The sequence below is a fragment of the Perissodus microlepis genome, chromosome 12, assembly GCF_051167445.1.
Source record: "Perissodus microlepis isolate ML-2025 ecotype Zambia chromosome 12, ASM5116744v1, whole genome shotgun sequence".
NCBI lineage: Eukaryota > Metazoa > Chordata > Actinopteri > Cichliformes > Cichlidae > Perissodus > Perissodus microlepis.
Window position 1 is genome coordinate 30,452,304 of NC_140472.1, and position 252,889 is coordinate 30,705,192.

A 252,889-nucleotide genomic window follows, 5' to 3' on the forward strand; every position below is an offset into this window, starting at 1 on the left:
TAATGGTTTTCTTGTACTGCTGATCTTTGGAGAAGTGCAGCTATGCTATTTGCTTGCATGTTTGGCTTGATAGGTCTCATGTGTAGCTGGGACATTAGTAAAATTTGTTGTAAATCCTGTACAATGTCTGTTTAATTGATGGAATAAATAATACATTTATTTATTTAGTTACAATACTAATAATAATACAATTGCAAAAACTGCCAAAGTTTCAAATAATTAAGTCAGTCTTGGTAATCCCTATGATTAAAACGCTTTACTCCTCTTTTCCTGCTCTTTGAATGGTGTTACAAAAAGAAAATATTCTTAATATATCACACAGCTCTGACTGTTCTTCCTGCCAATCAACACAGAAGTCCTAACACCAGGTTGTAGAGACCTTGTGTTTGCAATGGCCCACCGATCAGATAAAATGGTTGTCTTAAAGGGAGGGGGAAGAGAGCGCAAAAAGATATGTTTTGAGCAGCTAAACCAAAGTCAAGCCCAAGAAGACAGGGATTATGTAAAGGTACTTTAGTGGAGTTTTTTGTGAAAAAAACTAATCATAATCTTAGCTTCTTCTCTACTCGTGTTTTTTTTTCTTTTAAATTTTCCTTTGTTTTGTTTCAGTTCTCGGACTCATTCACGTCGGAGACGGCGGTATCGGAGGTCAGAGTCAGAGACTTCTTCCTGCCAATCTTCAACAGAGGACAGGTAGGCCCGGCGCCCCCACTTCCACCCCACCCCCAGCCCGCTCCCTTGGTTAATCTTATCAGTCTGAGGTGTCTGCCGAGTTCTTGGTCACATCGCAGAGATGACTGATAAGGTGGAGGTGACTTCCTCAGACTCAGGCACAACCGGGCCTTATCACAGCTGCACAGAAAATGGCTGCAAATGCACTCTAGAGATCAATACACTCAATTATAATGACATATAGCAAATTTTTGGTTGTGTGATACTATGAAAGATGTCTTTTATGGGTTATACTGGGCTGACTGCATAAAGATTCCTAACAGCTAGAAGCATATCTGAATACTTTCTGATATAAATTAATCATTTCAGTCATTTATCACTGAGAATATACATATGTATATGTATATGTATATATATATATATATATATATATATATATATACATATCTATCTATATACATATCTATCTATCTATCTATAGATATATAGATATATATATATATATAGATATATATATATAGATATATATATAGATAGATAGATAGATAGATAGATAGATAGATAGATGAAGGCGTGTACAGTTCGATGAGTGAACCTTTATCCCTGAGAAGTTTTAACTCCAATCAAAGTCCAGAATTCAAACTGACTGATCTGTCCAAACCGTTTAGGTTACTCAAACAAAGAGAATTATGTCGCTTTATTATACATTCTTCCAACATTTTCATCCAATGAATAATTTAATCTTTCACGTGGAAAAACATTCAAGAAATAATTTTGTAATAGATGCTCTATGATTACTAAATGGCACAAAACGGAGCTGAAATAAAGTCTGATATTTTTCCGACTTCCGGCTACCTTTTATCCCATTCTCTGAAGTGCAAACTTGTCTCTAATATAACACAACCATCTCTGTCATGATGAAAACTAAATGCAGCATTTTCTCACAGACACCATCTGCAAAAATCTGTGGTTCATCAAGCATTTGGAGACCTGGCAGCTGTAGGACAGGAAACCAATGCAGTGCTCAACTACACAGACATGAAGTGGAGACCTACAACCAAATCAGTGTGTAAAATGGCTCCAAAATATCGCTCCATCCTCTCTGCTGGCACCGTAAGTACTCTTTAGGACTCTCATAGTGCTGCCACTGGTTCAGTTTCATTTCTCAGTTATTGCCATGTCAAATGGCTTATTTTCAGGCAACCTGAAATGCCTACAGTGAGGCGGCTGCGTTTGGCAATTTACTTTCAATTCTGAAAGTATTTTTACATAGGCCATTAAAAAACAGCACGTCTGTATTTTTAGAACAAAATCTTACATCTATATCCAGTTGAAACACAGCATATTTTATTCAGCTAAACCCTCTTCACAATCCTCAAAGGGATCAACATTTACAAAATTGAACAAAACATTACATGGCCTAAATCTTAGTTAGTGGTTAGTGGTTTCTTCTTTTTCAGCGATTTTGTCAGCTCTTGTTTCTCTGCTTTAAAAACTGATATGATTACTGGGCGGTAGAGTCCCCGCTACATTACAGTTGGCAAAACACGTTGGATAAACAGTGTGATTTGGGTATTTTAAGGCTTATTTCTCCTTCTGTTGAGAAATCATGCTACAGTCAATATACTACCGTAAATATCGGAATAAACTGACACTGTAACTGCAAATTCTTATTCCCCTCTGGCCTGCAGCATCAGTAAGCAGACACTTGAAAAGCTTTCTCATCCCGGTGTGTCAAATACTGCCGCTGTATTAAATGCTATTGGTGTCTTTCGATGCGTGAATTGTGGTAATTAGATGCCCAGAGATAAGTCTTCTTTAAAAGTAAAGTCGAATAGTAAGTCACAGGATGGTCAGCCAGGGGACTGCAGTTTGTGTCCTGTTCAGGAAGTTTAGGTATAGAGTTTGTTTTCCTCGTTTTCACTTGCTCATTAGGTTTATTTCTCTCACTGGCTAGTTGTAAACACTGATTATTTAAAGCTGACTGGGAAAAACACTATGGTTTGGCTTTAAATCTTACTGGCACATTTAAAAATACCAATTACTGCATTTAAATGTAGTGTTAAGAGGTCTGTAAGCATTCATATATAAGGTGGGAGTGAGAGATCTCTCACTATTAGCATAGTGCCAGAGGACACCTTTTGTGTATCTGTGAGGGGCTTTGATAAAAGTGTTGTTTTTTAGCGGCTTGGGATTGAGAATGGGCTGAACTTTGATAACAGGCTAAATTCAGTGATGTAAAAAAAAAATAACCAGTCTCCTACCTTAAAGCTGTGTGTTTTTACTTTTTCACTGACAAAGAGGAGTAACACTGACGTGCTGCACAGGATAATAATGATGTGTTTTTTGTTCCAAATGAACAGAAGTTACCGACATTGCCTTAAACCATTATCTGAAAGCAGCGTGCGCTTGTTTCTGGTCTAATGGCATCAAAAATGCATGAGAGTGCAGCTTTTTCGAGTTAGCACATAGCACTTAAGGGTTAGGGACAGTGTAAGAGGGGATATTACTCATTAGCTAGGGGTAACCTGCTTCCTGCATTGACATCCGACAAAGGGATTGTGTGCAAACCATAAATGTTTTAAGGGTTGAATAAGATTCAGTTGCAGGTGTGTGTTTACAATTTGGTCTATGACCTCTCACTAGTTACATTTATTCGGGAGTTTAGATTAAGATGACAGCTTTTGTTCCCATCAACCCTCTGCAGAGAACTACATTTTTTTTTATTTAGAGCAAATCATTTCAGTGAGTGTCAAACCAACAAAAAACACATCCTTAAAGCATTTTTTAGAAGGCAGATTTTCAATTTTAAAATTTGAGATTCCTCTTTTGTTTTTTTGTTGTTCTTTTGTTTCTTCCAGCAGCCTCATACATGCAGCTATGTCCTAAAACCCCATTGTCTCTGGTTTATTGGAGCATAAAATATATTTAATTTCTCTCCAGCAATCATTAAATTATGCTAATTGCACAGACGGATGTTTTTAATTAAACATCACAGGGTTTTAATTGAAATTCAATAAATTAATCCATATATCGAATTATGCCTGGCATTCAATTTCCCACAGTCTCTCAGAAGGACTTTACAGTTGGTCGCTGAGGGGGTAGCCTTGCTTTACAGTGTTTGCATAAGGTTTATTTATAGAGTTTGATCTTGTGAATAAAGGCACATAATCCAAAAGGTAATGCAGAATGATCTTTGCTTATTATTTCTTCCCCCCAAAAAAGCAATCCATAAAGGGACAGGTAGGTATGAGTGGATAAAAAAAGAGTGTGGTTGATTTTAAAATATGTCACCATATGTTCATGTGGTGAATTGGTTTTATATTTTGCAAGCGTGTAGTGTGTTTGAGGCACCAACCTGAAAGAAAAGCACAAAAGAACTTTATGCCAGAATGTGAGATTAAATGTTTACTTGACGTCAGCCTTGTCAGAATATCTTGAGGTGCCATGAAGAATGTGTTTGTTTAAATATGTACTTCTGTAAGTGAAATCTTTTACCCCTGAGTATGCACAGATTATGTGCCACTGCAAATGTTAAAGAGGATGGTTGATGGACAAAGATTTGCTTAAATTTCCCTCAGGGTCGGTCTGCTGTGTTGACTGTAGACTTGATAATGGGAAACCTTTGGGAGAAGAGGCTGGCTTAACCTCTTACACGTGTTTTGGAGTCAGAATCAAAGCTTAGTTAACTGTCACTGTTAAGAGGTCACTACTTTTATCCATCTGTGGACTTTTTGCAATTAAGGAAAAACTAAAATTTGAAATTGAGAGGTCAGTTAATCAAAAAGGTAACTAGTTTTGCTCTCCAAAACTTTAAAACAACACTGAAGAAACAAAAAAAAGTGCCGATATAAGACTAACTAGGTCTGGGTTTTGAAGAGAGGGTTATTGTCTTTTTCTTGCAATTTACGACTCTAATGATGCACTTATGTTGCCCGCTCTTCCCTTTTTTTTTACACCTTACCTACTTAAGGAGGAAATCTTGATTGGTAAGTCGATGTTATCAGCAGATTTAGGGATTTACTTGTAGGTCGGTGCAGGCTAATTATTTACTTCTTACAGGAGAAAGAGCACAGTCATCTGTCCTTTTCTGAGGGCTTTCTTAGTTAGACTGATGGGATCCCTCTTTGTCTGCAATCCTTTTCATTTCTACATAATACCCATTTTTGTGATGTTTGTTCAGTGTTCTTTAAATGAGGCTTTTCAATGGGGTCTATTATTTACTCTTCTTCTCTTTACTCGAGTTAGAGCCAGTAGATCTTTTCACACATAGTTTTTCTCTTTCTTTTCTGCTTTTTGTTGTTCCTTTCATATAATTGTTTTAGTTTAGACTTTCCTTAAAAACTGTTTTCTTGTTGATTTCTTTGACTTTAGTTGAGTTCAGACTTTCTTTCGAGGTTAATCGCATGCTTCAAATTTGCATGTCTTTATCTTTCAAAGCTTTCTGTCCCAAGAAAAAAGAAAGAAATCTCTTCACTGTGTTTTCAAGGGAATATGTGCCTTTGTACTAGAGTATTCACAGTGCATCAAAGCAGGTAGCAGGTTTCATGTATCAGTTCACACCTGGCTTTAAGCTGCAGCCTGTTTGTCTCTTTGCAGACTTTGTCGTCAAAACCTGCAAGTGAGATTTTACATGGAAATGGGTCTCAGCATTTAACGAGCCAGACTGTAGGTCCACATGATTACGATTCTGGGAATGACACATCTTCGCCGCCATCGAGCAAAACTGGTGTTTCTCAGGGGAGTGTCACTCTTGACAACAAGAGCAACAGCTGTCAACGTGTGGCCTCGCCAGGGAAGCTAAAGTTCACTGAGAGAGACAATGTCTCTGATTCAGGAAACTCTGTGACCAGCTATGCTTCCTTGTGCAAACCTTACGGGGAAGACGGTTTGTCTGCAACCCTTTTCAGTGGAAATGGCAAGAGGTAATTTTCTTTGTTCACAATAAATCATCCATCTGAATGAATTCAAGCTTGTTTAGCTGCTGTTTATATGCTCTGTTTCCTCCTTTGAATCTTTAATCTGATGAGTGGAGAATAAAGGGAAGCATTTATTTAAAACCAACCTTGGATACACAGTTGGTTTCTTCACTCAAAGTTGCGAAACATCTTAATGTATTTCTTTTAAAGAGAGCAGATAACCTTGGGGTGTCGGCTAGAGGTTGTGAGATCCCCAAAGACATCAAGCTGCTCAGAGAGGAGGAGCGACTTGTCTCAAGGGCGACCAAAAACCCGGTCATCTAGCAGCAGGAGCAGGAGCAGATCCTCAGGGAGTTCCAGATACTCTGGACGCTACTCTCGAAGCCCCTCGCTTTCATCTTGCAGGTATTATGTTTCCATAGTACGTCACTTGTTATTTTATTTTGCAGAAATGTCAGTAATCTTCAATAGAATTTTTCCTCATTTTGTCACTGTAGCTCATATTCACGCTCAATGACTAATTCAGCTGATCTGAGGCGAAGAGGAAGCTACTCGAGATACAGTCCCGACAGGTGAACTTCACTACATGTTTCAAATACTAATGAGTCCTCGTTTGCAATGCATGGGAATAAACATATATTGACATTGTTGTTAATTAAATTTTCACTATGTTATGTCTGCTTCCCAGACTGCGAGACAGAAAAAGAACAGCTAGCTCCAGAGAGACAGATGTGAAGCATACACATAAAGTTAGTGGGAAGAGGCGAAGACGCAAATCCTACTCTCCTATGAAGAAAAGGAGGAGAGACTCACCAAGCCATCTGGAAGCACGGCGAATCACAAGGTACAGCTCTACTGGCCTGGTTATTTATAGTACAATGTACAGTTTTATGCCTAAAGGCAGCAAAAATGTACTGCTGGTCCCACCCTCCACCCCCTCGGTTGGACAAGTTCCCAACCTGAAATCTTTCACCCGTGTTGATGAGCTATGTACCTTGAAATGGCATTTAGCCTGAGGATGAGACAAGTGTTGGCTCAGAAGCCACCACAGGGGCTAAAGAAACAGATGGTGACAGAAGGAAATCTGAAATTTAAAAGAAAGAAGAAAGTTGACCATGACTTTAACATGACACTACTTTTACTTGGAGAAAAAAGACACTCAGAAACAGCCACAGAAATAGCACAAATTGCCAGGATGTAATTATTATAACTAAATGTTAATAGTGTTTAGTTATCGTTTCATTGTTTTAAGGCTATGAATGTTTTGGACGCTCCTATCCCTGCAGTGAATGAGTTGGTGATGATCATATAAGATTTCCATACTTTTGAAGAGTTTAATTAAAAATTTTAAGTGTGCCCATGTAGAAATCAATGAGAGACTGTTATTATGGTCTGAATACATAACAAATGCTATAACCAAAGGATTATAAGGGTTTGGTCAGCACTGGAAAATGATGTGGATACAGTGCCTACAGGGTGACTGAGTCTAGGTGGAGGCACATGGTGGGCTGCCACTACAAATAAATGTTTGTTTGTTTTTTAAATTATGAATAAAGTTATGGTTCGGTCATGTCTTGTCTCTACATCACTTCATCAAGTCTAGGTTAGCCCATGCTTGAGTACCATGTGAACATAGTGGGACAATAAATAATGAAGACCCTGTTATCTTGGTTTTCAGTCATTCTGCTGACCTTAAGTATGTTAGCTTATGGCCACTAGGGGCAACACATCAAACTGTATACACAACTATTACAAATTATCTTCTGGGTTATTAAGATGACATAAGATAATTTAGATCATCATTGTCACTGTTACCAGAACAATGGAACACAGTTTGGCATCTCTCCATTTGCAGCTGTAGGTTTTTACATCCCACATTATTTGGATAGGAGAATGAGATAAATAAAGATAAAAATAGGTTTAAGAGGTAATGCACACATTATATACAGAAACAAAACATATGAATATATCTACAGTGTAAGGAGTAGGATCAGTGCAGTATAAGGTGTGTTGTGATTGGTGGTATTGCACAGGGGTAGGAATGCTGGCTGCTACTGTACAGTTATATAAATAGAGGTAGGAATGTTGGTTGTATTATACTGTAATGAGTACTGTTAATAAATAAATGCTGTAATGAATACTGTATATAGATAAGTAGAGTGCAAGTGTCCATGAGTGTTGACAGCACAGTTAACTTTCAATCAGGGTGGAGGTAGGGCATGTTGGGTAGAAGCATGGGTAGACGCTCCTATTGAGTCTGTTTGTCTTTGAACTGATGGAGCTGTAGCATTTACCAGAGGGAATGGGGGGGAAAGCGAGTGTCCAGGGTGCGATGGGTCCTTGATGATGATACTGGCTTTCTGCTGAAGTCTGCCAGTATGAATGTCTCAGAGGGGGGTTAGTGAAGTTGGGAGATTAAAGAGACACGATGTTTTGTTTACCTTGTTACATCACTTATATTTTTGGCTCTCATTAGTGCCAGGAAGCGACCCATTCCTTACTTCCGACCAAGCCCATCCTCTAGCAGTCGGTGCACCAGCGTGTCATCCTGGAGCAGCCTCTTCACTCGCAGCCGCAGCCGCAGCCCTCTGTACAGCATCAGCCGCAGCAGGAGCAGGAGCCAGAGCCACAGCTACTCCTCCTACCGGAGCTACAGCCGCAGTTCATCGTGGAACTCAGTCTTTGGGAGCCGCAGTCGCAGCCGGAGCCGCGGTTCGTTGAACAAACGGAACAAAACCAGGCACTAGGTTTCTCAAGATTAGGAGACCAAATCTGCAGTTGTGGTTCCCGTTGAGAACGAGGACAGAGGCTGTCAGTGCAATCAACTGTGTGTGTCTCAGTGCTCAGCTTTGATGCTTGAGTGGAAATGTCCTAGCAGTGGGCCAACCACCATTGAAGCAGTTTTGTTCACTCTGCCCACAGACAGTTAGGAGACTGAATGTCTTTTTGTCTCTTTTGTTTTTGTATTGCATCCTTTGCATCTGCACTCACAATGGCCTGAGACTGTTCATCTCCTAGATATTTACAATGCAAGCTGCATATAAGAAACATTATTAATGAATTTAGTCACCTAACATCCCTGTTCTATATATTTCTTTCCAGATGTCTGTACATTTCACTTTAATTTATTTTTGCAAATGCTTTAACAGGCTGTTATTTATTTCATAATTTATGGCACATAATGCAGCTTAGTAATGGGTTCAACAAGCACTGAAATTACCTCATTCCCATTTTGATTTTGAATTGCAATATATGTTTTAGCCATATGCAAGTGCACAGTGCATATGGTTAACATGTAACTAATGTTTAACATGACATCAAGCATTTAGCATACCTGTGTCCTAGTTTTTGCACTAATAGATGAAGCATAGAGGTAACATTTGAGCCGTTTGATCCACTTACAAATGATTTCACAGTGATCGTTATCAGGAATAAAGAGAGGGTTTGTCGCTCTGATCTCAACACTTCACAAGGTGGAGGACAAACATGTTTCCCCCTCCTGACAGCAAGCAAACTGGCTGTCAGCTCAAATGTCAAATTAATTCATCCTCTGATCAAGTGGAAAACAATTGAAATGTCAGTCCATGTAGTATAACAGAGAGCGATCGAAACAAGGGGAGATTCTTTTGACAAAAACATCTGATGAATTTGTTTTGAGAAAAGGATGTTTTAAATATAAGATGATGAACTTTTTTTGTGCTCCAAAGCAGATCACATTTGTAGCTATGTTCATGTAGGGAATAGTCTCTGACTTTATTTGCTAGGTTGTTTTTTTTAATTAGGCACAGAGAAAAGCTGTACTTTGCTGAAAATTAGTCTAAATTTGCAAACAGCACACATTCCCAGTTTATTTGGAAAATTGTGTTCTTGCTGCACCACTGGAATAAACCCATAAACCATTATATTTTTGAGTTGTTACTCAACAGAAGGTCTAGTTTTGAGTTGTGCAGCACTATACATATTTATTACTTGTCTAATATTTATTGTTTCATTGTAACTCTCAGTAGTAGTCAGTCTTTCTATGCAACACTGTCACTTTGCAGTTTTTATGACACTGCTGTAACTGATTTTGTTGTAAATTATAATCCGGCTCATACATATTGTTCAACACAGACTGGATGAAATGGTGGAATATTATCCTCACTGTTTAAGCTTTTTATCTTTTGTGTATTTTTAAAGCACAAATATGACATTCTTGTAAAATATGCTCATCTGCTTTCTTGTCAAGAGTTTAAAGATCAATACCACGCTCAAGTCTGTTTCCTAAATATAACACCACAGCTAGAAGATAGAGCCTAACTTATTAAAAACACTGGAAAGCCAAGCTAACCAAAGGTAACAAATTTTTCACCATAGTTGAAGCCTGCTAATTACCAACTTACATTTTATACAGTAATTCACATTTTTAAAAACTAGCAAATGATCAAAAGAAAATTTCCAGTAATTTATATTTCTAGGCACGACTCTGTTCTGGGAACTCGCTGTCTTTTTGTGTCAAAACAGAAAAAGATGGGACCAGAAGCACACAACAGGGTTGACACTGATTAATCAGAAACAGCGTGAGAGGAGGAGCTAGGGTGGGTTGCAAAGTAGCTTGCAGGTGTGCAGCAAATGTGCACAGACTAAAACAAGTTAAACATACTGTAAGCTAATTGGGTGTGTTGAAAGGTATCAGATAAGGCTGATGTGGGCTGGCAAAGAGATCAGTGCATTTGCTGGGATTGTGTCTGAGCTTGAGTCTGTGGCCTGACTGAAGTAAAGCTATGCACTCCAAGGTTACTGCAAAACAAAGAAAACTGTTAATTAGTGGGTATTAAAGCTTGTAGTAGGTTGAATGCGTTGCCTTTGGATAGAATCACATACCTATTTCCTGCTAACCAGCAGCTGATCACTATGTCACAGACATGAGCGTGGTAATGTTCTCATTTCGCGTTTGCATCTCCTAAGGTATCAAAAGATTTCTTCAAAGTTAATTTTGAGGGTGATCCAACTCCATAGTTTCAGTCTGCAAAAAAAAAGTTTGAAGCTGCCTTGGCTTATGATTAAGAGTTATATTTCTCAATCATTTCAAATCCATCATCCTGTCTGCATAACTGCTCCAGGCCTGACAGACTGCTCTCTATGCACTCAATACTCTCAGCTTATTTCCCTGAATGTCATCTAAATTGGAGGAATGAGGGAAATATGAGGCAGGAAGAGGAAGGAACTTGGCACAGAACTCATTCATAAACTATAAACTGATGATGACTCGTGACAAGCAGTGTTGACTAGGAGCCATGGGAAGATTTGTGCAGTCAAGTTGACAGATTTTTCTAGATGGGCACCCAGGGCAATGCCACCCCCCCCCCATTTCTCAATGTAAAGTTTACATCAGTTCTTGTGCAAAATTATTTTGTATATGTGGTGTAAATATGCATCTGCATTGTATAAATTATACAAAGGGTGTGACTATTTTGTTCAGAGAATGTGATTGGAGCCTCCTTGGATGTTATAGATAAAATGTATCAACCAGTTTAAGAGGAAAAAGAAGACGATATGCATCAGTCAACAGACTCTAGCTGTCTTTGTGCTTAAGGTCCCTTTGATCATGTCTTTTGCTATTTTAAGAATTTCAATAACAAGCTCATATAGCAATAGTGATTCTATGTTATTGTAAAATTATGCATATTCTCCCCGTTTTTCACATGAACGAGCATACCGAAAAAGCATATTTTTCATACTGTCACGTTTTATCTTGCATCAGTGTGAACTCTACATTGTAATGTCACCTTGAAATTGAATCGCCCCCTCTATGACCCCATGAAATTTCCTTTTGACTGTGTTCAGAAAAAGCTATATAAAATCGTGTTCTGAATGATGATGATTGCAGTCTTGTTTTACGTTCAAAAAGAAAAAAAAAAACCCAATACGCTCGGATCAGTAAACAGATTTCATAATCACAAGTCGAGCTCTTAGCTGTTTTGTTTTATCTGTACCGTGACATCAGTGCGTTTGACGCGAAGCTCTGCATTACTTTCTATTAAAAAGTCTGTGAGTCACCAGGGAGCTCAAACTGCATGAGTGACATGTGGCCTCTGCAACTTAGTTTGGTAAAGAGTAGGCTTGGCCTTGATCAGCTGTTGCGCGTCCACTGTAAAAAAAAATCGTCACATCAACATGCCATATTTTCTTAACTTACGCCTGAACGCGTATGTGAATGCTAAAACAAATTCTAAAAAGCATAAATATTGCGAATAGAAAATCATTGTGTTTTGTTACAGTGTTTTTGTCTTGTGATTTTAAGATCTGGTATTACTACTTTAATGGATATTTTTTACAGCGCGCTTTCTCCAGATCCTCCCAGCACTTTCCGGACACTTGTTCAGTGCAGACTCATCTGCTACGAGGTATAAAATCAAGCGCCAGAAGAAATGAGATCAGTTCAAGAAACTCGGAGACCACTTCGAAGTTTGTCTTTGGATCAACAAATGACTTATTGAGTAATGGTGATGTGCCTAACCCAAACAATATAAAGTTTTCCTCATAGAGAGAGAGTCACTTTTTATTTTTATTTTTTCATTTTGCACCAATACCAGAACTTCATTACTGGATTTGAACTCAAGTGGATATGGCAGAGGGAGACTTTTACACGACGGGAAACCGACAGAGGTTTCCCAGAGATCCATTTGGAGAATCGCCGTTCATTGATCAGTCTCCATTCAGAGACCAGTCTCCTTTCAGGGATCAGTTAGCGTCTCGGTTTATGGAAGATGAATTTGGGATGCCACCTTTTCCCGATGATCTGTCGATGGACTGGCCGGGGTGGGCTCGTCCGGGCCGGCTAAGCACGCGTCTCAGCTCCTCGCCCTTTAGCAGCAGTTTACGCACAGGTTTTCCCCCGCGTCAGTCCACGGGAGGCCCCCAGCTGTATACCAGCAGATACGGCGAGCCCTCCTCCCGGAGTTCACCCACCACCACTTGTGGGGAACCCTGGAAAGTCTGCGTGAACGTCCACAGCTTCAAACCAGAAGAGTTGCACGTAAAAACGAGAGACGGATTTGTAGAAGTGTCAGGTGAGTTGGAATATGATTGGAGAAATGAAAATTAGACGCTTTTCCTGGAAGAAGAAGTTCAATGAGGATAACAGCTTTAAATGAATCATTTAAAAAAAAAAAAAAAAAAAAAAAACCTTCTGGGGAAATTTGATGTCTCATCAATGACACGCTGATATCAAAATGCAGTATATCACTGTGGTAGTCAGTTCTATTTATATGACACATTTAATAACATGCTTCTAAATTCCTTTATACTTGAATTAGCAGGTCAAAACGTTATGTTTAAGGCCTATTATTAAATATAAATATCACAAATAGAGTGCCATGTACTTGTGAAAGCACATATCTTCATAAGTACACCTGCCACTAGCAGCCTTCTTTAAGAGAAGATTTTGTTTTTTCCATTATAACTTTCATTTCTTGTGTTGTATAGATGCTTACAGTTGAAGTACAGCAAATCATTCTTGCATGTTTAAAATGAAGTAAAAGCATGCGTGTTCATCTACTAATTTAACATTCCAGGGTTTCATGAGACTATGCAAAGTGTTTTTATTTGTAAAGACAAAGCATCATGTAAAGTCATAGCAATGCAACCAAATCAAAGAGAAAATCAGTATTCAGTTTAAAGAAAACTTAAAGACAGTATATCTGAAATTCCTTTTTGTAATCTGGTCATGAAATATCTGATCTTTCACTTCAGCACCATGACTGACACAGTACAGTGAAAAAGCCTCAGTGGTATAATATGGCCTCAGAATTAATGAGTCTCGATATGGAAGAGTGGGACAGATTTGGGGCACTGGGACTTCAAGGCAGGAAGATCCTCAAGCTCAGACACCTGTTTTGGATTCTTGGAGAATCACTCCCACAGCCACCCATGAGCTCAATTTAGATTTAAGGCAAGGCCATGACAACAGTCTCTGTTTACAATAAGAAGAGTTGCTCACTGTCACTAAACACCAGAGAGAGAATGTTCTGGAAATAGGGCCTCACTTTTACCCACAGTTCTCGGGTAGGTTGTGTCTCTGTTGTTGTCACGTTCCTCCTCAGTCACTGATTACTGGAGTGAGTTCTACAACTTGCTTCCTAAACTCAATTTTTCAAGAGACAGCTGAATTCCAGGGATACCCAGGACTGAGGAGGCCACAGAGGACAGCGGCCCCACAGCTCCGAGGCTTTTTTTTTAAACACATTGTTGGTATGCCAGTTGGGTCATTCACTCAGCGCCATGTTGGGGCTGTCTGTCATGGTGACTCATCGTGATCAAGAAGTGTGACTGTGAATGTAATACAAGCAAGTTAGAGGTGTTCAGTACACGAATGAACTAGTCTTTTTAACATGTAAGCATGTTCAAAGTTTACTGAAAAAGGAGGCAAAGATTTAAAGAAGGCCAAGCTGAACACAAATATTGTCTGGAAAAAGTACAGTGTAGCTGCATTTTAACGCAGATCTTTGGGGGGGGGGGGGTTTATATGTGAGTTAAATTAGAATATCTGGTCTTAGAGACCCACACTGGTGGTCTGTACAGTATCTCCAAGCAACTTTGCAGTCCATCAGATTCACTGAAACCTGAAATGCAACACAGGGAGAGATCGCGTGTCCCCAGCAAGAAAATGTCAGCACATGTGTTTTGTTCAAATGCCTAAAATTAGTTTCTATTTATATCTCCTTGTTGTTGGTTGCTCAAGAGAAGTTCAAGAGAAAAGAGATGAACATTGGCTTGTGAAGTCCCATAATTTAATCCAGATTTTTAGCATTTTACGATTATTGTTGGTGGCCGTATAAGTAAGTGACGGTACTTATATGATAGATTGGACGACTAAGTTGGTAAAAGATTCTTAATATTAATAATTATTAATTAATCCATAATATGTAGAACTTATTAAAAGGCTTTGCCCAATTTGAGATAAGAAAAAAAAAATTATGTTAGCCTTATTTTATCTGCTAATTTGCCTGTTTTTGTTAGCAGGATGCTTTGCTGTATTTGTGCAAGTAGTAACACACAAAAAATGTCACACACTAAAATGGGAAAACAGACTTTTTAGAGCATCTGTAGCCACATAGTAAGGCTTGTCATTTTTCAGATACTTATATAAAAAATGCTACAAAAGGCTTGAATTGGCTTGGCTGAACCCTTGTAGACAGCGCCTAACTACAGTTCCCTTTGTTAGGATCCACCTATCAGTCAAAGTGGCCGTGCTTCTTATATTGCAAACTAAAAGACTTCTTACAATTTAAATGAGTGAGTTACTGTATAATAAAATTAATGTTGCAAAGAGCTATGAAATCATAGCTCTAACTTTTACAGATTATACAGCAGTAAATTAAATCACCCATGCAAAGGACATTTGCTTATATTTCATGATTTGGAAGGCACAGAAAAAGTCTTTTTGATCAAATCTGCTCTAATGGAATATTAATATATGAGTATATACTCAATAATACTTAATAAAGTAAACAAGAAATACACTAAACATACTGAAGAACCGAGACTAAAATGAATAATGTGAGAAACATTGTTAAATAGAGCTCTAAATTAGGACTGTGACCTGTGGTCTGATCTGCATTTGATTAGATTGGTCAACCTTAAACTACACACAATATGCATTGACCTTGACACAATAAAATTACCTCAGCACAGTCGATTCCTGCAACCAGCTCATAGAAAAGTCTAAATTACTGCGTTTTGTGTGTCTGTCAAGTTTACCTAATTTCTCCCCGTGTTACTAAATTATGGCACTGAGTAATGGCTCGAAAAGTATAATGTCATTATCTTATCCTATTAGATGTTTCATAAAATTTCTTCATAAGTAGCACAAAAAGCTGTATCCTCTATCTGCAAATAAGAAAACTACACCCAAGCTCTTGATATTTGTATTGACAGAAAATTGTATCTGTTACATAAAAACACCACTCTCCTCCAAGAACATGATGTATTACACATCTGGAATCTATAATCTCTGTCGTAAGAAGCACATAAATGAGGGCCTTGTTGGACTACTCCCCTGACTAAATCTTTAATCAGGGGACCGATTGTACTTCTTAAGTCAGGATGAAGTTTTCATAATTATCCCATGACATCACTGCTGATCGTAGCTCACTTCTCTCCAGAGTATCACATGTTCTAGCCTCGATCTCTGGAGTCCAGCACTTTGAGCAGCTAGAAACGTCACTGCAGGGGTATAGGATAGGACATAGTCGAGCCTGTCGGGTATACAAAGGGGTCGAGGGGTGGGGCAGGCCATGCTGCTGGCAGCGGCATTGACATTTAGCAGTCCAGGAGCAGCTGCTTGCTAAGGGTGACAAACAGACTGGCCATAAACAGTGAAGGAGAAGATGGAAGAGGTGCTTTTTAGGGTTATATGTTCTCTCTAACATTAGTCTCTCTGCTGGGGAATCATTTTAGGAAACAGCTAAAGAGGAAGAAATAGAAATCATGTCAACAAGTTCATTGCAATCACAAAGCAAACATTCTGGAAGGAATGAGCAATGGAAAACTGCACGATGTATGCCAAGCTTTGAGCTCAGTTATATCAACACCTTTTTTATTTACACCATACTAAAGATCTAAGAAGTCAAAGGTGATGGGTGGACTCTTTATGAGCTGTGTCCATTTGAACTGGTGACAGAGACATTTATAATGCATGACCTTGCCTAATCATTGCGCAATGTCAAACTACATCATTTCTGAAGTTGTGTTCACTCCTTTTTCCAAACAGGAAAGCACGAAGAGAAACAGGAAGAAGGTGGAATAGTGACAAAGAATTTCACAAAGAAGATACAGTAAGTATAATTCTTGAGTTGCACCATTATCATTTTGTTTTCCTGTGCTGGTGCTCATAATGGATGAAAAAGGCTCCAGTTTTCATTATATATGGCCACATGCTAGTGCATGTCATAAAATGTAAATATTGTTATGATACAGAGAACTCTCCTGACCTGAACCCAAGATTTTTATCTTAGAAAAAATAATAATTTGAGATATGGATTTCTGCTTTTCAGGAGCTATAAACTGGAATCATCTAAATGAAAATAAAAAGCATTTTGAAATATTTCACAACAAATAATGACTATAGAATATGTGAAAGTGAAATGCATTGCATTTTAGACATTATACTTACTAATACAGCCCAGTGCAATGTTAACAGCAGAGCTGTTTGTTGTCAGCTGTTATGATTATGGGACAATTTTCTTTAATGACTTTGGACAAATAGAATTATTAGCATAGTGATGTTTTTGCAATGGCAAAAACTTACTCGTACCTTTCTGCAATTTACTGTGTAAATTAAGCTCTCTGTTTTATAATGTAAGAAATAGCTGTTGTTGTGGATTGGCATTGTGTAAATAAGCTTGAAATGAAACTTACACAACAAATCAATTGCAAAGATAGGGTGGTCAGTAACCAGTGGACAAAATAATAGGACAAAACTCCTGTACACAAAATATTTTTTTCTGGCTTTCACTTATTTACATATTACAGTCACTCCTTGAATGAACCACTGACAGCTCAAGCACAAAAATCTTATAGTTTTAAACAAAACGTTACGCTCACTTCCAATTCCACACGAGGGAGAACCAAGCCCAGGATATAATGCAAAGTACAAAATCAAATCTTCAATCCAAAAACAGGCATCATGCAAAATGGAGCAGGCAGCAAGACAAACGGTATTGTAGATCAGTCAAAAGTAAAAGTCCAAAAACAGAAGGCTGGGCACAAAGAAACAAGAAAAATCTCAGGAAGACTAAGACACTAAAAATTAAGACCTATTATCTGGAACAATCTGACAACTTCATCTGCATTTATGCACAGTGATGAGACTATTTACTGGCTGAACACATGCGTGGCACAAAAAGGGTGTGAAACAGAAGAAAGCATGACAGTGGAACTAACTGGCAACCAGAAATTTCAAAATATAAAGGAAATAACAAATATAGCACATGTGACACTAACACAAGGAGGGATACTACGTAGAGAAAGCAAAAGTGACAGCAAGAGACAAGTATCAATGATTACAAAATAAAACAGGAAATAATTAAACAGAAACGCCACATTTTATATTTACCATGGGGGTAAGTGCCGCTCCCCCAGTTTACTGTTTAAAACAAGTTCATTTCCCTTTAAAGTAACCTGCCTTTAAGCCATTTTTCTTCTGATTGGCTGCACCTCATTTACCGCAGGATTGAACAGGAGGTGAGTGGGGCTTCTGTGCTCACAGTCAGAGCTGCATTCCTCAGATAAATATTTATTACAGATATCTTTTGTGTTGCATAAAATAGAGCCAGGACTTTACAGCAGGAGCTGGAGCTTTTTCTTCTTAGGGATTACCTGTGATCTCATCTTTGGATATATTTAATAAGAACAGATTGTAACAGTGTGAAGAACATAAAAATAAAGAAAAGCAGAACTGGTGCTCTTTAAAGCCACAAGCTACTTATCCATCAGATTTCTGACCCTGAAGCTCCCTAATGCTGATTTCTGAAAAAAAGATAAAGCCTCCTTTCCTTCAGAAATCTGTGGAAAGCGCCTCAGTATTACTTGACTGTGCCAGGTTTAACTGGGATTGAAACATTGTTCTATAAACACCACAAAACTACAGCCAGAAAGATAACGCATAGTTGGCTCATAGAAAAAAAAAAAGATAGAAGGTAATTTTTATTATTAAATATTAGCTTGTACTAAAGTTTTCTCCCAACTTTCTGTCTTCTTTGGTACTTTTGTCCCTCTTCTGCACTTTTATTTCTACCTTTTCTCTAATTACAGATTTGAAAATGAACCACTGTATGTATATAAAGTTATGGGCGACCTGTCTTAAGTGTACCCCGCCTCTGCCTATAACAGCTAAATTGGACAAATGGTTGAGAACATGACAGTTAGCTTGCTTGCTTGCATGGTTTTCATATTAAGTAGTCCATTACAGCAGAGATCTTCATGTAGTTTGAGAATCATGGAGAAAAATGCCTTTAATCAATGAGAACTAATTGGAGGGAGATAAGCTGAAGAAATGCTCGACCAATGTTATACGAAGTTCATAAGTGGAGGAGTGTGTAGATACATGCAGAAGTATTCGCTTGTTGAACAACATGAAAACATCCTGCATGTATAATTGAATGTTTTACCTGTCAAGGTGAATTCTGCATTCCTTGTTTTAAATGTTATGTTGAACTCTCCAGTCAAAACACCAAGCATGACTAGAATTCTAAAGTAGGTTTTACATAGACAAAGCAGCATCAGTGCAAAGCAGGAGTCTCTTACAGAGAGTATTCATATGGTAACTAATCCAACCCAAATGAGCAACACAACAGTTTCCACATGCTGCCTGCCACTAAGCCTTTGCCCATTTAATTGGGCAGTGGAAAGACTTCAAACGGAAGCGATAATCGTCAGTGCGAATCACCATCTCACTGGCACGTCAGTCTAGTTCTACTAATTTCATACTGGCTAATTAATAAGCAGGTGCTCAAGCCCCTCACTGTTCATATCACAATATTTTTAATTGGAATGCCTTCAGATCACACCTGGGCTCCTCAGCTGAATATACGGGACAGGCTGACTATACAGAGAACAGGAGTGACTGGTGGTGTCAGTGGGTCAAATATAAATAACTGTCCTCGATACACAAATACACGGGCTATATGAGAATGAAAAGGAGGGAGAGAGAGTTAGCATGGTAGACACATTCTTCTGTCTCGAGATTTGATTGGTTGTTGATGTCACTTGAAGTGCTACAACCTTCTTATTTTGGCTCTTCTCGTACATATGCTGTGTTTAGTGGCACTAAAGTTATATGTGGATTATTATGATTTGCAGCAGCCTGTATGCTGCAATTTACAGCGGGTAAGCCAATTGTAACTATTCTTTATATTTAACATCCTTGTCTGCAAAGTAGGTAGTAACTAAACCTTTCTTTCTGTATAATGTAAGATAAAGGTGCAAAATGCAGACATTTATCTGCCTGCTGCTTCTGTTTGCACTCCAATTTGAAAAATTCAGAGCAAAAAAACGTTTTTTTTTTTTTTTTTTAATCTTGCTTTGTTACGAGAAAAGGTATCTCACACCTAAAGTCTTTTGTAATAATAATAATAATAACTTCAAAGAAGTTGCACCAAGAAGCAGTTTAGCTCTTCCCAAAATAATAATAATACAGCTGACATAAAGATTTTGGTGCTACCTTAAAACTTTGCCATGAATTTATGCAGTTTGGACTACATGGATGGGATACATGGAAGGCTAGACATTCCAGATGTCAATGGGCTCACTTTCTGTTTGGCAGAAACTTGGCATTGATTTCTATTGTCCCAAATTTCTATACCCCCAAAAAATCTAACTCCATCTGAGACTTATTCTGAAGACCACATGTGCCCGTTTGACAAAGATTGAGAAAAGAATTTGACCTGTAAAAAAGAATTTCCATTAAATTAAAATGGCAGAAAGTCAAGTATGGTAGAAATTTACATCATAGTGTGCTTTGAACTCTTTTGCTTAAAAAAAATTCCATCTTCTTTTGAAATTGTAAAAATGCACTTTTAACTTTGATGGCGTTGGAGTGTTTGAGATGCAGACAAAAAACAGAGGATTGGTCTCAATCACATTACACAAGTTTTGATTCAAGGGGCTATAGAGTCCAATGGCAAGAGAAAAAGAAGGGTATGCGTATTGTTTCAACCCTCAGGATGTAGCGACATGTACACAAATGAATTAAGCCAAGTTTTACAATTATTAAGACAAGGATTTAGAAGGAACAGACACCCCCACAGAGTCTGCTGGCTGAGGGAAATTGAGATAGTCGGAGGGTTTGCTTTTTTAATGCTTATCAGGTGACACTGAGGAACAGTTGCTTGTTGCTTGGGCTTGTGAAACAAAAACGAGAAGGAAGGAGCACAGAATGGCATTCAGATGTAACAATAAGAAAAGATACAAAGATTACAGGAGTTTTGCTTCTTGGTCCTCAATTGTGACACAAAACACTGGAAACAAAAAAAAAAACTAGTAAATGTTACATGAGACAGCTGCGGTGAATAAATGCAAGAAGTTAATACAGTATAGGGCATAGCACATGTTCTCGATAAATAAGTGACTAGACAGCTTAGCTTAAGCTTACTGAGAACTCAAGGGTGACTTCTTCTGCTCTCCAAACTGAGAAATTTGTAAGTTATTAACTAAAAATGTTGTTAAATCAGCCCTGGGGACAAAGATAACTTTGAGGTCATGTAGCTCAGCTGCAAAACAACAACCTTGCTCTGTTTGTCTGTGAAAGAGTGAATGTTTTGTTATTCAGTAATCTCTTTTTTTCTGTTTGCTTCTATTCTCAAAAGACAAATAATACTGCTAGGCTGACTTAGCTGAAATGTGTAGTGTGTGGGATGGAGGAAAGGGTTATATGTGCTACACACACACCTCATGAACACCCACGCTCACTGTGCCAGGTCTCACTCGTCTCTCTGTGTCTCCGAATCTCTGCAGGGGGGGAAGCATATTGCCTAGTTTTTTTGGCAGCTTTACAGAATCAATGCTTGAGATAAACTGTACTCTTGCCAAAGTTAAATAAACTCCCCGAGCTGGAAAGATAAGGTTTCTGCTGGAGTCCCACGTAATGGACCAACTGAGTTATTTGACTTTGTCAGAAGGGGCAAAGATACATTTAAAATTATTAAAATTATTCAAGGTTGCACACTTAATACTGGCTTACACAAACCTTTCTGAAATCCTTTTTGAATTATTACCTGAATTAGAGGGAGTTGACAGGCCCAAGATCCACTTTTTTAAGAATATGCTGAATGAAAATGTTTGACATGAGTGTTGATATCATCCAGTAAACACACAGCATGCAACATAAGTTCTGTTTGTCTTTAAACCTCTGAGTCTCTGTTTGCTGTCCCCACTGACTCCACATTCCCTTTCCCCTTGCACTTTTATCTCTTTATACCAATTGTTTGTCTTCTAAATCTAAATTGGATTTAGTATAATTCCACCACGGGATACTGTATTATGATATTCATGTTATTGTCTGCGTATATTCATCTGTTCCATTTTTCTATTGGCAACCCTGGATTTTTGTGTTTTTGTGCCTGGTCTCATTTTTGGTTTTCTGGTGTTGCTACTTATGGGTTAGCGAGCTCAAGCTTGAGAGTTGTTATTAAAAGGTAACTTTAAAGCTCAGTGACACACTGAGCTGCGTATATTAATAGATGTGACTTGACCTCTCAGCCTGTGTGCGTCTGTGAGGTTCCTGAGTGTATTCTGACTTGTATTTCACAGTGGAGTGGTAAGTCAGTGGAGGGTCCTCTCTAATTAAATGGAGGGGAGGACCACAAGTCTCATCCTCTGAACATACCAGTCTTGTGTTTATATTAACTCCCTGAAACACTTGGCTGCCTGCACAGAAACCCTCCAATAACCATATTTGGCCACACTGACAAAGAACAGAGATCACCCCCAACCCCCAGTTTTCAGAGTACCTTCAGTCAAAAATGAGCTGCCTATTTTCTTTTTTCTTTACAATAGAATTTAAATAACTTACTTACCAAGCATGAATGTTGTTTTAAGCTGATGAGAATACTATCATTCTACATGAATATGAAGTTTTAAACAATGACATCCTTGCACATAGTAACTCTGGCTTATTTTCCCCTCAACACTTTCTATCCTCCTGCAGGTTTTGGAAACCAATTATCCCACTCTACTTTGGAAAATCTAACATTTTCTGTATGAGAGGTGTCAAAAAATAAAGCAAACAGCCAGGAGAAAAAAAATGCTTGACACAAAATCAGCTGTTACCTGGATGTGAGCTGCAGATTAGGAAAGTATACACAGTCAGAAATTTACAGGTGTTAAAATTCTGCAGACAGACTCGAGTAAGGCAGTCTCATTAACTGATATCGAAGCTTAGTTTTCTGGGAACGCTACACCTGGATCGAGTGTGTGTGTGTTTGTTTTCCTCTCTGTGACAGAGATGGGGGATTTTTGAAGAATATCTTATTTTTGAAGGGAGATTTCTCCTGTTTCTTTTTGTGAGTTAGAATAAAAGCTACCCAAGGTGCACAGGGTGACTCATTTCAAGTCCTTTTTTGTCTCACCTAGATATAAAGTGCCAAAATAATTCAACTGAGGGTTGTTTAGGAGTTTTGATTAATTATCAATAAAAACCTCCAGCATTCAACACTACTCGTTCTTACACAAGGAAATCTCACTGTTTCTCATCATTGCTCTTTTCAGTTTTCTCCAACGCACACTTAAAAACACACTGAACACACACAACAGCGTAAAAATGATCCTGACCAAGTAAACTTCTTCTAATGAATTACATTAAAACAATCGAACTATACTTTCTCTTCTCTTCTCTTCTGTCTCATCAGGATCCCCACAGACGTGGACCCCCTGACAGTCTTCGCCTCTTTGTCTCCTGAGGGCGTCCTCATCATCGAAGCTCGGCAGACACCTCCATATTACCTTTTCAGCGACGAGGGCTCCCAAGGTGGTGAAAAGCAGGAGGTGGAAGCCTCCAAGCCCCAGGTGGCTCCTATGGTCTAAACACATCATTCTGGACAATCAGTTACCAGTTTGATGTGAAATGTGTTGCCTCTAGCTTCATGTTGTTTGACACCTGGAGGTATTTGATGTCCAGATTAAAGTTAAACCAGGCATTTGTTTTTTCTGTTGGAAAATCTATTTTTACAAGCTCAGACAATGATGAAAAGCTTCATTTTCCCATTAACAAATAGTTGCTTATGAATTTTCCAGAATAGTCCAATAGTCCCTTTTTTTAAGTAATTAACAGGTGTAATTATGAAATAATTTGGCTGTTTCTTTTCAGGTAGAGAATTTGCCCATGGCAGAGTTTTTAATAAAAATTGTAGAAGGCCAAATGTGACTGCTTTTTGATTTCCTTTCTGTCTGGCTCAGTTCAATTTGTAAAACTTTAGAATCAAAGAAAATCATATAAAAGTGAAGTTTAAAGTGTAGCAGCCTTTACAGCATATATTTTTGTTCTTTCGTTTGCCTTTCCTTCCTTCAGTTTCTATAGGTTTTTTTATTTAACATGATGTCATTGAAATTGACAAGAAATAAAGGTAATATTATATTTCTGTGTATCCAGAGGGTGAATTTTCTGCATTAATGCACACAATATATAATATTATTTCACAGTGTATTGTAAATATAATAGTGCCAATTCATTATAAATCTTAATCTGAAATGTTCTGCATTTTGCAATATGGTTTGAAATTTTCTTTTCTATTTGAGCATTAAGGATGATGGCTGCATGATTGTTGGAGAGGACAGACTGCCTTCTTTTCTGTTGATGTCTTTGTATTGACTGATGCAATAAACATGTCCAGCCAATCACCCAGTGTGTCTTAACATCTGTGTCTTACATTGAGAACTGTGCCACTCGAGGGACTCGTTCCAGGGCTCCAGAGAGCCTGTGGTGTTATTGTTGGATAAAAGAAGGAATTGGGCAGCAGATTAGCGGAGGGCTTAGTGCTGGGTGAGACTGGCATCGCTGTGTGCTGCAGAATGGGCTGAACTCATTGAGGCAGCCCTGCCAGAGCCTTTGAATGCGAGTGTAAAAAAAAAAAAAGACTGGGGCCGTTCCATTGCCCGTTGTGTGATGCAAAATAATGTAATCTTCCCTGTGCATTGGAATCAAGAGGGATGATCGGTTTGAATTGAAAAAGTTTCCAATCTGGAGTCACGCAGTGGAAACAACAAAAGGCTTGGACTGTTTCGGCTTTCCAAAGTCACCGCTGTGTGCGATGTGTAAGCTCACATGAAGTGTTGCATTTATTGGTATTATAATCATGGACTTCAATTATGCTGTTGCCATGGCAGCAGCAATACTGGAGTCACACCAGTTTTTCTTTTTTTCCCTTAGGCAAGTAATTCACGTTGAACAGACTAATGCACAGCTGTGCAAACATATAGCACCTGATTAGTGTCAAAACCACTTTGCTGAAACAGCTTGATAACATCGTTTCAGAGGTAATTGTGAATATGATTCTTACAAATGTGATTCCTTGTTGCTGATAAACAGTTTCAAAATCACACATAACAACACATTTTATAATTGTGAGAACATAAAACCATTAAGACATTAATAACATGACACACAGCATATTATTTGTTTTCACATGCTAGTGCTTTATTGGAGCTCCACCGATAGCGAGGCTGTTATATCTAATGACTACAATGCATCTGTGAGACTAAGCAAGGCAAGCAGTGCTGGCTGTTTCATTACTTTATCACCATTACATTGTTTTTATTCAGTGATCTCTTGCTGTATATTTGATGCTTCCAATTCCTGGCTCTGGACCTGTTCCCCAGGCTGAGTTATGTTCTCAGCAGCCTCCCGTGAGCTCGCCATCACCTGGAGCTCTTCATCCACGACTGGCCTTTGGAGTTCTGGCTGTCTAGATGTGTCTGTGTCTGGGCCTTCTTGGCTTTCCACTGTTTCTGGCTTTGTAGAAGAATCTTGAAGGCTGTCTGTGCTTTCGTCACCTGCAGGCACTGAGGAGGGGGAATCTCCAGCTGGCTTTTCATGGGTCTCCTCCTCTGTTTCCGTCCTCTCATCATGCTGCTGAAGCCCGACTGTGGCACCTTCAGGTTGGGCCTGATCTCTATGGACTTCTAATGAACAGCCTTCCCCGTGATCCTCTGAGGAAGCAAACTCTGGGTGGTCTGGTGCTCTCCCGCTCTCTTCTTCTTTCTCATCTTTTACCTCCGGTTCTCCATTATCCTCTACTATCACCTGCATTTATGCATAAATATGTTAAAAAAATAAAATAATAAATAATAAAAAAAAAAAAATACCAGCAAAATCAAGACAGTTATTAAACTGGACACAATATGAAAAGATTGTTAGGAAACTGTCTATAAAAATCTGTATTTTAAAGGAACTGTTTCTTAGGAGCAAATCGAAAAGATCAATACCTCTCTGATGTCTGCGTGGTAAATATTGTACTGTTGTCATGTTTTGTGGCTCATCTACAAAAAAATAGTACATCAGATAATTCCTGAAATGTTGAATTTCTCCACATCTGTCTGCATCCTAATCTGAGTAAGCCACCCACTCGCTCTAGCATTGTGAATTACATGTGCCAGACAAATATGTCAGTGGTACTGATCTTTTCCTTCACCCCTTGGCAAGTTATCAAAATGTATAGTATTTCTTTAACCAACTTTAAAGTTATTAGCACCTTTATGGGAATGGGGATTGTAGCAGGGACAGACGTTTCGGGAACTGGAGCTTCCACGTTCAGAAAACCATCCACAGAAAATGTGGATGAGATTTTGGTAGCATCCATCTCCACTGGGAGCCTGATAATGACACAACCAGGTTTACAGTGGCATGACATACAAAGCGTAAATACTGAAACAGATGTACCTAATATCTAAATGTTCAGTTCAGCAAACATTTGAGAGATTGAGTACTGTTGAAAAAATACCATCAGTGCTGCATGCTTGGCTGCTGACTAATGTTTAAAATGGCTTAAACTGCATATTTCATCATCTGCAGGTTATTGTCAGTGTTTACTTTGCATACCTGTACTTCCTTGTAAAACATCTGGCAATGAATCCATGCTCGTCTGGCCTCTCCTCGTGCTTCCCTGGGGACGGATTACCATTTATGGGGAAGAATGCGAGGACACACAGAGGAATCAAGCAACATAGAGAAACCACTCAACACAGAAATTAATTTCTGCCACAGAGCAGTGATTTTAATTTCCCCAAGCACATTATTTAAGCAGCTTTCTAATTTTGTTACATTCAGCTTTTTTCCATCAGTGTTTCATTTTAAGGATTTTTTTTCCCTGTGAACTGTAAAAAAAGTCTTTTTAAATAACTCTTTGAGATAATATTTGATAGCTAGATAAGATCTTTAATACTTCATTAAGACCCGAGACTATCCTGTGTGTAAAAGTAATTAGCAATGTTAATAAAGTGAACTCTTCAAGCTGTTTAATTAACAGAGATGTAAGCCAATGTTCTATACCTCTGACTTCCAGGAATCCATCTCTGATGCTGAGAGAAATCTCTGAGGGGGTGAAGTGAGCCACATCCATGATGACCCTCCACTTACTAATCGTCTGGCTTGGATGATGCATCGACCCAGAGATGTAGGGCACAAACAGCGGAGCGGGAATGTACCCTGGCCAGGAGCAGGCTGCCAAACTCCTCTGCAACCAGTCCACATCCATCCAGCGAGCATCCCCTGACTCCAGGAAAGATGGCAGGCCAGCATCCTGACTGAAAAGCTGGCTCAAATGCCACCACTTTCTCAAGGGGTACCAAGGGGCACCCCTGCTGTACTCCCCACACGATGTGTCTGCTTTGGCCTGTTCGCTCATATTTTGAGAAATGAAAGAAGATTTTAAAAAGGACACAGCAGACTTCTTCTGATGATAGTTAGCCAGTAAATTATGAACTCCTGAGGCTAAATCAATGAAATTCCAGCAATTAAAATCTACTTAAAGGACAAGGAAAGGATAAAAGCAAAGTGTGGTGAGACAGAGAAAACTCAGAGGGGGTTTATATAGTGCTCCTGTCCATTTTAGCACTTATTAAGCACTCATGTGATCCCATGAGAAGGCTGCATCGGCATGGGGTGATGCGTGTGAAGACGAGGCTGCTACCTTTTGCTGGCCTGAACAAGGCTGCAGACTAATTAGTTATATTTATAACTTTTATAGGCAGGATGGGAAATAGGCAGGAGCAGGCTATGGCTGGTTTGTGTTTGAAATGTTACATGTGTCGCCTGAAGACTGTTCCTCTCACATCCCTGTGAACTCTATTTTGTCAGCAGTGACTGGACTCCTCAGTCTTGTCATGAGCCAGTCATAATTCCCCTGTATTTTTACCCTCGAAGGACATGCAGTGGTAACAGTTTGTCTCGGTGAGAAGACAGAAGAAGACAAAATTGCTCCTTTTTGCTGTTATTTTAAATGTTTCAGTGGCATATGTGTGTGTATCCAGTTTACAAAGCTCCTTTTCATTCCATTTTTCTTTTCCCCACCACTTTCAGAATGATTATCATTGTTCCCGCTTTTATCAAGTGTGACAGACACATCACTGCTTCATTTTTAGAGCTGTGTGCCCTGAGATCTTGGCATAATGTCCACTGGACCACAAAGCAAATTGAACAGATGTTTCTGACACTTCGTGTGATGCCTCACCCACAGATTCTGTCTGCGGGATACGCTGTGAGAGGTTAAATTGGGATTCTTGCCTGCTGCTGCTGGAGTTGCCTGAAAAATTGGTTCCTTTGTTTCAAACATCATTAAAGATTTCCATCTCTGCTGAAAGAAGGACACACAGACTGATGGTGCAATAGGGTGTTCGTACTCTTCGTTAAACTAGCTGGGGTGGGAGTGATAAGAAATTTAACAGTTATGTGGAAAGAACAAAGCAGGATGACTCCAATTTTTAGGACTTGTTAGAATTATTTTTATATATTTCCTTTTTTTTGTGGGTATTATTTAATGGAGGTTCCGTTGTGTTAGTTTAAAGAAAACATTTAACAGCAAAATACCAAATTATATTCTCAGTTGTGAGTTTTTTTTGTTTGTGACAGTGTGTCTGCCTTTTTTGTGCATGTGTAGGGTATTTTTTTCTTTCCTGGACAAATATATTATCAGCCAATATGTGGGCTTGCAGCTGTACATAAACACTTGCTAGCCAAGCAGGTTTCAGCAAAACACCAGCAGCTAATTTTCCTGATTACTTCCTCCTCTGCGCTTCCTCTGGTTGTTAATTAGTGGCAGAGGTTCAAGTGGCTCCTGTTCATGTCTTCTCTGTTTTGCAACTTTTTTTTTGTTTGTATATGTCTGAAATAAATAATTGGACTCAGGGGAAGAGTGTAATCTTTTATATTCAGCATGTTAAGATTCAAGGTTAAACTCAAGAGCTGTCAATATGGAAGCTATAAGGTATAAAAAGGTAGGTTAGTGACCTGATTGTTCTTAAATGAAAAATTACTTTTGATTTCCCAACCACATTCTGGTTAATTAATGTTGAGTGATCTCATTCAGAGGGCTGATTTAATAAAATATTCTCAAACGTCTTGATCACTACAGCCAGTATAATCACAAAACTGAGTGGTGATTCCCTAAAGCGGTCTTTAACCAAAAAATGAACTCTGATAAAAACAAAGAAACTTGAAGTATTTACAGTCGGTAAATTGACAGCAATCTGTGAGTAATATGTCTTTTTCATGGCAGGTACTGTATACTGGTGGTGAAAAGGCACATTCAGAAACTGGAAGGTAATTTATTTTAAAAGGTAAAAATTATATTAGTTTACACTACTTTTCCACAAAATAAAAAAGGTAAGAAGCAAAAATCAGAGGAACGGAAGAAAGATTTGTCACAATCATGGGTCATTTGACCCAGCGTTTTGAGTTTAATACATTTTGATGTTTATGGTTTATGTTTAAGTTCATTAGCTCAGCGGTTCCCAACCCCCGGGCCACGTACTGGTACCGGTCCGTGAGTCGTTTGATACTAGGCCATGAGAGTGGAGGCTAAGGAGTGAAATTTATGGTTTTCAGGGTTTTTATCGTGAACTCGGTTTCCCTGGGTCTTTTCCCGTGTTGTAGTTGTGTGTCTTATTTTGAAAGAAATATTTATGCTTCACCATAGCGACCAGAGAACATCAAGGGGCAGAGAGGAGGATGTTACTCTCAATGCTGTTGCTGCATTTCAGGAGGACGCTGCTAATAAAGTTACACAATAACACACTGAATTTTTGTTAATTATTTTATTTACAAAATACCACAGTTTTTGTCTTGGTCGTATCATTTTATTTTGTTGTAATTGTCCCCGACACCTTAAAGGCCGGTCCGTAAAAATATTGTCTGACATTAAACTAGTCCATGGCACAAAAAAGGTTGGGGACCGCTGCATTAGCTTATCTAAGTTCATTTCTATTTTGCCTGTGTTGCCCTGTTATATGCCCTGCTTTTGAGATCCCTTCCCAGACGCCTTAACGCCCACTCACATCCTGGGCCATCTGACCTCAGGAATTCGCATGATAAGGTGGGGCCAGGTTTCACAATGAACACACCCGAAACTCTGGCTGATTGGGACCCACACCCAGTTTCACACCTTGGCTCAGGCGATTAGAGGATCATCAAGGGGTCCTTTTGTCCCTCGGTGGGGGGATACTCCCACTAGGTTATATCTGGGACTCTCCACCATTTGACCTTAGAACTGAAGAAGCTTCTCGGATGAGAGGTGAAACGTCTTCAAGTAACTTAAAGAAGTCCAGACGCTTTTCTTTGCAAGCTCCTTTGACTTGCCCTGTTATAGTTCATTGTTTCTTAGGTTCCCCTTGTGTCTTCACCCCTGTGTTTAAGTCTCCCTCGCCCTTCATGTGTTTCATGTCTGCGTGTCTTATCTTGTCAAGCTCGTGTTGTCATGTCCAGGTCTCCTAATGTTTCCTGTTTTATTTTGCAGAGGTCTGGTGTCCCATGTTCATTGTGTTTGGTTTCACTTCCCCTGTGGCATCATTATGTTCATTCTAATCAGCTGTTTCCTCGTGTGTTTCCACTCCCTCTGATCACCTTCTGTGTGCATTTAGTCTGCGTGTTTTCATTCATTGCTTCTCAGGCTGCCTGTCGAGTTCTCGTCATGTTTCCAGGTTTTTATCATCGTCAAGGTTTTGTTCTTTGTCTGTTGTGTTTAGCATTTAGTTTTTCTCATTTTAGTTCTAGTTAGTTTCGCCTCAGTGTGCATCTGCCTTTTGTTTTGTACCTTTTCCCAGCCACAAATAAACGGCTTGCTTTTTGTTAAATTATAGTTTAGTTCCAAGTGTCTGCATTTGGTTCCTCTTCCTTCCTCTGTGACACAAGTGACAAGTGAAACTGTGACAGGATCTTTAATGAGTCTTAGTAGGAGTAAGTCTCTTCTCTCCAACAAGAACATAGTGGGGATAGCTTAGGTTTGCAAAGTTGCATTGGAACAAACCACAGGACTTGTGGAACAATGTCCAGACAAGAGCAAAGTGGAGACCAAAGTGCTTCAGTGGAGCAGTCAAAGTCCAAACCTCAACCCAATAAACTGCTGTCCCAGGATCTGTGCACGAATAAATGCCTGTAAACCTCAATGAAATGAAGCAACAGTGTAAAGAATAGTAAACCACAATTGTTCCACAATGATCTGATAAAGCCATGTAGAAAATGATTGCTTCAAGTTACTGCTGCTAAAAGTGGTTCTAACAAGCAACTAAATCGTGGGGCAGGTTATTCACAGCACTGCTTGGAGTCCCTGAAATCTTTCTTTTTCACATTACTCTTCATAAGAAGATTGGTGGATGGAGTTAGATACTTATGCATGTAAAGAGAAATTCTACATTTGATGTGAGAAACAGTAAAAAAAACAAATTTTCAAAAAATCAAATCACACTGCTGAGAACTGCTGCTGAGATAGCAGCGCTGATAAAGAATCTCCCCGGGTATCAAGTGAAAATCCTAAATGGCCTTCACATCCGGGAAACCGAGTGAACCTGAATATAGGAGCAACACATGGAAAGATGTGTTGTTGTTAGCCTCCATAGACAGCATGACTCCAGCCCAGTTCAGTACAGTTTTGTTTGTGTGTGTGCTAATGTGAGAATAAGGGGGAATGAGAGACTTCAGAATATATTCTCTCAGATGATGAGTTTCCCCACCCCACTGTAAACACATCATTGCCAAATCGTTTTGATGCTTTGAATCAGGATTAACTTCAAAGATCACTGGAACTTTATTCATCTCGCCCAAAATAATAAATGTCTTTTGAAGGAACTAGACTCCCTTTCTCCATCTTTTCTATCTTTTTTTTCCTGATTTCTGATTCATGCCATCCCATCTGGCAGCTGCTAAAAATCAGAACATCTTCATGGTCCCTCCTGTTTTCCTCCCTTGAACTGCTAATACCCTTCGCAAGTGGTATCTTCATATCTCTCTGTGTATGTGATCCCTTTCATTTCACGGCAGAGCTTCTATCGCTCATTCATCAGCCCCTCCCCCTCCCCACAGGCCAAACAGAGTAGACTCATCCAGACCTGTCACTTCGCCTACTTTTAATGGACGCCGAGTTTTCTCTCTACGCAACTGTGTCGCAAAATAAACTATTCTAGACCCAGACGACAACACATCTTGGACTTGCAGTCAAACAATGGGGAACGCAACTGTGACCCAGTTTACTTTAAGGCGACCTCCGTGTGACTCCAGTGAGAGAGGATCTGTGAGAGAGAGTTTTGAAGGCAGTTTTCCTAATCAGGAACACAGATGCTGTCCTATCCCCCAAAGACTGCCCCCAATAACAAAACACATTTGAGGTAAGACATTGCCCATTTTAAGATGATTAGAGTCACCTATGCACAGGAGAGGGCTCAGCAGAGGCCAGTCACACCAAATCAAAAGGCTTCAAACAGCCTGCCATGGATCCGCAGGATATTAGGAGATAATGCATCAAGGGGGATGAAGTGTCAAATGGCTGGTTTGTTCCTGTGGACACTGCATTCATCATAGTTATTGTGAGGTTGGCTCAGTCGGCCGTCTGGCCGGCGAATAGAGAGACGTGTCTGTATCAGAACTGACACATTACAATGGGGTAACTTATCTATCGAAATATATTTTGGGAAAGCTGTTTTACAAGTTATTGCGGCTAGTAGGGAGTCAGAAATAATATCGAGCAATGCTTGATCATGGAAAAAATGTTATTGCTCAAAGAAATTTGTTCTTTGAATTGGTTCAACCATGCCTGCTGCCAATCCATTGTCTCTATTACTACAGCAAACAAGAAGGCGGCCATATACAGTGTAAATCACCAAGGAAGAAAAACAGGCAATCTCATCTTCTGCACTTTCCGACTCTAAGGTATTGCATTTACAATGCTTTTGATTCAGCTCTCAGTGGTGCTGTTAAGACAAATGCAATACTGACAGCATTGTTCTGTGTGTGTGTGTGTGTGTGTGTGTGTGTGTGTGTGTGTGTGTGTGTGTGTGTGTGTGTGTGTGTGTGTGTGTGTGTGTGTTTCTCTTGGCTCTTGCCAGAAATACACAGACTAAGAACCACTTCACAGACCTTCAGACACATATTTACTGTCTGGAACATGCGTTTTCTGTGTGCATTCCTATGCGCACATACAGTATTTATATGCTGAGATCTCAATCCTCCGTGCCCACTGATGTAGCAGAGAGGCAACAACAGTGTCCCGGTTTGACTCGATAGAGATTTGCAGCAAATGAGCTCATCCATCAGCAGAAGCGCGTGGGGACAGGGGGATGATGAGGAGAAGGAGGGTGAGGAGGAAGATGAAGAGAGACGGTGGTGCTGGGCAGGGGCCAAACAGAGACAGGACCGCTCGTAGTGAAGGCTCAAAGTGAAATATGATGGACTTGCCATTTCCACACCCTCCAGCACCTTCTCTTGTCCTGTTTGAAGTCTTGAGCTCAGCATGGTTCTTGTCCAGTTCATCTCAATATTTCACATACATTTAAGCAGGAATGCATTGTAAAGGACTGGCATTTCTTTCTTTATTAATCACAAAAAAAATCTATATTCACTCTCTGGGTACTATAGTCTTCTATAATCAGCATTTCATGTTTATTTGCACTGACTTAAATACTCAAACCTAAAATATCTGAGAGGTTGTTTTAAAAGGTTGTTTCATTCTTTACTTCTGAAACATTTTAAAAACATTTTTAAAAGATGTGGGTTTGCTTTGCTCTGCAACATAAGTGGTTAAACAGAAGGTTTGTGCAAAGGATGCACTCCATATAGCAACAAATAATTTGAAGCAGCAATCTTAGCTGTAAAAGTGACTCCTTGAAGGAGCAAATGAAGTAGACTGATGACTGATCTGGAACAAAAGATGTTCTTTGGCTTGCTTTTTAGTCATTGATCTGTGGTGAAAGCTTGAATCATGCGTCCATTAAAACATTGTGCCATTTCTCATTGTGAGGGGAGGAAAGCCATCCCATGGGTAAATAATGCAATTTTAAAGTAGAATTAGCATTGTGTGGGACAATAAACTGACTGAAGGCTTCCATTTAACCTAACAATATTTTAGAAACTCTCACAGACATGCAGAACTTTTTATTGAAATTAAGCGGCGCTTTGTGTTTGTGGTTATTTAAAGTTCATTTCTAGACATCTATCCCCAGTTCCCTAGTAATTATTTCTATTGTGTGTCATTCTTGCCACAAAAAAGCTTCGAAAATCAGATTTAACTCTTCAAATTCTTGGTTATTTTTGAAACAGTGTGTCCCCGACAATAGAAGGGTTCACAATTAACAATTGGTGCCCAGCTCTTGATAGCTAACCCTATAATTAAGCAAACATTAGCTCATTGAGTTGTTGGAAAAAAGTGGACTCCAGCTGACATTAATGTTTCCAGGAAGAATTCTGCTAAAAGGGTGCTGAACATAACCTTGATGCCCATATAATGATACTGCACTAAAAGACTGCCACACAAGTGAGGCTAAATGTCCAATGTCCAGCATTGTCCATGCATTGCAGTGCGGCCCAGCTATTACATAAATACATATTTATATATTGTATGTATCTATATATATGTGTAGTTACTATTTTTTTTTTCTTTATTTTCACTACTTTCTACAATGTAGATACATATTGAAGACATCAGTTATATGAAGCAAGATATATGGAATTATGTAGCAAAGAAAAAAATGATAAATAACTGAAATGACAGTTTATCATTATTTTAAGAACTGAAGGTCAGTCAGTCCGGAAAATTGCTAAAACTTTAAACGTGTTCCCAAGTGCAGTCCCAAAAACCATCAAGTGGTACGACAAAACTGCCTCACATGCGGACCGCCCCAGGAAAGGAAGACCAAGAGTCACCTGTGCTGCTGAGGATAAATTCATCCGAGTCACTAGGTGCAAAAATCACAAGTTACCATCACCTCAGATTAGAGCCACACAGACTTCCAGTAGCAGACACATCTTTACATCAACTGTTCAGAGGAGACTGCGCGAATCAGGCCTTTACAGTCAAATAGCTGCTAAGAACGGCACCACAGTGGCACGGACATGCAGTTTGTGGGGATAGGTAAATTGGTAACAATAAATTGCCCATAGGTGTGAATGTGAGTGTGAATGGTTGTCTGTGTCTATGTGTTAGCCCTGTGACAGACTGGCGACCTGTCTAGGGTGTACCATGCCTCTCACTCTAAGACAGTGGAAGAGGATGGATGGATAGCTGCTAAGAAACCACTACTAAGGAAAAGCAACAAGCAGAAGAGATCTGTTTGGTTAAAAAACACAAAGAATGGGCATTAGACCAGTGGAAATCTGTACTTTGGTCTAAACTTGATGTCTTTGGTTCCACTCACCGTGTCTTTGTATGATGCAGAAAAGGTGAATGGATGATCTCTACATGCATGGTTATCATCAATGAAGCATGGAGGAGGTGGTGTGATGGTGGGGGTCCTTTGATGGTGACACTGTTGTGGATTTATTTAAAAACTGAAAACATACTGAACCAGCATTGCTCCAGTCACATGATCTGAACCAAATTTTATTACATACAAGTTATAAGTTAAAAATAAACATATTAAAAGCATATTCCAAGATACAGTAGTGGTCAGAAGTTTACATACACTCATGGGAATGCATGTCATGGTAGTTTTGGGTGATTATTAATTTCTTCGAGCTGTTCTTTTTCCAGGGTGGTGTGATTAATCAACATACATCTTTAACAACAAATTTTGAATTTATTTTAGATTTTATGTGATCTGTAATGGGCCAAAAATATACATATATACACTCATTTAAATATTTGAGTAATAATGGCAATTCAATAATGCCAAGAACCATTAACTTCTTATTTGTGATCATGACTGACTACTTTTGGATTTTAAAAAAGGATTTTTTGACAGCACTCAGTGGACTGACCAATACTTAGAACGATGAGAAAGATCAAAGGATGAGAATTGTAGATTTGATTTCCAAGTGCTTGTGACTCCAGGATCATCAGTTCAAAGAATTATACATACATGTATGTTATTTGGATGTGTCACCTCTTTGTCTGGACGTTGACTGAATCCGTCACCCTCAGATGAAGGGAAACTGGTTAGTGTGTTCAGGAGCTAAATATTGGGTCCGTGCCAGGAAACCAAGTAATTTAAATTCACTTTACCAATTCTGCTGAGAAGAGTGGTCAAATATCAGGGTCAAGGTGTAAAACTTGCCAAAGGATGTTTAACCACATATTAATAGGGGTATATGTACATATATGCCCATGACGTATGATGTATTCACAAGAGACTACAGATGACCCACCAAGGACCGGCGGTCATTCCATTAACAGAAGCCCTCCAGATTCCACAAGAGGAAGTAAGGTATGACTGTTGAATGAATACGCCACATTTATACTCCTCTCACAGCCTGTTATTTAATTTATACTGTAGAAAACATTGGTTTATCTTGCAGAATCATTATAGTTTTATTCACTGAAGTTAATTATGTAAAGACAAATTGCCATTGTCATTTTAATGAGCAATGTCATCTCAATATTTGCTCCTAGCTTGCTGCCCAGTTTGCCTCCACAGAGGTCACATGAGGATGCTGCAGAGTTTTTCATGACTGAGGAAGTGCTCTCGACTCAGAAGGCAAACTGATAATAGTTACTTCTTTTGTTTTTGTGTCTTTTTATACACCCTCTTTTTCAGAGTTTGTCATTTGGTTGTACTCAGCCTGGAACAAAGTCGATATCGCTACCCTGAGGAGGCATCTGGGCCAAGTCAGGTGAGATTAGCATCTTTAAGTATTTAGCAAAGACAGAAAAAAATCCAGTTTGTTTATTTCTCAAAGACAGCAGTGCAGATAACAATTGCTAGCTCCTATTTTCAGCAAAGCAATTGAGGAATGCAGTATCACCTATGGAAAAATGGTCACATCTACCAGCATCATATCTCAAAAAAACCTTAAAACTACAACAGTTTGCTCACTGCAGGTATCTTGAGCTTTCAGCACTTCTGTGTCCTGCAGGCAGTGGAATCCTGGCACTGAAAAAGCTATGGCATTTGGTCATCTGTATGTGTGGTTAGTGAGTGTGCAACCCCCTAACCCCACCACAGGGTGTAGAGACAACATCCTCTCGGGGCAGCTAAGGGTACTTCCAACCGGCTGACATTTCTGACAGCCTCTGATAGAGCTCAGAGTGCTGAATTATTCATACAGGTGTTATGGGGAAAGGTTGCCATTTTCACAGGAGAAACTAACCCCCCAGATGAATTGTGGCTGTTTATCCCTGTAAGTGAATACAGTAGTAATGATTTGGGACTGTGATGGCTTTTAGGCCAAATGGCAGCTCATTCTCTGTCAGTTCACAGGTTGAAAACTCATACATCTCACTGCTTTTCAAGTCTGCGTGAAGCTCCTAAACTCAATCAGCCTGGATTTGTTTTTCTGCTCGGACAGCTGCATGGAAACCTTTGACACCTTGCTGCCTGTCTTTCAAGTATTTTGCATATCATAATGGAAAAATATAACCATCTATATACATCATCACCTTTCACTAGATCGCACACACACTAAAAGGTTTAGTTCACTCATCTCACAAAACATTTTCTCACTTGCATCCAGTGGTGTCTAACCATGCTGGTGTTTCTGACAATAACATTTCTGCTCACAGTCCAGTGCAAAAGAATGGATTATATATCCTTTAAGGTTGTATCCTCTATCAGAGGCCTGGGAGCTTAAAGGTGCTGTGCAGTATCCTAGCTGTTCCTAGGACTGCACTCTTCTGGACAGAGATCCCAGATGTTGTTCCCTTTATTACAATAAGATGCATCGCATTGAGGGTGTTGCATGCTCAACCCCTGCGAATAAGTCAGTGCAATCATGAACCACCAATTTTTCATAATCACAAGGAGGTTGCCATCCTATTTTTGATCTAGTGACCAAGCTAGTCAAGCTGTATACTCGCCCTGTGCGTGGGGCTGCAAGGCGTCAACGCGTTAGCGCGTTTAGCTCGTTAACGCGTTAGCGCTGTCCAGTCCCATGCACGGAGCGATCCGCGCTAACTCGCTAACGAAGATTTGCCGCGCTAAAGCGCTTATGGCGTTAACGTCATTTTAACAAGATTAACGCTGACAGTACTAAAAGAATATATAGCTAAAATTTAGTTATTGTAGGTTTCCTTTATGCTAAAGCTATACTAACCACCTTATGGGTCCAGCTCCACATTTAACCACATAAAAGATGGATTTGGCTGGAAGATGAACAATGAAACCTATACTGGAGTGCCTTAAACCTTCATTCTTTCTAAAGGCCAGAGGGGTGCCGTTTCTCTGGTTGCATTAAAGAAGTGAAACTGTATTGAAATCTATTGAAAAAATTACTCTACCATTCACTTGAGATATAAACTCAATAAACATTTTTCTTATGAGTTTATGGCATCACTTGCTAGTTTTAAATCCACGGAATCCATTAGTGTCAAAAAGGATGATAAAGCATTTCACGCCTTAGGGCAGGCCTTCGTCGGGATTGACAAGTCACTACTTTATAAGCATGCAGTGTGCTTGCTTTGTCAGTCAGACATAAAAAAAAATGCACAAGACAGAAAAAAGGAAGCAAATGTGAGGAAAAGGCAATAATAATATTACATAATGTCAGTGTATTTTAAGTAGCAGTAATCCTCATTTGTAGGATGTGAATTTGTCACATTATTTATATAATCTCAAAAGAACAGGCACAGCTGTAATAATATCGCTTGTTCGTATTTCAAAAGACAAGGTGGAAATTATGACATAAATGTGACAATTGATTGGCTCCTTGACCACAGATTTACTTTGTGTGCACTTAAAATAGTTTTCCTTTAACTTTTTTTGCATGTTAAGACAGATTTACTGACATTTCACAAACCCATCCATGCCCTGAATGTGCAGTTACTCACTTCTGTCAGATTCACAGTAATGTGCCATGAAATTATCTGTTGCGAAGCCTCAGTGAATGTCCAGTTTTGTTTCATCTTTCCCTCCTGTTTTGTCTCAGTAGTCACTACAAAGCCTAATGAGATTGTTTTGGCTCTTACCCTTGGCAGTGCTACTCTGTCATTTATGACTGCACCAGCTTGTGTTGTCGCGGTCTGCCATTTTTCTCTGGTGATGTTGACGCGAAACATCCCACGCTGTCTTGTCAACACAACTGCGAGTTCTGTTTCTCATCACGCTGTCGTTGATGGAGAATACTGCCAAAGTTGCACTCTTCTGCTGCATTTATTATTAGGATTTAAGATTTAGGAAATGTGTTTGCGCTTGTTTATGTCATACAGATAAAGTGGAATTACTATCACACCCTGCAAAAATTAACCATGTTGATGCCTTTAATTTTATTAAGGATTCACTTGGGGAATTCTTTGTGGTTTGAGAGTAGAAGTGATGTGTAAATTCAAAATACAGCCATAACATCTTAGTTGTTTTAATCACTGTAAAGATTCCTCACCTACCGGAAAACCTCTCTTTTGTTGCCTGGCAACAAGCTGCAACCCATGGGCTTTCATGATCTGATTGGCTAAAAACTGTCGCCCTCCACCATTACCAAAACCACTACCACCACCACTACCCTACCATTAAACACAAATGTCTATGTTTTTACATTGCAGTCAGTTTTTAACCACCTATCAAGTACTTCTTGCAAAAATTCTCATCTTTAGTAAGCTTTTCAAGCCAGCTTCCGATTAGTGGTTATGATTCACTTTCACAAAGAAGACTGGCTTGTTATTGACTGGTAGGACAGACAGACGGTGCTGATGAGAAAAGGCATAATGGGGTTTCACTTCAGAGCCTCTTAGCTTTCAAACGCAAGTTTCATTGTGTGTTTGCGTATTGATGATACATTGCTTGGCCTCAATGCCTTTTATTTTCTTGTCACTCCAAATGCTGTAGGCCATCATTGACTCTGCAGCTTTATTCTGTCCCACAGCCACCCCCCTCGCTAACCACCCATTCCTTTCAGCACATTGTTGTTCAGCTTTTGTGGTAGATTCAAGCACACCCAGCATCGTTGCATTTGTGCATGTTTTGCATCAAACAGAGGCATAAAGGCATCCAATTGCCTCCAAGTTATAAAGTATTAACCAATAGTAATATAAATAATAATAAACATTAGTTCAACAAAAGTAAGAGTCACTTAAGCACAAAGAGCTAACAAAATTAGTCATGTCTGAGGCAAGGTCATTGAGTCGCCTCCCACACTCTTAGCAGCCTGCAGCTACTCTAGGGAAAAACTTTTTGCACATTTGAAGATACGAGTCATTAGCGATGCTGATAGAAACACACTTTAATTAAGACTGGTGCATTTTGGACTTAGATGTCACATCTGAAGATTAATAAGTAATATCAGGGGTGTGGTGGTATGCAAATAGAGCAGACATGCCTCGAAGCTAAACTGATGCACTTGGTGTACCAAACGGAGCCAAATTAGCATGCTGGAACATAAGTGTTCCGTGGCCCCCTCCCAGGCTGAAGTGCTTGGCTCCACTTGTGGGTGAAATATTACCAGCCAGCTGCTCAGTAGATAACAAATAAGAAGTGGAACAGCAGAGGGCTGGAAAATATGTAGGTGTTTATGCCGGTCCTCACCTGTTTCACAAGAAAAAACGATAGTTCACCTGGAAAGAAAAGTTCACCAGAATAATGAAAAGTCAAAAGGTCATAGCTCTGAAGCTCTGGTTTTCACGCCTTGTTAATTTGAGTTATTGGCAACTGGTTCTATCGACAAGTTTGGTTGCTAAATATTAAAACAAAATCTTTATTCCTGAACATTTTGCAGAAGTAGGATGGGGACTTCTTTGAATGTTATAAAGATTGTTATGCTTTGCTTTTATAAACAACATAAGATTTTTTTCCCGTTCACTGGGCATATACTGACCATGCTCTGGCAGTTTTTAGACCGGCCTGAGCAGTAGACTCATAGACTCGATAGCAACAGACAAACTAACATAAAGTGTCTTTGTAATGCATCACTTGATTTTAAAAACAGCTTAAGTGCACATGGGAAATTGTTTCTCCAAGTGTCTGGAACTCTGCCGGAGGGATGGAACGGCATTCTACATAAAGATATTCCCTAGTTTGGTGCCTTCATGGTCCAAAGTCTAGTTATTGTATATGTATGCATATTAATGAAAAATACAAATAGTGTGGGGTTAACACATGAATGTTTTGCAGCTTGTGAAGTTATGCTTCAAAAAGTTTGAGACCCAATGCTTTAATTGAGCAATTTTGCTTATTAGCCAAATTCCCCAACAACACCACGTCCAACTGGTCCTGGCAGATTGCTTGAGGCTGGTTCTGCACGAGTGTTCTTCCTGTTAAAAGGGGGGTTTTCTTCTCGCTGTTGCCAAGTGCTTGTTGATAGAGGGTAATCTGACTCTTGGCCTTCTCTCTGTATTATTGTGGGATCTTTACCTAACAACAAGTGCCATGAGGCAACTGTTGCTGTGATTAAGTGCCATATGAATCAAACTGAACTGAACTAAGTTGAAGTGAATGTAAGGATAACCTTCATATGTTGAAGAGCCTTGTCACTTTATATGATGCAATGAAAGAATAACATTCAGAAGTTTTTCTAATGTTACATAGTTTTAATTTATTTATTTAATTGCTTTGCTAAATGTAATACAGTTTGCTAATTAGTGCAAAATGCAAAGCATCAATGGTATTGTATTTTTTAGACTTGCTTATATGTTCCTGGATATTATCATTTTGTTTTGATGTCTGCCTATCTAAGAGTCAGTCTTATTTCAACTTCTGTTGACTGCTGTGGTTCAACAACATCCATATGAAGTAAACCAGAGCTTTCATTTCATTTTAAAGCACATGCAGCCCTGTAATAGTCCTTTTGAAATCCAGTTGATTCCAGCAACAGAGGCGAACACAGCCAACACAGTACATATTACTTTGACTCCACTCTTGCTCAGTATAACAAGCTTCATCACATCCTGCACTCTGACCTGTTTTTCTAAGGCTCTTTCACTCACAAGACAGCCATACTCTTGTGAAATTATTAAGAAACATGGCGCTATGCTACCTCGGTTGGTCTTCTGGCAAAGTCACCTCGACAGTTGCTTCAATGCTACGTCTTTTAATTTTCCACCGTAGAATTAATACAAAGGTAATTAGGCGTGCAGTATGAGGAAAAACAAGCAAACAATATTTGAGGAAAGGTTATGGTTGGAAGCTAAACCACCATAATTAAGTCATTAATCTGGCCTGACATTACACATTTCCCTCATAATGCTCTAGTTAGCTGTCATTTGTGCCTGCCTGCTGTTTTGGAGCGCTCTGATTTGGATGATTTACAGTGTGATTTTGTGTGTGTGTGTGTGTGTAGGTGTGCATGTATAGTTGTGAAGAATTATTCTAATGGCATACAGGGACTTTTGACCATAACTCATTTGGTTTGATGGTATTTTTACGTCTTTGAAAAAGACAGGAGATTAATGTGTATTCTTGATGTTTGTGGTTTGTCCACATATATCATTATTAAAGCACCCTGACTGAGCCCCGCTGTATTTATGACTCTTGGCTGAGTTCCTCTACTTTGCAGGCACTGGCATCTGTAATTAAGTAGGACCAGAGATTCCACATCCTGCAGAAAGAGAAAAGGTAGAGACATCAAGAAGAGCTGAAGCAGCCAACAAAAAGAACACAGAGATGTGACCTCTATGCTTCTTAGTAGAGAGACAATAATTCAGGAAGGTGAGGTAACAACCTTTGTTTTGTCTTGTAGTGTCTTTTCTTGGTTAAGCATAAAACTGTAAATTGTTATTTTACTCTAAAGGAAAACTAGCTTTTACACCTTCCCACACCTACACCGGTGTAAAGCTGCTCTAATTCATGTTGTCCATTAACACTGATGCAAATGCCTGTGTGCCTCTGTGTAATGATATAGACCACCCACATTAAGTTACAACCACCAGATCTTCCATATTTTATAAGCCCACAGTTTAACTGATTTTAGCACACTCTTGCAGATCTCATTTATAGACTGTGTATAAAAGATGCACATAGCCATTGTGACTTCACATATTTACTACATCATCACCTTGTTTTTTGCAGCAGTGACCACATTTGGCCAAAGAGGTGGTGCTAAGTTTCTGGCGAACATTAACCGGCTTTGATAGCAAAGTGAGAGAGAGGACATTGCTGCAAACAGCTCTCTTTCCAGCATCACTGAGTATCGTTTTCAGTGAAAAGCTAAACTTAGAGAGATTACACTATCTGCTCAGCATCAACTATAAGACAGAAAATGTTAGTGACTTGTTAGCTACCAAATAGCGTTTAGCAGGTTGTCCTTCTGGAGTGATACCTAATGATGCACTCATATTCCGAGTCTAATTAATGTATATTTTAGTACAAATATACATTTCAGTGAAGACTGGTACATTGAAAAATATGTCTGTTTATTGGTTTGTTTTTGGAAAACAGAAATAATGTGTTATAACATGATTAATAACAATAATATAAAAAAAATAGCAATAAAAATCCCAGTGCCATCATCCTTAAATGTTATTAAAAGCTAAGATGGAGTTTATCTCTGCCGGCAGTTGTTCAGGAATAACAGCCAAGCACCGAGGTGGTTACAGTTCAGCATATAGTCTATGCATTTCATTTAAGATTATTAAACTTGTTACCTTTGAAGAAGCCTGTGTGGTCAAGGTACTCAGGGTTGCTATTCAAAAGTGTATGGTACATTTACATACCACAACATAACATAGTTATCTCCAAGCTGAATGATCTTTGGCTTTGGACTGAAGCAATAAAAAATCCACTATAGTCTCAGCACTAGCAGCTGGAAAGCAGCAGCTCAGATTGCTTTGCCCTTCAGCTTGTCACTTTCAGTATATGAGGTGTGGCTATTAAATAATGGGACTTTCATAAGGCCAGCCCAGTTATTAAATAGCCATTGTGAAAGGTGTTGTTCCATCCTCTTGAGAATAGTAGTTACTAATTACTGATTACTTCTATAAGAAAGTAATCAGGTTACTTTACTGATTACTTATTTTCAAAAGTAATTAGTTAATCTATTACTTAGTTACTTTTTAAAAACATGATACACACCCTGAATATGTAATAAAGCAATAGACCTTGCAGCCCAATTCTATTTTTGCTGCATAATCCATCATATAAAATTGAATCTAATGAAAAAGTCTCTTTTTAAAACTTGTTTTATTAATTTTAAACTTTTAACTTTATGCATCAAGAAAACAATAAATTATATGTAAAAGTCTTTGACTTGAAAAAAATCGTTTAACATTTTATCCTTTAAGTCCCATTGCTCTTAAGTCTGTTTTCACCTGTTTAGCAGGAGTGGGGGCAGTGGAGGTTTGCCCGGTGCTGCAGCGGTCATGTCAGTGGGAAGATCCGGGGATTTCTCTGAATTTCACATTCCCGTGGCAGCGTGCTCAGTGCTTGCTCAGATTTGAAGTTGAATTTTTTGCTGTAGAAATAAGTTTTCTTTCCACGCAGAGTGCACAGAGGACGTTAATGTTTTTGTCCCTTTTTACAGAATCAAACTCAAAGTAATGTCATTACTTCCACGCTATAAGCACTTCACGTTGTACTCTCTCCCCCACTCCATATTATCCATTGTTGATCTACACACGTCTGTTGCTGCCACGGACATCGCACGGTTGTACGTCACTGTCATGAGACACTCTCACAAACAAAATCACGGTTTAGTAACGCAGTAACGTATCATGCTTACGGGAAAGTAATCTAATTACTTGTTTTCTACAGTAATCCCTTTACTCATTACTTGAAAAAAGTAATTGGATTACAATAACACGTTACTGCGCATTGCTGATTGTCAGTGACGTGTTTGAATAATTAAAACGTTGTCATATTTTGGAGTTGTCCAGTTTTTAGGGTTTGACATTTTGGTGGTTATTTTACATGTTGTTCCTTTCTGCTCATACCTGAGCTGCCAGGAAATTAGCTGCTAATCAAAGATACTGAAGACAGGGTCACATGATTATGTTCTTTGTAGTGATAAAATACAGGCATGATAGTTGAAACCATATGAGAAGGGTTCTCTGTCACGGACATGCAGTGTCTAGGGTGAACTATAAAAGCTAAATATGTCAGTATTTAAGATTTAGTATGCTACTACCTGCTGTTGTTTATTTACAGTTTGTGCCACTGTGTTTCTTACCTGAGCATGTAGTAAAAATGAAGGCAAACAACAAAGGCTGTCCCTTTAACTCCACTGAATGGAGGTTGAAATAAAAAAAAATGTTGTGAAGAAAACAGCAATGGGAACTTTTTACTAAATTCTGACTTTTACAAATGAATAATTTGTTACAATTGTCTAAAATACATATTTCGCTGGAGCTAAGAAGATCAGTTTAAGACCTAATGGCTTTCTGTACTTAAGTGTAACTTCAATATTTTCTGCTGTCTGTTTGTTTTATAAGAATCACCACATAATGTCTGTCAGTAAAGGAAAGGTTGAGACTGTTTGAAAAGCATTGGGCTTTAAGGAATCACTGCATTTATTCTACCCTCTGTCAGTCAGTGTTCATTCATTCAATTCCTGTCGAACAGATGTGTTACTACACTTCAGCAAACATCAAACAGAGAAAAACAAACAGGCAGATTGTTGAATATTTAATGCAAAACATCTGACAATGACAGGTAGTCCTGATGCTTTCATTTTGTATTTCTTTCATAAGGCGGACTCTTTTGATGCCGCATGAACCAAAGCTAACCTTTGTGGAAAAACGTGTCAGAAAAAGTTTTCTCTGACAAATCTGCCTTGTTAAAAATTCTGGTGCCAGTTGACAGGAGACACATACAAAAGTTGGGTGCACAAAAGTAACACTTAGCGGCTTCTGCTCTGCGAGCGTTCTGCACTGCTTTTGATCTTAGAGAGGATTTCATGGCAGTGCCACCTGGTTCTAAATTTTGAACAAAAAAGTACAGTATGCATCGCATTTATGTCAAGACAAATGCAATGCGGCCGACAATCACTAAATGGCAAAACACAAAAAAGTGCTCTCAAGATTTGGGCCAAATAATGGGATAACAGGCTGGAAGTTTCCATACTTGTGGATCAATTTTCATCATACTGTATAGAATCACTGAAAGAATTATGGGATGTGCACTTTTAATATACCATCATACTGACATATAAACAGTTCATGAATGTTGGACGGCACAGAATATTGGAAATATTAATATAAAATAGTTTCAAACAGTTTTATAGACAGTTTTAAAGGTCACCTTTTGTGCCATAATTTACAGTTCAAAATAATGCTTTTGAACTTGTACTCGGCCTTCTTGCAGCTGGTGAGTTCATTTTCTGTTTGAAACGAGCCCTTTTAAGCTTCCTTCTCCCTTCCTTTACTGGTAGCTGCTTGCATTTCAAAGATCGGATCAGCAGTTGGCTGGACTCCTGTGTTCTCAACCAGAGCTGTGTGCCTAAGATGACATCATTAAGGATACCGCTTCTCATTGACATAATAAAGATACAAGAGTAAAACTATAAATATTGTCCGCGTTTATAGTGAGCATCCACTGTTGAAATATGTACTATAAGAAAAAGCAGAGGTCCCCTTTAAATATAATCCACTTAGAAAATGTGTTTTTTAGATCACCAGTCTCATGAAGCATCCTCTGGCATAAAGCTCCACAGACGTCTGTTTAAATTACACAAATTGAGAGATATTTCTTTAAAAGCTTTTTAAAGATATTTATAATGACTGATCAGGCTTCTCGCATAAATGTAAGCTTCCTGTTTCTACTTAACCCCACCAGCAAATCCATGTATAAAAACATTACTAGGTTCATGGAAATGAGTCCAAATTTCTGCTTACTGAGGACATTTTGTCCAGCCAGTGCCCTGGCAACTTTTCAAGAACTGCTGAGTAGCGCTCAGATATTTCTGAGGGCAAAGACACTGAAGGTGAGGTTGGAATTAGGATGAATTGAGTGGATGGTCTTGCAGAACTCACATTATACCTCCCTGTTAATGACTTGTACATGTGTTGGCTTAAGGTTCACTCACAATGGGGAAACAGTAGTGGAGACCTACAGACCTATAGAACTACAGACCTTGGAGGACTGAGTGTAGTTTACAAGTGAATTAGAAGAACGTGTTCTTGTAATTCTTGCAGGAAGACAGTATGGAAAAAGAATAACACTTAAGATAATTTCCAAAGCACAATACAGCAGAGCTGTTTGTGGCATATCAAAGTCAGAAGTCTACATATACGAAGAATAATTAATAGACAACTGACTGTTCACAAAGAGGTTGGAAAGACATATAAACAATCTCTTTCAAAGGCATTTCTTTTTATATTTATTATTTTAAAATTTCATGTAGTTCTCTGCTTGACACAAACTCTAAGTCACAAGTATTTACACCAGTAATCAATCCCACTTCACATTAAGGCCTTAGGCTATGTCCACACTAATGCGTTTTCGTTTGAAAGAATTTTCTTCAAATTCTTTAATTCTCACTCGCTTTTGGCGTGTCACAAATTTAGAAGATCATCATTTAGCCTGGAGAAATAGTTTGTTGCTTTATAAGAAAGCCCTCCGCAAAGCCAGAACATCTTAATACTCATCACTGATTGAAGAAAATAAGAACAACCCCAGGTTTCTCTTCAGCACTGTAGCCAGGCTGACAAAAAGTCAGAGCTCTATTGAGCCAACCATCCCTTTAACGTTAACTAGTAATGACTTCATGAACTTCTTCACAAATAAAATTTTAATCATTAAAGAAAAAATTACCAATAATCCTCCGACATATGTAATATTATCTACAGCTACTCTTAGTACCATTGATATTCATTTAGACTCTTTTTCTCCAATTGATCTTTCTGAGTTAACTTCAATAATTACTTCCTCCAAACCATCAACATGTCTTTTAGACCCCATTCCTACAAAACTGCTCAAAGAAGACCTGCCATTAATTAATGCTTCGATCTTAAATATGATCAACTTATCTCTAATAATCGGCTATGTACCACAGGCCTTCAAGCTGGCTGTAGTTAAACCTTTATTCAAAAAGCCATCTCTAGACCCAGCAGTCTTAGCTAATTATAGGCCAATCTCCAACCTTCCTTTCATATCAAAAATCCTTGAAAGAGTAGTTGTCAAACAGCTAACAGATCATCTGCAGAGGAATGGCTTATTTGAAGAGTTTCAGTCAGGTTTCAGAGCTCATCACAGCACAGAAACGGCTTTAGTGAAGGTTACAAATGATCTTCTTATGGCCTCTGACAGTGGACTCATCTCTGTGCTTGTCCTGCTAGACCTCAGTGCAGCGTTCGATACTGTTGACCATAATATCCTATTAGCGGGATTAGAGCACGCTGTAGGTATTTCAGGTATTGCGCTGCACTGGTTTATGGGCCACTCCCTGAAAAGCCTTCAGTTAATCCAAAATGCTGCAGCAAGAGTCCTGACAGGGACTAGAAGGAGAGAGCATATTTCTCCTGTATTGGCTTCCCTTCATTGGCTCCCTGTTAAATCCAGAATTGAATTCAAAATCCTGCCCCTCACATACAAGGTCTTAAATAATCAGGCCCCATCTTATCTTAATGACCTTGTAGTACCATATCACCCTATTAAAGCACTTCGCTCTCACTCTGCAGGCTTACTTGTTGTTCCTAGAGTATTTAAGTAGAATGGGAGGGAGAGCCTTCAGTTTTCAGGCCCCTCTTCTGTGGAACCAGATTCCAGTTTGGATTTGGGAGACAGACACTATCTCTACTTTTAAGATTAGGCTTGAAACTTTCCTTTTTGCTAAAGCATATAATTAGGGCTGGACCAGGTGACCCTGAATCCTCCCTTAGTTATGCTGCAATAGACGTAGGCTGCCGGGGGATTCCCATGATGCATTGAGTTTTTCCTTTCTCACTCACTATGTGTTAATAGACCTCTCTGCATTGAATCATATCTGTTATTAATCTCTGTCTCTCTTCCACAGCATGTTTTTCATCCTGTCTTCCTTCTCTCACCCCAACCGGTCGCAGCAGATGGCCCCACCCCTCCCTGAGCCTGGTTCTGCCGGAGGTTTCTTCCTGTTAAAAGGGAGTTTTTCCTTCCCACTGTCGCCATAGTGCTTGCTCATATGATTGTTGGGTTTTTCTCTGTATCTATTATTGTACGATCTACTGTACAATATAAAGCGCCTTGAGGCGACTGCTGTTGTGATTTGGCGCCATATAAATAAAATTGAATTGAATTGAATTTTGCAACTTTGTACTTTTGTGTTACTCGCAGCAATAACTCCACCTCATTGTTAGTCCATTTAAAAAACTCTGTGCTTTTCCTCGACATTCTGCCGCAACGTTTCAAAGAGCTGGAAAGTAAATAAGTGGCAGACAGAAATGAGGCAGGTCGAATCTTCCTGCGTTTAACGCATGCGCAGTACTGGAACGTAAGCGTTTTCAGCCGTTTCAATGTGGATGCACAACTCTGTGAAAACGACTGAAAACGATAGTGTGGACACGGATCGTTTTCAGACGAAAACGCCATTTTCAAATGTATCCAGGCTAGTGTGGACGTAGCCTTAGGTGAGTCAAAATTCAAGTCCACACATCTGCTTATAAAGACATGAAACAAGGACTCCACTTAATGAATCTGCTGAATTCCTTTTCAGAAACTGCAGTAAATAAGCCAATATTCATAATTTATTTCCTGATTATAAATTTTAAATCATTTCTTTTCTAGCTCTGTTTTTTGTGTTTGTGTGTGTTCACTCACCCACCGAGAAAGAGCCTTACTCTACAGCTTCAACAAGCATTTCTTCTGACACTGCCTTATTGCTACTGCCAAAACACAGCTTTGCTTTCTGGTGAGAGACCTGTGGAAAAAAAAAACAGCAATCCTGTTCGAAGGCTGTTACCTGACATCTGACAGATCCAAATCTAGCAGACTATCTGCCTGGCAGACAAATGGCCTTGTCGATAATGAAATGAGCTTGGAGTGACCGGGGGCAGCAACATTTGGCGCATGGAGGGAGCGAGGCAGAAAAGGAGACAGAATTCATATTGTGTTTGATGTGTTAGGAGAGATCATGGGAATGGATGTGGTCATAAAGGCTCGGAGCGTGAAAATGCCAGGGTGACGGACGGCGCCACTTGAATGCAGACGACAATGTAAGCGTTTGAGAAATGGCATGTTTTGAATTTGTTCCCACTACAGCTGCTCTTGTGCTAAAGAGCTGTGCCTCTTGTGCTGATGTTTTCAGACACTTATTTTGCCCTCAGTAGAAGACTTGACTGGAGCATGCTGCAAGGGTGCAATTGGTTTTGCACTGGCTATTTTTGACCATTGGAGGAGGCACTATACATGATTGATCGACGAGGTATTTACAGTGGCTTGCAAAAGTATTTGGCCCCCTTGAACTTTCCCACATGTTGTCACATTACAGCCACAAACATGAATCAATTTTATTGGAATTCCACGTGAAAGACCAATACAAAGTGGTGTACACGTGAGAAGTGGAACAAAAATCATACATGATTCCAAACATTTTTTACAAATAAATAACTGCAAAGTGGCGTGTGCACTTACTTTTCTTTTTCCCATAAAATGTGCCTGCAGCGATGTTCCTTAATGAAAAAACTAAAGTTCCCAAAGCGCCACCCCTTCACATTTGGTATCATTGGAAAGCCCTAAATGTCCTCTGTAGATACCAAAAGGAGGTAATTCTGTAGTATGCAGTGCATGGGAGATATTCAGGTTTAGAAAGGTGCTCTACAGAGGACAAATTTGCATTGCTGGTAGTCAGGAGGCTATCTAAAAACACACTGACTCTCTCACCCCCCTGTCTGAAAACCACCAATTGCCCAAATAAAAAATTTCACTATTGTGTTTTCTTGTCTTTGTCTCCATTATAACCACCTCCTGTTTTATGTTAGTAATTGCTTTTTCCTGTGCATTTCCAGTCCTTTAACTCTGTGTCTTTGTTCTCATATACTCTGCCCTGATGATGTTCACCTGGTCCTCATTACCCTGCTCCCCCTGCTGTGTGTAAATTCTTTCTTCGTCACATTATCCATGTCAGTTGCATCATCTCCTCCCCAGCACCTTGCATCATCATCTGCTGCTCTGGTTATGATTTACTTTTACATTTTGATATATTTCCCTTTGGTTTATTTCTTTCTTTTTATTGCCAAATGAATTTTTTCTTACCTGACTTTTTCCATACATGTTCTCTTTTGCTAGGTATAACAATTAATAGTTGTCAAGTGTTTTCATGCTGAAGCTAAAAAGCCAAAACAGCACACCAAAAAAATCTTGTTTCCTTAATATGTTTCATATGCATTGGATATTTATATCACAAGTTATGGAACTACCATATTCATGAATTAATCATTCATAATTTATTTTAGATGGTGTTTACATTTGACAGCATAATGGCTCATTCACAGTGAGCAATGGGCAACAAAAGCACAGAGAACATTAGAATTATGACAGCCGTTGTCTTCACTCTTAAAAAAAATGTGCATTAAACATGAACTCTCATTTTGTTACTGAAGAGTGAGCTTCAGTCCAAAGCCTAAATCATAGAACTCAGTGACATGGCCATCAGCTCCTGGCTTGTTACAGTGCTGACCTCCACTTGCTGACCAATGAGTAACACCTGTCAAATCAATGCTGGTCTTAAGCGACCCACCTGAAGAGACATTGCTTCTGTACTACAGTGAGCCTGCAATGAAGGGTGGTGGTGATCAGGAGCTACAGGCGCAAGCTAACAGTACTGGATGAAATATAAAGTCCAAAGCTCCAGAGGGGGTCGAGGCTTAGTGAGGAGATTGCATTCTTCCATCTTTGTCTTCCCCTCAGGTTCCAGCATCTGTGATATTGACCCACCACAGGCAGTGGAAGTAAGGAAATGGAGGGGAAGCACAAAAGCAGCGGCTTTGTTCTTCTTAAAGCGAAGATTCACGATTGCTATTGGTTTGCATCTGTATTCCAGTGTAATTCCTCAAAGGCACTTCCATTCAAGGACTCCTCTTTAAATCTCCATCATGTTTTTCTCTGTCTTGATGTTGATCTATGATGAGCTTTATGATCTCTGTCTTACACATATTCTGCTGTGTTCCTTTTTCTATTGCCTCTGATAGCAATAGGAGAGACAGGCAATCTAATGACTTTAATGCTGCAGATTCTGTAAATGCCAGAGGAGACCTGAACGGGGAGAATAGATGAATTCATAAAGTTTAAAGGCGACTGCACCTCACTCTGCGACAATGGCTCCCTGTAGAACATAGTATAGGAATAATATTGCACATCACGGTGAGCCTTGAATAATTGATAGTAACGTGGGGGGGGGAAACAGAGGGGGGAAATGCATCAAAGGGGAGCAAAAATGCTACAAAAGGATTTTTTGGCACCCAAACATCATCATGTTACATCCCTGAGGGCCTTCATTCAGCTTCAAATCCAATTTCCCAGAAAGTCTTAAGCTTTATGGGGCAAATGATCCAGCTGAGGTATTACTGTACAGCAAGACAAGGAGAGGATGAAATGAAACATTATCACAAGGTTACAACACTGCTGGGCCCTCTAACAGGCGAGCAGCCGTGATGTTGGGCATCAATCTAAAATACTGTGCAGTTTTTACGATAAAGTGAATTATGATTTTGATAATGGCCGGAGCAACTCTCGAGCTGTCTTTGCCTTGAAGGCCGGTTTCGACTAGTGTTGAACCACAGAAGGCCGGCAGAGTTATGAATGTATCACAGCAGCGCTATTATTTTCTATTCACAGAGACCCTGGCCGAGGCAAGACTACGATAAAGATGCAGAAAAAAAGCAGCGACACTGAAGACAAAGAAGACAAGTTTTTCAATGAAGGTATCCCTAACTCTTAGCACTGCATTTATTTCATCAATACATCCTTTTTCTATGCATTTTTCTATACTTTGTGTTTGGTGATTACAGAATTACAGCAAAACTCAATTTTTTTTAGCAACTTCTATGTCAATACCAAACACACAATGAAAAGTCTGATGTACCTTATTTAACTGCAGTCTGTTGAACTTGGTAACATGTTTCTATGTTACCACAAACACAGGTGCTGCAGTCTATTTTTAGTCAGACCATCCTTTGGCTCTAAATACTCACTTACCACATGAGCATTAACCCACAACTAAAAATATTCCAGAACAAATACACTTTTGACTCTTGTTTAAATAGCATTTTATTGTCAGACAAAACCAAACAAGTCCTCAATGTTTAAAAGGAACCCTATTTCATTGTTATTCTCCCTCTCTCCCTCTCAGTTCTTTCTCTAAAATAAGCCATTTTAGCTCTTTTCCTCCTTCCTTTAAGCCAGCTTTTTTCTAATTGGTTGTCAAGCATAAACCGAAGGCTGGAGACACAGGTGGGCGGAGCTTTTGTTAGCTCAGCCAGACCTGTGTGCCTGGGATGACCATATAGGGATAACTGTTGTGATTGACATTATGCATAATTAAACAGAAAAAACTGTGAGAAACTTTCAGGCTGACCTTTTAAAGTGTGATTGTCTGATAATGTGATTGTTTGCTGATCCATGGATGGATGGATGGATACTAATGCTGAATAAAACAAATCCCTGCTACCCTAAACCTTTCTCTTTAAAGTGTAAGCTGTCACAGGTACATATTCATACTGACCTAAGACATCCTGCAATCCCATATGGGTGTAATCTTCAGGTGTCCACATACTCTCGTCCACAGAGATTTTAATTTCCTCTGTCTGCCACCCCAAAGTCTTCTGAGATCTGGAGAAACTCTGATCTCAGCAGGAGGTCAGAGTTGGCCCACAACTTATCTGTGAAAGTCCTCTACCTGCCAAGCTCTGCAAAGAGAGAGAAATCCTCTGCTGTGACAAGTGTGCGCACACAAACACACACGAGCACACGCACACACATGCATGTGCATGCACACACACACAGAAAAAGAAAACTTTCATGCATTAACTCGTGCTTTCACTTTAACCCACAGTAAATAGTAAATACATAAACACTGAATCATGGTGTACTTATAAAACTAAAATGAATTCTTCCATTTACTGAATAAAAGCAAAACAACACCTCTCTATCTCTCTCTCACACACACACACACACATTCCCATTTACTCCTTAGGGGATGGCAGTGTATGGCAGTAAAGGACATTTGAAGAGCTGTTGCTGCTGTTGCTAAAGTGTTGTTCCTCCTTCCACTCTGATAATTAGGCTGATGGGAGTGTCACACACACTTAAGGCCCGGGTCTTCTTTGACAGGCAGGCAGGAGGGAGGGAAGGGCATGGGGTTGGAGGGGAGGGGAGGGAGAAATATGTCTGGCTCCTTTTTGTTGCTCATATGTCATCTTTAATTGTGAGATTGGTCGAGCTGAAGCTTTTCTTTGTATTCATATTGTGTGTCTGCATATTTCTACATACATGAGAATTAGGTCTCTCCAGGAGCTAGGTACACATTTAAGATTTAAGCTTCAGACTTTAAGGTAAACAGGTTATTGTTTGAAGAGACAGCTTTTATTTTATGTCTTACCATCTCTAGACTTTTTTGTTTGTTTTGTCTGCTTTACTTTTTCTTATAACTGTCCAAACACAGATGGCTGGATATCACACTGGGATCTTTCTAGCATGACAATAGTGAAGTCTGATTCAAAAACAGAACTCTGAAGCAGTTAGTCATCGCTGCTTAATGCCAGGTTTTGGTCAGTCCCTCAGAACAAAAACCAAGAGCCTCCGTTGTGTGCTGACATTCAACAATAACAAGGGAAGAAAACAGACAGTTATGGCCTGATTTCTATTCTGAGAGTTGCTTCAATTTATAGAAATTTAATGCAGGCACTGAGATGAGTTGTTTTGAGTAATGGCTGTAGTTGCCATTGAGCCTAGCTACACTTTTTTGACACAGTTAACTGCCATTGATTGAAACCTTTTTCATGACCACTCTCATATGGAAAAATGGGATAAAAGACTAATCTAAAATAAAAAAGGATTCTGAATTTTGAGGCATAGTCAGGCACTTCACAATTTCACATCACAAATTGATCATAAAACAGACGAATAATGTGAATAATACATGGAAATATATTTGAATGTAAAGGTGTTGAATAAAAAGGTTTTAACCCCACTTTGATATTGAAATCATGTTCAGGTTAGGATTAAGTAACATAAACGAATTGTTAAATCTTTCATTGAGGAGAAGCTTTGTTGTCTTCTGTTGGTTGCTGCAAGTTTGTGTGTGTGAATTTCTGAGTGAGGTTGGATTATGAATGATAAGACATAAGAAGATATAGACTAGATTACATGATCACATTGTAGGGTCTGCCCTGTGTGCTCGGGAAGGTGGCATTTAAAGGCTAGACTGTGTGTGCATTACATTTCTGAGTGTATGTGTTTATGTGGGTCTCTATAGCCTCACTTAAATAAATATAATGAGTATACAGCACTGTGCAAAAATCTTGAGCCACCCCTCATTTCTTTATATTTTGCTTACAAGGAGTCAGGCTGTTTTGTAATTTTTCAGAGTGGTATTGCACACTAGTGCTTGAGGCTTTTTGAAGGTTTGAAGTTCTTCTTTGAACATTGGCTGCTTTTCCCTCTTTTATATACCATCCTTTGAGCCTGACCCTTTTAAGAGGAATTTGCTGTTTTTATGTGTTTATTAAGCTGCTTAGCACTGAATTTTTAATCATTCAAGGAGAAAAGAAGGCACCTAACTCAAGTGTTGAACCAGCATTGTCTGCACATAATAGACAAATTCATAAAGAACCCATTTAAAATGTTATCTTTGGGCATTTAGTTGCTAGCAGCCTGTCACAATTTGTCACAATTTCTTTAGCTTCTACTGTTTACCAAAGCCTCACCAGAAATGGTCTCAGTGGAAGGGTGGCTTTCAAAAAGCTATTCTTAATTAAGGAAGGGAAACACGGAGAAAATGCTGAGGTGTGTCAATTTACAGAAGAACTGGACTGAAACTCATTAGCAACAGGTCTTAAGCAGTTAAAGTCACATTTGAAATTTTAGCTAGTGGTGTTTGGCATTTTGTCAAAACTGATGGAATTCGGAATGCAGAAAATTACTGTGTGATCCACCATCTGGAATGCAGCTGGTTTGCACCAGCTTTATTTGCATGACCAAAATATACTTTCAATGCAGTAATGGAATGAAAAATGGTAAACGGGCTGTATTTGTATAGCGCTTTACTAGTCCCTAAGGACCCCAAAGCGCTTTACACATCCAGTCATCCACCCATTCACACACTGGTGATGGCAAGCTACATTGTAGCCACAGCCACCCTGGGGCGCACTGACAGAGGCAAGGCTGCCGGACACTGGCGCCACCGGGCCCTCTGACCACCACCAGTAGGCAACGGGTGAAGTGTCTTGGACACAACGACCAAGACTGTCCAAGCCGGGGCTCGAACCGCCAACCTTCCGATTACAAGGTGAACTCCCAACTCTTGAGCCACGATCGCCCAAAACACACAACACAACACCATCAGTCATGGATTGGCCTCCCCTGAGCCCAAGACATCAACATAGACTAGAATTGAGAAGAATAAATTAGAATAGAATTGAATAAAATAGTCATCACATTTGCTTGTTTCACTAAATCAAGAGTTTTGTACATTAAAACTACATGTGTTACATGTGAGAAGGGGACCTTGCTCAAATGCTGAAAGGCTAAGGCAGAGGTTGTGGTTCAAATCCGTGTCTTCCCCCTGGTCTTTCTCCCAACTTACACTATTAACCCCAGAGTGTAGCAGGTTATACACTTGCTTGACAAGTGAAAAGTCACTGGTTTATTTCCAACGGGAGACAGAAATTTCCCTTTGCGATTGTGTCAGGAAGGACATCTGGAGTAAAACTGCCAAATCAAACATTCAGAGATACCGTGGCAACCCTTGTGACAAGTAAGCAACTAAAAGTAGACACAGACTTGTAAACCCCACCTCTACAGGCCATCTGTAACTTTCCTCAGGCTAAACTAGCCTTAATTTGGAACCTAACCTTTATGTAATTTCTTTCTGTTGAACTGCACCAACACAGTTTCATGTATCTACCTTTGATGAGGTCATAGCATTTCTTACATAAAGGAAGGTTTGTGGCTTTTGTCAACAACCAGGTCGCAATTTCTTTTTGAGGCCTTGGGAAATACAAAGCATGGAAATCTGGTTCCATACAAGAAAAGTGTTTGTTATAGTTAATATCTCCTGAATTTGGACACCTCACACCAAAAACTCTAGATAGGGAAATACACCAAATCCCTCATCATTAGTGTTTTTTGCTTAATTTTATGGTTTAATTTCGTTTTAGTTCACTATAACCACCTATTGTAGCAGAGGACCAGAGGTGTGCTATCACTGTAAGGCGATGAATGCAAAAATGCATCATTAATTTTTGTAACCAATTTTTAACCAATTAATTTTTAAAAATGTCGCAATTATGCAACAATCACGATAACTTAGATGAGCAAAATCGGAAAATAAAGACCTGCCCTGGGTGTAGCCTGTCTCTTGCCCTATGTCAGCTGGGATAGGATCCAACCCTTAATCCTTTGCTCAACCGGATAAGAGGAACAAAATTCAAGGATGGATAAAGACAGTAAATTAAATAAAAAGTTAAAAAAAATTACATTTATATTCCCCATCCAGCACATGTAGACACACACACCCACACACACACACACACACACACACACACACACACGCTTGTGCACCTCCTGCTGAGTCAGAAATGGAAGTTTAAATAAGAGTTGGGTCTGTTTGCTAAACTCTTTATCTGGGTGATCACAGGCTTTCTGTCAGGATGCAGCTCTGCTTTGCCCTGCACTGCTTTCCAAAGTGCACTTTTCAGGCTCCAGAGAAGAATATAATTAGTCATCTGATCTCCTCATCACCACCATCCCCGCCCACTGCAGATTACAGGTTTCATATCATTACCCCCTGATGAAAGACTGTTCAGCTAGCCTTCGCTCCCTGAGTCATCCTCAGGTTGTTGTTTCTTCTGTTTTCCTCTCCATTACTCTCACATATTTTTCCTCTTTCCTCCCTTTCCCTCTCTCTCTGCTCTCACTCTAATCATAAAAGGAGTCCAAAAATCAAAAGGATTAATTCAGCGTCATTGGTTTAAAGCAATTAACTGCTGTTCCAGCTAATCCCCAGAGTTATGTCTCAAATCCAGAAATTGGCCACTGGAGATGTGCAGCTCTGCCCACACTACATTGTTTTGCCTGGTGAATGAAGTTGAAAGACAAGTTGTTTCCTTTTTCTTTTTCTTTTTTTACATATACTTTGTGACAAAATAAGTAGTTTTTCAAGCTCTTTGATGAAAAAGAAGGATTTGTAAAACTTTGAATAATTAGGAAGTTTATCTTTGCATTTCAATGCCTCCCCCAGTAACTTTTTTTCATTTATTTATTTAATTTTTTTAGCTGTGCAGACTTAATCCATCACATTCATTTGGGGTAATTAAAATAAGAACTCTATTTGTTCAATCTAAAGCCAACCAGTTTGCAAAAATTACTGGCTATTACAATTTTAGCTGCAGGTTTTTATAGCTATTCCTCATGAGGAATTGTGTTGTACATTTTAATAAGAGCCAAATATCCCACATTTTCCACGCTGTGATTAATTTTGTCACAGCTCATACAGAAGTTGAATCATCCAGGCCGGTATTTAACATTTTAATGAGTGCTTTATACTCTGGGAGATTTATTGTAGCATCACTGCATATGGCATCTATGAATAGACTAGTGCTGGATGCTGATTCAAAGGGATTACATATTAGAGAAAAAGTTTTATTTTGACGGTGTAGTAACCAAATGTGAACACCAGGGGGCGCTATGAGCTTGTGAATGAAAGCCACCTACAGCCACAGTAAAGCCATTGCGATGACATGAATTGCACAGTCTGATTTAGCATAATCAGACATAAGTGCATTTATGTTACTTAAATGTCTGCAACCAATTATATTTCAGATCTTGTTTTTCAGAATAGGCTATAAATCAGGTCTGAAATGACTTGATGCAACCCTGTTTGTTTTTGTGCAAACCCTTGTAAACACAAACAAGTACAACGTTAGAGCCAGGGAGAGTTACAGATCTAAAACAAAACACACTGATGTAATAGCTGACAAGAGATTGACACAAATAGGCACCTGGTGAAATAACTTTTATTTATATCTTCGTACAGTGTCCCATGAAAATGAGAAATAAAAACAGAAACATTTCCCTTGCACAGAGCCCTCTGTCTCTGTCTATCTATTCCACTGTGTTTTAGTAGCTTGAGTAGCAACACTGTCAAAACTGATAAACGTGGCATAAAAATAATGACCCTCTATTATCAGCCTATTGCCATAAATCCTTAAATTACGCCCTTGACTGCTGTTGATTCTTGTTACTAACAGTAGCAAAGGCTTTATTTTGTACATCAACACCAGCGAGTTGTAAAGAGGACAAAAGTCCAAGGCACGGTGGCCTGGGCAAGACACCCATGACTTTGTAATGAATGTGTGAAGTAAAGAAGTGCTGAGAAAACAAAGCTACAGTGGCAGTTCAGTATGTACTCTTCTCATGTGCTCCTAGGAGATATCCCTTCAGCTTGTGATTTTCTTTGTAATTCCCTTTATCTCCACTCCTTCAAGCCTTTTTACAGTTTTAAAGGCACTAATCTGAAAGGCTATGCTCTGACTCCCCAGAGGAGTGAATGCTCTTTTATAAAAGACTGTTTGATATGATGATAAATGGTTCCCAGGGATGTGGAGGGGACCTGAAAATAAGGCTATCAAAGATGGACTCCAATATAGACACAGAGCACTGCCTATAATAAGCCTATAATTTCAAACAGAAAAAAAACAAACAAAACCACCATAATGGTGAATATCATGGCAGTGTTGGGTTGAGACTGTGTTCCCTGCACCACCATCCATCTACTCTAGAGCTGATTACTTTCTTGCCTTTAAGAGAGAGAGGCTTAAAATCCAGATATGTGATATGGGATCAATTGATCATTCAGATCCGTTATCTATCCCCCGGGCAAGCAGGTCTGGCTCGGATCTGGTATCAAGCCGGCACTGCTGGCTCACTTCTGGCATGATAAGATGTATGTCATCCAGATATGGGCCAGGCCTGACATAGATGGCACCGTCTATGTGATGGCATGCCACATCTGGCTCGATTGTGGTTTGGTTCATGTGGCCCAGGCTCATAGAAAACAGGCCTGGCCCGGATTTGGCATCAAGCTGGCACTTCTGAATGACTGGTGTCATGGTAGAGTGTATGTCAACCAGATGTGGGCCAGGTCTGGCAATGAAGACCCAAATGCCATGTTGCAATGCTATACTGCTATGGTAGCCAACGTTTGAAATGCAGGTTTGACAGGTTTGTGAGTGTACACCTTATCCAAAACTTAGTGAGGGTCTACTCATCTTTGCCAGTGGGTGGCTGTAGCTCAGGCAGTAGAGCAAAAAAAGAAAGAAAAAAAAGAAAAACGCTATATAAGAAGTCCATTCACTGCCTCAACAGAGTTTTGTCATGTTACTTTTGCACTATTATGCACATGCACATTGTTATTACATGGCTTAATTAAGGTACACATTAGGCTGTCATCTGGGGCCAGAGCTGAAACTGTTCTGGGCCAGCAAAGGACCACCAGTGTGTCTGCAACTGGCCTTGTGCTGGCCCATGTGTGGGCCATCGTTGGCAAACCAGATTTGGGCAACCAAAGGGCCGTCATTCTTTGCTGTATGTGGGCCATGTGTAAGCACATTGTGTGGGCCAGATCTGGGCCATACCAATTTTGCTATGTGGGATATAGTTGACAATTTGCATTACCAGAATTCCAGATTTTACTTCATGGAAACTGAACTTGAATATCCTGAATAACCCCTGGTGAAAAGGTGAATGGCAACTGAAATAGGAACCTATTTCAAAGAACAAAATTGGAGAAGTACCACCTCCCGTGGTTTAAAATTATTGTCCAATCGGCTGAATTAATGATAGGGAAGAAAAAAAAGAAAAAAAGAAGAAGAAAAAACAAAAAAGGACTGATTAACACAAAACAACAGCAGTTAAAAACTATAAAATGAGATCAACAAGATATACACAGAAGAAATAATTTCTGAAACAGGAAAAATGCAAGGTGATAAATAAAGCTGTGAAATTACTAGCATATAAATTGAGTCGACAACAAGCATACAATGTTACAATGTGATTGTCTTGAACCAGGATACGCCAATATTTAAAGTAGATGACATCCAATAAAGTTCTGACATGCACTACAAAGATCTTTACTCACAGCTGCGATTAGATAAAGCCAAAATGAGTGGTACCTAAGCTATCTGAACCTACCAAGTATCAATAAGCCCAAAATAAAACTTTGAGTGTCCTTTGAGTGCCCGATTGCATAACCCTCTTCCCCCCATAGAGAGAGGCCTTAATCTCTATTATACCAAAAGAACATAAAGATAAACTGAAGTGTAAACAATATCAATCAGTAACCTACAGGATTTACCAAGGACAGACCTAAGTATGCATAGGAAGAGCACTACACATTATCTGGCACATACACCAAAATAAGACAAAACCTATACTAATGGGACCAAAGAGAGGGTCTTTGACTCAGTTAAGTGATCCTTCTGTTACAGAGTACCACTTAAAATGGATTTCATAAGATGTTTATTAAAGTTACCCAAGTGAAACCAGCAGCAAGAATTAAAATTGATGGTAGCCTCTCAAAATCTTTTTAGTACAAGCAAGGCTGCCCTTGTTTCCCATATCTGTTTATTCTGTTTACAGGTCTCTTTCGCCAATTCATAATAGAGAATGGTGAGATTAAGGGTATAAGAATATTGACAGGGTAGCATAAATTATCATTATTTGCAGATGATGCATTAATCTTTATGACTCATTGATTAACAGCTGAAGAGTAAATGAAATCCTAAAGACGAGGCTGGGCAAAGGGGGGAAATTACGTATTTATAGAATGCATTCCACACACACAATGGTTGCGCTCACAGATGTCAGGTTTATTTTGGTGTTTATACAACAACCCACAGTCTGGTCAGCACTGGTCTCAGCTTTTCCTCCTCTCTCCTCTCTCGCCTCACTAAAAGGTGAAAAAGACCATCATCGGTCCAAACCACCAGCTGTGTTCTCACCTGCCTCCCCGACACCGCCCCCTTGAGCCAGGGACCACATCTCCGCCAAAGTATTGAATGTATTTCTATCAACATACAAACAAGAGAGCAGATATAAAATAATATCCACGCTTTAAAGGGCTTCCAAGAGTCCCAAGAAATAAACACCCAACATATTAAAGACAAATGGGAAAGTGAAGCCAAAATAATACTATAATCATCAACCTATAGTACTATCCTCAGGAGGATGGACAAACCTTTGATTATCACAAAGGAAAAGTACCCTTTCACATGCCTGGAGGAAAACCTTGGGTGCAAAAATGTCAAGGTTTTTTGTATTACTCCTGAAATGAAAAACCATCGAGGTGTAAGAACAAACTCTTGGGGGGTATGTGGATCATCAGTAGCTAAACATTGAGAGAGTTTAAAATCGTAACTTAAGTTAACTAAATGTTAACATAAAAACGTAAAAGTATGTGAATGTTATTATATAAATGTGATTTTAAGTCTATATAAATTAAAAAGCATAGAAAACATGCGCATAAATGGACATGGAATTACACAGCAAATATAGCTTCAAATTCACATAAAAATATATTAAGAAAACATAATAATCAGAACACGTACTTATCTGATGGTTTTGTCTGTTCATATTTATATTTAAAAATACAAATGCTATAAAAAAAATGCTATTAGGACCAATCTTTCAATGGAACTAAGCCCTACTTAGCCAACTTACCAAGTTTTAGTATTTTCTAAGAAATGAATGTGATATCATGTAGTTATTAGTTTCAGTTTTACACACCATTAAACCTTTACCCCAATTGACCAATCCCTATTTTAGCAGGTCTTACTTGTTGTAACCGTCACTTTTTCCAGTTTTTCAACACCTTAGTCCAAACGTCATTCTTCACTTTAGATGTGGCAGGTCAAACCGGCTCGCCCATAATGAACTGCTTTTGTGAAAACAATAGCAACAATAATTACCAGTAGCAAAAATTATGCAATCTTTTGTTACCTTTGTCAAGGAAATTATCTGATTAGGTTTGTCTGCATGTTAGTAGGATTAGTCAGAATGCTTATATGGATTTGCATGAAAATGTAATCCTATGTTACAAATATATATGTCATTAAATTCAGAAATCAATCTGGATTAGGCAATATTTGGAATCATTCTTTACCGCTGAGAGATATTGGATATGTATCAGCCATAGTGGAGATATTGTTGCTGTTGTTTTTTTATGTTTCTGTTAATGTAACATGCATGTATTATACCATGTTTATCGGTGATGGAACGTGTACAGTAAACAAGGCAAATTAATAACATATATGTATGCAGTTTATACATATGCCATCAAATATGCAGAGATAATAGCTGGTCTGATGAGCATACTATGGCATTAATATTAAACTGAACTACTTTAGTATCCGTTCTTTTCTTTGTTGAGGATAGAAATTAAAGAAATGTCAGATATAAGGTCAGGACCTAAGGAACGAGTAATGCGTTAATAGTAATAACTATTAAGTTTTAAATATTATTTATATTAAATACTCTGAACATACAGATAAAGCATTAAACAAGTGACCAAGTGTGCAACGTTACCTCTATTCAAAAAATCATACAGTATGTTTGCTTAAGAGCAGGCTAAAAGTACAATTCCACAAAATTACAAAAACGTAAAGATAGTCATGGTGCAGGTCCATTCTTGCAGGGATTGTAGAAAATAAGTGCTTATATACTGCAGACTGCAGTTGACTGCAGAGGGGTTTAAACTAAATATAGTTCACTGTTTGGTGTGGATGTCAATGCCAATCTTATTGTCACTGCAGAACAAAACACAATATATGTATATATATTTATATATATAATTTGCCTTTTTGTGGGAGTGCCTTATTATGTGTTTGGAAGTTAGAACCACATTGTGTAGTGAAATAGCAAACAAAAAGTCGCCATTATCATTGCCCTGTAATCAACACAGAGGCCTCCATGCTGCATGAGATAAAAGTCTACCTATCTGTGTGAGCTCAGAAGATTACTCCGAACTATGGAGACTTTCTAAAGCTTAAAGCCATTTTTGGTAATCATCTAATCCCAGTATTTTTGCTGACATACCTAAAATAGCATCATTTGTTACAAATTATTTAGCATAACTAGCTGAAAGAGATTTGTATAGTGCTTATGTTTGCTTTTGTCAGTTCATGATTGCTTCAGGGAACCAGCATTTTTGTGCTCACACAAGTAGTTCTTCTCACTATCATCGCTTCTTGAGCCTTATCACGGCTCATGGTGCCTAAATTTCTCTAGTTCCTAATCTCCTATTTTATCATGTATAAACTTTGACCCACTCACTCTTTGGTTAACTTTAACTATTAAAGTAAACCAGAGAGTGGAACTTATGTAAAAGTTGTTTTCCGAGTTAGCTGTGTGGGTGTGCTTATTTCACATTAGGAAATAACTTGCAGGAAGTGTGCCATTACGGTAAAAGCTGTGTGCTGAATGTTAATGAATGTTAGCGCTTATCAGTTCTCACAGGACCTTTTTTTCTTCTCCTCCCACAGAGTGAGGTTAAACATGGTTGTTGAACATTTTGCCACATGACGGACTACTACCCCCTCCCTCATCATGTGACCAGTCAGCTCCAAAGGCTTTGACAAGGAGCAATAAACCCACAGCAACAATGTGTGTGGTATGCAGCCTGTCGCATGCATTATCTAGTGTGGAATGTGGTTCGTTAGCTTGGACTCATGCCAGAGTTATGAATGCACATCCACAAGTCTGTACATGTGGTATAGACTTATATGTGTGCATAATAAACACCATGTAGCTCCTATGACACGTTTATCATATGTATCATTCTCTGCTGTGCAGCCCACCTGGGAAAGTTTCCAGGATGCTAGGAGTTCTGAAGAGGTTTTACAGATTGGTGGAATCCAAACAGTTCAACCAAAGCTTTTTGTGAAGGTGCTAGAACCCTGCCTGATGTGCATGAGACATCATATTTTGCATTTGTAATGTAAACTTATTTTAAAAGTTTATTCAAAAGATAATAAAGACTTTGTTTGACGTATTGGTCTGCACCTCACACTAGTCAAATGAAAGTTTAATCATCCCAAAGATGATGGAAGAACATTATTATTTGGCTAATAGAAATAATAGTAAGGGCACAGTTAAGAAATTTAAGCTCTGAATGCACCGAAATTGACCAAATGCATGATGCACTAATTTTAAATACTAATAAACATTATCATCTGTAGTTGTTGGGGTAGAAAAAAAGGTGAAAATTGTCTATCAAAAATATGACACTCATTGACTGAACATATTTAGTTTTTTTATTTAATTTGATTTAATTTAATTAGAATATCATATAGAAGCTAGCTCACTAATTTCCCTTCTTAACGGTCCATACGGATCTGCAAATGACTTGTATTTTCAGAACAGGTGAAGGTAATACATTAACAAAGCAAATGGCATGGCTACCAATGTTCAAGACATCAATATATGTACAGTATTAAAACAGTGCAAAGAAGAAGTTATTTCTTCTCATTATGAATTCTGAAAAAGTCTCATCATTTCAAAAGTCCTCCCTGACCTTGCTCCAATCTTTAGCTGACTAATAAAATTCTAACTCCTGTCAATTCAACTCATTGCAAGACTAACAGAACAGACTAACACAAGTGCATTCATCATTTTAACTGGACCAACACTAACAGTGTCCTGAACACGTCTCTGCTAGCTAGGAATGAGGGGCAATACATTCTTCGCTGACTTGTAGTAGTTGATGGTTTAATGACAGGAAGCTACCTGATAAATGACACTCCAGAACAGTTGTGCAGAGATTTAGGGGGTTGGCACTGGCATTTTCACCACAGTCTGTAACATTGTCCACTCCAAAGCTCAGAACTGAATCATTCTGCAATCAAACAGATCATCAAAGTCTAGTTTCAGGTCTCGTTTCTGACTCAGAAGGAGGACAACATGGGGGACTGGGAAATGTAGAACTTCTTATGTGTAAATGTGTTTTGGAGAAAGTTTTATTAGTCTGTTTTTGATTCTTACAAAGCCAACATATATACTCACTGGTCACTTTCTTACATATCTGGTTAGACCTCCTTTTGGTTTCGGATCTGCCTTAATTTTTCTTGGCATAGATTTCACGAGGTGCAGGAAACATTCCTCAGAGACTTTGGTCCATATTAACATGATAGCAACACACAGTTGGTGCAGATTTTGTCAGTTGTGCATAGATGATGCAAATCTGCCATTCCACCAAATCCCGAAGGTCCTGTATTGGACTGAGGTCTAGTGACTGTGGACACTACACTAAACTGTTTTTCATGTTCAAGTAACATGGTGTGTTAGAAGATTGGTGAACTGTGTTAATAAAGAAATGGACACGGTCAGCAACAATCTTTAGACTGGTCTCTTTTCTCACTTTTTTGGACCTTTCTCTCTAAACAGTGTGTAAAGATGGTGGTGTGGGAAAATCCCAGTAGAAGTAGCAGTTTCTGAAATAAACCAGTGTGTCTGGTATAAATAACCAAGCCACATTCAAAGTCACGTAAATCACCTTTCTTCTCTATTCTGATGCTCGGCTTGAACTTCAGCAGGTCATCTTGACCACGTCTACATAGCTGGATGCATTGGGTTACTGCCACATGATTGGCTGATTAGCTATTTGAACTGGTGTACCTAGTAAAGTGCCTAATGAGTGTTTATTTAAGTTTAGACTTTAGTTGTATATTAGTGTTCTAGCTTGCTTTGGAATATAGATGACGGAATTGCTTTATGTATCTATTTCTGTTTGTTGTCTGTTTGATTCCCTTTGATCTATCAAATTACACTTAAGCGTCAGGTCCAAATGCCCAGGGAAGGACATCATGCCCGGCTGTGTTTAAGGGTCACTCTGCCCCATTATACTATCATGCTCCCTCAAACATCAGGTGACCCAAACTCAGGCTTGGATACTGTAACTAAGACAAGACCATACTCATCTTTCTGTACGTCACTGGCAATGCCTCCCAGAATTACACCTTCAAACATTGTAAAAACGTTCAGATCTTTAGAGCTGTGTGCTGAAGTTTTGTGTGGGTACATCTGGCCCAAACTTCCCAGAAACTTTCTTTCTGTTTTCTTTTACTCTTTTTTTTTTGTATTTTGTGGTTAGTTTCGCTATTCTTGCTAACTTACTCCTTCTTCTTTTATTTATTCTAGGGAAACCGCTGTAGCTGTTGCCAAATGTGAAACTCATTGTAAAACCACTTCCTATTTGCAAGAACAACTTGTCCTCTAAAGGCTTACTTGCGCCTGTGCTTTGACTATCAAAACCTGTCAGAACAGGCAAGGATGAATCAATATCACAAAAAGTGCTGTAAAGAGATTCAAAATATATATTTAATAAATGAAAGTGTTACAAGTTATTATTCAAAAGGGCACGTTGATGTAAACACAGAGTTAATGGATAACTCACTGAATATACTAAAAGTTACACCACAGAACCCAGTTAAACTCATATTGACCTTTGACCCCCACGCCGCCTTTCAGTGTGTTTGTGACTTTCTTTCTGTTAGATAACAATAATAAACTCTGGTCCATCTTTTTATAGTCTCAGGTAGGAGTTTGGAGGAACTGAAAGAGACTCATTTTACCTAGAGATGTTTTAGTTATCTTTGACATTCCTTTTTAAGTAAGGAAAATCATGTTTGTCTAATTAATAAAAATTACTATGTGTTATTTAAATTCTGTTTTCAATAAAAAAAAAAAACTTCTGGCACCTACTAATCCTTCTTATCATTTATGATAAGATAGTCTGTGTATGTATGTTGTTAAAAGTTGAGTGGAAGGGGAGTGGTGGGACTGGGAATAGAGACAGCAGCAAGCCTGCACACATTTCAAGAATGCTACAGTCCCACAGCCTTCACTGGGCCCTGGAGAGGGGGAAGGTGGTGTGTAGAGTGGCAAACCAAAACATGAGGGAGGAGGGACAAGAATTCTTCCATTTGAAGGTCTCACTTGGCTTTTAGAATTCACGTCTCGGGGCGTTTAGTCTAGACTAAGTGGAGATGAAGGCACAAAATAATTGTGCACATGAGTATGAACTGATTTTAATTGATTGCAAATAGATTATTGGTTACAATAATGTCCCCAGTTTAGCCAGCTGAAATGTTTGTATTTCTACAATTTACATTTCATACTTATTCCAATATAACAGATTGTTTCAAAGATCAATCAGTCATCAGCCTGTCCTCTGTGGCTCCTGAAGAAGCATTTTTGTCTGAGAACCCTGAAGATATTATAGTGGCTTCAAGGTTTTCTCAGTTTTGACTTGAAATTTCAAAATATAACAAAGTTACCATTGTGCAGCTATAATGCAGGTCCAGTAAAAGATGCCAAAAGATGCCTGGATCTTGCATTTTGGCAAATGCAAGATCCAGGGTTTTACGACATAACTCACAAAAGGACTAAAGATCAGGATACATGTTTTCTTCATCCTGAGTATATGTAGATTGTGTGATTCAAACTGTTTTAACAGCTGCAACAGCTGCAAGACTGACTTGCTGGTGGCTTAAAATGTGGACATAAGTGAGAATTCGTGTACACAGTCTGATGTTTGTTTTCTGTGGAGTCAAGCAACCTGAAAGTCATGGTCTTGGATTTAGTGTTATAAACATGAACAGTGTTCTTAAAGTAGAGAGCAAAGAACCAAGGACGAAAGCTGTCCTCAATAAAGTTCATCTAATCATAAAATTGCTCAAGTCCAAGCAACAAAAAACATATTTAAAAAAGAGTGAAGTTTAATGTAGTGAGAGAGGAGGAAAACAGGAGAAAACACAACAGAATTAGACATTTACATTTGCATTTTATGAGGATTTTAAGCCTTTTGATGAAAACATTTCTTAGGAATACAAGTCTAATCACCACTACAAGCGGTCAGAAATGAGAACAGTAACAATAATCATGTCTTTGAAAATGTACCAGAAATTTTGAACTAAATATGATAGAACATGCAGAATGTGAATGATGAAGTCATGTAGGCATCCTGATCTTAAAACCCTGTGTTCTTCCCGCTCAATGATATCAAAGGCAAAGTGACCAAAGCCACCTACAGGAAAATTCAATATTTGCTCTACTCCAGTGACAGGCCCTCCGTGCTCCTGTAGTTGTGAAAGTGAATTTGTCTGCATGCAATGTTTGATTAGTGGTGAAAAATTGTGCAACCTGAAGTTGGGTCTTGAAATAGCTGCTTAAAGACTGAGTTGTAGTGAAATCAACTTTAAATAACGACATTTTGCATTGTGAAATAAAGTGGCTTAAGCTTGTTTTGCAATTTCAGATTCAATCTATTAATTTTTGTATTATATCCTCTTTGTAATTCTTGTTACTTGAAAACAGAGTAATCTTGTGTTTAAGTTATATTCAGATCATTTATAAAATCTATTAATGGGCACATAACACACTTTCATCATTTCCCCTTTTCTATTTTCCTGCTACTGCATGTATCCTTGGTTAGCACTTTATCATATACTGATAAACTTCCCCGTAGTCAGCTCTTTGCACATGTAGTCACTCTTATCTCAGCTCAGATAGTTAAGGGTAACTGCACAGTTCTCGAAGCCACAAACACACTGGAATTTTCTACACCATAGTTTTTCCAGAGGTCTATCAGGGCTAGTGATTAACTGGACTTCTATGTCATTGTGACAAATGACACTTTTCCCAAGATCAAAGTCATGTCTGGTATAGCTGGTTAAAGGCTGTCTTTACTAAACTAGCTGTGTCACGTTAGACTAAAGTACAGAGGGAAACGACCTGTTGTAGTGGTAAGAATTCAGCCCTGCTGTCATGGCTGATTATTTTAAATATACTGTGCTCTATGTCTAGATTCTGATTTTGATCCTTTAGTTGTTCCCAGACAGTAAATTTGTTTGGTGACCCTTTATTCTTTTGTGCACTATGATTTGTGGTTAAATATTTGCAGGACCTTACCATTCAATTCACAGTGTGAGGGCCATTGCGTGTGGGCCAACGTGGGGGCCCTTCATGTTTGTCACACGGTGCCAGTGGTGGACCTGCCAATTCTGGTATTCTACACCAAATGCCAATCTACACAATCATTGACCGAAGTGCTCACTACAGGATGTCGGGCCGCCCTCACGAAGTCTGTTTCTAATTGTTTGGTCGTAGAAACAGGCAGAGAGGAGCAGATACCAGTCCTTCTGATGGGTTAAGGACCTTCTGTGGCCCTGTCCAGCTATCATAGACTAGCTGCTTATCTCCTGGAATTTTCTCCATGCTCTTGAGACTGTGCTGGGAGACACAGCAAACCTTATAGCAAAGGCACATATTGAAGTGCCATCTTCATGCTACTGATTGTGGCACTTGCCTTAGCCAAATGCAAAAAGAGTGAAAACATGAAAAGATAAAGACGGAAAAATGTCCGAGGCCTCCACGTGTAAAATCATTCCTGTTTTGGGGCTTATCTCATTCTTTCTCCTCTAGGACACCTGTTGGTAATTTCGTTAACACCAAAGCAACTGAAACTGATTAACCACCCCATCTGCTACTTAAGTGGATCAATATCCCGGAAGGTTAACCGACTTGATGCTATACTCTGATTAAAAATGGTAAATGGTAAATGGCCTGCATCTGTATAGCGCCTTACTTAGTCCCTAAGGACCCCAAAGCGCTTTACACAACATTCAGTCATTCATTCACACACACACACACACACATTCACACACAGGTGATGGCAAGCTGCATTGTAGCCACAGCTGCCCTTGGGTGCACTGACAGAGAAAGAATTCCTTCAATTTTGGGGGGAAGTTTATTAAGGATTGCTTTTAATTTAATTCACTGTCCACCAAGCTGTCTGTGCTCTAGATAGCATACTAGTATACTAAGGTTAATATGGAGCAGTATGATGGTGCAGTGGCTGCTGCCTCACAGCAACAAGGTCCTGAGTCAGAATCCATCCACCAGCTGGGGCCTTTGTATGTGGGGTTTGCATGTTACATGGCTTCCTCCCACAGTCCAAAGGCATGCGTGGGGTTAGGTTAACTGGTGACTCTATATTAACCACAAATGTGAATGGTTATCTATAACTCTTTGTTAGGCCAGGGAAAGACTTATAAACTGTACCCTGTCTTTCGTCCTGTGGCAGGTGGGATAGGCTCCAGCCTTAGAGTAAGGTTTTTAGTCTAGTGCTAGCCTTAATCCATGACTGGGTCCATAGCCTTGTATAATAAGCTGAGTCATTAAATAAAGCTGAAGTTGTTTCCTTGTTAAGCTGACATACAGTACAAAGTTTACACCTGACATCACTTCTATTGAGCTCATAGACCTCATCTCTGTGGGAGTATTTAATATTACAACAGACACAGTACAGCCTGTGACAGCTGAACTCTGTTTATTGTCTCAGTTGGTCCTGGTGAAAACACATGAAAGCTGAAATTCCAAACAGGAATTACCATACTTAGCTTGCATACGAGTATGCATGCCAGTCTGTCTGAGCTCTGTGATCATGTTTAAGTAGACTGTTATTGCCAAATAAGAGCTGACAGATGAGCCTTTAGGCCCAGAGCCCTGGTTTGAAAAGACTGTGAAAGGCCATCTAAAAGATCTGGTTAACTTAAAGTTGTAAACAGTCTCAGACAGTTAAGGGTGCAGAATTCAAATTACATTTGAAGATCAAATAAAAGGCAAAACTGTGTCAAGGTAATGAGAGCTGAAGTCATTTAAATGAATTCGTGATTTGCAGTTTAAATTCCCTTGATCTGCTCTGAATCTCCATTACGTGGGTTTGCTGCCTGTGAGAGAGCTTCAAAGGGAGAACCTGACACGCAGTGTAGGAGGAATCCAGCAGATTGATGTTGTCTTTTTGTTAACAGGCTGCCTCTTGCACACTTGCCACATGTACAGGAAGTGAAACCATGGCAATGACAGCTTGTGTAATGTGTGACGCCAGTTCTCCCATAGCATGTATTAGCTTGTGCCTATTAAGTATCACTCCAGGAAGCTTTCTGCTTACGTGATGTCATTTATGGCACAGATTGACTCATCATCTTTTTTTCATTACATTTTGTTCCAAACAGCATGTTTTTCTCTGAGTAAATGTTTATGTGATGTTTTTGTTACTATTGTTAAATATTTTATTAATGTTTATTTGATCTTGAGTGTGCAGAATGATGTACAAATTTTATTTGATGGGTACATACGGTTAGGTATGGAAATTGTGAAGAGTGATGTAATCTCACTTATTATTAGAGAAATCCCTGCCTGTCCATCTGTTGTTTGCCTGTCTATACAGTTAAACATCTGATTATCTTCAGTCTAGCTGGGTATTTTTCACCAGAATAAGTGCAGTCCTGAAGTTTTTTGATTTAGCAGTTTTCATTTTTTGGATAGAACTCATTCTCTTTGTAGTCACTCGTATCTCAGTGTTTCCACTCGAGTGACTGCTGCCTCGCTGTGAGGGAAGGGCTATAAACACAGGCACGCTCGTTTGGCTATATTTGTAAGGACATTCATTAACATGAATACATTTCCATTTGTGATGCTTTGCCAATCTTTTGCTTTAATTCTGTCTATTGTTGGTGGGTTTTCTGCCATTAATTTTGTCTTCAGCAGTTGAGATGGAAGCTCATTCAGGTAAAAATTAGATGTCTGACTTGGTCATTGCATAATATTCAGCATTTAAAAACACTTTAAACCTTTTTGCCTGCTTAATAAATGAAGAAATAACAGCTAACAGCTGTCTATTGAAACTTTTTGATTGATGTTCATCTACATTTTGGTCCATAAAAGTAAATAGCTGTGTATTAAAAATGGTCCAATATTTCTGGATTTAACTGAACAAGCAGGATTTTGTTCCACACAACCAGTCTGGAGTTCTTGGTCTCAAAATAAGAAGAAAATATACGACTGTTTAAGGTGTTTTTCAGTGAGAAAGATGAAGCAGATATTAACTAAATTGCTGTAAAACTCTACTGTATAACATTAACTGTAGAACTGCATATTCTTGACTTTCTGGAGCACGGCCATAAGTAGCGTTACTGCTCCCTCAGTGGGTTCTGGCTCAGTGCTGTTGATCAGACGTTCATTAACACACTCGACTGACCATCTTTTGTTGCCAGTGGTAACTGAGGATAAAGATCTCTGCCACAGCTTGAGAGTCGACTGAGCACAAGGTTTGAGTGTGTCTGTGTGTGTGAGCTTATGATGGTATGTGTACGTCATTGTCTCTTGTTTGCAGATACCTTGAAGCTGTGAAGCAACTAAAAACGGCTGACATGAGGTTTGGGATAGTCGTGTTATCATTTCCTTTGGTGTTTTTTTCTTCCAAGCAAAAAGAGCAGCTCGAGCAGTGTGATTCAGAAGAAAAGATTGATTGATGGCTTTTAAACTGTGTAATCATTTACTGAATGCTTAATAATCGTATGGTATGTTCGACCTCACTAAGATCCAGTAAAACAAGCCCGGCTTAAATACCGTGGTTGGTTTCTATTACGGGAATAGAACCACACCTTTAGAAACTGGAAGACTGTTACCGTACTGTGACAGCACTGTCATTTTTAAACATGGGGGTACATTGTGTTTCTCCCTGTTCACAAACAGAGATGGAAACATGACGTTTGTTGGTAGTTACCTACACAATGACTCACTTATCTCCAGCTCATTCATAAAGTCATTCGTAAAATTCTCTCAGTACCAATCCTGTATCCCATTCACCACTTCAGGTTGTAATCCGCTTATTAGTCTTTTAACATTGAGACCAGAGTGAGTGTTTGAGCCATTGTTATTCTTCATTTGGGTCTGGTGGAGCTTTCACCCCCAGCCAGCAACTCTACTTATCCTCACATGAGAAAACTGTCACATGAGGCATGTTATGGCCTTCTAGCTGCCTTGACTTCTTGTTTGCTTTGCACACGATTCACTTTGTGTCTAAATTCTGTTTGATCAGCTGGTAGATTTTCTTAAAGATAACAATGGGAAAAAAAGAGAAAAGTACTGGAACAAGTTTCTGTCCTTGTGTCAAATTGCAGGCTATAAAGATATAATCTAAAAGAGATATTTTTAATGTTCATTATAAAGACCTTTAAAGTTCTATCTGTGGATCCGCACTGACATTGAAGAGGGCAGCTGGCAGTGTAGGTTTAGCAATCCTCTTTATAATCCTGCTGAGTGAAGTAACTCGAGACATGCTCTAAGGTTTATCCAAATCCATGCACAGGTGACAACAGTGTCATATTAGCATGACAAATCTGGCTTTAATTTAAGTATGAACTTTGACACTATGAAGCAAGTTGGGTTCCTGATGGTGTAGAAGTGCACATTTAGGACCCTTTCAGAAAATGAAAACAAGCCTAAATGAAGAAAGTAATCAGAATTTGCAGTCACCAAAGTATTGTATTTTGAGGGAAAACATTATGCATATATGTTCAGTATCAATATTAACATAATACACCTGCTGATACAGCAAGGTGACTCCAGTGGATTTTTCTAACAGGGCATGCAGGCTTCACAGAGTTCATAAAAGCATGTAAACAAACAGGTTAGACTTACTTTTTCTGTAGAAAAATATTTTAAAAGGGTTTAAAAGTAAGGGCAGAGCGAGAATCCAACCTATGTAATAATTTAATGCCATGTAATGAACATCAAGTGGCTTACAAAGATAACCTCCCAGTCATAAATATCAATAGTGACGCCTTTTAAATTGCTGACTGACTCATGTTCTTCTAAAGCAAATGTTTATATTTACAAACAGTAATCCGCCGATTAAGCATAATTTGACTTACATTATTCACACAAGAAAACGTGATTCTGTTAACCTGTGTAGAGACTTCTGTAACTACCAGGATTGACGTGACAAAAAAGGGAAGGGTGTGCAGCTATTTGATCTTATTTCAGGAAGGAATTGTTCCCGTTTCTTCATATTGCTCTCTGAGTTGTGGTGCCTTTTTTTTTCACTTTACATGATTTTTACAGAAAGATGTTATTAATATTGTAAAAAGACATAGATTTCATTGTACACCTGAAAAATCTACATCACTGTATATTGTTATTATATTATTTATATTGTTATTTATATGAATTTGTAAGATAGACAAATCTAAATAAGTAGTCTGGAGTTTATTGACCTTCTTTTATAATCCTTTATGCACTGTTGCTGTTTGTAAAGATGTATTTCTCCTAAATATGCACCAGTATATCTGCCCAACATCACTATTGACCAGCATCAGCCCTGTATGTGTATTAAAAATATAACAGAATTTATTTTTACAGTGCTCGGTGAGGTTTTTAAATGGTTTTTAATTGTTTATTTGAACATCATTTTTAAGTGTTACTTTTGAAGCAAATTTTGTACTTTGAGGTGAGTTGTTGATGCCAGAGGTTAAAGGAGAAGCTCAAGATAACCTGCCGAAGTTTACAATGACTATCAGAATGGAAAAGAAAGATGATTTTAGTGATTTTAAACATGGCATGATTGTTGGTACTAGACGGAGAGGTCTGAGTATTTCAGAAACTTGTGTTTTACTGTAATTTCCTGCACAAAATCTTTGGTTTACAGGGAATAAGCTGATCTGGAGCTATTTTTTCTCCAAAAAAGAGAAAATATTCAGTGACCACCTTTTTTTCTGTGTTATAATTTCCTTGTTGATGCTTAAGATTGGATGAGAATGTTTGGCCTTCTTCAAGATGACAGAAATGCAACAGTAAATCAAATAACCACTCATTGCCACCAAGCTATGCAGAAGAGCATCTCTGAAAAGACATCAAGTCAAACCCTGAAGCAGATGGGCTACAGAAGCAGAAGACCACACTGGGTGCTATTGCTGTCGGCTAACAACAGGAAACTGAAACTGGACAACGGAAGACTGGAAGTATGTTGCCTGGTGTGATGGGTCTTGTTTTCTGCTGTGACAGTCCAGAGATAGGGTCAGAATTTTGAATAAACACAAAAGCATGGATCCATTCTGCCTTTTATCAACAGTGTGGTGGTGTAATGGTTTGGGAATATTTTGTTGTACTTACTGAGCATTGTTTAAACTTTGATTTCCACAGCTTACTTGAGTATTGTTGCTGATTTCCTGTTCCCACAGTGTACACATCTTCACCTTTAGCATGTGCTGGAATGGGAGAATCACATCATGGATGTGCAGCTGACAACACTGCAGCAAATCTCTGAGGAATGTGTCCAGCTCTTTGTTGAATCTGTTGGCGTATTGGCATATTGGCTTCCCTTCATTGGCTCCCTGTTAAATCCAGAATTGAATTCAAAATCCTGCTCCTCACATACAAGGTCTTAAATAATCAGGCCCCATCATATCTTAGTGACCTTGTAGTACCATATCACCCTATTAAAGCACTTCGCGCTCGCTCTGCAGGCCTACTTGTTGTTCCTAGAGTATTTAAAAGTACAATGGGAGGGAGAGCCTTCAGTTTTCAGGCCCCTCTTCTGTGGAACCAGCTTCCAGTTTGGATTCAGGAGACAGACACTATCTCTACTTTTAAGACTAGGCTTCAAACTTTCCTTTTTGCTAAAGCATATAGTTAGGGCTGGACCAGTTGACCCTGAATCCTCCCTTAGTTATGCTGCAATAGACGTAGGCTGCCGGGGGATTCCCATGATGCATTGAGTTTCTCCTTTCCAGTCACCTTTCTCACTCACTATGTGTTAATAGACCTCTCTGCATCGAATCATATCTGTTATTAATCTCTGTCTCTCTTCCACAGCATGTCTTATCCTGTCTTCCTTCTCTCACCCCAACTGCTCCCAGCAGATTGCTGCCCCTCCCTTAGCCTGGTTCTGTCGGAGGTTTCTTTCTGTTAAAAGGGAGTTTTTCCTTCCCACTGTCGCCAAAGTGCTTTTTCATAGGGGGTCATTTGATTGTTGGGGTTTTCTCTGTATGTATTATTGTAGGGTCTACCTTACAATACAAAGCGCCTTGAGGTGACTGTTGTTGTGATTTGGCACTATATAAATAAAATTGAATTGAATTGAATTGAATTGAATTGAATTGAATTGAATTGAATCTATGCTACAAAGGTATCAAGTACCAGGTTGTTTTTCTAAACATGAAGTATATTTTCAAAAAAAGAATCAGGAGAATCAAGATTTTTTAAAGTGTTGTTTCCCGCATGTTAAACGTTAGTAGAGTGCCCACTTTAACATTTTCTCATAATGGAAAGTCTTTAGTTTGGTTTACATGAGGATGCTGCCTGTGTAGAATAAACAGGAGTCAGGAAGCATGATGTACATTGACTCATTGTTAATTATTGCACAATTCCCTACTCTGTTTTTACAAGGGTGCAAATGGACATCATACTGATTTTGCAATGAGGATCTGGCAGGGTAAAGACTCCACACACGGATACACACCATGTCGAAACAGAAATTAGCCTGTTTTCTCTAAATAAATCAGAATCTACAACCTGAAATCGAAAGACCTGCTGGAGCAGAAGATAGGTTTTAGTTTCAGCTCAACAGCTGTAAGGCTGATTTAGTCTTTGCTGTGGCTTTCAAAACAGGAAATTCAGTTTTTCACCTCACTATTTCAGAGTAGCTGACACATAGCTACGTCAAAGGATGTTGTGGTTTTTTTAATCCTGCCGCAAGAACATAAAATGTCAGTAGAGATCAATGAAATAGCTGAATTTATGATTTTATTGTTTGTCTTTGCTATTGCTGACACCTACTCCATACAGCACAGATGCTATAAAACAAAGAAGGACATGCAAATACTTTCACTGCGCTTTGTAATCATATAAAGGAGCTAAAGCTGATGGAGATGGGCAGTTTGATCCTGTAGTTTTAAGATCAATTACATCAGTTCTGCATCTAAAAACCTGATCTAATCAGCTCACAAGGACAGACTCCTAAGGTTGTTACTTAATGGGTGGGTCATACCAATCATAGCTTCAGGGACCAAAAAAGAGGGAAACTGTCTCCTCTAGCATACAAGGAGGCCTCATTGTAATTTAAATAAATGACCGAGGGCCAGGGTGTTTTCCCCCTCTTCTGCTTATCCTCTTCACACTAAGCCAAAACACTGCTGACCTCTTTTTCATGGAAAGGTTTGACAAAAATTCTCTCAGGTTAGAGGCCCAGGAAACTCCCAGTAACATTAGAAGTGTTATGTAATGCGGGCCTTCCTCCTGGGTCAGCAACGTTGTGCTGCACAGGAGAAAGAGGGCCTATAAACACTGTGTTTGCACGTGTAAGGGTATTTAACAAACAAGGACAGGAAAGTTGACCAGATATCTTTAAAAAGTACCCCAACCTTTGCTCCTTCATACTACACCAAGATAACCGTAAGCATTCTACAACTGAATAAACCATCATTCGACTAAAAAAAAACCAGAAGAGAAAAACAGGCTGATGAGTTGAAGTAAGATGATAAAGTGATTCAAAAGATGACACGTCTTCTAAAAATGATCAGTGTCTTAGTAATCGTCTATAAAATTCTGAACTTTGTGTGTCTATAACAGTTATTTTCAGTGCTGATTACAGGTCTGATAGTCTGATCCATCTCAGCTTTTCTTTTTCATCTTCAGGTAGAGTAACATCAACAACCAAATTATACTATGAGAAAGTAATTTCCAAAGCGAGAAAATACACCGGTCACAAAAACTACACTGTGAAAGGTAAACATTTTTCATTGATTTTGTTCAGATTTATAGTCTGAGTTTAAGTTTTAAACAATCCAAGGTATTACAGACATGATATAAAGCCAAGAAGTTGCCATAAATTGGCTCAACTATTTGTTAAATTTCAGCAGGCGACCATATGCCGCATGACTGAGAGCGGCTGGCCCGGGTTCAAGTCCGACATGCAGCCCTCTGCTGCATGTCTCCCCCTCTCTCTTTCCCGTCAGTCTTTACTGCATCCATCTAAAAAAGCTGAAAAAAGGCCAAAAAAAATTTATTTTTTTTAAAAAGCACAAGTTTATGCTTTACCAGCAATCTTACATCTTGCCTTTTTTTCTTCTTGATTATGTATAAACCTAATGGAGGAAGACCTGTGTGAAGTTTCATGTAGAAACCATAAAAGCTAGGTATGGATGAGTTCGATTTCTCATGTTGACTGCCATCAGCTCTTCAAATGTGACTCATGCCTAATCTGCAAAAAGTCTATTAAACTAGTATATAGATAACGTGATGAAAGACTGAAAGTTTAATTTGGTCCCCAGCACAGCGGGTGGAGAAAAAATATATAAATTTCATAAAATGGCACAATACAGAGACAAGATGCGATGCAAAAAGTTTTTTAATGCGGCAATTACACTACAAGGAGAGCAGTCAAAAATAAGAAGAAGACGTTTTTTTTAAACAAGCATACATACGACTCCAAAGCAGAACAGATAAATAATTTATATTTAAATGATCGGTTCCATTTCCCCCTTAAAATTTTACTTTTTTTACAGAAATAATGGATTCACCTACCAGTGAACGATTTTATGAACTATTAAATCATCTGCAAAATTAGGTCATGCTAATATAAACTATTTAGAACTCCATCTATCACAGATGGATACAGGCCGGCTGTAATAAAAGGAGACTGAATATTATCCTGTTCAGATGTTCTGTTAATGAGAAATAGGGTGCTTCTGTAATTTATTAGGCTACACATTAACTCTTACATGTGTATATACATTATGGAAATACATCTGTATTATTGGGTAGAGGGGTTGATTCAGACACTGATAAGCTGGGGGAATAGTTCATTAGCAAACATGTCATCCCAGGCGCTCTCTGCACACAGGGGGGACGACATGTCGCTGAAAGGGGAAGGGGAACCTTCATATCCGGAGTCGCTGTAGGTGTCCGCCAGGCAGGCTTCTTTCTCCAGGCTGTTGAGGGCAGGAGAGGAGGGTCCAGAGAAAAGCTCAACTGCCTGACTCTGACTATTACATGCAGGGATGACCACTTCCTGTGGTTCATCTTTGACGCAGATGGTCTCCTCCTCCACCATGACCTCAGTAACGGGGAAGGCTACCTCGTCATTCTTCTCATTTGTGCCGCTCTCCAAGTCGGTGTGCTGCCCACTGCTCACTTCCTCCACTGGCTTTGTATAGATGTGGTCAAAGTGAATCAGTTCATTAAGGGTCTCCAGCTTAACTGATGTGGGCCCCATAGTTGGAGATGGGGTGGTAGGTACTGGCTCACCCCCTCCGAGCAACAGGACCTGCGGCTCCTGGCAGTCTGGTTCACAAGACTTGAGAAATAACTCTGGGTCAAGGATGTCCAGAATGCCCAGCAGCAAATCAGACTAGGGAGAGAAAGAAAGGGGGTATAAGTTTTCGTTCTGAATTGTTGTGGAGCTTAGGTGGAAATCTTAAGACCCACACTTTAGCAGGGACTCACCTCATTGTCTGAAGAGTCAGGACTATCTGTATCCATTGGGAAGTCTTCAGATTTAGGGACTGCTGGGCCTGCACCTGCTGCGGAGGCACACGTAGCCTGAGTGCTGCGGACTCAGAAGACCCGATCCCCAAATCTGCATCGTTCCCGGTGGACAACATAACCTGAACCTTCAAGAAAAAAGATTTTAAAAGAATTAATACAATTTTCCAATCCCTGCAATCCAGCCCACACCACTTCCCCTCTCAGCTCTCCATTCTTTTCTACCTTCTCTTTTGAGTCAAGAGTGTCCAATCCAAGTCTTTGTCTCAGTTCCTCATTTTCTGTGAGCAGGCCATTTGTTTTTTCCCGAAGTAGCCTGTTTTCAATGTGAAGTTTCTGATTCTGCAGGAGGAAACAGATGTCTGTCAATGAAACCTGCAACAGTTTCAGGAACTAAAGCGTGAAGTATCACATGAAATGGCACAAACGGTAAAAAAAAAAAAAAAAAAAATTGCTTTGCATTTCTTCATACTAAGACATACATTTGATGCAATTACAAATTAATGCTATGGCTATAATGCATAACAGTGTATACCTCCAGCTCCAACTCTAGGACTTGTTGCTCCAGCTCCCCCATTTTTGCCTTTTTTCTGTCTCTGGCTGTCTGAGCTGCCACTCTGTTCTTGAGTTTCCTGGAAAAAAAAAGGAAGGAGTGGGGGAAAAATTAGTTTCCACGATGCTGACTAAGCCCTCTGACATGACTTTGAGTTCACAGTACTGCGCAATCACCGGCCATGTTCCTGCCACGCAGGCAAAGCATGATATCAATGTCCTGCTCTGTAACAGCAGAGCCGGGCGGGTCCACCAACATTTAAATCCCTCACATACTTTTGACCAGCTAGCTGAAAGTGCAGCGCAGATACGATAACGTTTATGATATTTAACAGCTTCACATGACAGTTGTTATAGTGCTTAGATAACCTATTTACACCGCTAGTCACACAGCATTTGAGCTTGCATTTATATTTTCTTGGCATTTGAACTAAACCGTAAACATAGCACCTATTGTCTTGCTAGGGGATCGATATCTTTGGGTGTGTCTCTGTCTTAATTTCTTGAACAATGGCCCCATTTACGCTTTAGAAATAAGTAATTACACACAGATATAATTATAGATAAGGGTTTATTTTTGAACAAACCTGCGAAGCGCTTTCTCTTCAGGACTCAAATGTGTGAGTCTCTGTCTTTTTCGCACCGGCGGCCCTGCAGAAGTGTTGGAGTCTGAATCCGACGACACTTGGCTGGCCGTTGACGGTAAAACGACAGAGATGGGGCGGCTGAGGGCCGTCTGTGAGCCGGATTGCTTCCCTGATATGAGAAGGACTTTGTGGGCTCCTCCAGCCCCAGCTGCTACAACCACCATGTTGATGTATCCTGTTGTGTTGCTGTCTGAACTCAGAAATTACCGGGTGTCCGTATTAAAGTCAGTAGAAACCTTTAGGTTTCCCTGTTGACCCAATCCCCGACAATTCTCAAATGCCTAAAGAAAATGGGCTGTGTCTGCGATCTTTTCTAACATCGTGGTGAAACCCGATAGGCTTTCAGCTGCTCTGACGCAATCAGCTTGAAGCTTGTGATTGGTCGCAATGCTGATGTAAGTTTGCACATAAAGTGTTTCACTCTGTTTGCAAAGTAAAATTGAGTTCCCTGTAATTTCCAGTCAAGCCTTATTGTCACATAATGTCTGAGTTTTCAGTCCGTTATTTTTGCCTGCTTGCATGGGACTTTTTATCAAGTCCACATTAATATATTTTAAACATATAGTAGTCTCACTCGTGGATCTCCAAGGCTTATTTTGGCATAGATGGACCCAGCCTTATTTCCATTGTGTGTGCAGCATTTACAAGCTTTCTGTTCAGCAAAGTCTAAAAGTTACCAGCTACTATATTAGTCTGAAAGGCATGAATGTTTTTTTAATTAAACATTTATTTTTACCTTCCAGCTATCTGGGTAAGTTGTGCTGGATAGAAAAGTTTCCTCATTCTTTTCTTTTCTAAAGGATTCTAATGAAGCAACAAGCTTTACAAGGCCTTCCCTGAAATACATTTCCTTTTTCCTGGACTGGTGGACTGATTAGCTTATTATTTTGTCTGTGAAATAGTTCCTGTCAACAGACATTTGTATATCTTTTAGAAATTAATTTAAACAGTATTTTTTTTAGCTATATTTTATTACCTGCATGTGATGTCTTGCAGAATTTAAAACTGAATTAGTCAGGCAACATAAATCTTGATCCAGTGCCAAAAAGCCAACGCTTTTTGAAAACAAAACAAAACGAGAGGTGTTAACGGGTGAGGCAGCAGTGAAAGATAATAATTTATAGGACTAGGCGTAGCTTATAACCTGGTAGACTTTGTCTACCTGCGTTCAACCACAGTAAAATTTCTGAGATGGCTTAGTGCCAACAAATACTCATGCACGGTTTCAAATGAAGCTGCCACCCAAAAGTAAACAGGCCACAGTCAGAAAGAGAAAAGACATCAATCGACTTCACAAGTACACACTCTTCCTCAAACTTCTATTTGTCCTCAAACAGGAATTCACATTTTTGCAGTAACTGGCCACCATTATTGTTTACAGCTTGTAGCCCTTTGCGCCTACAGTTTGTCACCTCAGCAGGAGTAACTGCAACAGCTAGAGCAAACAGTGGCCTGTTTGCGAAGCTTTACAGGCGCTACAGAATCAGCATGTGAGAAAGTGAGAGCCTCGGTTTATGATCAATTGAAGAAAGGAAACAGGATTTAAAAACAGGATGTGCTGTATTTCCAGATATAAACATAATAGGTCAAAGCAAACAGGAAAAAATGTGTGAGCGTTCCTCTAAATTCCCCAAATGTAAGTTTCTTTATGTCAAGAAAGTAGGCAGCAATACAGCAGTTCATATCATACACTAGCCTTTAGCTCTAGAAGGAAACTGTTATTTCTGACTTGGGGATGTCCCATCACACTTATATACAAGTGTCGCATTGGCCATCAGTGAAACGACCTTCTATATTTGCAGCATGTAGCTGTCAAGTTAATGCTGGAGGGGAAGGGAGGTTTAATAACTGCTAAGGGAGTTTCCTTACTGTGTGTCGTACTTTACTCTCACTACATTCTGTTCTCGGTGGATATCTGTCATCAGTAAGTGTAAGAAAATGTCCAGCGTGTCAGTTAACATTCAAATGCCACTTGGAATTGTTCTGCTGAGCATTTTAAATGCAAATGATGCCTTCAGTCTGCAGTATTTCCCTGCATTTCATAATAGAATATCCCAGTGAATCCCACCACAGATTTAGACTATACAACAGAGTATGGTAAGTACCTCATGAAAATCCTCTTAATACATGATTTGCTTACATGGGTGTAACAACACAATGCAAGCACAAACAATTAAGACTCAACAAACACAATTTGAGACGAGGAGATTAAAGAGTCTTAAAATGTGAAGGTCACTGCTGACCAAGTGGATAAAAAGAATGTAAAGTGTACTTCGAGAATGCAGGAAAAGGGGTCTTGCAGAGCATCCTGAATTCTTATGTCATTAAAAAACAACTGCTTCGGTGAAATCTCCCTGTTTTCTTTTTTTATTAAGCCACTGGAATAGCTCTGTACATTGTTTAAAATGGGAAAACTAGGCAGGGTTTGTCTAGTGATTTAATATATGGTTCAGAATTTTGAAGTCTGGACATATTTCTAAAGTATTATAATTTCCTAAATCCTCATTTTTCCAAGATGTTAGTATTTTGGGGTTCAAGTTACATCACAGAGCCTGAGGAGAGCATCCTGACGGGAAACATCTTAACCTGGTTCAGGAACAGCACCATGCAGGACAGACGAGCTCTACAGAGGGTTGTGCGGTCAGCTGAGCGCACCATCCGCTCCGAGCTCCCTGACCTGCACTCAATCTACAGCAGACGGTGCTGGACCAAGGCCAGGAAGATCGTGAAGGACCTCAGCCATCCCAACAACAGACTGTTCTCTCTGTTGAGGTCAGGAAAGCGATTCCGCTCCCTGAAGACCAACACAGAGAGACTGAGGAGGAGCTTCTTCCCGCAGGCAATACGGTCTCTCAATCACACCACCACATAGTACTGACCCACACATATGGTTCTTACACACACACTGAACATTCTGGACATTGTTTTCACTTCATCACTTAAATCACTTTAAGCATATTTGCACTGCACAAGACACTTACAAATGTGGATTGCACAACATGGACATTATATTTCTTCATTTCCATTTAATACTTGTACAGCTGCTGTTATTGTGTATATATATATATATATTTATATTTCTTCATACATTCTTATATATTTCTATACTGTGTATTGTGTATTTTGTTGTACAGTTATTTTATTTTCAACTTTAATTTATATATTTTATCTTATTCTTTCCCAGTTAAATTTACCCTTCATTCTAATTTGTGTTGTACAGTTATTTCATTTTTAACTTTAATTTTTATATTGAATTTTATTTTATTCCTTCCTAGTTAAATTTACCCTTTTTAATTTTCATATTTATTTCCTATCTTATTCATAGCCTTTTCATTTTTCTTTAGGTCACGAGCAGTTGTGTAAGCATTTCACTGCATATCGTACTGTGTATGACTGTGTATGTGACAAATAAAATTTGAATTTGAGATCTGTAAAGTTTCAAGAAGGAGTTATGAGCCAAACAAAAGCCCTCTCTGATATGAATAAAAGCGTGATTGTTTGCACCTGGCTTTAATGCGTCGCCACCTGAGATTCACTGTTAGAGTAACAATAGTAGGCTCTATACATCAGTCAGCACACCATCACATGGAGTCTGCATTTACATTGTATTAGCATAAGAAGGCAGCACCGCTATCAGCAAGGCTATAACATCTGACAAACACATTCTTCCTCTTACAAATAAGAAGTAAATATCCTAAGCAATAAAAGACACCCTCCCTCAGTGCAGTTCATTCACGAGTTTTGGTTCCGCAACTGTCTTATGACTGTTGTATTGCTCACTAAACAAGCCTTGCATAAATAATGCTCTATTAGACACAAATGACCCCACTATACGTGTGCTGCACTTGCTTTGGGTGTGATTTACTATTAACCCTTCAAGTGCTGATGCCAAACTTGTCAATGCTTAGAAATGGTAGTATTTTCTGATTTTTTTTTTTATTCTTGTTCACCGATGGTGGAAATATGTCATCTGGTTTTTTAAAACAGTGTTAACAACATATTTAATGTTAGTTTATATACTGTGTTTATTTGCTCATAAAAAACGTTTTATTGTAGGACTGAGTATTAAAGTTGTATTATAGTCCTGACCTACTTTAGTTTTCTGAGAGAAATTAATCTTCATTGGAAAGAAGAAGAATTGTTTGAATCTGCTGCAGAGCACGCAAGCTTGTGAAGAAATGTCAGGTTTGTTAAGTGAAACGTTCCATTGTTTTAGGTTCTAATAATGTGTTAAAGTGTTGAGAAACTATATTCTAAGTGTTAGCACAACTCTAACTGACTGACATTATTGGCTGCTTTAAATCATTGGTTACACAACCAGGATTCAGATAATCTTCCTTGGAGGCCCGGAGAGGGACCGTGTGCAGAGTTAAACCTATGTATAGTCCGCCTGGTCGCTAGATTCGGCTCAGCCAGTACTTAAACACAAACACAAATGCAAACAGTGATAGACTCACAAACTCAGAAGTGGGGATCCTCCCTGGAGTTCAGTGTTGGAGTCTGTGATTAAGGTGGGCGGATCCACAAAACCACAGTTTAAAATGAAAGAATCCCAAAATCATCAAAAAGCCTTTCAGGGTGTATGAATCACATCTATTTCTTCCAGATGGAGACATACTGTAACTGTGATGCAAGATATAATCAGGCCTTTTAAATTAAAGCTGCAGCCTGCTGTATCCACACTGTTGTGCCAAAGGAGGACATACTTACTATTCTGTTTGAGTACACTGTGGTATGTCAACCACCCACAACTTGCATGTTTGCCTCTGTGCTCTTCACTTGGCCAAATCTCTTCCAAGAAAGAAGAAAGAAAATGACAGTGAATAAGCTTGATTTGAATTACTACTGAAATAATAAGTTTAAAGTGAAGCAAATATGTTCTTCCTTTTATAACCTACCCATGGATTTGATACTGGTTATGTAACTCTTATGCTAGTAAAGAGGTAATTAAAGTAATTACATTTTATGCCGCCTACATTTCATCTACGTGTGAAGTTAAATATTTTGTGTGTTTCCATGAATGTGAATTTAGCAGGTGGGCCATTATGCTCTCCAAAATGACTGGAATTGATCACTATTGAAATAACTTTATAACTTCGATTTGATGGCTAGTCTGGCGATCTGTATTGTTGACTCTGAAGACAGGCAAAATGAAGAAATGTGCATGCCAGCTTTAAATAACTACTGCTCGTGGCTTCGTTTGCTGTCAGCTGCACCACTTCTATCCTACCCTGCACTCCACATCGTTTTTTCTTCATTACAATCTTAATTAAAAACAATATTACTAGATTAAAGCATGTGTCAGCACTCATGATTCAATTAAGAACAAAATACTAATACGTGTTTAATTAGAGGCTGTTATCAACTTAGCATCAGTTGTTTTTCTTTTCCAGGAAAGGTCTGGTCTGTACAGTGAAGGCTAAGCATGCAGAGTAAACAGCAACACCCGTGTGTGCTCATCAGAGCGGCTGCTCTTGTAAATGGTGGTGGTATGGGGCAAAGCCGAGGTGAACAATAGAGGTGAGTGGGGTTACACCCTGGGATCACAGCCAGCTGCAGAGGGAGGTGGGTCAATGTGTCTGCAAATACCTCCTTCCCACTGCACATCTCGCTCCCTGTCCACACCCACCAGGGTGTTTGTCTGGCCTGGAGGTTTCCCACACCCTCCATCTCTTGCTCTCATCTCCTCTTTCTCTGTGTTTTTTCTCCTGTCTGTTTCTCTTCTTAAATAAACAGGATGCTAAAGGGCCATTAGACTAATAAATCAGGAGGGGTATAGGGCTCACACAAATGCACTCTTTATTAGGACGCAAGCTATAAAATTCCAGGATCTGGTGAAGTTTAAAACAGTGCAAATAATATATAAGGTAAGGAAAGGGATGCTCCCAATCGAAATAAGTAAATGGTTCTTAGAAAGAGAAGGGAGGTATAATTTTAGAGGGAAGTGGAATTTAAAATTACAAAGAGTAAGAACAATATTGAAAAGGATGTCTATTTCAATAGCGGGGGTTAAATTCTGGAATGAGTTAAAAGAAGAAATAAAGGTCAGTAGTGATATAAACCAGTTTAAAATAAAACTCAAAAAAGAAATATTAAATAAGTATAAGAATGAAGAAAATGCAATTAACCCAAGACAGCAGTCAAACTCATGTTTATTTTCTTCTGCAAATTAGCAAATCTAAATATCGTTTTAGTTGAACATGTGAAAATATTTTTTTGAGATGTTATGTTCTAAGTTGAAGGCATTGTATACGTTTTTGTTGTTCAAATTTAGATGATGAGGATGTAAACCTGAGGGGGTAGGGCTAAATAAGTATATACTTCTGCCTACTCCTTTTCAAACAACTGCATGGAATGATTTTATGAAACGTTGGTGAATGTATATGTTTGAAATAAAAAAGAACTGAACTGAACTGAACTAAATATTTATTTAGCATGCATTTTTTTCATATCTTTTTACATCGAGGTGTTATTTTAACTTCATCTTTTCGCAACACTTAGGTCTGTGTTGGCGAGAAAGCTTTTGCAACTCTGCTAATGCAGAACTGTTGACTCACTGCAGGGTTATTCTGCTTCTACACTAATGCTGCACTAACACATCATCCAGCAGCTCATTCAGTCCTTTGAGACAGTAAAGTTACTAGCAGGTGGTTGTGCATCTGAGTTCACGTACCTATTTGCTGGCCTGTCTACAGATAAGGCTTATAAAACTTTGCATATGTGACAGTTAAGACTAGAGGGAAACTACAAGTTTTGAGCAGTACACACATGGCCTCACCTTTGGTTCAAAGAAACCATGTTTCCCTTTGATGCATCACAAGTTGGGGTTTTTTGCATTGAAGAATTAGGAGATATCACAGGAAACAGTGAAACTGAATGCATCTTCTATCATTTTTTCCTAAATCCAGCATGTAACCTTGTTGCTATATAATTGTCTTAGAGTCTCTGGGAACACTTTGTTCACCCAGATAAGCCATGCTTTGTTAGTACAGAGGCTGACATAGCGATCTTTTTGTTTGATGGGCCACATTTACTCTGGTCTCATTGTACTGCCAAACAGACGACAACAACAACACTTTTGCCAGTAACAACACAGTAATGTTCAGATACAGAAGAAGAAGATCTTGCAGGAACCTCATGATAACCTGAAAACACCCCTTTTGGAGGCGTTAATATATGGAGTTATAGTGCTCTGTTGCTGTGCAGCCACCTCAGCTGTTATTATGTTTAAGAACAAGATTAAATGGTTTTGCACTTGTGGTTGAAATCAATTTCCTGACCATTTATGTGTCAGCTGAAGTATCTTAAGTCCCCTGAAGACTGTTGTACAATTAAACTGACAACAATGTGCTAACTTACTTCACCAAAGAGACATAAAGTAGAGCGAATGAAATTAGAGTGCCACATAAAGTAGATTAGAAGGAAAAACTATTACAAATTCCTTATATGTATACATTCAGCACTAACATGCATGAGTCAGTCTGTACTTGGACAGATCTGATGGATTGGCTCCACTATGATGCAACCCAGAAGCAAGAACGAAAACGTCTGTCCTCAACATGATGAAATCTGTCTTAATCTTGCATTAATCATAACCTACACCATTGGTCATGACTGTCACTTCCTCTCTGCCTAGTCAGATATGTGTGTTGCACACATCCTATAGTGGCACTGTTTTTAAGGAGTAATATTCATTTTTATATAACATGTCACACTAATACCCCGGCTGAAGTTTGCTCATGGAGAAGTCATGTGTGCTACTGCCCCCTGGTGTTTGTAACAGTACATTGCAACCATCTTTGAGTTGAGCTATTTTCAATGGAAGGCGGAAAAAAACGTTTGAAAGTAGCTACATCTTTATTTTATAATCCCATCTCTTTTTTGTCTCTGGTGTTTCATTCAGCCAGAGGGAAGAGACAAACCAGTTCAATTCAATTCCTCATAAGAGATTTTTTAAAAATACCTGTGTCTAATCTCCATGTGAAACAGTTAAGCTGTTCTTACCCCAGTTCTGCGTGTATTACTACAATTTTCTGGTGCATTTGTTACTTCTAGGATGGGCTATGGTAATTCCTTATTTTTATTTTCTGAAAGCTCCCTCAAAATCTCCAGTTGATCCAAAATGTTGCAGATAGAGTACTAGCAAACTTGAGACTCTGCCTGAATACCTTGTCCTTATTATCCCCATCCCCATCACATTAGAGATCACATGGTATATTATACCGACTGAGCAATTTGCTAGAGTTTCCAAAAATACAATGGGAACTAGAATCTTCAGCCACAAGGCTCCTTTCCTGTGAAATCAGCTCCAAGCATGGATTCGGGGGAGAGACAGCCTCTTTACATTTAAGGGTACATTTAGGTTTCAGACTTTTCTTTTTGAAAACGATTATTATTTGATTTGGATCAGGTGATCTTGAGCCATCCCTGCTACAGGTCCAGGCTACTGGGGAAGCTCCCATGATGCAATGACCTCTTCTCTTTTTCACTCCCCGTGTGTTCATATGCCACTACTGTAAGTAATCTAAACAACTCTCTCTCTCTCTCTCTTTTTATTGGTCATTGGTCTCTTTCTCCTCACATTCAAAACCTGTCACTACAGATGGCTGCCCCTACCCAAACCTGGTTCTGTTGGAGCACTGTACCGTCACCAAGAACTTTCTAACAGGGAATTCTTGCATTTGTCTCTAACACAGTATTACCTTACCTACGTAAGGGAAACTAACCTAAATGCCACTTAGTGTTTCTTTAGTGACACAATCCACATAGGAGATTATTATACTCCCAAGGCAACACAATTAATCCCCTTTTATGAGCTGGAGAGATGATTCAGTTGTTAATTTACGAGGAAAAAATTAAAATTCACCACATCTCAAGCTGTAAATCCACCAAAACATGTGGTGGCTTGAAACAAATGGCACAGCTGACAAGGCTATGCCAAAATGCATGCTTAAACAATGCAAAACAATAGATATACATATATATTGCATACATATAGAATGCAAAATGCAACATGTTTGTTTATGTGTGCAAATCAAACAATTCTGGAGTTAGGACATGAGGTGAAAGCTGAGAAATGCTGAGAAATTATCTTTGTATTAAAAAATCCTCATTCTTCTTCTTCTTAGTGGTTCCCCCTTTAGGGGTCGCCACAGCTGCTAAATCCTCACTGGTGCAGAGTAATGGAAATGGGCTGACATTTATAGCCACACTGATCACTCAAAGCATTTTAGACTGAAAGACAAATTTAACTGTACATTCTTACAGGGTTTTATTCAGTACACCATATCTACCTCACATCCATGCCCAATTTATAATCACAAAATCCACACAGGCACAGGGAGAACATACAAATGCACCACAGAAAGGAAACCAGGAACATTCTTGGTTTGAGGTGACAGTGCTAACCACGGTACTACTGTGCAGGGTTGCCTTACATTTACCATTAAGATATGCCTCTCAAATGCCTCTAAAGCAAAAAAAAAAAAAAGATTCCTGTGGTCATGTGGTAGAGTTTCAATGATTTTGATGGTTATAATATTTTTAGGTCATTTGTTTATAAAACAAACTTCTGTTTGCACTTAATGACTCAGCATCATAATTATTCCTGGTAGCTAGATCATGTCAGCACTCTGCACTCCCTGCTATCCAAACGGGATTGGAAGACCATGTAATGCGATTGAAAGCTACACAGCTGTTGCATGTGTTGCCATTATTTTTTCAAGTGCTGATTCTGAGGTCAAAGGTCAACCTTTAAATATAACCTTTGCAGTTGAAACGCATTTAAAGATAAAATAGACTTCAGAGGTTTGACCTACATGCGAGCTGAAAATCCATTTAAGTCTCAATGATTTCAACAGCGTGAGATAATAACTAAATTTCCTTCTGCTTCACACAAAGCTCTGATTTCCAAGCAAAATTGAATTTGTGTTTTACCAGCTACTAGTCTGAGCTGAAGTCCCTTTGATGTCTCCTTTAACTGGATCCTGTATGTGTGTGCGTCTATGAGCATATGTGCGTGAGTACCCATTACCACAAAATCAGCAGAAAACAAAATAAGTCTCACAGACATCAAAGAGACCCAGGAGGGAAGATGATCTGTTTTGAGTCATGGTAAACCACATTTCTCTCCCCGACCAGTTCTCCAGTCATCCCTCACTCCAACCACGATCCTTACATCTCTACTGCCACCCAACCACTGGGTGGCACATGCGGCAAAGTGTTGTAATATGTCAGCATGTCCTCTCACGCAAGATCCCTCCTTTCAAACCAGAATGAGTGATGTGCAGAACAGCTTTTCATTTGGGGATTTAGATGTTTGGGATTTGGCGATGCCTGTAGTCAGAAGCAACAAGAGAGCAATGAAATGGGAGTTTTGGGGGATTTGTTGAACCATCTGAGGGAGTGAAAGGGCCTTAATAAGGAAGAAGAGTGAGGAGATGGGGATAGGGGAGATGAATGAAGATGAGACAGAGATACTCAAAGATGGTAATTTTGTATCTGCAGTTTGGCAGCTTCAAACAGAATCTTTTCGGGTTTAGTGCTCAGTGGGATGTCAGTTAATGACGCTGCACTGCCAATAAATACATTTAAAATATCTAAGAACAAATAAAGCAGTTAATTATAGAAAAGGATATTACAAAAAGATTTGTGTAGGCCCACAAATGTTTCTCAGTTTGGATGCATTAGTTGATTTTTTAAAATTTATTATCACTTTAACACATTGGGAATGTTGTCATTGCAAACAGTTCATTTGATGCTTTGTGATCCAAGTCACTGTGGGAGGTTTCTGTATTAAACAACAACAAAAAAACCCTTCCTACCAGCGGGCTCCCAACTACTTATACAAACACAGAAACCCAGCAGTCACTGCAAGCAGATGCGGTATTGGACAGTCTTCTGAAAAAAACAAAACAAAAAAACCCTAAAACTGTTCTTTATCAACGTTTTTACAAATTGCCTCATTGTGTTAACTATTGGCATTAACTGTAAAATAAGTTTACAATTATTTCAATTATCTTAGCTTAACATAAAGTCAGTAAACTAAAGGGAATAGAGAGAATGACTTGTCTAAATCAGCCAAAACCCACATTTATAGGTTCATAATACCATCATACAACATATATACACATATATATATACAAATATAATACTTTATATTGCCTTTGTTTAAAATCTATTCAAGAAAACTTGTTTTTATCGTGCTGGACTACATTTTTTTAGTGGGCATTTAAAGAACCAATATGAGTTTGTTGCAAATGCAACACTTCAGTAACTCCTAAAATTAAACTTCTGGCACATCAATATTTTCTGATAGAGACAATAAAAACAGCCCTTTTTAATTTATAATCATAGTAATAAAAAAAACAAACCCTGATGTTTACATCAAAGAAAACTCTTGCCCAATGTAGTTTTCTAAAGTGGAAGAAGTTACCTAAAAATGATTTTTGTGTCCATGCACATGCACGCCACTCTCCTGAGGGCTTCTCATCTGTCCCCTGTTTCTAAGTCTTGCTTCCTCTTCCACTTTCCTGCCACGTCGCCATCGGCCAAACCCCTCGCTCTTTTAATTTGTGCTCATTGATGAGATCAGTCACTTTTTTCATTTTCTCAAAGCCACACTTTCTGATATATTGTGCTTCAATTTTTCTTCAGATAAAGGCATGCCAATACGTTATTGTTTTTTCCTACATTGCTCACACTCCAATCAGTAGAATAGACATTTCCATGGCTGAATAAGCACTCTGCTTGCTGCTGTGTGTGGGCATTTGCATGTGTGTGTATACATATGAGAGAGATTCCTTCCATCCCTCCAGTAGTCCTTTAAGAACATGTTCCCGCCTGTGTGAGTGTATCACCATTATATCCTCTTTATCCCCCATGTCTCAGAACAGATTATGAGCATTGAAGCTGACTGAAATTACTTTGAATTCTCCAAAGCCCCTAACCCCTGGGAACATACCTGTTCTTGCAAGCCTCAAATGTACAGGTGCCTCATTTCAAAAGACTACAGCCCTCCTCTCTTTTTCTCCCTCTCCCCTTTTCCTCTCTCATTTTCTCCCTCCACCCTTACGGCTGCAACTTTACCCCTCCATTGAACTAGTGGCCTATTGAAATACCTCCTCTGGTCTAGTCTGCACTTCAAAGTCGACTTTCACCCTGCAGCCAAATCCAAGGAGGCGGCCCGGTCAGGAATGAGTCCACCCCTCTGAATAATTAGGACTTCAAAGTCTGTAATATTTAGTTATGACCTGTTTGAAAACTGGAGAACACCTTTAAAAAAATATGTGATTGATGCTGTCGTTTGTCCACAAGCTGACTGTTACTGTCTGACCAAAACTATTCACAACTTTAGTTAGATTAAGTCATCCTTTGAATTGTAAACACTTAACCTCTTTAAGCACACACATGTAGTACAGTAATGGTAGTAATAGCAACTCAGTAGTTTACTTAATATTAAGCAGTTAATTGAAATTTAGGACAGTCTGAATGTTTGTTTCTGCATTTATTGTTACATTATGGCATAGTTGCCCTTACTTTTTCGCATTATGAGGGCACTGTATAGTGGATAAAGTTTTTAGGGTACATCTTCTCAACTTCAGCAGCAACTCTTTGTTTAGACACGGTCAAGACAACCTGCTGTCTTTCAAACTGAGCATCAGAAGGTGGAAGGCAGGTGATCTGTGTTCCCTTGAGTAAGGTATGGGCTGAGATTTGGGCATGGCCGATTTCCTGATTCTACCATACCGATGTGCATTAAAATTTAAATCTATGAATAATTGAGCCAGTTCTGGAAGCAAAGGTGGGTCCAACCTGGTATTAGCAAGGTGGACCTGATAAAGTGACCAGTGAATGTGTAGTCTTGTAATTGGATAAATTGGTAGTGGATGAGTTTAATTTCAATTCAATTCAGTTTCAATTTTATTTATATAGCACCAAATCACAACAACAGTTACTTCAAGGCGACTCAAGCTTTTCTCACTATTTTGTAAATAGGAAATAATTTCAGGCATAGTCTCTAATTTGTGTTCGTTGTGTTATTTAAAATAGTAACATAGACAAACTTAAGACAGGAGTACCCAGAGATTGCACTCAAAACCTCACTAGTAACCATGTAAAACATCTTAAGGCATGAGAAGAAATCGACCCCAGTGAGTACACAATATTTGTTGTAATCTAAGAGACTATTTTCAACAAAATACAGTCCTTTCTTGTCCTTTTTTGTTAGCTGTTCCGGCACCTACACTACCTCTGGAAAGACACACAAAAGCCTCTGCCTCGTGAAATAAATTGGTGTAAATCTCCACTGAATCCTCAGTGTCTCCGTGGCATTTTGAGAATTAGGCTGCCCATATATCACCAAAGACAGAGATTAGCCTACAGAAGGCAAGCCACCTTTCCACATAGCTCTTATTACCCTTTATCCTCTGGTTTCACAATAAAAGTCAGACTGTAAGTCTACAAGAAAATGACCTTACGTGTTACTGGTTGTATGAAATCAGTATTTTCTTTATGGTGTCAGTTGCTCAATTTAAAATGTGTTTTAACACAGAATAATGTTTTTTGTGAAATGTAGTCCTTATTGGAGTAAAAAAAAAAAAGAAGATGAAGAAAAGCAGCATTTTCTTATGTTGGGGCTACTCAGACCTAATCCTCACTCAAAACACCAAGATGGCGGCTGGCGATTGTCTGTCTTTTATGTACAGTCTATGTTTAAATCGTATTAGTGAGGGGCCTGAGCATATGTGTCATGATCCCCAAAGAAGGACCTCTTGGCATTGTTGCATTATTTCCACATTGCCACTTTAACTTCATCATGAAACCTCATTTGTTTTGGCAAGCAGTCCATAAATAATGTTTTCAAAGGACTCAAAGGAGTCTCCATCATCCCACCCTCGGTGCTGGTATTTTTCCCCAACTGTCCCCTCAACTTATAATTCGTTGCAGATCGTTTCATGAGAGTTTCCCACTGTGGTTTGTTCAGTGACATCATTGCAAACATGCAGCATACTGCGAGCCTGTTGGAGTCAGTAGTCATCCTCGTACTGGGGAAATCATAATCTGGGGGGCTGTGGGGCCCCCTAATTGCTTTGTGTAATAATACGCTGCAGCGATGCACTCTTCTGGGATCCATGAATGTAAATGCTCCCCCTCCTCATCATCTCCTTTCTTCATTAAAACATAACGTCAGCACTGTACCAACAAAGGGACAATTCACAGAGGCTGGAAGCGTGGTGCATGTGCACAAATGTTCCCTTTGGGTATTATTAGTAACCCGTGCTCTTGTGTATTTCATATTTATTTATTTATCCAGCCAAGTCAATTAAAGCCAAATTCTTATCAACAATGGCATGCTTGCAGGGGGGGGGGAGTGGATGGGAAAACTAAGCTACGGTGGCCCCTAGAGACAAAGCACGTACAAACTCCAAAACACTTGCAAACTCCAAAACACATGCAAACTCCAAAACACTTGCAAACCCCAAAACACAACGGAAGTGCTCCAGGACACTAGGGGCAGTGTTGAGCTTGATTTGCAAAATGAACGGCAAGTTTGTCTGTATGGGACGGTCCTAGCAACCATGATACTAACCGCTGGAAACGTGTCATACAACTTGGTTTGACAGAAATGAAGGAGAACATATTTTGTTCATTTGTTTGTTTGTTTCTACAAGAGCTTTGTGTGATTTGATAAGTATCTGAGGCTGAGACCACAGGACAGTACAACATGATTTTTGGGCTTCATTTCTGTACTGAACGGTCATTTAAGATTAGTTAGTAAATAACAATTAGCTAATGTTGTTCATGAGACTGAAGTCATATCACTTTGGTAATGTAAATATAATATGGCCAATATTATAGTTATTATATTAATCATTATTAGCTATTACAGCAGTGAACATGAACTCTGTGTCAAATACTGAGCCTCAGTACAGATTCAAGTTGCAGTTATTTATATGTCTTATCACCTTAAATCTTCACTCAAAGACAAGTATCTTTGACAGTGCATATATAGGTGTATCATATATAAGAGACAAATGTTGTTCCTTCAGTATGTTGGCATTACTACATTTGGCTCATTGCTTACATATATTTATAAAAAGAAAATGTACAAGCTGTGATAACTGTTTCTGATAAAATGAAGAGTAGACTGATATATTAAATATTCCTTTATTGGGTGAGAAAATCAGACCATGTCATAACTGCTTTAAGTCATACAGAATAGATATCAGAGCCTTAAACAGGCTGACTTCTGCTAAATGGGTCAAACTGGGCAGAAAGTATACAAACACATAACATCCTTATAAAATATGATGTAACACTATAGATCAACTTACCTCAGAATATATAAAGCATATAAACAATTACAGCAATATGATGCAACAAACACAGCAGTGCTACTAATCCAAAATACTCAAAGCTTCATAGAACTGAAACAAACATTTATTTTTAGCTCCATTCTGCTGCTGATACATACTTTAGGTTTCTGAATGTTAAACTTGTTGCTGCCTTTCATAGTGTGTAACCTGAAGGCCCTGAGTACTTTCTCCCACACTGAAAACACTGGAATGATAAAATTATTTGAACATTACCTAATAAGACTGATTCAGGACAGACAATTAGTTATTTTAAACTTTCCTAGCAGTCCTTCACAAACAGGGAACAGTCTGTCTATTCTCTGCATCTGTCAGCTGCTGCTGGCTCTTCCTCCTCCTCTTCCTCACACACTGCTGAGTTTGTCCTGGTGGATCATCAGGGGTGCAAAGCCTCACAGATGATGTGCAGCAGTGGGTCCCTCAGTCTGTCCTCACTCTGGACACTTGCAGTTGTCACACATGGAAATCAAATGTGTGATAAGTTGCAGGATTCAAACACAAGTGTGACTTATAAATGAATGTTCATACTTTTATTCCACAATCAGAGAGAAAGAAAAAGAGAGAGAGAGTGCAGGACAGACAGACAGGTGACAGTCTCAGGTGTATACACTGCTACAAAACAGCACAAAAGAAGGAGGATTTAGTGTTTGTGTTATTACGAGTGCTAAACAAGAAGAGTTCCCAGATGGTACAGTGGACACATGTGTGACTGCTGTGATTAAAGCATCTTTCTTTCAGCTTAACGAGTGAACCGTCAGCTCGTTCAAACACACGTTAAAGTCCGTTTGGCTCGACACCACCGAACAGAGGCAGCAATATAACATAGCTAACATTAACAGTGCAGTGAATCCTGCTTGTGCCGTGATATTCAGGACTGCAAACCCAGCAGCATCACTGACTTTCAGCTTGTTGTGTTTGTGGATATATGACTGACTTTAATTATCCATAAAATCATCACATTCTCTGTAAGATTAAAGTCAACTATTGAACGGCGTATATTTTGAAGTAAAGGCTTTAAAACCAAGTTAGTACAAACATCGCTAATGTCACATAACTTTCCCGACATGTGGCCAACAGTAATGTTTTAATGTTCTTCATTATAAAAACATTTGCGCATAAATAAGTGACATAATATTCAGTACTTACTTCTGAAAGTTTACTCTTCGGCGGCTCCGCTTCCGCCGTTTTTTTTCGGCAAAATTATCCACACCACCGCCGCGCTATGAAGTCTGGGATATGTTGGGCCATGAAGGCTACACCGACCCATCCTTAAAATTCAGGGAAATTAAGGACGCATTTGAGGGCCGCATTTCGAGCAGCCTTTGAATTGGGACAGCCTTCGCCTTGTCGCTGTGACGTAATCGGCCTTAAAATGCGGCCTTTAAGGCTGCAGACCCCAAATCCGGTCATTGGTACTTCCTGGCTTGTGTAGTTACTAGGTAACAAAAGCTCAACACTGCCCCTAGCGTCCTGGAGCACTTCCGTTGTGTTTTGGAATTTGCATGTGTTTTGGGGTTTGCAAGTGTTTTGGAGTTTGCAAGTGTTTTGGAGTTTGGATGTGTTTTGGAGTTTGCAAGTGTTTTGGAGTTTGCATGTGTTTTGGAGTTTGCAAGTGTTTTGGAGTTTGCATGTGTTTTGGAGTTTGCAAGTGTTTTGGAGTTTGCATGTGTTTTGGAGTTTGCAAGTGTTTTGGAGTTTGCAAGTGTTTTGGAGTTTGCATGTGTTTTGGAGTTTGCAAGTGTTTTGGAGTTTGTACGTGCTTTTGTACGTGCTTTGTCTCTAGGGGCCACCGTACTAAGCTGTACAAAATAAACAACAGTTGTTCTTTTATAAAAAAATACAGTCTTCATGAATTACATTATGTGTATGACACTGACATTTATCCCAAAAAATGACATCTGCGTTGTGTAAAATTGGGCAGCATCAAAAGAATGCAAAATAAATGGAGAAAATGAATCATTATTTATTTATATTTATGATCAACAGAGTAAATATTTAGTCTGACAGTGCCGCAAGCATTTCCAAAAACCCCAAATGAGGTGGACTTACAGTTCAAAAATCACCAGCCCTCCCCCCCAAAGCATCAAATCCTTAAAATGTTAATTACAGTCAAAACACTTTCTTCAGCTTCAGTTTTGTTTACACCACAGAGTCAGAAGAGGAGAAGATAAAGAGCGTTTGAAAAGACAAGAGAGGAAAGTGCTGTGCGGCTTTGTAATTTCACATGAAACATCTTAAATCAGCCGAAGGATCCCACAGAAATCCCCCAACTGAATAGCTCACAGAGAGAGATGGGACAGTAATGCACAGAGCTGAGCCAGCCATCACCACTCAGAGCCATTCTCATCCTCAGCACTCACTCAGCCTAAACAAGCAGACAGCTGATTCTTCTCAGGGTGGCCCGAGTTTAGACACTGGTGCAGAGAGACTGGAGCGTCAGGAGAGGATCTGCAGCTGCTGCCGAATCTCCGAAATGTGACAATTTTTCCGCATACTGCTGAAGCAATAATCAATTTAACAAATTCAGACTATCGACCGTATATCCTTTAAATATTCTGGAAGATAAAATCTAAATGACAGGAAACTAAAAATGGAGTTTAAGCATTAAAAAGTTGCTGTGGATTGAAATCTTACAGCATCCAGCAGAGGGCAGACTTGCAATAAAAGAGGAATAAGCCCTTTAGTGAGTAATTGGATCACTGTAACTCTTCTCCTAATGCATTTTGTGGTCCTTTAGTAAGCTGATAAGGTAAATCTAATTTCATTTTGATCATTATGCCTGCAGGCAGTGCTTTCAAATTCCCATCAGTTATGTATTTATTCGGTCAAATGTGCCCGAGTTTCATTTCTGTTTAAGAGTGAGAGAAAAAGGAGAGTGTCACAAGGCAAATACGGCACATGTGGTGTGGATCAGGATTCATAAAACTGAGGGGTGTCCAATCTGATCTGTAAATTATTGTCATGCTGAAGGCGCTGAAGAACTTCTTAAGTCTTGGCTTTGAATTGCCACCCCCACACCCTCCCCTCCTTGTTTTTTTTTTTTGAGTCCAAACACATGTTGACCATCACGCTTTCCTTTCTTTCTTCCACAGGCGACTGCATTCTTGACCTGAAAAGTCCTCACAGTTGGTTTTCATAATCACACTGCCACACAGCTGACAGCAAGATGAAACCTTGTTTTCTACGCTTTTTGGGATATTAATCACTGTGCAGAGCTCTTACATTTTCTGCAAGAGGCCAGTGTGGTGAAACTACTGCAGACTAGTCTCTCCAGAGCAGAATCAGTCTTTTTTCATTATTGTTCTTTAATATTTTGAGAGGAGAAAAAATGGGCTAGCTTTCTGCTTCAAATATGAGGGAGCTTTACTAGACTATATTTTTTCTCGCAGCCTACATTAAAGACAGAACAATGCACGCACAGTACCATCATCACTTGCATGGTACCATGAGTGCTTTTCATGAATTGTTCAATCGCACAAAGATTCAAATTATGTTTTGTTTTTTTTCCCTTCTAAGAATAAAAAGATTCTTATTCTCAGACACATAATGAAGCCTCACGGGCAGTGAAAGAAAAGGCAGCAGGCTGAAGATGTTCCCCAGGAGCTGGGCTGCAGGGAAATTTCACAATAGACCCTTTATTCCAGAGAGTGACTGAGTAATAATTCTTCTGCAGTAAATAACAGCAACAGTTTGTATAAAAGAGAAGTGCAGTGGACACATTTTAAAGATTAGGTTACAAAACCGACCTTTCTTAATAAATGCACAATGTATCATAAAGCCTGAATCACTACTGTAGCTGGTGCACAGTTAAATGAGTTCAAGTGAGCTGCAATGAGATGAGCTGTTCATGAAAGGTTTGGATAGATAGCTATATCAAGCTAGCTTCCATATAGGTACTTCATAAAATACTATGTATACTTTTATTTAAATTTCCTTATATTTGATTGATCTAAAGCTAAAAAGTGACGGCAGACTTACTTTGGGCGTCATACTGAGAAACTACTTCTTATTAACAAACACTGTTACCTGTAAGGTAAGCGCATTTGAACATAATTGGAAAATTAGCCCTGTTAAATCACGAAGCGTCCTGAAGAGGGTAGTGTTTGTTTTAAGGTGGCACGACGGCTGAAAACTGATTTAACCGAGGACTCCGAACTAAGAAAAACGCCATCGGGCAGCCACGGAATGCTAAAGGGAATAAATATACGGACTGTAATTCATATTTAACTCGAGAGACTCAAATAACTTTGAAATTTAACCTGAAACAACAACAAGTGCCTCTTTCAGTGCGCAGTGAAGTCAATGGTGCCTCCTTAACAGAGTGCTGGCACTTCGGAAAGGGGAGTGCAAAGGAGAGGGTCAGAACGAGTGGTGGGTGGGGATAGAGCCCTTTTGGGAGAGAGAAAGAAAAAACTAAAAAAAAAAAAAAAAAAATCACGTGTTTAGAGATCAAAGGAGATCCGCTTTGTAGAGGAGGAGGAGGAGGGTGAGAAAAAAGAGGGAGAGAGAGGGAGGGAGCGAGAGAGCAAGGGAAAGAGGCAGCGTTTGCAGGCAATGTAATTGACAAGGCTCGCAGTGGTGAAATAAACACGCTTCAGCCAAGGCTCAGTTTTTTATTGCACAATTTTGACTCTTGACGCATCGCCCGCACAGCGCACAGACCTGATTTCGATTATTTTCACCCGATTATTTTCATCCGTGTGAAATTATGTCCCGATCGGCGCAGATCCAGCCGGCAAGATGATGATTTTACCAAGAAGAGGCTCAGATCGTGTGCCCGACTCGGTGGTCTTGGTGATCTTGGTGGTCGCCGCTTCTCTTGGTACCGTCTTCGCCAAGGATACAGCCTTTGTGGAAGTGGTTCTGTTCGAGTCCAGTCCCAATGGAGATTATACTACTTACACGACTGGCTTGCAAGGACGGTTCTCCAAAGCAGGAGCCACTATCAGCGCGGAGGGGGAGATCGTTCAAGTACGTGCAAAGTGTCCTTTTTCTTACGGGGGGGGATGACAAGCGGCGGTCCCGAGCAACGCTACCGGGACCCGGGCTGTAATTTAACCAAGCTGCCCTCCTAGAAACTTTTTCCGCTGGGACTTGGGGGTGCTGACAAGAGTTGTACATGGTGTGTGTGTGTGCGGGCAGTGTGTGTGAGGATGGTAACGAAGCTTGCAAGCATATGCGGTCACAAGATGGCTCCTATCTTGTGGAATTCATTCACAGGGAAAACATGCTCTTGCAAGTTATTTTGTTGATGTCTGGAGCTCACTTGAACGCGCCTTACATTCAGTCGCCCTCACTCTGAAACACAGGCATTTCGGAGCCGTTTTCTTAAATAGCAACAACCCTACCACCGCCTCCACAAAGTTTGCAAACTCGTAGCGAGCAGGCGTTACGCATTTCGCAAGGGCCACTATTAAAACACTACGAAGCCACTATTTGTGCGTATTTAGCACTTTGTCCGTGTCAGAGCTGAGCCGCGTTTTTATATCCGCTTTAAAACCACCCAAAGCAAGTTTTAATAGTGGAATAGGTCTGCTTTTATTGACCGGACCAACATTAAATTAACCCCACGTCCCGCCGCCTGCACCCGGTTGGTGTGCAGCCGTCACCACTACATTTGTAGTGGCACATTTTTGGATAAGGCTCACTTGTAACTATTTCAAGGCTCCGGAAACACAAATAAATAAGAATAGAGTGCGTGGTAGTCGTGGAAGAAGCATCCCGGTTCCGTCTTTAATTTCCTGGCCTCAGACATGACAAGTGCACTTGGCTGGAGCTGGCTATGCTTGGACCAACTCTGTGTGGGAGTCACTAAAATATGAAGCTTCTCTTAAGTGCCAGAAGGGTGTATTTGATGTTTTATTATTCTTGCCTAATGTGCTTGGACACTGTTTTTAAGAGTTTGAGTTCTAGTTATGTGCAAAAGCTTTGATGTTTAATGTTATATTTCCTAACCTCTAACATGTCCTGGATCAGGGGGTGCACAGCTCTTTGTGGGCGATTCAAAGCCACTCAAATGTAAAGCAGTTTTTGAATGGCCTGTGTCCTCTCTTTGAAGCTTGATGCAGTAACTGGGAGATGTTTGTAAAAGCCAGAGTGCAGCAAATGCCCCCATATGAAGGCAATGTGCATAAAGTTTGTCAGCAGTTGCATTGTGATCAGAGACATCATTTCAATATGGGTGTCAGTGAGCTCATCAGTACCCCGGAAGCCACAGCAATAATCATTCCTGACCATTTGTTTTTGCAGGGTATAGGACAGGTCGTGGTGGATTTGAGGCTTAATCAGGTTCAGCCTCAGTTGTGTTGTTGCATTGCCGTCACGCTCTCCAGTCAGCCAGACAGCTAGTAGCACCCTGCAGCCATCCCTCACTTCTCTGCAACAGTGTAGTCAGCTACTCTGCAGCATCTTTTGAGTGCACATTTTTGCTTCTCCCCCTAAAAAAACATAGGCTCTTATTTTGAAATAAACACGATATGTGGCGATCAAAGGCAGGGATACTCAGCACAAAAATGGGCCCTGTTTATACACAGTGATGGCCATTTGGCGCCACTCGGTAACCACACAGAATTGTCGGACCTCAGCTTTACATTGAAAACCACATCTATTTAGGTTTGCTTTCTTTGCTAACATGGACTCTGACCACTTAGAGACAGCTTATATTTTGTCAGGCTATAATGAGGGGCAGTTTGTCCGGCCCGAGCACTGTCTTGAATTTCCTATTTTACCAAAGATTTATGTAAGTTGAAACTGACAATGAATGACAATCATACAACATGAGGAGTATAATTTAAAACTGGTATCCAATTTCCTACTTTTGAATTCTATACTTGTAAAATAACATTGCAGGAATGCGTTGGGAAATTTCTGTGGTGTTGTTTTACACTGGAATTGGGTTAAACTCAAATATTTAGGTTCTTGTCTCTGGTGATCTCGGCAGCCGTTGCACTTGTCCACTGTCAAGGCTTTCGAGTTCAGCGAATAAGCAGCTCGCTTAAGTCTTCCTGAGGTTTGTGGAGCCCTCTAGTCCTCTGTTTGATCAGAACCCTGAGGGGTTTGCGCTACCTTAATTGTGTGTGTATAATAGCGGTCAGACCTCAGCAGGTATGGGTTCAGATTTCGGGGAAAAGTGGGGGGGCCTTGGCAACACTCTTGAGCAAAGACCCAACCGCGATCACCACTCGTACGCTCCGGACTCTCGTTTTGCTAATTCCCTAAAGCTAACACCCCCGCTGATCTGACTGAAGAGTGCAGAAAACAGTGGCACACGCTCCCGGGGCCAAAAATAATAAATTAAGTTAATTTGCTTCTTGCGCTCTTCTAAAAGGGGGGAAGCATGATGACGCATATCTGGCCACAGTGCCAAACCCCAGGCTTCCCAAGGCAGTTCCCTGATTGCTACAGTTCAGCTCCATAATAGCAAAGTAATCAATGTCTCCTTAAATCACTGTGTGTGTGTGTGTGTGTGTGTGTGTGTGTGTGTGTGTGTATCAACAGGCGTGACAACTTTAAGAGTGTATTTACAGCATCAACTCAACTTGGGTTCTAGGCAACCAGAGCACAGGTAGTTAATGGTTTTCACCTATTGTCCCAGATGAAAATACTTGCCTTATAGGCTACTATAATGAAGGAAAATGAGCAATTAATTAAATGGGGGAAAGCCTAATTTGGATCACCTGCGACTGAACTACTGAATATTCGATTTCTTGTTTTGCAGTCTTGCTGTACTTTTCCATGGTTAGCAGCAGCTCAGACTTCGGTTAAACCTTTAATGCAGGGCATTGACGGCACAACCAAATCATTCCCTGGTTGATTCAAGCAGGTGCGTTTCTCACGCCGGCAGCAGATCCTGCTTCTGCGTTTACCGATAATTTGATTTCAGCAAAACACTCAGTTAGGCTTCTCATCGCTGTGCTGTGTGTGTTCTGATCGCCGTTGACAGCACTCGCACGGCATTTCTGATTAGAATGGATTTAATACGAAGGGAAACGCCATCTGCTGCTCATCACTCTTTATTGTCTCTCAAACGCCAAATCATCTTTCCTGTAGCGAGATGAGCTTCGATGCACTGCATGAGTTCACATCTGCCTCTGATTTCCAGCGGGCCCGTGCTGTCAGCATGTGAGTGAAGAGCTGAGGCAGGGACGTGGCAGGGGCATGCAGGGGACCAGATGGAACTCATAGTGTCATCGGCCAGAACCAGAGGGAATAACGTGGCTCTCGCCTGCTTTCTCTCAGAGGGGACACAGAGCATCCCCTGAATCCCACGTCCAGAAGCACCCCGAACCCCATTCGCCTTTGAGCTTCATCTCCATGCATATGAACACTGCGACTTCTTTCAAGGTGGCAGTTTTGGGGGTTTTTTTGTGTTTTTTTTTCTTGTGCAGGGGTAAAGTGGTGGTTTCAGCGAAGACAACGATGAGCTTAAATACTGGAGCTCCTACCTTGGAGCTGGCAGGAGTTGTGTCGCGCTGCATTTAGACTATAATGAGAGCTTTAGTGGTTTAAGGAATCCAGCGCGCTTTCTCGCCACAGCCTGGAAACCCCAAGAGGCCATAATGGGCCGGTCCCAGACGGTAGGTGCCAGGGACCGGGCCGCTCCCAGCGCCAAAGCAACAGTAGCAGTACACAAATGCTGGTTTAAAAGGTTAAAAGTGCTGCTCCCTACTTTTTTCCATTTATTGGCTTGGCGGTCGCAGCTGTATTTTAAGTGCTATCGTCTCTTAACCGCCACCCTGTTTCACTTTCATGTCCCAGCCAAAGTAATTTGAGGCTGCGTTTCTCCCCTTTTTGGAATAGAACAGACTAAACTGTTTTTCTCTTTCTCTTGCTTAACACCCCCCTCTTATATGCACAAACTCATCCCACACCTTTGCTCTGGTCTTTTTGATGCATCCGCTGACTTCGAGTTGAAGCTCAGGTGAACTGGGCTGATATTGAATTGCGCTGCCCCTGGATCTTAGTTTCAGACCGTTCCCCACCTCTGTGTCCCACTTATCCTTGCTCCAGTGGCAGCCTGATGATTAGGATACAGAAAGTCAGTTCATTCTTGAAATAAATCTCAGGGTTGCATTTACTTCCCTAAAGTCAAAACATAACTAAAAATTCCTTTATCGTCTAATGTCTTTAAATTTGGCTGAAAAACAGCTCAAATTTTAGATTTCCATGTTTTTTTTTTTTTCCAGTTATATTAAACAAGTTGCACTTCTGAGGACACCGACCTGCTAACATCTGACATTTTTACTTCCCAATGGCTTGATATGACAAAACATTTCTGTCAGATCCAATAATAGTAATTTCAAAGAAGTGTGTGCCAAATGGTAATGATTACCTTTAGTCAATATTGAGATGTCTGTCAATCTTGAAATGCCTGACTTCCTGTTTTGATCGCGTAGTACTTGTCCAAACTTCTTTCAACTCAGAAATGCTGCTTCTCCAACCCTCAACTGTTGTTGTTCTCACCTGCCGCTGGCTCTGTTGCTCTGTCTTATCTTCCTGCGCTTGCCTCTCTGAGCCTCACATTTCCACCGAATGCACAGCTCCACCTGGAACAAGTGCATGTTGGTACTGGTGGCCCCAGTAGCTATGTTAGTTTCCACTGGGCTGAATGGCTGAGCTTATCTTTGATGTTCAACTCCAAGAGAGATTAGCAGTCAGCGTGATGCTTGCGGCTGCCTCCTCTCCAGCATCCATCCTCTTCCAGAGTAACTTTGTTCACCCGTGTCAGTCCTCTCCTGACATGAGCTCAGACATGCAATCTATTGATTGCATGTCTGAGCTCACTTGTATGAAATCCTTGCATATGTCCTCTGTATTGCAGTTGAGTGATGAGGAAATATTTATTCATATTTCCCCCAAGGTTATGATTTTTCTTTGATGCTGCCTGTCTTAAGTGAGGGTTTTTCAACCCCACATTTGTGACAAGTTAAAGATGAAGAGAAGTCCTGAGTAGAGTTTTCACTTTCTGAATAACCCCTGGTGTGTTTGCCTGGTCTTTGATGAAATGGTGCTGAAAGGCCCAGTTCATCCTCTCTGCCCACATTTTTATCTACTGACACAGAGGGTCTCCAAAACAAAGGCTAAAGGGTCGAGGGTTATGAAATGACAATGCTCACAGTAGCTCATCCAGGCAGAGGCATGCTTTGTTGTCGGCAAGGAATGTGCTGACTAACTGTGGAAGGCCACAATGCCACTCGCCCCTTTTGTTGTACTTTTTTTTTTTTTTTTGCCAGTGAAGGTAGCTGTGCAAAGAGTCTCACTCTTAGCCCTGCACTCTGTCTTCTTTTCATCCTTCCTAAGTATATTTACTGTCATTGTTCCCTCACTCATCTTGTTTGTTTTTCATGAAAGGAGAAGTCTTATCTCAGATCTTTCCGACTCATCCAAGTTCAAGAACACCGGGTTCAAAGTTCTTTCTTTTGTGTACATCGTTATATAATGACGAGCCTCATGTGTAAGAACAAAAACACTTGCACACAATGGTGCTATTAATATGTGAAGATCCTGCCCTTTTGTGATCCATAGTTCTGTCAGGACCTCTATAGTCTAAAGGAGATTGTTATTTCAATTTGCAGACATTTATATTTACCAACATGACTCCATTATGGGAGGACCGAGCATACAGGGAAAGCATAGGGTGGCAGAGAAGATGTCAAAGGCGACAGATATGAACCTGCTTAAGGCATTAAAAGGAGGTGCTGGGGTGCATGTGGGTTGCAATGTAACATGCAGATGCAAAGCAAAACAAACGGACAGAATGAAGCAAATAAATGCACCTTATGTGACATTTACCAACCGGGTGTATAGAAGGATATCAGCTGACTGTTCAGCTTATACAAGCTGACACTGAGATCAGCTGCTCTGTCAGAGTTGCAGTTAAGCTCGACTTTGTGGCCTAGCTGAACTAACTCTGCTCGATTTTAATTTCTGTATGGTTCAGTGAAGCAGAAACTGGTTTTGCGTGTCAGATCAACCTCGGTCTTATGCACCATATTATTGTTGTGAATGCTCCCCCTGACAGCCTGTATATGAGAAACTTCCCCCAAAGGTCATGTACAGGGGTGCCATATGGGGATAAATCCATTTCAGGTGGAAGCTCTGACCCCATTATGTTCATCTACACCCTCCCATCGTAGACCACTGTGAGGCTCCTTTTGTGTCTGCAGGTAGTTGTTCCAGTAATTAGGACGATGCAGGCTGTAACACAATGAGGTCAGAGGTATGATGGATTGGTCTCGCTTGGTCAGATGTGAACAAGCTGGGTTATCTGTGTAATTTTTTTTCTGGCACAGCACTGCATGTCTCTGGGCTCTGCAATGAAGATATATCACTGTATTTTCCCACCTCCTCCTTTTCCCGTTGCTAAACATGCGCCTTGGATTCTGAAGTGAAAAATTGACTCTATTTTTATATTGTCCCTGTTTCATGGGGATTCTGAAGGTATTAGGGACACAGGGTTTTCTGCTTTCTGTTGCCTGTAATGTTTGCTGAAGGACTATCCCCAGGAAAACTCATTTTCAATTAAGATGAATCACTTTTTCTGTAGTTGTGAGAGTAAATTCTTTGCCAACGTAAAACAGATTTATCTCCTGAAATCCCAAAGGGTCAGGTGAAATTTTTCCATTTTATGAATCTGCAAATGTAGAATCTTCACTGACAAACGATGCCAATAAAAGCTCCTTGGTACAGCCTAGGGCCTCCATAAAGCCTCCACCATTCCTCCTGTTCTTCTTCTGCTTCTTCTCTTCGATCCCTGCCGGCAGCTCAGGCCATGCAGCAGCTCTGTCCAGCCCTTGGACCCTGAACAGGGCTGATCAGGGAGGGGCCTGCGGGGCTGGGTGAATAGCTGCCGGGAGTCATGCTGCGGGTGTAAACCACATGAATGTGCCGCCTGAGCAGATAGGATCAGGCGAGGCAGGGAGGCCTGGGAGGCCACGATGCTCGGCGCAGCACCGCGTGCTAACATCAAAGGCAGTGCGGAGGTGGGGGTGGAGGGGAGGCGGAGAGAGGAAGAGAGCGAGCGAGGGCTGGGCCAAACTCTTCAAAGGCCTCTCTGACTAATGCCGGGCCTGATATGTGTCGCCACAAAACCGAGTGATGATGCAATTGCAGGCCCCCGAGCTAAATCCGCTCCCATACAAATAAAGATGGAGGTGTTCCCTTGCACAAGCACGGTGAGAAAAATACTTTGAGTGTTTGACTGAAGCCTGAGCACCTTGCAGGTGAAGGTGTTGGTCACCCTCTGACACTGCTGCTGGATGAATCCCAGTGGGGGGAAAAAGGAACAGGAAATGGATTTAGCGTGATTTCAGTGGATGGGTACATGCACGGGGCGTTTCTAAAGTATACAACAGGTGAAACAGAGTTGACTTTGTTCTTTGTAAAGTTTATACAGGTCTTGTGTTTACGTGTGAGATAGCGTGTACTTCTCTTCTAATGTGCATGACTACAGATCCCTTCAAAATGCCCCCATGATAATCAGGCTGATAACTCATTGACAGCTCTCATGACAGTTGCGGAGCACACGCTGCTGGAGAGTATCTCCGTTGTAGACAGCGCACAACAGTAATTTGCTGTTGTTGATTCAGTATGCCAGAGGTTATTTGCATGCCTCCGATTGAAGTTATCTTTTCCTCGTCCTTGTTTTGCGAGTGCATGTTCCCTTTGAAGTTAAATTAGTACTAAACAGCTGCACTTCATTTCATTTGAAGTCCAGCCTTTTAATTCCTCCACCCTGGGGTCGGTTTCACAAGTCAGGACTGCAGCACAAAGCCTTTGTTGCTGGTTAGAAATAAAAGAGGCTTCAGCATTTTCGGCAATGAAGGCTGTAATGCTGCAACTCAAGGCTATTGCAGCAAATTGCTAATATACTTACATGGAGGGTGGAAAAAACTGAATTTGTATCAAAGCTTTCCTTTATTGCTACAAATGGCAGTTCATTTCTGATTTTTTTTTTTTCCTCCCAGAAACTGATTTTTAAAATATTCTCTATCCCAAAGACATATGGTGTTCTGCTTTTCATTCTAACCTGTTGTTTTACTGGTGTTCCAGCAGTTAAAATGCTCAGTTACACTGGAAATGTTCCTTATGTGGTCAGCACATCATCAGTGAAAGCCTCATTAGCAAAATAGCCAGCAGTTTCACATAATTGTATCCACACTGAGACTTTTGTGCTGCTGGGAGAGCGAGGGGCAGAAAGCGTGGCGAACCACTGTGAGTTATAGATTGCGTTGGCCCTGTTTCAGTGTCAGTTTGCAGGTGCCATTGCCTCTAAAGTGCTGCTGTTAGGTGGATACTGCAATTGAACCTCACACTGGGGAAGAAGTGCTGTCTAAGTCTTTCAGTCATTATTGGAAGGCTTACATGGTATATCCAATACTACATGTTAGATATTCTGTCCAAGCCAATATTATACAAAATGTTATGGGAACTCTGTAGAGGAAAGCTGTATTTTTATAATGCAGTACTATCAGTCATGATTTTCTTCACTAATATCAGTGTAGATATTATTTTAAAATGAGTTTTCATTTCAACAACATTGCACTAGAGGTGTATTTTGATGAACGAGACGCCTGATCTGTAATTAAATACATTAAAACATCGTCATGATGAGTTTGGCTAATAGATGCGACTTTTTATGCCATGCAAATTTTTTCTGCATTACTCCAGACCCCACCCTTCCCCACCACCTGTACCCTCCAGGCTCAGCATGAACCTGAGGTTTATGAAAAGGTTAGGATAATTACTCCTGGCCAGCTGTGTCCATATCTTTCTCCTTGCAATCCATCTGTTCACCTTTCATTGTTCTTGCATATTACTGTCAGGAAAAATGTCAAGACTTTCTCCCTCTTTTTTTTTTTTTTTTTTTTTTTTTTTTTTTTTTTAGCATATGCCACAGCTTACAGCTCGCTAAATAAGCAAAATAAAATGGAGGACATCATTATTTTTGTCAGTATGCTTTCTCTGTTTCACAACTTCTCTTGTATTTATCTAGATTCATCCTTGTGTCACGCATCATTGTAAAAGCTGCTCTTCCCATTTTTAGCAATTTCATAAAAGGCCAAGGAGATATGCTTTGTTTCCCCCCCTTCTCCCCTGACACTGTATGGGCACTTTGTTCAAACACACTTGGCTCACTAATGACAGCGTGTCCTTGGACATGTCAAGGAAATCTAGATTCTCAGAATTCTGTTTTAAGAGAAAGGAGAGATGGAGTGGGAGAGAATGGGAATGACAGAAAAAGACAGGCCAATACAGCCCTTTGCTATTCTGTCTGCATCCCACAGGCATGTGACATAGTCAAATTGTCACCCCCAGGGTGACATGCATCCCGCAGGCATTTCGAAGTAAACACATCTCAGGGAATGTGGCCTCGCCATATTGGAAGCATCTTTTTCACTCTCATATAATGAATGCAGGAGGATCTGAAGGTCGTATTATTTATGCATAAGAAAAAGCTCTGATACTTTTATGATCTAAAAGTAATGATGCTTGTGATCTGAGCATCATTGCAGGAGTAGTTTGACACATTGGGAATGGATGAGAGGATCAACAAAACATCACTGTCATTTTCATACTGGAACTGTATACAAAAAAACCAAACAAGACAAATGAGACCAAATTTGTTTTTAATGCACTTTTTTAGGTGCTGGGAACTTTATGCAATAATTTCAGTTTTTTCACAGCAGTTGTAAACTAAATAAAACTTCCAGATGTTCCCATTGTCTTTATTATGAAACATGCCCTGTAGCCTAATAAAAGATACATAAATGTGAAAATTATTATGGAAATGTTGCAGTCTGTGATGGCTGGAGTAAGATTAGGTGAGACCTAACTAAGTCGGCAAGCTGAGGGCTCTTATTAAAGCAATCATCTAAAGGCTATTCTATAACATGCTAATGAATGGTCATAGTGCACAGTCAGTAATGTGTTGGCGGGAAAAAAACAGCAACATGAGGCCAGACTGGATTTATTAGCTCAGAGACTTCCACACCAGAGCTCACAGCGTATAATGTTGCCAAGACAAGGCCAGGAGTCCAAGATACTACATTGGGTGGATGTTGTATGACCAGCAATCTCAACATAAAAAAATATAGGAGCTGCAACCTTATGGTGCTTTTGAGGGGTAGCGAGTGGGTACATGTATGCTTCAGTAATAACCCTTTTTGTGATATTAGATGTGCAGTTATGTTGTCTCGACTCGCTGTCGAGCACTCAGGGCTTTTGTGCTTGCAAGAGCCACACTTGTCTGTCCTAATCTTAATTAGCTTCAAACCAAAGCATCCGGTCTCAAAGGCGGTGAGGGTTGTTAAATTCAGAAAATATGAATCCATTAACATTAATCAGAACCCATCTGCAAAACTTAAAATGCCGTGCTTCCTGACAGCTGAGTCAGTCACTTTGTCAGTTGGGCTTCCAGTAAAAATCTGGATGGGAATTTCTCAGAAAGGCTTTTATGTGAATTCTCCATAATGGCTTTACACTCCACTGAGGTTTTTCAGTAGTGTTGCCACCAAATGATAACAGGTGATAACAAATTAAGGTGCCTGTTACGACATTTCCTAAATTTTATGTTTTGATTTAACACGAGTTTATCCTTGTGCCTGCTTTTGAGCCGTTTCCTGTTGGCAACCGCACATTATGCATTTCGGTCAGCTTTCCTGCAGCACTGCCTCAAGCTAAGCTCATGGACGGAGGATTTGGGAAGGTACTGATGCATACATTTGTCATAATTACTGTTTTGCAAAAGCTGGAGTTTGAATCGCCCAGGCAACGGGAAAGCTTCAGAATTCAAATTAGAGTGTGGGATTGAGCTTTAAGTTGTGGAGAAGGGCTTTTTTTCAGCTTTTTGGTTACTGCATCCAGGAAGTCTCCATCATTTTTGCAGTCTGCCCCCCCGCTGATTGGTTTTGGTTATTTATGTATTAAAAGCTTGAGTTGGCATGGCACTTCTATCCTTGTGAGTTGAGGCAGCATGGAAGAAAGGTGAGGATAACGCAACAGTCCTCTTCACAGGGATGAAAGCATCTTAAGCCAGTTACACATATAATTGTGTCATAAAAAAATAAACAGCTGTGAATGCAAGTGCGTTTCTTTTGCTCGTTCCTTCTCTTGGTTCTTTCTCAGTGTCTTTTCGCTCTGTCTTGTGTCTCTGTTCCGCATGGGAGGGGAAGGAGGGGGGTGTAGAAAAGTGGGACCACACATGCTGTGTCAATGTTTGCTGGAATAATTAGAGACAATGTGGGCCAATAACGGGAGGAGTGCAGTAACCTGAACTCACTTTGTTCTGCCCCAACAGCAACACAAAAGCCTTTCACAGATGCGCAGATCCGCAGGCTGAGAGCAAGAGCAACTGCACTTTTAGCCGGCGCGCTGCAGAGCTCGGAGGATCAGCAGGAAAATGGATTGGTTTCTATGGAACTGCTCTCATTTCACTATTTGTGCCAGCTCAAAGTGATGCTGATGTCACTCTAAAGGCCTTTTAAGCACTGCCTGAACGTCCCTGCCACCAGGCCCAGAAAAACAGCCCTACCCCTTGTCACCCTCCCCAGTCTTCCAACACATGTCCCTGGCTTAGAGGACCCTCTTTAACTAGAGGATATCCGGCCGCTCGGTATGCAAAGAGCCTGTGGATTCCTGACGCGAGTGCTAGAGCTGGACTCAGAGGTGACTTTCAGCGTAGCCAGACAACTGTTGGATTAGCGGGACACTTTACGTTGAATCTGAGCCAATAGGAGGCAGCCTGGCCAGGGGTAGGAGGTACTGGGTTAAATGCAGGCTAATAGACTGCTTTGTAGCATATATGATGGATTAGATTTTTAGCATACCAGAGCTGCTTGTGTCCTGCATAATTTAACACAAAGTAAAATAGAAAGTTTGTTTTTTTTCTTAGCTTATAATTAAAATGAGACAAATGAACATTTGTGTTGTACTTAAGGACACAAAGATTTTTGTGCCGAAAGAACCGAGCTAATGATTGTGAAGCGTTGCCTGTGCTGCGGATGTTTCTGACTGTAACAGAGTGACCCGCTGCTGTGCTCACACCCCGGAGATGGACCAACTGGTTTGTCCCCTCTGGTGTCCATCTTGAAAGGGGACACCGCTATGGGATGCATACATCCCCTGGAGGTTACTGGTGTCATTGTGGCACCTGTCTCCTCCACTCTTTGCCTGTGTCAACAGCTCAGATTTATTTACATTCACAGTTTTCCCTTTTCCAGATCTGGAATCAGCAGAAGATCCGTTTGTGAGATCTGGAGGTTTGTCAGTTGATGGAGTTTATGAATGTATTTATTTTATAGCTAAACCCCTCACTCCGAACACTGCACCCTTTCTCTCTTGTTTGCGAAATACAACAACAATGTTGTACACAGCGATCTTCTTGTGTGGATGCAGTACTATGTATTTATGCTACTTCTAGTGTTTCGATATTTATAGGTACTTGTCTGTGAGCTTGATTGCAGTTCAATTTTTGTTTTTTGTTTTTTTTCCCACAAACCACATGCATCCTGAATCTCAGAAGCAGCGGGTTTGGTTCAAAAATACACTGTAAAGACTTAATGCAGTTTCCCTGCAGGACTAACGTGTGTTTTTAAGTCTTGCAACTATTCATATTTAGTATTTTTCAGTTTTGTGTGACAGAGCGTAATCTTATCTCTGCTTTTAGCCTCGGGATACACAACAGCTTTCATTTTATTCTCTTCCACCCGGTGTTCTCCTCTAATCAGTCTCAGATTCTCACTTTGCCTCCTTGTCATTCTCTTCTCTTACTCCTTCAAGGCTTGTTTTCCTCCTTTTTTCCACCCCCCTCCTTCTATCTCTCTCCTTGTCTTTCCATTCCACTGGGCTGATGTTCTTTTCTGTACTCCTGGCTCGCAATGTGTTCCTCATCACAGCTTGTGTTTCCTCTTATCTGGCGTTCTTTTATCAGTGGCCGCCACACATGCCCGAGAAAAAGGGGAGGGGGAGGGTTGGGGGGCTGATGTTATCAGCAGGTGGAGATTTCACCACAAGAGTTCGGGGGCCCAGTGTGGCCAGAGGAGGGCCATGCCGGAAAGGCTCTGACATGGGAGCCAGCAATGTAAATTCTTTACAGTGCAGCCTCACTGTCATCTAAACACCTGCCTTTTTAGTTACACAAGTAAGCTTTCTGCATGACACTTGGAGAGAGTGTAAGCATTTGGCAAATGGGCAGTAATGCAGACGTCGACAAGGTTGAAGCTGTTTTGCCTTTTGTTCTTTCACCTGCTCAGCCAACAAAGAGTACAAGTGTAAATAGTCTTTTGCAAAAACAAAACTGCTGCAGCGATTGTAAAAGTGTCATTTCACATGTGGCCAATGAGAGAATATACCTTAAAACAGGTGTAAAGTATATTTAAAACCTTACATTAAGTTCTAATTGGCATCCGGTTTCAATGCAAAGTAGCGGCGTATGTCAGGTCTGTGCATCACAAAGAAGATAAATCCTTGACATGGAGGGAAAGGAGAGCAGGGATGGTAGGGATAGACCGGCGGGTAAACCAAAGCACAGGCTCACAAAAGCCTAAAATGATATCGCTGGTGGATATCTGGATGCTTGGGATGCCTTGGATGGCTGCTGTACACTTTTGGCTTTGTCTTCGCGGGGATGAATAGAGGCCTCTGTGGTAGTGATGACAGGCTTCTCCAGGCTGGGTCCTGGTTGGCTGGCAGACTAGGTGCTGAAGGTCTGGAGGATTCAGCTCTCTCGTAGGGGCAGAAGCCCGACAAAGGATGCTGATCGTCCAGGTTCGCCCCACAAAAGACGCTCTGTTCTTGGCCTAGGACCTGCCCTTGTTATTGTGACATGCCTGTTACATTCATACACATGAGTTTAGCTGAGACCGACACACCCACAGCACCAACTATAATAGCCACCTGTGTGGGGATATACTTAGTTATGTTGGTGTTGTTGATTTTTGCAAGGGGCTGCAGAGACTGACTTTTCTATGTGCAAAAATAAGTCAGTTTGTATAGAAGTGTATGAGGAAATGATCCTGTGTATTGCCTGACTCAGTAGACACTTAACTAAGTAACCAAGTTTATGGTCTAAATAACTAGTTCCAGGTCTCATGTAATACAAAATGATGTTTTTGTTAATGAAGCTTCTTTTTGTATTAAAAAAGATCAAAAGCAGGGTATGTTTTTGTTTAAGACTTTGGCTTTGTGGTTTGCACATTCTCAAAACAAGCACAAGGTCCCTGGTCTAATCCCAGGGGGGGATACATGAATCCCTTTGGGGTTACATCAGGAAGGGCATCCGGCATTAAAGCTCTGTCAAATCAAACATGCAGCGCTGCCCACTGCGGCAGCCCTTTGTGAACAAGGGAACAGCTGAAAGTAGCAGCTTCTTCTTTGTGATTGACAAGGCTCTACTATACAAGTGGACAGTGTGATTTCTCCATCAGGTCCTACCACCTTACTGGTGACATCTGGTTTCAAAACAAGAAGATGGGGCAAAATGCCCAAGTCAGGAGGCTTAAAAAGGGGACATCATGTATCTCATGCAGTTCATGGAACAGATGTAAGATATTAATAAAAACTGAAAGCTGTGATTCCTTTGACTGTAGGCCATTGAGCTGGTTTAAAGCTGATATGAAGTTGGCAGATAAGCCCAAAAGAGTATTTTCACAAAGAAGGCGCTGCAATGGCCTTGAAAGAGGTTTCATCATTGTATCATCCACCTTTGCTTAGATGGCCAGTGAGGTAAACACGCTGCTCACTGTACTGTGCATCTTATGTGTTTACATGCTAGCTGGGGGCACTAATAGCTGAGACTAGTTGCAGTCTTTTCATGTTTTTTATTTCAAATTATTAACAAAGAAAGGAGAAGCTGTTTGGGGCTTCCAGGCTTGATGCATAAAGAGTGAAAGTTCTCCCAGACCCTTCACATGCCCCTTCGGGTCTATGCCAAATGCCCCTCTTAGAGATTCGTGGAGCCTCTTTGATCCTTATTCTTTCCTCCCAGCTGGGAGGCCAGAGGATGCAAACAGCCCTTTTCCAAGTCACACATTCTTTCCTAAGGACCAAGAGGTCCTGACCCATAGCTGCAGTGGAATTTCATATACAGAAATAGGCCAAACTTGCCAGGCCATTTGAATGTCCAGCCGTCCGCTTTTACAATTCATCACCCTTAGATCTTCTGAATTGGATGGTCAGCTTTAACACGTCATGGTGAAGTGCTGGAATACCCTCACAGAGCCTTAGTTTGCCCCTTTCCTCTACAGTGTTTTCATCGCATCAATTGTCTGTTTAAAATCTAGCTTCACCAATACCTCAATGTTCAGAACAAACACGAGTTCTGAACTAATTGCTTCTGCAAGATTTAGTTTTCAAAGTACTTCACATTGAAATGGGTCCAAGCCATCTAAGAGGTTTTCAAAAACTATAAGAGTTTTGCCTCCTGAGAAGACTCAAGATTGTTTGTTTTGACATCCTCTCTAAATGACTCTAACTTCAGACAGTTTTTCAAGCCTTTTTTGTCTGCAGGGACACTATTTGCCACAGCTCCTCTTTTTCCAGAAAAGGACTTGCAACCTGCAGTCCTCTTAGATGTGGAGCCAAATGCCCCGTAGGTCACAGTCAGCTAAGTGGTTCCTTGCATCTAATAAAAAACAAATCAAATAACATGGCTCCCTAGGGGTTTATAGCGCTACAGTCTCTGGACTCCAGGGCAGATAAACCTCTTCAAACGTCCCCATGCAAATATTTGAATGTGGGAGGAACTTTTTGGCTGCGATTGTATAATTTACTGTCAGGTTCATGAGCCTTTAGATTTATAGCTATTTCATAATATTACCTCTGTGCACTACACACAGTGGATTCTGACTATTAAAGCCACAACATGCCAAAGAGCTGACCACTGGGCTGCTGAACAGTTCTCTGAACTGTGAAATGACCTTATCTTTAGATGCTGGCCATTAGTTTTTCAAAGAGCCAGACAGAAAATACATTTGTGTAAAGTAGGTTTGATGTTTAACTCTTAAACGATGGTTATCCTCTGGGTCTTGCTTATTCCAGAGCTCTTGTTCCTCTTCTCCTACAGTCTCCGTCAGCTTGTACCTCTGGCAGCGCAGCTAGGGAGAAGGAGAGGAACAATACGGCATTTGTGCACTGCTCTGCACTTGGCCTGCTGCTAAACAAATGTTCGGAGGAATTCTAATGGCTGGCCTTGCCCCTGGGCCCAAGCTGATCCCACAGTGACTTCATAAACACTCTCTGAAGTGATCAAAAGAACAAATCACCCTTTATAGGGAGATATATGGTAATGGAATTATTTCCACATCAATTAAAATATACTTTGGCTCTCTCTTGGCCTTGTGTAGACTATTTATTTTGACCCTGCTGCAAAAAGGGAAGCGTTCTATTGCCCAGGGCGCATACATAAATTTTCGGGGAGGTGCAGTTTTCGCAGTAGTGTTTATGGCATCTTCTCAAGCTGCGACTGCTTGTGGCGAAACTGATCAGTTGAAATGCAGAACTCCAATCAGAAATAATTACTTTTCAATGACTGTTCTTAAACTTGGGTTATCTTTTACTTGCATAAGCTTAAGTCCTGAAAGTTTGAATAAAAAAAAACAAAACACATCCTCACCCATTGTGGAACATTTAAAATACATAGACCCCGTTCTCAAGTGGTGGTGTGGCTTAGCATTAAATGGTCAGGTGATGTGGCCATGAGGTGATGAGGAAATGACACGCATACGGAAGAGCATGTTATGTTCCCGTTTTTTGTTTTTTATGGAAGAGAAGCTTACTATTAGAGGGTTTATTCAACCAAATCAACAAACCCAACGTATTTCTCCCCTTGGGAGTTTGTTCTATAATATTTAAACAGCTCTGATGATTTAAAGTTTTGCTCTTTTTAACCCCTCAGCTTTAGGATCAAGAAGGATCGTGAATATATTGGTAAATATGGGCCATGAGTCAGTCGGGCTAATAGTAAAGTTGAATGCAGTAAATATTACAAATATTGTGTTTAGTTTAATGGCTAACAGACTGTTTGATCAGACTGTGATTTATACAAATCCAGGTACTTTATTAAGTTGGAACAAATAATATTATCTGAACTTAAACTTACTCAGAAGACAAACAAATGTTTTCTCTAAATCCACCTCACCTGCTATCACCTACCACTGCATTTTTCACCTCCTCGCCCAGGCCTCAACTTGGCACCTTTCTGCTTTTTATCTCCACCCGCTGATGGAGCCAGCCATTGAAGCAACCTCGACACCACCCCCACTCCTCCACAACCTTTCTCTGTGTCTCTTTACTGCGCGCCTGCACAATAGCCTCGCTCGGCAGAAGTCCAAGAACGTTGTTTGTCCGATCACCGCTGCGGCCCCACCCCCCTTTTATTGGTGCATGCGGAGGGACAGTGAGTGAGTGTGTAGGTCTGTGCGCGCAAACAGTTTTTCAAGCAGTCGGAGGGAGGTGTGGCTGGATCGTTATGGTAACTTATATTGACCGAGCGGAGGGGGACAAAAAGTGGAGCTCGGCGCATGCTTTAGACTTGCAAAGCAGGAGGCGTTTGCTGGAGCATCCCAGATTGACGACGCATAGATGGTGTCAGGTGACAGGCTTTTGGCGCACTTCCGAGGCTTTGATGGGAAATTAACTCTTGAATGTCTTTTTAAAACTGTTAGCAACACAAAAGATGAGCAACTGTTTGATCAAAAGTCCAAGGTATTGAAAAAGGAACCAAGTCAACTAAAACTCCAAGGCTGCACTATGAATAAGTAAACATGCTTTGAAGAGTTATAATAAAACATTCAGCAGTTTAAATCAGGTCACATATGAACTGTATTTTGTCCCCAGCTTCTGCACTGAGGTGTTCTGAATTTTTGATACAGCTCTAATTCATGCCCGCGACACGCTTTCTCTTCCTAGCAACATTGCCTGAGGGTTATAGGTATAGCAGCTTTGAGAGCCGGATATCATACTGAATGAACAGAGATTGCAATACATACAACATTATCCTATTGCCTCATTACATTGTCCAGCAAAACTATGTATTTCTGTGCATTTTTCATTTATAAAATGCTGGAAAATAAAGAAAAAAACTGTTAAGGGTGAGCGATTGAGCTAATATATCGATATGCTAACTCCACTGCTGTTGTGTTTATGGTTTTGTTTATAATCCTTTATAATTCAATTCATTAACTGATTCACTTGTAAAATGAAACTCTGGAATACCCTTCCTGTTTTGTGTGGCAGAGCTGGGCACCAACACTGATGAACATTCTCCACATGTATGACTAATGAATGTGGAGACCTGGCTTTGGGTGTTCAATGATAAACACTGTAAAGCAAAGCACTGGTGTCCAAGTCTCCATTCTTTCATCTGACAAATATCGGAGCTATCCTGGAGGCATGCTGCGCAAGCTAATAGCATTTGTTCTCCGCACTTGGTTGCTCACATAGAGGCTTTTCGGTGTTCTTCATCTGTTTCTTTGTTTGTTTTTTAGGTGGTTGGCTTTCCAGTTTTATCCATTTTATAATCAACATAATCGAGTGATTTGTATTCCTATTTCCTCACAAGCGACTTTGTGCTTGGCTGTTTCTGGCAGCTGCAATCAGTTGAAAAATCTTTAAATATTGCCCAACCATGAAACTAGTAGCAATCTTTAAAGCTGATTCACTGGCCACAGGTTTTGGATGTGTTTAAAAGATTCTTCAGTCACACACCTCTCCCCGGTTTAATCCCAGGCTTCGATACCCTGAACCCAGCTGCTCTGCCAGGGGCAGGGCTGTTCCAGTCATTTTTGTCCATGCCACTGACCTCCAAGCGCACCTCTGCGGGTTCTGGCCCAAAGCCGGACGGTTGATGGCGGACATTGTTGAAGCAGTGGGTTCCCCTCACCCGGGCAACCAGGCCCCTTTGAGCCCTTACCCCTTACTGTTTGCCCAGCCACTCTTTCCTCCTCAGCCCACTCTTCTTCTTTTCCCTCTCGCCGTGGAAGTGAAAGGAAGCTTGAGAGACAGCATGTTGTTTTGTGCTCACTGCTTGGATATGCTGCTGGTGGCCGGCTTCCTATGGCGCACCAAAGCTCCCATTCACTTTCTCTCCTTCTCTTTCTTTGACCTCCTCTCGGGAACGAACCACTGTTTGATCACATTAGGGGAGAAAGAGAGAGATCAGTGGTGCTTTTGACATTCCCACTAGCTTTTGACAGTCTATGTGCAGCTGATCAGTTTGCCCGGCACCAGCAAGTGGCCTCTTTTGAATTTTTCCTCTCTCTTTTATGTTTTTTAGGCCAGCCATTGTTAAGCCTTTTGATTAGAATGTGTGGGTAGAGCTTAGCAGGACTGGTGTTTCATTTCTTATTTCACACTTTTCTCTTGAGTCTGCTCTCCCTTTTGTTGGGAAGAGCTTGTGTTGACTGCTTTTCTCAAAATGTCAACTTCTGCGATCATATCTGTAGGAAAAACATGCACTTGTAAGTGAAAGAGAGCAACGGCATGCGGATGTGCCACTTTGATCACCACAAAGAGGCCATGAAAGCTGGGGAATGCTTAATATGTTGGCCACTGAGGAAGCAGAAATGCAAAAACTGCACAGTTGGTGAAAAACCACAGAAGTTTCTACAAAAGGTGAATCAGAATGTGGGCGTTGAGCAATTGCTCGCTGATATTCTACTGTTCTTTTCTTTATCACTTCTCAGAATCACTCTGATAGCACACACTCCTCTCTTTTGATCTGCAAGGTTTGAGCATATTTGAGAAAGTTCACGTGGCTTTTGGGTATGACCACTTCACAATTATTGGGGGCTGTGCTTACTAAAAAGCAGAATCTGTAAAAGGCTTAAAGGAGAAGGCCTCTGGGATCTTGTTTTATTTATGCCAAAAATGCCTGGCCACAATTAACCAACCACGACCATTCTGAATGTCAATTTAGGTCATTTTCTACCCTCACAAAAGCCCTGGACTTGGAGCCCATAAAGGAGAAAAAAGCTGATGTAATGGGTTTAAGAAAATCTCCAAGGGGAGTCAAACCTCACCCACACAACTCCAACCAACCCCCCTGCCCCGCCACCACCTCAGTCTAAAATCCACTCTTCTGAAGTGGTCACCACCTTCGGTCAACATCAAAATATGATACGCAGGAACAGCGGCTCTGAAACTTTCAATGGTAGAGTTAGTTCGTAGACGGAGGAGAAGCATTTATGAGGATTTTTATTTTGCAAGCCCCCCCAAAAAACAGATGAAATGTTTATGATTGACTGATTTGGTGTTTGGGATGGGGGAAGGGGAGCAGGAGATGAAGGCAGAGGGAAGAGGGTGAAATAGAAAGGAGGGGGGGAAAGGAGGGGGGTAAAGAAAAGAAATCCCAGCCTTGGCACACACACTCATGCGCGCGCGCGCACACACACACAAACTGCAGTGTAGAGCACAAAAGAAACCTGTAACGCCTCCAGATTCCTTCTAGTCGAGTATCAAAGACATGCTTTGGTTAAGAACGAGACTAGTGCGCAAGATAGCACCGAGTGAGCCAGTGAACACAGCACTGGCTCGGTTGGGTGCTGTGAGTTAATCTCTCAGATGGGATTTTTCTCCCTTCTTCTTCTCCACCCTCCTCCCTCTCTTTGGGGATATCGGTATTGCTGTGTAGCTCTGAATAGAGGGACTTGTCTAACCTGATCACTGGTCAGAAAAAGCACAGGGAGAGGTTCAAAAACCACACGCAGAGACGACTGCTGCTTTTAAGTTTGGACCAGTGGTTTATCCCACCTCTATTCTGCCTAGCATAGCTCTTGTCCCAGACCTCCTAATACTTGAAAGAATCTTTTGAAAGGGCGCTTTAAACTGAAACTTTAGATGAGAAGTATGGTGGGATTTAAAAAACAAAACAGTCTTCTTTAAGTTAGCTTTGTGATGACTTTATCCTGTTATTTCTTCAGATGGATTCATAGAAAATAAGTGTGATGTCTCTAAGGTGTCTGCCAAACTAACAGCCCACACCTCATAATTCTCTTTACAATGAGAACATTAATGAATAATAGACGACAGGAAAACACATTTCCAAAGCTGGACAGAAAATCTAGCTTCCACCATATTTGTGTTTCCGAATCACCGTTGGCTTCATTTGAGGCAGTGTGGCTTAACAGTTAGGGCTCTGGCTTACTGATCAAAAGCTTGAGTTTTTGAGCAAGCCCCTAAACCCTGTCTGCTCTGAGGGCTGGGGGGGATCGTATCATGGCTGACCCTGGGCACTGACCACAGCTTGCTAACAAACTAATAAACTATGCAGAAAAAGAATTTGACTGTGCCTGTAATTTATATATCACTAATGGTTATATTAGTATTCGGAGACGTCATTGATGTGATCCATGTCTGTGGTTACTAAAAGGCTATGATGCAGTGATGGCTACCCCTCATCAAAACATGAATGGCCCCACAGAAAAAGCTGCAGCTAGGCTTACAAATACGATTTCTTTGATCAGATCTTGAGGCAAAAACATCCAGGAGCAACTTGTCAAGACTGTAGCGTCAGCTTTTTAGTTATGTAAAAATGATGACTTTCTTATGGAAGCCCGTTTCCGCCACTAAAACAAAAGTATCCATAACTCGAAATTTCGACTAATCTTTCTTGAAATTTCGAGTTATTTTCTCAAAATTTCAACTGATTAACTTGAAATTTCGAGAAAAGTAGCTTGAAATTTTGACTAAAATTTCAAGTTAGCGCTACCGGTCAGTAATCTACGTGAATGACATCATTTCCTTGTTACCCGGAAGCTGAAGCCCTCAGCTACAAATGCTACAGCTAAGCTAGCAGTATCACAGCCAGTCATGAATGCACAAATTGCTGATTATTTTCAGCGTGACTTCACAAATGATGAAATCCTTGTGTTATTAGCTGAATCACATGGCGTTACTATCAGCAAACGTACTCTTAAAAGCGCCAATTAGTTGCGATCCGGTTTTGAGCGCGCATTCCACGTAGATTACTGATTGGCAGAGCTAACTCGAAATTTTTTCGAGTTAATAAGTCGAAATTTCGAGTTATGGATACTTTTTTTTTTTTTTTTTTTTTGTGGCGGAAACTGGCCTCCATACTTTCTAGTTCAGGGAAAGGGTTGCAATGACACTCGACATGACATAAACCCATGTGTCACAGGAGTCCTTGTGTTTTATATACAAATATAAAATAGCTTTCAGCTGGTGCACAGTCAAGGTCAGTGTGAATATTTAGCATCTGCATTTTGCATAAAAGGGGGAAAATGGGGATAAATTAAATGTAGTTGTTGAAAAAAGTGCGACTAAAGTATTTACCGAGCTGGAGGCTCAAGCGCTTTTTACTTATCAGCAAATATTCCACTATGTTTACCGTGCAAAGCTCTGGAGGCACATATTGTATACGCATTGTGTCCATGTGACCCGGGCTTTTCCTAGAAGCTACAACAACGAGAACATAATTGGCAGTTTGGAAAGCATCCAAATAGCTTCCTTTGCCCTTGCTCTTTCCATCAGGATCTTCCCTTAAGGAATGTATGTAGAACGCCGCATGCTGATAACAGCCCTCCCTCCACCTAAGAACCCTTCATTCTGTTTCCCATTATTCATTAAAATGGCTCTGTCTTTGTTTATTTATTGTCGTTTCCTGTGGAATATCATTAGCTAGATGGAGCGCGTGAGCTTCTGGGTTGCGCTTTCCTTCTCTCCCTCTGGTTTGTCATGAAAGGTGATCGTGCAGCCATTCACAGAAACTAGAGAACAATCAAAAGACAGAGAGGGTTCAGGAAAAAGCCAAGCAAGCCAAGAAAAAAGCAGACTTGGGGAAGTCGTCAGAGGCTGTTCATCAGTTTTCACTAATCTCTTCCGATGGATATTCCTCCCTGTTTTGTTTAAGTGTCTCTACTTTTCAAACAGAATCACAAGGCTAATTGCAGGTGACACATAACACATTCCACATGTGGTTTAATGGTGTCCCCGCTCTTCATCTTCTTCGCTCTAAGTGCCGCGTGACCTTAGCCATATGACCCGGAAGTGATGTAGCTGAGCATTTCCTCTGGTGTATTTGGAACCCCAGTAAGTGTTTCCTAAAGAAAACAAGTTGGAGGCAGCTGAAATCTGAAACCACACTAATGCTGGCTGCCTCCCCACCTTGGTTCGCTCTCTCCCAAAACCCTGTGGCCACAGGGGGAAGCAGAGGTAAGGTGGAAGGGAAGGGGGGTGAGTAGCTCTTACTGTATGAAACCCACTTTGTACACATTCATTTAAGTGTGTGAACATGCGCATGTACTGTAAGTCCAGTTCACATTCCTCTCAGCTCTGACTGGCAGGGAGCTGCAATCCTCTGCAAACACACTGTGTGGTGTGAGCCAATATTCAGGTTGGCCTCGTCTAGCCAAGCCCTGACAGACACCGGCATGCAAGGCCAAAACGGCTTGTTTGTGCAGTTGTCGTGCAGAAGGTCATTCGCTACATTAAGTGTGTGCGAGGACAAAATGAACCTGACCTTTGGAGAAAGCCTTGTATCCCTCCTTTGAGAGCAGCTGGATTATAATACTCATCTCACACTGTAACTGTCACACATACGCACGCACACCCCAACACTGTGGAGGCCATCGTCTCTCGCTGATTTAACGTTTGGCTCTCTGCTTTGATATGCCAAGGTTGCTATACAAATTTCACAAGTGACTTTGGTCATCTGAAGTGGTTCCATCGCCTAAACTGCATATCTGAAAGCATCTTTCTGATGCTGCATTGCTACAGACAAGCACGAGCTCCATAAGCAGTCTCTGCTTCTTCTTTGACATACTGCATGTCCAAAATTTGGAAGTTTTCTGCAGTTTTATCCATTGATCAAAGTCTGATGTGACGATCATAAAGTTGAATTCACAGTCCTGAACAAAGCTTTGTTTACCTGTTCACCTGTATTCTCATTCTTTACATCATAAATGAAATGCAGATTATGAAAATGCTCGTACTTAAAAGTCTTTAAAAGAATGTTTCAAATTCAAATTTTGTGAGGTTTACTGTGTTTTCTGACTAATTAAATACAAAAGGGTTGATGAATGCTTAAACTTCGGGGTCTGGACGAAGTTGCTGCCGTGCTGGACATTTGAGGGCAGGGTGAGGGGAGGGGTAAAGGAGGGGAAGGGTAGCATGGGCCTATACACTAATCCCATTCCAGCGGGCCAAGCGGCAGCAGCTTGCATCGCATTCCACAGCTCTGCAAGCTTTTTAGGGTGGGGGGAGTAACATTCCTCTATAGCCGGGGCCATCAAAGATGCCGCACAACATCAAAGGCCACTCATAGCCAAGGTGTTGATGACTGCAATCCTCCGCTCAGTCCACTTTTAGCAGCCTCAACCCCTTAGCCCTCCAACACATGCACACATAGAGCAGGCAGGCTGCGCCAAGCATGCTCACCCTCCTTCCTCCCTAGACTCAGTGGCCATTCTGCAGCATTATTAATCACTGCTCATTAAGTAGTGACATTGACTTTTGTTTTATGGAGAGAGTTGAAGGAGGACGAGCCGGGCTCGCTGCAGCAGGGGTTACCACTAATATTTGGGGTGGTGCTGGTGGTAAACATAATAACAATCCATGAGCACTTAATGCTGGTAATGTGGAACACAATCAAAAACACTGAAGTACTTATTGTTCTTTTTTTTTAATGTATTAAAAGCTTTTTTTAATGCAACCTTCCTCAGCATTCTCAGTTGCCTTTTAATAGGGTGTGAACTATTAAAAGGCAACTGATTTTTGTGGTCACATTTGCCACAAAAATCTGAAGGATGTGACTTTTGTCCTTACTCCTGAGTTCCATTTCTCAAAGTGTCTTTTATCCCCTGCAGTGTTCAAAGTGAGCAGTACTAGCTATTGTTAATGTAGAAATCGAGCCCACTAGTAATAAACGGCAAAAAAATGACCAGCAACAATACAAAAACAACACAAGGAAGCGGGGGGCGGTGCTCTGAATTAAAATAATAAAAACCAGCTTAGCCTGTTCAGCTAGATGCTACATTGAGTTGCAAGAAAAAGCAATTGTTGGATTTAGTAGTTAAGCTGACGTTAGCGAGTTGAATGGGATCATTTGGAGTGAAGCCCATCTGGTCAAGTGGGAACTTGATGGGGCGAAATTATGTTCTGCATCATTAATTCAGAAACCATTGTTTAGTTTTGAGGATCAAAATGGAGCCAGCTTTCTCCTGGATAGTTTTCTTAACTCAGCTGAATTGCAAGCTTTCTCTTATAGCAAAACACTGTCCAGATTAGATGCGTCATTGCAATTCCATTTTCTTTTTATAAAACAATTGATAGTAGTTGTCACCTTAAGGTGCTTTATATTATATGGTATGTTGGGTAAGACCCAGCAATATTAGAAAGAAACCTCAACAATAAGATGACCTCCTGTGAACAAGCTCTTGGCGACAGTGGGAAAGAAAAAATCCTTTTCGACCGGAAGAAAACTCCAGCAGAACCAGGATGAGGGAGGTGCAGTCATCTGTTCTGTCTTGATTGCAGTCCGTAATAAATAATATAAACGTAAAGCCAAGGTGTCTAACGGTTGCTAACTAATAATAGCTTTCTTTCGTAGCCACGAGTGATGCAGGATGGAGGTGGTTAGCCACGTAGCTATAACTTAAATACTTGGCATGTATTTAGTACTTTTTGTTGTCGTGGCCATGATTGCTTTATTGTGGTACTGAGATCTAAGAGGCATCTACACAAGAAAACATTTTCTTGTAGCGCATCACTTTCTTGCTGACAGCTGATTGCTAGTGGACATTTCCAGTTTCTGGTTGCCTAGGTAACTATCTGATGTATTCAGCTTAATTTCTGAAATGCTGATCACGGTTCACTTTATTGTTGCGAGTGCCATCAATAGCTGATGTTTTGAGAGCAATGCATATAGTACATAGATCCTGTATGTTATTTAACAAGTAAATGAAAAGTCCAAATTTATTTCAGCTTCTCAAATGTGGCAAAATCAGATGCTTTTCTTTGTTTCACATAATGACTAAGAATTGTGTCACTTTGGGATTTTTCACCTTGATTTGATCGAATAATTATTTTGGCGACATCATCTCCAACTTTGTGAACTTTGTCAGGACAGTTGTGGAAAAAAGATTACGTTGGAGTTTTGTACTACAGCTGTGCAGTTGTGCGCTGTATAGAATTAATGAGCCCCATTTCCCTTTGCTTGTTACACTGTTAGTCATGCTAATTAATTCGCAGTGGCACCTTGATGCCGACAAATAATTTATGCATGTGTTCACCTACTTTCATAATTGTCCTCATAAGGACAGCGGCATCTTGCACATGGAGACAATATGTTTGCTCGCTGTTGTTCCTTTCTTTGATCACCATGATCTCAATTGTTTCCACTCCTCCCCCCAAAAAATGGTGCCATCCAACCCAGTGTTGACCCCTGAACTTTGTCAGCCTGTCCTTTGTTCATGTCACTCTAGGTTTTAAAGACTGAAGAGCTGAAAGTGACACCAGAGAGACTTTTGAGTGTGCGTACACACACACAGTCACACACACGCCATTGATGGTTTCGGGATGCACTCGCCGAGAGTTAATAGAGTCACAAGCTCGGCGTCCTGCTCAGTGTTAAAGCTGTCAACCCCAGTGCCTTGTGCTACATATCAGGACATTTACATGATATTGGGTGTCCTCTGCCAGTGTCCCCTGCTCACACTGAAACCATGACACTTGTTTGCTTTGCCCGTTGCTATGAAGATGGTGTAGAGGTGATTTTTTTCAGGGGAGGTTAAGAGGCGGACTTGGAGTAGAGGGGGGCAAACGGACAGTTGATGACGGCTCTGAGGCTCGCATCACAAAGCTGGCTCGCTTTGGGCATGGCCTTGACATTACAGCTTTCTTAAGTCTAAGTGATCAAAGTCCAACATGTAATTATTATTGTTGGATCCTTTTTCTGTCAACATTATTTTGTTTATTGCCCTGCCTTTGTTGGCTGGTTTATACCACCAAAATAAAAGATGGCTAGCTTGGCTAATTGTTCTTTTGGTCCCAGTGGAGAAGACAAAAGGGAGGAAGTCTTCATTATTTCAGAGGAGAAGCAGAAGGATCCCTTTACAGCGATAATGTTACAGGAGGAGGAGTGTCAGCCCCACCTGTATGGCCCTCCCAGATGCTCCACTGTAACTGGATCCCGCTCCCTCTCTCCTCAAGGCTACCAGCCCTCTTTGAAGTTATTTCTAGTGCTGGGAAAGAGGGGCAGAGAGGGATTGAGAGGGGCAAAGAGTGACTGTAAAAGGGGAGGTGTGTGTAGCGTTTTACTGGATGCATTTGAGTTTGTAAGTCTATTTGTGCATGCTATACATAGAAGGCTGCAATTCAAAACTCTCCTTTCTTGTGCTCACCCCCCTCAGTGTGATCTGACATTGAACTTGTGTAGCGGGATCAGAAGACTCGCTGATGTATACTTTTGTTTAGCCACAGTCTGATGTACTGTGGAGCAAATTAAGTTCAAAATAAACCATAGCTACCACACACACACGTTGATGGATGCATTGAGTGGGTAGGGGTCATTATTTTGCCCCAGAACACTTTGACACTTGGACTGTATGAGCAAGGGATCGAACCACTGACCTTCCAATTAGCAGACAACCCACTCTACTTCTTCAGCTCCAGTCGCCCCAATTAATCAGCTAATTGGATTGTCAAGATCAGGGTTAACTTGGTCTAATTTTTCATGCGTAGCCAGATTTGTCCCCATCTAAGACTCATGGTTAAAGTAACCTGTCTGCAGCTGAGGACGCTTAGTGTAAATCCTCCTGGTAAGGTCTCCGAGTGTCTGTTAAACACGCACGTTTCAACCCGCACTAGAAGCTTAACCTCATAAAGCCTGAACTGAAGCGACCTGCATAAAGAGGTAGACTGCTTGCTTCACTCGGGGGGGTTTGGGTCATCTTTTGGATTAAGGCTCAGTGTCAGACTGATTGGCTTCCTCTGTGTGTCTAACGTGATGTCTGAGCTCCTCAGGGTTCATTCAATTTCTCTGAGTCAGTGGGGAATGTGTGATAATTAAATAGAGGTGATGTGAAGCAAAAAAGAAAAAAAAAAAAAGAGGCATCTCACGTAAACAGATGACAGCTTGACCTTTTGACATTTGAATCTCAGTCAGATGTTACTTCTATGTTTTCCTTGCAGGTGCCTACTATAGGTCATATGAATGAAAACTGTGCCTCGCAAATGTCGTTAGTGTTCTCAGCTTGTTTGCTTTTTGTGTTTCTGTAAATGCTAACTTTTTAAGAGTGAGCTGGCTTTCATGAGTATTTGCGTTTCCCATTTATTTGAGCCACATTGGCTCACAGGAACTGCAGCTCATATACTTCCACTTTTAATACGTTTACTGGAAGTCTGACCTGCATTTACTGGGACAGAGAGTTCATTTGCGGCCTTATGATTAAGAGCTGGTGTGCTTGTGTGTACACACACTTGCAGAAGACATCTGGGGGGGTAAAACACCAGCGTGCTTCTAATTGGTTGAAGTCTCCTTCCACGTCTGGCTTGCAGGGGCGTTTGGGGGTGAAGTTGACTGCATCCTGACCACACCACAGTTTGAAGTGGCTGGTGGTGGAGCTGGTGCTATGTTGACATTGTGGTGGTTTGTGTGATTTGGCCCGGCTTGTTAGCTGGATGTTACACAATTGAGCATCCATGTTATGTGCTGGTTTGCATGAAGACTTTTGAAGTTGTTACTGAAAAATTTAGACTTGCTAATTTGGTTTACTTGGTAAAATCTTCAGTGGTTATGACTGTTGTTTTCCTGGAAAGACCTGGAAGATTTGAATGGGTAGTTTTTAGAAAGCTATAAGCTATAAATAAAAATTAGTTTAATTTAGTTGCAGAATCAGCCACCTTCATGCAGTAAGAGTGAGCTATAAATTCTATTATGAATACATGAGATTATTACTTTAATTGCTATACTCATGTTATTCCTTCATATTATGCAGTGTTGTCTTTGAAGGTAACAGTTTCTAATTGAAATACTCAATAAAAGGCTGTTAACCGTTATTGAGTAAAACCTTATGATATGATTCATGTTGTGTTTTTCACTGCTGGATACTGTGAATGTGTGCAGATGTACTGAGGCTCAAGGTTGTTTAACTGTGTGTGGAGCTTTGTGTGCGCTCTGCCTGTCTGGCTCTGAACATGCTGTTGCATTCCAGTCTGACTTAGCCATTTTCATGACTGTGTTTTGAGACTCTCAAAGACAACACAGTTCCCAGGGGAGAGTCTGTGAGCCGTGATTAGACATACCCACCTTGCCATTCCATCCCCACAACCCTCAACACAAGAAACCGGTGTGTTATTCCAGGAAGTTGACAGTATTTTGGTAGTGATGGCGGTGAGGAGGATGAAGGACCTGGCTGAGTCAAAGGCTCGGGGGCTGTGCGTGAGATGCTTTTCCACTGGAGTGAATAAGTCACCCCTTGGTCACCCCGATATGTTTCACGCTACAAACAAACCCCTACGCCTGTTCTCAAACAGTGAGATACGTAAACACATGCACGGCACCGGGGAAGCAGGTGGGTGCGAGGACTGGCTTCCTGCCCAGGTTTTTCTTCCTCTGGATTTTGTGTGCTTGTGAAATTGGTGCCAGCTCCTCTTCCAAAACTTTATAGGAGGAATCGGTAAACGAGAGATCTGCGTGGTTAATCATTTAGCCAGCTTCAAGAACTTCAAATACAAACTGTCGTGCACTTCCACTTTGTTGTAACCGAGGCTTATTGTCTGCGGCCTGTAGCTCATTAAAGGAAGTGTTGGAATTCAGATTGAGTAAAATATTGGTGTCAAGAACAGACAGTACATGCAAGTCTATAAACATGTATAGATCGGTTTAGCTCAGGGATCATCCCCTCCTACTTGCTTTTGATGTTTTTGGCTCCTGCCGTGTTGTAGTATGGATGGCTTATTGCAATGCACCATTTTCAAGCAAGTGCATCACTTTAAATAAACATGCAATTCAGCAGCTTCTTTTGGAATTTTAGATTCTGGTACCCTGTGAGCATCAGCTCCCCTCCAGTTCACAAGGCTTTCCTTGCTGGTGGTGCTAAAAGCACGGTTGGAGAATAATCTTTTTGAAGTTTGTGCTTTGTTGCAAAAAATAAAAAGCCTTTTATTTTTCCGTGTCAAAAATAGATTGGAAAGAGTTATAAACAGGACTTTTTTATTTTTTTTAAGTTGAGTTAAAGTGCTGATTATGACTTTTTATGTTGAGCATTCCTATTTTTCATCTTGTTAGGATACCAGAGGGAATGGAATTTGTAAAAAGCACATTAATACACAGCAGAGGGGGAAAAAATGTAACTACCACTTTCACAGAAGCGCAATATAGTGTGGCGAGGGCAAGGTAGGGCGACTGTCTTGGACGTGTAAGAGGGAAAAGGGGTAATGGGGGGCTGTAACTGGGGCCACCAATAATTTAGAAGGAGAGAGGGAAAAGGGGTGTGGCAAAGGGGAGGGGAGGGAAGCGGGATGGGGGAAGCAGCAGAAGTGGTTGTTGTACGATCAAAGGCTGAGCGAATTGTGTCACAGACAGAGTGGGAAGAATAGCATTGAGTGGTGTGACTTGCATTTTGATTTCCTTTGAGAGCTTGGGGGGTGCGAGTGGTGATGGTGGGAGTTTTAAGGAGCACGGCTCTGTTTTGATCCCATTACCAACAGTTATCAGGTCACTTGTTTGACCATTAAGGATCTCTGAGTGAAAGATGATTGTGTGATGTTCTTATGAGTCATAATGTGTGAAAGTGTTTGAAAATATTTAGATTAAAGTATGAAATGTATTCATCCAGTGTTGCTATAACAACCAGAGTGAACTGGTGCACTACTACAACAAAGTTTGCGTCAATTTCCATTTTATACCAGTGCTGAATATTAACCATGTCTGCAGGTGGTTCTCCAGACAGAGGTGTAAGATTGGTCGGTGGGGGGGTGTGACTAGCTTGAGAGACAAGCCGAGTTCAAATCCCCGCCAGGACTTTATTGCGAGTGTGGCTTGTGTAACAAGATATTCATGTGAAAGGCTGCCTCCCCAAGGGGCAGGACAGATGGGGTAGAACAAGAGATGCCCCCTTGTGGTACTTAGGGAGTGCCTTATGCCTTTCCTCCAAACCTGGGGTACGAAGCAACGGAGCAAAGTGGAGCACTTCGGTGCTTCCAGCAGGCTGAGCTGGTTTGATTTTTGGGGCCTTGCAGGGAAAGCTAGCAGTTGGAACACAAGAGAGAACAGTCTCTGTCTTATTGTGTGTTCGTGGAACTGCGCGTGTGCGTGAACGCACGTTTGCATATGTGCTCGTTAATCTTTTGTCTGCTCGGCCAGTAGCTGTGACCCACTTCGCAAGATCACCTCTCATCTCTCATCCAAGTCCGAGCTCCTTTTCCTTTTGCTCCCCATCCCCACATCCATCAACGCATATACGTCAACATCTGAGAAAAGAAAAAAAAAAAAAAAGTCTCTGTGGTGGAGATAATGGTGCAATGGCCAGGCTCTAAAATAACAACATGGTGCACAACAACAACACTGTCCCATTTGGAGTCCAAGTGCCCCCGCACAATGGCCTAGTGTTTAGGGACCAGGGGCGCAGGCGGGGCTCCCCACCACCATCCAAGCTGTTAGACAAGCCGGAGAGAGAGGTCATAATCACAGTGCAAGCAGGGCTACGCTTCCCGGTCCTCATGTAGATCCACCACAACACTATCTCTGCGTCTTTCCCATCTGCACCCTTGCATCTTATCTAACATAACATCTAAAATGTTACCTTAGTTGACTGCAGTGTGCGGTATGCACAGAGCAGATGAGATGGTATGATTTGTACAGTGATGACATGTGGAGGGGGGCAGGTCGGGAGATGCTGGTTGAATGGAAAACTTACCAAGTTACGCACTTTAATCTTTGTCTTTCCCTTCAATTTTGCCGTCCTCAAAAAGCTGAGAGGGAAAATATGCTTTAAAATTATCATACCAAATGTGTATGTAATGTATACCTGCTCCGCCTGCCTGCTCCTGTCAGCCTAAGGCAAACGGTCAACCCGAGCAAGCTTTGCTCTACAACGAGAGAAAGGGCAGCTTTGAAAATCTGTTTTATGTGAAATCAGAAAGACAAGGTGACTGCATCCTGTGGATGTGTAAAAAGGTGTTTTGAGTCAGGAAAGCCTCGCTTGGTGATGACTTTTTATGTGTTTGCGCGCTGTTGCAAGAATGATCCACTTGTTTCAAAGGGTTGTGATTGAATGTTGGCGCTTAAGCTTTCATGTTTGAGCACACGTACTTTTGTCTGTGTGTGGGAGGTCTGAGGAGGAGGAGGATTCAAGGATGAGGATTTTTTTTTCCTGTAAAGGTGTAATTCAGGCTATAAGAGAGAAAACATGTGGAAGAGTAAGTGTATGTAGTATGAAAGGAGACTTATACTTACTTTCTGTCAAACATGTTAACAATGGTAGACGCTTATGTTAAAAATGGCCAAAGTTTCAAATAAGTTCAGCGGATGTACAAGTAATGATTAGAAGCCTAAATCAGGCTTCAGATTGCTCTAAAGTCCCAAAAAATGATATCATGCTAATTTCATGGTGTAAACATGAAGTCGCCCCATTAGGCAGTGGATTATGCTCACATGGGTCATGTAGAATGAGGTTAATAAAGTTGTGAAGTTTTGTAGTTTTGTAATTTGTCATATCGTAAAATTTATCGTTATCGTGAGAATACTCTGAAATTTCATGATATTCTGTTTGGGCCATATCAACCATCCCTAAAGTTAATCATCAAAAGTTACTTTAGTACAATCTAGGAATGCAAATAAGGAGCATAAATTGAGCATCTTAGGTTTTTCTAAATGTAATTCTAACCTTGATACCTCAAAAAGCAAATGATTTCTGCTGTCTGCTTTCGTGCTATTAAAGCCGATGCCTCTTATTCAGATTTCCTCCCTAAAGGCAGAAAGAGAAGATGCTACCTTGTGGAGCTCTAGCATGATGCACGTTGTCCACATTCCTTTCCTGTGACTCGAACTAAGTCCACTTGATTTGCATTTGACCCCATTACTATTAGCTAAGTCCTCCCCCAAAACCCCTTCAGGTCAGGGGCTTGACCTCTCAGGGTTGTGGAACTGAAGTGACTGGGCACTTTCTGAATTTCTCTTCAATTGGCCTGCTGCACAACCAACCTGCTCCCTCTGCGATGAAGTGGGGTTCAAAGGTCAGGGTTCACCAGTGGAAGAAGGGTATCTTGGGTCATCAGCAGTAGCCCCCGGCCCAGAGTAGCCTAAGGCTCGGCGCCACAGCGCTCACAGATTGGGGTGCCGTGGTCACTGGGTTAATACGAAAGCGGCCTGCAGGTCATTTGGCCCAGTTCTAATGCTAATACGCGAGCTTGTCTTTGCTGTGTTGCCAAGGTGGGGAATTGATCCAGGATTTTGGTGACTCCACTTGGTTACAGTTTTTAACCCGATTTTTTTCTTTCTTTTTTTTTCTTTATCCTGATAATTACAGCCTGACAGTCATGGCCGTCCTCTAACCATTCCTTTTTTGGTTTCTTTATGTTTTGTGCTGGAGAGCTTTTATATTTTTGTGGGTATGTGAAGAAAAAAAAGGACACTTAATGACACATAAAATGTAATAAAAATATAATAACCTGTAATTACACGCTTAGAATGAATTTGTTTTTTTGTTTTTTTTATTGTTATCTTTTAATTCTCCTCATGACGTACACATCTTTTGGGAGTGCATTCTAGCACATCCACAAGATTGGTGATTAGATTAGCTTTTAGCCGTCTCCTGATGTCAAACTGTAGAACAGAATTTGTTGTTTTGTTTTGTTCTTATTCTTTGAAAATCTTCCACTTTGCATTTTTCCAACCTTCTTCATCAATCAGTGATTTATGCTCTCCTTTATATGTAAACAATGTGTATGTGCTTGCTCTGCAAAGCAAAGAACTGGTGCATATTAGTGACCTTGTGTATGCGTTGACACCTGAAGTTACCTGATAGACAATGTTTGATGCTGCTCGAAGAAAATGTCAACATTCACTTTCCAATTTAAGAAGAGAAGATACAATGTAACCAGTCACTGTGCATGTATGCACAAGCACAATAGAAATGGCAGCAGCATTAATCATTTCCAGCAGTAACAATGGTAGTAGACTTAATGCACCTTTCCCTAAGTAGAAATTCAGTAAAAATGTGCCTGATCAGCAGATCCATGAAAGCACATAAATCCTGATTTTGCTTATGTTGCTGCTGTTCTTTAAAAGGTCTTCTGTATGTTTAGATTCTGGATAAGTTAAGCACAGAGAGAATAGCTCAGATGCCTAATGCTTTTAAATTTCATCATAGGTTAAAAGAACATTATATTCCCTATAAATATGAATGCATCCAAGAGATGTTTGTGCAGCTTTAAGCTTGTAATTTACCTCTTTGTGAGTCAAATTCAGAACGTGGGGATGCCAAGACCCTGAAACTTGATACATCATGTATGTCGGATGCACATTTTATTTTTTTAATCTTGAAGGTTGCACATTCTGACTTTTCTAATGTGATACTAGCTCCGTAGCATAGAGACAAATATTTATTTTTCCATCTTATTGTCTTTCCAGATGCATCCTTTGGGACTATGTAATAATAATGATGAAGAGGACCTATACGAGTATGGCTGGGTTGGTGTGGTGAAGCTGGAGCAGCCGGAGTTGGACCCCAGTTGTCTCACGGTGCTTGGAAAGGTAAAGAACTGCTTTTTTATGTTTTCAAGTTTCCGTTGTGCCACCGTATTAGTTTCTGAATTTGTCTTGTTTCCCGTTAATGTACATCCAATGACTATCCTTTCAGAAAGTTAATATATTACAGCACCTTGCTCTTTACTGTGCTACTGCAGGTTTGTTGAACCATGCAATAAAATGAAAATCAGCATTTAACAATGCAGGTGAGTCACTTTGACACCGTAATTCACTGTAAATTAGAAGCTAGCAATACTCTTTGATATTCAGAGCCCAAAAAACACCTTGGATTTTGCCATCTTGGGGCACAAATATCTAATAATTTGATTACTATTTGCCTAAAATTACAATAGATAGTCACCTGTCAACATGCGATGAAAGAAAAGTTATTTCCTTGCATTTGATGAAAATCCCTTTAAGGGTTTAGCTTTGATATAGTGCAGTCACTGAGACAATTCATGGAAGGATGGTTTAGTTTTATTTTGCTTCTTACTTCCCATTGTGGTCAGAACAAGAGTGTAGTGATCCCTCCCCAATCCCTATCCTCCCGCCCTCCCTTCCTCCAGTGCCCAGGCACCTCCAGTGGTATTTTATCGTGCTTTAATTAAGTGTTCCTCTTAATGGAATGTACCAACATTCCCCAGAGGATGAAGTAAGGGAGTGTTGTCCATAGTCTCATTTATCCTGTACATTCCTGGTGACAGAAAGAGAGCAGCCATTCATAATATCAGAAGCCCGCGTGCCATATAAACATCCTAATGGTGCACTTTGTTTGATGATGGTTTCTAGCTGACATATACTGAGACCTGAAAACTAATGTTATGCTCAAAACTCATTAACTGGATTTCATCAGCTAAATAGTCCTTATCGTGGCGACATGCCCACGCTTGAGTTTCAGCAGCACAAGTGGAAGAAATGGCACGTGAATAATACACTTAAACAGATGGTAAAACAGACATGTTTTCAGTCTATCAGATTTTTAATGGTAGGTAGTAGGCTGTAGTACTAGAAGTACAAGCAAAAACCTGACAAGGTCACAAACATCAGTCATTTCCCCTCCTGGTTTTTGATTCTGGCAGTTTTCTATAAACGCAAAGCTGAATGTGTGTTTGTCTTTTCTGTAAGCATACGAATCATGTCCGTATCATTAGATCAGCAATTTAATACAAGCAGGTGCATGTTAAGAAGGAAGAGAGCGAATCGGAGCAAGGTTGATCGTTTTTGCTCAGTCGTTCCCGTCAGATTATTCCTTTATACCATGTTTAAAAGAAAAAAGAAAAACACAGGAGAGACGGGATGAATGGAGGATACAGTTTGCACCAGTGTCAGATTCAGATGCACAATGTTGTGGTTACGTGGGATGTGTCTTAGCCAACTGAGCCATGGGGACACCCCAAGTTAGAGAAACCCACACCTTCTGCTTAGTGGACCAGGTCAGAGCTGAGTCCTAATGAGCTGGCCATTTTTATACATTCTAGATCTGATCTTTTGCTAAGGGACACTGTAGCGGTGATGGCAAGAACTTTGGCCTGTGACCTTTTGGCCTCTAGCCAGCCTCCCCAACTTCTAGGTCACTCTTGTTTCCTCTGTGTGTACTCAGCCAGGACTATAATTAGAGGAGGGAAAGCCCATTGTTGCATCTTCACAAGCCCTCGCCTGGGGCCTGAACACAGCTGGGTGCTTTGCGTTGGCACAAACGCTTTTGCCAGGCCAGACAGTCCAGTGTTTACCCCCTACCAGTCTGCTCCCTCTGCCCGACCAGCCAGCCAGACCATCAGGCCGCTATGCGCCCAGCCCCATTCCGGATACGATGCCCACTCCTGCACCCTCACCCCGCCTGGCCTGGCCTCGTGCTCGGCAGCCCCCACCCTTCTCCCGCCCTACCAGACTGTCCCCTGACTGAACCCAAGTGTGCTTTACTGCCACTTTGCCACCAACAGTGTCAGGGTCTTGTCTGGTCAATTTAGATTCCATTCAATTACAGAAACCTAGCGTCTAAATATAAACTGTCTGGGAACACTGGGCCCCCAGCTGTGCTTCGGAGCTGATCAACACTCACTGATGGGCATTCCCTCCTCTGTTTAGGGTTGGCTGAATTTGAGAAAGGGGCTTGCATCGTTGGGTCCTTATGATCATTCCGACAGTTTTAAAAGCAACATTTGATGGAGAAAACATTTCTGAGACCTGATGAATCCAACAGTAGGGACAGACTGATGTTCTAGTGCTATGCTAAATGTTTAGCACTGTAAAGTCTCGTTCTTGGTTTGGATTGTCTTTAGTTGGAGCTACACAGGACATTGCTCCTCTGTGCTTTTGTGATTTGTACTCGGTTATTCAGCTAAGTGGCACAGGGATGTCGGGTTGAGTGCATTATTGTAGAGAACTGCTCTGACAAATAAAATAATCACACTAGAGGAAGACACAGGAAAAGGGGTCGGTCATTCCAGCCTCTGAAGTCCATGTGCAAACTTCACTAAAGTGCTGGTGTGTCATATATATGTACACAGTTTTTTCCTGCACTTCCTGTCTGGTTCCTGTGAGAGCTCCAGGACTATAAAACCTCTGACCTCAGTGTGCCACAGAACTAGAGCCCCTCCCCATAACAGCAGGAGAACTGAGAGCAAATCGGCTCTCACTGTAGTGTTTGATGTGTTCTTTATCAGATTTGGCTAAAAAGTGCATTTGTCTCGTTTCTAGTGTCCTATGTCCGAAGGCCTGCCCTGTTGCTTTCACAGCGCCGTCTCTGTAACTCCAGCTTATCAACCCTTAACTTTCTCTGGGGTGTTTGTAAATGTTGTAAATCATGCTTACAGCTCTGCACACATGTATCCTCTTTCATGTTGAACTATTTATTGCAGTCAGTTACATATTCTTGGTTGTCATTTCCTCCTCGCTGCTCGACTTTCTCAGAATTGACCTCCCTCCCGTCTTCGCTACGCTGTCTGTTCACACGCATTCACTGCAATTTTTGGCAGCTCCTCTGGAACATGAAATCATGCCACTGGCCTTTATTGGGGGCGCAGACCCGTCGGTGTCTTTGTTGCAGTGCCAGCAAGAGATCTCTTCTTCCAGTGCTGCAGTGCGAGTCCAGTGCCCACTGGACTCGCACTCGGGGCGTTAGCATGCCGGCTTTCCTCGTTTCATCCCGCCCGAGTGTTCATGACATAAGTCCCCATCCCTGGAAGCCAGGAGAGGGAAGGCAGAAGAGTGTATGGGCAGAAAATGAAGGTAAAGAGTTCGAAGACTTGGTGTCTCAAAGAGATGACCTGGGTAAATGTGTCTGTTTGGTAAGTGGGTGGTTGGGGTTTGCATTTAGCATGGTATATATATTTTCTTTTATATATGCACATAAGTAGCAAAATGGAACCTGTCCTCCCACACGGCCCTGCTGCTTGTGAAAAGCAAGACTTTTGGCTGGCATAGCATGTAAATCTCCCTGGTATGTGCTTGTTGTGTGTGGCCTGGTGCTGGCCTTAACCAGCTTGTCTCTGAACCATGATCAGTTCCACCTTAAACGCCAGCCAAAAACAACAGTTCATCGCAGCGGAGCGCGACTGGCCATGAGATCGGCCGCTACAAAGCACTTAAAAATAACTAGAGCAACAAGAAAAGTTTCGAGACCTTTACTAACATATCCTCCCCGAAATAAAGCCAGCTACTTTCAAGTTTTTGCCAGAGGCATACCACCATTAAAAAGTGTATCCTGTGTGGGCAGCTCTGTCTTTGACACACACACAAGCTTCATCTTAAGACAGCAGTTTCTCTGGAACAATGCGAGCAGGCAGAGGAGTGTGATCTTTTCTACTGTGGTCCTGAAGTTGGTACTGTGGGACAGCAGGCCAGAGCAAACAGCTGCTGAGTCTTAGTGCTAAGTGGCTCTTGGACTCTAACTGTGTCTGGCATCTCAGCCAGAGCTGCAGAGAGGGTGTAGTGTGTGTGTGTGTGTGTGTGTGAGACGGCAAGGAATGATCGGGATATGGAAAGTGCACGAGGGCTACAAGAATGATGTGCATCTGAGGAAAAGGGGAGAGATGGGCATTAAAAAGAAAGACATGGCTACAGACAGATGAGTGCGATATTGCTGGCGACTGGCTCATAGCCTGTGGCCACATTAGCCATCCTAGACGCTATAGTTTTACACACTTTACTGTTAGAGGTCATCCCGAGGCCACGGCAATGCCAGTAGGGTGTCATGCCGCAGGCCGTGTGGTAAAGAAGCTTACATGCTGGATTGAACTGGCTCTATGTGGCCTTGTTTTCAGACTTTTTCATACGAATACTGTCTGATCAGTGGGTGTATTTGTGAATGTGTGCACGCTGTGGCTCATCCGCTGTTTATCAGTATGGACATGGAGACCTAATGGGCTGGCAGATCAGCTTGTGTTTTGATGAAGATGGCTGAATGACTCACATTCTCTAACCATTCTCTTCTCACGCCATTTTTTTTTTTTTTTGCCTTCTTCATTTCACTCCTTCTGTTATAGAAAAGACCTTCGTGAACAGAAAGAAGGAAAATTGCTGCAGTTCTACGCTCCGCGTTCTCCCGAGTGTTTTGTTAAATTGCAATTGATCTGCAACTTGCACAGGGACCGTTCGATAATGACGAAGCTTGTCTTTTTGTTCAAAGTTTTTAAAAGAACTCTTTTCTCAGAAGATCCATAAAGATGCATGATATCGATGAGACAATTTTCCCCTGCGATTGTGCTAAAACTTACGGGGCTTATTCCCGTTCAGTTAAATACCGCAAACCGAAAGCCAGTCTTTTTGTTTAAATCAAAGCTGTTAACTCTGGCGACCCCAGTATGAAAAAGAATTGAAGGCTAATATTCACAAACTTCTTAAACTTGTTGAGTTTTCACCTAACTTTAGCGATTTGCTTTTTTTGTCACTGAAACACGTTTTTGTCGAATTCGACGGCATGCAATTTGAAACAGTTTCCACACATTTGAACGCAGATGCAATTCGATCTGAGACTTCAAATGATTGAAATAATAGCCAGGTGATCACTCAGGACTTAGTGTTCTGTGCAGCCTTATTAGCTCTTAGAAACAAATCATGAAGTCGCGAAAGAAAGGTTCTAGATCTGAAAGGAAATACTTGATGAACTTCGTGTTACCCTGATGGGGTGAAATGCACACACTAACTCTTTAGCTTTCTCTCCACCTGGCCCTCGCCCTAAGCACTCTGCACAAACACTTTCAAACGCGGCAGCGCGGAGGGAGGGATAGAAAGAGAAACTGAAAAAGAGAGGAGGAGCAGCAGGGAGAGAAGAAAGGGGGAGGAAAAAAGAAATCTTGTGAAGCATGGAGCACTCAGGGGCCTGCCTCTTGGGTGCTTCTTTCATGTTTGTGTGCGCCTCAACTTGCTGATATTATCTTGGCCGCTCTTCCGGGTGGGGTGTCAGGAGAGGTTTCCACTGTGACCAGGCAGGAGCCTCTCTCTCTTTCTCCCTCTTATCTGTTTTAGCCCCTTTTCAGACTCTTTTCTATTAACCTGACGTCCTCTGAACATGGTGGATTTATATCTGAATGAGCGCCTGAGTCACTTTTTTCTGGAAAAGTCATGACCGCAGTCTTACGCGGCCTGAGCAAACTTTTTTTTAGCATATGCATATGAACATTTAGAATCTATCAACATGGGATTTTTGGTACTGAAAGCTTTTTGATTTCCAGTTGTAGTTTACCTGTAGTCAGATATATGGTTGTGTGCTGGTTACACTTGCAGAAATACAATCATCAAGCCATCTGATTTTCCTTAAAAATAACCTAGCTTTTAATTAGCTTTTAAAAGTGATCTGCATTAGTAAACATTGACCTTTAGATGAAACAGGAAGTCCTTGGTTTCGTATCTGTTCCACAATAAGAACCGTTGCCGATTCAGGGTAAGGCTTCATACCTGGAAGTGCAAGAAGAACGATCCCCTTCGCAGCCTGTGTGCAAGTTGCAGAGGCAGCACAGACAGCAAGAACCTGCTCTTAGTAATAACGGTGCAAAGAATGAAGTTTTGAAAGCATTCAAAACTGCGGTGACTCACTTGTGTTGGAAAGTTGATTAAAGCTGTAAAATAAAAATGACAAGTTAGAAATGCGATCGACAGCAAACAGGCACTTTAGTGGACCGGTGAAACAAGCTGAGCTTTAAGTCTCCTCTCTAAAAAGGGCCTATGTCATGTGACATTCTGTAGACTGTATACTTTCCAAGCCTTTTTTTTTTTTCCTGTTTGCATTCAAACCACTAATAATGGTGCAGTTTCCAGTGGCCAGTAAATAGTAATGCAGCATCACCTTTTTATTGCAGTCTTTTATTTTCTTGCAGTCTTGTTCCAACCTCCTTATTTTCTACCTACAGTTCCTCACTGTGTGTGAATGCCTAGTAGCAAGGTGAAGTGAACTCGGAGAGTTTTTTTTCTAATGTATTTCACTCCGATGATTGAATTTTACATATAGACTCAGTGTAGCCTTGACTTCACTATCAGTTCTGTATGTTTTGCTCCTTTTTCTGAGGCTAACATTAGTCTTGTAAACAGCAGCTCTTAATCTTTTACCAGTGTTGCACCACTCAAAGTTCCTCCTATATTGAGGAAGTACTTCCAATTTAGCTTATAACTCATAATAAAAGACCCTATAAATAAAGCTCCTAAAATCACCCTGGCTCCCATTTTATGCAGGCCACAGGAAAAAAGAGGGTACTGTCTTCAACCTTTACTGGAGCTATAAAAAAAAGCTTCTGTAGGCTTCTTCTCTCTTAGGGTGTGTTGGAATACTCACCCATCTTCCTACTTCAGTTTACCCCCATCACCCCCTCCCAAGTAAGTCTCTCCCCTAAATCACTGCTTTGCCGTGTTTCACGGCACTTGGAGGGACCCAGGGGTCCCACTGCGCTCGTTTCCATGGTCACTGGGAAGCTCCTTGTGTCATGTGGCTCAAAGTGAGCCGTCCCTGGACCGAATTACCCAGCTTTCAATGGGAGGCCAAATGACCATTATTAGACTTCACAGCTAAGGCCTCTATTTAAAGAGAGGAGAAAGGAGCCCTGGGGACTTAAGATGAGAGAGAGATGGAGGGAGAGAAAAAGAAAAGATGAGGCAGGGGGGCAGAGAAATAAGGGGGGAGGAAGAGAGGAGGGGAGAAGAAAGTGCATTTAGCTCTACTATGGATGTTTCTTTTTATTTTCTCCACCTTTACACAGATTTTTGATCTTTATCACAATTGTTACTTAAAAGTCTGACAACAGCCTGAGCTTAAGCTGTCTTGTCTGTCAGACAGTGAGCAAAAAGACAAAAGAAGAGCCATGGAAAAAGTAAATCTTAGAAAAGATAGGACCAGACATCCACCCACATCAAGCAAAGCCCTGTCTTTTCTCCCTTCATCTCTAAGCCTGTTGCTTTGTATGGGAATGTGCTTGTGTGCGTGAGAATCCTCGTGTCCTGCGCCTCACTGTGTATGTCAGGGCCGCGTTGTCTGTACGGCTCGAGCCCACGGCCTGGCACAAAAGCTGGAAACTGAAGCCCCGAGGTCCCACACAGCTAATCTGATGCCTCTCCCTGCTATACATGACTCCAAAACTGAAGGGTTAGCGGGGGTGAAAATGGCATCCTGTTCTTGTGGTTCAAACTTTCTTTCATGCTTTGCCAGGGAGGCATGGTTAGGTCCAGCACAAGAAGATGGAGAAGAAGTGATGTGTGCCTAAGCGAGAGTGTGTGTGTGTGTGTGTGTGTGTGTGTGTGTGATGTATGAGTGTCATCGGAGCTGGTCGTGCCCTCAGACAGTGAGGTAATGGAAGAAGAGAAAGAGAAACATGTAGATAGGGAGGGGATATTGAATGGGAATGCACCTAGTAGATTCTGGGTAGCACATTAGTATTGTTTACTGGAGACCAGTATAACAATAAAGATCTAACATCTGGATAAGTGATTACATGCTGCAAGAAGAACTTGAAGAAGAAAGTCAGTGAAAAATTTATCGGATAAATATAAGGAATACTAATTTATCTGTAAATTTTTTTTTTTTACAAAATAGAGGTACCTCAAAAACAAGGTGTGTGTGATCCAGAAATGGATTTGTTGACCAAAAGATATTATAACCAAGAGATGACTTGCTGAGAAATGACAGTGTGAGGTGTTTTATTGCAGTAATAGCTGAATAAACACACCTTTATATGGAGGCATTAAGGTCATGCAATATAAAGGTTGGTCAAATCCTATTTGCAGCAGGTCCTGTGTTCTAGTTTCAAGTCCAGTGTCTTCATATAAATATTTTTTAGAAACCCGCAACAAGTAAAATCTAGTCATGAGAGGAAGAAAAGACTGGAAGAAGAAATAAAAATGCTTTTTTTATGTTTTCCAGTGCCATCAAACATCTCACGAGTCCTTAGATTTTTGTCTTGAGGTTTGTAAGCTGTCCCAGATTACTTAAAAGGAAATTTTTACATATCAAAAAGGATCTTGGAGTCAAACTGCATGTGTGAAAAATAGTTGTATCAAGACTTTTCCTTATTATAATTATCTCTTCTCTACTCCATTTGGAGGATACATGCAGTTGATGCCTTTTCAGTGTTGCAGCTAAGCAGACAAGTCTGTGTGCTCACAACAAATTGGTCACATTGTATCCCAATTTAAAGAAGAATTGTATTCTTCTTTATTCTACATAATCAACCACAGTCATCCTCCTCTGCTGACCCACTGTTAGGCTTTATAGTGGGGGAAGAAAGGAACAGTAAAAAAAAAAAAAAAATAAGGGGAATAAGGCCAAGTCCTGACCCGCTCTGCTGTTTGCCCAGGGAAAGAAGAGAGCAGGCAATGGCAACACCCCCAACCAGCAGGAGGATAGCGTATTACAAGAAAGAGAAGCAACAGCGGCGGTGTCTCTTTCAAGCATGCAGGGGCATGGTCTCCTAAAGCAGCGTCGAGTCAGAGATTAGAGAAAAACCGTATAACTGGAGACGAATTACAGGAAGGGGAGAAGTAGCAGTTTAGTGAAACGCCTCCACTTGACTGAAATAGTTGCATTTTAAACGTTTTGCAAGTTCACAATATAGCAGCGTGGACACTGGGGACAGCAAATATTGTGCTGTTGCTGTTTTGTTTTGTAGAAGAAGGAAAAAAAAAAAGAAATTTCGGCACAACAAATTGATTCAATCACAGTAAACTAGGCATAGCCTGCAGGCCAGACCAGTAAAACTAATTCAGAGGTGCTGTAAATGTCCATTCTTTCTAATGCCAGCAGGGGGCGACTCCTCTGCCTTACTGACTTTAAAGCTGTCTACTGAAAAACAGCCATACTTCTTTACTTCATGTACAACCCTGTTAAACGCTTGACCAGTAAGTTTATGATTTCAATCACTAATTTTAAATCTTTTTCAGTCCATCACGATGTTCATTTTGTAAATTAGGGTTGCGTTTTGCATAAAATAGACAACAAAGGATGACAAGCTTCAGGGCATTTATGGTGGCTGCCTTGCGACTGACGAGATGCCACCATGTGAGCGTCAGTCTCATCTGTGGTTTGTAAAAAACACTGGTGTAACTGTAGCTGCATCCATGTTTTATAGACACCTGCGTCGGCTGCGTATGGCAGGTACACCTGTATGTGTTGTGGTTCGCAGCTAGCCCGGGAGGCAGAACTAGATGTTTTTCTCTTTGTTTGCAGCTAAAAAGGCTGTTGACTGAGCGAGAGCTTTGGCCGTCTTTTTCAGCTGCGTCTCACGTGCAGTTGATGTTCCAGCTGTTGCAATCAATAAAGCTGTCTACACACACTGTCTAACAGTTTATTCATTCATATTGTACTCTGATTGGCCACAACATTAAAACCACTGACAGGTGTAGTGAATAACCTTGAATTTACATTGATGTTAGTTGACATGTACCACCCATTGGAACAATGCTGCAGACCAAGCACAGCCCGCCCAGAGCAATGGCACACCTCAATGGCGGCGGCATCCCCCAGCAAGACAATAGAAAAATGATTTATAAACAGAATCAGTTAATGACATTTTTTTAAAAAAGGATAAAAAGTCTTTTTCAAAGTGATCAGCTAAACCCGCCTGACCTTCTGTTTTAATATTTAACTTTGTTAGTTTGAGGTCAGTATCCTTGGCAGTCAGAGAGAAACGCTAGTATTGATCTGTTATGTGCCAAGAGCCTTGCAGGAAGGAAAGCACAAATGTAGTGTGTCATCCCAGGCCTGCTGTCTTCTTTAGTTTCATCTGACAGCTCTCTTCAGTTCTTCTGCCTTTGAGTGTTCATTTAAAAAAATTCTTTAAACCCTTTCAAGAAGCTATAATCTAACTTGTATCATAAAATCACTCTTGCATTCATTAAAGTTCTGTGAGGCTGATTAAAATGACGGAAGGCCAAATTAACAATCAGTAATACTAGTAAAATCCCACCAATGAATAACAAGTGGGATTATAGTCAGTCTTTTCTAGTCATGACTTCTCCCACTTTGGCCCCAACGGCTTCTTTTTAGACACTAGGTGGAGAAGAAGCTTTTGAGAAGTAGTGTTCTTGTTCCTAGCCGGATGCTTGTTTATTTTCCTGTGAATCACAAAGGGCAAGAAACCAAAACCGGTAAGAAAACAACATGGGAGGGACGGAAAGGAAAAGTGGAGGAAATTTAATTAGCGGTTGTCCATTCCTCCGGTCTCAATGTTTGGTCTCAGCAGGGCAGAGCAGTGGGCAGCGGGAGGAGAGAAGACTAAAAAGCATCTTGATTAGCGGCAGTCTCAGTCAGTGCATTTGCATCTGTGTTCGTGTTTGTGCAAGTGTGTGTGTGTGTGTGTGTGTGTGTGTGTGTGTGTGTGTGTGTGTGTGTGTGTGTGTGTGTGTGCGTGCCTGACACCACAGGACATCAAACCACAGGGAGAGATGGGAAACGCTGTCTGCGGTGCAAAACAGGCAAAGACGAGCTCGTGTATTTTTATATACAGAGAGAGATAAAAATGCGACGTATTCTGCGAAAAGTTCGAGTTCAGTGATTGCGCTTCATCCATCATTTGTTGTTTATTGTGCCTTCGGGACGCACATAAGAAAACCGAACCATTGCTCAAATTTCCCGCCAAAATAAATGTAATTAAAAAGAAAAGCAAGGATAAAACGAGGGCCATATTCAACTCGATGCTTCATGAAAGTCTCTCATTTTGTAAAAACCACAGTGTATCCTAAGAAATCTTTCTTTTTGCCCACATGATGACAAGATAATGAGATTTCATTGTCTTTTTTACATAATTCTGATCGAGGTTTTCTGTGAAAACATGTTTTTTTTTTTGTTTTGTTTTGTTTTGGTTAATTCAATCTGCTATCAGTGTTCAAAACAATTGCGCTAAAAACGGCAATGTTATAACATTCAAGCACACATTCTCATCTGGTGTTTACGGTGTTTCCTGGAAATTATAGCCACGGGAGAGCGGTTAAAGAGAATATGACGCCACTGATAGGTGAACATACTGTTGACTGTTGCACTGAATAAAATTCATTTAAAAATGGTAACATTTGAAGCCAATGTTTAAACGTTACGGCCTTCTCGGCCGAGATTCCAAGAAATCTGTGGGGATCCAAAAATGTGTTGTTAACAGACACATGCCACAGATTGGCTTGTCGGTGGTGTCGCTCGATGAGTCATGAGAGCGTCTACTTCACGAAAATCAAAAGCACCATTTTTTGAAACCGGGCGACGAGGGGAAAGGCTACACTGAAAACAACAATGTGGTCCAAGTTTGACAAGCAGGAGGTATACCATCGCCTCGATGTCCTCCATTGTTGTGGTGTTCATGCCACATACAAATGACGCCACGGTACTTTATAGCATTGCTATACAGACCCCATTAGGTGGTCCTCGATTGTAATGGAAAACAAGCAAAACTGAGTCGAGCCGTGCAGGTACTAGTGGAAAAGGGCTAATAGTGTCTCAAATTCATTGGAGAAAAAGACATCAAAACCAAAAAACATGGGTTAGTTGTAATCTTCTTTGTTATTTTTTTTTTTTTCTTCTAGGAAGTGAAGTTTATAATTCCTTCCTATAAAGTGACATGCAGCTTAAAGATTTTCATAGCAAACATGATACTTAGCATATGGGTTTTGATTACATGCTGCTTTTTACAGACTGCAGAGCTGCTGGGAATAGTAGGTAAAGGTGCATTCCATTTGAAGTGGGAAGTTTGAAATTTCAACTTCCAGGTTGGAATTTTCAGCTGGAATGCCCCCTCATGTTGGATTTCCCACTTGGAAAGTCCACCAACTCTGACTTTGCAATCCAAGATGACAGCAGCAGCGCTTATATTTATATTACTGATGGACAAAAATGCAAACTTCTTACATGCTTCTCTCTTTTAAATGTTTCTGAATAAAATCATGTCTACTTGTGGGGAAAATGTGAGCTCAGCCAGGCAGAATCGAATCAACAAATAAAGAACAGAAAATTGATCCGGCGTTTAATGGCTGGTACTTTGTGTTTTTAAGGTCACATTTTGAACAGAGACTAAAGCAAACACCCACAACTGTTTGCCAGCATTGAGAACTGATAGCTTTTTTATGGCATTACTTTTCATTTTGGATTCTGTCAGAGCTTTATGAGTTTAGTTTAGATAAGTCAGGACATGGTATTGTAGATAAGTGTGCATGAGCACGACTATGCATGAGTCTTATTATGAGGGACAGGGAGCACTCCCAACTACACCTCCCTCTCTCTCTCTCTCTCTCTGTCTCAACTCTTTAATGGGGTCGGCTCCTTGCCAAGTTCCACTGGCAGGCCTCCTCAGAGGTGCCCCCTCACACACCCATGCACACACACACACATATTTTGATAGCACAGTTCACTTGTATAATGCTGGTTATGCAATAATGGGTGAATGGCCACCCCATATTGTGCGCTGAGGCAGATACAGAAATGGAGAGGGGACACTGATGTCCCACACATCAGCCATGGAGGGACAAATCCCAAAGGGCCACTACAAAGGCGGGCTAATGGACCGCCCAAAAAAATCTGTTTTTTTTTCTTTAGTCCAGCAATATCAAGAGAGATAATGAATACGGCTGATTTTGTCAGAAATGACAGATGATGTGTAGTCTTTGTCCACCAAAAACCTCAGAATAGTGACTCTAGGTGAAAGCTCTTTGCCTCCTAAACCTGGAAATGTCTGCCTCACTTTTTACAATGTTTCAGCTCTGGGGCTTTACTTCAGTGGAAAGAAAGTCCTTTGGCTGGACTTAGGGGAACTGATTACAGTGTCACAGTGACAAAGATAGTCATTTCATGCTGTGTGTGTGTGTGCGTGCGTCCTGGTCAATTATATGTGGAGCACAGGGATGGGGTTAAGGGTCAGTGTACCTGAAGTTTGCCTCCTCTTTGTCTGATAGTGAGTTCATTATATCTGCTCCAGATTTCTACATCTCTCTCAATCTGTCATCCTGGACAAATCTCACAACTATTCATAAATACTGAGTCATAAAAACAAAATATGTTAAATTTAGTCTAATTCAAGCGAACTTACCATGAAATGATTCAAATCAGGATCAATATAATTAAATTAAACACACAAATTACATACTTGCACACATCCTGCTTCACAGCAGGTTTAAGGGTTGGACCACACATTTTATTCGAATGTTTCTTACTCAGCAGGTTGTAAGTCTTATTGTTTGAGGGACAAAACTGTTTCTTTCATGTTTATTACAAAATGATAGAAAAGCTCTGATAGCCAAGCCTGTGAGCTATCTTAAACCAACAAATGGCTAATAGTCATGTCATTAATCTGGCAAAGACAAGCAAATATATACCACCCTGACAGCCAGATATTTTTCTAGAAATTGGCAAAGCTGGGAGAAAAAAGCAGTAAAGACCTAACTTGTAAACATCAGATAAAAGTGTGGTTCCTATGAACAGTGAACCCTTACCCAAGCAGCTCAAATGAAACCATGATTTATGGCAGATCTGCGCTCCATTGATCGGACGCCATCTGAACATGTTTTCATTTGTGAATGAGCTTCCCGGGGAGTCTCACCAGGTCAGACCTAATAACACTTACTTATCACTTTCAACGCCGCAGCCGCGTTAACAGGTAGGCGTGTACACGATGCCTCTCGTGCTTCTTTCTGAGTTGCTTATCCCATTAAAAGACATGATTATTGTGATGGATCACCCAATCTAGAAGTGGGCGTGGGAAATGTGCTATAACCCTCTAGCACCATGTGGCACACTCGCACAGACCCTGAGGAAGTAACATTGACATTATGCCAGCAGATCAGTAAAGATGCCTGTCGTCTTAAACAAATTTTAGGGCTTAAACCATTCTGTTATTCAGCGTCCTTACTCCTCAGCACATGGTGACCAGGTCAGCATCCACTTCCTTACTTCACCTCTTATCTGCATGTTGGATATTAATGGCAGTCACTGAGCTCACTGAGTGCTTTAAGTGATTCTTTCCCCTGTGTGTTTACTTTGGGTAAACTGTCAGTTTATATGAAAGTGGTTGAATGGAGAGGAGCTCAAAGAGGCCTGCCGGCCCCCATCCCCCATCGGTGTGACACACAAGTGGATTTTTATGTGCTCCGTAAATATTTGAAATGGTGCCTTAGACTGCCCTTAGGACTGTTGTAACACGCTGCAGCTGCGAGAAAGCATTAATATTTTTAAAAAAAAGGGAGCGAATGGGCGAGTTCAAAAGTTTGTGAGGATGGAATCAGAAACTGAACAGTGACTCGACACTAGTCAGGTGTTTTTAGCACATCAAGGTTTTCTGAGCGACATTGTGTCCTTGTAAATGGTTTCACAATAGCGCGGTCTTAATATTACAGTCGTCATGACACAACAGTAAGCAGATCCGGCAGGATCGCTAAACCTGCTGATTAAATGACACACAGGCCAAAACAGTTATGTCGAGTATCTGTAAACAAAAAAAACATGTTACGACAGAGCAACAGTTTGTCGGTGAAGTGTTCACATCAAACGGTGGGAGATGAAGAAGGATGAGTAAGGTGAGTAAGTGCTCCAAATCCTGCTGTTTTGAAAATGTCACGATAATACAGCCAGGTTTTGTCTGCTGAAGTTCAGCATCCACGGAGAACAAAGGAGAGACGTTTCAGAAATGCTTTTCTTTCTCTCAGCTGCAAAGGCGTCCAATCAGATGAAGCATAGCCACATTGAAAACTCTGATTTTATTTTAGCTGAATGTAAATAATGTCTTGGCACACATGCCTTCCCTGAAAGGGAGTGAGAAAGGACATGAAAAAAAAGAGGGGGTGACCACATATGAGAAAATCCACGGGAGAAAAGTATGCCTTTATCTTTTAATAAACGGTAAAGCCAGGAGGCAACATGAAATTACAGCATAATAGCAGTGGAGAGTCTTCTGAAGACTTAATTGCCTTAATTATAGCAGTGCGGAGAGAGAGAGAGAGAGAGAGAGAGAGGGAGCAGGAAAGGAAAGCATGAGCAGAAGGAGGAAGAAGGAAAAAAAACAAGGGAAGCAGAGGAGAAGAAAGAGGTAGCAGTGAGATAGAAGAGCTGGAGCGTGAGACAGATGTTGCAGGTGTATCCAGGTGTAGTTCGGTTTGCACGTGAGCTCGTGGTTTTTTGTTAAACATGCATTTATAAACACACACGGATGGCTCTGTGTGTGACACAGAGTTAATATGCCAACCCTCGGTCCGTGTGAATGACGGAGTGAGTTCTACACTGAGAAGAGACTCTTTCCAGACGAGTGAAAATTTCGCTCCCTCAGATCTTACAAGCTGGCAGGTTTACTTAGGGATGCTAAACATAGCTTTCATTTTCCTCTGCGTCTAGACTGAGTCCTCAGTGCTTTCTGCTGCGGTTTTTGTTCACTCGGGGATGATTGTACCCTAATTCTAATGTCTCCGAGCCAGCGGGAAGTTTGTTTAGCCAGCATTATTGTGAAGTACCTGTAAACCCCCCCAACCACCATTTTGGCAGGCAGTTCGGGTTGAGAGTTCAGCTGACTTTTGAGCATGGATGACTGATCGAGAGAGAGAGAGAGATCACGTCTCAGCTTTGAGAAAAATATTAACTTTTTGCAGGATTTCACAGTGAGACAGTTTTCGGTTTGCCTTGTTTTTGACCACCTCTGTTTGCCTCGCAGGGATTTTGTCCTCATATGTTTACTTTTTGATTCATGGATAAAGATCAAATCTTACAAACTACCGTTTGTTGAGTAAAAAAGTACAAAAGAAGATGGGGAATCATGGTAATCGAATATTATCTGAACACTTTATAGTGTTTCAAGTTCTTGATCATTGAATCTCCACTGGTGAAAGAAGCTCTGTTTAAATATACTTCACTTCAAAGGTGTCAAAAGTAAAAGTACTTCTCCAGTAAAATGATCTTCTTAGTTTTTATTGTATTTTTTATTATAGATGACATTGTTGTTCACTCATTATCACAAACCGGGCTGCTTGGGAGTAACTTAAATAACAGTTTGTTGTATTTTATGAAATTACACTACACTACAGAAATGGTTCCATAATTACATCACTACATTTTATCATTGTCAACATATTGACAATGTACCAGTACATGGTGGTAAATATACCAGCAAAATTCCCATCTCCTTGTTTCTTGAAGAATTCACCTTTAATGTTATATTAGTTTTTATAAAACCCAAATATTGTAAACTGTTACTTGTCAGGCAACTTTCTGTCTTATTCCAACATTCATCGCTGAAATAGCTGACAGCTTCGGTCGGTCTTGATCTCGTCTTTAAGTCCGAATGAGAAGATCAAAACACCATCTTGACTTCCTTCCCGATAAGCTTAATGACCAGATCTCTTTGAAATCCCTGTTGAATCTCAATGAAAGCCCACTTTTCTAGTGTGCAAGTCATCTTTTTTTGAAAGGTTTACCTTTCTTTTGCTGTCTCAGATTTCTTGCACAATGTCTCGTTAAACCCAGTTTGACTCATTGAAATAAACCGTATTTTAGTTCTGAGCAAATTTTTAACCGTATTAATCCATCGTTTGGTGTCCGAATATTGTAATTTTTTTTATGGTGTTTTTTAAGCAAGCCAGTTTGCCTGTGGGTGCATTTTTGTTGTCGTCAGGCAAGTCCCTGCACTGCAGCGCGGGCCTGCCCGAGTGGAGATTCTTCAGGAGGGAGATCTCTTTCTTCTCAAAGCGTCTTACCAAGAGCTATTAATTATTAACTGGGAGAGCTAACATCAAAGGAGCAGACTTGTGCTGAATTAAATGGGGGCTGGAGCCTGGCAGCGTGGAGCTGAGAGAAAACTGGGTGAGAGGGAAAAGCCGACTCCACACCGCTCGCTTTTGAACTTTCCAAGTACAAAAGTTAAAGAAAAAAGGAGAAAGAAAAGAGCAATGCTAGTTTATGTAAAGGAAGCAGAACGAAAGAGAAAGTTGGAAGCGCTTGTATTTATTGCGTGTTGCTGTTGTTTTTCATGGGGCTTTCCTTCACTGCTGGGAATGATTGATTCAGTTTGTTCAGTTAATTAGTCTTTAATGAGCTATGAAAGCCAGATTCATAAACATCTTGTCTATGGATTAAGCCAAGGGGAAATCTAATTAAGACAGCTTGAAATTCAGAGACATGATATGTTTACATTTTCCTGAAGCTGATGTTCACTCAGAGTCAAGCCCCCCCCCCCCCCCATCAGAGGACTTTTGTTCCTTTTGTTTTTCTTCCCCTGTGCTGTAAAATAAGCCCATGTACTGAAAATCTAACTATTCTATACAGTTTCATTATTTGCTGTGAATGCAAGTAGTAGCAGTGGACTGTGTAAAGGAATTAATGGCTGCCAGTTAAGTTGGAAAAAGTTTATTTCAAACTTGCTTTAACTTCACCTGCTTGTTCTTGGACAGCTATGTTAATCATTACCACCTTCCTACAGACTCAGGAAACACACAGGAAACTTAAGAGTGTCACGCAAGCATCCTGTAGAAAAGCTAATCTAGGGTAAAGTCACAAAAATGATATTAAATAATGGATTATTTTGAATTTAAAAGCCTTTTTACTTTTCTTCACTCCTCATTTTTAACACACAGGACCTTTAGTGGCCCGTTTTTACAATTCTCTGCCATCCTATAGACTCACTCATGACAAGTAATTGATAAATTAGTCAGCAATTATTGTCAATTGAAGCCTTTGTCACATGATGTGACATATAGCTACCAATTAGACAAATAAAACTTGAATAGCGCACCGAGGGCTTTACAAGCCTTTGATTCGAGGAGCGCTGAGGGCCTTTTTGAGACCCACGGTGGTCTTTCTACTGAACTACATGACTGCCCTTTTGACAAATGATGTTGAAAGTTGCTCAACATCCCATTGTTGAATGTTGTTACCTCAGAAATCAACATGATATGTTGGGAAAAGAGCAATTGTGCCTCCCCCGCACATACCACCGCTCCCTGTCCCCACTCCGTGTCCGTCCTCCGTGCCTGCAGAGTGGAGCGGTGACACTGTGCAGCCAGTCGGCAGCGGAGTCACAGCACTGTACATTGTCACTTTGATCTTCACCCCCCATCCCTGTTCCCTCCAGTTATAAAGAACGCTGGCAAGAGCCCAAGGGCACTTGATAATACCAGGATATGATCCAGCCGCGCTCTTTTAGATCATGTAGTGTAGACATCAAAACGCTGTCTAAATAGGGCACCGTGAATCAGGCGGGGTGAGAACGGGTTGTAGGGGAAGGCAGGAGTTAAGATAAAGGAACTATTTTTTATTTTTTTTCCCTGACGAGGGGAAGCCAATTTGGATTCTGCAAGGAGATACTCAGGGTTCTGCAGATCCAAGCATTTCCTTTATCTTTTGCCTTTAGCAGAACTCTTCAAAAGGCCTCTGTGTTATGACTTCCCCCCTCTCAGATGAAAGGAGCTCTCATTTTTAACAGCTGGAAATCCATGATAACTTTATTTAACTTTTCTAAACCTGCACAGCAGAGTTGCATCACATGGAGCTGTGCATGCGTTAGTTCCTTATGGAAGTGTTTAAGTCTCTGTCGTATTATTAACTTAATATGGCGCAGATATACGTGGAATGACATCATGGTGGCCTGTGGAGAAAGCCACATGTGCATCCAAGCAAATGTTGTCCCCGGCTTGTTTACGTCTCATCTGTTCGGTTTAATTTTTCCTTCTCGTTTTCTCACTTCAGATAATGTGTGTGAAGGTTACACTCGGGCAGAGAACTCCCTCTAGTGGCCTTGAGTAAAATGTGAAATCCAACCTTGGGAGTTGAGTGTCTTTATCGGTATGATTATGCATTCCCCGGCTTTTTTCCCCCAATATATCTAATGATTACTTTGTTCTGTGTTGGCAGGCAAAGAGAGCGGTGCAGCGGGGAGCCACAGCCGTCATCTTTGATGTATCTGAGAATCCGGATGCCATCGACCAGGTTTGTACACACAGAGAATTACTCCGGCATTCACGCTCTCAACAGCACTGAAACAGTCTAATCTGTCTCGGTCTCTCCGTGAAAGACTCTCCGCTTTTCATTTCTGAATGAAGCTTAGCAGCTTGCCCTGCCCTTCTGGCTGGCAGTGTGTGTGTGTGTGTGTGTGTGTGTGTGTGTGTGTGTGTGTACAAACAATGATCTTTCTATCTTTAGTTCTGTTCAAAAGCACGCGGATCAGCCTCACTCATTCAGCCATTCCAGGCCTTTCAACTCTCCCAACTTGTGTTTGGAGGAGTGCACTGCACTCTGTGAGGACTGAAAATTGATATCCAGGTTCAGCTTTCACTAGACCATGACCAAACTCTGTTGAGCTCACAATTGCGCAGGTAGCATACTTTACCTCACCTCCTGAGAGCGTTCTTTGAGTGCAAGTTTAGGGGAGCACAGGCTAAAGTAAGAAAGCATATCTCTTGTCACACAAATCAAGACGTGATTCCTGACTCCCGTGTCTCTGCCGTTAAGAGGTATAATACTCGAGTTGCTCCTCTTGAACGCCTTTGTCGCAAGAATTCTCCTGTGGTATTCATCCCTGCCACACCAGGCCTGGACTTGCAGGTTTTTTTTTCCCTCTCTCCTCGCCTCTTCTTCTCTGCTGCCGGATCATAAAGCGCGTAGCTGAGAGATAAAAGGGATTGCGCGCAGACCACATGAAAGGCAGCGCTAGGCGGCTGTGTTAAATTCCCCCGAGAGGCTTTTCCAGTCAGAGCAGCCCGATCAGCAGAGACAGGAGTCACAAGGCCGAGGGGCAGGGAGGAGGAGCTTAAAGAGAATTAAGGTCCTGGGGCCAAAATTAGGAGAAGCTTTATAAACTTAATGTACTTGACCTCCTTTTTCCTCTGTTTATACTGTAATGTAGGGCCAAGTGCCACTTGGAGTTTTGTTTTGGGAAAAGTTAAGTTTATGGTTAACTTTGTGCTTGTGTACTGTATTTGTATTTTTAGCTATAGTTTTTATTGGGGCATTACTTGTTAAAGGGGAAACTCGAGTTGCAGTGGAATCGTTTCTCAGAGTAAGAGCAGCTCACCAGAATCAAGCGGGAGATCAAAAGTTTCAGCATCTATACTTTTAAACCAGAACATACAGTAATTCACTGGGGAACATGACGACAGCAGAAGAAATAGCAATGTGAATATATCTTCGGTATTTCCCTTGGGCTTTTCAAATTACAGATTCCAACCAGCAGACGAGCGGGAAGAACAGAGAGGGCGAGGAGGAGTAAAGGAGTATGCCAACTGACTCAAAAGCCAGAACATACTATTCACTGACTATTTCCTCCTACTCCCTCTGGCAAACGTGGCCGCAGTTTCCATGTCTCGGGCCTATAGGTCATTTTTCCCAGCTGGGAAAAGTTTAAAACTTTTTACATTCACAAAGGTCACCGGTTTCTCTTTGCCTCATATCCTCTTTGTCTCACACTACATATGTTAATTGGTCTAGAACAATCCACCAGAGAGTGGTTTAAAATTGTTGGAGTTGAATAAAAAAGAACAATCAGTCCTGGGCATAATTAAAAAGGCCTCATTTTTGCATATTTGACACAAATGCATTTGAGCTCAAGGTTTAATATCCACCAAACTTCAGCTCAAGCAACCCTTTCCATTAACTGTTTTTACATATATAAAAACAGCTTGAAATTAAAACTATAATGGAGCTAAAAAACAAAGGTTCCACCTGTCCGTACCTCCATATTGCAGTAGTCTGTTTTGATTTCAGACAGACACACACATCTCCCCTGGGGTTTGCGACAGGAAGGGGATCTGGCTTAAGACTTTGCCTGAATCAAAACATGCGGAGCGACCCGCTGCGGCGTCCCCTGGAGACGAGGGATCCGCTATTTCCACTAATTAAGGAGGAAGGGTAGTTCTGACTGTGAAAGCACAAACTTATCGGTTAACTTGCGATTGACAAATACCACAGATAATCCTCCATTATGAAACAGAATAACCGAGATTTACAAAAAAGACTGAAAACTAGTGACCGAGCGCACAAGCTCAACAGTAAAGTGTTTACAGGGTCAGTACAGAAAGAGGTTCACCCACACTTCTTTAGGACCAGAGCTGTCGCCACGAACAAGACTGGAAAGCTACGTCCATGTTTTATGGAAAAAAAAAAGAAAGATGATTTTTTTTTTTATCATCTAAAAATAACCTACATATAAGAAAGCCTTAAACAGTAACGTTCAGCTAATGTGAGTTTCTCTCATTGTCTTCACACGAGGTCGGACATTGAAGTTGTCATTGTGTGTGACATAGTGCCACCATCTCAGTTGATATGTTATTGGAAACAAACTATATTAGTTACTTTACCCCTTCCTTTAACCAGCTTTGTTCTGATTGGCTGCACGTTGCAAGAAGAAGGTGGCTGGGGCATCTGTGCTCATACAGGGCCACAAAAAAACCTGTAAATGTGGAGTTATACATAGACAGACCGCATTATTTAAAACCTTGGCCGTGCATAACAGGTCCCTTTTGAACACGACAGCTTTCATGTCAAAATTACAAAACCGGTCTAATTTAGTTAGAAAAAAAGAGGCCTGTGTCTCACGTGTCGTCTTTCCCTGTCTCCTCTACAGCTCAACCAGGTTGCTGAGGATCCCTTGAAGCGGCCGGTGGTTTACGTGAAGGGCAATGACGCCGTCAAACTGATGAACATCGTCAACAAGCAGAAAGTGGCCCGTGCTCGGATACAACACAGACCACCGAGGGTAAGTGCTTACTCACAAAAAAACCTCAAAATCGCTCAGTGTAGATGGAGTGCATGCGTGTGGGACAAATCTCAGGCACATGTGAGGAACTTGGGGATGAGGTGAACATGTTTGTGAGGCCCACGCGGCAAAACAGCGCAGAGAAGCTTTGGATGTGAAGACAAACGAAAATTCCAGCTGTGAAATCTGACCCCTTTTCCTTTCTTCTCTGCTCTTTGCTGCCCCGAGGCCAAAGACTTTTTCGCAGCACTTTGAGAGATTAATATCAGCCGTTCAAAGAGCTGTTTGTTTGCTTGGAATATTTGATAAGAGACCTGCACACTTTGAGGTCAAATAACTTGACATAATGAAACCTCAAGAGAAAGGATTGGTGATGAGAGAGACTTTTCAGGGAGCAGTAGTGTAGCAGTGTAGTAAAAAAAAAACCATATTATTATTGCTACTGACTCGTTGCTTAAGCTCTAGTCTGCAGAATGGTCTCAACTGTGCAGTTGTAGCTCGAACCTGTGCAAATTACTGACACAGTGAGAAGACAGTGATGCATGTGGCAAAGTGAACTGGCCAGCATGTATAATCATCCACGTATCTGTTCTTTAACACGCCACTGAATTATGCATTTTATATTATTTGCATTGAGCGGTGAATGAGTCACAGCTTTGTGTGTTCTGGTCTGCTGAGCGAGTAACAAAAACTATAATCAAATATGTCGAAATGCCAGTAAATGGAATTTTCTTTCTTTTAAATGCAAGTCTTTATACGATGAAATAACCCTTTTAATGGGACACATGTGTTTCTGTTGCTTTCCTTTTTCCACAGCAGCCCACAGAGTATTTTGACATGGGCATCTTTCTGGCCTTCTTCGTGGTGGTGTCGTTGGTTTGCCTCATTTTGCTCATCAAGATCAAACTGAAGCAGAGAAGAAGCCAGGTTAGTGAGGAGCTCAAATAACTTGAGAAACTGTTTCATAATATGCTAGTCCGAGTGTGTCACAACCAAACGTATGCCCGCGTCGTGCTGAAAACACACCCAGATATACAACGCCGTGCCTTGTTTTTCCAGTCAGCACGACATTAGTGGGAGTTGGAGGCGTTGCGTCAGGCGACAGTAGCTCTGCCGCTGATTGATTCCCCTTCTGTGCCGACAAAAAGCTCTCGGTGGAGGCTTACGTCGGGTGCATGAATCAGGATTAGCATTCAGTTAATGCTGATGCGAGGCTGGCTGGAGGAGTCAAGCGTACAGAGATGTCATGACAGCGCATAAAACCTGTAGCGGCATTCGTTGAGACAGGTGTAATCCTGCCAGCAGACATTTGTGTCTGCGTTCGCAGCCTGTGCACACTTTTCTTCTTTTTATGTGCGCGTGCATGTGTGGCTATGTAAGGGGGTGTGTGTCGCAGCAGCAGATGACGTGGTCGTGACTTCGTTTGGTGGTTAATTAAGTGAACTCGCCTCACACCGAGGGCGGATTTATCACACGTAACAACCATTTCCTTCTCAAAATGTGAAGAATTAATGAACTGCTTGTGGTGTAAATATTGCTTAAACAGTAACTGTAAATCCATTACGTTACTTTTTTGGTTTTAATGAAGGATTCCTCAAGGGATCGTCCTCGCGCGACTCGAGTTAATTAACAGACGGAAAATCCTGAGCTCTTGAAGTCCTCGTGTTTTCTGTTTGTTAACCCTGTGATGGGAATTCCTTTCATCCCAAATTCATTGCTCTCTTGCTAATCAGGGTGTGGGTTGTGACCTGGGATAATACCCTGTGGAGACGTGATTTAGTTAAGCCAGAGCATAAATAACCGTGTCTTGTAAACAAGTGATGCACCATCAGTTTAGGCACTCAGTACTATAAATCACAATGTCTGCTACACACGAGTCATTTAGTTTAATCCTAGTAGGCAGTTCTGTACGTGCCGACTTATCACTTAACATTTCCTAATAAGTAACAATTTTAAGGTGACGCAAAGCAAATTAAAAGATGAAACGAGGACAGGGAATTAAAACCAGAAAGATGCTCATGCATCAGTGAAATATTGCAAAAATGATGCACTGTGTCAGAGGGAGAAGTGTTAAACCATGATGTCAGCCCCCCAAAACGCACACTTGCCAACAGTAATGTGTAGACACTTTAATGGAATTTCTTTTGAAATCGCTCATCTCAGCTTTTATGTCAACTTTGCTTCGAAAGGTCGTGCAAAAGTCAGATGTTGGTCTCAAATGTGCTGCTACCCCCTCTGACACTGTGCCACACCCTCCTCCTCTCCACAGAGCTCGATGAACAGAATGGCCATCCAGGCTCTGGAAAAGATGGAGACAAGAAAGTTCAAGGCCAAAGGCAAGGGACAGCGCGAGAGCAGCTGCGGAGCCTCTGATTCGCTGAGCAGCAGCTCCACCTCTGACTGTGCCATTTGTCTGGAGAAGTACATCGATGGTGAGGTAAGAAGAGTTTTTTTACCTGGGGTACCCTGAAATCTGGAAGGAATGAAGGAGATATTTCACTTCTCTGAAGCTTCACATAGGTTTTTTTTTTTTTTGGGCTGCCTTCGTGACAGACCATATTATCAATCAATCAAACTTTCTTTGCCTGTAGCACTGTTTAGGCAGTTTAATAATAATAATAATGGATTGGATTTATATAGCGCTTTTCAAGGCACCCAAAGAGCTTTACAATGCCACTATTCATTCACTCTCACATTCACACACTGGTGGAGGCAAGCTACAGTTGTAGCCACAGCTGCCCTGGGGCAGACTGACAGAAGCGAGGCTGCCATATCGCGCCATCGGCCCCTCTGGCCAACACCAGTAGGCGGTAGGGTAAAGTGTCTTGCCCAAGGACACAACGACCAGGGCAGAGAGCCCGGGGATCGAACCCGGCGACCTTCCGGTTACAGATGCGCTTCCCAACCCCCAGTGCCACGGTCGCCCCAATGTCTTTTAAAACTGAGAAATTGATAATAAAACTGAGCAAAATGTTATAAATCTGCACAAATAAAAAGATGACCATGGATGAAAGGGAAGAAAATAAGGCAAAGCTGGATTAGGAAAGACTATGTGCTGAATGTTGTCTGCTTGTAACAAAGCAAAGCACTTTTATTTGATAACTGCCGACACGTTTTGTTTCTTTAAATCAGATTTTTTTTAAATGAGACTATTTCAAACTATTAAAGCAAAATGCATAATAATGCAGTCCAGGCTAACAGGTTGAGTGACACTTTGCATAACACCGAAAAGTTCAACACAAACGCAGGACTAATGTAAAACATCTGCATTTAGATGGATGCTTTTAAACGCGTCAAGGTTCACGCAGGCATAAGTGAACCATATGGGAGTCAGAATGCTTAACTCTGGCCGTGCTAAAGCGGTCATCCACCCGCCTCGTTTGTTTTCTTTTCATTGCATATTCTGTTGACATGAAACATAATGCAGTTTTTATGGACAATGGAATGGAAGTCCCCCTGATGTGCTCGGGGACCGCAGTCCTGCGATCTTTAGTGACACGCTTTCCGCTACCTTTTTAGATGTTTAGCTCAGTCTTTCAGAGCACCTGGAGAGATAAGGGTACCCAGAGTGCACTGGATTGTGATTAGGCTTCCTGTTTTCGCATTGTGGCCTTCTTTAATCCTTGAAGGAGTCATTGTCAAATTATGTATCCTAATCTTTGTAGATTTACAGTAAGAGCATTGCTCATCCTCGTTCAACGACGATGGGGGGGACAAACCCCAGTGCCCAGAGGGGACGTAGTGGTGTGTGTGTCTGTGTGTGCGCAAGTTTGTGGTTGTGTGTGTCTTCGGTAAGGAGGAGAAGAAAACAGAACAAAGCGTGGCGCCAGGATTGCACAGAGGAAGTGGCGATATAAAAGACTGAATGGCATCAAAGCTGTTTTTGAGCAGTGAACCAAGCAACAAAAGCTTTGGTGGAAAAGAGCCTAAAGATGAGTCATATTAAGCCACACAGTAAAGTATTTGTGGCAGTGAAAGAGTTGTCGCTGGAAAACCAGTGCTCCTGGTTTAATACTTTGGAATTCTTTGAATGGAAAATTATCATATTTAATGGTGTATGAGTAAAAGCCTGCTTTGTTTGAAAACGTGGCTTCATTGAGCATTAAAGTTGCATTTTACTGTGGTGTGAGTCTAGTTAAGTATTGTGTTTGTCCCATGATGTCAAGTTAGTGTTAAAAAGTCAATTAGACTCACGATCAACCGATAACCGTTCAGTGTAGCTTTGCTGCCACCTTCTGGACACCAGGCTTCTCTTAAGTTCACATTAATTCACACTTTCTTAAACTTTTCTGCATATATAATACAACTGCAACTATGAAATAATACATATAAAAGATGTTTTTAAAGGAGACCTGTTGGATACATGGGAAGTTTCAAATAATGTTATCAGAGTATGTGCAAGTTGTCTCTAGGCTCTGTATGATGTCAGAGAGGATGGGTTTATCGCTAATATGGTCATCTTAGAGACAGAGCTATAAATACAACGCCCCCACCCACCTGCCGTTCAAATCTTTTGTTTGGAAGCAGCAGCCAATTAGATGATAGCTGTATTAAAGGAATCAGGGGAACGCTGGCTTAAAGGGTGGCTAAATGGAAATAAATGGCTTGTTTCCTGCATCACAGCCGAGTATAAGATAAAATGAGGAAATCCTTTTATACTGCAGTCACTCTTTTAGTAACCAAGGATGGACATATGGAGCTTGAAACCCCTGAAAGCTGATTCTGCTCATCAGGATGTTTTCTGTGTGTTTTCTGTCGGAGAAACGTTTCGTCACTGTTCCATGTGACTTTCTTTCTTTGTGGAGAGCGAAAACATTTCTCCCTTGGAAAGTACAAACATGAGCATGCATCAAGTTATTAGGACTCCTTTAATGCAATATACATATGAATGACTTATTGGTAAGAAATTAATTGGCTTGAAAATGTTGTAAATGTCTTAACTGGGTTTAAGAAAAACCCCCAAAAACTAAATGACTTGTTTGGGTCTTTGATTTTTTTAAATTTTATTTATTTATATTTTACATTAATCATTTGATTTTTTTAACCACTGACATAAAGCAGATATATTGAATGTTTTTTAAAATATTTCTAGAATGAATTATTTATCGGACAGTATTATGAGATTTAAAAAGATTATATCAGTGTAATTAAAAATAAGAGCATGCGTTTGATATATTTCATTGCTGTATTTGCTGCTGTTTGTGCTTTGACAGTGCATGAAGATTAACTGTTGAATTTTTTATTTTCTCCTGCAGGAGCTGCGGGTTATCCCTTGTGCCCACAGATTTCATAAGAAATGTGTCGACCCCTGGCTGCTCCAACATCACACCTGTCCCCACTGCAGACACAACATCATTGGTGAGTTGATGTTCAACCTCTGGCTATGCTGAGGGTCCCTTTTAGAAATGTTTCTAAATGTTTTGAGTTATTTTTCAGGCTCTTAATGTTGTTTTATTTGTCATCACAGAGCAAAAGAAGGGAAATCCAGGACCAGCATGCATGGACCCCGGCAATCCAGTCCATGGCAGGCAACGAGTGGTCCTGCCAGTTCATTACCCGGGAAGGGTGCACCGTGCTGGTCAGGTGACAGCTTACCCAACTAGAACCAGCATGGACCCACATGGCAACCCAATCACTGTGCTCACTGTGGACCAGCACCCAGATCCCCAAGGTCTGTACCCACCCCAATCGACGTCGGCCTTTCTCCGGAGCTACCACCCCACTCTCCTGGAGCATTCAATCAACCCTCATCACTGCGGATTAGAGCACCGTGGACCCCCTGCTTACCCTTCACAGCCTCATCATGTTACGTTTAAAAGACCCAAAATCCATAATCGCAACTTCTCCCGGGCAGCCTGTTTTTCGCAGTATGAAACCATGTACCAGCACTACTACTTTCAGGGGCTGACTTTCCCTCAGCCTCCGAATGGTGGCCAAGGATCTGCTGTGCCAGGGCAGCTTGGTGGAGGAGGGGTCCACAAGAGCCACCACAGCAGGGCTTTTCAGCAAGGGCTGTTGTACCCCACGGTGGTACACATGGCACCTGCCTCTTCTTCAAGGATAGCTGATAATGGCAGCACTTCTGGCCTTAGCTGCTATCACGGGCACCGCTCAGTGTGCAGCGGCTACCTCGCTGACTGTCCTGGCAGTGATAGCAGCAGCAGCAGCTCTGGCCAGTGCCATTGTTCCTCCAGTGACTCCATGTTGGACTGTACTGAAGTCAGCAACCAGGGGGTCTACGGTAGCTGCTCTACTTTCCGCAGCTCACTGAGCAGCGACTACGATCCTTACGTTTACCGGAGCAAGAGTCCGTGTCGGGGCTCCGGGGGGGAAGCGGGAGCTATGGCTTGCAACACAGTTTCAGCTGAGGACTCATCTTCCCCTGCACCCTTGGGACATGACTGCCTCCAGCTCCCAGCTGGAGCTTCGGGATATAACACGGGGGACCATCTCTCCAACTGCAGTTTGGAGCCCAACTATAGCAGTCGCTCATCACTGGAACCCAGGGAGAACAGCAACAATAGTACTACCTCAGCCGGGGCTTCAGAGGCTGCCGGAGGTGACAGGGGACAGGGGGCACAAGAGGAGTCGGGGGAGCTCGGGGCCGCAGCCTGTAGCTGCTGTTTTGAGGTGCTTCCGCCCAATGTTGAGTGCAAAGGGCAGGACTTGGACCAAGCAGGGCGTCTTGCCTCCGAACGCTGTCACAGGGAAATGGACTTCCAGGGGTCAACCTCCAAGAACTACTTTGCCTCTGAGCAATTGTGCCCTTCCTCTGAGCAGGTGAGCTATGAAGGGCTGCCTTGCTGCTTCTACAAAGAGATGAAGGTCCACAGGGCCACAGCAGGGCGTTATACTGAGGACTACGCTGTTAATGTGCAGTATGCACACGCAGACTCAGAGGCCTGCTCAGGACAGGGCTGCTGCGAACTCAACCAGAGAATACCCATTATTCCTGAGGACACAGATTGTGAATCGGGTACAGGGGCAGAGACCCAGAGCAGTTTATTACCAGTCAGTGTCACAGTGGAGACGGAGTTGCGGACAGGGGAGCAGCGTGAGCCCACGGACAGGTACTTCACCTCAGGACAGTTTAGAGGTCACCCATACCTTCAAGAGGAGGAGACCAGGGCTTTGTTTCACCCTCAGCTCTCTGCAAGCCCCACTGTACTGGGAAGCAGTACTTCAACATATGAGGGAGGTTTGGGCATATGAACTTGAGTCCTGAAAGAATGGGACAATGTATGTGGTACCGTGTCAGTCAATCATTGAAACCCTCAGTTGCCTTGTTCTAGCCTTGCTCTCTGAGCACTGAATGTTATCATCTTAGATTGTGTGGATTTCTACTGAAATGGCCTGTCATATATATATATATATATATATATATATATATATATATATATATACACACAAACAATGTATTAAGTTCATTCCTGTGGCCACAAACGATACTACACACATGGATGGAGGTTGTTAACTGAAAATTCAATTGGGTTGGTATTGGCATCTATTTGAAGACTTCCTGCTGCCATGAAGGGTTTGCAATCTGGGCCCAGTTTTTAAAAAAATCTCAACTCAGTTTTGTTTTTATGTGCCAGCTCTAGAAATCAGATTTTTATTTTTATTTTTTTTTTTTTTTACACATAAGTACACTATCCGCATCTACATATACATTTTGCATATTTGTGCACATGACCACTGCCTTTAAAGCTTCATCCACCAAGTCAAGTAGATTTTATGGACTTAGCTACCAATACCAAAACAGAAAGACATGATTGTTTTATTTTAAACTGTTTTCAAGCAGGGAAATGGGTCTTTCTAGGTATTTGTGACCCACTCATTTCTCCATGGAGAAAAAAAAAGCTATGTATAACTACAGAAAATTGCATAGAAATGTGAATGCAAGGCTGACACTGGTCAATACACAGAATTTGTTTTATGCATTGCATTTCTGTCCAGTTGTGGCCTACCTGTATGAGAGATGCCAGAGCAACGTGGCAAGCCTTATGCTGGGCTGGGAAGCTATTTGTAGCAATATCTAGACACTGCACAGGTTTTCGTTAAACTTCAGACCAGAGCGAGTGTCTCAGGGTCAATAGATTCAAACATAGAGTGTAGCACTCTCCTTAATGTTTGGAAGCCCTTAAAAGTGTATTTTTTGTCACTTACCCGATTTCCACAATGAAACATGCTCTATTAAATATCTTTAAAGGTTCTAGCATGTATCAAAAGGCCAAAGGAAAGTAGCTGGAAAAGACTCATCTTTTAAAAGGGTTCCTTATTTGTACTGTGACTTTTCTTTTTGAATGATGCAGTTATAAGTACCGCAGTGTATCCGTTTGAATCGTGCTGTGCATAATACATACTTGCGATATCATTGCTTGTCATTCATGCCTTTCTGTTTGTCCTGCAGACTGTTTTTAATACTGTTTCTATGAAATATACACATTCTCTACACAGAGGAAAACCTGAAATAACCCTATTTATAAGTTAACCCAGTGCTGTAATCAAGTGAGAATCTAATCTTGCCTTTTGCATAGAGATATGTACCTACTGCAAATATAACATTTTGGGGTACTTGAGTCACTATTTAAGTTTTTTTGTTTTTGTTATTGTTTCTAGCACTTAAGATTAAAAAATGTGTACAAAAATTAATATTTTTTAAGAATATAATTATTTTCTGTCATTACTATTACAAATGTTTAAAAAAAAAGGCTAGAAATCAATCTGTGTATATTTCTGTACCTGTATAGCAAACACATTTCATAAATGGAAATATGTTCTCTGAATATTTATTTACTAATATATTTATCTTTAAGCCATGTCTTATGTTCCGAGTGTATGAACGTTTGAGTTATTTGGTTGCCTTTTATTTTGAGGAAAATCACTAACATGAGACTTTGTATATACATGGTAATTGCACAAAAGACGATTAAATCTTCTCTGACCAAAAAACTGATTTTAAAACTTTAGTACCATACAGTTTTGTAATTAAAGTGTATAAAGATATGTAAAATATACAGTTTTATTCAAGTAACTAATGTTGTGGTGTCCTGCTTTTCATCATGTGCACTCTATATTAATGTTTCCTTATTTTGTGCAAAAAGTCGGTGGTTTAAATTCTAAGAGCTTCATTATTAGGAGTAATTAATATGCCTTTTGCAGCTTTGGTAATAATCCATTCGGCTATTATGATTAGCTTTTTTAGGTTTTATTCATCACCAAAACACATTACCAAAAAAAAAAAATCATCTTGCCATTTGTACAAGTACACATACAGTGAGCTCTATTAAGAGTTTTCGTAATAATTCCTCTGGATTTAATAAATGTTCTCTGACCTTTGGTCATTCTGCAATGAGCAGATGGAAGCCTCAAGCTAGAAAACTCAAGTCTGAAAAATCTGTACAGTCATTCTGCAGAGAAGCCTGAAACTGACTTTTTACTTATTCGATATTTTACAGAAGGCATTCGGAGTGCATCTCACAGCTTGAAACCAGAGTGAAGAGCCACAACTCCACCTGTGAAATTGTAGTATTGCACACAATAGAAACCTGCATCTTCAATCATGGATTTGAACTCCTCCTGCAGAGGAAAAAGAACAAGGCGACCAATGACTAACAGTGAATCCACAAAGTGACAGACATGCACACAGCAGTACAGTGTGAATACATAACAAGCTTCAACAGTTTTTTTTCCAGAGTGGATGTTTAATACTGTGACTGTGCATATAGATTCAATCAGTTGATGTGCACTAAAGACACTGTAACCTCATTAAAATGCTGTCAATTTTTTCTTAGACTAAAAAAGGGTTTAGAAATGTGACAAACAGTGCCAGTACAATCGAGTAATCAGATAAACAAATTCACGCCATTTATCATGAATCAAATCTCTCTCTTTCAGGAAAAAAATATGTGAAGGAAAGATCTAAGAAGGGTACTTGAAATTGAGAACTGTAATCAGAGTAAGCGCAGCAATGACAGAAATAAGATGCAGACCATAAATCTGCCTTACCTGGCTGGGGAACTTGCGGATGCTCTCTACTAAATACTGATAAGACTTCCAGTCTCCAGCAATAACCTCTCCCAACACTGGGATTATCTGGAAACTGTACGCATCATAAAGCCTGAAAAAGGAAACGGGAATCTCTCAGAACTAGAACCCAGTGTTAGTCTCAAATAACTCCCATAATTACACATTTCACCGAGCTCCTGGACAGTCTGAGGTGCAGCCTGACAGAATTGGATGCACCAAATCATGTCAGGTAAGCATGGGGCTACTCAATAGTATCAATTCCTCCAGGAACTGCCTCGATACTCTCGCCATATGAGACTGAGCTTTTTCGTCACCAGGGGGGAGCCAGGACCCACTGCAACAGTGTGAGGTCTGACACTGGTCCAGTCGTTTAATCCTGATACCTAATGGCAGTCAGGGTATCTATCATTGGAAGTAGTGCAAGGACTTGGTTTGAGTAGAGTCCATGCATGAGTGTCCTGGGAGATGAGGGCTACTCAGGTGTGTGGGCAGGGGTGATTGTGTGTGTGTGTGTGTGATTAACAAACCCCTCTGCTACTTGCTGTTACTTGACCAGATTTATTTCACAGATGTTTAATAAACTTTTTCCTTTACTCTTGATTTATATGATTTTCCAGAGTTCATTTGTGAATATCATGTATTTATACTTTTCAATAAACTAAAACCTCTAAATCACATGAAATCACAGTTCTAGTGCCTCATTTAACTTTGTGTTGAAATCTGTTGAACTTTAAGTCAACAGTCTGCAACTCAAACTGATCAATGATCAGCTGATGATTCTCAACTTCTTTTTAAATATCCCAAAACTCCATTTCTACTTAAGTGCATGCATACTATATTAAAGAGAACCAGAAGAGGGCAGCAAGAGCTCATTTAGTCTGTTACATCTGCAGTTTCAGAAAAAGTCAACTGACTTGTAAGAAAGCAATATTCATCACATTATATAAACTTATAAAACCATAAGAGCTTCTCTTATAGAGAAAATGAACATTTCAGCAAGACTTTTTACAGTATTGATTTATATTACATATGCACTCAAGGCCATCATCTCCTCCTCACCTTGCTAACAGGGGATTTGTCACTTTGCTGAACTCTAAGCACATAAACCTGCCGCCGGGTTTCAGGACCCGCAGAGCCTCCTGCAGTGCCTGAAACAGCCAGTTGTTAATTTAATGTCAAAGGACACAAAAAAAATGTTACTCTAAAAACACAGCTGCTGGATTCATCTCTTATTTAAACTGAGAACAAATTAGTAAAAAATAAAATTTAACTGGAAACAGAAAATAAAAAGACCTTTAAAAGTAACTTACCTGATCTATATGAGTAACGTTTCGAATGCCGAAGGCGATGGTGTATATATCGAACTGGTCGTCATCAAAGGGCAGTTCCTCTGCGTCGCCAACCACCCATGATAGACCTGATACAAAGTGACAAAGGAAAACGCAAACAAGCATGAATTCTGTGGGTTATTGGCAGTTTGCAATTCCTCGTGACAGTTTATGCCAATAGCTCCGCCATAATTACAGTGTATCTGTTCGGGTCATGCATGGCTGAACAGAAATCTCCCACACTTATAATTAAACTGTTTGCATCTCCTGTATCCTGTGTGCCGTTCCCACCGCCATGACTTGCAGAATGTTTCAAGCTGAATAGTGGCACAAATTTAATTTACATTTTGTTTTACTTGATCTAAAAGTGTTTACAGTCAAGTTGCAGTGTTTCCACCACTAAAGCTGGATGCCTAGATCTGATATCAGTGAACGCAGGTTTTTTTCTTTAAACACATTTCCGTGCATACGTCTCCTCCGCTCTGGTGTCAGGTTGACATTGTTGTAAAGATTTCACAATCGAAGAACTTTTTTCCACTGACGGAAGCCAGGTATACACTGCAATTGTGGCTGTCCCACAAGAAAGATGACCAACGTGAAGGAAACGCTCCAAAACGCAGTTGTACGTAACAGCGAGTTGCCTTTTGTAACAAACCAACCAATATAATGCAGTATGATGCAGAAGTTTGGTCTGTACGATGTGTTCAACTGTTCCGGCTCCAGAGAGGATGCAGGTGGGATAAATATCTCAGGAATCACCACCTTGCATTGGAACTTGCAATTAAACACGTATAATGATTGGATAGCGTTCTCAAACAACTCCTTTTTCCCATAATACAGTGTCACTGCTGGTGCTCTACCAGTTCTGCATGGTTTCTTTTGAGAACCAGACGATATTTTGACAGGTTTGAGAACCGATTATTATGTGGAGTTACAAGCAAAAGGTAGGGGAATTTCTGTGGGAAGGAAATCATGATGAAGAGAATCTCTGAATCATTGATATTTTTTTTTTGTTTTTTTAATTGTGACTTAGCCCAAAAGCCACTAACAACTCCAGGTTCAATTTTGGACCACAGCAGTGGTAAACATTTTGGCACTGGCATCAGTCTTTTTTTGGTGGAATTGCATAGAATCTGTCCTATATTGGGCTCCACAGATCCACAACAAAACTTTTGCTTAACTACCACAACGATCAACTCAATACTGGCATCACTGCAGAGAAGAACAAACCCAAACAGACATTTCTGATTCCAAGAAAGGAGAAAATCTAATTGAGCTGTGGTAGCAAAAACTTCATCTGTATATGTGATCTACTATTTTAGCTATTACCAGGACCACATTTGAATGAATATTTGAGGAACTGCTGCTATGCATCAGACCCAATGAATCAGAAGGTATGACCTTTGGAAACTGTGCACCAAACCTCATTTCAAGTATTATCTCCAGACTGATGACAATATGTTATAGACGTATTAGTGACACTTTTGCATATCTTAAATTAAAAAACAGTATTTTCCACATTAACCTTTTGATTCTGAATGGTTAGTTCTCCTTCTGTCAGACACAAAGCCAGCTTTCATCAATGAAAAGCTTTTGATTTCTCAGTTATAATGGATCTGAGGCTACGTGACACAGCATACATTGCCAGTTTCCTTCAGAACAACTCAGCCAAAGTGAGGCTAAGGCTCCTATTACTGATGAGATCTGTACATGCACAGAATCACAGGGACCGAGTATCCAGCTTGAAGACACTTGAAGCAGTTTTGCATTTAGAAGATTACCAGCAGTGATGCCCAAGCTCTCAGCCTTCTCCTTTCCCACTTTGAGCATCTCTTTGTTGATGTCACAGACAACAGCCGTTGACTCCCGGGGCCCGTCCGTCTCTATCGTGGAGTAGCTGTTGGAAATGTCCTGCAATGACAGCGTCTGGCCGAAGCGTACCGCCCGCCTCTGTTGCCGCTCCCGCTGAGAGCGAACGTACTCCAGGAAACGGAAAGAAATGTCACCTGAAGATCATCACAGGGAATATAGATGTGTATTGCCAGTAGATGTTTCAGTTTGATGTTTCGCAGAAGCGCACACAAATGGTTTTACCTGTTCCACCCGCCACGTCCAGGAGCCGAGCACCAGGCTGCGGATGCATCACATGCAGCAGCATGTCCTTCCACAGTCGATGAATCCCCAAACTCATGGCATCATTCATTATGTCATACTTCTGTGCCACATTCTCAAAAACTTTATATACTGAAAAAGAAAAAAAAACAATAAGAAAGAGGTATAGAATAGGGGTAGGATTTATGAAGTAACCTATAATATTATCATAGCTACCCTGGACATCAAATATGACATGATACAGTGGTTTAGTGATACAATGCAAAATAGTCATCTTCCATATATGAAATATCAGTAATCTGTGCAAATGAAAGAAAAAAATATCCCCAAAAAGTTTATAAAGCAGAGCGTTAGTGTGTATGTGTATCACAGTTATTCGTTTTAATGTAGCAGCTCAATGTGAGTGAGTTCCTCCTTCTTCACTTCAAGGTTTGCAGCAAGAGTCCGGACAGGGACTAGAAGGAGAGAGCAGATTTCTCCTGTTTTGGCTTCCCTTCATTGGCTCCCTGTTAAATCCAGAATTGAATTCAAAATCCTGCTCCTCACATACAAGGTCTTAAATAATCAGGTCCCATCTTATCTTAATGACCTTGTAGTACCATATCACCCTATTAGAGCACTTCGCTCTCGCACTGCAGGCCTACTTGTTGTTCCTAGAGTATTTAAAAGTAGAATGGGAGGGAGAGCCTTCAGTTTTCAGGCCCTTCTGTGGAACCAGCTTCCAGTTTGGATTCGGGAGACAGACACTATCTCTACTTTTAAGATTAGGATTAAAACTTTCCTTTTCTCTGTATCTATTATTGTGCGATCCACTGTACAATATAAAGCACCTTGAGGCGACTTTTGTTGTGATTTGGCGCTATATAAATAAAATTGAATTGAATTGAAGGTCATTTTGTGTATTTTTTATTTTTACCCTCATTAATATGGCAAGCTAATGCACAAGGAGTCAGGAATTACTGACTGCTATAGAGTTATTATAGTTAGTTTTGTATTTTCTAATTAGATTTTTTCTTCATTGAACTTTTAGTTTTTAAATTCAGTTTAGTTTAGTTAGTTTTAGTTATTTTCCCAAGTGGATTTCCTTGTTTCGGGTCTAGTTTTTATTTAATTTTTTTTAAAATAAATGTTTAGTTTTAATTTAGTTGTTAGTGTTAGTTTTAGTCCTTTTAATTATTATTGTATTAAAGGCATGTATTAGAGGCAAGATTTAGGAAAATTAGTGCAGATATTACAATAAAAACTTATGACTAACTCATAGTGTGTCATAGTATTGTAGACATCTCAATAAACATGTCTTTCGGTGACTAGCAGGCCAAGTTACCAAACTAACAGACACTAAAACTAAGGACATTACCTCTACATTTTTTTAAAGTTTAGTTTGTTTTCACATCTAGTTTCAGTTTTTAGTTTAGTTCCAGTTGACTGTGATAAAATTGCTCTGCTAAGTCAGCCCAGGTCAAAAGTTTGGGAGACTTTTTGGAATTTTGGAGAGTTATAGAGGTAGGTAGGGTTGGGATGGTTTCACATGTGCAGACATGGGATGGTGAATATGCTGGGTATAAGATGTTAAATATGGAGCACCCAGGCAGGAGGACAAGAGGAAGACCACAGGGAAGCTTCATGAATGTTATGAAGGAGGAAATTTATATGGGCTGGTATGACAGGATGCTGTGGGATATTAAAGGTGTCACTATGAAAATAATCATAAATAAAGTTGACGGCATCGCACTTTAAACACTTAGAAGTTCACTGAATGTTGCCTCAGACATAAATGGTTAGCCGAATTGTCTAGCAGTTCCTCACGACTCTAAAATGACCTCATGTCGCGTGCTTCAAAGTCTACACATGTCTAGAGAGGCAACGAACTATTAAATGGAGAGATTTTTATATGAAGACTGGCTCCATAGTCACTTACCTCTTTTCGCCTTCTCTGCTTCCGGCACAGTCTCAAAACCAAAATGCGTACTTCTTTCTTCGGCTGATTCGCTGAAACATCGACAGGACGGCCGAGCAGAAACCCCGGCGGCTGTAACGGTGATGTTTCTGTGAGAAAGTCGGATCGCTTGACGGACAAGCAACCTCACGGACGCCGCCATGTTGCCTGACAGTTATGCCACGGGATGTCGTCATTCGTAGGCGACAATGTAGTCTTTTTTTTCTAAGTAGCAATATTACAAAAATCTAAATACGTTATTATTATTAATAATAATAATAATAATAATAATAATAATAATAATAATAATAATAATAATAATAATAATAATAGTTTAATGCAGGTTTTGTGAAATTTTCATGTAACACAGGTGAAGGGAAACTTTTATGGTAGCTGGCCAGGCTACATTTTCTCTTTAGCTGCATTTTAGTGTCCTGTGGGGTTCTCCATACAAATTGCTTTACTGTATAAATTGCATCAGCTAAACCTTTTTCATGGAAAGGATATTGTATCAGAGTGTGTCCTTGTAGTACAGTGTATTAAATATTTGATATTAGATATGTTTTTGGTTACTTGCTTAAAAAAAGGAAATTATTACTCAAATAAGAATCATAACTGTAGGTAAAAATCAATGATACACTCACCGGCATGGACGTGGCATAGATTCAACAAGGTGCTACAAACATTCCTCGGAGATTTTGGTCCACATGATACATGATACAGCAGCATCACAAAGTTGATGCAGATTTGTTTGTTGCGCTCCTTTCCCACTTTATCCCAAAAGTACTCATTGAGCAGCACTGGGATAAGATCTGGTGACTGTGGAGGGCATTTGAGTACAAATTAACTAATTGTAATGGTTAAGAAACTAGTGTTGATCCGAGATTTATGATATGGCACATTATGCTGCTGGAAGCAGAAGACAAGTCCACTGTGGTCATAAAGGGATGGCTATGGTCACCAACCATGCACAGGTAGGCTATGTTCTTTAAACAATGCTCAGTGGCACTAAAGGGCCCAAAGTGTGCCAAGAAAATATCCCCCACACCATTGTGTGTTGTGGGGGATATGTGGTATCTATTTATCTATCTAGCTTGCAACTATACAAAAGCCTAATAAACTTTATTTAAGTTATTTAAATTCTGTTTACATTATACATGCTTCCCTTAGGCAGCATCATTAGAAGACATAGCATACATTTTCACTGCTATGCAGATGACACCCAGCTCTATCTGTCCATGAAGCCAGATAACACACACCAATTAGTTAAACTGCAGGAATGTCTTAAAGACATAAAGACCTGGATGGCCGCTAACTTTCTGCTTCTTAATTCAGATAAAATTGAGGTTATTGTACTCGGCCCTGAAAATCTTAGAAATATGGTATCTAACCAGATTCATACTCTGGATGGCATTACCTTGGCCTCCAGTAACGCTGTGAGGAACCTTGGAGTCATTTTTGACCAGGACATGTCCTTCAACGCACATATTAAACAAATATGTAAGACTGCTTTCTTCCATTTGCGCAACATCTCTAAAATTAGAAATATCCTGTCTCAGAGTGACGCTGAAAAACTAGTTCATGCATTTATTACTTCCAGGCTGGACTACTGTAATTCATTATTATCAGGATGTCCAAAAAACTCACTGAAAAGCCTTCAGCTAATCCAAAATGCTGCAGCAAGAGTACTGACAGGGACTAGAAGGAGAGAGCATATTTCTCCTGTTTTGGCTTCCCTTCATTGGCTTCCTGTTAAGTCCAGAATTTAATTCAAAATCCTGCTCCTCACATACAAGGTCTTAAATAATCAGGCCCCATCTTATCTTAATGACCTTGTAGTACCATATCACCCTATTAGAGCACTTCGCTCTCGCTCTGCAGGCCTACTTGTTGTTCCTAGAGTATTTAAAAGTAGAATGGGAGGCAGAGCCTTCAGTTTTCAGGCCCCTCTTCTGTGGAACCAGCTTCCAGTTTGGATTCGGGAGACAGACACTATCTCTACTTTTAAGATTAGGCTTAAAACTTTCCTTTTTGCTAAAGCATATAGTTAGGGCTGGACCAGGTGACCCTGAATCCTCCCTTAGTTATGCTGCAATAGACGTAGGCTGCCGGGGGATTCCCATGATGCATTGAGTTTTTCCTTTCCAGTCACCTTTCTCACTCACTATGTATTAATAGACCTCTCTGCATTGAATCATATCTGTTATTAACCTCTGTCTCTCTTCCACAGCATGTCTTTTATCCTGTCTTCCTTCTCTCACCCCAACCGGTCGCAGCAGATGGCCGCCCCTCCCTGAGCCTGGTTCTGCCGGAGGTTTCTTCCTGTTAAAAGGGAGTTTTTCCTTCCCACTGTCGCCAAAGTGCTTGCTCATAGGGGGTCATATGATTGTTGGGTTTTTCTCTGTATCTATGAAGCGCCTTGAGGCGACTTTTGTTGTGATTTGGCGCTATATAAATAAAATTGAATTGAATTGAATTGAAGTTGTATTTAGGTTGGAACTCCTTGCTATGAATTTGATTCACTTTTCCTGATGAAATATCTCAATGTTATTGTTGTGGTCTAAATCTAAAATATATAGAGACTGTTGATAAATATTATAAAGCTCAAGATTTTAATTTATTTGAAAGCTTGTTTTATTGTTTTTGTTTCATGACATTGTTCTGGTTAGCAAGGCCATTAGGGGGTTTTATAGTCGACGTTATGCAATCAAACAATTACTGTGTGACCAAAATTTTAAAATAAAAAACTTTATCATAATTTCATTTCATTCACTGAGAAAATATTATTATCCAAGAAGACACAAATACGAAGAGCTGGTTCGGGTTCAGGTTTTTAGGCCTTTCTCAAAGGTCAGTTTGGCAGGGAACTAAACCTCGCAGTATCCATTCAACAGATGAATCAGTGATTTTACTAAATCTGCTTGGTTCTTCTTTTTTTATTACTTTTTGTATAAATCATCAGGGGTGAAATGTAATATTTTACTTTTCTGTTGTTGCTCCTAAGTTAAGCTCTTCTTGCCTACTGTGTGTTCTGTTTTGGGATCGCTATTGTTTCTCTTATATTCATTCCTTCTTCAGCACATTTTGAGCATTTTTAAGTTTGTCTCTTATCACTGTTATGCACATGACATTCAGTAATACATCTCTTTTAAGTCTGCAGATTTTGCAAAGGTGTTTAGACTCTATTAAAAGTGGTTGAAAATTGTCTCTAACTTAATGGAGAGAAAACAGAAGTCCTTGTTTGTGCCCCCCAACAAATTTATGCAGAAAGTAATGGTGAATAGTTCATCAGGAACTTCAGAGTATGTTTTGAGTTGTGTTATGTATGTTTTCATTTTAGACACTCACTCAAATCTCTGTCTCACTCTTGCTTCTATCATTTAGGGAAAATTGTTAAGTTGAGCTCAGTTGTGTCACGCTTTGAGCTGAAAATTGGAAATCATCCTTTTATTTCATCATGTCTGGATTATTGTAATTCATTGTTCACGTCTCCTATGAAATCTTAAAGCTCGTCTGCAGGTTGTTTGTACTTACATGTCACACCTTTCAGGTGCACTGGCTTCCCATTAACTTTAGAGTTCACTTTAAAATTCTGGTTTTGATTCTTAGAGGTCTCCATGGACAAACGCCAGCATACATCATAAAACGTTACATCCTTACATGCCCAGGTCATGTGATCGGGGCCTGCTGGCTGTGCAGCATTTAAGGCTGAGGACTAAAGGAGACACAGATTTTGCAGCAGTGGCCTCCCAGTATGGAACGCTCTCCCACTGAGCCTGAGTTCTGTGGATCTGTGATCTCTTTCAAAAAGCAGCTACGAATCCATTTTTTAACTTGCTTTTGGGTAAATTTGTTTGTTTGGATGTTCTACCATTTTTATTGTAATGCACTTTGTGAGATTTAATGTTTTAAAAATAAAAATATGCAAAGCATTAAACAGGCCAGCATACCTGTTCATTGAAGTTCATGAGATAGTACTGCAGAGTGAAGTGGGTCAAACAGGCAGGTTCCTCCATGACCAGTAAACTTCTTTCACAGGGATCGTTTTCAGATCTATCAAGTGAGACAAGCTCCTTTACCCTCTAATGCTACATCCCTCCAAATTAACCTGACTTCAGTACCCTGAGTGCAGAAAGTGGCAGGTATTGTCTCCTATTCTTCTCACTTTCTCGTTCTTACAGTAACCAGACACTGTCACCTTTTGTCCCATTGTTGTCTTAATTACTGGTCGACTTGGGTTCAGAGGGATCTGCTTACTCAAGTCTCTTTTCCTTGTCTGTTGACTAGGCTGAGACTTTTCATTGGGACCCAGAGGAGCGGTAATAAAGTTTAATATGTCTGTGAAGGTTCTCAGTCATCCAGGTCATCGTAGTCAAAGGAGATTGCAAAGAAAAGCGTCTGGACTTCTTTAAGTTACTTGAAGATGCTTCACCTCTCATCCGAGAAGCTTCTTCAGTTCTAAGGTCAAATGGTGGGGATTAAATAAAGTTTAATCTGCACTATGGCTATTGGGAGAAAAAAACCCACTTTCAATGAATACATTCATCCAACAATTTTAGCAACATTTCAGATTATCTGTTGTGTAGAAAGATTATTTTACACACAAGTAGCAAAAAGGATGCCGCTGGTACCAAGCATCAAGGCGAGGATCATTTAGATATCTTATCACCAGTAGAGGGAGTAAGAGGATTGTCTACAGATTGCTTTTTTGTCTGATGTATTGGAATGTTCTTGCTGATCTCCAGAGGACTTTGCATATTAAGACCATTGATAGTCTTAAAATTGCTTATTGTTATGTGCACAGGTGTTTTGCTTTAAAATTTGCTTCATTCAGAAGCCTCAGAGGAGGTTTTTCTTACTCTCAAACAATAGTCAAAAAAAACAGGACAGTTCCCGTTTAGCACTGAGAGAATGACTTTACCATGAAGTTGCACGAGGCTAACCACCAAATATACAATCCAGATTTCAGCAAAGCCAAGCTTTAAGCAGTTTCAAAGTGAGCAATGATGAAAGGAAAACAGAAACACCTTTCATGAATTAAGAAATCAATGCTGTAAATGTCGCAACTGTTCCAGCTTATTAAACGCCCCTCTGTGTTCAGTTTTGTTTTTGGATTGTTTTTCCTCGCAGTGTGTTTCCAGTTGTAAAGCTGGACTCCTGCTGTTCCTTCTAAAATGTGCAGGTTGCATGCTTGACCTCATCCCACAGGGGAGCCAATGGCTCACACATGGCACTCCAAATCCTCACTCTTGCGCATGCATCTCCAAACAATCTGGGAGTCATTTCGCATATCTGATAAGTTTTGTGCTTCGTGGAAGAAAAGGCGAAGGCCTGTACACATGTCCCGAGCCTGAATCCAATCAAGGCAAGTAGACTTCAGAAAGTCACACTGCACCTTTTGATTTTCGCACACAAAGCACAGAAAGACTTCAAATGGAAACGGGGAGAATGGGATTAGCTTGATCTGATATTTGCAGCCCATATGCTTTGCAGCAACTCGGGTATCTGAAATTGAGTTTGATGATGAAATAAACTGTACTGCTGGGGCAGAAGAAAACAGTAGAGTAAGCACAACACAGGTATAAGAAACATGCATACAGTGTTTATTTTGCAACCAGGACACATTAAATAAAACTACAAAGATACTTCACTTATACAAAAGATAGATTATATCCCATTCACATACAAAATAACAATAATTTACTGTATAAATTAAAATTTTCACTATTTTGCTATTTACAATTTGATGAAAACAATGTTTTGGCCTCTTGTGATGACTCAGGGCTTCTGGTGTTGTTTTCATGTTATCGAGCAATACAGGACATTCATATCAACAAAAACAGTTTTGGAGACAAGAAAAAGACTGTTTCCACCGCTCAGAAGACGGCGCGGAATTTTCCGACTGACTGGAGGACCGGACAGAAAATGGAAGTTTGCATAATTCACCAGGCTATCCAAACAAATATGCCCTTGTTAGATTTTAACTGTCAGATTTCGTTAGCTTGTGTTTGATTTGAACGCGCATTAATTTCCCATTGCTCTCCGTTTCTCCCCTTCTTTCTACGCTTGGTCAGCTCTGAACATCACAGACCCAGGGGCATGTGCTCTTGTCTTGCAATAATTAATATGAGTTACAGTTGAGAGGACAGGCAAAACATAGCAGAGAGTAACATTTTAGAAAACTTCTGACTGGGAAACAAAAGTTATTCAATTCTGTCTGAGTTCTCGAAAACCATAAATCTTTTGATTTGAATGTCACTGTAATGCTGTGTCATGCATAAAATATAACCTTTCTTTCAAGTGCTCAGGTTGCTGTACAAGTGCGTATTTTTTTTCCTTTTTTTTTTGTCTTTTCACTGAAACAGAGTTGTAAGTGATTAAGTACCATTTCATCTTGTAAGCTGAACCAAAATGAAGTGCTTCAAAGTTAGGATCTTTTTTATTTTTCTTGCCAGTGAGAAAATAACTCAGCGGCCATCTGCAGAAACCTTGAACATCTAGTCTCACATCAGGAAAGGCCAATTACTATGCCGTTGGTGCATTAGTAGATTCTGACCTTTCACAAGTAGTTAAAATGTCACAGAAAACCATTATAGCTGGAAACCTTCTGTCAGCTTGTGGATAGTACCTTGGGGTTCTTTTGGTTATATTTCTGTCTGACTATATTGTTCGCACTCAACCTTTTGGCCTGAAATCTATATGACAAGTAAAAGCTTGAAGGTCTGCAGCGTTCTGCAGAATTTAGACAATTTACTGGTATCGAAGATTAGAATTTTTTTTTTAAAAAAAGCACTCCGCTTTTGAGCTAAAGTAACACAAAAGCACTTTGACAAGTTGCTTAAATGCTTTGCTGAGACACAAAATGAAAGAGCAGTCATAAATATCATCATTCCCACACTGAATTACATAATATACAACAATATTCATCCCCCTGTAATCAAAAGACAACATAATGTGAACAATATGTTCAGTAAACGTCCAAGACTACACATAAGATACACAAATAAACAAAAAAAGCCTTTTAAAGCCTCGTCTGTCATTATATGAAGAGTTCTATCCCAAAAGGCTAAGTGTGTCAAAGAAAATAAATCGACATCAACAAAGTCGTGTTAAAAAAACGATGTAAAAGATCCCGTCTGAGATTAATGCTTTCAATCACTGCACAAGACCGGGAGGCATTTTTGACATTTAAGTGGCGGAAACCCTATTCTGGAATGAAACTCTTCATATCTACATGGATTTTTTAAAGAAGTGCAGACTTTTGTGAGGGACACCAGTCCACTTTGTGAAAGAAACAGATGTGCGGAACTGAGTCAAGGGAAGAGGAGATCCTTAAGGCACTTGAACAGCATCAAACCGGAAAGACTCCCACCCACAACCGAGCAGAAAAAGCCCTCAGATCTTCCCGAGCCTCCCTAAATGGCAGTTTGTGAGCAAACTGCACCAACCCCCCACCCCCCCAGCCAGCTAGCTACTTCTCCTCGCCACACAAATCCATGGGCGCTGAGTGAACGAGTGGGCGAACAAGCTCCCTTTCTCGCTGATCTTTTCATTTTGCGGTGACTGATTCGTCCCCAAAGTGCTGTCATATCTACCTTCCGTGTGACATTTCCGCGTCCTGTTTCCCTTTCCTCAGCAAGCCAGGTGTCACGTAAAACATATATTTAAAAAAAAACAACAAAAAAATATTAGCAGTTTGAATACAGAATTAAGAACACAAATGAATAAACAACTCTTTGGATGGGAGGATTCTGGATTTTGGCTGAAAATGTTCATCCGCATGAGGCAGTTAAGTTATTAAAAAAAACTGAAGTTTTACAGCATGTGTCATATGTGTATATGTATTAAAGACTCAGTTTCTTCATCCTCTCGTTGATGCTGATGAAGATTCGGCTGCCACTGAAACTGAACTGAGCTGATTTGTTTTTGCACTCCAGCTTTGTCATATTTTCACTAGTGAGCTTGCTGTCCAGAGGGGTTTTTGGAGGTATTTTGATTGGTAGGGTCATCCATGGGTGATGGAAACAGCTTCTTGCATGATAAAAGCATCTTTGAGATTTTCCTCTATCCAATCTTTTATTCTCCTCTCCAAGAGTGGAGTCTTACAGTCCTGCCTGCCCTCCTGCTCCTCTTCGGTGCTGAGCAGGTTAGGAGGGCGTGGCCACTTTGGCACACAGACCATTTAGTAGCATTCACTCAGTCAGTTGTCATTAGCCACTCAGTTGTTGGCTTGTTTGCTTAGCGCCTCAAAGAGTTTCATTGTCTGAGGGCCTGGCATCTGACGGCCCTTGAACAGAATAGTGGCGGGTGGCGGTACTGTTTGGTTAGACGGCAGGACGCAGCAGGAGCACTAGTTGCCCACCAGGGGGCTGAGGTCACCGTGATGGTTCTTTAGCTTCTTCTTGAACAGGGAGATGGTAGAGGGGCGGTACAGGATGATCCAAGGCTCAGAAGACGCTGTGCTCTGGCTGCAGGTGTCTGAACCACTGACGGTTGGGATGTTTGGAGACCTGAGAGTAAAAATGAAGACGAAGTAAAGACAAAGAAAAGACAGAAAGGAATTGCACAAAAGAGAGAGGGGAAAGGAGAAAAGATGGAAAACAATGAACAGAGATTAACAAAGAGAGTCACAAATGTGTCCTAAAGCTCGATTAATTAATGTCACAAAGCTCGATTAAAACGGTGGTACCAAAGCTCTTGTGTAGGTTTTTACAATTTTTGGGTACTTTTTTAAAAGCCCTCAATACTTTTGGACTCAAAATTATTGTAATTACTGGTGAACCTTGGCTTTAACTTAAACTTACTATATTTATTGCATTAGTTTTTCAGGAAAATGGATCCATTTTCAGGGGAAAAATCTTTATATAAATGTTTCTGTGTTTTCACTGAAGGGAAAGGGAAACTATGTTCTACTGGAAGAAAATGTTTAAACAACGTAGTTTTCTTGTTTTTCAATTTTCTGTTCTGTTGATGCTAGGAGATTCTTTGATCGGAAAATTTCTGGCTTTAGTCAAAGTGAGAAAACAGACTTTGTGGCTCCAGATAAAAATTCTTTACATAAGGACTTGTTCTTTCATCTTCAACCAGTATGGTATGAATATCGTGGCGTACGGGTAAAAGCTTAGAAACGTGATACTTGGCTGATCCACCACGCCTCGAACATCCTCATACTTACTTGACTGTGACGTGCAGCAGCAGCTTTGCTACCATGGCGATGACAGTCAGTATGAGGAGAGCTGCTAAAGCGTAGATGGTCCACACTAGACAGAGAGCGGAGCACATTAACAAGACATCAGACATCCAATCACGGTAATTAAAACAAACCGCAGCAGACTGAAGAGATTAGCGAGTCAAGAACTATTCAAGTGCTGCTTAATTCAAACTTACACCTGTGAGAGGTTCAGTCAGCTAATTGTCATGAAATGGTGATACATTATCAGTGCACATCTGTTATCAGCTAGCTGTTTGAGAAAAAGAATTAGGGCTTGGAAAGAATAACATTTGGAGGTAGCAGAAAAGCGCAGAGCACATCAGTCCACCCTGCAAAGTGTTGACTAGATGGCTGATTGGGAAAAGCGGGGACTTCTGAGACAATGACAAGTGAAAACAAGCGTTTTGTGGCATTACTTCAATTATGATCATAGGGAGTCACTCTGGGCCAGAGCTTCTAGAAGTATCTCAACAAACCAGGACAATTTTCAAACTTTCAGAGAAACCAGGTCATGCTAAGTGGGAGTTCTTGCTAAGAAACCTCCAACAGCATCCCAGCAGAGGCAGAGAGAGGCGCGGTAAGTGCAGTGTACGACGGGTGTTAACATACTAGCGCTGTGGCCGGTGGTCTCGCCGCGTCCAGCCCACTGACCTGGCATGTTGTGCTCCGGTTTACCGGGGCTGGACGTGATCACGTAGAGGATCTGGGACGAACGTCCATTCGTCGTACTGTTAGATTTCTCTGTGACTCCACCAGCCAGCTGGGGCCCTGCTGTGCTAGACACGTCTCCGTTTTCCTCCTCGTCGTCTCGTTCAGACTCTATTGTTCTGGTGTCCTGGCTTTGAAGCGCTCCTTCAGACTCTATTGTTCTAGTGTCCTGGCTTCGGAGTGCTGGGGGGAAATAGAAACAGACAGTTGAATGTTATTCCTTAAACTATCAGGTGGAGATATGGAACAAATCAAAAGCTTACTATCCCACAGCACCAAGTTGATCCGGTTGTTTCAGTGACTAAAAGATTATTTTGTCAGGTGTGGTGCTAAGAATATTCAATTCTGATGTGAAGTGTCTCACAGCACTGGCATTTCCAAAGAAAACTGCAACTTTCCAACTATTCAGACATAAATGATTGTCCTGTCCTTGAGGTATAAGCAGAGACGTCAACTTTAACAGCAATAAAACTAGTTCTCAGTCCCAAAAGAAAATAATGCATGAATACAATACAACAGCATTACTTCCATCCTTTTTCTTAACTGCTTATCCACATTGGGTCATGGGGGAGGCTGGAATATAACCCAGATGACTTTGGTCAAGAGGTAAATTACACCTAGGACAGGTTACCACTTCATCACAGGACTTACACAGAGGCAGACAATCACCAGTTAACCTAACATACAAGTCTTTAAACTGTGGCAGAAACTGCAGCACCTGAAGGGAACTAACACATCCTCAGGGAGAAGATATAAACTCAGACAGGATTAATATGGACTCAGTGGCCAATATTTATCTCCTCTCTCACATTCTGTCTCACGACGAGTTAAAAACGTTAAAATATTGCTCCCTGCCACATTATAACAGCACACCTGTCTGTAAACTGACACTTTTCCCCCCAGTTTTTAGTTAATGCATTAGTTTTTGTCAGGGAGAATAATGATTGCATGCTCTTTGTGGTAAAAACTAATTTCATTCAGGACCACTATAGCCAGAAGAGCACTGGGATTTCAATATCCAGTTTTCAGTTGATGACCAGCTCAATTCTGCGACCTTCCCATCCATTCATGTGCTTACATTTAAAGCCAGAGGAGGGCAGGGTGGAGCAGCTAAATGCAGAACAACACAGCAGGGATCAATGATAACACATGACATATTACACTGATATGACATTGATAATGTTAGGTACAGAATGAAAAAGGGTGGAAAGCGGGTTGCAAAGCTGCTTGCACCTGTGTAGCAACTGTAGGAAGACTGAATAAGTCCAATATTGAAGGTGAATAAGGGTATCAGTAGGCTGACACTGAGATCAGCTGATCTGCTAGGACTGTGACTAAGCTTGAGTTTTGGCCCGTCTGAACTAAATCACTGTGCTGAATTTGTTCCACACAGTGATTTCTGATCACGCTGCTGCTGTTTTGCACACTGATGAGCTCTTTTTGATATAATACAAATCTGATCTGACGCATTTAATTTGTCAGTAGCAACAAAACAAACAACGTTAACGGAAGGCAGATCCCATCTCGCTATATCAGCGAGTTTTTATGAAGTTCTCCATCATTTGCATTTAATCATTTGTGAAAATGTCACCCTTTAGCCACAATAAGAAAAGGCTAGAAGGAGTTTTTGATAAGATAGGAGAGGAAAACGACTTTCATTATTCAAGAAAATCTTTTATTCATCTGGAAATATATAAATCATTTATCAGTTTTAGCAGTAAAATTACTCCTTGGTTGTTATTATAACTTAGCTTTACTGCCCTTACTAGATTACAGCTCTGTGTAATGTAACATCCCGTGTCTTCACAATGAAGTGATGAATGTAGCGTCGAATGCAGAAGAGGGAAATGTTATGCCATGTCGCTGTAATTTCTACAAGTTAAGGGCATCGATCACTTAACACTCCTTTAATTATTCCATTGTATAAACTCGGCTGCAGCAAGCATGAGGTAATATTATACTACTTCATGCTGATCATGTTGTTGAAAGTATATACAGCAGAGGCACGAGTGAATATTTAATACTAACTGCATTTGTTAAGAAACAGATGGAGTTTGCAAAAACACCCAAGCGTGCTATAAACATGTGGTGCTGAGACCTTTTTTTTTAAAATTCAAGACATGATTCAAAAAGTGTTTGCAATAAATTCTGTTTGCTTTAACCTGCTTACAGCTCCAGATGGGCAGAGTTTGCTTCATAAAACAACAGTGCCAGGGAGCATGGACTATTTCAGCTCATTTATGGGCTCCCAGAGGAAAGCAATATCCTAAATGAGATCTCCTCTGCCTTTCATTTACGTCTCCTAAACATAGTTGCGATTTATTTAAAATCACTGTGTGATTTTAAGAAATGTTCTCGTCCTCCGTGTGAAATGTTGCCGCTGAGAAACAAACTGCGCAGTGTTTCAGTCTCACACTGATATTTATGAGTGTCTTTTATTATTTTTCTTACATGTTAAGGTTTCAGTCATTATGCTGCAATTGTAATCATCCGCAGATGAGATATTGTGCTTTACTTAGATGTTTAGAGCAGATGTCTGTGAATATCAGAAATTAGACTTAAAGAATTAAAACTTTTAGACACAGTCACAAAACATCAAAAGATTAAGAGCACGTATGAAGAAACAGAATAAATGACTTAAGTTATAAATTGAGAAAAAACATTTTTTTAAGCATATATAACTTCAGGCGACTTAGTAAGGACCTAGCCATCTCTAACAATTTGAAACAGTCCAGTGGAGATGATCGTTTCCACAACTCTCCACTGACTTTCCAGTACTTTCCACTAAACTTTCCAGTATGTGAGTAATGGTCAAAACAAAAGCATATTTCATTCGGGAATACCAGTGTTCAACTGCAGAAATTTATATCTGGTGGCATCGATATGTTCTGGAGACTAATTAAGTCAGAAATAAAACACAAGCTGGGTTTCAAAGAGGCTTGCAGATATGCAGCAACTATGGGCTACGACAGCTGCTGGCATGTGGGTTGGGACTGACGTCAACTTATTTGCTGGGAACTGCAGTTAAGCTTGACTTTGTGGCCTTCCAACTAACCAACTCAGGCTCAAGTTATTTTTTAAATACCCCAGTATGTTCAACAAATTATTAACTTTACATTAAACACATGACATGTACTGTGCAGTTCTTTTATATTGCTTCTCATGAATCTTCTGTACATTTATTTATCTTATTTCACATCACCTCGCCTCTTCCACTGCTGAGGTGCTTCGAGTTTCTCAGCTGCGTGAACTACTTTCAAATATCGATTATTCCAGGACTGTTCCACTCTTTCATGAATGCTGGTCAGATGTTAAACCAGCACGGGTTTTTTTTTCTTTTTCACGTAATTGCTCAACCTGGCTGTGATGTTCCCAGAACTGCCCACATGTTTCCCATTTGCAAACAAAATACCATGCTTCAAACCCAGTCACAGCTGAAATGTGCTGTCACTGTCATCTGAGAGCGTTTATCCTCAAATTACAGATCCAACCGCTCAGCCTGCCACCAAGGAGATATTAAACGTATATGGTGCTGACACTATCTGCTTTCTATTTGTACCTCAGTCACTATGTGTTTTTATCTATATAGCTCTGTTTGAAAAACAAAAAAACAACTACTTAATTCAGGAGGTGACCTTTTCTCATAACCCATCTCAGATTGCATTTCTGGAATAGACTATACCTCCCGCAAAACAAGATCCATGTCATGAGAAAGGATCGTGCCTGTCTGAGGGTCAGAGGATTTTGACCTTCCAATATTGTTTTTACTGTAATGCCAGCAGGCAAAGAAAAATGACACAGAATTACAGATGGAGGGAGAGAGGGAGGGGCGGCTGGAGACTGCCTCTTAATGTGAGCTTGAATGTCACCTACAGTGAATTATATCAGGGTGTGCTTTGCTCATTCCTGCAGAAATTAATCTATTAAATCATTTCTGGTGCTTTCAGACTATTCATAGGAGAACATAACACAAAAAAACAAGTTTTTTTTTTTATTCCACATGAATCCTTATACATTCTTTGCATTAGCCTGGGATGAATAAAATTACTTTGAAGTCCTCTGAGCTGTAGTTTCTTAGAAATGCATCCACTAGACAATGAAATCGGCATATCAGAAGCCGTAATGCACACGATGGTTGTATTTTTTATGTAGGTGGCATAAAAACTTTCAGTGCAATTTAGCAGAGAACACACTCTGGGTGAGCACTCTGCAGCAGCTTGATAAGAGACTGAGTTCCTAGAAAAACAGAACACATTTAAATATGCAATATCACCCGGGGCTGTGAGACATTGACTAGCAAATGAAAAGAGAAAAGGGCCTGCCAAAGCCATGACAACTGCCTAACCACAACTAACAGGTGTTGCTTTACTAAACTAGGGATGCTATGCAAAACTCCATCATAGTGCTAGCCAGCCAGCCAGCCACGCAAATGGGGTTCTTACTTTGTTTGCAAAGTGTTCTGAATGAAGGCAGGCTGAGCAGAGAAGCTATAATGAAGGAAAACATCACAATAGGTGAGAAATTTCAGAAAATCTGGTGAGCTCTCACCTTGGTAAAGAAGAGCAAATCCCTGGGCCTGGTTGGTTCGGTCAGAGTAGAAGTACAGTATGACAAAGTCGCCCGTGATGTTTACCAGATCCCGCGGAGGGCTTCGCCAGTCGAAGCGGGCCACCACTTGATTTGTGTAGCCATCCAATAGCTCCACCATGTCGGTCTGGTCGGAGATGTCAAAGAAGGTGAAATTGAAGAGGATGGCCGAGGATCCAGGGACCTGGATAGTCCAGTAGCAAACACGCCCAGCCCCGTATTTGTCAGGGAAGTCGGGGGAGTAGATCACTCCTGATGGAGAAGTGTAGTTCCCACCACAGGCCCCCACTCGGGCTGAAAAAAGAGCAGTAAAAAAATGCCTGTGTTATTCATTTAAAGATTAAAAGTTGTGGAGATGGTTGACATCTGGTCTTGTGAGCATGTTGTACGTGACTTTTTGTGATTGATCAGACACAAAGGACAGACATGTCCTTTGATTTTTAGCACCACAACAAAACACCATAGCTGTGGTATCTGATTTATTAAACTCAAGCTGATTTAGATTCAGAATTTAATTCAAAGCATCTTTACAAGATTCAGCCTAAAAACAGCCTGAAGAAGAATGTGGTTTAACTGAAGAGTATGTGAGTATTAAAAACAGGAAATAGGATTCACGCATAACCAGCAACAAAGCTTCTGGAAAATGAGCCTAACTGGACATAACATATGAATAAATGTTATGCAAGAAACATGTTTTTGACTGGACCAAAAAAAACCTTTTCAGGAGACTGAAATATAGGTGGTCTGAGAGAAAACTAGACTGCTGAGCCTTTGGGCTTTAATTTCAGGCTGTACAAAACCTGATCTTTGATAGCAGATTTTGTCAGTCAAAAGTCTTTTCAGAGCAGATCCTGTCTTTGATGGCATGGTGGTATGGGTTTAGAATAAAGAAGAGCTAGCTGCAGGCAGGGTTACTAACTTTAAAATTGTAGGTGTGTTGTGTTCTGACTTCTTACAGCTTTACGATGATAAAAGAAATGAGCTGTCCCCAAATCAGATTTGTACAAAATAAAACCAGACTAAATGTTTGAAAATTTATGTGAAATTATAGCAGAGATGTGAAAAGACTGAAGAATGAGATCCAGAATGACAACTGTCAGTGCTCACTGCTGAATATGATGACCCAGCCGTCTCCGCCGCAGGGCTGAGTGTGGTCACCGAAGCAAACATGGTTACACTCCATGCTAGGTGACTCGCCACGTTTCTGTAGGTCCACATCGTTGCCACAGAAACAGGCATATCCTGACTCCATACCAGCAAGCTGCAAAACAGAAAAAGGAGTTGTGCAACTGAGGAAAACACTGAGGGGGTCATTCTGCTGACTGCAAACACACATTCTTTCAGTTCGCTCAAACTATAAAGATTGTTGTTTTCCCATAAAATAAGACCTGATTACATAACATTTTTTCACTTTAAAAGGACCAATTATGTTTTTCATGTTCGATTTATGTGGAATTGTGTAAACGTGGGGTAAACAGTTGACTACATGTAGCTACTTCCCTCTGAAATAAGTGACTCGAGCCTAAAGCGCCCTAATTGCTCTTTCTATCGTGATTACAAGATGTTGTAATCTGAGTCTGTATAACTGTGGCCTCTCAGCTGATTAGAAGACTCCCTTCAAACACGCAGCTGCACACGGGGTGTACAGAAGAAACCGTACAGGAATAACACCTATCTGTCTTTCAAATCAAAACTGTTAGTAAACCATTCCAGAAAGTGTCAGCGCAGGAATGTGACACGTCAAAAACCTTCACACATCTTGACCTCGACACTGCTGGCCACTCGCTGTCAAAAGAGGTATTGTTCTTCATTCAGAAGGACGCCGTTGTTCGATATTCAGGCTCTAAACGAACACACGCAACTGAAGGTACTGCATAATTTCCTACTCATGGAATAAGAATTCACGCAGCCTCTGCTTCCACCCAGATGTATCAAGCTCCTTGTTGTATTATTCTATCTGATGCGGTTAAATTTGAGAACACGTACACAAATACTTTTGGCAGAGTAAACAAGCCATGGATTGCTGTCTCACTCATCAGGCATGCTCTCTGTCAGAAAGTCACGTGGGATCCATACTCCAGAGCACTGATGTTTCACGTGTGTATTGAGGACAGTGACAGTCCAAGGGTAGGCAGATGATGCCAGTCTGTTGCCATTTCCTGTAACATCTGCCTAACTGAGAGGGGAGGGGGGTGCCTGTCAGTATCTGTCAATGCATACTGAGCTGAAGTGGATCTGCTGAGACAGAAAATTAACACCTGGCACTGTTTGTAGCAGGGACAATGGCACGCCAGAAACAGAGAGAAGGGAAAATGGGAAAACCCAGTGGGCTAATAACCATTCATTTCCAGCTGTCAGCCTTGATTATTGGGATGATTCGTCATCTGCTGGTTGGCTTCAAACAGGAAGTGTGATGGCTGAATAAAGAGGGCATCATCTAGATAACTGACAGAAAACTACCCATAAAAGCAGATGATTTACATAAAAGCCTGACTACTGCAAAAAGACTGCTCGCGCCTGTTTTAAAAACAACAATTTACTCTGTTTTTACATCCAATAAGTGGAGAGATTTGAAGTGATAGGACAGAGGATAAACCATAAACCAATTACAGGTTTTTTTCCTCTTTTATTTTGGATTTTTTTTTCTACATTTAGTTTTGCAGAACTTGCTGTGTTTGATTGCAGTTAAAATAAAATTTCTCATGTTTTCTTGTTATTTAATATATTTTTAATTTAATTCCAAATCTCACCTTGTATCTTTGCTTCCTGCAGAAGCTGATACAGTTTTGGATAGTGAGTTTGTTGGAGGTCTCACTGGCACCAGTCAGGGTGGGGGGGTCACCACTGTCTCTGAAGCACCCCAAGTTTCCAGGCACTGTAGGGAGAGCAGACGAGAGTGGGGAAAAAAAGATTAGTTATATGCAGCATCTTAGATGCAGTCTGCATTGCACAGTAAGGCGAGGTTTTCACATGATTAGGGAAGATCAAATGTATAATGGAATTAAAGTACAGCAGGTGTTAGAAACAAGTCGACAGATATGGAAAGAAATGGTTTATATCATACAGAACATGCTTCAAACTTTATTTACATGGTCTATATGCTGTTTCAATTTTCTAATCATGTTTGTGATTAACGCTTAATCTCAAAAACCCAGCCCAAAGAACAATCAGTGATGACACACTCGTCAAGTATTCAGAACTCTGTTTGAAACTTCTAGCTTGAACTGCCAAGAAGCAAGCCAAGTATTTGGCTTCTGAGAAAAAGAGAAGAGGAGGAGGTGGCGAGCGGCAATGGAGGAAGAGGAGGAGAGAAAAGAAAAAGGGGTGAAGAGGACAGGGATGTTTGAGTCATAGCAACACAGAGCTGGAATTTAGAAAATGTACCCTGTCAGATTTGAGAGCTGTTGCATCAGATTAAGAATATAACATTTTCTAAATGTGTGACTGTGTGTGTGTGTGTGTGTGTGTGTGTGTGTGTGTGTGTGTGTGTGTGTGTGTGTGTGTGTGTGTGTGTGTGTGTGAGAGAGAAAATAAAATTTTAAAGTCTCACGTACAAAGAAAAAAAAAAGGGGGGGGGGGGGGTTCCATGTGGAATTTGTCACATGACAGGAAGAAGACCAAGTCCAACACCTGGGCCTTTATTAAACTCAGATTTATTAAACTCAGTATTTTTGTAAAACACAAAAATTAAGAGCAGCATTAGTTTTGGCACGTTCCAAAATTAAGCTTTGCCAGCAATTGTTGTGTATAAACTTGCAACAGCTGGTTACAACACCCTTCAGTAAAGTGCACAATATTTCTGTTGCTTTAGTTATTCAGCACTGTCTTCAGTCAGTCCTGCCTCTGCAAGCCCATTTGCAACCCATCTCTAAACCAACTCCTCATTTTTATCCTATGTCTGACTTTTTCCCAGTCATTGCCATCTATGCCTGTTTTATTTCTACACATAAACAGCATAGATGGCTAATAAAGTCTATTTAGGAAGACCCAAGCTAAGTGTTTTTGTCATTGATCAAACTGTGAAAATGCATGAATATTGGCTACATTTCATTGACAAGTTGCTAAGTGGATAATCTTTAAAAAAAAGTACCTTTATCTTTTAAATATGACTTAAAGCTAGTGATTACAAACCACAATATAGTGTTTACTAAAATTATAGATTACAGAAATCACATCACTCTTATGCTGGTTTCACTTTTCATATGAGGAGGCTGAAATCCCATTCATAAATCAGTTGTCCTGACGGACGTGTTACAAAAAAAATAATACTTCTGTGCTTTTACACTCAGACAGGCTTAAGCTGAACAATAGATCTTTGCACAGCAGCCACTTGACATCAAACAGTAGGTAAGCACAATTTCTAATCTCATGAATTTAGGCTCTTTGACTAAACAGAACAGAACCAACACTAAAAACATTACTTTTGAATTATTTTGTTGATACTTTGATTATAGCCTCTCATGTGCACCAAAAGGTTTCTCTGCATGCAAGTTAGATTTTACAATATGTGAGACCAATGCGCCAACAATGCCAGATGGATTTCTAACCAGACAGATAGATGAAAGATGGATGTTGACACCTTTCCAGATCACATTCGTGCAGATGAATCAAACTGTCTGCCCTAATCCACTATGTATTCATCAAATACTATGCAATCTTTCAAAATCTAGTACAGTGATTAAACGCTGCAAAGCTTTTAAATTCAATGTAATAGCTTGGGAAGTGCCAATAAAGCCTCCAGCAATCTATATCCTATTTGTGATTTGCTTTTCATTTAAATCCAAATGCGCTTAAAGTGGTTTATTTTGATGTTCAGAGCTAAAATGAATTTGACAAACATAAGTAAATGCACACCCTGAAAGTAATTTCAACTGGAAGTTTAAAAAAAAAAAAATTCTCTTCAGTGTAATTGGAAGTGGTGTCATGTGGCCTTAGGGTGTGAAAGAGATCATTGGGGAAAGACAGAAAAGACAAGAGCAAAGACTGCGTCCAAAATAGCTGTCAAGTCTGCTGCGAGATACAACAAGGACGCAAAAATCAAAAGCATATGACACTGTGGTCTGTATTAAAGCATTTACAATTTCCAGTTTCAAATGACCTTTCGTAAAAACTCTCTTATTTCATACAGTCATGAAAAAGCACAGTGGCTGAAATCCTATAACTGGAAATCAAACCGTTACACAAAGATCATTGTTAGATTTTTGTGTAATGCAGGACAATCATAGTTTGGAGATCAGCAACTTCCAGAAAAAACGCACATTCTCCAAAGGGTCAGTGATGTGAGATCAGATGCAAAGAGGGAGCTGCACCAAAAACCTCCGCAATTGCTTTGGTCAACTACCAGATTGATGCAGTTGATCTTAGTCTGCATGGAAGACACTGAGTTGTCTGCAAAAAAAAAAGATGACTGCCAAGACACGACTTTTACTTTGAAAGCAAGTGTTTTGCTTTCGATTTGCGTCACGTTGTTCACAGTTTCGTTATCGCTTGGTAATGATTTGCAAACTGGTGACCATGACAACCTGCTGGCAACCAAAGAAATCCCATAGAGGTTTTCTCTTTGTGAGTAATTTCACACTAGCAATTGCTAGTAACCGCTTGCTTACTGGTCACAGAATATACACTTTTCCCTAGGGATTGGTGGTTACCAGGGGGTCATTAACTGGTCTCTAGGCCTTCAAGAATGGGGCTTTCACATTCAATTTCACAGCAAATGTGAGCCACCACTCACACATTTATGGTCACTGATGGCCTGTGAGGCCTTAATAGCATTTGTATTGATTTTTTATTTATTTCTCTAATGACATACAAATAGAATCCCACAGAGAACTCCCCGCTAGAGTTTCCTCACGAATTGAGAAGAGCGCAAGACGTTCATTTGATCCTAAGACATTACACAATAGCAATTCCTGTCTATTTGTACAACAACACTGTCTTGCTTTGCGGGTACACCAAAGTCTGACAACATGCTCAGACACTGTAAAGTCCCCTGATACTGTACACCAACACTGTCCTAGAAATAAGAATCTCTTGAGCTCTGCCTGTCATCAAACATGCAGGCACAGCTCGGCTGGTGACAGTAAGTTCCACCAGTGCACAAGCAGTTCCCAGCACGAAACAGAAAAACACTTCATCTATTTTTACAAGCCTGTCATGAAATGTAGAATATATTGGTGTTGTGGACAAAAAAGGGAGTATGGATTTGCATACAACTCTGTTTGAATGTTTATAACATTACTACAGAAGAGCATCAATCAAAACTGCCTTCATGAACTGAAGTGACCCTAATAAAGACCACACATGTGCATTGTCACATGGCGTGCCAGCTGCTGCCAAAGTTAACTTATTGGCTTGCACAAAGCACCAACAGAATCTGTAGATTCTCTCTGTTTGAGGCACAAAGACTCTTTGGGGAAAAAGTGTGACATGTTTTAGATTCTTCACAAATTGTTGTCCACAAGAATGTCCCCACAGACTGGAAAATGAAGGCGAATAGAAAGAAAAATGGTGCCGAAACAGACTGGCAGAGAGACAGCCACTCCCTGCATTTCGCTCACATTTGATGACCGTTAAGTGACCGGCGAAATTTTGGCTGCAGCCAAGAACTGTGTTTGACAAATGACTCAACACTTGAAGACAAAGTCCTCAGACACACTCAGACCAGCAATAAATCATGTGCAATATTCCTTTTTCAGCCACAAACATGCCAGAGCTTTAGAAGAGATTAATGTGGTTGGTTGGGATGGGGGGATCATTTACTAAGACTCCACGGTGCACACTTGCAAAAGTAAGCACCAGATTATTTGACAGGTTAAAGGCAAACATGACAGTTATAAGAATGTTTGAGGTCTCTCGTATTTTCCACGGTGCTATAGAAGCGGTTTCTTTTTTATCAGTTGCTTAAGTACACGCAACAGGGAAGCAGAGAAGAAAAGAGAGATAAACACCTGGTAGGGAACCAGCAACTTCCCTCCGAGCAAGGCAGGCAGGTACTACTTCAATAGAGGTTTTGAAAAGCAGAGGAAAAAATGCTACTGCTGTGCTCAGGAGCTAGATTAAAGGCACAAATGCTCTTTTTCAACTTGGCTTTGACAAGAAGATTGCAGACTACACTTCATTTATCATTCTTTGTCCTCTTCTCGTTTTAGGGGCTGAGAAGTACTGGCTGAGGAGCGGTAGGTGTTCGGCTCATACACCGGCGCACTGGAGGTTTGTGCAGAACTGAAGACGGCGACGGTCGCTTTTCTATGCACCGCCCTGCAGTGTGCATCCACAAAAAGCACAGAGTTGTTCTTATATGAAAACTCCTGAGCACAGCAGCATCTCGCTCAAAAACATCTGCTTTGCAGGCGCAACAAGTGCAAATATCTTCACGTACAGTAAAAGAAAAAACACACACAAACACACTCAACACACTTCAAAGCCGTTGCTGGAATTTAGACTTTAACGAGCCAGAGGGGAGAAATGGAGGAAACACAAGGTGTATAAATGCTCCAGTTAGCCCACACCAGACCTCTGAAAACCCTGGGAGATCACAGTGGGGAAAGGGGGGGACTCCTACAATGTTTAAAAAACCCAGCCACACTCATCCCAACCTGGCAGCCTCAGCTCACTAAAGAGCAGTCAGCCAGCCTTCCCACAATGCACTGCAGACAAGAGGCACTGGGCAAAGCTGCAAAGTTCATGGGTGTCTGTTTAACAGGAGGTCTTGCCAGGCAGCAGACACAACAGCACCACTGACCTAAAACACATGAGAGAAAAAGAAAAAAAAGCTCCAACACAGAATGATGACAAACAACATCAAACATGTGCAGCAGGCTTTGGCAAATGTGCTTGGCAAGCAGTACATGCAAGCAGGTTGATGAGCTGGAGGGACGAGCATAACATTAAGCAAACATAATTATAGTTATAAATTTCTATGACATGTGGAGAGTAAAGAACTGAAGATATGCATAAGAATAAGCTACAGAGGGTGAGAGAGAGTTAAAGAAATGTTTTCTTTTTAATGGGACTCTGGGTAGGACTTTTTATTTCAACCCCGTTCGCTTGCACCACCCAGCAGAATGCTCCACATGGAGCAAGATAGTGAAGTTGAATGATGAATATGATTTTTCTGTATTATAATCACTGGAACACTGGAGAATTTGGTAGAAAAGTTATTCTTGCAGTCTGTCCTAATCCTATAATCTAGAAGAGATGAAAAAAATTTGAGTCTTTTCTGTCCCTAAAAGCAGGGTAGCAAAAAGAATCCTTACGGCACACATAACTCTATACCTAACTTAGCTGTTTTGAATGGACTCTCTATTCATGATTTGAACTGGCAAAAACGAATCCCGTCATTTGGTTTTGTTTTATTTAGTTTCTTTTTCTGTGAGCAGTTTGTGAGTTACCGTCTCAAGAATTTGGGACGTGGGAACATAAAATGTCAAGTTTAATGTCAAAAGGGGATGACTGACGATGCCCACTCAGGTGGTGAATGATATCGCTCTGTGGCTTCACTCTGTGGGTGATGGCACGAGGTCTCCAAATAACTGTTGAAATTTTTGTTCACTTTCTAGATCAACTCGTCCGCCAGACTAATCAAGTACAAACAAAATTGACACAAAAACACACTGAACAACCGATTAATTTTCACATTTGGCTCAGAAAAAAATATCACCTTGTACTACAGTAAATAGATATATATCATAATGTCCACTAGTTTATTAAAATATTACAAAAAAAGAACTGATTTCCTGAGAATATAAGCACCAGATTTCAGGAAACAGCCTTCAACACCAGGGAAATGCGCAACGTGTAAGAAGTTCAAAGGTGTGAGGAATGAGGAAGCATCACTGTAGGAAACAAATTCTCTTTTCCGCATCCTCATGCAGACTAGAGCCCAGAACAAAGCCCAGCTGGGCTCAGCCAATGCTGATATAAATTTTTGAGAGAATAAAAAATCCATTATTATAACATCTGGCTCTGACTACCAATGCTTCAAAAGCCATCCTTAGGAAATAAGACATACAAAGCTATACAGCTATACAAGCTTGCTCAACTTAATCAGGGCCGTGTCTGATGTATGGGGATAAAGATGTAGTGATGACAAGTGCGGAACCAGACATACACACACATGTAGAAAAAATGTAAAACACATTCATACTTTTAGATTAAAATGCCAAATTTCACTTATTTTATTTGTGTGCCGGCTCAAGTTGGGATATAAAAACAATAAATAACAATATAACTTTTTTTTGGTTTTCATTCAAGCTCCTGCTTTAGAGCTTTTGCAGACATGTGACCACTCACCACATGACATTAATTTGTCGGCCATTTTGAACGTGTAACAATCCTGACACGCCAAGTGAGTAAAAAACCTTCTAAACATTATGTAGGCGATATAGACTATGGCAGCTGTAAGTATTAGTGTATACACTCTCTCAGAGGAAGTAAAACACTTTCATGGCAAGCATTTAGCTCGTTATGTGGAGAAATTTGGGAGGGAGGACTTGAAGATGGATGTTTACTTGCTCCCTCTGAGTTTAGTGATGCTCTGAAGTGCAACCGTGGCGCTCTCCCTGACTTCACAGCAAACGATTTATATCATTATGCTATCAACAGCCCATAAAATTATACTGGACGAGATCTGAAGGCCTGCAAAACTTTGGATCTTTATTATTATTTTGTGTGAAGATGGGTAACAAACCTCAGTCACTGGACTCTTCCTGGAACTGCAGTCACTGGACCAAGGGGACCACGGCCACTGGTCACTGCTCAGGTATTTACCTGATTTTTATTGCATTTTGATATTGATGTGTCACTGTGCATTACACTGTCGACAAGTGTATGTAGCTCATTTGTGATTGAGAGTTTTGGGATGCTAGAGTCTTAAAACTCTGGAGATCTATCTTTGGTGGCCCATACCCTGGGAGGGGTGACAGATTCTATTCTTAGCTTACTTAACGACAATAACTAAATGCGACAACATCAAGAATAAATAAACATGTTCCTGTTGGATTTCTTATGTTAGAACCCCAACTTCAGTTCAGGAGTGAGGCTTCAGGTGAGGAGGAAGAGGATGAGATGGAGACGAGGAGGAGCGTAGCGGTGAAGGAGGCAGATGAAGAAGATGAGAAAGAAAAAAATAGAAATAGAAAATGAATACATAAAAAGTAAGAGTGTCAAATGGTCAAATATTCTTTGAAACAGATACTGTTAAACTTTAAAATTCAAATAACTTATAACTGACACAACTATTTATCAAAGAAATTGTCTTTTTCACCTTCCAAATCAGCAGGAAAGCGATAAAAAAAATAATTAATCTTTTGTGTCCTTGATGATTGCAACACCCAACAGCCAGTGATAATTTCTTGGTAAACAATGCATGACTTATTGGACGTGATCACTACCAGTTGTCACGTCCAATATGGCGGACAGCTCTTGAGCGATGTGCACATGATGTCACGTGCAAAACATATAGCATTTCCTTCTCTTCTGAATGTTTTGTGAGCACAGAAAGATTCATCGATTTTTCCTTGCCCTCAAACATTTTTATAGACACCTGTTTCCTAGACAGCTTAATTTATTATATTCACATCAAATCTGACATCTCGAGAGATTTAGTTTCGATAACACTCTAGATAAGAGAAAATCGCTGAAAAGTATCACCGCTTACAGCGCGTAAAACACGTTTATTCAAAAAATATAAACCTTAAAATGATTCTTTAAGCATCACCAATGCTTCATTACCATCCAATCACACCATAACAAAAAGCGAATTAGTGCGTTCAGATTAGAGACGGGACGTTATAGATGTGTGGTCACAAAGCAAAAGCAGGATTTTAAAGGCACATTCCTCAAGTGCTAATAGGCTCAATTGAAGTAATTTAAAACACAGGTATGTCGACGCCTTGGAAACTCTCCCGGCAGCCCATTAATCCACCACCAGCAGGTTAACCATTCAAATCGGAGGCGCACACACACACCGCTTGAAACATGCACTGCCTTCTGAGGAATGCTAACTGCAACAAAGCAAGAAAACAACACTTATCACAGTTGGTGTTTATGTGCTGTTTTTTTCTCCTTTCCATCCCGTTCTGTCTCTCTGCCTTCATTCCTCGCTCTGTCTCCCTTTCATTGTGTCTCGGCCCCATTTATTACCCCTTTTGTATTACAGTATGCTCAATACATAAACAAATACAGCTGCTGCATTTCATCAAGCCTTTGATTAGTCTTGTCGACTGCACTACAGCCCACGAGAACACAAGAGAAATCGAGAAATATGCCACAAACTCTCCCAGGAGAATCATTTCTGGAAACTCAGTATTGTTTGTAAGGAGGTGGGTGTTGCCATTATGTGTTTCTGCCGCGTTTATGCTTTGTTTTTCTATGTAGATCATAAATTCTCCAGCCTGTAAATGGGAACAGTTTACAGTTATACAATAAAGGACTTATTATTGGACAGAATGAGAGAAGCATTTGTATCCAGCAGAGTGACTTTGCAAGTTGGACATTCAAACCTTTGTGTGTGTGTGTGTGTGTGTGTGTGTGTGTGTGTGTGTGTGTGTGTGTGTGTGTGAAAGAGCGACAGAGAGGCAAATGCACTGCATATTGCGCTTATTTACTGTATATGATGTCTGTTTCTTATCCCATTTAAACATTTCTGTAGTGTAGTGGTGACTGTGTCACAATGTGATTGTGATGGAGGAGATCAATGTCTCATCCCAGGGGCCTGGGATACTGACTAACCATCTAATTAGAGGGAACAAGCAGGAGCCAAAGCTTTAAGTGAATAATTAGTGCTCTCAGAGTCCGAGAAGAACAATGCAGGGAAGAGATGAAAAACGATCACCATACCACATCACTGCCTCCCCTCACAAAACCAAACAGCCTGTGTCCTGAGGAGTTTTATGAGACTTGATATCAGAGCAGCTGGGAGATGAAGAGAGAAGCAGACGCTCTGTGACCACCTCAGATGTTAAATAAGCTCCTTTATTTATCATCTTGCAATTTCAATAAAAACGACACACGAGCAGAACTTCAAACTTGTGACACTTTTACTCATTGGCAGTATTTCTATCAGCATCGGGCAAAAACAATAAGTGCATCATTCTTGCATCCCTTATTTGGTCCAATTGGCATCAGCAACAGTTTTGCTGAAGCTGTGTAACCGCAGAGGACACTAAAACACAACAATGGAAAGATAGATGGAAAAAGCATTTTTCCAGACATCCTTTGAAACCTTATGAGAGTAGGTAATAAAAGACTAGCAGCTACAAGCACCAGTAATGGTCCCTTTAAACGCACAACTTTTTTTTTTTTTTCCTGAGGATGAAGCAAGAGAAAAAAACATGCAGTCATTAATCAAAGAGCCTTATTAAAGAGGGAGTTTAAATGTGATCCATAAAATTCATGGGATATTTGTCCATTAGATAATTAAATACTCCATTTTGTCCACGCAGCTGATATTTTCGTTTGAGGGTAACACAGAACAATGATGAAAGAAAAACTGAAAGAAAAACTGAAATGAATCCTCTGGGAGGCATAAATGTGCCGCAGGAGAATGTGGCCTGCATGCCTGCACTCATCAGGTGGTTACCAAAAACACATATTATCATGGACCATAAATACATTTAATTCATTGTGCTTCATGGAATTCAGCCAAAAATGTTTGCATTTTTCGTTGATCGGTTGAGAAGGCCCGAACTACAATTAGAGGAAAGTTGATCACGAATAGACAAAAACAGCCAAATATATCGAGCCCCCGAAGAAACTCTACTAATTAGGTTATTATTTGTAATTTCAAGTGCAATATCTCAGCAACTAATGGATGTACTGCCATGAAATTTGGTGCAAAAGTGCACTGCCCCCCACCACCCCCCTCCGCTTGAGATGAATTGCAATAACTTTATCCGCACTTCATTTAGATCAGGCCCATTGGCTTTAGAGAGAATTGGCAAATATTTGCATTTGCCAAACAAAATATTGCACAACAAGAAGATTAGTAGAGATTACTTTTACTTGGCTTACAGGGCGTCTTTATACAGACTCACAGAACTGCTGTAATGTGAGTTCCAGTCAGTTAACCTTACCTTTAAAAAAAGCATAAAAACCAATTGCCTTGAAAATGAAATATGGGATGGGTGTGTTGTACTACCAAAGGGTGCAGGACACTTGCATATCCTATAGTTTGAGTAAAAACTGTACAGAGTACTTGATAGATTAGGTTTAAATGTAGTCTTTTAGTATATTCCCAGAATGACTCTTTTAAAAACACCCAATTAAGTGAGACACACTGTCTGCACACACTGCAGACTCATTTTGTCACTGTCACTACTTTCCAATATTAAAACTTAGACCGGCTATGATAAAGCATTTTGATCAAATTTAGCAGAAAATGGGCAAACCTGCAAAACACACACACTTACACACACAAAACAGGTAAAAACACTAGGCGATTGAATGCCATTTGCCATACAATAGACACTAAATAAAATTAAATATATTATAACTGTGCAGAGCTGATCTACATTTGGCAGCAAGCCCTCATTTGTGAGCCCTAAAGTTGCTGACCTGCTATTCATCTCCTCCTCGTTCCCAGGAGAAATACTAAACAATGGCCATCTACTCATTAGCAAACATTCAACACAGCCAGCTTACCTCGTGATCAATACATCTAATTCCCTAATGGTCCTGACTGATTTAACCCCAGACATGTTGAGAAAGGGAAGGAGCCAGAGTCGGGTTCTGAGAGACCATATTTACCTGATTGTCCTCTGGTTTGTTTTTGTGTGTTTACTTTCTAGATTGCATTTAAAAGTTTCCTCATAACACTTCATACAGGTATTCTCCTGGAGGGCAGGTGCGGGTGGAGGTGAGCTTTAAGGAAGTTAGAGGTCACAATAAGCTAATAGTAGTGATTTCAAAACTCCTCTGCCCACTTCTTCAGGTAAGGACAGGCCTAATGAAAGTGAAAGGGGCATGTCAACCCCATAAAGAAGTGAAGCTTAGTACTAAAAACATTTAAAAAGTCACTTCACTTCTTCCAGAATAGTTAACCTAATATATGGCACAAAGTTTTATTCCCATTATTGCAAAGCAGTAACCATCTAATTCTAGTCACGGAGCACCTGCGAGAACACTATACATAAAACTGCATTAAAAAGAAGGAGTTTGGCATGTTTCTGTGAAAAATGTGCAATTAATTTGGCTGGGAGACAATAATCTTGGCAGGTAACATTTTTTTAATTTATACTCTCTGGGTACTTCAGTCAAAAATCTGAATTCAGGCATTAGTTGCACTTGGGTGCGCACAGACACAAACACATGCACGCACTTACACTATTTCATCCTTAATAGAAGCCTCCATTTAACAAAATGAGTATCCTTTTGTGAATGTAATGATTTTAAGGGAAACCACATTATAAGGCTCTCTCGGGTCATCTGTTATGTTCATTCTTTGTGTTTTAACAACACAGAATGACTCATATTTTCAGTTTTCCATTATAAAATGTGTTTGTGTGGGGGGAGAATCTCCAGAGAAAACTCATAAGTACAGCATGACTGACCTTACCTCAACTTCAGTACTTATAATTTTTTACATACAGGAGCTTATTAAAGAAAAAAGGAAAGGCCTAAATTAGCTCACTTCATTAAATGTTCTCTCTGAGACTCTAAATATCTCACTGGGTTTTGCACTGGTAACAGTGCAGGGATACGCACGTGCACACACACGTGCACACACACGTGCACACACACACATGCAATGTTGCCTGAACCTGTGTCAGTATTATGGCCGAAAAGCTGGCTGTGGTGAAAGCTGGTGCAAGACCACCTAAGGGAAATATTCGGCCTCTAAAAACAATGACAGAGTGAGAAAAATACTGCAGTAGCAAAACCTGAAGGCATCCCTGGTTTAGGCAACCACAGCAGCCACGAGGCAGGGCTGTGGTGCTTCGGTCCAGGCTTCCAAACCACATGTCCAACTTGTCTTGACCTCTTGCTTATTTTGATTCGCACTTGTCCTCGTCTCAGACACTCATTCAACCATTTACTTGAGCTTTCCTGTCAATCATAGCATACTAAATAAAAACTTTCTCCAACCCATTCCTTTTTCCCAGAGCTTAAACTTAAGGAACACCACCCATGTATAATCATTCAGCGCTGGATGGTGTCACATTAGGACTAACTCTGACATGAAAATAAAAACATAGAGACAAGCCTGCATTAGACACCTCTAGATGAGTCTCGCCTACAACCCTACTTGACCTGCTGTTAGTTTGTAATACATGAAGAAAACAGATGCAAGACATTAAAAGCAAAACACAGTTTAAGTGTTAGGTATTTCTGGACATTATTGGGGGAAATGAAAAATTAAAAAATGAATTCTTAATTTAAAACACATTTTATATTGTACAGACATTTTATTACAATATCTGCTACTTTGACTTTTTACCTATTCACGGTAGATTTGTATAAAAACACACAGATTTACAGTTACACAAGGTTAAAGTCAATTTTATACAAAAATCTGAAGGTCTTTATACAGTTGTGTTCATAAACCAAGCAGAGCCTCATTTACAGAACATTTTATTCCTAAAAAGTGGACAGTAATGGACATCAGGGAATGATGAAAAAGGATCCTCACTGTAAAACCTTTTTAAAAACCATCACAATTTGAATTGGAATACTTTATTAATCCCTGAGAAAATTATGTGGTTTCAGTTGCTCCAAGGCAGTAAGAACAGTAACTGATAAACAGATTTAAATAATACAATACATTAAAAAGTTACAAAATATAAAAAATAGCTCTAATATATATATAAATCTATTAGAGCTGCATATAAAAAATAGTTTGATTATAAATATATAAAATCAAAAACACCTGTGAACCCTGAACTATCCTGTATTTAGTAGATTTATATAAACTGTCAAAAAATCTGGTTGATGCCCTTTAGATTGTTTTTATTAATCACAACCTTACAAACCCAGTGGTTCTACTTTTTGTTACTAACTGAATCCAAATCATTAACTGGGTGGAAGGATGTGGTATACTGCATCTTTCTATATAATGGGGACAAAAATCTACACTACAAGGAAAGGGTTTCATTAAAGTTTACAGCTTGTATTTAAGCAGTGACGATGGACATTTATAGCAACTTCAAAAGTAAGTTAAGTCCAAGAAACACTCGTGTCAGACATTATAAACCTTTGACATGCAGACTGTCCACTTTCCTCACAAAACACTGAACAAGAACGACGAGGACAAGCACACCTGATCGCATTCACTCAAGAGTACGTCAGGGTTTACTAAGGTGATCCGCAACTTCAAAGGGGCATTTAGCATCATCATAAATCACCGTAAATGAAGGCACTTATCTCAACACTTCATATTTACCTCAACATTCAGCAATAAAACCTGAACCAAACACATTACTGCTTTGTTTTAATGCTTTTTAAGGTGTGACTGGTTAGCCTTGCCAGATGAGTGTAGTGCTGCTCATATTGAGACTATTGTTGCATGTTGACCGGCAGCGTTAGTCAGACATTCCCTCAATTGTTTAAACAGATAAAAGAATAACTTACTGTAAGTGAGGTGCAAACACATTGACAGCTCTGTAACAAAATGATATCTTAAAGTATCACAGAGCTTAAGGGAATATTGGCATAAAGATAATGTCTCTCATCCTAACACCACCCAGCAGGTATCGTCAGCCACAGCAACAATGTCTAAAATAAACAAAGACTGTACACCACACTCACATAGTCTATATAACTTGAAATAAATCGGCAACATGGGCAAGCTTAGCTGGGTTTATCAACTCTTATTATTCCTAGGATTGGTCATGGAAAAATGTATTTTCAAACTATTCTAGTGAAGGAAACCAAGGGGAAAACTCAAATGCTCCACATCTCCATACTACAGGAACACAGTGGCATAACAAGTTTTTCTTGGTTATATGCTGTTGAAAGATGAGCTTCCAATGTGCACATCAAAGCGACTTTATCTTGGCAAACGCTTGAGGACTTCACCCTGACAGTTTCACTCTGTCAGTCAAATTCAGTCAGCGCATAGCATCAAGCAAATGCGTGTCAGCTTCAAGGAGCCACACCAAAAGAAAATATCTCTGCAGTATGGAATGCTTTAGGGAAGGAACCATCACACTGTCAGTGGTCATGTAAACAAGCATTTCAGAACATCACAACAGAGACGTACAGCAACAGAATCCTTTGTAAAAAAGTTAGGTCTATAATTTTAAGCAGATTTTTTTTCGTGTTTTTTTTGTCATCTTATCAATCACTAATATGACTGCATGTTTTAACAAGTGAGTAAAGCATATTTTCAAACTGAGCTAATGTTTGATGAATCTGCTGTCAATGCAAGTAACCACAAACTCATTTTTCTTTTACCTCCCACTTACTGTCTCACTTTGAATTAATGGATTTAGCAGTTGGCTTTGTTTTAAATTTAATAAACCTGCTGGTTTGGTCGCAGGTTTTCCTTCCACCTCATTAGAAAATTCCTTCCTCCCAACAGACTGTATATAAAGGATGGATGTAGCTTTTAAGTCTGAAATGTAAAACCAGTTTTGAAGTTCCTTAAAATGCATTCTTTCTAACAGCCAGCAGTGACTCTTCAGCAAACATTCTGGTCTCTACTGATATTATTATTTAGGGTAGACTTGTCTTGTTATTGACAAGTCACTAGAGCATGAGCAGGCAGGATGGTTGCTCTGACACATTCACCCCATGGTCAAGATACCAAGACAGCCATGATCAAAATGCTCAGCTTGAGGTGTTACAACGGGAATTTACTACTTTACTTGTGACATCAGTGTGGCCATGTCCATCCTTTATATATCCTTCCTCAGAAAATGATTTCACAAGCTGTTATTATGATCTATAGTATGGCCTCTGTGGAACGCGTGAAAAATTGCATGTAAAATTGCATGTAAAAAATGAGTGGCGTCACCTTTAACTTGGCACCCTGTAGAATGGAGCTTTTTACATTGAGTTTAACATTATCACATGTGTGCACATCAACCCAAACCCATCACAGGCAAGCTTTAACCTTCAGTCTCTGGGTCAAAAAATGGGTGTGTTGAGGCCTTCTGACGTGCACGTTATCACGTTGTGTATGTTGTTTCAGGAATACTTGTATGGGTTTAGGAAGACACGACAGATATGATCACTTAGTTGGAGGACTTGAGTGGACTTGCTGCTTTCTACAGCTCATTGCTAAAACATAGTCCTCTCGGCACACTAAAAGCCTGGTTAAAATGCATCAGCATTCAACTCACCTACAACGTTGAGAAAATTACATTTCACAATGAATGAAAGAGTCACATTACTCAAAAGAACTCTTAACATTCAGTGCAGTTTAATAATGAGATAATTTTAGGGGAATTGAGATTTTAGTTATGTGAAAATGTTTAGAACTGCTGTCAGAAGAGCAAGGCTAATGTTCGAAGCAAGATGTGGACTTCAATATATAACGACAGCGAGCATTTACAGATCTGGCAACGAGGAGCGGCTCTACCTTTAGGACATAACTTGCTGCGCAGCTGTCATTGTGTACAGACGTGCACTGACAGCGTGCCTTTTTGAAATGTTTAGACAATTTCACCACATGACGCTGTCATGAGGGATTACTAAGATCAACAAATGTACTGACCTACACTGTAATCTACACTGTCAGACGATGTGTTCCTGGCCTCGTGTGACCTGCCTGCCTGTGGATGCTCCATCAGGGTGTGTCACCCTCAACAGGGGTGGCAAGACCCTAGATGACAGGAAACCCAGCTGGATCACAGACGAACCACTAGCAAGGCTGCGGCAGGTGGCTCAGCGAGTGGCGACCCACTACCAACCACACGACATCAAACGTAAGCAAAAAAGCAGACAAAACGAAGGCACAGACAAAACAAAAGTGAGACAAAATGAAAACACAGACCACTGTTGCCTTTCCTCTGGCACACCACAGTGTTTTTGAGGCTATTGTAGCCAGCCGCAGACTGAGAACACTGACACCGAAAGAACATCAGCATTCTCTCACTTGGCAGCCGAAGCTTTCAAACGCAGAAGATTGAGAACACGCAGCGCCAGAAGGTGAGGCACCACGTGGCGATTGTGGTTTTACAATAGATGAGACAGAGCATTCGTGTCTGAAAGCTGCCTCGTACCCCTGCAGGGAGAAACCGTCTCCACCAAACAAGCATGTTTTCATGACACTGAATGCCTGGCTCGCAGCACACCCCATCTCCTTTTCTTATGTTTCATTGCTCTATCTAACTTTCAACAGCCAAACAAAAAAGGGAACGATCATGTAAGGCAGCACTTGATATGGGCAAAGCTCTGAGCAGCTGAAAATTGGCCACATGTCACAAGGATGGGTTACATACGCAGTACTAGGATCCCAAACAAAAACAAGGCTCAACCAGCACATGGTATATCCATACAGAATAAAAGCTGGCCTAATTTTACCAAAGACAGTGACAAGCTCTCAATGTACACACTGCTCTTCCAAACCTTTGTGGTTTGGGAGGAAAAACACACTGTGCTAAATGGACAGTTGTCTGAAATAGGTCAGTCAAAACTCTAATGGGATACAGACAAGCTCCTATATGCATAATATACCGAGGATAACTATGGCTATACACACAGGCCGTGCAGCCAACAGGCATTATTAGACGGGTTAATGGGTTCCGGGCCATTCAAACAGCAGGCTTTAGTCAGGCATGCTACTCAGACAGGACAATGGTGGGATAGCTAGAGGGGCTGGGAGGTTCTTGAGGCCTAGTAGTGCCTCGTAGTACCTACTGCAAGCTTTGCAGCTTTGCACCTGCACTATTTCTACTGTTTTACCTCAAGTTCCAAGACAGGCTGCATTTTCTTCTTCTTTTTTACCTCTTTTTTGTGGTCTTTAGTCTTTATTAATTAGGATTTTCGGACTAGAGCATCAAAGCGAAAACCCACTAACACATCCATCTATCGGCTATACCTGCTTATGTTTTTGAGGGGCATGGAAACACCAGAGCTCAGCTGGTATTAATCACGAGACGGGGTCAAACACGGGGCTGACGCTTTAAAAAAGACAAGTGTTCACACTATAGAGAACCTCAGAGAAAGCCCGTGGTGGCAAAAGGAGATCGTGGAAACTCCACACAGAAAGACCCCGGCTGCACAACAGGTTAGACCCTTAATGCGGTGACAGTGGTAAGCACTGCAGATATAACTAAACACTACACACATTAAATATTAAGGAATGAAAAGGTCTCAGGCAGCCACAGGAGAAGTACAATAGATATTTAAGGATTTGGAAAAATAATAATAGAAAATACATAAAGAGAGAGAAGGAATCTCAGGCACGCAGTGATAAAGTAGGGTTTGATCAGATTAAATGGAATGTTATTCATGACTGAAGAGGAAAATGGAATATTTATGTAAGTTAAACAAATCAGTCAAGCTCTGCTTGGTAAAATTTTTTGCCTTTATCTCTCCTGTTGTGCTCACTTATCAGATTAATTTAGTTATTAAAATAATATTTGTTTCCCAACTTTATTGGCACTTTTATAACAACACATTGTTTGCATTTAATAACATCAGCATGTGCACCAGTTACTTGCCATAAATCACTAGATCTGAATCTCCTCTGCGGGTATTCAGATATTTGGCATCAAAAACAGTGTTAGGCTGATCCATCAGAGTCTGTTTTCAACAGGAGCGATTAAAAAGGTGGAGGGAACAAAAGCACCGGGATTAAAGACAGGCAGCTCTTTCTAGATATGTGCCAAACTAGTAGAGAAGACACACAGAAGCACTAAATCTCCCTGTGTAAACAGTCCATCACACATATTAATCCCGGAATTACTGGACAGGGAAACTCTCACACCCACATGTGAACAAAACACACAAAAGCATCCACAAACTGGTAGATGCACATAGTCGCTCACATCAAAAAAGCATGTCAAAACAAGCTGCAAAGCCAAAGGGGGAAACTTATGAAGATAGATATATACAAAAATGCACACACACACACATTCACACACACACACACAAGTAGGCAGTGACAGCTTGAAGACAGGCCCAGGCATGGCAGGAGGAGGAGTGACGGAAGGCAATTAGAGACATTTTTTAGATGATAATAGCTGTGTACAAGCCACCGCAGTCCATAAAAGCTATTCATAGCAGGCGAGAAGATGAGCATAGCAATGAAAGTGGTTGGACCGTATGCCCAAGATTTGCCCCTGAGTGCATGGAAGGGATGAAGACAGAGAGCGAGATAAAGAAGTGGCAGTCTCTTACTCTGGCATGTAGGGATGTCACAGTATCTCCAGTAGATCCCGTCCTCATGATCTGCAATGTAGCACCATGGCTGAACATCCCCATCAGGATTCCTGCAGAAAATTATAACAATCATTTGCCTGCATTGGATAATTTTAAACAAGAAACAAATAGTGGGAAGAATAGTTGAAGCTCCTCTTGTGATTATAAAATTATAATCTGACAGTACAGCAGCACATAATTTGCAATGTTTCCCTGTTTAACAACCCGCTTCATTTAAAAACTGGTTGGTGTTTGCCCTGCTCTTTCCAGATGTTTGTTGTTGTGCACATTTTTTGTTTAAAGTGGAAATAAGGAAATTTTGCACGTACTGAGATATCTATTATTAAAAAAATGATGGGTGAATGCATCAGATTGCTCTCTCTCAGAGTAAAGATTGAGGAGAGCTGAAAAAAAAGGGTTAGGGAAAAGCATGGGAAGAAGAAATGATAGTGGGATATCAGGTCAAAAAGACCGGCTATCGACTGAATACTCAACTATGTTTCAAAAGGAGATTATCTCAGCTGTGTCAGTCATCCTTAGTAGCACCCTTTGGTGCTTGTTGGTTTCACCCCTTCCTCTGTACTCTGGAGGCTCGACCCTGCATGCCAGTCAAGAGCCAGTCCAATTGGTCTAGTTAGAGGTTGGGGGGAAAGCCTCTTTGTTCTGGGCCAGACACAGACCTAAAAAAAAGGACGGCTGATGGGGCCAAGCTTTTGTCAGAGACTATGGCCTCTTTTGATCCTCATCAAGGCCCTTTAAACCCATGAGAATAAGGCTGATGGGCCCCTCAGTGCTTTTCCTTTTCAGTTTCACTTACAAAAGCGATGAGAAGTGGGATTGAAGATACCTAAAAGCCTTGTGCAGGCTTCATATCTCCAGGGTAATCATCCAGCTTTGTAAATCATGACCTTTACAGTAACTTCTAATTTGTCGATAAATAAAGTCAAAGCAGCAAGTGTGCAGCGGAAGCGCAACTTGGTCTGCTTCATCTCTTTAAGCTCCATTTCAAGATTATTCCAAACTGGAAAAATACACTCTCTGCTGACTAAAGAAGCCTTCTAAGATGACATCGCTATTTTTTAGTGCTGACGGTAATTGCCAAAAACCTTTTCTTCATCTCTTTTGACACACCTCATTGTAGCATCTTGACAAAGCCCTGCAGCGCTGCACTATCCCGTTTCACCTTTTGTGCGCACAGTTGTGAAGGGCGTTTCCACGTCTTTTATTCTGCTATCTAACACACTATCCTGAGTTTCCTCCTCTCTTTTCACACTGAGAATGAGGCATTGACAAAGAAGACTTTTCAGAGTTGAACTGAAGTTTAAGCTCCTTAAAGCTTTTACTCTGAATTCCTAGCAAACATGGCTTTCTTTATTGCATCCTGTTGGCCATGGGAGTCTTAAAGAAAAGGCTCATCTAGTCACGATAATCTCTCTCAACCTCAACCTAAAATTTTCCCATGTTCACAGGAAACCAGCCTTGGTTGCCAGTAAATTTGGACTTGATATCATGAGTGCAGATCTGTCTGTCGCTCCACCCAAATTGGAGGCAGACACCTGTTTGTTTACCCCGAGGCTACTGTTAAAATGGCGGAAAAGAGCAAAAAAACTGGGTCCAAGCATAAAACCACTGATACATATACCCTTTCTCCATTTCTTCTTCCTCTTCTTTCCTTTCTGCGCCTGTCAACACATAATAGTCCTATTTGAAATAAGACTCCAAGAACAAACCTAAGATAGTGCTGCCACTTATGTAATTTAGTGCACTTTCTTAATCATCCCTCCAAAAGTCAGGCATGAATTACAGCCATTAGCATTAAAAAAACATCCATCCAGCAGACCACCCAACCCAAATCTGACCTACTGACATCTTTGAACAGTACATGATGTAGTGTGCTCCCCCTCTCTGAGCTTTCACCAAAACCCTGGAGCTCAGATAGCATTTTATCCTTTTTCTAACCCACACACACACCTGCACACACCCTTTCAGTAAAAGCATGAGAACATCATCCACGGGGCTAAATGAACAGGCAAGCCCAAAAAGTTGGGAAATATAATCAATCCTGCCTCGAGCTGCCAGCTCGCACACATACAGAGTGTGTGTGAGGGTCAAAATGGAAGGTGGAAAGCAGACAGCTGAGGTAGCATAGGGCAGATCGGCAGAAACTGTAATGCGGAAATCCATTTTACATATATATATATATACTGCATAAAGTGTGTCTGTCTGTGTGTGTGTATGTGTGTGTGTGTCTGAGGTTACATTCACCTCTGTGTGCGTCACAGATTGCCTGCTTGGCTCTGAGTAGATGAACTTGTTGAAACACTCCCATACCCAGAGGTAGATCACAGAAGATGTTTGGACATTTAATTGGCACAATTACGCTGATTGACTCATTTTGCTCAGAGTGAGCCACACACTTTGGTACTGAGCCAATTATAGCCACATTGCATTTTGCCTCAAAGGCTCCGAAGCTGCGCATTTGAAGGAAAGAGGGGCTTACAGACGAAGATTGAGAAAAACAGCTGTTGTTAGCTGGCTGCTGTTCAAAAGGTTTCCTTTACGTTAATCCCAAAATGTACGATGCCTGGCACGGAAACTGCACGTAACTACTGAAAAAAAATCCTTTACTTCAGACTATGTTTTCAAATTCCGGAAATCTGGAAATGAAACGTCCTAACATTTTTTCATGAGATAAACTCGAGATTCTACAGTGACTTTTGTTTAAACAATTGAAGATATGGAAAAAAAAACTTGAAAGAGTCACATTCATCATTTTTCCGAATTGGAGAGTAGAGAAATGCTGATTGCACAGTGGTGGCGAGAGGCTTGTCTGGATAGGGATTTGAGGTCAACAGCAGATCAGAGTCTGGCAATTTACTGCCTGAGAGAAGACTCTTTAATTGACTTGGATGATTTAGCATGCAAACTGCTGCCCGCTGCTGTGCTCCATGAATGCATGTATTGAAGAAGAGGGCTTGTCAGTTGTAGGCTGATATGTATAGTCTACTGTCTATTGTTGCTCTCTCATGGTCTACTTGTGCTAAATGTGAAGTTGTGATCTTCCCGTGTCCTGTCTTGCTGGTAAACCAGCCTCATACTTTTTTACCTTACTTTTATTGATATCTTTTATGTCAATAATCTTGGTTTAAACGTGCCTGGAAAATATCAGTTTCTGAGATTTGATATGTTTAAGGGAAATGAAATGATTTCACAGCACTCACAGCAGCAACAGAAACTATATACTGATCAGCCACAACATTGAAACCTCCTGCCTATAATGCGTAGGTGATGTGAGCCCACAAAAACAGCTTGGTCTGATTGGATCATGGACACAAGATCGCCTTTGGGTGTCTGGCAACAGGATGTTGGCACGCGATCCTTTGGGTGCTGTGGGTTGCAGGGTGGGGCCTCTGTGGCTCTGGCCTGTTATGGCACATCCTGCGGATGCTCAATCGGAGTGTGATCCGGGGATTCTGGAGGCCGGGCCATGTTCCTCGAGCCATTCTGGAGCATTTTTGCAGTGCGGCTGGGAGCATTGTCCCAGTGCGTAGCGAGAGGGGGTGGGGTACGTGTGAAAGTAGCATCCACATGACTGCCTGGACCTGAGGTTTCCCAGCAGATAATTTGCATTGCGACCACATGATCAGTGTTATTCACTTCATCTGTCATTGGTTTTAATGTTGTGGCTGACTGGTGTATGCTTTGAGATAAACAGTCCTCACTGCTTTGGGTAATCAGCAGATCAGTTTTTGTTTAAACAATTTCTTCAGCACAAAACATACCCAAATGAAAGCTGTTGACAGTGAGGCCTGAGGAAACAGGACACTGCTGCTGATTAACACACTGTTAACTTTTTTGTACACCACAAACCAAGTTGCAGGAAATACTTTAAAACCACCTAGCTCCAAAAGTGATTTTTCAAAATAACTCAGATTGACCAATCCACTATTTGTATTCGCTCAAACTCCAAAAACATTGCAAAAGATGAACACCGGCATCAGCAAAGATCAGTCAGTCAATATCAGTCTGTATAAGGCAGAAGTTAATTGCTTCAAGGACAACAACGTGCTGTGATCTGCAATGCAAAGGGCAGCAAAAAAAAATAGAGAGTATGGTTTAAGAAAACAAAGTATCACAGTATTAATACACTTATTTAAAGATTATTTAACCCGGACATAGGACCACACACCAAAGTAGTCTGAACAGAACAAATTACATCTTGGAGACACAGATAAAATGATAAAATGTGGATTATAATATAATACTATACAATCAGGAGCTCATTATTGTTCCCCAAACCAAACATGGTAAATGGTCTGTATAGCGCTTTACTTGGTTCTAAGGACCCCAAAGCGCTTTACACAATCATCCACCCATTCACACACACATTCACACACTGGTGATGGCAGCTACATTGTAGCCACAGCCGCCCTGGGGCGCACTGACAGAGGCGCGGCTGCCGGACACTGGCGCCACCGTGCCCTCTGACCACCACCAGTAGGCAACGGGTGAAGTGTCTTGCCCAAGGACACAACGACCGAGACTGTCGGAGCCGGGGCTCGAACCGGCAACCTTGCGATTACAAGACGAACTCCAAACTCTTGAGCCACGATCGCCCCAGACATATCCAGCAGCGGTGTGCATCACTGAATGGAGGCAGAAATCTCTTAACATCTCAAAACGAAGACGAAAGAAACCAAACCATCTGTAAACCAAACACAAAAACCTGCTCAAATAAGGAGAACATTTTAGTACAGGAAGTTTGTTCCTTCTATGCTTCTGATATTACTATAATGTTGATGGGAGATGCTTTACTGCAACACTGTACATCTTCTTGTGGGACACTTCTATTAACTTCCTCAATTTAACAAAGCAGCACCTTGGGATCACAATAAAGTAATACCACCAGTGGACAACTTGGCTGCAGTTTGTCTGACCTCAAATTTGCACCTAACATCATGGAGATTCAATTACAATCAACTTGGGGAACACTTTTCACTCTGGCATTTCCATTATCTCATCTATGTAAGGGAAAAGCATTAGAAGCCATACTGAACACTCATAAATCCTACCGTACACACACACCTGCATATATATAGCCATCAAATGGATGGCAAAGCTATTCAACCACCCACTGAACCTTCAAGCAATTCACACCCTCATACTAATGCAGTCCAATAGCAGCCCTTAAGGAACAGTGGATTAGAACGAACAAATGAAATATAAATCAGGATTTCTATTTCTGTGATGCTCTTCTTATGAATGTCACAAAGTATTACCAAAATGTCAAAGAAGTGCTTAAGGTCTGAAAAAAGTGCCTTTTTTTAAGCGTAAAACTGCATAATTATTAGGACGCAACATCCGAGCTCAACACCAAGAGTTAGAATTAACATCTATTTCATAACAAGAAATCAACTCAAAATCCAACCAGGCTGATAATTAGCGATGTGATATTCACTGCCTTGCTAAGACTCAGCTTAGAAATGAGAGCTCTTGTCCTTTTCCTGAAGCTTTGTGCTCCTTTCTTTGCAGGGGAATAATGTGACATTTCCCCTCTGCCCAGTTTCCCCCTGTTTTCACTTGGATATTTTATAGCAGGCTATAAAAATGAAATGTGGGGGCTGTTAGGGTTCTTTCTTCAGCACCACTCTGGTGCCCTCTCCAATAAATCACCAGCAGAAAAAACGCCAATGATGGGACTAAAAGTCAGCTTGTAATCCTCTACTTCTCTGCTTCACAAAACTTGATATTTGCTTGGAGCTGTGTGTTAAAATTAAGATGTTTGATGATTCCTGGATTCACACTTTCCACTTGGGCACTGGCTTCAATTCTCACCTCTTAACACTACAATTGGCCTAACAGTCAGACATGCCAACATTTCCCTGGCTCTCCTCATTTTACTCCATTTTCTTGCTGGTACTTCTCCTTTTGTCCAAGGATTACCACCTCTTTGTTTTCAAGCCAGAACCGTCAACAAAAATCTAAACCTTAGAGGAGAGACAAACATGGGTAGGTCAGGGAGATGAGAAAGCATCTGAAGGTTAAAGAGGGTTAAAGAAACACTGGAAACAATTTGAATTGCAAGATGCACCACATGCAAATAAGGAGATTTACAATTCAAATTGGGCAACAATGTCCAAGACACTTTCCCACATGGCTGGAAAAATCCATCTCGTGAGCCAGCTTTCTGTGATCAAACAAATCAAGCATTACACATTTTTATGCAGTGGGATAACTCCCTCTTCTGCGGGTATGTTCATAACATTTGCAGTCAACAACATGCACAGACATTCACAAATGCTTGACCTTGTACAGACAAAAATGCCATCCCTCATCTTTCCACAATGAACAGGCCACTTTGCTTCCCATAGCAATGCTGATGGGTGACTCCTTACAAGGAGGGTCTCTGAAAACAGTTGTTGCTACAGCCCTAAGTGACAGAAATCCCTCTGTCGTGAGTGAAGCAAAGCTACGTGCTATCAATGACTTGGAAAATCTGCTTACTGCTTCAGGGACCAAGAAAACAGCCAAATCCCAATAATGAAGATGTCCATTTTGAATGGTGTGTTGGACATAATACGCTTCTAATACGCAGGAAAGCTTTTCTCCAACCTCTGCATGTATCCTGCTCATAAATCTTCCGAATTCCCATCCAGCTGAAGTAAAAACAAATCTGTCCAGTGCCACTTGAAAGCATTGTTCCGTTACGAGTTTACAACCATGACATAGAGAGGCTTTGGGCCCGGGAGGAGGAGGAGGAAGGGGTGTTCTGTTTCTTATGGCCGGGCGATCCGGGCCAAGCCACTGTTCTGGACGTCTCTGCGAATTTGAACTGACTCACGAATGAGTGTGGCTCCCTGAAAATACACAAGTTTGATAGTTGTGCATGCAATATTGACAGTTGTACTTGGAGTGTGACTGATGGAGAGAAAGGGCTTGCTAGACACCCAAAGCCACTGTGTCCCTTCACATTCCAGGGATGAGGAATAGAGATTTGCTTACACAAACTCTTCAGGCGTATTTGCGTCCTTGCGATGACAGGGCTAAACGTTCTCCTCTGGTACTACATATAAAATATTCAGAGGCAAATGTCTTAGCTGGTCCCTGGTGTTTAAACCCTTTGCAAGACAACAACAACATGACTCTAAATTATTCACAAAGTCAAGTGCTTTGTCCAAAGCTCCGTCAAACAGCAGTATTGAAAAGAAACTTTTTAAGGTGCTACTAATCAATAACAAATGATCATCATCATAAACAAAAACAAGATAAGTGCTTATATAATTGGCAGGCTTAGACTGTGAGCCACAGCTTAGGACTTTGTGGTAAATCTGATGGCTCTGCAACACAAAAGAAGATTGCTTTACAACAAACAGCATGAGGGAAAAATTTGTTATTCTTCCAGGCAACCGCCAGTAAAGCTTGCTCAAAAGGCTGTGTGTGGAAACGAGTGAAGCTTGCAGAGAAATGCCAAAATGAACTTTTACCCTTAGCTCTACATCTAGACGCTGAAATCCTTGTCAACAAAAGATCAAAAACTGCATTTGTGAAATCAGGCCTTATTTATTAATCACTTAAATGAATTTATGGATGCACAGGTCACTTTGAGGTGAGTGTGACCTCCGAGGGAAGTGAGTCCATCCTGGATTTAGCGTAACAAAGGTATAAAAAGAAAAAAGGTTGAACAGAAACAGTTTTGGAGCAGTGGTTCCAGGCTAGGAAATTACTGGTCATGAGCTTCGGTTTTGTAAGGATGAAACAAACAGAATACAACGTGTTCATTAGTGGTTTTTGCTACCTTTGCTCAAAGGCAGGCCACTTGTTTCCACCTGTTACCAGTCTTTGTGTTAAGCCCAGTTAGCAAGCTGACAGCTGCTGGCGGCAGCTTCATATTTTGTGATGAAAACAACAATGCCACTCTCTTCTAACTAAATACTTCTATTGAAAATGCGAAATCTGAGAGCTTGTGAGCAAAGAGATAAGAAAGAAGACAAATTCGACTGTGCACATCCCTTTACTTCAGGCTTTTTATTTGTATCTTGTGATGTACTGGAGTTTAAGTTCTTAATTCTATGCATTAGCAGATCGCAGTGTTTTATTTCAGCTGTGTGGATGGTGGCAAACATCTCATTAATCTTGTAAAAATGTACTTTTTAACTTTTTCTTGTTATCCACAATGTGAATTAGCATGGCATTTGCTCAGTGCTCTGTTGAGCTGAACACAGATACTGTTCTGGATTGCGTCACGAATGAAGCTTTTATGTTGTGAAACTGTGCGCATGTATAGCAGATGACTAGCTTACTGTAAAAGCTATATAAACTTCAAATTTGAGGTAAAGTCGACCAACTTTTGAGGGATTTTTCATTGGGTCTGATTCTGCAGTTTTTATGTCCCAGTGACCACTGAAATTAAAGTTATGGCTCCATGGTTCTGTGGAAAGTAAAATATTCACCTGCAGTAGTTATGGCTGCCCAGACCTCCTTCTCCATTCGGGTATTTGAGGGTGTTGTAAGGGTGCTGGAAGGTCTCATTCCAGAAAAGGCAAGGTTTACCCCCATGCAGGCTGGTCTGGTTCTGGAAGCCCCTGTAGTCTTCTCCGTTGGCAGTGTAACACTCTGTAAAAAGAGAGAGAGAGAGAGAACGTGAACTACGATTATAAAGCAGCCTCTAATGTTTGCAGTAAGGAATTAGCCATGTATTAAACTGAAAATCAAACACTTGGAGAAAGCTTTTAAACAGGCGCGTAAAACTCAGCCACACATGTGTCCTGCTTTATTGAGAATCTGGACTGTGAAATTTACTTGTGCTATTAAATTTTTTAATGTCTTTGGAATGATTATAGACGAAAAGTTTGGAATAATTATGTTCTTTGCACAGGCTCCATACATTTTAAACTCTGGCCAAAAAAAAATGTTAAAGCAAGATCAATGACAACATTGTTTCAATTAATGCAAACACACGAGCATAAAGAAAAGAAAAGACCCTGCAGATATGGAGCAAAAGCAAATATGGATTGAATTTTGAGGAAGTGTATAACAACCATCTGGCTGAGAGCAAGAAAAAAAGAGAAAGCCGGGTTCCCAAGGCAAACAATGGCTGGTTCAGAGCTTTTCTTCCCTGAAAAGGGAATTCAAATAAACAGCGGCTGATGGAACGATGATGAGCTATCACCGCTCATCACAGTGAGCCTCGGGGGGGATCCTGTCAAGAGAGCTTTAACAGCTACAACTGAATTCCTCTTTTGATTGCATTACAATGGAAAATATTAATTTATTGTGTGACTGTTTTGATTACAGATGACGTAAATGCTCGTAACTTGAATGGCTGATAGATCAGGAAACCTGTTTTCTTTAATAAGTGGGGATCAAAACAGGCTTCTCAGTGTACAGGTATGGCATTCATTTTTGTGTAAACAGAAGGTGCAAAAGATGCTGCAAGAGCAACAAGTTGACATTTCCACAGAGAAGAAGAGCACACATAAATATCACAACAGTTTTACTTCTTGCCTGTCAGTCAAACATTAATGAGGAGCAAACAATACTTTGTTGTTTGGCTCGTCTCCATGGGGTCTTGTTGCCATGTATGTGGTTCGCCAATGACCGGCCCCTTTTATCAAGCTAAGCTGTCTGGGCTGAGTATGACCTAATGCACTGCAATATGACAGTCATTATACCCCTTGGTGAGCCAGCTGTGCTCCAAGGCTCTTTCATATTCTCTTTTCAATCCAAAGTTTCCCAACTTCCTCTCTGGTGTGTTGTCATCTGTTCTGCTCTCTCGCTATCGTCTACTCGCTTCTTCTCTGCCGTTGCTTTTCTGTCGTTCTCTTTCAACTGACACAGATAAGCATTTCTTTGGGGATGCTTTACCCTCACAGACTTTAAACGTTACTTCTGTGGTCAGTTGCCAGGTTCGTTCTTTGCTGGTTCTCTGAGCTAGTCGCACAGATAAGGAGAGCTGAGCAGCACTGATAAAAAGTTATTTTCTGTGGTAGATCAATGAACTTCCAAGTTAATCCTCTGCGTGTTATTGGTACACGTGAAGCGGTAAATAAATGTACGATTAAGTTACTTACACTAAAACTAAGTGTTGTTAAAGTTTCATATCTTTTATAATTAGCTTCCCATACTCTGCAGCATGCTGTGCGATATTTACAGCAGTTAGTTTGCACGCAAACATGCATTCCAGCTTCTTGCATCCACCACAAAGTAGTGCTAACACTTAATTTAGAGTAAATCAGCGTCCCCGACTGCTCTCAGTGCGTCAGCCAAAGTTGATTTTAATTAAAGTTGTTTCGGCTGTGTTGTTCAGTCAAGCTTATCAGCTATTCATCGTCTGGCTGACAGCAGTTCAACAGCAGCAAGGAGCTGCAGGGTGTCAGGTTCCTGCAATTATGATGCCACTCTATTGTCTGTAAATGGCTCCCTTCTCTCTTAGCAAATTAATACTGTCTTGGCATGCAAGGATATCAACCAGCAGATCGTAAATCCACCTGAGAGCGGCTGAGGCAGAACACGACTCCATAAAATTGGAAAAACAGCTTAATGGTGTTTCAGTGGGGGTCATGCACTTGCCAACCTTACATAGGGGAGCTATGAGATGAGTGGAGGAAACAAGTTATCATCAGGCTGACATCCAGAGGACAGACGAGGCATATTAAATAATGCTCACTTCTCAGGCCTCAAAAGATGCACCTGCAAACAGATGCAGAGTTTATAGGGGCTTCTGGCAGGGGGGGGTGTCTTTTTATCAGGATTAATGCTGGCTGCTCTGCTTCAACACTTATCTTGATAATTATTCTTAATGTAACGTATCCTCATTTGGTAAAATGGGACTCATATGATGATTTTATATTGTATTTACAATTTTTTGGATGTTGGCAGTCATGGCAACAAAAAGACAGGGAAACACTGCTTCTGAGACTTTGGCAGCAGGACAAGTGCAATTATGAGTCACTGCTCCCCAAAAACAATCATGGCTGTTACTCCACAAGTCAAAGAGGATAACATCAGGAGGGACAGGGCAACTGACTGCATCCCAAATGAGCTCACGTCCTTCAAATATCTTCTCCTCAAACAGAGTGAGCATTAAACTGACCGAACTTGGCTGCATGCAGAGCTGCTCAATGCACTGTATCAAAAAGAAAGAGCCAAATGACTTTGCAAATGTCTTCCATCTCTCTCTCTTCTCCTCCTTCAGGAAACTTTCCTCTTGAGTTTCAGGATGAAGCATTGCTTGTCTGCACATGGTCCGCTTGGAATGGGTTGCCGCTGGCAAACATCCCGCACCGCTGTGGCCAAGTTAGCTTTCCAGGATGAGAGGGTAAATATGGCAGCGTTTTGCCACTGTTACAGAGATGGGGGTGGGAGGGTAGGGGGTTGATCCATGTGGTTTCGAGGCATCATTTGCTTGTGGTGGGAATGGGAAGTAACAGATCTGCAAGGACTCTGAGATAAGTGAGGCCATCGTAAAGATGAATGGCCCATTTAAAAGCCCTGCGGATGCCCACACATCTATCACACTAAAAAGAAAAGGCCAATTTTGCATTGGAACGGCGTAGGTATGGACCCTTTATCCTTGTCCTCCAGAAAAGGAAGAGCTCATCCACTGATTGGCTCTTCGCCACTTCAGGCCCACTCCCCTCCAAACACACCCAGCCCTTTCCTCACACCCTCTTACTTGTCACCAAGCAACTGTTGCGCTCTCGTCACAAGGCCCTGGGCTTTCTTGTGGTTTCATCATAGACTGTGATGGGAAACAGAACCACCACCGCATAAAAGCGAGAGAAAATGGGGAAAAAACTCCAATAAAATACATGCAGATCTACAAATAGAAAAAGTCCGGGAAAGAGAAGAGGAGGACTCGCCCTTGACCAAGCCCTGCGCTCACAAAATACAGCACCACCCCAGCAACGAGAGGCAAAAAAAAAAAAAAGACACAAACTGGAGAAAATCACTGAGAGAGAGAGAACTAATCGCCCTGTTATTATATTTGCTGGGATTTGAGGCTAATGCTTTCCACATTGCAACTCGAAATCCACTTGATGCTCCAAAAAAGATGGGTGAGAAAAGCGACAAAAACAGTATGGGGCTGTGGTCGTGTGATCTCAAGAACACAAACAAACAAATAGTTTCTCTGAAACATGTTGCCCGGTCACACGAGAGCACTTATTTGTTGTGTTTGCTAGGAGGGATGAAAAGCAGCGATAATTACAGACAACTGCTTCCTCACAGAGGGTTGACATAAAGAGCTTCCTTCCATCTTTATTACATGCTTTGGACTCAGGGGACAGCAAAACAGGCTTACTGCGTGAGCAACATTTCCCCTATAACAACATTACACAAAATGAGTTTATGATAGAAGTAAGCATGTACAGTACGGACTAAAACCAATTTGTTCAGGCACTAACAAAGCTCAAAAACTGGAGGCAGCCCGCAGAATGTGTGCAATGTTTCAAAGTTTTGTTTCAAAGTCTACAAACAAAGATGACAGAAATGACACATGATTAATACAGTGCATTGCACTGGTTGCCATTAATGGTGGCCAAACTGGGCCAGATGTATGGGGTTACAGAGTTCTTTTCAGAGGCGACACAGCTGGTGGTAACACAAGTGTGGTTCCCCTTTTGTACAACAGCATCCTCAATCCACATGTAAATTTCAGAAGATCACAGAAAGGCAAATTGACTCACAGACAGTCGCACGTTAACTACGGCTGCTTTAATGAAGTTAGAAGATGCTTCGGAGAAGTCAGTGACTTCTAAGAGGAGGCAGCTCAGCGGTTAATGGACCACACCTCACCTCCTTGCTTGAGAGGTTTTTCTTTTAAAAGCACCCTCATTCAAGGGTCAATGCAAGTGCAAAGAAAAAAGCAAAGCGATGAGAACAGACGCCTCTAAGTAGGTAAATCTGCAGACAATGACTTCTAAATGGTATTTACAGTCCCCCTTTTCATTCCTTGCTTTTGTCATAGGTTGTAGCCTCAGATAACCAGGTCATAAACCAAAAGCTCATTCACTCCTAAAATAGCCTCCACCACCACTTTTCCTGCGAAAAAAAACGCCACTGCACCACCCCCCGTGTTCACTACCACAGTAGCCACAGCTCCACAGGACTCCCTGCCAAAGTTTCTGGGTAGCACCTATAAAACGCGGCCCCATCTCATTTTTGTGCAGCCCCTATTATTTAGTTCTGTAATGGAAAGAGTGTAATCTGCTGGTGGGTTGGGTGTTCTGCCAAAATTCCCTTTGTTTGAAGTTGCTTGAGGCAAAAAAAAAGGAAAGCATACAAGTATTTTTTTTTTTTTTTACCAAAATCTACTCAGTGGCCCCCTAACTTAGTGTTGTCTAAAGTAATTTTGAAAAAATCAATCAACAAAATTAGTGAAGAAGATAATGCATCCGTCTTTTCAGGGTTTCCTGTAGAGGCCAAAATAATATCTGATAAAATACAGCACAGACTGACGAGGTTAGCTTTGGCTCTGGAAATGAACAAGGATGGAACTATGTGGGACGATTTTGAGTTTCACTTGGCAGACGTTCAGGGAGTGACGGATGGGCTACAAACTCTGTCAGTGACGTAAGGGACATTTGGAGTCTCGCTGAAACCCTTGAGGGAAGTTGCTAGCAAAATACTGAGATCAGGGGCCTGTCAACTAGGCTGACATGAGGGTGGATAGGGTGTTTTATTCAATTACCTCCCCCAGGGACTTCCTTACCATTTCCTCTAATCACAGTCAACATGTGCCAAAAGAAAAAAAAAGAGTCAGTATTTCTAAACATTAAAAACATACTTACTCTAACACTGCCTTTGATTCTTCAATACTTTGTCTTTAGTTTAGTTCCCTTTCCATACAATGAGAAAACAGAGGTTACAGGGTTAAACAAACAGAAGGGGAAATCTCCTGCATACTCAACACATGCCACTGAACCTGCTCTAAACCAGCTCCAGACATCACAGTAAACATGACTTTTGCAGTCAGAAGAAAGCAGGCACTTTAAGTGAGGACATAGAGGAAACAGAGATAGAGATGCTGAGCTTTCCAAGGTGCACAATTAGGCCGTCTGGGATCGATCCATCTTAAATTAAACGAAACTGCAAATTAGAGCAGAGCACTGAGACAGCAGGAAGGATTGTGAAAGACAGAGCGATGGCAAGGGAAGCAAAATTAAGCAGAAAAGAAAGAAGAGAGAAAAACAGACAGGCAAACACAGAGTAAATCAGGGTGGGACAAAGACCGCTTTTATGATACCACAGATAGTTAACCCAGGCTCTAATTTTCTTCTTCTTCTCCACTGCACCAGTGAAGTGAACACTTGGTTTATTTTGCACTTCCCCGTGTTATAGACAGGGCTGACAAAGCCCAGGCTTGTAAAATTAACAGCAAACACACACCCCAGTGCCAGGGGTCTGAGTTTCAAGGTACAAATCTCATTCCAGAACAGCTCTGTGGTGCAGCTGCGTGCTGGGGCCCTTTACCAGCAAACAAACAACTGATGCAGGGCTTAAGGGAGAGAAAATATGTCCCTCTAATGCGTGCCTTCGATGAAGAAAAACACACGACCCATATGGGTTCCTCGTTGCAGGCAGCCTTTGATAACCAGAGGATCTACGGCTCGTGATTCAAGTCATGATGGCTCACTGTTGCTAATGGCCATGTTTGACTCACATGGGGGTATTTTAAGCTCCCTCTCTTCTTTTTGTTTTGCCTGTAAATGGATGGTAAAATGATCTCCCAGTCAACTTGTACTGTCAGATGCTCAGATAAACATATGCAGTGACAAAACATGCATTAATCTGAGCTCCTACCCACATCATTCCAGTCCCCCCTCCCCCCCCTCCCCCCATACCCCTACTTTCCCCCCACATGCACTTACAGTAAGAATGAAAGGGAGCAATTTTCATCAGTAGAGCAGCCGCAGTATTTTAAGATGGATCCGATGTGGAGGGAAGGAAGGACGAACACACACTTGCACACACACGTGCACACAGGCTCCTTTGTTCCTTCAGTGGTAGGGCCAGTGTCATTGTGGCGATGCCATTCTCACCCACTCATCGCTGTACTGTAGATATCGCCCACTGAGGGTGTGCATGTGTGTGTGTGAGCTAACATGTTTGCATGTTTGAGTGCACGTCTGTCAATTCCCTAACGCCTCTGCTCACAATAGACTGATCTTTCAAAGGCAGTAATCAGTTTGCAGTAACACTGTGTAAGCTTTGCGGCCAGCGGGGCTTCAGCTCATTAAAGAGCCAGTTTACCTCCAATTCAAGTCCTCTGGCCTTAGTGCTGACCATCTACTGCTATGGCACTTGATTAGTTGTGCTTAAATAAAAAGAGCATAATCTCTTTCCAGAAATTATGACGCAGTTGCACAAAAGCCGCAAATCATGAAATCCTTATATATATATCCTAAATAATTAGGCCTTATCTTATCTTAATGGATTCATAGTGCCATATCACGCCAACAGAGCACTTTGCTATCAGACTGCGGGGTTACTTGTGGTTCCTAGAGAATTTAAAAGTAGAATGGGAGGCAGACTCTTCAACTTTCAGGTCCCTCTTCTGTACAGAACCAGTTTTCAGTTTGGGATTCTGGAGACACTTTACTCTACTTTTAAAATTAAGCTTAAAAATTTATATTTTGATAAAGCTCATAGCTCCTAGGTCTAGATCACATGACCCTGAATCCTCCCTTAGTTACATTGCTTCCCATGATGCACCATGATACACCACTTTGTATTTAATCATTAGTTATTATTATTAATCTCTGGCTTTCTTCTACAGTGTCTTTCTTCCTGTTAAAGGGAGTTTTTCCTTCCCAACGTCACCAAGTGCCTCCTCTTAGGGGGTCTTGCGTTGTAGGGTCTTTACCTTACAATATAAAGCACTTTAGGGTGACTAAATTTGAATTTAAACTAATTGAACTGAACTGCTAATTTGATCTAATCTGGGGTATCGTTCACCTACACATGGCAGACTAATGCATCCCCCTTGGTTAAGATGTATTGTTAGCTGATTCCATGCTTCTTTTATCTGGATAATATAGACAAGAGAAAGAAAACAGTTCCTGTAGAAATTTTCTCAAAACAAGGTTTGTGGATTTCTTTAAATAACTGGGGCGTGATTTGTGCAAAGAGATACTGCTGCTGAATTTTTTATAGGTATTTTTTTTAGCTCCAAAAAGCAAGTACCATCTGTTTTTATATTTTATTCAACAGAAAGCAGAGACCTCTACATATATATAACATATAATTATAACTTTAAAACACCAAAACAATCTAGTTTAATAAAGAGCACAAAGAGACAGAAAATATATAAATATGATCTGGGGATACCTTTTGCACTGTAAGGTATGCCACCTTAAGGTAACGTGAAAGCCAGATGACTACACCTGAAAGAAAGGTGAACCATGAAGGAATATGGGAAGGGTTGCCTCTAAACACACCTGTTTTCGATCGTCCTGTTTGTGCTCAGGTTACCTGGTATCTGAGGAATGTAAATTATATGTGGTTTTTGTTTGAGCTGAGGTTCTGTCAGAGCTGTTGCAGGGATTTGTGTCCAGCCATTAGTGATCCCCCAGCACACACACACTCAGAGGTCCTGTGTGATTACAGGGTCCAGAGAAGACGAGGTCTGACTCGGATAAATAAATGTCTCAGGTTCAGGGAGAGGGATCAATGTGACAGGGCCTGCTAATGCAAAAACCCAAAAACACCAAATGGAAAAAAATAACTGCGAAACCAGATCAAAAACACAGCCCATTTTCCTGTTTATCCTTAACAGACATCATTATTAAAACAGAATGTTTATTCTCTCGTTGAGTGAATCGGGATGTAAAGCAAGAGGAAGCCGGATCCCCTTATGTTTTGAAGAACTTTTTTAGGACAGTATCCAGCTTTCTTCTGGCAGAACACTTACTTGTTTCTGCTTTGAAGAGAGTTTATAGATTTCTGCTCTACTGTTTTGATTGGTCATTTCCTGTTGTGGAACATTTTTGTTGCCAGCAGTCATACATGACACAAAAATTTAATTTGGGGACTGTAGAAATCGATGTCAGTAAGTAGGGAGGGATATTTCATATCTGTTTCAGATAGAGCTAAGAGACCAGAGTAGCTAAACAGGTGGTTATTGTCTCTATTTTCTTCCAGTAGTTTTATATTATTATATAGTATTATTACATAACATCTGAAACAAGCCTTTTCTTCTTGCCAATAAAAGACTTTATAAGCTAAGGACATTTGTCACATCTGAATATCTGGGTCATTTACTCAATGTTTACTGTGCTTTGTTTCTTTTATTTATTTCTATATAATTATTCTTAAAGTAACATATTAGTCAGAAAAATCTCTAAATTCCAAGAAACATTTGCTAACTCCAAGTCCTGCTTTGATATGAAACAAAAAAAAAACCTCCTGAAAAGAAAATAGTTCTCATATTGAAGAAGCTGCAATTATAGACACAATGTTTTTGTTTTAAAGCTTACCCAAATGGATAATGAGCTGTCGAAATGCTTCATTTTATTGCTCTGAAAAGTAGAAAACAAAATATGTTGTCTGCCACTTACTGTAGATATTCGGTAAGTGTGGCCTCCAGAAATGGAACAACATGGTTACTGGAAATTGGTAATAAGTTAATCTAGCGTTTGAGTGAAGCTTAGGACCACATGTTGTCATTATATGTAGCTAAAACAGACAAAAACAGGATTTCGTTCGTGCTTTGGAAGCTACGGACAACAAGAAGCTTACTCAAGGATGCCAGCGTGGACAAAATGGACATAATCTATACTGAATACTGAGGTTTGGGCAACTTTTACTTCTTGTTTACACTGGTGGATTAACAGACTCCATGTGTGGAGCGCAAACATGCACCCATCTGTATTCAATGAATCTCCAACATGCTCATTTGCAGAGTGGTAAACACATATGAATAAAGGCCTCAGCATGTTTGTTTTTTCTATCTTTCTAAACTACAGATGGAGGAACTGGACGTTTCCTTCAACATTCTTCGTCATGTTTCGATTTTTTACACTTTAAATGTGTTTACATTAAAGAGAACATCTTCATCTTCAGCCTACTCAGGACATTTTGCGCTAATCCCTTGCTACACTGGTGCAAATACTGCCTGTTTTAGGCCTCAGAACAATTACCTCGCCAAAGGACACCTTTATTTGAGCTGACTTTTGATCTTGCTTGACTTGTTTAAATTTTCTCGTGTAATTATCTTGCCTGTATGACCAGGTCGGAGAATTAATAAAGCACATTTCCACCGCATGAAATCACAAAACGCTGTCAGACCGCAATTGAGTGCACTTAGAAGGACACAATAACAAGAGCACAATGGACTGCTACAGTGGGGACCGCAATGTTCAACATAAGCCCCCTTTTAACTAGCCACGTCTCCAGTTCCTGATCTTGACTGTGAAAGCGATCTTTTTCATTGTGGTTGGTGCAGCTGTGGGAAGAGCAGGAGTACTGGGAACCAGATGGCTCTGGTAACAGACAGGGGGTATCCCACCGGCCTCACTAAGAAGGGGATCCATTACGTAGGATCTATTGAGGGCCAGTGGATTTTGTTTCATGGCATTGGCCAAGTGTGACCACTCCTCGGTCGGTGTGGGTCGTGGGCTGGTGTCACGTAGGCTACTGCAGACCCAGCCCGTTTTGTGTTCACCTCTGAGAGCTGTATTCACCTTTGCTGCAGGACAGACAACTATATCGGGGCCTCCTGGCGACTTGGGTTACATCCCTTTTGACTCGAAGCCTCTTTGAAAGGCAGTGCAATGGGATATGATCGGCTCCACGGCTTGAGGGACAATGGTGGTTTGTGAAAACAGTGGACAGAGATGTTCCTCTGCACTTTTAAAGTGAAGTCCTTGAACTTTTGAAGCTCAGGTAACCTACGATGAACAAGAAGAACCCTAACCTTATAATATGTCTTGGAGTAAAAGGCCATTTTTTGTAGAGAGTGTAAATCATTTTTATGTCTGTTTGTTAGAGTGTATATATTAAAGACTTTTGAATGCAAAAAAGCTCACATTCTCAAAGCATTGAGGTGGGACTACTTTTCATGGTGTTATCTAATATCAGAGCTTTACGGCTTGTGTTAATTTATTTCCATATTCCTAAAAAGACCACATGTTTCATGTTTCCCAGCTTCTGTTCTGCACTCTCAGATTCCCTGGCATGGCTTCTTAGCTCTGTCCACTGCTGGCTTTGTTCCTTTGTTTTCAGTCTGCTTAGCTATGCTTGCTCCCTTCACTTGTCCAAATGTTTGCTCTGTCCACTTAGCCATGTCCACTTGCTCAGCCTTGTCAAATCGTCACTTGCTGTGGGCGTTTCCTGCAAAGGGAAGAAAGGTGAAAATTTGCCTCTTCAGCCACAAACTACTGCAGCTGGACACAAACCAGACCCCGAGGCTCAGCAGCAAAATTACGCTCCATTTATTTAAAGTGGTTTCCATTACTCTACCGCAGTAGAACACAGACCTCAGTGGCCCTGGCCCAACCATAACTACAGTATAAAAAGAACTAAAGTTCGCCGGACAGGTCATGTCTCACACAGTAGCAATTCAATATCCTCTCGTTATGTTCTTGGTTACGCTTCTCAAAACTCCAAACTGCATGTGACACCACAAAAATACATGGTTGCTTTGAAACTCAGCCTGTGGAGATTTTTTGCAAAAAAAACAGCCTATCACTGGAAAGACGTTTGGAACACGTTTGATTCAAAGAAAGAAAAACAGCTAATTTACCTTAATCATACTATGTCAGAGTCATACTAATAGTATGTTGAAAAAGACAAATACTGAGACAGGAAGCTGGTCTGTATGGTTCTGGGCCACGACCAAAATAAATCAAACCAAAGGCTAATAGTTTTTATCCCCGGTTCTCCTTGAAATGTGGAAACAATACATCAGCCAATGAAAGCTGTTAGATGATAGCAAAGCTGCACTTCTATTCTATCAGCACGGCCAGAGCTGATAACGCTCGCTTCACGTCATTATAATATAAATCCAGCTTTGTGGCAAAAAGTTATATTTTGTGTAATGTTTTCATGCATCAGCCACTTCCTCCCCGGGGCCTTAAACCTACTTTAAAATTCCATTCTCTGTGAATTAAACTGAGCTTTGATAATGAAAACAATCGTTTGTTTGAGAGTTAATAGAATTCATAGAACATAAGGCTCTATAGTATTTCATTACTGTTTTCTGAGTATTTGATTTACCCTCTTGCCCTGGAGTGTGTTCCAGCTGATGGGCTCTGACTGCAGCAGAGAGCACCAGCAAAGCTGAGGGAGAATGTCACTCTGCATTGACTGGAGTGGGCCTCCTCATGCATACGCAAATGTCAAGGCGCACGAAGCGGCCAGGCAACACGGCTCATGCATAATAGCATTAAAATGGGAGGAGACGTGAATCAGTTGCAAGAGACGAGAAAGACAACTTGGAGAACAATCCAGACACTTTGAGACAGAAGGGAGTTATGAAAGAATAAGGTAGCACTTTTCACAGTCCAAAACCAACATGTCACAGCCATTCAGCAAAATACTCTGACTGGTCTCAACTGACCTTTGAGCAACAAAACCTCACAAACCAGTACTCTGACCACATGAGTGCACTCTCCCACCTAAACATTGTTTATCTCTTTAAAGCCTGACAGTTGTGTACAACCAGCAGCAGCTTGACAGCTTAATTCCATGTTGTCTCAAAGGACCGCCTCCGTGGATCAGGGACTGGGGTGACACACTCAACCTCTCAGCACTTTGTTTGGGGACAGTTTGTAATTAATATGACTGCTGCATCTGTCACGCCTTGTCACCTGTGGGGGGTGGGGGTTATCCATGTACCTCCCTTGCCATCATAAATCCTGAAGCTGGAACAGGTCTGGGTGTTTTGCATGATGGGTCACCCGGCCAACCGCCAGAGCAGGTGGTGATTTGCACAGGGTGCAAGAGAAATGAAAGGGCTTCACTCAGCAGAAGCTTAATAAGAGAAGTGCAGTGACTGAGGAACGACACACACTGAGGTGCTTCGATCAAAGGAATGTAAGCCTTTGAACACGACAGGACGAGAATCAGAGTGGCACGATAATAAGCATGATTGTGTTTATAATAACCGGGTCTGTTTCTTCTCTGTTTCTCTCTCTTAGTGCTTATGGTTTTACAGGCGATCCAGTCCCTTGGCACTGGAGAACAAGGGTATCACCCACAACTTGACCTTCGCAGGGCACCACCCAGAGGTCAACAGGAACTCCATCAGCAGCAACTTGTCACAGAAGCACACATTTGTAACATGTTCCAAACTATGAGTCAGATTCACCTTAGTTTTTGCCAAGTAAATGAAGAAATTCTTCAAAATTTTGACCTGTCTTCACAAGTCAAGACAGGCGGAGTATGTGTGTGCTAAGAAGTGCAAACTCAGACTTTCTGGGCTCTATGTGTGGCTTCAAAGTAAATGTGAATTCTTCTTTCTTCTCATCTAGCGTCACCAGAGAGCTGGTGTAAATATTTATTTCGATCTACCTCACGGTTAAAATTTACAACAAATCCTGCAACTAATTATTTGGTCCGTCTGAAAAAAACTCCCAAAAAACAAAGGAGGCATTATCAAAAACACCCAACATTCAAGTGACATTGAGGCAGCTGTGGTTCAGCTGGTAGAGCAGGTCGTCCACTGGTGGATCAATCCCTGATTCCCCCAGTTTGCATGCCAAAGTATCCTTGGGCAAGATACCAAACCCTGAATTGCCCCTGATGCATCCTTCAAAGTGCATCAGTGTTTGTGTGAATCTTAGAAAACACTTTAAAAACATCCTGCTTGAATGCTATATAAGTAAAAGACTCTTTTGTATATCTTCTATGGCCTCTATGGTTTTACTTTTATTTCTTGTTTGCTTTGGTTCAGGCAGCATAGCTACGCCAAGTTTAAGATAAGATCACGACTTGCATTGATGCTAATCATCAAATCGCTAATATGAATTCATTTGTGCGATTTCAAATTGTGTTGAACAATAACACAAGTTAGAAAGCTCAATTTTCTGGGTTATGAAGATCGACAACACAAGTGTACCTTTTATGTGTACATATGACTGTTTGGTCATATAAATTATAAAAACAGCTTGAAACAAAATGATTTTTTGGAGTCTACAAATGCATAACATTATTTAGTGATTTTTTTTATTTTAGTTGTAGTAAACATTACACGTGAAGGGAGCAACTAATTTTACATTTTTTAGAAAACAATAATTGTATGCATAACGTGTTGTAAGCTAACATGTTACCGCTCATAACTTGCTAAATAAGCTAGCCTGCTTGTTTTTCACCAGCACATTCTGCAGGATGTGCACTTTGATCACCTGTTGGTTAATTCAGTGGCTGCAAAGTGTCCTTGTTCTGATTGCATAATCTGGGTACGTCCACTTGCCAATAATTCAAAATACCTGAACATGTTCTTTTGGCTAAAAAATAGTTCCAAAGTGAACGATGTACAGACATCAGAGATGTAGCCCGGCGATCTTCTGGGTATGCTTCTTGGACATTACTTGGATGCCAATATTGGATTTTCTAGCAAGGGAAGGTTTGTGTTTAAGAGTTGCCTTTCATTATCATTTTATCTGTTAGAAAAACAGAAAGCAAAACATTTTCTGTCAAGAGAAAACTGAGAAAGTATATGCATTAACAAGGTGATTTAAACTCCTGACCTCTCCATCTGAAGTCTCTTTCTTATGCTACTGAACTGGACACTGAGCTGATCATGGCAAAGACTTACAAAGCTCATATTGGAGGGCTGAGAGGTCATTGCTCTGACAATTCAGACATGCAAATTCACCATGCAAAACACAATGTAGATAGATAGATAGATAGATAGATAGATAGATAGATAGATAGATGACAATCAATTGTCATAAAAAAATAAAGAGCAGTGCATTTAATTTCTTCACTGCAAAAATATCCCTGATATTTCTTGCTTTATAGGAAAAGGTCTTACTACAACATATCAGTGTCTGTCCATCTACAGTCACATATAACCAGTTTGAGTGGAGAGAAAACACTGATGTTTCCACTATGCTGGGAGTGCTTGTCTTAGTGCCCATAGGCTATGCAGTAAATTCATTACTCCTTTAGTGCACAGTAGCATTTAAGCATTTTGCTAAAAAGTCCCAGTGCCAGATGAAGTCAGTGCATGTACTTTAGATTTTGTTGCTTTGCTAAACTTGTATTGTGGGCATTGCATTAAAGATTTATTATGCCCCTTTATGTGCTTTTTGACTCATTATGCATCCACATAACATTAAAAGGAGACAGAGTGCCTGAGTATACTTTGAAAACAACAAGGACAAACTGCCTGGACAAGTATGTATCCCAAAAGACACAAAAAGAGTGTTTAAGAAGTGTACAAATCTTTTAGGGACATTAGCTTACTCATCATTTCAATGAATGATGAGAGAAAAGGCAGCAGAAGCAACCATGTGTCTCTCCAGTAGATTGTTCTGTCCTGCGACTGATGCAACCACTTTTGCATGTCCTTGAAGGGAAATGCAAAGGCCTATGTTATTTCAAAAGTCATTTGAAAATGGGCAGCAGCTCCAAAGCTTGCCTTTCCTCTTAGGAAGAATGCTATACATTAATCCAAACAGTTTCAGTGTAAAATACTGAGGTAGGCTAATAAATGTCACATTGAATTATTCACTCAAAGATGAGGCACTGTTCTCTGCAGCAGATAATCTGTCAAAAGAAATGGATGATGTGATGCACGATAACTCTAAACCAAACAACATCTTGTGACTGTTCTCCAAGATAGAAGCATAAATCTAACAGATTAGATAGAGTTTTATAAAGCTACATGTATACATATATATATATATATATATATATATATATATATATATATATATATAGATATAGATAGATATAGATAGATAGATAGATAGATAGATAGATAGATAGATAGATAGATAGATAGATAGATAGATAGATAGATAGACACACACACATATATATATATACGCTCACCTAGCACCACATCTGGTGGATTTGGTATTAATTTTAGCAAGTATCTGGCCATCATGGTTGGGGGTTACTGTGGAATGGGAGACATCTGGCCAGTGGACATAATATGGCAATAAGTAACTATTAAATAAAGCAATGTCTCCTTAGCTGCACTGTGTTTGAGGCTCAAGAGCTATTATGACAAACTAAGATCTCTTAGTTTGTCATAATAACTCAGTACTGTTGATCCCAGGTTAGCTCACATATTACTGTAATTACAAATCTTTCACTTGGAGAAGTATTTTGGAGATACAGCAAAACCCAGACTAAACGGTTTGGCAGCCATTCTCTCCCCCCCCCCCCCCCCCCCCCCCCTTGTATCTTTGCCTAGTATTAGCTCTTTACCTCGTTTCATAGATCGATGTGGAAACAGAGAAAGAGGTCAGTTAGAATTAGTTTCGCTTTCTTTTCATAATAATTCTCTCACAGACAATACAGACAAGCTGCACCTATAATTTTGTAATACTCTCTGCAATTAAAAAAAATAACTAAAAAAATAAATAAATCCGTGGGGCTGTGCTGGAGTCAAGCATTTCCTTGTCTGCAAAAGTGGGTGCTAATTCTTTGTAAATTATCAGTGTGAGTACATCATTCTATTTAATCTGCCATTACTGTGTAAAATATTGATTATTGCTGGTTGTTTTCACAACTCCAAAGCCTGGAAAGGACAAAGGATTTTTAAATAACTCAAAAACTTCCTCTTGCTGCTACACATGATCACATCCTTAATCATCTCTCTCTCTCTCACACACACACACACACACACACACACACACACACCCAGTACAGTAAAACAAATCTGCACGAGTGGTTTTTGTGTGTGTGCGTCAGAATGTGCTGCACAGAAGCTCACCAGGGGAGGAGAGGTTTCCATCTCCATCTTTGAACCGGAAAAGCAGGGGGAACCGCAGCCCCCACATCTGAGACCCAGACTCCATGCTCCCACTTCCCATAATGCTCCCTGACACTCCCCACTCTGGGCACTGAGGATTTAGTCCTTATGTTAAACTCTTTAAGAACCCACTGTCTCCCCTCAAATCAATGCTTCACTGCGATCACCTCTGCCAACACAAGCTCGTGATTCTTCAAATGGCTGAGGATGGCCTGTTATTATCTCTCTGAGGCAAACGATTCAGAGCATCGCCCCTTCACACACACTCACCGAGATTACGCTGTCTCAAGGGTTACAAAGGTTGATGGAGCCCAGTCATAAACTGTATAGGCTGCGTGGACGAGCTGTAAGAAGATTAAGTCAAGAAAGATTGAGGATGTTGACTGGGTGAAAGAGGGAGAGATGATGATTGGAGGCATCCAGTGTGCCGCGTATGCATACACTTGTGGTTATCTATATGTGTTTATATGAGTGTGGGTGTAGTTGGAAGAGAGAAACATGGCACCTCTTTTTGACACTTGACCCCACATGGCCCCTTTAAACTCTTAAGCAGAAACACTGAAAGTTTATAGAGACTCCAGATGGTAACAGCTGCTTCACAGTTAAACTTCACTCACTCCCACACACACACGCGCACACACACACACACAGAGCTGAAATTAAATTAAATTGGACAATGCTTTTCTGTCATTAAATTAAATGTCTTTTGGTTTCAGACTTTAGAAAAAAAAAAAAAGTGATTTAAAGATGTTAAGCGCTAACCATCTATGATGACCATTTTAAATTTTTTTTAATCTTTTTTATTTTCATTTTATGAACTTAATAACTGTTTAATCATAAATTTAATTAAATTCAAACTGGAATCTGTGCTTTTAATCTAGCAATGACAAGAAGTCCTTGTGGAGATGCTATTTAATCTACAATTAAACTCTGCTGCTGCTGACCAACTAAATTAGGGGTGTTAAACAAAGACTCCAAGTGTGAAATTTGCAGACAAGTCATTAATAATTATAGTTTTTCTATAAAATTCACTGCTTCTTCAAGTTTAGTGAGCATTACTACACAGGGGTAGACATGCTTGGGAAGTTAAAGTGTTTCTAGATCATGACAAGTTGTTTGAATCCCAAAGACGTGACATACTATTAGGGATGGGAATCGAGAAGTCCCAGCAGTCCAATTTCTTGGAATCGCTAGTCTGCTTGTCTATCAATCCCGCTTATGGGTTCAATCAGTTGACTTCAGTCCGTGTGTTGAAGGAGAAAAATGGCGGGGCAGTCCACAGGGTGGATACAGCCATTACTTTTATTTTTATTCCACAAAAGCATGAGAGCGCAATGATAAAGTGCAAACTGCATCCAGGACAGAAATACTTCCAATAGTTATGCTGCTAAGACAACTTCGGCTCTTTTCAAGGACCTGCACAGACAGCATGCTAATGCTAAGCTAGCCAAGAACCCAGAGTGACGTTAAAGCTGAGTGAATATTGAGCTCAGCAGCCAGAAATCGAAGCTCAACAGGTAAAAAACTGATGAGCAGTCAGACTCCAGCCTCCGTTTCTACGTGTTCATGTTTCTAAAGTAGAATCACTGTGGCGATCACTTAGTGTAGGTGATCGCCGTCAAAGGGGAGCCAATGAGAATCGATAAGAGGATCAATAAGGATGCATAGGTTTAACTCATTGTGGTGGGGCGTGGTCTGCGGTGCCGTGCAGGGAGGGCGGACGCACCTGCACGGCATCCTTAATCACGCCCGCCTAGTTAAAAACACGGGGACTCAGGGGTTTGGGGGTGTTGTGGTGTGATGTGAATTCAATAAAATGGCTCTAAATTATGATCTTTGGTCCCGCCGTGCCTTATTCACACCACACTCATCCAGCCTACTTGAAATCACATTGGATTCTATGTCGCCCAAAAACTAAAATGAGTTTGACACCCTTGAACTGAATGTACTTTTACAGCCAAACTGTCACAGGTTTCACTGCTGTACTATGGCAAACTTAATTGTTATTTCTAGCCCTAAACTCTAAGGTACCGTATGTGCTTCTGCCATGTTCCCCTGTTTTTCACAGAGGGGTGAGGTTAGACAAGCACAAACACACACAGGCAATTCACGCTAACTTGATATTAAGCCAGACATCTGAAAATAACTCCTATCAATCACACAACAACCCAGTGAAGACAGAAGCTGCATAACAGTTGCCAAAATGAAGCTACCACCTCTGTACAGTCTTATGAACCAGTTTTTCCTCGCCTGCTGCACTGCAAGACACTCAGTTCTGTCTGTAGTCAAGGGCGATGAATCGGTCAGAGTCCAGGCCAACATCATGCCCTGCTGGATAGCGATCAGACACTGAGCAGGAAAGAAAGAGGGTTGCCAGATGCAACAGAGGGTTGCCAGTTTATGCAGCAGCTTATACGCAAGTCAGGCTACAAAGAGAACTCACAACACGTGGTCATTCATCCAACCATCAATTTATTTCATTTCTGGTCTTCAGACGCCCACGTTGAATAAAGTTTAAAAAAGAAGGAAAAAAAAACCTGAGACAAATATGTTAGCATGGCTGGATATGCAGCAAGCTCATTTGATAGGCTACATCACCAGCTTGACAAATCTTATCACGTAGCATTATTTCATGCATGTCTAGCTAATAAGAGACATTGCAAAAAGTGCAGAAAAAAGCAGTCCCATCAGGCACCTCACACTGCCTTCGATCAGGCCAAGATTCAGCTGGTCGAGCACAGCCTGATATTAACCTGATGTTTTTTTCATCAGGGCTTATTTCTGACAGCTCTGTCTTCTGTGATCACATAATGAGAGTGCATACCATATTGCCAAAATGCCACAGCTTGCCCTTTTCAAGTTTCAGCTTGACACACCCAAAGCTAAGCGTTTTCATTAAAGTTGCAAAGAATAAAATCAAACGACACACAGGTTAAAACTCCTCATATACAACGCACAGACTGTATACAAACAACTGGTGTTAAAACATCCTGACATGAGCTGGGGGTAGATTTGACAAAGAATTTGAGGAAACTGCACACTCATGCAGCAGTGACTTGTCAGTCACAACAGCCACACCCTAAAACATATCCTGCAATATTATCTATTTTACTCTTATTAGGACTGTAATTTAAAATACAGGCATCATCTTATATGAAATAAAACTTAAAACTAGAGATCATAAACTTATAGGGTAACTTTTTACTAAGGTCACAGATTTCATTAATAGCATGGCCATAGCTCTCTGCTGCCTATTTCTTTAAGCTTCTGTAAGTGCAATGTCAACTATAGAATAGAATAGAATAGAATAGAATAGAATAGAATAGATGTTTACTGTCATTGTACATGTACAATGAAATTATGGGTGCTCCACACCAACTGTGAAGGAGTAAAACATAAATAGTAAGGCAGCAGCAATAAATAGCAAACAGAAGAAATATATATGCATTCAAGAGGAATTCATATATCAAAAGATCATAAACAGACTTATGAACGATGCGTGTACTTGGCTATATTTACAAGTAAAATGACCACAGATATAATGTTAGAAAGCAACACAAATTCTCTTTATTTGCTAAATCTAATGATAAAGTCTGTAGGTGTGCAATAGTGCGATAAACTAAAGCATAATGACCACTGCTAAAGTTGAGAAGTTTTTCTTAGAAACCTAAATCCCACCAAAATGAAAACTGAACACCAACCCAACAAATAAATGCTTGACTGGTCAAATACCCAGGTACACACAAAGGTAAGACTACTTATTATGGCACTGAAAATGGGGATCATGGAGCATAAGTGTTTCTAATATGTTGCCATGTGACTCTTTAAATTGGGTGGCAAAGTAAGCACACCAGTAAGGTTCTTGGTTTGAAACCTCCTGGCCTTTCTAAATGGAGTCTTCACCTGCACAAATTTCCTCCAGATGCTTCGGTTTCCTCGCATCATTCAAAGGCAGTTTAGGATAATTGGTGATTTACAACTTTCTCTGCATGTGAGTGGGAGAGTGTGTGGCTATGTGTATCTCTATGTTAGCCCGACGATGGACTGGAAACTCTACTGGGTATATTCTCCCTCTGGCCTAATGATAGCTGAGATTCCAGTACATGGTGACCCTAATAAAAGTAAGATAAGTGTTTAAGGAAGGAAGGACGGAAGGAATGATTCAATTCAATTCAATCCAATTCAATTCAATTCAATAGCGCCAAATCATAATAACAGTTTCCTCAAATTGCTTTATATTGAAAGGTAAAGACCTACAATAGTACAGAGAAAACCCCAACAATGTGATGCCCCCCTAAGAGCAAGCACTTGGTGACAGTGGGAAAGAAAAAATCCCTTTTAACAGGAAGAAACCCCTGGCAGAGCAGGCTTGGGGGCTTGGGGACAGAAGGCCTTCTCCCGTGACCAGTTGGAAGTGAGGGGAGGAAGACAGGAAAAAAGGCATGCTGTGGAAGATAGCAAGCGATTAATAATAACTCATAATTAAATGCAAGTTGTGCATAAAAACATAGTGAGTGAAGAAGAAGCACGCTTCACTCTCTTCCCTCTTCAACTCCCAGCAGCCTAGCCCTCCTGCAGCATAACTAAAGGAGAATTTAAGGTCACCTGATGCAGCCTTAACTTTATGCTTTGCCAAAAAGGAAAGTTTGAAGCCAAATCATAAAAATAGAGAGCGTAAGTGTGTACCTCCCGAATCCAAACTGGGAGCTGGTTCCACAGAAGAGGGGCCTGAAAGCTGAAGGCTCTGCCTCCCATTCTACTTTTACATATTGTAGGACTACAGCTAAACCATCAGTCTGACAGTGAAGTGGTAAACTGGGGTTATATGAGGTCAATGGAAGGATGGATGGATCTCTTAAATCTAACACATACCCATACACACATCCCTTGTCTTTGGCAATGGGTTGACTGACTCTGTCCAAAGGTGATAAAAGATGGCTGCCATTATCCATAAAGCAAGCTAATAAGCATTCCACATAGTCATTGCTTATTCCAATAAAAAGCAAAATGCATGAGTTTAGTATTTAATGCACAGCCATACAGGCCTCTTAAAACAGTTTTAACAAAAACTCCAGAAAACTACTGGCCATGGCCCAAAACAAGTGTATCAACAAAGACATGTAGTTTTCTTTTTACGCTTCAATTTCTGAAGAGAAATAACAAAAATGTAAATAATTAGTGAACTGTAAAGCTACTGTTTTATACAATTTTGTTACATTTGTGTTCAGTCTTGCAAACTAAGTTCATCAGCCACACACTGACGCCTCATAGACAGATGTGAGAGTGGTAATGATCTTCTGATCAAACTGACCAAATACCTATGAGTTACACCAGCATGTACTGAGGCAAAAAAGGACTCACACACCCAGATTTTAAAAGGGAAACCACCTTACTGTAATGTCAATACTTGAAAATTAATTAAAAAGCTGTGTGAATTGTGTGAACTCGTTACATAAACAAAAGACTTTAAGTTTCACCAGTGGCCACCTGTCTTCCACCTACTAGTAGAGACAGTCCTGGTTACCAGAAACATGAAGATCATAAATCTGCCATGATTCACCAGCTTGAGCTTGTTTAAGACAACAATGCCATGAGCTAGATCATTACTGGCTTATAGACCAACTCAATTACACTTCATCTTGACAGTTCTGACAGACTTCAGCTTCTACTTGTGTGTACATTTGTAAGCAGCTGCCAAGAAAACAACAGCAGGATGCAGTCGGGCACAACAGCATGTGGGAGTCTAAATGAGTTTCTTTTATAAAGCTTCTTTATAAAGATAAGGGTCTGTGGTTAACTATCACTCTATAGTGGGAGTGTTAAGTGTGCTGTATGGAAGAAGAGCACACTGTCATATTATATGTTGCATAATGGTACTTAACTGCTCCACCGCTACAACCATCATGCCATCTCTAACCCTTAGATACATTTGCACTTAGGTGCATGTTTGCATGTGTGCACAGCACCAAGTGCGTGATTACCACTGAGCAGGAGATGAAGAACACTTTGCTGCTAATACACTTCTGCTTGATCCAAAGCTGCAGTCCACAAGGACAGAGAAAGCATTTCAAGTGTAACTGTTTAAGGTGCTGTCTCACAAAGGCGGCAGCAGCAGCACCAGCAGCAGCTAGCTTTCTGGACGACATTAATAAGCTGCTGCAGGTAATAACTTCAGCGGGTAAAGGAAAATGCCGCTGTGCTGAAAAATTCATATTTGCCCATGTTACCCTGATTTGTTGCTTAATAACATTACAGATGTTCACTTGATTCTTTTCATCCAGATATCCAAACACTAAATGGAACCGTTCAGTGCAATTCAGCTCTGCCTGCGCCACAGAGCCCATCTTCCTCAGCTCTCATTACTTTGAAAGACATAGAAGGGCTTTTACAGTGCATTTCTCCTTTAGGTGCTGCTGGCTTTAACATTCAGTTTGGCCTCACAGTCCAGTCAAATTGAGGGTATTCAACCTTCAACCAGCAAAGACAGCCTAAGTTAATTCTATCATTTACAACAAGAGACTGACTTCTTGTAGAGACATTAAATTATTGTTTTACTTTACAGTAAATATGGCACAGCTGACAAACTAAACATAAACTTGGCCTTTTCTTCTCCCCTGTGTTATGAGGGGGAATACCATTGCTTTAAATACTTTGTTAATACATAGGTACACATGGGAGTACTTACGCACTAGCCCAGATGGTGGACCCTCTAATTTGAAATCCAAGGGTATAATTAAGAGACAAAAAAATTAAAAAGGAAAGCATGAGGATTTGCTGCTTCGACATGAAACGCGGCACAAATTACAGCAAGGAGAAGCTGGTTAGTGCGGTCATCATTATTAGATATTCACATTCAAACAAAATAGTCTCAGAGAAGGCGGATCTCGCTGGGGATCCGGCTGTTACTTTGAAGTGCAGCAGATAGACGCAAGCATACCCTTTGCGTATTAATCTGAACTTGATGGCAAATTAAACGGGTGATATCAGATGACTTAGTTTCAAGTTCATTCCGGGGAGAACCCGTATTTGCACGGTTCAATTAAACAGCCAGCAGGCCTCCTCTGGCGATATGATGTTGGGAATGAAAAATGTTTTATTTCTGCAAGAAAAGCTGAAAATGCAATCAGTTCAAATGTATCCGTTGAGCTTTGAGGGGCTTTGAGGTAAATAAAAATAGAGCCGGATGTGTTGGAAAGTGGATTGTGTGGCAGCTGCAGGTTTGTCTTATTTTAATGTAATCAGGGAAACTCGCCGTTTCCCTGATTACATTAAAACAATGTCTGTAAAACAATATAATAAAGGCGACCTGTGGTCCGTAAACGTCATGGTACGAATGTGTCCCGGACACCTTACAGTTAGGAGCACAAGTGTTTATCTTAGTACGTGTGGAAGTGACGCCTGATCGTCAGACCAGACACTTCATTCCAGAGCACCACTCTCCTCCCTGCAGCCGAAAAATCAAAACAATTTCCCTGTGAGCTTTGGCTGCTCGGAGGGAAACTGTAAACCTCTCAATTAAATACCTCATGCCGTTTGGGAAACAATGCCGTAGTGGGATTTTTACCAAGGCGATTAACTATGAATGAAGTTACTGCTAACTGCAAGATGTGGGATAGCGAAACAAATACCAAGAGTATCATGAGCATATTTAGGACTGCTGCACTTTTTAGTGCGAGTTGTGCTGTTTGTTTGTTTTTTCTTTTTAAAGAAGAGAAGCGCTTGTGCGTCGCGCAAAAGAGGAACTTTGGAGACGCAAACCCGTGAGGAAAAGGCGAAGAGAAAAGTTTGACTTACCGGTGTCGAAATCATTAAAAGCCGCGGAAGAAATAAAGCCAGCGAGAAGCAGAGCAGAGGTGACGGTCCAGGAATCCATCGTGTGATTAAAGAGTCTGAATTCGCTCTCAGGTGAAGTGCAGCCTGACGGACGGGTGCGCAGAGCGGCGGGCTGCTGGACCGACTGACTGACTGGCTGGCTGACTTGCTGCTTGGCTGTCTGTGTCTGTGCAGGAGTCGCGCTTTGGCCGGTGTTAAAAAGTCCCTGAACTTCAAGGCAGGTCCTACAGCTACTACTACACTGACACCACTACGACGAGACCAGATAGTAGAAAACAGGGATCCTATTTCCAACCCATGTGACAGGAAATAGGGGCAATGGATTCAACCTGCAGCACTGGGAAAGCAGCAGAAAGAAAAGAGGAGGGAGGGAGAGAGGGTGGCGCGATGGGGTTTTAAAGGTGGTCTCTGTGGTGCAATGAACAGCAGGTCCGCAAAGTTAAAAATCAAATCACATCAAAGCATAATAATCACAACTGACCGCAAACCAAGTTTAATATTACAGCTAAACTAAAACAATATCATAAATCAGTATCCAATACAATCACAACGACAATGAAGCATGTTTTAGGTCAACACAGGCAGAGTAGCGACACAGCTGGGGCTCAATACTACCATAAAGCAGGGCAGTTAATGGAAAACATGCTATAAGACTATAAGAAACAAATTATAACCATTCTGAAATATTATTTTGTCTGTTTTTATGATGGAGTCTAAATATAACTAATGGTCCACTGTGTTTGGAAACCATGCCCTGTCATGCACAGTGTTAAACAAAAGACAAGGAGAGGCCAAACATCCTTCTAATATAACAAAATATGGTCAAAAGTGTGGAAAAGATGAAAAGTGAGTAAAGGCATAGTAGTATAGTCTCACATCTTTTTTTTTTTTTTTTTTTTTTTTTTTCCTTTTTTGTGTCCCGTTTGGATCTTTAGCCATCAGAATTGTTGTCTTAAGGCCAAGAAAGATGCCAAGCAGATTTATTTTACCAAGTGGATCATCATGGCCTTGCCATATTGGTCCATTTGATTGACCTTTATTATAATTATGTATTTATTTTATTTTCGGTTGCTACAAACGGGACAGACGTGACTGGGGGATAGGACAGGGAGAAAGAATGAAAGAAAGAGAGGGAGGGAGAGAAAGAAAACCAAAGGGGAGAAGAGACGGTGAGAAGGGGGGGGAAGAAAGGAAAAAACAAACAAACAAACAAACAAAACGCCTGGATCACCTGTATGGAGAAAAAAAACAGAAGAGAAAGCAAACAACAAAGAGCAACATAATAAAAACAGCACCATCACAATAAACTAGCTAGCAGTAGATAACAGTAGATACTAAATAATAAATGATATTGTGCAGCACGCAAGATAGACAGCGCACAATGTGCTTTGAGGCAGCAGCCAAGAAAGGTGTAGTCCGCGTCTGTGAACACCCGTGTGTACACCTGTGTGCACACCTGTGTGGATCAGCATGCTTGTATTCCAAAGGTTTCTACATGTAACGATCTGCTAGGGAGTGTGGGGAGCCATAGCCCCGTCCACCAGGGTATGAAGCAGGTATGGAGGAGATCCAGGCCCCAGATATCCAGAGGCCCCAGAGTACAAGGACCCGAGGAGGACCACCAAAGGGGGGGGGGAACCGTGCCACCCTCCTGGGAAGAGCTGAATAGAGCCCCAAACGAGAGGTCACCCCGCAGCTACGGAGCAGAGGCCAGAGGGGGTTGCAGTGGCGTGCCCACGGGCTCCGCCGGCAGCCAGCTGTGCCAGAGAGGACCGAGCTTCAGGCCCAGAGGCCAGAGGCCTGAGGGCATCCCACCCCCCGGAAGGAGCCCAGCCGGGCCACAGGCGCCCGGCCCCGCCAATCGGCCACCAGGAGTGAGCCGGTACATGCATGAGCGCCCAGCCCCAGATAACAAGGACCACCAACACACCAACGTCTAAGGGCATCAGCCACCGGTAGGGAGTGTGGTGAGGGGAGATAGGCCTCCGTACTTTAGAGGGCCTGAGATGTACCCAGAGAGGTTGAGTCTAAGACCCAACCTGACATATAGACACAGACAAACAGGCACACGCGGACACAGACGTGCATTCCCACCCCCATATGCACAACCAAATACTCGGCACTCACCCAACGTGTAGACAGACACAAATAGACACTGCACAGACAGTCGCACTCCCCAAACATACTCTATATCCCAGGTCCAGGTACCCCCGCCCCCAGAGGGGCAAGCCGCACCTAGAGATGTAACCCTTCTCTCTGGGGTGGAGGCAAGCGGACCACCTCCTTATCTGCAGTAGCAGGGAGGCCCCGCATCCCAGACCCCAGTCTGACGGCCAGCACCTCCTCCCAGCCCCCCAGCCCTGACGGCTAACAGAACCGGGGTGAGTGAAGACCTCAAACCTCCCTACGCCCGCTCATATGTAATGTTGTTGTGTGCTGTTCTAAAGTGCATTTAAAACTCAGGAGAGCATGGTACTAGCTTCCTCTCAGAGAGCAGCACGGCTCCTCCCGAAAACCCTCAGTGTCTAAATGCATTTAAAATTGAGGGTAGGGCACCAGCGCCAGAGGTGGGTTGGAGTACAACGACCATCCTCTGGATGCTGTAAAACGTGCCCACCCCCAAGGCCCTATATGTATGTGTTATGTGAGAGTGTGAGTAATGTGGATGTCTAGGTTGCAGAATAAAATTGAGGCACAGGCGGCCAGAAGGGGACAGAGGGGGAGTGCCTCCCCTGCACCCTGGTGACATACCTGCACCCCAAGCCCTGCGTGTGTGGGTGGGTGTGGTAGAGCGGGAATAGGGAGGCAGCTGAGGATGGGGAGGGAAGAAAGGGAGGGGCAAGCGGCCCCTCCCTGGGGCCAGCTCCCCCGCTGACCCCAGTAGGCACCCCCACGCTCTGGAACCCACCAGGGCAAGGAGGCCCAGGCCCAGCCGGACCGGGGCCCGCAGCAGCAGCACTGCCCAGCCCCACAGAGTCCGGGGCAGCCCACCCGACTCCACCCCAGAGAAAACTGCACCCACCCCATCATCCAATCATCTCCCAAACTACACAAGACAATAGACACCCAGGTTGAGTTCATACTCCCCCTCTCCTATATCTCTCCCCCCACCTGCAGAGTGAGCTCCTGTAGTGAGGAGACCACCTGCAAAGATGTAACAACCTCCCCACCAGTTAGAGAGCCCCCTAGTTGGGCCGATGCACCAGAGGTCCCCTGCACTGGGGCTGAGCCCCCCCGCACCCACCCGCCCACTGCTCCGGCGACACAACAGCCAGGACCCAAGCCCCCAAGGCCCGGCCAGCACCCCAGACCGGGGGGCGGAGCACCCCCAGACCCCCAAGCCTCCACGCCCGTCCCGGACCCTCCCAGGGGCAGCCAGGCTACCAGGCCAGTAACCAACGTCCACCAGCACAGACCCTCCCCCATCTCCGCTGTACGCAGCCACAAGGAAAACACCATCCAAGAGCCCCAGAGCTTCTAACCAGGTCATGGCCACAGCCCCCAGGTTAGGCCCTCCAGGGAAACGTCCCTAGGGACTCCCCAGACGCCCTAAGGCCGTCCCTACCCCCACATAAACCACAATAGCGAAGGCAGGACCAAATCATGACCCCCCACCCCCACTAGGTGATGAAGCCGATCAAAGGAGCCCAAAGGGATTGATCAAATGTGATGGCAGAGGTTGTATCAAGACTAATGTGATCTATTAGATGGTTTTTATATTGGTTAGAATTAAGATTATTTTTATTTTTCCAGTTAATGAGGACCATTTTCTTGGCAATGCATAGGGCCGTAAAAACAACGTGGGCTGTGTTTATTTCTGCAGTGACCTCATCCAAGTTGCCCAGCAAGCATACTAAAGGGGAGGCTGGAATGTTACATTTCAGACACTTTGATAAGTCTTCACATATCTCACGCCAAAATTTCTGAACTGGTGGACAGAACCAAAGAGCGTGGATGTAATTGTCCGGTGTATTTGCTGTGCAGTGTGAGCAGTTGTTGGAAGGCGTATAGCCCATCTTGAACATCCTATGACCAGTATAGTGCACTCTGTGTAATATTTTGTATTGTATTAATTGCAAACTGGGATTTCTGATCCATTGAAAGGTTTTTAAGCATATCTGAGACCAAAGGTTTGGGTCTAAGTTGATTGATAAATCTGCTTCCCATTTTGCAATAGGAAGGGATATTGATTCATCTATTTTAGAAAGTGTTCTGTATATTTTAGACAATAATTTGGGGGGTTTTAGACTAAGAAATTGTACCACACTTGGTGGTGTTTGTAATTCAGCTTCACTGGGATTAAATTTCTTTTTTACTATGGATTTAATTTGTTGATATTCCAAAAATCGTTTCTTGTTGATCCCATATTGTATAACTAGTCTGTCAAACGAAATAAAGTCTGTTCCTTCCAATATATGTTCCAAGTATTTAATTCCTTTGCAACTCCAATCTGAAAAGTTTATCATATTATTGTTTTGTAATATGTCCGGGTTGTTCCAGATAGGTGTACGTTTGCATGGGATTAATGAAGACTCTGTCATTTTTAGAAACTCCCACCATGCTGTCAGAGAAGAGCTAATATTGATGCTTTTAAAGCATTCATGTCGTTTGATGTTTGAGCTGATAAATGGTAGGTCTGAAATTTCTAGGTTATTACATAGTGCCTGTTCTACATCTATCCAAGGTTCATCTAAGAAGGTGTGTTTAAACCATCTAGAGATGAACTGAAGCCTGTTGGCTAAAAAATAGTGATTAAAGTTAGGCAGATCTAATCCTCCTTTATCCTTGGTCCTTTGTAGTGTTTTTAAGCTGATACGTGGGGGTTTATCTTTCCAAAGGAATTTAGAAATGTACGAGTCTAGAGATCTGAACCAATCTTGTGATGGCTTATTTGGGATCATTGAAAATAAATAGTTTATTTTTGGCAAGATCATCATTTTTATAGCGGCGACCCTTCCCATGAGTGATATGGGTAAAGATTTCCATCTAGCCAGGTCGCCTTCTACTGTCTTTAAAAGTGGGATGTGGTTTAATTTAGTTAATTCTGAAAGTTTAGGAGAGACATTAATACCTAAATATTTTATATTTCCACATTGCAGTGGGGAAGGAGAAGAATTATGGAAGGAGCAATTAATCGGAAGAACTGTTGATTTCGACCAGTTAATTGAATAATCTGAGACACTTGAGAAGGAATTTATCAATGCAATTACCCCAGAGATATTGGTTTGTGAGTTTTGGAGAAAAAGTAACACATCATCTGCATAAAGGCTGATTTTATGTTCTATATTCTTACATTTTATGCCCTTAATTGTTGTAGCCTGTCTAATTGCTGCTGCTAATGGCTCAATAAAAATTGCAAACAGTGAAGGGGAGAGTGGGCATCCCTGTCTGGTGCCCCTCAGAAGAGAGAAGCGGGAGGATGTTTGGTCATTTGTTCTGACACAAGCTGTTGGGGAGTTATATAATATTTTTAACCAGTTTATGAAACAGGGTCCAAAACCAAATTTATGTAAAGTTGCAAATAGAAATTTCCAGTTAACTCTGTCAAATGCTTTTTCTGCATCTAAAGAAAATATTATGGTTTCAGTGTTTTTACTGCATGAGTAGTCTATTAAATTAAGTAATCTACGTGTATTTGTTGATGAGTGCCTACCTTTTATAAAACCAGTTTGGTCAGGATGAATTAAAAGGGGGGTTATTTTCTCTAATCTCTTTGAGAGAGCTTTGCAGATTATTTTAAGGTCTACATTAATAAGGGATATTGGACGATAGCTTGAGGGATATACAGGGTCTTTGCCTGGTTTTTGTAAGAGACTGATATTTGCAGAGTTCATATTTGGTGGTAGTCTACCATTTTCTTTGATTTCCTGCAACATCCTGTGAAAAACTGGTGCCAGAATTGTCCAGAATTCTTTGTAAAAATCTGTTGGAAAACCATCTGGACCTGGAGCCTTATTATTGGGCATACTTATCAGAGCTTCCTGGAGTTCACCTGGCGTCAGTGGCGAATCCAGTGCCATTGCTTGGGTGTCTAATAATTTTGGAAGAGTTATGTTGTCGAGAAATTGATCAATTTCGTTTTTAGATGGGTTTATTTGTGGTGTATATAAAGTTTCATAGAAATCCCTAAAAATGTTATTTATTTTTTTAGGATCATATATTGTATTCCCAGATAAATCTTTAACAGCACATATAGTTGTTTTTTCTTTATTGATTTTTAACTGGTTAGCAAGAAATTGTCCGGATTTGTTACCGTGTTCATAATTTTGCAGGCGAAGTCTTTGTACTAAGAATTTAGTCTTTTTATTAATAATTTCATTTAATTCTAGTTTTGTCTTGCGTATTTTGTTTAATATTTCTTGATCTTGGTGTGACACATAGGCTTTTTCTAAGGATTTGATGTTTTTCTCTAGTTCCTGAATTTTTTTGTTTTCTTCTTTCTTCTTATGTGATGAGAAAGAGATTATTTTACCTCTCATCACGGCTTTCCCTGCTTCCCAGAGGACAGATGCTGATGTTCCAGGAATGTCATTAAAGCCTAAATATAGAGTCCATTCTTTTTTAAAGTATTTGATAAACTCTTCATCTTTGAGCAGTGATGTATTAAATCTCCAGTTTTTTCTTGGTGTAGTATTATTCATCTGTATTAGTGTTAAAGATACAGGAGCATGATCGCTGACAGCTATAGGATGAATCTCAGTGTCTGTAATGTTACTCAGCAGTGAGCTGCTGACCAGAAAATAATCCAGACGAGAGTAGGAGTGATGGACATGTGAGAAGAAAGTATATTCCTTACTATTGGGGTGAAGGGAGCGCCATGCATCGCAAAGACCAAAGTCGCTCATATACTGTTTGATTATATTTGTGGACTGCCAGTTACGCTGAGTTCCTGCTGTATTGAGCCTATCCATTTCTTCATTTAGTCCCAGGTTGAGGTCTCCCCCCAGAACAATTGTGCAGTCTAGGTGTTCGGAGAGTGTACTAAAAAAACCGTGGAAGAATGAGGGGTCATCAACATTTGGACCATATATACTTACAATACCTAGCTTTTGGTTAAGTATAGATAGTTTGACGATTAGGAATCTGCCCTCTGGATCTATAACTGTATCGAGTACTGTGAAATTAATATTTTTATGTATTAGAATATATAGTCTCACATCTTAACACAAACGAGATTAACTGGAGGAATGAAGCTGGGGGAACTACTTTTGTTTGGCTCCTGCGGCGGGATTTCTGATCAATAAAACTTAACAAATCACAAAACATTTAAGGCCTATATTTATTTATATATTTATCTGCGTTTTGCTTTATTTATCGTTCATGTGAAAACCTTTAATTGTTCGTAAAGATCACTATCACAATCTAAAATCGGAAAGTCAGATCCTAATTGTACGGTTCCTCTTTTGCATATCTCCACTGAAGCTTGTCCAGCCCTATTCACTAATAGAAACAGGTGCACTGAGTGTACAAGCCCACTGTGAGCAGTTCTCGGCCCTTTATTATTACATTACAGTTAGTCAGTCTGACCTCGTGAGAAACAGCACCCTCACGTGTTTAACAGCAATCACCATGAAGCACTGAGAACACGCTTTCAAGCCCAAACAGCAGCCCGTTAGATTAAAAATTGAATATCCTGTATGATTCCGCCATGCTGAAAGGAAAAAAAAAAGCCCAACATTTATTTGGCCAAAAAAGACTGGGTTGAGAAGGGGTGCTCTGGGAAAGTAATCTAGCATGACGTGTGCCCTTTGGACAAATGCGACTGTGTGGCCTTGAGATGCTTGCTGGTAAAAGCTTAACTTGTTTTAAATTCAAAGACTGGGACTGTTTAGGAGAAAGGAAGTTCTTAGAATTTAACTACGTTGGACGTTTGCTATGACTGTGACTTTTTTGTTTGTTTGTTTGAATTGCATTACTGTAAAACAGCCAGCTTTTAGTCTGACATATGTAAGGAATATTATATCTAAACCTAAACCTAAAACATTCACCTGTGGCAGTCGAACTCAAGTACTGTACACGTCTGCTACTTTATACTTACTCTATAGTCTTAATTATTCCAGTCAATTAACAAAATGTGCAGCTATCTTCTGACTATTGTGTTCATCCATAACCACCGATTTTGAATGTCTTGAGAAGCAAAATGTGAAAGGGGTTAGCATTGTAGGACAGATAAGTTTGTAGCTTTTCAATACCCTTCAAACCTGTAGAGCCTTTATCAGCACCAGCCTCCATTTAGAATTTGCTATAGCAGTTTCTGAGGAGGAAGTTTGGACCATTCCTCGTGAAACTGTTACAGTTCATTAAGATTTGTTGGATGTCTAGACTGAACAGCCCTCTTCTGACCACACCATTTCAACTGGGGTAATGCCAGGACTCTCACTTAAGCCTTAAAAAACACATTTTTTCTTCTTTGGAACTATTCATCTGTTTATTTCCTTTAAATTGTTGCATCATCCAACCGTTCATGAACTTACTGCTGCCCTGAAATTGTCGTTATGCAGTTTCTGTTTCTCTCTATCTCCTCTTGCTTGAGAAGTTCAGATTTGTTAGACTCTATATGGATTTACTTACACTCACCTCTGCAGCTCGCATTTCCAACCAAGCCTCATTTTCTTAACTGAAACACATGACCAGGTTCACTAAAATCTTCCTCTGGCTTTTATTGTTATTACTCCAAATGTCCTTAAAGACATGACAGCTGTTTTTGTGCTGTCAGTTCAGCCAGATAGTATTTATTTACAATTTAGGGCTTAGATAATATCAGATGGCAATTTCTTTGGAATGCCAGGGAGGCCATAAACATTTTTTTCTGCAAATATGTGAACAAAATTGTGTTTATTATTTTAAATATGGTGTGTTATGTGTTTATCCTCACACAAACAGATTTTGTGCCAGTGGGATAAAAGAAAACATCCTGTCCATGTGAAAATGAATGTGAATTGGCGCTATCAGTCTGAGATGCTGTGCAGTTTAAGTAGCAAGGCTTCCTTTGTCTTCTTTGTTTCTGTGTGTGTGTGTGTGTGTGTGTGTGTGTGTGTGTGTGTGTGTGTGCGTGTGCGTGTGTGTGAGTGCGTATGTCTGATTGCATGCTGGGCTTGTCTGTACACGCTGCCCGGCCACATTCCTTGTGGTCTGCTGGAGTTACTGTAATTCTGTTCTCCTTTTTGCCATCTTCAGAAATAAGCTGGCACTTCCACACATCTCATTCACACTTATTTATTTAGTTATCATCCATATTTTTGGCATTTTGCCCTTTAGGAATTCTGATTGTTTTCCTTTAGGTACGTTTCTTCCAGTATCACGTGTGTGGATTTTTAGCATGGGTGGCTGCAGCAGAGCCCCTCACCCTGCTATGTGTCCTGACTGTTGAGTTATACAGGATGGGGGCTGGAGGTCACAGCAAGAATAATCCACTGAGATGTATTAGAAAGTACTTCAGCATCCCTGACCTGCCTGCCAATGCGAAGTTATGCATAGCTGAATAAGAAGTTGGCCAAGATGCTTTGAATTCACAAATTTGGAGCCAAGACTATGTCATGTCCTTGTTCTCTCTTGGGTAAACACGAGTGCCTAGCCCTGAATCTTAATGTCACATTTCTTTCTTTTGTAGCTGAATATTATTTCTCCATCTAGGCTTTTGCTCTTGGCATTTCAAAGAACCATATTATATAGAACCCCTGGGTCACGGCCCATGCAGAGTTTGCTGGTTCTCTGACTTTTCTGCTGCTACTTAAAGTTTGATGTTCCGATTTCTTGAGATAGTGAGCAGCACGGTGTCATTGTGGTTAGCACTGTTGCCTCACAGCAAGAAGGTCCTGAGTTCAATTCCACCATCAGATGTGTGGAGTTTGCATGTTCTCCCCGTGTTTGCGTGGGTTCTCCCCGGGTACTCCGGCTTCCTCCCACAATCCAAAAACATGCAGTTAATTGGAAACTCTAAATTGCCCATAGGTGTGGGTGCAAATGGTTGTCTCTGTCTATGTGTTAGCCCTGCGACAGACTGGTGACCTGTCCACAGTCTACCCCGCCTCTCGCCCTAAGACAGCTGGGATAGGCTCCAGCACCCCTGCGACCCTGATAAGCGAATGGATGGATTGTTTTGATTACCGTAATTCAACCAATCACATTAGTAATAACAAAATCACTGGTCTGTATTGTATCTTTGGATTGTTTCTTGGGTGTTGAGAACATTTAAAGATGATCAGATGAGGCTATTACCAAAATAATCAAGACTATCACTAAAAGGAATTATCAGGTATAAAAATGATCCGGGAAAGTTGAAAATGGTTAAAGGGGAGACTAACCAGAGTGATTTATATTATTATTCCTTGGACCACACTTTATTGTTGCAATAGGACTTTTTTCAACACCCACGTCAGAAAAATCAC

The 252,889-nt window shown here is 40.8% G+C and overlaps 7 protein-coding genes across 10 annotated transcripts in view; 3 read left to right on the forward strand and 4 right to left on the reverse strand.

Moving 5' to 3' along the window:
- Positions 1-11,449, forward strand: part of srrm4 (serine/arginine repetitive matrix 4) — a 62,682-nt gene extending 51,233 nt beyond the window's left edge. For both annotated transcript variants that reach the window (XM_084945308.1, XM_084945309.1), the window contains 7 exons: positions 610-693; positions 1,620-1,785; positions 5,272-5,597; positions 5,802-5,996; positions 6,089-6,163; positions 6,280-6,435; positions 8,068-11,449. In XM_084945308.1, coding sequence (XP_084801434.1) covers positions 610-693; positions 1,620-1,785; positions 5,272-5,597; positions 5,802-5,996; positions 6,089-6,163; positions 6,280-6,435; positions 8,068-8,338 — 1,273 coding nt within the window. In that variant the 3' untranslated portion in view covers positions 8,339-11,449. The remainder of the gene's footprint in view (positions 1-609; positions 694-1,619; positions 1,786-5,271; positions 5,598-5,801; positions 5,997-6,088; positions 6,164-6,279; positions 6,436-8,067) is intronic.
- Positions 11,450-11,559: 110 nt separating this feature from the next.
- On the forward strand, positions 11,560-24,158 carry hspb8 (heat shock protein family B (small) member 8). The gene is made up of 3 exons (XM_084945310.1): positions 11,560-12,643; positions 16,345-16,408; positions 22,979-24,158. The coding sequence occupies exons 1-3, from the start codon at positions 12,199-12,201 to the stop codon at positions 23,151-23,153; spliced, it is 684 nt and encodes a 227-aa protein (XP_084801436.1). The 5' UTR covers positions 11,560-12,198; the 3' UTR covers positions 23,154-24,158.
- A 721-nt stretch (positions 24,159-24,879) lies between these two features.
- LOC146376596 (heat shock protein beta-1) lies at positions 24,880-26,968 on the reverse strand. Its single transcript, XM_084945311.1, has 5 exons — positions 26,614-26,968; positions 26,164-26,227; positions 25,817-25,937; positions 25,031-25,368; positions 24,880-24,955 (listed from the first exon to the last, which is right to left on the reverse strand). Exons 1-5 carry the CDS (start codon positions 26,966-26,968, stop codon positions 24,880-24,882), a joined length of 954 nt encoding a protein of 317 aa, XP_084801437.1.
- Positions 26,969-79,698: 52,730 nt separating this feature from the next.
- Positions 79,699-81,625, reverse strand: xbp1 (X-box binding protein 1). Its single transcript, XM_084946714.1, has 5 exons — positions 81,263-81,625; positions 80,659-80,755; positions 80,349-80,465; positions 80,085-80,251; positions 79,699-79,989 (listed from the first exon to the last, which is right to left on the reverse strand). The coding sequence occupies exons 1-5, from the start codon at positions 81,484-81,486 to the stop codon at positions 79,812-79,814; spliced, it is 783 nt and encodes a 260-aa protein (XP_084802840.1). The 5' UTR covers positions 81,487-81,625; the 3' UTR covers positions 79,699-79,811.
- Positions 81,626-101,201: 19,576 nt separating this feature from the next.
- On the forward strand, positions 101,202-167,554 carry znrf3 (zinc and ring finger 3). 2 transcript variants are annotated; one of them, XM_084945820.1, is made up of 8 exons: positions 101,202-101,667; positions 136,283-136,405; positions 155,682-155,756; positions 158,389-158,520; positions 159,337-159,447; positions 160,790-160,957; positions 163,776-163,878; positions 163,988-167,554. In XM_084945820.1, exons 1-8 carry the CDS (start codon positions 101,437-101,439, stop codon positions 165,730-165,732), a joined length of 2,688 nt encoding a protein of 895 aa, XP_084801946.1. In that variant the 5' UTR covers positions 101,202-101,436; the 3' UTR covers positions 165,733-167,554. The 2 variants fall into 2 exon arrangements, with proteins under 2 accessions (XP_084801946.1, XP_084801947.1); XM_084945821.1 differs by having other exon boundaries at positions 159,340-159,447.
- An 82-nt stretch (positions 167,555-167,636) lies between these two features.
- coq5 (coenzyme Q5, methyltransferase) lies at positions 167,637-174,103 on the reverse strand. The gene is made up of 7 exons (XM_084945822.1): positions 173,908-174,103; positions 171,972-172,121; positions 171,659-171,883; positions 169,860-169,966; positions 169,609-169,697; positions 168,529-168,640; positions 167,637-168,099 (listed from the first exon to the last, which is right to left on the reverse strand). The coding sequence occupies exons 1-7, from the start codon at positions 174,086-174,088 to the stop codon at positions 167,998-168,000; spliced, it is 966 nt and encodes a 321-aa protein (XP_084801948.1). The 5' UTR covers positions 174,089-174,103; the 3' UTR covers positions 167,637-167,997.
- Positions 174,104-179,505: 5,402 nt separating this feature from the next.
- On the reverse strand, positions 179,506-242,855 carry kremen1 (kringle containing transmembrane protein 1). 2 transcript variants are annotated; one of them, XM_084945804.1, is made up of 9 exons: positions 242,463-242,855; positions 218,188-218,350; positions 209,717-209,808; positions 191,182-191,306; positions 189,539-189,692; positions 188,393-188,725; positions 183,788-184,027; positions 183,101-183,185; positions 179,506-182,435 (listed from the first exon to the last, which is right to left on the reverse strand). In XM_084945804.1, exons 1-9 carry the CDS (start codon positions 242,539-242,541, stop codon positions 182,276-182,278), a joined length of 1,431 nt encoding a protein of 476 aa, XP_084801930.1. In that variant the 5' UTR covers positions 242,542-242,855; the 3' UTR covers positions 179,506-182,275. The 2 variants fall into 2 exon arrangements, with proteins under 2 accessions (XP_084801930.1, XP_084801929.1); XM_084945803.1 differs by having other exon boundaries at positions 183,746-184,027.
- Between the last annotated feature and the right edge of the window lie 10,034 nt (positions 242,856-252,889).

Coding starts and splice junctions, on each gene's coding strand:
- hspb8 (XM_084945310.1), top strand. CDS start 12,199: ATGGCAGAGGGAGACTTTTACACGACGGGAAACCGACAGAGGTTTCCC. Junction 12,644..16,344: donor CGGATTTGTAGAAGTGTCAG/GTGAGTTGGAAT, acceptor TTTTCCAAACAG/GAAAGCACGAAGAGAAACAG. Junction 16,409..22,978: donor AATTTCACAAAGAAGATACA/GTAAGTATAATT, acceptor CTGTCTCATCAG/GATCCCCACAGACGTGGACC.
- LOC146376596 (XM_084945311.1), bottom strand. CDS start 26,968: ATGAGCGAACAGGCCAAAGCAGACACATCGTGTGGGGAGTACAGCAGG. Junction 25,938..26,163: donor TGTTTTACAAGGAAGTACAG/GTATGCAAAGTA, acceptor TGTCATTATCAG/GCTCCCAGTGGAGATGGATG. Junction 24,956..25,030: donor CCAGACACAGACACATCTAG/ACAGCCAGAACT, acceptor GGCTGCTGAGAA/CATAACTCAGCCTGGGGAAC.
- xbp1 (XM_084946714.1), bottom strand. CDS start 81,486: ATGGTGGTTGTAGCAGCTGGGGCTGGAGGAGCCCACAAAGTCCTTCTC. Junction 80,756..81,262: donor GAAGAGAAAGCGCTTCGCAG/GTTTGTTCAAAA, acceptor TTTTTTTTCCAG/GAAACTCAAGAACAGAGTGG. Junction 80,466..80,658: donor TCCTAGAGTTGGAGCTGGAG/GTATACACTGTT, acceptor TTCCTCCTGCAG/AATCAGAAACTTCACATTGA.
- znrf3 (XM_084945820.1), top strand. CDS start 101,437: ATGATGATTTTACCAAGAAGAGGCTCAGATCGTGTGCCCGACTCGGTG. Junction 101,668..136,282: donor CGGAGGGGGAGATCGTTCAA/GTACGTGCAAAG, acceptor TTGTCTTTCCAG/ATGCATCCTTTGGGACTATG. Junction 160,958..163,775: donor AGAAGTACATCGATGGTGAG/GTAAGAAGAGTT, acceptor TTTCTCCTGCAG/GAGCTGCGGGTTATCCCTTG.
- coq5 (XM_084945822.1), bottom strand. CDS start 174,088: ATGGCGGCGTCCGTGAGGTTGCTTGTCCGTCAAGCGATCCGACTTTCT. Junction 169,967..171,658: donor GAGCTTGGGCATCACTGCTG/GTAATCTTCTAA, acceptor ACTTTGTATCAG/GTCTATCATGGGTGGTTGGC. Junction 169,698..169,859: donor ACGTTACTCATATAGATCAG/GTAAGTTACTTT, acceptor TGGCTGTTTCAG/GCACTGCAGGAGGCTCTGCG.
- kremen1 (XM_084945803.1), bottom strand. CDS start 242,541: ATGGATTCCTGGACCGTCACCTCTGCTCTGCTTCTCGCTGGCTTTATT. Junction 218,351..242,462: donor TTTTAATGATTTCGACACCG/GTAAGTCAAACT, acceptor CTCTTTTTACAG/AGTGTTACACTGCCAACGGA. Junction 182,436..183,100: donor CTGCTGCACGTCACAGTCAA/GTAAGTATGAGG, acceptor TTTTACTCTCAG/GTCTCCAAACATCCCAACCG.